Below are 248,649 nucleotides of genomic sequence, written 5' to 3'. Positions count from 1 at the left end.
TTGTCTCCTGAAGGGCCTGCTGCCTCCACCTTTCCTCCAGCAAAAAGCCTTTGAAATGAGCCTCCATCTCAGTCTGACCCTCTTGAGTCCAGAAGTGAAGATCACCACAGTCAACCCTCCACCACCAAGAAAGTTAAAACCTAGGGCAAAATTGAAGTTAAAGAACTTCCAATTTAAATGCTGTCTTCGTAAACAAAATTTTCAAACAAACCACTGAGAGAAAATATTTGCAACCCACATGACAGAAAAAGGGCACACATTCCTAATATACAAAGAATTCCTACAAATTGATAGGAAAAAAGACAACCTAATAGAAAAATGGGCAAAATATATGAATAGATAGTTCACAGAAGAAACAAAAATAGCCAATAAACATTTGAAACAATATGCATCTTCATTATTTATTAGGCAAATGCAAATTAAAACAATAAATTACTGCTTTTTCACGTATCAGATCAGCAAAATTTTTGAGAATTCCAGTGTCAGCATATGGGAGAAAGAACGCTTTCCTGTATTGTTGGTACAACATTTGGGGAGGAGAGTTGGTATATTTTTACATGGATGATTGTAGGTTTCTAATTAGTATTTGTATTCCATTGAATACATTTAAAAGAAAGATGTAATAATTTTATTTTAAAATGTCAATATTTCTAATAAAATTTTATTCTTTGCAACTATTCAAAGTTCTGATGAAACTTTTACATGTCAACTCTAAAATGGAGGTACATGGATTTGGGACATCTTTTTGCAAAAATGTTTGAAGACCACAAGCATTCTCTCTCTCTCCTGGCTTCCAAAATTATCACCCTGTTACTACCAAAATTGACCTCTACCTTTTTAGACCCAAAGGACATTCAGACATCACCTCACTTGATTTCTCTTCAGTGTTTGATACTGTTAATCACGTCCTCCTTTTTGAAACTGGCTTAACTTGACTTTAAACCAACTCTCTTACTCTTTTATTACACTTTTATTTATAGGATGTTTGGTTTTGCTTGGGTGTGTGGAGGGTGGAGACTTCAAAAGGAAACTATTTCTGGAAATTTTATTGGAATTTCTGTTGTGCTTTCTTAAAGTTTTGGCAGGATTTCTCCTAAACTAAGGTAAGGCTGTCTTACCAGTTTGCGGATCTCCTTGATCCCATCTTTTTTTAAAAAAAAAAACTTTTTTAAAAAAAAACTTTTTTAAAAAATTTATTTACTTATTTATTTTTGGCTGCATGGGGTCTTCATTGCTGCACCTGGGCTTTCTCTAGTTGCAGCGAGCAGGGGCTATTCTTTGTTGTGGTGCGCAGGCTTCTCATTGTGGTGTCTTCTTTTGTTGTGGAGCATGGGCTCTAGGCACGCAGGCTTCAGTAGTTGTGGCACTCAGGCCCAGTAGTTGTGGCACACAGGCTTAGTTGCTCCGCAGCATGTGGGATCTTCCTGGACCAGGGGTGGAACCCGTGTCCCCTGCATTGGCAGGCAGATTCTTAACCACTGCGCGACCAGGGAAGTCCCTTGATCCCATCTTTAATCAGCTTGCAGAGGAGAGGAGTTTCTTTATAGGCCCTAGACTGGGGCAAGCTTAGGCCAAGCTATCAACACCCACACCCCTGCTTCCTCACCAAATAGAGTGAAAGCGTCTGAGTCCTCCTGCCTGTATTTCTCAACGATGCTCGGTGTTTAAGGACACATTCATCCTGCCTGGGTCTGGAGCAGCCTCTAGTGCTGTTGCCCATCAGAGGTATTACTGGGAGGCAAGTCTTGTGTTGGTAGCCTGGGAACAGAGGATAAAGTAAATGAGTTCTGCTTCAGCAGAGCACTCCCAGGGAGTGACTGTCACATGACCGATTGGGTTGGTCCATAGGAGAAGCCTGAAGGGTTTGGATAGGTCCTTGTTAGGGGGTCAGAATTGTCAGTCCAGCCTCCAAGATCCTCTCCCAAACACCATATCACATGGAATTATTTAGAATAGGCCCAGCTTCCCAGGTTGGCTCTTGCCATGGAAACTTCGATTATCTGAGAGTGTTTCCCCATGAGGTTTTTCATGTTCTAAGGGGAGTTACTTGCCCTTAGATCTACGACTGGTAGCTGTGATGCTCACCTTTGAGGGCTTTTGAGTGGCCTTACCCCCAAGTTCCTAGGCCCAGCCCAAACACTGTAGGACTCATCAGAACATCAGCTGTCCCTTCCAGTTGTGGGTGGACATAAGATACTCCTTCCCTCGTCAGTGAGACTCAGCGTACAACTGGGGATCAACACCAGGGTGTCGCACGCCTTGCCTCTCACAGTAAGAGCCCAGTTATTCTCCCCAAATAACAAGCCTGCCCTAAAGCAAAGTATCCAACAATTTTAATAAATGGAGTAGCCTAGGTTGGAGGGGATGGGGAGTGCAAACTGTAACAATCCAAAATGAAAGCTGAAAAAAATACGTTTTCTGTCTTTTGCTTTTTTATTTGGTTTATCAGTTTTACCGTACAAGAATTTTAAATTCCATACTTAATTATGTATTTAAATTGCTTATTTATTTAAATTTAATTTGATCATCAAGTATACATATCTTCTCTTTTTTGATTTCTAGGTTTCCTGCCTTGCTTACGAAGCCCTTTTTTACCCTGAAGTTACACAACTATTCTCCTAACTTTTCTTCTAATGCTTTTTTATCACCTTTCTTTAACCTATGGAATTTTTTTTGCATAGTATAATACAGGACCAATTTTATTTCCTTCCAAATGCATAGCCAATAATGCCAGCACTATTTGTTAAATTAACTATACTTTCCACTGAATAGAAAAAAAAGTCAGGTCTATTTCCGAACTATTATGATCCATCCAATCATCTATTTGTCTAGTCCTATACTACAATAATATTGTTTATTTTGAATTTTTTGTTTTGAATATTTTGTTTTTTTAAGTCATATTGTTCTGATTCAGCAGCTTCAAAGTAAGTTAGTATCTGGTAAGGCAAGTTTCACCCTCCCACGTTTCATACACACACATGCACGATTTTGTTTTGTTTTAATTAATTAATTTATTTTTTATTTTTGACTGTATTGGGTCTTCATTGCTGCATGCGGACTTTCTCTAGCTGCAGCAAATGGGGGCTACTCTTCACTGTGGTGCATGTACTTCTCATTGCGGTGGCTTCTCTTGTTGCAGAGCACAGGCTCTAGGCCCACTGGCTTCAGTAGTTGTGGTGCATGGGCTCAGTAGTTGTGGCTCACAGGCTCCAGAGCGCAGGCTCAGTAGTTGTGGTGCATGGGCCTAGTTGTTCTGTGGCATGTGGGATCTTCCTGGACCAGGGCTCAAACCTGTGTCCCCTGCATTGACAGGCAGATTCTTAACCACTGCACCACCAGGGAAGTCCACATGCACAGTTTTAAAAGCTATTCTTGGACACTTGATTTTCCATATAAACTTCTAGATATTTTAACCAGTTTCCCTTAAAAAATAAAATAGGAATTCCACTAAATTTATAGAAATTTTAGTAAGATTGCATTTTAATGAAATTGTCCTAATATCCTGAAATTTATTTGGACCCTGTTCTATAAACATCAGTAAAATCTTTTATGATTCTTGCACTTTCGTTAAATGTATTTTCAAGTATTTTTTATAGTTTTGTCATTAAAGTGGAAATGGGATAGTTTCCATTTCTATTTTTTAAAATTATAGTTGATTTACAAAGTTGTGCCCATTTCCATTTTTAACTAGCTATTGTCAGTGTAGAAAATGCTTTTTATTTTTCTATATATACTTTGTATCCAGCCAGCCTCCCAAATTGTAATATTACAAATTTAAGTATTTCTTTTACTAAACTGAGTTTTCAAAGTGTAAAATTATATAATCCATAAATACAGATATTATTTCTTCTTAAATGTTTATGCCAGCAAGTCATTTGATGAAATCCAATAGCTGTTCTGAATAAAAACTAAGTGAATTAGTGAAATAAGAGAAGGAAATTAAAGATGATAAAGACAGTTTACTAAAATCAACAGCAAATTTCATATTACATGGTGAAATGTGGAAGCATTCAGCATATTAGGAACAAACAAAATACTTTTTATCACCACTATTATTCAGCACTACTTTGGAAGTCTTAGCTAATGCAGTAAGATGAAAAAATGAAATGATGTAAACATTCTCTCCTTTAAACCCTTCATGTAATGAATGACATTGATTTGCTTATGTTGAATTAGCTTTGTAAGGCTGTATCTTCTCTTGATAAACTACAGAACTTGACTTGCTTATATTTAAGACGTATCTATACTCATAAGTGAGATATCTATAGTTTTCTTGTACTATCTTACCAAGTTTTTGCCAAATGGAAAGTGAAATCAAGAGATTTTTTTTGACACATAAAAAGCTCTACATAATTAACGTATACAACTTAATGAATTTGGAGATACGTATACACCTATGAAACCACTAACATAATCTATGCCATAAACTTACCCATCACCTCCAAGTTTCCTCCTGCCTTATTATTTTTTGTCATAAGAACAATTAACATAAAATCTACCCTCTTACCAAATTTTAAAGTATCCAGTACAGCAGTGTTAACTATAGGCACTGTGCTGAACAGTAGATTTCTAAGATATACTCATCTTTTATAGCTGAAAATTTGTTTTTTGTTTTTGTTTTTCGTTTTATTTTAGTTGCGGCACGCGGGATCCTCGTCGCGGTATGCGGGATCTTTTAGCTGCGGCATGCAGGAATCTTTTAGTTTTGGCATGCAGGCTCTTAGTTGCAGCATGCGGGATCCCTGACCAGGGATCGAACCCGGGCCCCCTACATTGGGAACATGGAGTCTTAACCACTGGGCCACCAGGGAAGTCCCGAAAATTTATTTTTTAATGGAGATTTTTTTTTAATGCTTTTTGTTGTTAAGATGGAGAATGGAACATGTTTAAATGCTGATAAAAGGATGCAGTAGAGAAGTTGAAGATAAAGGAGAAAAGGGCTAACTGATGGTGTGACATTTCAGAGGTGAAACGGATCCACAGAATAAGAGGGTTAGAAAAACGACACCTGAATTTTGACCAAATGGAAGGGATTCAGATCACTTAGATTTGGAAGTTTAGTGGCTGGAAGCAAAAGAAGTTCCATCTTATGACTTCTACATTCTCTACTATAACACTACTTATGTTCAAATATATTCTCATTTATTTATTTATGGATTTATACATAGCTATTTCAAAGAGCAAATGTTGCCAGTAATTGAGATATTTCTGCATGTTATACATATATCTATTTTTCACAAAATTCTGTGAGGGCTTGTAAACAAAAATTTCACCTCCCACTACCAGCACTCAATCTCACAAGCAAACAAAATCTATGAAGCCTTAAAACAAAATCAGACACAAAATGTTGCTGTCATTAGCAGAAATTAAGCAGAAATTTTATTTCCAAGCTCTTCAAAGATTATAACAAACGCATATAAAGTATTCTTTTAAGTGTCCCAAATTAAATCAAAGGCACATCATCAAAGTAAAACACTTGTGACATTGAGAATTCATTTAGGTTGTAATATTTTCCCATCACTTTTTTTTAAATCATTTGCAATATTCTGTAGATGACATTTAAACATTGGTTTAAAGACATGAAATAATTTAGTATTTTTTTTAAGTAAAACCACCATTATAAAATAGAGAAACTTAAGAAGACAAAGATCAAATCTGCTTCATATACAGGATGGGACAATCTAATACACAACACAACATTAATCCTATCAAACAAGTTTGCTAAGAAACAGCTCCCATATTTAGTGTTAAAAATAAAACAATCTTCTCATTTAGAAAAATCAAGACATCATTTGATTAATAAAGCCCATTCTTCCCCAATTTTATACTTGCTTGTCTTCATTTAGAAATTATAAATTCATGAGAAAAGAACAAATTTTGTTATGGTATAAAAATCTTGGGAACAACAAATTACAAATATTTAATTTTTTTAACAAACAATACTGTTTTCCTTCCAAAAATGTAAACATCTAGTAAATAAAACATATGTAACATTCCAGGTATAGAAACGTTAGTAATTCACTTAATGAAAGAGGTGTATTTTGGTATATTTGGTGGTAAGGTTTTTGTTTAAGTATAAAGCACTTCAACAAAGAACCAGGCCATTATTTTTTAAAATCTACTCCTTCACCCAGTTTCCTTGAGTAGAAACTCATAAATTTCCATAGAATTTTGGCTAAAGGACCAGGCCACAGGAAAGGTCCTGTGAAATATCTAAAAGTCATTTGGCTGGAGAAGTGCGTTCTTGAGATTTGGAGGCAGTCATTCATCACTTGGTGCTTGAAAGCATTCCTCAGCGGACTTCTTCCCTATTGGAAAGAGAATTTGGTAGGCTTTCACTTAGTAAAAGTTATACATAAAATTAACTAGTCATCGGGCTTCCCTGGTGGCACAGTGGTTGAGAGTCCGCCTGCCGATGCAGGGGACACGGGTTCGTGCCCCGGTCCGGGAAGATCCCACATGCCGCGGAGCGGCTGGGCCCGTGAGCCATGGCCGCTGAGCCTGCGCGCCCGGAGCCTGAGCTCCGCAACGGGAGAGGCCCCAACAGTGAGAGGCCCGCGTACCACAAAAAAAAAAAAAATTAACTAGTCATCATTTCATAGGTCACTTTAGGGTTCTCAAAGAAGAAAGTAACATGTTAATACCAGAAAATCCAAACTACAACCATTGAATAAGTAGGACCCATGAAAGTGCTCTGTAAAAAGAAAAATGCTATGCCAGCAGAAGACTATTATTTTAATACCATAAATATGAACATTTTCCATTAAAAGGTACAATAGTACCTGATAGTATGATTACTTCCTTCTTGTTAATGTGAATAATTTCCTTTTCAAGTATATGAAAAAAGACCTAAGATGATTACTTCCTGTATAAACACCCCTTAGAACATGTAATTTGAAATATATTGGCCCCAAAAGACGCTAATAATTTATGCCCTGCCCTGCTCCCCCGCCTCCAAAAACAACAGTGAAAATGTGAATGAGACCCCATACAACACACTAGAATCCAGGAAATTTATTATAGGCCACCAAAGAGGTGTTTTCATTTCAAGAATAAATTTTTAAGGTTCTTTTAACCCTACTGACACTTTCCCCAGTTACTCCATTTCTTCCTCCATTAAAACACAGAAATACATTCTGAAAGCTTCTAGGAAAGAAATCACAGCTGGTGATGGGACCAAGTCTCCTCTGGAGAGTCCTTAGTCCCAAGAGTAACAAGTCAGTTGATAGCACCAAGCAACAAATCACAACTCCAGGATGGTGTAAGGACAGAGAAGATGGTATTGAGGTCAAGAAATTATTATTGGCCAGCTCAGTTCAAAAGCTCAAGTACACAAGGATATTAGCATCTCATGAGTTAGTGCAAAGAGCACTGAGACTCTTCTAATTAGATATATTCCACAAGCAGCAGATTAGAGTCATCCTTCAGGGAAAGTTGTGCATTTTGCTGGGTTTATTTTAATTCCCCCAAGAACGGTAGATATTTAAAACTCAGTTGCCCAAGTCCTTTGGGAAGCCCCATGATAATGCTATGGCCCCAAGACGGCCTGGTGTATCATTACTCACCAGTCTTCAGAGTAAAGCACAGGATCTGTGCTCCCGAAAGGGGTTGCTTCCGGCTGGAACACCTACCAGCAGGGCGTCCTTACAGGCATTCTGCATGCAGTACTGTTGAAGCTCTGCTGCCGCCTGAGAGACCTGAAACAAAGGGACAAGAGCTTGACACGCTGCTCACAGCCAGATCCATCCAGCAGTCACTTGAGACTCTGAAAAATGATCATACAACCTGACAAAGGTCATACTTTGTGCAACCTCCAAGAGTCTTTTTTGCTGAAAGTTCTAATAATTGAACTCCAAAGAGGAAAGGTTACAATTTCTATAACCTTGATTTAGCGTATTTTTGGTTTAATGGCTTACTCAACAAAGGAAAGATAAAGCCGTATCTTTCATCCATTTAGAATCCTAGTTTTGAGACTGAATTTGAAAGAAATAGCTTATCCTAGTGTGCCCTTTACAAATTTTCACTTATAAAGCATGCATTGATATATCCAGGTCTGCCATGTGAACAGACTATTTTAATGTTTACAAGGCTGGATGGAGCCTTATCTGGTCTGCTCAAAACAAGTGACGAGGTCCCTCCATCATGTTTGTCTTGTTTTGGGGTTTTTTTTTTTTTTTTTTGCGGTACACGGGCCTCTCACTGCTGTGGCCTCTCCCATTGCGGAGCACAGGCTCTGCACGTGCAGGCTCAGCGGCCATGGCTCACGGGCCCAGCCGCTCCGCGGCACGTGGGATCCTCCCGGACCGGGGCACAAACCCGCGTCCCCTGCATCGGCAGGCGGACTCTCAACCACTGCACCACCAAGGAAGCCCTCCATTGTGTTTTTGAAGCAGAACAGCTTATTGGTTAAGAGTGCAGTCTCTGGACAAGTTACTTAACTTCTCAGTACCTGTTTTCTCATCTGTGAAACGTATTTAGTAACAGTGCCTACCTTCCTGAGTTGATGTAATAATTAAATGAGTTAATGCAAGTAAAACACTTAGAATAGTGTTGACACTAGTTAGCAATCATTTGTGGCAGACTGCAGAAACAGTCACAATATTTTGCAGCTCCTACCACCAAGAAGTAAAGTCTTTATCCACCCCTTGAATCTGGGCTGGCCTTGAAACTTACTTTGACCAGGACAATGGCAGAAATAATGGGCAAGTTCCAAGCTTAGGCCTCAAAAGCCTTTGCAGCTACTTCTCTTGCTATGGTTGCAACCGTAAGACCACCATCAAATGAGCCCAAGCTAGCCTACTGGAGGTCTTGTGGAGGAGAACCAGTCAGCCAAACCCCAGCCACCTGCCTACTAACCTCCAGACATATGAGTGAGGCCATCCTAGATCATCCAGCCATCAGCTAACCCTCCATTTGATGGCAGATGCACAGAGAGCCCAGCAAAGACCAACAGAACTATACAGCTGAGCACAGCTTAAACTGTTGATCCAAGAATTGCGAGTTTATAAAGGTGGTTTTAAACCACTAAGTTTTGAAGAATGTATTAGGCAGTATTGACACTATATTATTCTACCTTTCTTCTTAGCGTGCATTTGATGGATATTTGTACTTGGAGGCTTTCCTTGCTTTCCATTTTTCTTGTACTGAAAAAGTGTTTTGTATAAAATCTCACCCATATTGTACAAAAATGTTCCAATTGCTGTTCAAGTATTACTACTAATTTGTGTTAATTTTCCAAGCTTCCAAATAACTGAAAAAATCGATTCCTTAGGTGTCAGTTACTATCTAGTTTCTAGAATACTTTAGGAATTTTAGTTTCATTAATGTAGTAACAGTTTATATCATATAAACATGTAATATAATGTTGCCAAACTAATGTTTAAGCTTGCCTTTCCCTCAACAGAAGTTCTGACATTTTCATGTTAATTATAATTGGAATTACTGATTATATATATATGTTATTAATTCAAAAGAAATTTGGAACCAATTATGCTCATACTTATTATCTCAGCTTCAGAGGGAACAAGTGAACTCCACACATGATGGGTGGAAAGAGACTGTCTCCCAGGACTCCCAGAGAAATGGGACTAACTGCACCCTAGCCTAAAGAACATGTCAAAAAGTTAAGGTGAGGGATATGCAAAGCAAATGAGAGAAGAGTAAAGTGGTCGGCATTTCTCTAGCACTTTGAAGGGAAAAACTCTGGCCTGGGAGAATACAAGCCCAAACCCTTAGAAGTTGTATCTTCCCAATGGAGGTGGGATAATCCCTACCCAAATCATATGACTTTCCTTGGTTTGAGCCCAGGCTGACCCATCAACTTCTGAGAGACTTCTCCAAAGCAAAGAAGGGGTCCTTGGAAGGATACTGAGCACTGAAGCACTGGGAAGGGGTGCCCTCCATCATATGCTAAGAAACTGGTATTCCGGTTTATTTACCAGTTAGCAAGTCTGTGAAAGAGAAGACGTCTCTGGGTGTGCTGAGAACTTCCATCCGTCACTGAGCCCTGATACGAGTCAAACCAGACCCTGGAAGGTTGTGACTCCCTAAGGTGCTGCCTGAGAAAAGCCCTGCCAAGCACCCCAAACCATACTCCCATGAGGACACTCTGCAAATAAGCTTATTATCTGTGTGACTTTGAGCTATTCACTTGACTTCTCTGTGTCTCAGTTTCACCACCTGTAACTACTTTTTAAATGTAGATAAGAATACCTTCCCCAGCTACTGCACAGGGTAGGCAGGCGTCTGGCTCACAGTTTTTCTTTCCACTTCAGGTCCCCACATCATCTTAAACACTTCCAACAACCCTAGTTTCATTTCCCTGAGCTCCTCTCTTCAAATAACCTTCTCCTCAACAGCAGTAGTTACAGCCAATACCTGTAACTGCTCCACATCTGTAATTTCACACTCCAACATCCTGCCTTCCGATCACAATCTCTCCTGCCCATCCAGGGTGCTGCTTCCTTTCTCCTCACTACACCTGCTCTTTGACCTCAGGGGGAACATCTCTTCCTTTTTTGTCTGGCCCATCACAGGGAGGCTGGCTCTGTTCCTTCTCCATTCAGCCTGGGTTCAGCCTCTTTCCGGCCAGACGCTCAAATTCCTTGCTCTCCACTCCCATTTCTATCTTTCTGGCAAAACTCCCCCACTAACCCACTACTTGGATCAACTACCATTCACCTTGGGCACTCAGATTCCTGGGCAGCCAAATACTGCTGGAGACAAAAAAAAAAAAAAAAAAGTAGGACAATCAATCTCACAGTAGCTGGGTCTTCAGAATCACAAAGTGTCTATGATTGTGCCTGCTAGGGGGTCCTCTCCCATTCCCAACAGCACTCTCTCCCTCATCCTCAGCGCTTGTGACACCATAAGTTCCCTTTTTTCTGCCTTAAAAGAAAACTTGGCCTCCTATTTCACAAAGAAAATTGTCATCATACAAGGTATTAAGGCCTTATCTGGAAACATCTATGTTAACACATATCCTTCCTCCTTTCTTCCTGCCTCAGAAGGTGCCCCTCCAACCCCAGACCCCCTTAGACAGACTACCTGTCTCTACCTCCAGTTCTCCTTCTCCATTTGTTTCTCCCCCTCGACCTAAAAATACAGTGTGTTCCTTCCTCTCAACCTCAAAATACAGCTTTTCATTTCCTAAATTAAAAAAAAAAAAAAGGTTTCCTCTTTAAAACCAGATTTTTTTTTTCAAAAAAGTCTTTCTATCCTATTACAAATTAGATTCGGCATCTACTACTACATATGTCACTGAAACCTCTTCTGCATTCCACAGCTCTCTCTCTACCTTGTTTTAGAATCAATTACTCTCTGAAATTATTTTATTTATTGGTTAGTGTGTTTATTGTTTATCTTCCCCACTAGAATGACGTATTCTCAGTACCTAGAATAGGGCCTGGTACAAAGAAAAGGCACTACTGAGGTCCACAGACTATCACAGCAGTGTCCATTCATTCACACACACATTCTACAAATAATGCTATATACTAGTTGGTAAACACAATTACACATCAGATGCTTTTTAATCAACTGACTAAACACTGGACACGTTGACTAAGCCTCAGAATTGTGAAAACCCCTCCTTCCTCGCTTCAGTACCCTTGCTTTCCCTTGCTTCCCTTCTCGCGGGCATCTCTTTCGGCGAGTCCCTGGGTTCCACGCTCTGGTCACTCCCTACAGCTTTCACTCCTATACGTTCTCTCAGCCTCGTTCTCTGAGCTTCGGCCCAGGTAGCCAAACACCTCCCGGGCATCCCCTCAAAGTCCACGTATCCGAAACTTACGCATCATCTCTCCTCCTTACCGTAGCGAATGGCAACGCCATCCATCCTGTCACCAGGCCAGAAACCCAAGCAGCGCCCTCCTCCCCCCTCATCCTATCAACCCATCACCGAGGCCCATCCATTCAGTCTCCTCCGCAGCTCTGGACCCCATCCTCCCGCACCAGCCAAGCCCGGGGGGGCCACCAGCACGTCGCCCGCATTCCTGGTGTCCTCGCGTCCGTCGGGCACCCCGAGTCATTGTCCCCATCACTGAAACGTGACCGCGCCGGGGCTCTCGGTCCCGGACCGCCCTCGCGGGGACAGGTGCGTTTCTCCCGGGCGCCGGGGTCCGGGCCGGGCCCTGCGCAGACTCCCACCGCCCGAGGCCGAGCCGCGAGCCTGGTCGGGCGCCGTCCTCAGGGCCGCCCACCGCGTCCGGCCACCCGGCTCGCGCTCAGGCCGGCCCCGCAGCTGTCCGCCCGGGCGCGGCCTCCTCCTCCCAGGCCCGCGGACGGCCGGGCGGTCTCCGCTCCCCGAGGCCAGACGCCGGCGCGGGCCTCACCTTGATTCTCTCCACGCCGGCCTCCAGCTTGAGCTGCTCCACCAGGCGCTGCAGGGCGCTTACGCTGGCCCCGGAAGACATGGCGGCGGCCTGAGCTCCGAGCGAGTGAGCGAGCCGGTGGGCGGGCGGAGACGCGAGGCCCCGAGGCCCAGCGCCGCCCCGGGGCGGGGAAGCCGCTGCGCCTGCCCCTCCGCCCGCCGACCGCTGCGCCTGCCCCGCCGCCCGCCGACCGCTGCGCCTGCCCCGCCGCCCGCCGGTCGCTCCCGGCCTCGCCCGGCAGCCGCTCTCCTCAGTGGCAGACGCAACAGGTAAGCGAAACCTTGGGGTCTCGAGCTGACGGACACCTAACTCTGCGTTCTAAGCAGGGAGGGCGCCTGCGTCTACCCCTGGCCCCCGAGCCGCGTCGCGGGGCCCACACAGGGCGCCCACCTGCACATCGAAGCTTTTAGGAGGAGCAGGAGTGGGTGTGGGGGATGGAAAAGGAGAAGACGCTCTCTTGGAGACTCGGAACTGTGACTGTGTGTGGATGGAGCAAGGTGTGGAGCGAGTGGCAGAAATAAGGGGCCACGTGTGAAGGCTTCGAAGCCCTGCGAGGGAGTTATCCTCGGGTAGGTGAGGACGGTCAATGGGGTTTCCATGCAACAGAAACAGGTTTCTGCGTTAGCCTGTGACTGTGTGACGGGAATCCTAGCGGTTGACCCGGCAGGGTCAGTAAAGTAAGAAGGGTAAAATCGCAGGCCCTGACATCTTTGCAGAACATACAGAAGAAAATTAAATTCAGCCCCCCTCACTCCCGTCTCGCCGTTCAACTGTAACCATTGTTTCTCTTGTGCTGCATTTTTTTTATAGTGGACATTAGTTTGTTTCACAAAACTGGCATCATTACTATATGTAAAACGTGGTTTTTGTTTTTTTTAATTAATTTATTTTATTTTATTGTTTATTTTTGGCTGCGTTGGGTCTTCGTAGCCGCACGAGGGCTTTCTCTAGTCGCAGAGAGTGAGTGCTACTCTTCATTGCGGTGCGCGGGCTTCTCATTGCTGTGGCTTGCCTTTGTTGCGGAGCACAGGCTCTAGGCGTGTGGGCTTCAGTAGTTGTGGCATGTGGGCTCAGTAGTTGCGGCTCACCGGTTCTAGAGAACAGGCTCAGTAGTTGTGGCACACAGGCTTAGTTGCTCCGCGGCAGGTGGGATCTTCCTGGAGCAAGGCTCGAACCCCTGTAGCCTGCATTGGCAGGCGGATTCTTAACCGCTGAGCCACCAGGGAAGACCCAAACGTGTGGTTTTTGTTGATTTTGTTTTTCACTTAATGTATTATGAATACTTCCTGATTATTCTTGTGCGCCATTGTATTTGTTAGAACCCACTTAAATTGAGTAATGCAAAAAGGTAATACACTGGCTTGTGTAACTGAAAAGCCCAAGGACTTTAAAGTAATGGGTTTAATTGCCCAAATAATAGCTGTAGGGCTCTCATTTCTCCATCTCTTGGCTCTGCTTTTTCTGAGTGTTGGCCTTGTTTTTTTCAATGGTAAATAGACTCCCTCTAGTGCTGCGAAGGAAAGTTTCATGCTTTTATTGCCCCGGCCTAGGAACCCCAGGAGCAGTAGCACCTCTTTTCTGTCTTTCTAATTGCTGCAGCAAAAATCCCCATAATGGACCTCACTGACCTTATTGAGTCATGTGTCCATCCCTGAACCAGTCGATTTGAAGGCAAGGGTTTGTGTGGTGTTGGAATGCCCGGATTAGCTGCCCCTGGCCGAGAGCAGGATGTGGGCTGGGGTCAGCCCCACCTCTAGTGGGCCCTGTGGTGTGCCACCCAACTTCCCATTTAGGACCAAGGCATTCATTGCCCCACCTGCCGGGAGTAGCAGCAGCTGATGCCTCTCAGCTGAGTCCCTCTGGAAACTGCCCTTAGCCCGAGAGCCACCCCTCCCAGGGTCATCTCTCATCCAATGACGGATGTGTGGGATGCATAAGATCTGCACCCCAACCCCCTTGCCTCAAGCTGGCACAACAGTGAAGGATGATGGCAGCTCAGAGCTCCCCCTGGGGTCATCTGAGGCCTTTATGGCAGCTGCCTCACAGTTCGGTGCCTCCCTCTGCCTAATCCCCAGTTCCTGGACTGCCCTACAGGTGTTGATCTTCACACTCCGCAACAGACTTTCTGCATGAAAATCTCCATCTCAGAGTCTGTTTCTCTGGGGAACCCAAACTAAGACACCCACCCAAACCATATGGACTGTAAGGGGAGGATCAGTTCCCTAAAGGAAAACCAGGATGCTGATACTAGAAGGGGGCCAGGGGGAGTCAAAGAAAAGATCTGCTCTTCAGCTATTATTTTTAATGACTGCATGATATTCCATTGTACAACTGGGTCATAATTTATTTACCTATTGCCCTATTAGTTAACACTGTGGTGGCCACCTTAAACATACAGCTTTGTGTATGTTTTTTATTTCCTTATGATGCATTCCTAAAAGTGGAATTGGTGGATCAAAGAATATAAAACAGTTTTTAAAACTTTTCCCTTCTTTATCCTCCAGAAGGTGGTAGCAATTGCTATTTCCACCAGAAGGCTGCCTGTTTCTCTGCACCCTCACAGTTCTGTATTGTGGTTCTTTATCCCAAAAAACCTAATAGATGAAAAATGGTGTCTTAAGTCTTTTAGATGTCTTAACTGTTGAGGCTGCACATTTCTTCTATTCCTTTTGTGAGCTGTGTTCAATCTTTGAGGTGTTAAAGAGTTTTTCTTATCTCGTGACAAGAGCAGATTAGCAAATTTTAAAGCCCTCTCCCGTGGGCTCCCTCACCACAGAGAACGTATATTCTTGTCAAAACATGAAAGTACACGTTAGAAACGTGACTAAATTGGTGACAGAATAGAAAAGTTGTGTGTCAGAAAGATGAGGCAAAGAACTCAGAGCAAAGATATAGACTGGAAGGATCAGGAAAAGCTCATCTTAGATGGTGAGACCTAGACCTTGGAAACATGTGTCCTGCAGATGGCAGAAAGGAAGGGGGAAAGCAGGGAGAACAGGAGGCCATGCACACGTGGAATGAATTCGTTGATGAATAAAAGAAGGCTCTAGTGAGTAACAGAAAAGTCATAGAAAACCTCATAAGAAACAGGAGTTTGCGGCAAACAGCGGGGTAGCCACGTGGTAAGACATTTTAGGAATATTAATCTGGGATGAGGATAGAAAATGAACTGAAGCTGGGGAGACAAGATGACTTCAATAGTAGTTTTGTCTTTTTGGTGGAGTGGCTGGATCGAGGCCCTAGAGAGGACTGTGAAGGTGGGATGGAGAACAAATTCAAGAGACTAAATCAGTAGGACTTCATTGTAGTTACGAAATGCAAAGGAAAGTGGGCAGAGGCTTCTGAAGCAGAGAATAGGTGAGAGCTGATGCCTGTAACAGAAATTAGGAAACAGGACTAGGTTTGAAGGTAGGAGCGAAGAATAAGGATGAGTTTGGCTTAGGAGAAAGTAAGTCTTCAACTGTACTGCTTCGTGCCTCTAGGCTGCTGAAAATGTTTAGTGGCAGATGTTGATGTGGGAGACATCTGCACAACCTAATGGTAGCTGAAGAAATGAAATGATCTCTAGTTAGAAAAGGGGGCTTCGGGGTTGCCCACGGTGAGGAAACACCCAAGGGGATACTTGTGTGTCAGCCATGAGGTAGCAGAAAAGGTCTAGGAGTGTGCCCCATCTCCCTCCTTCGTGCCCGATCACACCCACCACACTGCTTGCTGCTGTATGATTGATGGTGCTTTTCTTGGAGAGAAGTGGTCTGGCTTTGAAAGAAACAGCCAGGTTTTAGCATGCAGCCTCCTGCAGTGATCCATGGACAGGCAGGCTAGGTGCCACTTGTTAACGGAGGGCTGAACATCTGTGCTTTGCTTTATACGTCACCAAAATGTCTTCTCATCCATTATTTTTGCATCGTGGAACTTCAGGGTGGAAAGAGACCTTCAGATAAGGTAGTCCATTCCCAATTTTAGAGACGAGGAAACTAAGGCCCACTAAGAAAAGTGACTTGCGTAGTATCACACAAAGTGGGAGGAAAAGAACTTCCATTTTAGCTTTCAACAGAAGTCACTGCTCACCTGGAGGCCTAGAGTCTGTCCCCACAGATGCAGTTATTTCCAGAGCTCTGAAAGGTGAGGCATGGGGACAGAGTATCCTTTCCTCCTCACCCCAGCTAAAATGCACAGGTCACCAGTATATTATTTTAGAGAATTTGTTACCCATTTATTTCTTGGTTAAGATAAAAACTTATAAATTTCCTCTGTTTCTAAGAGTCTCAGTACTTTTGAGAAATGTCAGTGTCCTTGTAAAGACAAACATTTCATTTGTTTCCCTGTTGTGATCTATAATTCTTCACTCCTGACATGTATTTTGTCACCCTTTTACTAACAGTTGGTTATTTTTCCAGAAAAGCAGCTTTAAATCACTTTCTCCATAAAAATAATGATAAAATGGGAAGGTGTTTCTGCTACCTTCAGTTTTCTAAAAAAGAAACAGGGAAACACATTAACAACTATATTTAATGTGACACAGTATAATGTACCAAAAAAAAATCATTTCACTTCCTTCTACCCATTGCATTTTTTTTAGAACTTACTGACTCAGGAGTGAAAGATTCACCAACAGGTGTGTGGATTCAGCTTCTCTGGAGAGATTTTTACAGGCTGCTTGAGACTTTGAGAGGCAGTGTGACTTAGGGCTACTTGACGTTCTTTTGAGCAGCCATTCCAGGCATGCCTCTGTATCTCACTGGAAGTGTCCCTTCTGTAAACGTAGGCCTTGAACTAGTGAGTAGGAGATTATTCTATTCGCTCTGAAAGTTCTTTCTTTCCTGAGTTGTCATCTCAGCTGCTTCACCTTGTACGCCAGGGTACAACAAGGGGCAGGCGGCTGCTTTTAAGACACACAATTCCAATCCTAAGGAGCATCACTTTTTCACTCTAGCACAGTACTCTGCACAAAGTAAGGGGTTCAAATACCTATTTAAATAATAAAGAAACAACGGGTTTGTAATCATCACTAAACACTCCATTACCATGGATTTTAACAAACGAGACTCTTTCCTATTCCCTCTGAAGCATTAATATATGCTAGCCATTTTACCCCATCTTATTTAATTCTCATGATAATCCTGTGAAGTAGTTAGTATCCCTACTAACTATTAGAGACGAGAAATGAGGTTCAGAGGTTAACCTGCCCAAAGTCAAACTATTCGTTGCAGAGCCAGGAACCAAACTTTGGTCTATCCGGCTGCAAAGCCTGAGCCATTCCCCTGCATCCTGCTCCCTCTTCTTGAGGTTATAAAAGGAGACACTGTCAAATGGGAGGAAGTTTCTTCATCCACTAATGAAACTGGGGAGGAGTCTGTAGGAAATCCCATACGTCACTGCTGTAAGACTATGTGATCCACTCCATACATAATTGTCAAGGATACTCTGAATCCGTTAAGAAACTGATTAAAGTTTATGACAAATCATATAGGCTTTTTACTTAAATACTCATAACATTTCTCAGTTGCAGGCAATCTAATCTCCTTCAGACCCTAAACCTATGTAAATTCACAGGCTTATAGATTTTTAAGTCCTAATTATCTAAAAAGATCCCCTGGGGCTTCCCTGGTGGCACAGTGGTTGAGAGTCCGTCTGCCAATGCAGGGGACACAGGTTCGTGCCCCGGTCCAGGAAGATCCCACATGCCGCAGAGCGGCTGGGCCTGTGAGCCATGGCCGCTGAGCCTGCGCGTCCGGAGCCTGTGCTCCGCAACAGGAGAGGCCACAACAGTGAGAGGCCCGCGTACCACAAAATAAATAAATAAATAAATAAAATAAAAAGATCCCCTCATTTCACAGATGAGGAAACCAGAAAGGTTAAATTTGTTTAGCAAATTTTATTTAGTTATCAGGGGCTAGATTTGGCTTTAGCCCATATTTAAATGTGAAGAGTATCACACTTCTTAAATAAAATTAATTATAACTCGTCCGGGGCCTTCCCTGGTGGTCCAGTGGATAAGACTCCATGCCCCCAATGCAGGGGGTCTGGGTTCGATCCCTGGCTGGGGAACTAGATCCCACATGCATGCTGCAACTAAGAGTTCACATGTCACAACTAAGAAGTCCGCATGCTGCAGCTAAAAAAGAAAAAGAAATTCATCCGTACACAGCTATTTTGTATCAATACCAACATTTATCTGCCTCAATTGCACAATTATAACTCAACAGAGACCATCTCTGATTTAAAGTCTTTAAGTAGCTAGACCTGTTCATACTAATGTCTAATAAAAGCTATTTCTCTTTAATTTCCACAGAACTTGCAGTATGGGGCTGGCACACTGGTCCATAATACTAGCTGCATGTTAACTTAGCAGTTGGCTTCTACTCAAGGAAATATTTCCAATGTGTGGGTGTTAAAAGTTTCCTGCCATTTCAGTCCAAAAAAATCTCAAAGTAAATAAAACTACTGTTTTTCTAAACATAAATTCAGTAGTACTAAAATAGTTAATTCTATAAACTGAATTATTTTTTCATGTAACATTTTAAATTTCTGTATACCACTTGTAGTGTTTAAAATTCTACTCATGGCCCCTACTTGATAGATGTGTTATGAAACTGCAACCCAGGATTTGTAGAACTTGGAGAATTCATAAAGAAATAAGACCAGTGAGGGAAGGGTCAGTTTTAGAAACTGCTGTGAGGATATCTGACATGAATGTAAGTAACCCTAAAGGGTAATTTTAGCACAGACCTCAATTATAGGAGTGATAATAGAAAGCAATAAGCAGCTATGCTCTATAAACCCCTGAATTCCAAGCAAGGAGGAAATGGTGATAGCGCTAAAATGAAGCACAAGAGAAATTTTCTAACTATAGTGGGGTTCTGGGATCCCCTACCCAGGATTCTTCTCCAAGTGTTTCTGAAATGGAGAAGCTTTTGGTTCTCTGGTGGGGGACTGGCAGAGTATGCAGATAGTAAAGATACCCAACATATGTGAACGACACTTGTGACACAACTAATTGCCCTTCCTTTCCTCCAGGATTTTGAAGCATAAAGCCATTTTGTTGAGGGAAGGGGAGAAAAGAATCATAGTCCTTCCGTTAAGGAGAGTCCATGCATCTCACCCATACAGGGACCATGATTCCAAAAGACCAACCAAACTTTTACCAAGTGAGCAGGCTGCCAGGAACAATTCCAGAAATAAGACTTCTATATAAAGACAGAAAGAAATACAGCAATCTAGCATATATGCAAAATAATATCCAAAGATACATAGTTTTTATCAGCCAACCTTTATGAACGCTAACATATTCAGTCCTCCTATTTTTCCTTATCACTAGGTTTTTTTGAAATACAGTTAATCACACATTTATTTGAAATTTTAACAGAAGGGCAAGAGCCTCCATTTCTTTCTGGTCTGCATAACATATGGTACCCACGTCGAATCTTAGGTGATGATGCTGTTGTGTGGCACGGGTGTGGTAACATCTCCACTGGGACAGGGGTTACTGACTGCAACCACAGCACTTTTCAAAGGCATTTACCTATGGTTTAGAGTTGGGCATTTGGGGTTTGAAGCACAGCTTCCTATAATTTAGCACTGTAATTTCTCCACCCTCCCAAAAAATAATGAATGCATAAAACACTTTCATCTGAAGTTTACAAAAATATAAATATTATATAATTTCAGAATTTTAGAGCTGCAAAAGGCCTTAGTGATAATCTGGTCAAACTCCTCCCCTAATTTTCTAATGAGGAATTGAAGCCTTCACTCACAGGCTAAATAACCCACCTCAGGCCTTTTGCTATGTTAGCAAGGATGGAACTCTTCCCTCCTGCATCTCTGTATGTGTCACATATTTGGGCTGAGCTCTTGAAAGGACTAGTTTACTTTGAATAGAAACAGACTCTGCATAGCTACTATGCTACACTTTTATGCTATGTCTTTTACAGTTATATAATGCAAAAGCAATATGTTAATCTTTGACTTAAAATGTCATACCAACAAACTTGTGATATATTGCAACCGTTTTATTAATATGATGGACTGGGTTATGTCTTTTAACAGGAGTATTGATTCACTACCATGAATGTGTTTCGATACTTTGCTGCAGTATCATACTTGATTCAGTCAAATTATGTGTGAATTACTTTCACTTTCACACGTATAAAACATTTACATTTCATTGTTTGATAGAACAGCACACAGCCATGCACCCCTTCTTTCTGGTTTATATGCATGTAAATATGCTCACATAAAATGTATTTTTCACCACTCAAGGACTTCATAATATATGAACTTTTCATGACACTATTTCTGCTCTTTTTTTTTTTAATTGAAGGGGGTAAAACAATACTGTGGTACAAAAGACCTTCTTACAAGGTTCTTTCTGGAGAAGTGTTTGAGAATACAGTTATAGTCCTATAATGACTGTAATCAAGCTCATCCTACAAGGACATGAAGGTAGATTCACTCTCCTGGAGAGTTTCTGATCTTAGTAAGAATATTATGACTGGGGGGAGATATTATAAAGACAGTCCAGCAGAAGACTCTCCTAGAGAGATATTTTGAACATAAATCAAACCTATAATGACTGTCGTAAAGATGACATGATAGTTGAATAGTTTTGCTGAAGAAGTCTGTGTCTAGAAAGACACTCAAAAATGTAATTAAACGCTGTTATAATTTTTATGTTTTGTGAAACTAATAGAGGCCACGAAAGCAGAAAAATGTAGCACTATAACAAAATAAGGAAACACTTTTGAAGAATAAACACTTAACACGTAAAATTTTTAAATGGTATCTAATAAATTTTCATGTCAGATTTTTTAACCAAACATATAAAATTTTTAAATGGCAACTAATAAATCTTCATGTCAAATCTTTTAACAAAATCCACAAATTGATTATAAAAATTGAACAATCATAAATGTCTTATGTATAAAGTTTGAAGGGAAAGTTTAAATTTCTACATTATACTGTTTAATCAAATACTTGAGGAGTTTTAGTTACTGCTGAGGAACAGTCAGTACATTTCTAAAATAATTCAGTTATGAAAATAGTATCACAATTAAGGTTTGGCATAGTAGCATTCCAGCAATCTTCAGTCATCCACAAACATTAACCGTCCAGGCCCTTCATTCTTCATCCACCTCCTATATCTCTTCCATCTAGGATCATTTGCTAATCTTTTCTTTAGTTCCTCTTCTTGTTCCTGTTTGTAGACCTGTAAGTATAAATAACATAAACTAACTTGACAATCCAAAGAGAAACATTTGTCATTAGCTTTATGGCATGTTTATATTTTTCAAATATAACTTTAGGGAAAAGTTTCCAATGAATGTATTGGTTTGTCTTCTGAAGACCATGCACTTAAGATTACTAAGCAATTAAGCACTTTAATGTTCAATGTTAAATAAAAAAGAATAACTTGTGCAAGAACTAGTAATTTTTTTCACTGATTTCTGTAACCTGGAAATACATTCTTTTCCTCCTTGAAATCATATATAAGCTGAGTTTAAAGGGTTTAAACATTTCCTCTCTACGACTAATGTCCAATATTAAAGAGTCAACACTTTATTTTTCTAACATGGTACTCTGTAAATTTAACAGATGACTTTCAGTTTTGTTGATCCTAACCAAGGAACAAAGTGACCTTATAAATACATTTGTCTCCAAATTGAACTTACAACTAATTTTATCTTCAATGATAATTATTGGGTTTTCAAAATATTTTTAAAGTTCCCAAAGAAGGTTAAATAAACCACAGAGGTTAAGAACAAAGAACATCTTTCATTTCTATAACCTTTCATGTATATCAGTTGAAGCTAAATGGACAAGTTTTCATAACCAATTTCACAGCCATATCAAATTTCAGAAAGAAATTATTTTACTTCCAAATTTCAGGAAGTAACAACTAAGATAACCTCATGTAATACCATGATAATTCAGCCCAGGATAGCACTCTATGACAGAGAGTTTACTGTATGGTGGGCAGCTTCAACTACTTAAAAGTGAAAACTTATCAAATAATTTAGGAGCTACCATGTTACCTTCCATTTATATGTTCTTTATAAGTAGGCTGAATATATCTACTTGCCAAATCATTCTGGCAATTCATAGTACAGTTTAACACAACAAATTAGACCATACTTTAAATTTTTAGCATTAGTAAATTAAAGTATTTGAAGTTCATCTTTTTTTTTTTGTGGTACGCGGGCCTCTCACTACCGTGGGCTCTCCCGTTGCGGAGCACAGGCTCCGGACGCGCAGGCCCAGCGGCCATGGCTCACGGGCCCAGCCGCTCCGCGGCATGTGGGATCTTCCAGGACCGGGGCACGAACCCGTGCCCCCTGCATCGGCAGGCAGACTCTCAACCACTGTGCCACCAGGGAAGCCCTGAAGTTCATCTTTTAAAAAGACAAATTATAGGTTAAAAACCCACTGTTCCACTACTAAATATAGTCATACAGTCAACAAAAGTAAGATCTTTCTATATTTAACTCTTCGATTTCAGAAATTTGAGCACACTTCTGTGATCCCTTGTCACATACCTAGTTTTAAGTTGGTAAGGAAAGTTACAGTAATTACCTCATAATTCTCCTTTATCCAAAGCTCCCGTTTAAGAAAAGTTTCTTTCTGATGATCTTCTAGACTATCAAACTGAGACTTTGACATCTTCATAGATTTACGTATGATATATAGTCTTTCTTCTTCCCCATATTCTTTGCCTTTGATGTTAAAATTATAGATCCACCGGCAATACCAGACTATATATGAGCACAGGTGAAAGGGAGCTAAGAGAATTTGAAACAGGAGAAGGTCACGGAACTGGGGTTTCTGATAGCCTCCCTTTATATCTATTTTACTCTTTATAATGTTCTTTATGATGTTCTCCTCCTCGTCGCGAATTTCCTCTTTGGACTTTTTGTTTCTGCCCTTCTCTTTGGCTTTTCTCAGCAATCCCTGCTGCTTGGCAATCTCCATGGCTTGGATACGGTACTTGGGCACCGTGGCCAGGTAGCTGATTGCCTTGTTGTAGCTGTTCCACCAGCTGAAAAACTAGAATATTTAACAAAGAAAACTGGGTCATTTTTATTACAAAATTCACCTTGGTGAACACAACCCCCCCCCCACCAGCCGCCAAAACCTATTCTGATTAAAAACAGGGACCTCAAAAATCTTACTCTGTAAGTTGAAGATACAGTTGAATAATGCCCATGTGGACACGGGATCTCCAGGCCTGATAAGTCAGATAAGCCCTGAGCTGAGCCAAAAAGCCACCGATTCTCTACAGGAGACACCCAGGATCAGAGGATGGATCGTTGGAATCACATCACACCTGTTGATTTCACATCTTTACCATTTGACTCTTCCCTAGATCACAATTAAGAAATCCCTCTTCTTCTATTTTTTTTTAAGATTGCAGTCTACTTACTGGAGGAAGGATCGAATGGTAAAACTAGCTGGTGAGGAGTTTCTTTCAAACAATCCCTGGGTATAGACTCGGGCAACTCTAAACCATCTGCACATACCACAGTAATGCTCGTCACATTCTGAACTGAAAGATTCAAATATGTTTGAACTCTTTACTTATTTGGACAGGAAGACATTAAGTCACCTCATAAATATATTCAACCACAAAGGGTTTTATTATCAGAAAAAGTCCTACTCCTCATATAGTAACTCCACACATTTCAGCTATTTTACTGAATAAATACAGCAGTTGTACCAATAATATCCTGAAATATTATAGTAGCAATCTATTAGGAATAGCAAAAAAAAAAAAGTGATTAGGGTATTACATTATCTAAAACAGAAAAGTAAAGTTGCCCTTCCTCTCCCTGTTGAAAAGGCTACACTACAAAAGCTGATACGTTTAAAATATACAGCTTTAGGGCTTCCCTGGTGGCGCAGTGGTTGAGAGTCCGCTGCCGATGCGGGGAGCACGAGTTCGTGCCCTGGTCCGGGTGGAATCCCACATGCCGCGGAGCGGCTGGGCCCGTGAGCCGTGGCCGCTGAGCCTGCGCGTCCGGAGCCTGTACTCCGCAGCAGAAGAGGCCACAGCGGTGAGAGGCCCGTGTACGGGGAGGAAAAAAAAAAAAAAAAAAAGTATATATATATACAGCTTTAGTTTTCAATAGGAATTCTTTTGTCATATCGATTGAATTTCATTTCTGGGAATTAAACTGGAGAAGTAATTCTGAAACTAGCAAATTGCTTCATTCTAGTCACTTGGCTTTCTTTTTTCTTCTAAAGGAGGATATGATAGGTGTGGTTAGTTGAGGAATAATAGTAGGGAAAACTCATTTCAGGCTAAACTTGTATTTCTGTGATATTTTAAAACAACATAAAAAGTTACTGTAGCACTTTTAGTCTATTTCAGTGGTTCTCATACTGAGCAGGAGTGCCCTTAGCCGTCATGTGGAAATGTGTGAGACATTTTTGTTTGTTACAATGATGGCAAGCTCTACACTCCTGGCATTTGGCGGGTAGGTGCCAGGACTTGTTAGGCCATATTAAGGAGTTTGGAATTTTCCCCAAGTTTAATGGGAAATCATTGTAAAGTCCTATGAAGGTAGTTTGGTCCTCGAACAATGCGGGGGGTGGGGGGCACCACCCCGTGCAGAGTCTGAGTGCAGCATATGGTTGGCCGTCCGTATGCACGGCTCCTCCCTATCCTCCGATTCAGCCAACCTCAGAAGGTGCACTGCTGCGGGTCAGCACTGCAGTTAGTGAAAAGAATCCGTGTGTACGTGGACCACTGCAGTTCCAACCCACGTTGTTCAAGGGTCACCTGTAAATGATATGGTCTAGTTGGCATTCACTCTGGCTGTTATATGGAAAATACTCTAGAGGGGGTAAAAGAGAAAAAGATCTGACTTGTTCGTTTGTTTGGTTTTGACAGTTATATAATGACATTCATGATTTCTTAGACTGCCTGCCAACAAAGATTCCAATGTTATCAATTGGTTAAATAAATATTTTTCTAATATAAAAAATTAATCTCACCTGGAAGTAAAATTCTACAAAAAGGTACTTCTAGTTCAGTTTTAACGACTAGCACTAGCCAATGTGCACTCCTGCACATGCACGTAGATACACACATCCGTCAATACACACCTGAAACACTGAAATAGCACACACACTGACCAAGATCACAACTCTCACATCCACTTTAGGGGCTAAGCGCCTGCTGTAGTAGTGGTAGTAATGGCTGTAGTACTCTTCTGGGTGATCCAGCATGTAATCATAATCTTTTCGAGTTTCTTCATCCTGTAAAATAACAAGATATCCAGTTTCATAGGACAGCTCATAAAATGGTCTTAGTGAATAATCTGTTAAAGTCAAATCTAGAATTTTGTAATTATGTAATCAATCTGAATAAAAGAACAAACTGTTAAAATCAAAAAATTTCCCATAATTCCTCAAAGGGACACACAAATTTGTTTCCAGAACTTTAATACTAGGTATAAAGCATAATAAAAAAATTTCCTCAAATTCTTGAGGAGTATTAGTCCTCCTGGAAAAAATAAAAACACTTCAGTAGCAATGAACCATGCCTTTTTAGCCAGTGCTGTGGTGCTAATAAGGAGGTCGCCGTGTTCTTATAATTTAAGAGCATGTTGACACCTACTCTCAGTAACTGTTGATAGAAAAAAAAGAATGTTTATCTCTGTTGTATATATTCACAATCATTTCCCAACCTTGTATAGAAGGTTTTCTTTTGAAAGCAATGATTAAAACAACAAAAAAGTAGACAAAACCAGTCTATGCCCTCAAAATTGAATTATGCTCATCCCAAGGAAACATTGAGACATCGATTCCGTATAATGATCAAAGTCTAGCTTTGTGATATCAGGCAAAAATTTTAGCCTCTCTGAGCCTCACTCTTCTTCACTTGTAACTTAGAGATATTAATAGCTGCCCTACTAATTTTACAGGGTTATTTTGTATATCAGATGACATACAGTATACAAAAACAGGTTAAAAATATGTAGTATTCACTATTATAACACATTTTCACAGCCCAGTTCATAAATAAGGTAATATATCGCTCTTTTTTAGTCATGCAAACATGTTGAAAAAATTATAGCATTCTGAAATGCTGCTCAAATGGTCACAAATAAAGCATTTCTTAAAACCTTCTCTAATTTTAACCAGTTTCTAAAAGGTATAAACACCAATCTTTTACTGAGCTACATAGGTTGAAAAGTTACCAAACTAGGTTATGATTTGCTTTTTTTTTCTAAGCCCACAGGAAACCTATTTTTCAGCTTGTCTTGTTTCCAAAAAAGTGTTAAAGAATAAAACTACAGCAAATTCTTTACTCTCTATAAGTGAATACAACATAAACCATTATGAAAAAAAATCTTTCTTTAACCTAGATGATTTCTTTCTATGATAAATTAATTATTCAACATACATAAAGTTGCAGATTATTAGCTCAACATTTCAAAATCTGCACTTAGTGCTTTGTCACCACAGAGGCGCTGGGGTCTGTTCAGGGCCTCCTCCCGAGTCCTCCAATATGCTGTTTCTTAGATTTAAAATAAGAAGTTTGCTAATGATAAATCTTTCCTGTACCCATTAATATCATTATATATTTTCTATTAAGAATTCTGAATTTGAATGAGCACATTCTCAGTAACAGTTCTTTTTTTAAAAAAATAAATTTATTTATTTTTAATTTATTTTAATTTTATGTTTGGCTCCGTTGGGTCTTTGTTGCTGCGCGCAGGCTTTCTCTAGTTATGGTGAGCGGGCTTTCTCTAGTTATGGCGAGCGGGGGCTACTCTTCGTTGCAGTGCGCAGGCTTCTCATCGCGGTGGCTTCTCTTGTTGCAGAGCATGGGCTCTCAGTGCGCGGGCTTCAGTAGTTGTGGCATGCGGGCTTCAGTAGTTGTGGCTCACAGGCTCAGTAGTTGTGGCGCACAGGCTTAGTTGCTCCGCGGCATGTGGGATATTCCCGGACCAGGGCTCGAACCCGTGTCCCCTGCATTGGCAGGCGGATTCTTAATCACTGCGCCACCAGGGAAGCCCTCAGTAACAGTTCTTACGCTCATTACATTCAAAATATTTTTTACCTCTGACTAGAATTTGAAGCTAGATGAAGTAGTATCTAGTATAATTAGATGTAAATATATTTAAAGTCTATTCCATGGCACTGTATGGAGGGCCAATATGCGAATCATCTATTATATAAGGAAAGCTGAGCTCAGGCTGATATTATTTTCAAATTCACTCCTTGTATGTTCTCTTCCATTAGAAAAGATTTTCTCGGGAGTTCCCTGGTGGCCTACTGGTTAGGATTCCAGCCTTTCACTGCCGTGGCCTGGGTTCAATTGCTGGTAGGGGAACTGAGATCCCGCAATCTGCGTGCCACACGCCTCAACTGTCAGTCCATTCCTCCTATAAGCCATCATCATATTCTAGAGTTTCTAACCGAAAGAGGGTAAAACATTACAGGTCATACAGATAGCTCTGAACACTAAAGCCTATGTCCCTTGATGTATTTCATTCTGAGTACTTCAAGACATCCTTTGAGAATTTTTCCATTCTCCCTCCATTTTTTTGCCCTTTTGGCTAATTTTATAGATATGCTCTGCTTCTGGCCTGAATTCGCTGCCTTTTATACTCAGCCTCCCAATCTTGGCAGATGCTTTTTGAAATGTATTTCTTCAAACACGATTCTTCTCCTTGCTCCAACTAGATTACAAGTACTTTTGAAACTAACTGCCCCCCGAGATGAGATTCCTACAGTCCTCCAGCATCACTATCTCTGCACAGTCCATTGCCCATTCTGACTGTCTATACTCCTCCTGGTTGAAGCAAGATCTGTGAGTGTCACTGAAATCTGCTCTGTGAACGTCATGCGTCTAGTGGCTGTTCTCTCGTTTGTTCTCTTATCTTAGTGAAGGTCACAGTCCACAGAATGCAGATATCCTTCTTCAAGCTTTTCACCCATATCTTCCCCCAGAGTCACCATCTTCTCACTGGTCCCTAGATTTGTGACAGAGCTTCATTTAACAGGATGGTCAGCTAATGCTCCAGTACCAGCAACTCCAAAATTTATACCTTATGTCTAGCCTCTCTACTGTAACCAGAGCCTGTAGGGTCTATTCAGGGCCCTCTATAATGAGTCCTCAAACTAACTCATCCCTGTAAAAGGTTTCAGAGTCAAGTCTGACTTCTCTTAGAATGGTTTTCTTTTCCTTGGGGCCACCATAATTTCATGGCCCTGTTTTGGTCATGATTAGAGACAAGAAGGTCTGCGATCTCCTTGTTACAGCGTTTATTCAGCCACAGTCTTCTTTCTTTAATGTGTTTAAAGCTTTCTCTCCAGAATGAAGAAAATGGATTTTAGGCTGAGGCATGCATAATACACTTTACAAGGTTGTTCAAGGTTGGCACAAATTGAAGAGTTAGGGATTCTCAACAATCTAAGTCAAAGTCCTACTCTTCAGTAGCCTACTAAGTTTAGAATCAACCTAATATGAACACAGGATACCAGAATATTAGCAAAAAAGAAAAGACAGACTGGGACCCAATTAGAGAGTTTCACGTACATTCTTACGTATTTTTATTTTTAATACCATATATTTTTTTTTTCCTACCCATCTTGGGACTAACGTAGCCTCACAGTTTTTTTGTTTGTTCTGTCCAATGCTTCCCAGTGTCTAATAAGGCAAGTTCAATTTTCCTTGTCATGCAACAAGGCCTCCATAACTGACCCAAACTTACCTACTTAAGAAACATCTTATCACTCTCCCTTCTTTTGCCCATAGCAAACATTCAGATAGCAATTTCTGGAATTTGGTGTGTTCTTCAAGTACAGCATGCTCTTTTATATCTATGACTGAACAGATAATTCACTTTAACTCAAATGCCCGTGCCTTTCTTCCAACCTCATGCACTCCTATTAATCCTTTAGAACATAAACATTAGTAGACAGATTTAGACCACTCTTATTACACTTATTACCTATTTATTATAGCACTTATCACATTGTAATCATCAATTTTTTTCTTTTCCTTGAATGAGAACTTCTAGACGGCAGGTAGGGTGATTCCTTAATCTCTGTATATCCAAGGCCTAGCACAGTGCCTGGCATTCAATAAATATCATTTCAAAACTGAATGAAATTTTGTAAAGGCTCTCCCTTACTCTAGACACCTCTCCAGCCACACAGGTCTCCATCTCACAAGGAAGGCGAGACGGGTGATTAGGCCACAAAAACTTGGGCTTGGCAGAAATGACTGCTTGATTTCATAGCTTATGAAGATACGCTAATGTGGCTAAAATAGCTTAAACCTTAAAACAGTGTAATATCTTACCTTTCAATAAGGTAGTACTTTTTCTTTCAGCAATTTTGTGGATCTTAAGGTCCCAGGGTCAGGAGATTCCAACTTCTTTCCAAAACCAAAACCTTTATACTTGTTTCTTCCTCCTCTCTGTCCTGAGCCTTGACAAGCAGGGCAATAAGCTCCTTGTTTCTAATCTCTACAGGAAAAAATGGTGCTTCTGCTGGTGTCCACTCCACTCCCAATCCTCTTGGGCATATGCAGGAGGACTGGAACATAACCACCAATATCTAGATCAAAAGTGAACAAGAGGAAACCCACAAGCAAAGAAAGCACTGAACCCTTCCTTCTCTTATGAAAATGATCCTTCCCCCCTCCCCAGAGGCAAAAATCTATTATGTTCTTGTCCTTGAAAGAAATAATGAATTGTTTGGTTTCAATAAACATAAATTGCAATAATTAGATATTGCAGCCAGGTTCACATTAAAAATCTTCGATTATACAAATAATAGAAACCATTTAGGATGGCAAAGGCCAAGAATCAATAATATATGAAAATATAGTAATCATTTGTTCATTCTTAAATATATATAGTAATCCTGTTTTTAAGAGAAATACACATACAAATGATCCTTTAAAAAAATAACATCTGTTCCCCTAAATTTTTTTCCAGGCCATTACACCCTACTAAAGAGGAAGAAAGTTAACTGCTCTGAGTTTTCATTTCTCTTCCTGTTCCCTACCCACCAGCCACTCGTGCAACTATCTTCTACGTCTTCTCTTCTCAGTCTACATGTGGTTATAGCAACTTCCATCATTTGCAGTATCACCTATATATCATATACGAGTGACACTCAGATCTGTTTTCCCTGCTCCTACTATTTTCAGATACCTCCTGAACATTTCCTAAATGTAACATAAATATCTCAAATTCAACATGCTCAAAACCCAAATCTGCTCCTGTGTCTCAGTTAACGGTATCGCCATCTACTTGGTTACCTGAGCTTTAAAAAGCCTTAGTTATCTTCAGTTCAGAAAATAGTTATGCAGGGCCTTAAGCCATGTGCTGAGCACAAAGGAGGATAAAAAAACAAATAAATTAAGGACCTGGCCTCAATAACTCTCCCATCTACAAGAAGAATCTAGCAAGCAAGAAGAGCACAATTCAATGTACTAAGGACTAACTGTGCCTGAGACCACTGGTAATGGGATTCACAGAAGACATGAAATGAGTGCTAGATCCTGAAAAGCACGTAAGATGTGGTAAAATTTGTTCCAGGCAAGGGGAACAGCAAGTGTTAAGGTACAGAAGCATCAGTGTAGAGAACAGATTCAGTGAAGCTTAAGCACTGGGGAAGTTTAGGGAAGAAAGGAGTAGTAAATGTGGCCAGGAAGACAGGTTTGGATAAGAACCACAGGGGATCTTATATGCCATGCTAAAGTGTTAGGGTGTTACTGTCTGTGCTATTCAAACATAACATGTTTTCAAGTATGAGAAAAATAAATAGCATTGAGTAGAAGTATATATTTTTGGACGATAACTCTGACAGTATTGTAAAGAAAGGAATGAGGGAGAAACAGATTTTAGAGACCAAGAAGTAGAACAAATAGGACTTAGTGATTAAAGGGGTACAGGAATCAATCATGTTAAGCATGATACTGATGTTTCTAATTATAGTCACTGTGTGAACCATGTTATTCTAAGAATAAAGGAAGAGGACAGCAAGTGTGGAGAAGATGCAGGGGAAAATTGTGGAAGATTTTGAAATGGGGAGGAAAGAAAATTACTGGATAGCTTTTCAGTGTCTGGAGCCTCCAAGGATTATCTTTTCCTGTAGGAGGGGTGTGCCTTTATTTGTCTTTGAAAAGTCTATTTTAACTTTGTAGAGAAAGAAGTAACTTGTGGAAACCTGGAAGTAATGCAAATAATTCTTATTCACAAAAAGACAAATTGTGACCAGTGGAATTAAGGCAACTGATAACTGCCTTGTCATATTGACCAGTATTACAGGCATTTCAGCACTCCTTGTCTTGACTGTAAACTGTGTGGCACTTTTTCTCTTTTGAACCAGTTTTAATATCTTACTGGTTCCCTCATTAATTAATTAGTTAAATAAAATCTTTGACACGTGTTTATTTTGTATTTGTACAAGAGTCAACCTCTTTTAAAATTTATGCTTTAACAAAGAAAACAGGATTAGTTTCATGTGTAATTTTGGGTACCTGTGCTACAAATGAGAGACAATTGAAAAATATGAACCTAGAGAATACACGGATTTCAGGGTTGTCAAGGATGTAGTTGAGTTTCATCAGGACGAGCTTAGAAAATAAAAAGAAGAGTCCCCAAAGGACAGGACTCTAAGGAAATGCAATGTTTACGGTGAAGGCAGAGAAAAAAAAATACAGACTAAAAGAAATGGCTAGAAAGCTTGGAGAAAGGGGAGAGAAACATGAAGGGAGTCAAGGGAGAACAGCTTAAAGAACTACGTGGTCAACATCAAATGCCACAAATAGTTCCAAAAGGAAGAGCAGCCCTCTGATCTGATGCTTAGAGCATCACTATTCATCTTAGGAAGAACAGCTCCAGAACGTGTGCTGATGCACATGTCAGTCTATGACAGTTTAAATGAAAGGGGGACGAGGAAGTAAGGATAGCCAACAATGAGGAAAGAAGAAAAATGTGACCGTAGCTTTAAAAGAAGCAAAATTAAGGAACGAGAAATGAACCAAATAAGAGATTCTTAAGTTACCAAAGAGGAATGATGAGATTCCAGAAGACTAAGACGGAAATAAAATGAGTTCAGCCAAGAATACCTTCCTGCTTTCCCCAACCCATCTTCCATGTTGTTCCCAGAACTTTCTTTCTGAAACAAACATCAGATTGTGTTACTTATGCACTTTAAAACCTCTGGTAACTCTTCAATACATCAGGTTCACATGCCTGAACACAGCTTAAAGGGTCGATCCCAAACTATTTCCAGTCTCCTGAAACATTCTCCCTACCATGCACCTGACAGGCTTCTAACCTAGAAACAGTAGATCCCCTACAGTCTCTAAAAATACAGTAAGGGTCTTTGTGCTGTGACTATCTCAGTATATTCTGTTTACCCATGATAAATTTGCACAAGCAAAATTAAAACATCAAGTGCTTAGTTTCTGGCTAGAATTATATCAACTCAGTAGTTTTTGTGTTACTCAAAAAAGCTCTGATGGGTTGTTGATACCATCATGTGTCAGGTAGTCACAGCACTAGATTTAAACACATCTGGTGTATGATCAACCTTGGCCATAAGTAGGGAAGAACAGGTGAAATTTTAAGGGATGAGTAAAAAATGAAAAACACTTATGGGTTCACAGCAGAAATAGCAAATGTGGCACATAAGGTACCACACCCTTCTTCTGGGCCCATGGGAGGACAGTTTAACATGTCATCTTTTCCACTAAACCCAGACAAGGCCCCCAAATTTACAAGTGTCACATGGAGTCGAGACCAATTACAGTTGGCACGTGAAATGAAAATTATCTGCCATCAAGCTGACTTGACTTGCCTGTGTATCAGCCTCACAACTGTGATAGAAATTTACATCATTTCTATTAGTTTTATGAATACCCAGTTATTATGAAGGACTGACTAAAATCTGGATCGATGCTGGAAAAGAAAAATAGTAATACCGATAAGCGCAGTTAATTTTTTTCCTCCAGAACGAAGAGTCCCTGGGAAAAGCATAATAGAAGTGATCCTACATCTCATTCCTGGAACCAGCCTTGCACACTCATGACTCCACGTTTTCGTGGATCAAGACTTGTCTCTACCAGAAATGTCCCTCCACAGTCAACCTTGGGGACTGTTCTAGATCCAGATCAAAGAGTGCATTCTTCTCCAATCCCCTGAGAAGAAATAATTGTGTTCTCTCAGTGCTGCAATATAAGCTACACGTTTTTATTATATAACTTAGATAAATAATAACCAAACAATAAGTATCTGTATCCTTCTTATATTAAAAGCTTAAAGGCAGGAACTGTGCCTTTTTCATTATTATGGTCTCCTCCCCCAGCATCTATGTCAGTACCAGTGAGAGAAAGGGTTAAGCGAATATACAAAGGGAGAACAATAAACAGTAACCCTAACAGGGCAGGAAGTTCATACTCCCCTTTTTTGTCAAATCATTCTTAAGTGCTAAAGCCCTGCCACATCAACCAGACTGGCAAAAAGAAACTGACGTGTTCCTGTGACTTTCCTGCCAAGACAAGGCTGGAGGAGCACAAGGCTCTCTCTACACATCCCTTCAATTTATCAGATAACCTGCACGCCAGTAATACCTCCAAGACCTTTTCTATGTTCTTCTCTCACGATCTTGCAAAATGCTCTCAAACTCTACCATTTTCTACCAATTGCAGTTTTTCTAAGTGCGTCCTTACCACCTGTTCCCTCATCTGCTGATTTCTATGCCATCCTTCTCATTTTATCTAATTCATCCAGTTTGTATCTATATCAAAAATAATTAATGTTCTCTAAAACCCTGAGAAAATAATTTCTCCTTAAAAACAGAAGTATAATTTTTCTCTCATGCAGGAATTTTTCATTCATACCCATCCAATCTACTTTATCTGTACCACTCTTTAAGACTACAATTAATTTCGGGTAAAATGCCAAAGTAGGCTTCACATAACAATGTCAAAATGCCAGAAATCCACTTTCGATTTCCATCCTATCTGAATCTATCTCCAGATAGGAGTTTTTATTTTACAAGCATTCATTATCTATGTGCCAGACACTGTGCTAGGTGCCATGGATATACATGCAAAAATGAAGTTTAGTGGAGAGGGGAGAAGGGCTACTCAGGATTTACAGTGCAGTGTGATAAGTGCTATATCCACATAAAAAGATCCAATGTTGACACAGCAAGTGAGAGTCTGTTTACTTAACTTCCAAAGTCCATGTGTCCCTGAATCCCCAGTAGTCAAATACACTAAATAGTTATTTCACCGGCTTAACTCATATTATGAAACAAATATAAAGCAGAGTGTGAAATCATAATGGTTTCAAGTCCTGCTGAGATCTAGAGGTTTAAGTTATTTGAGAACATGAACTAAGCATGACTTGGTAAAAGCATCTGACAGGTCCCTTTGCCTTCCATTATTACCCGTCCTTCTTTTTCTGGTTTTTCTCAATCTCTCTATTCACAGGTAGAATCTCTGTTGCTATGAAAACAATGACCAACTGTGATAATATCTGCTTGTCTGACCAACTGCATTTAAATCATGTCAGTATCCTTATTTTTTAACAATTTCCATCTAAAAAAACTCTCTCTCAAAGAGGCATTTATTTAACCAAGACAACTTCAGAGTCATAAATCCACTATATCTTACACAAATATAATTCTCATTTGGGTGATTCAGAGATGCTTGGTTGTTATAAGTTTTGATGGAACACCATTTTAAGATTATAATGAGGATATAATATAGCTTTTTATATTATACATGTTAAAAATGCTAAGAGACTTGAACAGACCAAGAATAAGAAATTAAGAAGGTTATCAAAAAATTATGGGGAGAGAAAAAAGGCTCCTGGCTCCAATGAATTTACAACTAATTTATTTCAGATTTCACAAAAGAAACAATTTCTGTTAGATACACTGTTCCAGAGATGGAATCTACCTGGGCATTCTACAAAGCAAATATAGAATCAACTTTTCCCTTCATATGCCAGCAATAACTGAACATGGCTGTGAAGGAGGACACACAGTCTTCCCAAGGCCCTCCCTCCTTTTCAGCTCTCACAGGGTTTATTGCTATTCTTTATGGAGAAATATATAGTGTATAACAAAAAGAGCAAATAGAAATGAAATGCGGTCCCAGGTCTGCAGTTGCTGCCCCCATGAGATGATATATGGAATTTCAGGTAGGCTTCTGCGGCTCGTCTTCATTCCAGAGCTACTGGAACTTATCAGCTTCTCCCACTATTCTATCTGACCTGCTCGTAGTAAAGGCCAGGTGGACCTCTTATCCCTCACAAGCCCTCTTTCCAGTCTGTGGATATAATCCAAGCAAAACAGTGGTTGCATCCCTGTTGCCTCAAGGGGATGACCCCAGTTTATCATATCTCTGCATTACCCAGAAATGATATCTTCTGGCAACCTTCTCACAATTTTCCATTATGACAGCAATAAAATCAGACCACCCTGTTTGTCTTTAATAACTTCTTCCACACATGGCAAGTCAAAGTCCTCTTCCTTATTCCAGGAGAGAGCATCTTCAATGAAGTTTTTAAAAAAGTTTCTGAAGGTGTTCCACTTGGAAGTGGAACCCCTATCTATCTCTATAAATTTAACATGGGAGTTTTCATAGAGCCCAACTAAGTCTGAGTTCCATGGGTCCAAACTAAGCCCAGACACCCCTTTTCTCTCACAGATAATTTCCGTTCTCCTGCAGTAATAATGAGTGGGGTTGGGGAAGCTATAGAACACTCTCTCCCACCCTCCATCAGTGCAACTACAATTCTAGTTTCCTGTTTGGAGGCATTTGCAGCTACCGCAGACCTGTCCCAATCAAGAGTAAGTGTTACTTTCTCCAGACATACTAGTTTTTAACTGCCTCAAAGTTCCTTGTTCTTGAGTGAACACATTATTTTATTGAGCTTTCTATTAGCTGACAAATCAGTGCTAAACTCGTAGCAGCATTCAGAGGCAACAATTACAGCCAGTTCAGCCTCTGAATTTGTCTCTTCGAGAAAATGGCAAGAATATTTAGAGTCCTGGGATTCCTCCCAGCCAGATTTTCTATAGTCTCTATTTCTTGGCACTTTTTTTTCAAAGTTCTTACTATCATGCTCACCATTTTCATGCCAAATCTCCCCATCTCCAACCCCAGCAGAAGGGAACAGTCGCCACTGTTTCTGCTGCCTCTCTTCTGGAAGTTCTCCACCTGCCCAGTGCTCCCTCTTGTGCCACGAGGGCTTTGGAGGACCAGTGGCAGGCCTTCTGGATGCCCGTCTGGACCACTATCTTTCCTCACGGCAGAAAAGCAGACTGGAGCTTCACATGCTGGGCTGCCTTGAATGAAGTTCTTTCCCATCTTTCTGAAGTCTTTGCTCAAGCACTCTCTATCCCAGATAATAGGCAACCAAGCCCTCTGGCCTCAGCACTTTCCCAAAACCCCCATTCCTCAGTTAACTGCCAATAAAAATTACAATCTCACCAATGCTGGTGAGAATTTAGTGAATTTTATGACTCCATATTATCCAAACTGCTCTGGAAAGTAAGCCATTAACTCCTTGACTCAGTATTTTCAGCTCTGGAAATCTAACCTGGAAAAATAATCCATGGTTAAATTATAGCATACCCACTCAAAGTAGTCACTAAAAGCAGACGATACAGCAACATGGAAAACTCTGCCTCAAAAAGAAAAGAAAAAAAAAGCTAGAAAAAAGTACCCTACAACTGCAACTGCTGTTGCATTAGCACGATGGGGCCCTTGAAGCAGTAACACTTCCACCAAATATGTTTTGTACTTAGTGATTTCTTATGGTTTGCTTTTCCCAGCAGTAAAAGAAAACAGGATCAGGCTAAATCTCCCCATCCCCACAAGACTCAATAAAACCTTTGGCAAATGACTACACATATACTCACAAAATATTTCCTACTAGAAATTCTCAGTCTTGAAACCCAAGTCATTAAGCACCTATTTGCAGGTCCTGTATAGGGGGTTTCTCATTCATCATTTAACCTCATAACAACCCGTGGAGCAGGCATCATGGCCTTAATTGTGCCTATGAAGAAACAGGTACTCTGACCTATTAAGTCACTATCCAAGGTCATACAGGGGTGTTCAGAGCCGGAGTCAAACATCCGGTGTTCTTCTTAGTATTTTTCTACATCCTTAAACCCAAGCTAAATGTCACAATTAATACCATCCCCAGAAACCAAGTTTATGTCGACTCAAATTTGGGCGATCTCACTGTCACTGGAGCCCTTTCCTGTGTTCTATCACAGATCTTGGTAATAATAATCACCCTGCTTTCCGAGAGTGAGCTGCACATTATTAAAACATTTTCACTAAATCGTAAGAAGCCCAAAGCTTTGCATAAAAAAGACTGTAACAGAAAGGAGGGGGCTGGCTGCCCTCCAAGACCGAGGGGTTCCCATCTTTGTCAGTGGGCCGTATGCGCTCTCTCACGTGGGTAAGCGCGAGCATCCTAAGGGTGGTGGCGGTGGTCGCGCCCGGCGCCGGAGTCACAGGGAGGCTCGCTGCACGGGCCAGGGGCCGAAGGGGCCACGCCGCTCGCTTCGCCAGCGGGTCCTCGCAGCCCATCCGCGCCCCCAGGCTTACCTTAAGAGTCTCGTAGGCGGTGGCCACCAGCAGGAAGGCCTCCTCAGCGCTCTGCGGCGTCCGTCCGGGGCCCTCGTCGCCGGGCTCTGGCCGGTAGCGGTCGGGGTGGTAGCGCCGAGCCAGCTGGCGGTAGGCCCGCGCGATCTCCGCCTTGCCCGCCGTGCGGCTCACCCCCAGCACCTCGTAGCAGTCCCGCGTGCCGCAGTACAGCCCTTCCACCAGGGCCGCCGCGGGCCGCGGCAGCAGCACCGCCAGCAGCAGGGGCGGCAGCAGCACCAACCAGCCCCGGCCGGTAGCGCCGGCTCCCCGGCGCGGAGCGATCGGCGTCGCCATGCCGGCTGGGCCACGGCTCCCCTAGCCCAGCCGCACCCCGGCACTCCACCGCGCGCCCGGGTGGGCTGCTGGACCCAGATCCACGTCAGCACGCGGCGCCTCCGCGCAGGCGCACCGGGCGCGGCTGCTTCAGCCACTTCCGTCACGACCGTTGCTAGGGGAGCAGCAGGACGCCTCAGCCGCCCGGCTGCTTCCGCTATGTCTGTGAACGCGCTCCTAGTCCCAGCGGCCAGAGGATTTGTCCTCAGGTGGACGGACCTAAAGGATGTCTCTGTGTCTGAGGTGCACTTAACCAGTGTATGCAGAGTGCTTTACTGTCCACAGTGCCCTTCCCAGGCAGTCTTTTAGGCATCATGACTTCGTTTGTTGCCATTGGTTGGTAGTCTGGCCCTCTTGCCCTCTGGTTATCAGCCTCAAGATGTGTGCCCAGGGTTTTAAAGCTGGGTCTCAGCCCCGACTCCGTCTCACTAACTCCATTCTCCCTTTCCAAAAGGAAGTTTAACTTAGAGATTCTAGGCGCTCTCTGCCTTAAAGTTCATGGCCATCTAGTTCCGGGTTTCTTAGCCTCCGCAGTATCACACTAGATGCCAGTAGTACCACCACCTCAGTCGTGACAATCAAAAATGTATCCACGTATTCTCAAATGTGTTCTGGGGGTACGGCTGCCAGAAAAGATGCAGGTCGCTCAGTTAAATCTGAATTTCAGATCAACATTTTTTTAGTATATTATGTCCAAAATATTGCATGGGACTCTATAGCAACATGAAGAACTTTACCTCAAAAAAAGTTGTTTCTGTCATTCACTCAGTAAATATTTCTTGAGTCTTTACTATGAACTAGACACTGTTGTAGGCTCTGAGGACATAGTGGTGAGCAAGGTAGACAAGGTTCTTAATCTCAAGGAGCATATATTCTGGTGGAGGATGACAGACAATAAACAAGCAAATAAACTTTAAGAAATAATAAATTCTTTTAAGAAAATGGAACAAAATAAAGTTAAAAATATAGTATGGGGCTTCCCTGGTGGCGCAGTGGTTGAGAGTCCACCTGCCGATGCAGGGGACGCGGGTTTGTGCCCCGGTCTGGGAAGATCCCACGTGCCGCTGAGCGGCTGGGCCCATGAGCCATGGCCGCTGGGCCTGCGCGTCCGGAGCCTGTGCTCCGCAACGGGAGAGGCCACAACAGTGAGAGGCCCGCGTACTGCAAAAAAAAAAAAGACAATCCATATGGCTGGGATGGGGGTGGGGCTGGGGGATGAGGAGTGGAGGGGATGAAACTGGAAAAAGCCAGATTATGAGGGGTCATTTTGTTCCATGTTGAAGAAATTGCTATTTATCCTAAGAGCAATGGAGAGCCAGCGTAGAGTTTTTAAGTAATAAAGTGACACCTTAAGATTTGCATTTCAGAACAATTACTCTGCCTGAGAAAACAAGCTGGGAGATATCAGGAAGACCGTTATGAGACAGTCATAAGAGTCCAAGTAAGAGATGCTACAGGCGTGTTTCAAGGTAGTAGCATTGAGAATGGAGAAAAGTTGAGACGCATTTATGAAGCAAAATGGGTAGTATTTAATCATTGGTTGTGGAGGAGTGAAGGAGAGCACTGAGTCCTGATGACGCTAAGGTTTCTAGATTAGGAAATCAGGTGCCATTCCTGAAATAAGGAACACAAACTTACAGTGTAAGATGATGCATTCATTGATACGTGTTGTGTTTTGAGATGCCAGCCATCTCCACATAAGATCATGTTGTTTCCATACTTGAAACATTTGACGATTCTCATTGAACCTTGTCTCCCATGAGGTTCTTCAGCTATGCAGGTTTCCCAGTCCACTTCCTTTGTGCACACTCCTCCTATAGAAGCTCATTGCTGCCTGTTCAGGGCTCTCCTTCCCAAACAGAAGGAGTTCCCATGCTGCCTGGAGATAAAGGAAATTTTCTACATTACAAATTTGGTCATGTTACTCTTACCCAACTTCACCCTCAGATTAGAGTTCAAATACCTTAACGTGGCTTTCAGAATTCCATAACAACCTAGGGTCTCCCATGCTTTGCTTCTGCCCATACTGGTCCCTCTCCCTAAAATATCATCCCTCTTCCACTTCAAGGCCTTCCAGCGTGCTATAACCTACCAGACCTAGCCTAAGCATCTCCTCTCTTTGGACTCTTCCCTTCCCAGGTTTAGTCCCAGAGCCGATTTAGAGCTCCGTAGTCAAGCTAAAACTAACGTAGGGAAGGCTCACTTCAAAGCAGACAGAACTTTAGTCTGTGGCTGTTATGAATTTATTGCCTCTGAGCTGCAAAGCCCATCATCCCTTGCCCCAGGGAACGGCACTCTGCAGACTGCATTTGCCTGTTGCCCGCTGGCTGGATGTTAAACTCTGCCAGTAGAGGGTGCTTGAAGCACACTGCAAGGTTGGAAAAGGAAACGGGGACTTTTTTTTTTTCCTCAAGTAAACAGGTCTATGTGCAGATTTCTCTGTGTGGCATTAGTTTTCTTTGCCACCACATTGATGATGACTCCTGTTGTGGGTCGAATTGTGTCTCCCCAAAAAGATATGTTCAAGTCCTAACCTCTGGTACCAGTGAATATGACTTTATTTGGAAACAGGGTCTTTGCAGATGTAATCAGTTAAAATGAAGTCACTGAATCCAGCGACCTTATAAGAGGAGAAAACAGAGACGTGCACACAGGGAAGACAACCATGTGAAGCCAGAAGAAGAAATTGGAGTTATGCTCCCAAAAGGCAGGGAGCACCGAGGATTGCCAGCAACCACTAAACGCTAGGAGAGAGGCGTGGAAGAGATTCTCCCTCAGAGGTCCCAAGAGGACCCAACCCTGCCAACACCTTGATTTCAAACTTATAATCTCTAGAACTGTGAAACAAAAGTGTGTGTACACTTTAAAATGGCTAAGGTGGTAGATTTTATGTTTACACATAACAGAAAATTTTAAAAATAGTAAATACAAAGGGTAGCCACTACCCCTGTGACTGAGGGAAATGGAAATAAATAAGGAACTAAGAAACGCAGAGGAGGCTCTTGCCCCAAGTCTGAGATTTTTTTTTTTTTATTGTAGAAAAATATACATAACAAAATTTACCATCTGAACCAGTGTATGTATGTATGTATTTATGTTGATGTATAATTGACATGCAGTATTATATTAGTTTCAGGCATACCATTTTAAAGTGAGTGTACAACCCAGTGGCATGAAGTACTTTCACAAAGTTGTGCAACCATCACCACGATCTAGTTTCAGAAACTTTCATCACTCCAGAAGGAAATCCTGTACCTACAAAGCACGCATTTACTACTTCTTTCCTCTATACCCCTTAGAGTTCTCCTTTACCCCTTTTGGTTATTAACCATGACCAGCATCATCAAGGAGGATGCCTAAGCTGGGGTTAGAACTCTGAGAGAAGGTAAGACAAACTAGATGGCAACCAGGGAGGACCACAGAAGGGCCAGGCCAGGTAAGAGTCAGATGATAGACTAGTCATGGGGGTGCTACATCCTGGACAGAATTACCCTACTCAGAGAGGTGGACGATGTGTTTGAAAAGTGCTGACCTGCTCAGGTTTCATTTCATCTCTCTCATTGTAGAAAACTCCATGAAACAGAATCTAGAATAAAATATTAGGAAAACCACCAAATAGATAGTAAGTTGAAAACATGGATGGGATGCAAAAGTTCCTAGAAATATATAAAATGCCAAAAGTGGTGCTTGTATAAACATTAAGGAAAAAGTCATCAGACTGTCATCAGACTGTTGATGACTGAAAAAGTCATCAGACTGTTCTCCTGAAAAGAACAAATTGTTACCAAAAAAATAGACAACTTTCAAAACCTGCCTACTCGTTTTATGAAGTTAGTGTAATATAGATTCCAAAACCAGATAAGGGTAATACAAGAAAATAAAAACAGCTAATTGAATCCAACAGTATTTGTAAAAAGCCCTACATCTTGATCCAATAGGAATGGATGTACTATTAACTGCAGCCACAGGGCTATCCCATTTGTCATGTTTTCCCCACAACCCTTTTTTTTTTAAATTTGGTTGTGCTGGGTCTTAGTTGCGGCAGATGGGCTCCTTCCTTGTGGCTCACGGGCTCCTTAGTTGTGGCTTGCGGCTCCTTAGTTGTGTCTTGAGGGCTCCTTAGTTGTGGCATGCAAACTCTTAGTTGCAGCATGCATGTGGGATCCAGTTCCCTGACCAGGGATAGAACCCAGGCCCCCTGCATTGGGAGCATGGAGTCTTAACCACTGCACCACCAGGGAAGTCCCTTTCCCCACAACCGTTGTCCACAGAGCAGAACTACTTCTTTCCTGACTTTCTTTCCCAAGGCTGTACTAGAAGAAGCAGGGAGGCTTCTCAATCACTGGTTCATTTCATACTAGAACCCGGGGAATGGGGTTTAAGAGCTATTACCTCCTGTGGCTCAACTGCTTAGGTAAAAACACATTCAATAAATCAACAAAACCCTAACACAATTAGGGTTGTATTGACCAATATTAAATTATTTAAGCAATAACATCTGAAACCAAAACATCCTTATTATCTAATCTCTGGCCTTTGGCTCTATTTATTTTAGTCCAAATTTCAAGATTAGATGAGCAAACATGGGATTTTGAGATGTAACCTATACATTCGATTCCTTATTTATCTCTTCCTTGGATTTCTTTATAAAAGGAGAAACGATAGCATAGTAAACAGTGATTTCCTCACAGACAATCTCTAGTCAAATGACCTCAGTGAGTTAGTAGACTTATAGCCTAAAACAGAGTTCATGATTAGCAACTTGATCACAGCTGAATTTTGGATTCTGGTAACTGAGATTGACCTCTACAGCATTTCTGAGTTTTGATAAACAGTATTGGAAAGTCATGTGGAATACAATTAATTTTCTAGTATCACTATGGACTTGAAACTTCCATAAACTTAATTTTATTTCATTTGACGTTAACTTGTCACAGACTAAGCACACATACTTATTCCAAAATAGAAGTCTCTATTAACAGTAACATTTGCAGATTTGCAAGTGCACTCGCAACTAATTCACACACACTGCAGGAAGTCTCAAAATCTTTCTTTTCCAAATGAAGAAAAAAAATGCTCAATGCATACATAATTTAAAAATAAAATCACAGATTCAAAAGCTATCACAACTTGAGTATGTTGGTGACTTTTAACAATACAACACCAAAAGCACAATCCATGAAAGACACGATTGATAAGTTGGACTTCATTAAAATTTAAAAACTTCTGCTTTGTGAAAGACGGTGTTGAGAGAATGAGAAGACAAGCCACAAACTGGGAGAAAATATTTGCAAAAGACGCATCTGATAAAGAACTGTTAGCCAGAATATACAGAGAACTCTTAAAACTCAACAATGAGAAAATGAAAGACCTGATTAAAAGATGGGCCAAAAAGCTTAAGAGACACCTCAACAAGGAAGATATACAGATGGCAAATAAACATATGAAAAGATGTGCCACATCATATGTCATCGGGGAAATGCAAATTGAAACAACGAGATACCACTACACACCTACTAGAATGGCTAAAATCCGGAGCACCGACAACACCAAACGCTGAGGGGGCTGGGCAGCAGTGGGAGCTCTCGCTCACTGCTGGCGGAAGCGCAAAAAGGTGCAGTCACTCCGGAAGGCAGCTTGGCATTTTCTTATGAAACTAAACATACTCTTACCTTACACTCCAGCAATTGCGCTCCCTGGTATTTACCCAGAGGAGTTCAAAATATGTCCACACAAAAACTTGCATGTGGATGCTTGTAGCAGCTTATTCATAACTGCCCAAACTTGGAAGCACTAAGTTTGTCCTTCAGTAAGTGAATGGATAAATGTGGTACATCCAGGCGATGGAATAATATTCAGGGTTAAAAAGAAGTGAGCTATCAAGCCATGAAAAGACATGAAGGAAGCTTAAATGCATATTACTGAGTGAAAGAAACCAATTTGGAAAGGCTGCAGACTGTATGATTCCAACTATATGACATTCTGGAAAAGGCAAAACTATGGAGACAGCAAAAAAAAAAAAATCAGTGGTTGTCAGGGGTTGGGAGAGGGAGGGATGAATAGACAAAGAACAGAGGATTTTTAGGGCAGTGAAAATACTCTGTATGATATTATAATGATGGATGCATGTCATTATACATTTGTCCAAACAAATAGAATGTTATACAGGAATGAATGGATGAGCCCTAGTGTAAACTATGGACTTTGGGTGATTCGGGTTGTGTCACTGTAGATTCATCAGTTGTAACCAATGTCCCACTCTGGTGAGGGGATGTTGATAATGAGGGAGGCTGTGCATGTGGGGGAAAGGGGTGTATGGGAACTCGCTGTACCTTCCCCCCCTCAATTTTGTTGTGAACCTAAAACTGCTCTAAAAAATTGTCTGTAAATAAACACTAAGGCCATAATGCCTTAGCATTCAATAGATACTTTTTTTTTTTTTTTTGCGGTACACGGGCCTCTCACTGCTGTGGCCTCTCCTGTTGAGAAGCGCAGGCTCCAGACGCACAGGCTCAGTGGGCATGGCTTATGGGCCCAGCCGCTCCGCGGCATGTGGGATCTTCCCAGACTGGGACACGAACCCGTGTCCCCTGCATCAGCAGGCAGACTCTCAACCACTGCGCCACCACGGAAGCCCAAGGCTCCAGTACTCTTAACGGTGACCCATTCCCACAACCATTCCTCTGTGTGCTGGGATTTACCATGAGTCCAGCTTCTCTTGAATAACATTCTCTTGTTATCTATTCTGTGCCCTCATTGAATTTGGCGTGCCAAAGAATGGTAAAAGACAGAGTAGATACACTGGGTCCAAAGGGCCTTGGCCTGATGACTTGCATCCTTTGAAAGAACCCAAGTAGCTGTCCTCCAGCTTTAGACTTGGTCATGTGTAAATTGCGGTGGGAGAACCAGGCAGTGTCCACCACTTGGATTTTCTCTCTGGAGCTAGTACCAGTCATCATTTTTCTAATAGTGGTTGCCCCTCCAGAGGGTCTCCCTTCTTGGTGGCCTATATTCTCTTAGGAATGAGTCAGTCATCAAGATGTCAGTGGTGCTGAGTGGGTTGAGGAAGTAACAGGGGCAAAACTATAGTTGCTATGAAATAAGGTGTTCTGGAGGAAGACGCTGGGAATTGTGCATCGTATGCTGGAATGGTGAGGAAGGGGTCAACTGAGATCCTGGGGGAAGTTCAGAAATGCAAATTCTCTTCCAACCTTCTGCAGCTCTACCATTTGGCCACTGATTAGTGGTTTTGAATAATGGCCAGGTGGATTTAGATTCCAAAGGTCATTAATAGTACCCTTCAAACCAGAAGATAAGACGGGGACCATGGTTGCATGTGGGAGCAGCTGGATGGTGCCGAGGTTGTGCAATAAGAAAACTATGAATTGGATCCTTTCAAATATTCATTTAGAGATGGGAGTGAAAAATGAAGTTACTTTTTCTTTTGGCCACGTGGCTCATGGGGTCTTAGTTCCCTGACCAGGGATGGAACCCAGGCCCTTGGCCATGAAAGCACAGAGTCCTAACTACTGGACCACCAGGGAATTCCCTGAAATTACTTTTTAATTAATTTAATTAAATTACTTTTGGTTGACAAATTGCACTTCTTTAAACATGACTGCATGCTTCTGAACCCTGTAATTGTCAAGAACTGTGAAGGGGCTGAGATTTTTTTTTTTTTTTTTTTTTTTTTTTTTGCGGCACGCGGGCCTCTCACTGTTGTGGCCTCTCGCGTTGCGGAGCACAGGCTCCGGACGCGCAGGCTCAGCGGCCATGGCTCACGGGCCCAGCTGCTCCGCGGCATGTGGGATCTTCCCAGACCGGGGCACGAACCCATGTCCCCTGCATCAGCAGGCGGACTCTCAACCACTGCGCCACCAGGGAAGCCCAGGGGGCTGAGATTTTTAACCTTCCTTTTGCCTGCCACACAGATGCTCGTAGAAGACTCAAAACTCCTGGGTCAGAGACAAAGGACTTTATTACTTACGGCACAGCAAGCAGCATGAGGTTCATGTTCATGTTCATGTTGGTTTCCTCTTGCCACCCCCAAGTTCACAGGGGAAAGACAGAGGGGCCCATGTGAATGCCATGCTTGCAGAGGATTTGCATCACAGCTGAGGAGCTCTGAGCTCAGGGAGCCCAAATCTTGATAATAGACATTTCCACCAAAGGGAGATATTATTACACTAGAAAGAAAACAAAAGTGCCCCCTGCTCTGGAGGGAGACCCTGTATCTTCCAAGGCTGTTTGCTATACAAACATCTTGGAGAAAATAGTCCAGAACAAAGGTGGTCAGTGCCTCTGTTCCCAGGACATGCAGAAACATGGAGAATTGTCTCCCAACAAAAATAATAGTAGCTACACTCCTATAGCTTACTGTGCATTAAGAGCAGTTCTAAGTGCTTTGCTGCTTTATATACATTATCTCACTTAATCCTCACAATAACTCTGTGAGGTTATCCTCATTTCACAGATGAGAACATTGAATTTTATAATGATACAGAATGCTAGACAGTCATGGAAAGGGCATGATGTTTATTTTTAACAAGCCCCAAAGATTATTCTGATAGACACCAAACCTTAAGAATCACTAACTTAAAAGATAAGCATCACCTTTTTAATTCCATTCACTATTTAACAAAACTTTTTATTCTTCTCTATATTTATGCTTACCTAATAAAGCCAAGAATTTTATTTCCTTTTATTTAAAACATAGGATTTGGAGTTCTTACTGTGTAAGGAAGACAGAATCAAAAAGGAAAAAAGCATAGATTGTTTGCAATAAAAATGTTTAAAGAAAGTCCAGGCTTTGAAAGGACTGGCTCACTATATTAACAAACACGACATGTATTTAAATGAAAAGAAAATCACAAGATTGCCAACATTCCCAAGTTTACACTCAGTATGTTCCTAGTGGAAAAATATTTTCTCTCACATGATTGTGATAGCCCTGAATGTTGCAAATCTGCAAAAGGTCAGCATTGAAAATGCTACGGATGGATTTATGTCAGGGAGTAAGTATATAGCTTACAGGAAAAATTCAAGGTTCATTTATTTTGGCACTAAAAGTATGCAGGGTGAAAAAGAAGTTTGCAGGGTGATGACTCTGGGTTTTTGTTTGCTTGTTTGTTTACAGTTCAGAGCTTTCTTTACTGGATTGAGAAATGTGGTGTGCGTATTTCCCCACAATGGTGACGTGGCAAGGTGTCATTTGCATCCATATATCTTTGGGAAGGGTTCCTTTTCCCAGTTTCGTTAATTTAAACCATTTGTCTAAACTACCTGTTTTTACTTATTTTTTCTTTCAAAGTCAATGTACTTTCGTATTTTTTACAGTAATTACACAAGTTAATTAGACTGAGCAGCCTCCTCCTAGCAGGAGTCAGATGGCACACCCACCCAAAGGGCAGTGTGCAGGGAAAAAGGAAACCAACAGGGCCTGGGAAGACCCCTTGGGCCCAAAGGTGTCAGGGGAGGGAGGTGTGCCACGGGCTGCCTGAAGGAGCTGTGGCTTTTGTTAGAAGGACACAGCCAGTCCAAAGTAACCTATAGGGAGAATCAACACCAGACCGGCCCAAACCAAGCAGAAGCTTAGGGAAGGGGGCTGGATTTGTGAGAAGCAGGGTGGAGAGTGGATCTGGAGGGCAAATGGAGAAAATCCAAATAGGATCAGCTCCCTGCCTCTCCTTGAAAGTGGGTGTTTTTTGTTGTCTTTTTTTTTTTAATAAATGTATTTTTGGCTGTGTTGGGTCTTCGTTGCTGCACGCGGGCTTTCTCTGGTTGCGGCGAGCGGGGGCTGCTCTTCATTGTGGTGCGCGGGCTTCTCATTGCCGTGGCTTCTCTTGTTGCCATGCGTGGGCTTTCTCTAGTTGCAGTGAGCGGGGACTACTCTTCGTTGTGGTGCGCGGGCTTCTCATTGCCGTGGCTTCTCTTGTTGCGAAGCACAGGCTCTAGGCACACAGGCTTCAGTAGTTGTGGCACGTAGGCTCAGTAGTTGTGGCTCACAGGCTCTAGAGTGCAGGCTCAGTGGTTGTGGCGCACGGACTTAGTTGCTCCACGGCATGTGGGATCTTCCCGGACCAGGGCTCGAACCCATGTCCCCTGCATTGGCAGACAGATTCTTAACCACTGCGCCACCAGGGAAGTCCCAAAAGTGGGTGTTTTTTACTGCTTATTCCTATCACAAAGCACTTTGGTCCCTATATTAATAATTATAAACAATTATTTGTACAGCCCTTTGAAGTTGGAGATTGTTTCCATGTACCTTGTGTCACAACTCTGTCAGGGACATGAATATGTATGTATGATCCTGAGAAGAGATGTGACTTACCCAAAGGTACAAAGCAGGTAAGAGGCCAGGCCAGCCTTCAGATCAGATCTTCTGCTCTTCCCACCCAGAGACAAATACCTGTGGGTCTTTCTGCACAGTCTTCAATAAGAAAAGTAAACATTGTTTTCATATACTCACCACTTAAAATAAGCAAATGAAGAAGACAAGGGTGATTTTTAAAAAAATCTTTAGTTAATATTAACCAAACAATAACGAATGAATTCCTGATTGATTACCTAAATGAATTTCTTTCCTAGAAAATTGCCATGTCAGAGACTGATACAGAGAGTTTCTGCTCGAACTTGACTAGAACTGCATGGAGGCTCCCAATTTAAATTATCTTTCATTCAGAAAATGCACAAAAATACTGCACTGGTTTATGTTATTTTTAATGTTATAATAAGAAAACAAATTGTTACTGTATAATTTATGAGTTCTGTATCATTAGTAACTTCAACCTGAATAACAAGAGCATTCTAAAAATAATTTGCCTTCATCCAAAGTTCTTTTGGTTTAAACAGATTTAAAAAGCTTTGGGACAGATTTTATTCTATGATAATGAGAAGCTAGGGCAGATTTGAAATGTCTCTGAATCCTGCCTCCTTGCCTTCCAAAATTTGGGGGAATTTTTCTTTTTTCCTTCCTCTTTTTGACTCCTTTCTTCCATCCCTCCTTCCTTCCATCCCTCTCTACCTCCCTTCTCCCTTCCTTCCTTCCTTCCTTATATCTACTCTGGGAAATAAGTTTTCCTGTGTTTCAGGTGCATACATCAAAGGGTCCCACTGAAAGGTGATCTGTAGTAATCTATATAATAATAAGTCTATAATCTGTATTTTCTAGTTATTTGAAGGAAAATTTGAAACAGGTTTGCTGTTGTCCTGTTTCTCTCACACTTCCCTCTTGAATCTCTTTATCCATTTGTCTGTGTTTTCTTCTGGGGAGTGTTCTAATCCTTGGCGGTTAAAACTGCCTTAAAGGAACCCTCCTACACTGTTGGTAGGAATGTAAATTGGTGCAGCCACTATGGAGAACAGTATGGAGGTTCCTTAAAAAACTAAAAATAGAGCTACCATATGATCCAGTAGTCCCACTTCTGGGCATATATCCAGAGAACACAATAATTTGAAAAGATTCATGCACCCCAATGTTCATTGCACCACTATTTACAATAGCCAAGACATGGAAGCAACCTAAAGGTCCATTGACAGATGAATGGATAAAGAAGATGTGGTACATATATACAATAGAATGTTACTCAGCCACAAAAAAGAATGAAATAATGCCATTTGCAGCAACATGGATGGACCTAGAGATTATCATACTAAGTGAAGTCAGACAGAGAAAGACAAATATATGATATCACTTACATGTGGAATCTAAAAAAAATGATACAAGTGAACTTATTTACAAAACAGAAACAGACTCACAGAAGACAAACTTATGGTTACCAAAGGGGAATGGTGGGGTGGGAGGAGGGATAAATTAGGAGGTTGGGATTAACATATGCACACTACTATATATAAAATAGATAATCAACAAGGACCTACTATACGGCACAAGGAAATCTACTCAATACTCTGTAATAACCTATATGGGAAAAGAATCTGAAAAAATATATATATATATATATGGATAACTGAATCACTTTCCTGTACACCTGAAACTAACACAACATTGTACATCAACTATACTCCAATATAAAATTTTAAAAAACTAAAAAAAATAGTAATATACAAACTAAAAAAAAAGTGTTAAATACATACAATGAAATATTATTCAACCTTAAAAAAAGAAATCCTGTTACATAATACAACATGGATAAACCTTGAGAACATTACTCTTAAGTGAAGTAAGCTAGTCACAAAAAGACAAACACTGTATGATGTCACTTGTATAAGCCATCTCAAGCAGTCAAACTCATAGAAATAGACAATAGAATTGTGGATGCCAGGGTTTGGGAGTGGGGGAGAGGGGAATGGGGAGTTGTTCAGTGGGTACAGAGTTTCAGTTTTCCAAGATGAAAAAGTCCTAGAGATCTGTTACACAATAATGTGAACTATACACTTAAAAATGGTTAAAATAGTAAATTTTATTACATTTTTCACAGCAAATTTTTAAAATGTAAAAAACATTCTTGGCTTGCAAACCATACAAAAATAGTAGGCTGGGGGACTTCCCTGGTGGTCCAGTTGTTAAGACTCCCCACTTCCACTGCAGGGGGCACGGGTTCAATCCCTGGTCAGGGAACTAAGATCCTGCATGCTTCACAGCGCAGCCAAAAAAGCAAAAACAGTAGGCTGGATTTGACCAGAGGGCCATATGTACTTTGCCAACTCTTGATCTAATCTGTAGGGCATATTCAAATTTCACAGTTGTTTCAATCATGCCCTTTATAGCTATCCTTTTGCCCCCAGCCCAATCCAGTTTCCTGCACTGCATTTAATTGTCATGTCTCTTTAGTCTCCTATAATCTAGAATATCAATTCCTCAGTTTTCCCTTGACTTCAACCTGGACACTTTTGAAGATTACCAGCTAGTTATTTTATAGAAGGTCCTACAATTGGAGTTGGTCTGATATTTCCTCATAATGAAATCCATGTTATGCATTTCTATCAGGATACCACAGAAATGATGTTGTGTGCTCGACACACAACAGAAAGCACAGATAATGTCCGTTTGCCTCAACACTGATGTTGACTTTGAACCGTTATCTGTCCTGTTATTCTACTGTAAAGTGACCTTTTCCCCTTTAATAAATAACTTGTGAAGAGATACTTTTAGACGTATTCTATTCCTCCTCAAACTTTCACCTGCTTATCTAGCTTCCATGATTTTTGCCTGAATCAATTATTAATACAGTGGTTGCAAAATGGTGACATTCTAATTCCATCTTTCCACCCACATTTATTAGTTGGTATTCTATTGTAAGGAAGATCTTTTCCTTATCTCTACATTTATGAACTCATGGTAACTTATTTTATGGGTGATAAAATATGTTAATTACATTAACATGTAATTGTTAATCATATGGGTGCTAATATGTTAATTTTAAATTTGGGGGGGAGGATATACTTTTTTTGCCTATAATAACATCTGTGGGGTTTTTTAATTTTATTTATTTTTTAAGTTAACATATAGTTGATTTACAAAGTTGTGCCAACCTCGGCTGTACAGCAAAGTGACTCAGTTATACACATACATTCTTTATGAATGTTCTTTTCCATTATGGTTTATCACAGGATATTGACTATAGTTCCCTGTGCTATACAGTAGGACCCTGTTGTTTAGCCATTCTTTGAATTTGTTTTGATGTTCAACTTGTCTTAGATTTGGCCTATTGCAGCTCCTTTAAGAGGGTTTCTATGTCCTTTTGACATGACCCCTATCCTTTTGTGTCCCCATCATATTTTACATACTTTCTTACTTGTACAAAATGATGTTTCAGGTTCATCTTCTATTTTCTCTGCCCCAGTCCCAGCACCTGCCATCATGAGGCAGAAAGAAGACTGCCATAGAATTGCATCAGACCTTAGCCAAGTGGATAGGAGGATGGCAGAGGGACTAAGAGGGAAAGCCAGGATGAGAGAGTGACATTCCAAGATGTTCAGTGTCTTTGGAAGCGAGCAGAACCCTGCAGGGACCCTCCCAAGTACAAAGGCCCCTCCATGTCCCCTGCCTCTTGTTTGTAGAAAAGCTGAAATCTACCAGGCCTCCCTGAGTCCTAAATGAGCAGGCTCAACAGTTAATGATGAGGACAATAGAATTACAGAATTCTTCAGTGTCTGATGCACATTCTGGAGTCATTTTACAGATACTATAACTGCCACCAGAGGGGAAAAGCTAACTGCATGATGACCAGACTGCAGCCATGACATACGCTGCTCCATCTTGAGCAGTACTGAATGTATGGCTAGCACAATTCCAAGAACTGGCCTTAAGAGAATGGGATTAACACTACTGCTCATAATAATCTATATCTTTGTGGGCATCAAAGTAATTGTAGCTTGTTCTGCCCATATATGTAAGTGGGCAACTAAAATTTTCAGCAAAGGGATGCTACAGACCCATGTCAACATTTTCCACTCTAAGAATACAGTGCCGTATGTCAGCATGAAGAAGTTACAGAAGACGGACCTTTGCCCATAATCCCGTAGAAATGGAATCATGTTCTGACAAGTGGGGATTTGTAAGCAGCTTTTGGCAGGAAAGAGCTCCCTGCAGGAGGCCCCTTTTGTCTTGTCTCTTTAGCAAAACTATATTGTAGCTAACCTTTAACCAGTCACCCCATGCTCTACTCATCTCCAGCCCAAGCACACCTTTCAAATCTTTTGATCACATTATACCTTGCCTAATTTTAGACCTTTCCATAGTTCTTTCCATAGATCAAAGAAGTAGAAATGAATAATAAGTAATTAACAGATGACCAGCTCTCTTCCGCAGCTTCACTTTCAGTAATCTCACAAACAAACTGTGTGAACAATATAGCATAAAAAGAGAGATCACGAGGAGGCAACAAGCCTGCATGCAGTGGGAGATGGCTATGAGTCTGATCCCCTATCTCAGTGACTGAGATTACTTCCCTTTTTCCCTTTAGACACTTTCATGGCCAAGCAGAGTCTTCAGAGTTGGTTTTGGGACATGAGCCCACCTTCTCCCCAGATTGCCCAGTTTTCTGATTAAAGCAACTTTCCTTTCTACCAACAGTTGCCTCTTGAGTATTGGCTTTTGAGCGGCAAGCAGCCGAACCTGAGTTTGGTAACATATTTGCATGTCTCAAATAACATTATTGGGCTTCCCTGGTGGCGCAGTGGTTGAGAGTCCGCCTGCCGATGCGGGGGACACGGGTTCGTGCCCCGGTCCGGGAAGATCCCACATGCCGCGGGGCAGCTGGACCCGTGAGCCATGGCTGCTGAGCCTGCGCGTCCAGAGCCTGTGCTCTGCAGCGGGAGAGGCCACAGCAGTGAGAGGCCCACGTACCACAAAAAATAAAAAAAATTAAAAAATAAATAAAATAAAATAACATTATTGGGACTTCCCTGGTGGTCCAGTGAGTAAGACTCTGCTCTCCCAATGCAGGGGCCCCAGGTTTAAACCCCGGTCAGGGAACTGATCCCACATGCCTGCCGCAGCTAAGAGTTTGCATGCAGCAACTAAGAAGTCTGCATGCCACTAAGAAGTCTGCAAGAACCGAGAAGTCCACATGCTGCAACTAAAAGATCCCACGTGCTGCAACTAAGAGCTGGCACAGCCGAAATAAATAAATATTTTAAAAAGGAAAAAGAATAAAATAACATTACTAATCATAGTTTACAGATATCCCATAAGTATGACCTTTCCTAAATTTGCTCTTACCTATTAGAGGAATCCGTCTTGCCTGTATTGGAAAGTAAAACAGAACAGTGAAAAGTATGGGGGCTTTGGAGCTTGTTAACTCAGATTCAAATCTCAACCCTGCGACTGACTAGCAATGTGATTGTGTCTAAGTTATTTTACTTCTTAGAACTTGTTTCCTTAGGCTCTGAGGAAGATAATAAGAACAAGTGCTTCCCTGAAGTGTTATAAGGACAAGAAATACTAGGTACCAAGCTCTTCTCTAGGATAAGGCTCACAGTTGGTGCTGCACCAATGTATCTCCTAGTACTGTGGGAAGAGGCATAATCATCCTCTCCTGAAATGCAGTGTCTTCCATGTATTAAGGGGCTCTTTCAATCATGAGAATAATATTACTACCCAGTTTTATAATTATTTCCCAAGCATTATCTTACCAGGCCAATGCAATGGAAGTTGTAGAGAAGGAAGAGGAGATGAGTGTCTATTCTGAAAGTGCGTTGCCATAGAAAAACGTCAGAAGGAATCCTCCCCAAACAGAGAACAAGGACTTTTGCTTCTTACACTGTATGCATCTGTACTGTCTGAATTATTTGACAAGATGCATTCTCTTATTACTTCTGTGATTGTATTTAACAGTGAATTGTTCCCTCAGCTAGCTAGATCAGAGCTCTCTGAACCCTAAGGCTGGAGGACTGAACTGAATTTGGTTTTGTCTCAGAGCAAAGTAAGGGAAAATGCTCTCCCTTGACCTTTTCCCCACATTCTAATTCTGTCTGTGATGACTTAACAACCATGACTTAGCTTAATCACCATGACTTGGCATATTTCAGTGATTAAGCCTGACAGAGTCACAATGACTGGGATCCTGTTTGACCTGGTGTGGCCAAATCTTATCCATACCTTCTATTTGAAATCAAGTGAGTAAATGTTTTTTTTTTAAAAAAAAACAAACAAAAAGTGAGTAAATGTTTGAGGGATACTTTGTTCCAGGCACTTTATTGCTATAATTCTTATTGCTTTCCAAAGACTTTTCACACCAGTGATTTTGTTAACACTTCCAGTGTCCAATAACAAGGAGTGTCTTTCTCATCTCTGATTCTCTGATATACCTGAAACATGCTTTGTTCACAGCTCAGTATTTTTAAATATTTAATTTTTAAAAAGTCATGATAGAGAAGAGAGGAAGGAAGATGTTTAGGGGGCTTGCTACTTGCCAGTTCTTTATGTCCCATGTCACACAGTCTTTACAACAATCCTGTTTAATAGTGTAGTGGACATGACAGATGTTTCCCTAAAATCCACTCCACATATGCCACATACGCCAGGTAAGCTTTGGAAACGCACCTCACAGGCAGAGGGGACTTCCTGACCAATTGCCATTGTATTCCTCTCTTCATCTGGAAGAAGGATGGACTTTCTCAATTCTCACCAGGGAACCAGGGAGGCACAGGCTCACCTGCTCCATTTGCAGGGGGTCAGGGCTGGATTCAGTGGTTCCAGAAACCCAAACTACAGTGGCTTAAAAAGCACTTTGTTTTCATGTAACAAGGAGTCCAAAGAAGGAAGTCCAGGGCTCATGCAACTACTTAGGAAACCAGACATCTTTTCCCTTTCTCTACTGCCACCTGTCGTGAGTGGCTCCATGGTCACAAAATGTTTGTTGCACCACTGGGCAGCATCTCCACATTTCAGGCAGGAAGAAGGGCAAAGGACAAAAAATGCATGTCTATTGAGTTTCTCCCTTTTTATTTTAATTGGGAAACAATAAGTTTCCTAAAAGCCCTACCCATTAGATTTCTGCTTGTCTCATTGACCAGAACTATGTCAAAATCCCAGCTACAAAGGAGCCTGGAAGCAGAGTTCTTTAACTGGGTACACAGCTACCCTAAACAAAATTGGGGTATGTATGTAGGAAGGACAAAGAGGATATTGGATATTGGACAGGCAACCAACATGGTCTGCCACTGGATATACCAGGCGTGAAATCTTTTTCAAAGTCTTTATATCTGGCTCTCTGCCATTAAGTGTACATACTTATTACTTTGGTTACTTTGCAATATTTCTGTTAGAGAATAGAGGAAACCATACATTTTCTGAGCCACAAATGGGAAAGCATATGTTGCAACTGGATGTCACCACTTGGGCCAATGTCTCAGATAAAAAGAGGGAAGCAGGTTGTCTTGTGTCCATGGCACTGGACTGTAGTTTGCTACAGAGGTTTTGACCTCTCTCTACCCTCTGTCTGCTAAGAAGATGGGGGAGGGGTGTCTTGATTTCCTCACTGCGTATTTCATTTTGGACTGAGGGCCAGAGGGTTGAGTTCTTCATACTCATCAGAGTTTACAGTGTATTATCACCACTGGTCTGCCAAATTCTCTCTCTCCCTCTGTCTCTCATTAATTTATGTGCCTTTAAAAAGCAATCCCCATTCCCTACTCTTCTCCTCCTGATACCATAGGCAGCTATTGTGATGTATTTAATATGTAGTTTGTATTTTTTGTAAATGTTCTTGCATAATGTGCACTGAGGGCTCATACTTTTAGTTTATAGAAGTGATACCGGGTCACACACTTCTTTCTGTTCCTCATGCAGCTTTGTGTTTTTAGGATCCATCCAGGTTGCTTTATGTCCATCTAACCCAGTGCTTCTGATAGCTGCATAATACCTCCCAGTGTACATCCACCACACTTTACCCATACGCTCTGTTATGAGCTGAATTATGTTCTCCCAAAATTCATGTGTTGAAACCCCAAACCTAGAACCTCAGAATATCATCATTTTTGGAGATAGGAATTTAATGAGGTAATTAAGTTTAAGCGAGATCATATGAGTGGGCTGTAATCCATGTATCTGGAGACAGGGCTTTTTTTAAAAATTTATTTATTTTTGGCTGCTTTGGGTCTTCATTGCTACAGGAAGGCGAGCGGGGGCTACTCTTCGTTGCGGTGCGTGGGCTTCTTGTTGCGGTGGCTTCTGTTTGTGGCGGAGCACGGGCTCTAGGCACGCGGGCTTCAGTAGTTGTGGCTCGCAGGCCCTAGAGCACACGCTCAGTAGTTGTGGCACACGGGCTTAGTTGCTCTGCAGCATGTGGGATCTTCCTGGACCAGGGCTCGAACCCACGTCCCCTGCATTGGCAGGCGGATTCTTAACCACTGTGCCACCAGGGAAGTCCCAGGAGACAGGGCTTTCAAAGAGCTGATTAAATCCAACTGAGACTGTTAGGTAAGGTTATAATCCAATATGACTGGTGTCCTTAAAGAAGAGAGAGAGACACCTGGGATGTATGTGCACTGAGAAAATGCCATGTGAAGACAGAAAGAAGGCCGCCATCTGCAAGCCAAGGGGCAAGGGTTCAGGAAAAACCAAACCTGCCAACACTTTGATCTTGGACTTCCAGCCTCCATAGCCATGAGGAAATAAACGTCTGTTGTTTAAGCCACCGAGTCTATGGTATTTGTTATGGCAGCCCTAGCAATCCAATATACACTCTTTCAGAGACATCCAGATTTCTTTCAACTCCTTTGTGGGAAGTTTTGAAGCCAGCAAACAATCTTTCCTGCGAATCTGGCAATACTGTATAGCTAACATCTGATATTACTTAACGCTATCCTCTTGGAGTTCTGAATCTTTCACTCAGTGCCTTGTTAAAAAGAATCCTATCCCTGATTTAGATAACCCAGGCCTAAGATTTTCAGTCTGGGAAAATAAAAAAATAAGATGCAGAGTACCAGCTTTAGAATGATCACGTGTTTGTGAAAACGGGGCGGGGGGCGGGGAACCTTCTAAGTGAATATGTCTGAACGACTGTGGAGAAGAGAGGGAAGGGGTCAATACTGGACTGGTAACATCTGTTACCTTTCGGAGAGGGTAATGCAGGAGAAAGGGCAGTGTTCTTTAAACATCTTTGCATTATTTCACTGTTTATATGACCGACCAGGATTGGGCTCGGAGTTGGGGGTATACAATTGAATGACGCAGTGTGGGGTGCCTGGGACTGACTCAGGGCCAGTGGGGAAGTCAAAAGATTGTTACCAGGATCTAGTGTTTATTGAGCTTACCACGCGCCAGTATTAGTCTAAGCACTTGGTGTTAACTCATTTTATTCTTTAAAAAGACTTACTTTTCATAAAGCACTACTCTTATCCCGATCTTGCAGATGGGTCAATTAGGCAGGAAGGGGTTAAGTAGCTCATTCAGAGCTGCACCGTTAGGAAGTGGTGGGCGCAGGCTTGGAACCGAGCCCGGGCACCTTTGCCTTGCGCACACCGCCTCCCTGGATCCACCTTTCCTCCAGGAGTCGGCGGGGAAAGGCCCTACCAAGGGCTGGGTGTTGCAGGGCTGCGGCGGGGTGGGGCGCCCTAGCTGCAGGGGCGCTAACTCCTGCCCGGGAGAGTCTGAGACTCACTGAGTAGGTGAGCCTTGAATTGGCTCTTGCAGGGTAAAGAGGTGTTCATCAGGGAGACTGGGGGCAGGCGGGCACGGGGCCAGCACCCGAGTGCCAGGGTCGGGGCGTGGACGCCGGGCAAGCTGCGGGACTGAGGAGGAGCCCCCCGGCCGCGGCCGCTGGGGGAACCCGCCTTCGTCCCCCTGCTCCCTTTAGGTAATGGAGCCTGCGGACGTTGGTAAGTAAATATCCCCACCCCACAGTTTTAGAATCTAGACTCCCCTGTGGCGGAGCGTTTGCGTGCTGCTCGCCCTCTCCTAGTGCTGAGTAACCTCTGCGTCTTGCCCTCGGAAGAAACTTGGAAGCAGGACGCCCGGGCCGATGCTTCCTGGCCCGTGCAGGTTCTTGGAGAGATCGGAGACGGCTGCCGGAGGGAAGGGCGTGGCCTGGCAGTATTTTGGGTGCCTGGCATAGCTGCCTGCACCTGGGAGGGGGCTGGCGAAGGAACGTGCGGGACTACAAAAGTGGGACAAGTGTGGAAGGAGAAGAAAGGCAGGGGTCGGAATTCATTTAACGGACGGGTATGGGCGCGGCGAGGAGGTGGGATCCGGGGGCGAGTGCGCCTGGGCCGGGCATCCCACCTGGCCCCTTTCCTCTAGCGGGGGGGGCTCGTCCTGATCCTCGCCTGCCTCTGCAGTCGCGCCCTTTCCACGGGTGCTTCTGGACTTATGGCGAGTCCAGAATTCTCAGCGGCTGCCTTTTTTGGGAAAAAAAGACAAGTAGGAACAGGAAGGTTTCGGGTCGAACCACCTCGATCGCTCCAAGCAAAATGCCCTGAGAGCTCAGGGCCGCCTGAATCATCTTCTCTTGGCCTTGTCTGCAGGCAAGTTTAAACCCAAACAGACCCAAATTGATTTCCCCGTTGGTGCCAAAGAAAACTCGCGCCTGAAAATGGGGCTGAGCGCAGCGCCACCCGGCGGCTGTCAGGTGTTCCTGAGACTGCTTGCCTTAGAACGCAGCGCTCTGGCCCTTGGAAAAGATGTGCATGGACGTCGGTTCTTTGTGTTTGATGCTTTTTCTTAGAATTCGCTTCATATGAGGAGAGAAATGGGGTATTTGCACTCCAGGTAGTTGTTCAGTGCCCTAGTGCCCTAGCGAAACCTTAGCAGTGGCTAGGAAGAATTCGTGTGGGTTAACATTGTTCCTTGCCTTGGAGACTTCTAAGGTAGCCTCAGTTTCCTCTTCTGCACAACTGTGCACTGGCAATGATAATACCTATCTTATAGGGAGATTATGAGGGTAAACTGAGATGATAAGTATGACGTGCTTAACACACCAATAGAAACAGTGAATACTACTAAATAAACGTGATTGATGTTAAACGATAATGGTAAAATTGATGACGGGTAGACCCTGCTGTGTGGCCTCAGTGCAACACTTGGGAGCCATAAGAATCCAGTCACTTCATGGCATTGACTACATGTTCACTGTGTTCTAGGAGCTTCAGGATGGTTCATGCTAAGAGCTGGACCCTGAAGAAACACTTCGTAGGCCACCCTACTAATAGTGACTTTGAATTGAAGACAGTCGAACTCCCACCCTTAAAAAATAGAGGTAAGTCATACTCATTACATTTAAGTTGGAAGAGACTATATCAGTTGCCTGTGCTGGGTAACAAACTACCTCCACATTTATTGACTTCAAACAACAATCATTTATTAGTTCACAATTCTGTGGGTTGGCAGTTTGGGCTGGGTTAAGTTGGTGGGCCTTGTGTAGGTCTCATTTGGGCTAAATGGTTAACTTAGGATGGTCATCACTCACATGTCATGTTAGCCGGCTTTCTGCTCAGGTGCACGCCTCACTTCTCCTCTCTGTGGCCTCTCTAGCTGGCTGGTTTGAGCTCTTTGTTTTCACTGTGAGTTCATAAATCTAGAGCAGCAGGAATTGGCAAGATCCAATATGCAAGCACTTTTCAAACCTCTACTTATATCATCTTTGCTAATATGATGTTCATCAAAGCAAGCCCAGATTCAAGGTATGGCAGTAGACTTCTTGATGGGAGGACGGCAAAGAAGCCCACACACAGGGATGGGTAGTATCTGTGGCCCTTTTGCAAACGGCCGCAGAGACCTTTTCAAGGCTGTGTGTGTGAAGCCTCAATGTCTTGTTAGAAGATCCCTCTACTTCCCTTGGTAACTGAAACGCATGCTTGGGTGCATTGTTCTTCCTGACTTTCGCTAGCCCATGAGGAGTATTTCCTCTCTGTCCCAGTGAGCCCCACGATGACAGTAGGGTAAGAACTGCCTAGCAGTAGTGTGAAGACCTCAGACTATCCCTGTGAGCAGACAATATCCCTGCAGAAATTGAAGGGAGAGAAATGGCAACACATCCCATCACATGTTTGGAGATAAGCTTTGCAGAGCACTTGCTAAAGGGTGTCTTTAAGGGCTATTTTCAGGTAGGTAAGCTTTGAGAAAAGGGCATGCAATCAAGTAGCATGGCAAGGTTATCGATCCCATCTAGGTTGGGATAACCTAGAACTCAGAACCAAAATTCCCGAGGATGGGTGCATGAGGGTCACTCCAGCAAAATGCATGTATTTTTTAATACTAACTGAGGCTGGTAATAAAACCCTATGTGAGCCCTGTAACACAGTGGTTACACATGTGGCCCTGGTCAAGATACTTAACCTAAGCTTAAATAAAATGGAAACAATAATTGTTCAGAACATCATATGAAATAATCTATGTAAAGCATGGAGTGAGTGCTGAGTAAATAAACATAATTTTAAATTTTATTTAAAAATTTAAAAAATAATTTTTACTTTTATTAACTGGACTGAGCCCAAGGTGAGAGCTCTTCTTGGCTCTTCAGTAGAAAGCACAGATGAGAGGGCAACCCTGAAGCAGAGAGATTGCCTGTGTTTATATAGAAGGCCAGAGACAAGGCATCAGGCCAGGGTTTCTAATTGCCTGTGGAATGCTTTATTTTGTAGAGGTCCTGCTGGAAGCTTTGTTCTTCACTGTGGATCCTTATATGAGGTATTATTTTCCTCCAGAAAATTCTTATGTTGTGCACTGGACTCTAGTTTGACGTGGTCAATCTTTTAAAATATCCAGCTGATTCAAAACGCTATGGCTTCCCCGTTTCTCCCAGAAGGATGTCAGTGATGGGATTCACGGATGCTCATCTTTTTCAGGCGAAAGTCTGAGCAGAGCAGTGAGGGATTACACTGGCCCCTTTACTTTACAACCATCCCCTATCTTCATGAGCACAATTTACCTCTCATTGGTCACCAGAATTCCTTCCCAAAAACTTAAAAGAAGAAAGAAGCCAAGCTCGAATTTCTCCATTTCACTACTGGCAAATAATTTGGGTAGAGAAAGACGCTAAGACTAAAATTAGGTTTTCTTGCCTTTCCTTTACCTATATTCTTTTAATTTAGGTAATCTGCAGTCGACTCAAACGTGTGTACTCAGTAAACAGTTCAGGGAGAGGAGAGAATACACGCTTTCACTGGCCACTGACTCAGTAACTTTTTGCCTAGGTAAACAATGCAGCCATCATTCTTTTAAATAATTTTTTTCATAGTTGATTGGTAGAAATTAAAATCTAAAGTGAGGGCTTCCCTGGTGGCTCAGTGGTTGAGAGTCCGCCTGCTGAGGCAGGGGACACGGGTTCGTGCCCCGGTCCGGGAAGATCCCACATGCCGCGGAGCGGCTGGGCCCGTGAGCCATGGCCGCTGAGCTTGCGCGTCCGGAGCCTGTGCCCCGCAACAGGAGAGGCCACAACAGTGAGAGGCCCGCGTACCGCAAAAAAAAAAAAAAAAATCTAAAGTGAAAAATATGTTTCCAAATGTTAACTAGCATCCCTTTTTGTGTATCTAGTGTTTTGGGTAACAAGTACCCAGTGGTACCTGGCTTATGTTTTTTTGTTTTGTTTTGTTTTTTTATTAATTTTTATTGGAGTATAGTTGCTTTACAATGTTGTGTTAGCTTCTACTGCACAGCAAAACGAATCAGCCATACATACACATATACCCCCTCCCTTTTGGGTTTCCCTCCCATTTAGGACACCATAGCGCATTAAGTACAGTTCGCTGTGCTATACAGTATGTTCCCATCAGTTGTCTCTTTTATACGTAGTATCAATAGTATGTATGTGTCAATCCCAATATCCTAATTCCTCCCACCCCCCCGCTTTCCCCCTTGGTATCCATACGTTTGTTCTCTACATCTGTGTCTCTATTTCTGCTTTTCAAATAAGGTCATCTATACCATTTTTCTAGATTCCACATATATGCGTTAATATACGATATTTATTTTTCTCTTTCTGACTTACTTCACTCTGTATGACACTCTCTAGGTCCATCCACATCTCTACAAATGACCCAGTTTTGTTCCTTTTTATGGTTGAGCAATATTCCATTGTATATATGTACCACATCTTCTTTATCCATTCCTCTGTTGATAGACATTTAGGTTGCTTCCAACAGTGGGGGTGGAAGGCAGGTTGCATTGGGTTATCAAGTGAATGGGAAGTGAAGAAATTTGGCTGTTAAAAGAAGAGAGAGAGGGGCTTCCCTGGTGGCGCAGTGGTTGAGAGTCCGCCTGCCGATGCAGGGGACACGGGTTCGTGCCCTGGTCCGGGAGGATCCCACATGCCGCGGAGCGGCAGGGCCCGTGAGCCATGGCCGCTGGGCCGGCGCGTCCGGAGCCTGTGCTCCGCAGCGGGAGAGGCCACAGCAGTGAGAGGCCCGTGTAACGCAAAAAAACAAACAAACAAAAAAAAAAAAAAAAAAGGGAGAGAGAGAGACAAGGTAGAGTTACGATGAGATTGTAAGAAAGGGACAGTAAGAGAGGAGAATGTTGAGGATTCAAAAGAGAGGAAGGGCTAAGAAATGGAGGGTAGCCTCTGAAGAAGAGAAGAGGCTGATGTCCAGGTCACCTTGAGCCAGAGGATGAACACCTCTTGCTTAGAGAGAAGAGTGAGTGATGACAGGGACAGATGCTGGACCAGTTGAGAATTCCTCTCTGAGGGCCCATATTTTTCCTTGAGGAGGAGACACCAATGGCTAAGAATTCAGATGGAGAGATGTGGTAGGGTATTAAATCACAGACCATGAAACTCAATACCCCTTTGTGACCACTAACCACGCAGCATCGGACTCACTTGAAAGGAAAGGGGTTTCCCGTGTCTGAATGTGCTGTCTCTTTCAGGGTTGTGGAAAGTAAAAACTCAGCCTTCCCAATAGGAAAAACTGCAGTGGCTCCTTCCGGCCGGACGGCGCACTCCATTTCTGATGGGAAAAACCTGGAAAAGCTGCTTGCAGAGTGGCCGGACACGTTACCACTGTCTTTGGCTCTGGGAATGATTGGCATGCCCAGGTGAGTTTCATGGGTTTATTTCACTCATTTGAATACCTGATATCCTGGTTTTCCAAAATGGTTGGTCCAGAACTTGATCAACGAGAAGAGACTCGAGCCATTCTAGGCTCAGGGGCTGATTAGAAAGGATGATGGGACTAAGAAGGGAAGAAGAGGGGCTAGAGTTAGCCTTGGGACTGAAGGAGAGAGAGGGGAAATCAGGTACAAAGAGAAAGTGCTGGTGAGGGGCAGCATGGGAGGGAGAGGAAGCACAGTCCCTCTCAAGCCTCTGGTAAACGGTGTGACACAAAGAAACCAGCTCCTTCTGTCCCTGGAAAGGTCTTGGCTTCACCCCTCACTCATGTCTGCCTCCGTTTCAGAGTTTAAAAAGGGAAAAGGAGTTCAGTGTACCTTGGCCTTTCTGTACTGTCTCTGATACCTCACCTCCTTTCCACATCTGAGTTTCCAGAGGTGTCAGGGGATCTGAAGTTTAAATAACTGAGATGAATCACAGTATAGTTGTACAGTCAGTGTGGTGCAGATTTAAAACACTCAAGTGTCTCTTGGCCTTATCCCTCAGGAAGACTCCTGGTCAGTTCATCCTGTGTCTGCCCTCCAGGGCCCAGCTGCACTTTGCACGTCAAGTTTTCCTCTCATGTCCTGGAGAAGCAAGGTCACCTGAATTCCCTTTGAAGTCCCCCAAATTTTCCTAGCCTGGAAAGTTTCTCTAAGTAATTTCTCCAGGTTGTGTGATCCTTTTCTTTCTTCATTCCTTCTTCCCACCCTTCCTCCCTCTTTCTTTTCACCCTTTGAAGGACTTCTAAAGAATGAAACGGAAATTTATATATCCCCAAATGATCAGCCTCCAGCAAAACCAGTCCCATACCCCCCAAGTTCATATAACACACAGGATTTGAGCTCCTCAGAATTGCCACAGCCAAGAGACAACATTGTGAAATTAGAGGATGCTTAAGGCAGTAAACAGAATGACAGCCCTTTCCGGTCTGTCCTGCCTGCCTGTACCCTCTACTAGTGAGAGCTCTTCCTCTCCCACCTTGTTATCCCACCCATCCTTCTCTAAATGGTGAGCTGAGGGTAGGAGCACGGGGGTGAAGGCGGACATGAGGAAACCAAGGAGCCAGTTTCCCATGACTTAGCTGGAGAGAAAGTAATTGGTAAAACATTAGGAGATTTGAATTCTAAAAATAGAGGATAATCTATTCATTTGCGGGTATATTTCTCATTCACCCGTTTCAAGCCCCTAAGGAGTATGCTTCTACTCCAGGTAATCAGCTTCATACCAGTGGTTCTCAAAGATTGAGGGGCAGGGGTTACATATGCCATGTTTCTAGCCTCCATGAGCAACACACCACCAATTCTTTGACAATTCCTGCCATTATGTGCCCTTACCAGTGGATGGGTCAACCCTTCCAGAATGCTGGAACTTCTGCTATAAACTATAAAAGAAGTTGAACTTTGAAACCTAGGGTCTTTCAGCTGTCCAGGCTCCAAAGATTTAACATCCTCCCAAAGTATCGCATTATTTCCTTCTATAGGATCTCTGTCTTCTTGTTAAGCTGGAAGAGTTCAAGTGTTTTGCTCTCCAACCTGTTGATTCTATCCAGTCCCCCTTCGTCCAAAGCATACCTTTCATTTTCCCTCTAGGATTTCTTTACTGCTGGCTTCTTCATCCTATCTCCATTTTACTTTTAAAAGGAAGTGATGTTTGGGAAAGACCTTGTACATCTTAGGTCAGTATGTCTAACTGAAAGCTGATTTTGCAAACATCTAGAGGGGAGATTGGGGGAGGGGGTGTACGGGCTGTCATGGGTGGAATGACCCAATCTGAAAATGTACCTTCTGCTTCTCTTTGGGAGTTAGGCTAACTTGCCTAGCATACTCGGATATCAGCATTCATTAAGGCGGTGGTTCTCAGTTGCTTGCATTCATAACAATCACCTAGAGTCCTATTCAAATTCATATATCCACATCCCAGTATTTTTGAATCAGTGGGTTTGAGGCAGGGTCTGGAAATCTAAATTTTTAATAAAGCTCCAGGTGATTCTGAGACAAGTGGTGTTCCATCCATCTTTTGAAAACAGTGGGTTAAGGGAATATTAGATATTTGGATCCTCAGAAGAAGTGCTGTTTGCCTTTCACTGCTTTCCCTTCAATGCCCAACTCTAACGAGCCCTCAAATGTAGTCACGGCTGAATGAGCTTAAGTCACGCCAACGTGTAGTTTGTTTTACACAGAAATGGCTTTATGTGAACTGTCTGAAATTTTTGCCAGTGGCTTAACAATCACCGTAACGGGTATAAATTTCATGGGCTCAGACTCAGGAGTGAAAAAATAGAACTTAAAATTTTTCTACTCCTGTACTTCATTTCTATCTCAAGCTGGTGTAATAAAATAAAACCTCCATTAAGCCAGTGATTTCTCCCATCATTTCAGGTTTAAAACTCATAATTTCCTTTGTCTTCTCCGTAGGGTTGATGCAAAGCTCACAGGGCTAACACAAACCCAGTAGAGGGGGGACAACTTCTTGCTTTTGATCTTAGTTGTGCGTTGGTCCCCCCTCTCAAAGTGTAACTTTTCTCGGGCTTCCCTGGTGGCACAGTGGTTGAGAGTCTGCCTGCCGATGCAGGGGACACGGGTTCGTGCCCCGGTCCGGGAGGATCCCACATGCCGCGGAGAGGCTGGGCCCGTGAGCCACGGCCACTGGGCCTGCGCGTCCGGAGGAGCCTGTGCTCTGCAACGGGAGAGGCCGCGGCAGTGAGAGGCCCGCGTACCGCAAAAAAAAAAAAAAAAAAAAAAGTGTAACTTTTCTCATTGAGTCCGCAGCCACATCCCCTTCCAAGCTGGAAATCCACTGAACTGTGGTGGTTTCTTGACCTAATAATCCCCATTGGTGCTATGTGAGCTGCATCTTTGCAGGCCCACTAGTCGTTTCCCTGCAAGCTAACTTCGGCATCTCACTAGGGATGAGGTGGGGAGATTGCAGATGTTCTTTCATACCACTCTGGAGCCATGGGAAGTTCAAGGTGTTTCTTCCTGACCCTCTCAGGCCTAGACACCATATACCGTTATATCTGTTTATGATGTCATGGAGGCTTTCCCCATGAAGCTCGCCATCTCCCTAGAACTTACATAGGAATGAGGCATAAGCTCTCTGTTCTTGGATCCCTACAGTTTAAGGGGATCTATTTTCTTTCACCCCTGAAACTTGGCCTGGGGGTGGACAGGATGCTTCCCCCCTTCCAGCCACCTCTCTGTTCCCTCCCTAGTTCCCATCATCTTTTTTCCTCTCCTGGAGGTAAAGAAGGAGGAGGTGGACCATTAGTGGCTAGTAATATCCATTTCCTATATTTTCTGTCTTTTACCTGGACCCATGGCACTGAGCTGCTGAGAAGGCCTTCAGGGTATATATAAATGAGATACAGGGGAAAGAAACAAATTTATCCCCATAGCCTTACTTTTCTTCCCTTAGCCTAACAGCCTACTCTGGCCTGCTTGACATCTCTGGTGTGCAGGGTGGAGAAACAGTGCTGGTGAACGTGGCCGCAGGAGCAGTGGGCTCCGTTGTGGGGCAGATCGCTAAGCTCAAGGTAAGTGTCTTCCTCCATAACAAACATTTACTCAGAGCCCACAGCGTGCCCTGGGAATGCAGAGGTGAACACAGCAGACCTTTTGTCGTCTCAGGGAGTTTGGTCTACTAGTTGATTTCGTTGAGAAGCTGGAGATTGGGAATGATTGAGAAACGTGGGGGGAATGGGGAAAATGGCGCAGCAAAGATGACCTGAACATTGTAATTTGATACCACTGCAGGTCTCAAGTCAGGAATGGCCTCTGCTAGAGTAGTGAATTTGTAAGCAGTAACTATTTTCATAGTTTTTACTGAACTTTTCTTGTTACAACTTAATCTCCTTTCTTCATGATTGCCCCCAACAATTAAAAGAGGGACTTGATATCAGCCAACCAAGAGTCATCACCCACACGGCCCCATTGCAAAGGCTACTGCAGTCAGCCCAGAGCGGTGGGGCCTCAGCTTGGGAACTAACTCATGGGAGGCACGCAGGGCATGGAAACATTGCCTCTGATCTGGACAGGTGTCTGTGCTCAAGAGATCTGATTTGATGGTAGGGGAACAAGACATCAGGCAGCTCACACATGGTCAGGATGTATCACATAGTGGAAATGTTCCAAGGTGATCTGGTTTGGCTTATCCTTTGCCAGAGGCTGGATGTTGGATGCAGGATCTAGTTTCTAGGGAAAGAGTTAGGGAGAATACAGATGAGTACAGGACTACAACCAGCAGCCAAGGGTTTGGGCTGGTCTCCAGTGCTAATGGGAGCTTGGAATACAAATAAAGAGCTGAGGCTGTCATACAGGTTGCAAATTTTGCAGTTAAGGAATTACATTAGTTTTCCAATGTTAAACCATAATAGCATTCTGAAATAACCGTTATTTACCAATGGTGTATTATGAATTTATACTTTTGGATTTGATTTAATAACATTTCATATAGAATTTTTGCATCTATATTCATAGGTGAGTTTGGTTTAAAGTTTTTTGTTTGGAACTTATCAGTGTTTAGCTTTGGGTTATGCTAGACTTAACAAAATGAATTAGTAATACTTCCAAAATTCAAATTTTAAATGTTTTATTAAAACTTCAAGGGATTTTTATTTCAAAAATTTGATAGGACATATTTTTTAATTAGGGAAGAGCCGTCTCTCTCCCTTTTCTTATCTTTTTCTTTTTTCTGGCTGTGCCATGCAGCATGTGGGATCTTAGTTCCCCAACCAGGGATCAAACCCATGCCCCCTGCCATGGAAGCGCAGAGTCTTAACCACTGGACCACCAGGGAAGTCCTGATAGGACTCATTCTTAAACCTGTTCTTTTAGAAACTCCATTAGAGACTGCCATGCTAAGAAGTTTGTGCTTAATCCTTGGAGGAATGACATGATTAATTCTGCATTTTAGAGAAATCTTTTTGACTCTGGGAGGTGAATAGTTCATAGGGACACAATACTAGAAACAAGAAGTCAGATTAGGATGCTCTTACAATAATTCAGATGAAAATTATGATACCCTGACAGTGAAGATGGGACGTCAGAGGCAGCTTTTAAGGATATTTGTTGAAAAAGAACAAACACCTGGTGATTGGATGTGGCTAACAAGAGAAAGGAAAGCATCTCCTTTGACCCACATGTTTCAGGTTTGGATAACTGCGTGGTCTCACCCACTACAATAGAGAAGAGAGGAGGAACAACAGGTAAGAAGCAAGGGAAAAAAAAGATTCCATTTTAGACACATTGATTATGAGGCCCCTTAGGCTCTCCAAGTGAAGATTGTTATAGGTCGTTGGAAATACTGATTTGGAACTCAGGAGAGAGGCATGGCTGGAGTTAATAAACAAGGGAATCATCTGCATGAAGGTGGTAGTGAGGTCATAAGAGTAAATGAGATCATCTTATGAGAGTATAAGGTTAGAAGGCAAAAGGACCAAGGATAAGAGATTTTGCAGAATTGTTTTTTCTTGAATCATGAAGGAATGGAAAAAGCATATGGCAGTCGTTTGTACAGACACATGTACGAACCCAAAGGCCTTTCCCCAATTGAGAGTGAACAGAGACTGATATTCTGGTCTTCACGATACATTCAGAATAGAAGAGAGCTTTCTGAAGATCTACTCTCTATGTACCAATATAAGCTCTAGTCTCAACCTGAAAGTGCTTCTCAGGATGCACTCCAGTTCCTCTATGATTAGGCAGCACCTAGTCCAACGCTTTGGGCCAAATTACAGAACACGGGGCAGTTACCAGGAGGGCTGTCTCTGATATGAGAGTCCCAGGGCAGAGCCAACATTATAGTCTAAAGAGTCACTGCACCAAGAGATAGCATGCAAGTCATTGCAAGGGAGAAGAAGTCCCAACATAAAGAAACAGGAGAGTCAAGCCAGCGGGTTGAAATGAGCTGCAAACCACCTAAACATAGGAGGGATCGGTGGGGTGGTCAGAGGCAAGCTGAAGTGATGGTTGGGTTGTATCATAGGCTAGTTTAGGGACGAATTTCGCCTAGGGGGTCTGTTGGCCCATTATATGTGTGGCTCAGCACCTAGGAGGGTGTTCTGGAGGAACCTGGCCATTCTAGACTAGGAGGATAGACTTGGCCCATGCTTGTGGTTTATAAATGGCTTCCATTTTTCTCCCCATTTAGGGCTGCAAAGTTGTTGGAGCAGCAGGGTCTGACAAAAGGGTTGTCTGCCTTGAAAAGTATGGATTTGATGTTGCCTTTAACTACAAAACAGTAAAGTCTTTGGAAGAAACTTTGCAAAAAGCCTCTCCTGAGGGTTATGATTGTGATTTTGATAATGTAAGTACAAATTGGACTTAATATCTGATTTACTAGCAAAGCAACTAAGTACTATATGAGGGAATCTACTTCTAGAGTTTCCATCTAAAAATATATGAGGAAAGCACATATGCCTTTTTTAAAAAACAGCTTTATTGAGATATAATTTACCTGTTTAAAGCATAGAACTCAGTAATTTTTAGTGTATTCACAGAATTGTACAACCCTTGCCACAATTTTAGAACATTTTCATCACCCTGAAAAGAAATGCTTGTGTTCATTAGCAGTCACTCCCCTTTGTCTCCCCAAAAGTGATATTTTGTGACTGGCTTCTTACACTTAGCATGTTTTCAAGGTCCATCCATATTGTAGCATGTATCATTTTTTCATTCCTTTTTTAAAAAATTTTTATTGAAATATAGTTGATTTACAATGTTACTTCGTTTTCTTTTTTTAAAAATAAATTTATTTATTTATTTTGGCTGCATTGGGTCTTTGTTGCTGCGAGCGGGCTTTCTCTAGTTGCGGTGAGCAGGGGCTACTCTTCGTTGTGGTGTGTGGGCTTCTCATTGCGGTGGCACAGGCTCTAGATGCACAGGCTCAGTAGTTGTGGCACGTGGGCTTATTTGCTCCGCGGCATGTGGGATCTTCCCGGACCAGGGATCGAACCCGTGTCCCCTGCATTGGCAGGCAGATTCTGAACCACTGCACCACCAGGGAAGTCCTTCATTTCTTTTTATGGCCAAATAATATTCCATTGTATGGATATATCACATTTTATTCATCCATCCATCGGTTGATGGGCAATTGAGTCATTCACACGTCTCGGCTATTATGTATAATGCTGGCTATGACCATTCATGTACAAGTTTTTGTGTGGATATATGTGTTCATTTCTCTTGACTACAATCAGAATTGTTGGGTCATATGGTAACTCCACGTTTAATATTTTGAGGAACTGCCATACTATTTTGCAAAATGGCTGCACTATTTTACATTGTCACCAGCAATCTGTAAGGGTTCCAATTTCCCCAAATCTTCAGCAGCGTTTATTATCTGTCATTTTGATTGTGGCTATCCTAGTGAGTTTGAAGTGATGTTTTGTTGTGGTTTTGATTTGCATTTCTCCAATGGCTAGTGATGTTGAGCATCTTTTCATGTGCTTATTGGCCATTTGTATGTCTTCTTTGGAGAAATGTTTGCTCAAATCCTTTGACCATTTTCAGTTGGGTTATTTGTTGAGTTGTCAGAGTTCTTTATATATTCTGGACCCAAGTCTCTTATCAGATACAGTCAATTCTCAGTATTCCTGGTCTATAAGTTCCTATAGAACTTTATGTTCTATAAAGTCACCACAAACACTGAACCATTGCTCCTTCTGGAAGTGTGCACACACATGCACATATCTTACATAGATTACAATCTTTAGTCCTTCCTATAACTTCTCTTTTATTTTAAAAGAGAAAATTTTTGTTTAAAAGTGTTAAGTAACTTGTCTGAGGCTGCCCCAGGACTAATCCTCCCACAGTTGGGATTCATACTCCATTCAGCTGGCCCCAGAGCTGGAGCTTCTTGAACCACTCTGCACTGCCCCCTACTGTCTTCATCCTCTGGTAATCTCGGTATGAGAGCTAAAACAAGAAGGCAGACCCTTGGCCTTTTTTGACCTCAGCTGGGAACTTTGTGTCTCTTTTGCCACTAGCCACTCTTTGTATGTCTGCAAATGACCAGGGAAAGCTCTATGAGCTAAATAAATTTTAGCAAGTAGCCCAGTTCTCAATTATGGAATATACTTAAAATGAGGATCATTAGTAATAATATCTCCTGTATAGGGTTTGCAAATATTTTCTCTTATTCTGCGAGTTGCTTTCAGTTTCCTTTTTTTTCTTCCACTTTCTTGATGGTGTCCTTTGAAACACAAAAGTTTTAAATTTTTGATGAAGTCCAATTTATTTTTTCTTTTGTTGCTTAGGCTTTTGGTGTCATGTCTAAGAAGCCTTTGCCTTATCCAAGATCACAAAGGTTTACTCCTATGGTTTTTTCCTAAGAGTTTTATCGTTTTAGCTCTTATATTTAGGTCTATGACACTTTTTTTTTTTTTTTTTTCCGGTACACGGGCCTCTCACTGTTGTGGCCTCTCCCGTTGCGGAGCACAGGCTCCGGATGCGCGGGCTCAGCGGCCATGGCTCACGGGCCCAGCCACTCCGCGGCATGTGGGATCTTCCCGGACCGGGGCACAAACCCGTGTCCCCTGCATTGGCAGGTGGACTCTCAACCACTGCGCCACCAGAGAAGCCCTATGACATGTTTTAAGTTAATTTTTGTGTATCGTGTAAGGGAGGAGTCCTATTTCATTCTTTTCCGTGTGGATGTCAGTTGTTCTGCACCATTTGTTAAAAAGACTGTTTTTTCCCCTGTTGAATTGTTTTGGCACTCTTGTCAAAAATCAATTGACTATAAATGTAAGGGCTTATTCTGGACTCTCAGTTTAGTACTATTGATCTATATTTCCGTTCTCACACTGTCTTGATTGATGTAGCTTCGTAGTAAGTTTTGAGATCGGAAACTGTGAGTCCTCCAACTTTGTTCTTGATATATGGCTTCTGAGTTATTTTTCCATACTTTTAGATAAAGCAATGAGATTACTGAACTGGTCAGAAAACCCCAAATTATAATGAAGTAAAATTTACAAGTTATATAAGGTGTATTTCTACAGTCAAATGAAAATGCCTAGTTTCTAACGTCTCTTTCCAACTGCGATTTTCTGCCCTGCGGTGCTAATTTAATCAGTGTTATTGCTGCTAAAACAAGTATTGTGAAATGATCATTGTGAGTTAATGATTCTCCTGAATCTTCTAGGGTTTAGGTTATTTAAAGGTTTTGGTTTTTTGTTTCCCTGTCTGTTTAGGTAGGTGTAGAGTTTTCCAACGTTGTTATCCCCCAGATTAAGAAATTTGGAAGACTTGCTGTTGCTATACGTGGGCCCATCTCTACATATAACAGAACCAGCCTCCTTCCCCCAGGTAATGAGCTCACGCACATGATCACAGGTGTAGAAAGACGGGACAAGGAGGAGATTCACAGATATGGTGTAGGCCAGTGACTATCAAAGTATTTAACAGATTTCCTAATATTCTTGATGAAATAGTATTTATTAAACTAAAAATATATAATTGTGTATATTTGTGCTAAATCAGCTTATATTGGATTTTGACATAGAGAAATAACAGGCGCTGAAAATATGGAAGAAACAGAGTTATTAAAAGTTTTAGTTTTTTACTTACTGTTTTCTGCAAAGTTGTGAAAAGCCATGATTTGATTTAGAAATAGAACACGTTGTCCTGGCTGGAAAAAATGAGGGTTCTTCAGGATATTCGGGGTGTGCTGGAGGTTTGGGGGTGGGTAGACGGTGGCTTAATGTGGGTGAAGGGAAAACAGGCTGCCATTTCCTTCAGACAGTAGTGGGCAGAGTTTCCTGCAGCAGCACCAAACTGACAATTTCCACTACAAAGGAAAGGGGCATGCGTTTTCTCTCGATCCCTAGAACGTCCTTGTTTTGCTTCTCCTGTGTGCTGCCAGGCCCTCCATCCCTCACTTCTCCACTCTCTTATGCTGAGACCTTCCCCTCCCACCTCCATGCCCAAATAAGTCCAAAAGCAGTATCAACTAGAGAACTATGTTCATTAAATCTCAGTTTTCTAAGAGATGTCCTATAGCCCTCTTATTTTACAGATGGGGAGATGGATGGCCAAAAGGACCAGAGACTCTTTCAATCCTATTAGCGACAGACTCAAAATAAAAGCAGATCTTCTGAACTCCTCATACAGAGTCCCTTCTGCTACAAATGATTCTGTGCTGTTGGTGAGATTACAGATTTACCTGCGGTCTAAAAATTTAAAAAAGGAGAAAGGGCTTCCCTGGTGGTGCAGTGGTTGAGAGTTCGCCTGCCGATGCAGGGGACACGGGTTCGTGACCCGGTCCAGGAAGATCCCACATGCTGCAAAAAAAAAAAAGGAGAAAGAAGAACGAAAAGGAATCTTCCAGATTACCATTAGGATCCAGGCAACCACAAATAAATGGGTCATTTGTTCTATGATGGGCTTCACTCGTGGGAATGAAACCTTATAACCCTGCTAGTTAACAATACCTCGGCTACACTGAGACAGGTGGGTGGGAGTGGAAGAGGCTGAGGAAGGCCCACTTGTAGATTCCCTGTTGGGTTGTGAAAAATCAAAGAGGCTACTTTCTCCAAGAAAGATACTCCAGGTGCACCTGGCAATCTTATTAGGGACTTTTCCCCCCCATATTTTTCTAATTGATGCTAAGCTAGCATCCTGGGAAATCTTCCTGCCAGTTGAGCAGAGGTCCAGGATGCATTTTCCTGACCACAGCCAAATATTTTGGATACAGTAACTTGATCTAGGCTTTTAAGCAATTAGTCTTTGCAAGTTCAGCGGCTCAGGGCTCAGGTTTTTGAGACCTATCTGGCCTTGTGGACAAGCTGGCGTTGTCCATTCCATTTTAATCAAGTGAGATTCTGCTCTGCCTCTGATCTCCAGAAATTCTAACATATTTCACTGTTAGGAGAGCTCGGAGGCAAGTACTTGTTTCCCCCAGCTTTCATGCCACATTTGTTTTCTACTCGCAATAAAGAAACCACATCCCCATCAGTATGCACAATCCCAGAAACAGTATTTCATCCTCTTCCAAGATGAGAAAATGAGGACTCCACTTCTTAACCCAAGAGGAATATGGCTGGGGTGAGTCTTCCGGAGAAGCACTCTTTCTGCAAGACTAATCTAGCATTTGGATGTGAACCTCTCGTGTCTCACTCATCTTGCATCAGTTTCTTTTGCTTCAGGACAAAGCCCTACTTTTCCTTCTTTATCTCTTTTTTTTTTTTTTTTTGGCTGCTTTGGGTCTTCATTGCTGCAGGCGGGCTTTAGTTGTGGTGAGCGGGGGCTACTCTTCTTTGCGGTGCGTGGGCTTCTCATTGCGGTGGATTCTCTTGTTACGGAGCATGGGCTCTAGGCGCGCAGGCTTCAGTAGTTGCAATGTGTGGGCTCAGTAGTTGTGGCTTGCAGGCTCTAGAGTGCAGGCTCAGTAGTTGTGGCGCACAGGCTTAGTTGCTCTGCGGCATGTGGGATCTTCCTGGACCAGGGCTCGAACCCATGTCCCCTGCATTGGCAGGTGGATTCTTAACCCCTGTGCCACCAGGGAAGTCCCAAAGCCCTACTTTTCTGACTGCTGACATTACTTTCTTCAAAGTAGCAAGTGGGAACTTGAGGCCTGAGTAATGCCAGTTATGAAGGAGGCCGAAGCTAGATTCTGCCAGTCATCTGGGCTCTTCCAGCCCTGATGTTCCCTGGGCATTTTCACCTGACTTCCTGGAACTTGTAAGACTATGCTCAGGTGCCATTCCCTCAGTTTCTGGTCACTTAGGATCCTTGGGAAAATAAACCAGGCAACCAATACAACCTTTTCTCTCACGCACAGAAGAGTACTATCTTTTTTACAGGCTGCAGGGTAGCCCTGTGCTTTTTCTACGCTGGTGGTTCTCAAAGTGTGGGCCCAAGACCAACAGCATCACCATCTCCTGGGGACTTGTTAGAAATACAAATCCTCGGGGCCCACTCCATCTCCACAGTCAGAAGCTCGGTGAGGGGCCCAGCAATCGCTTTTCACAAGCTCTCCACGTTATTCTCACACTTAGGAAAGTGTGAGAACCACTGTTTCAGGCTAACTCTTGGTATCTTGAAATGTTGAGGGCAGGGGCAGGTGTGGGATTTGCTGAGCCCCTTGATCTATTCTCTTATTGGCTTGTAGGCCAGGGGAGGACACCAGTTGTTTTGCATCTGCTTTGAGAACAGAACAGAAATTGATAGATTTATGCCATAAAATGACTGTATTGAGCCATAAAGAAGAACACGCTAAGTATTGTGAATATCAGGGTATTCACCCTTTAGCAGCACAGAAACGTTTCACACGTTATCTTCAGGACCTCGTTCTGTTCCCTAGAACTGTTTGGGAAGCTTTTGGTGGACCTTGCTTCTGGCAGGTGACGGATGAACAGTTCCTGGCTGCCCGGCCTGTACAAGGACTCCACGTGTGTGTCGGTTTCCCATGGCTGCTGTAACTATTACCACAGACTCAGTGGCTTAAAACAACACAAATTTATTGTCTTACAGTTCTAGAGGTCAAAAGTCTAAAATGGGTCGGCAGGGCTGCATTCCTTCTGAAGGCTCAACAAGACTTGTTTCCTCGCCTTTTCCAGTTCCAGAGGCCGCCTGCGTGCCTTGGTTCACAGTCCCTTTCTGCATCTTCAAAGCCAGCAGCACTGCATCTCCAAATCTCCCTCTCGCTCTCCCTCTCGCTCTCCCTCGCTCTCTCCCTCCCTCTCTCCCTCCCTCTCTCTCTCTCTCCCTCTCTCTCTCCTCTCTCTCTCTCTCTCTCTCTCTCTCTCTCTCTCTCTCTCTCTCTCGCTCGCTCTCTCTCTCGCTCGCTCGCTCTCTCTCTCGCTCGCTCTCTCTCGCTCTCTCTCTCTCTCTCTCTCTGATCTCTGCTTCCATCATCACATATTTTTTCCCGACTCCAGTTTTTCTGCATCCCTCTTTCCCTTACAAGGGCCCTCGTGTGGGCCTACCTGTGTAATATAGAATAATCTCCCCATCTGAAGGTTCTTAATGTAGTCATATCTGCAAAGCCCCTTTTGCCACGTAAGGTAACATATTCACAGGCTCTGGGAATTAGGATGCGGACGTCTTTGGGGGCCATCATTCTGCCTACCACAGAGTGCATGTTGATTTGTGGGCAGTCCCGTGGGTCAGAAAGGGTGGAGGAAACAGAAGGGAGCGCCCTGGGAGAACTCTGACACGCCTCGTACCACCTGTGTTTTCACCACGGCCACCCGCCTGGACCCTGCTGCCCAAATGTGCCCTCCTGTTCACAGGCCCACCCCGGAGGCCGTCATCTTTAAGGAGCTTCACTTCGAAGGCCTCCCCATCTACTGCTGGCAAGGAGAAGTCCGCCAGAGGCTCTGAAAGGCTTGCTGACAGGGGTGTCAGAGGTGAGAGGCTCCAGGGCCACTCCTCCACCAGATCCCCTTCCCTTTGGATGCTGCTGATTTCATTTCCACTGGGAATATGGGTTCATCTCACTGCTCCCCCTTTTATAACAAAATACCTGGAAGTCTTGTCTGCACTCACTGTCTGCAGCCCCTCTTTCCATTCTTTCTTAAACCTGCCTGTCGGATTTTGCACTGTCGCCATTCCACCAACACAGCTTTTGTCAAGGTCGCCGATGCCCCTCACACTGTGAACTCCAGTCATCGGCTCTTAACGTCATTTGGCTGTGGAGGGTATTTGACAGAGAGCATCGCTCCCTCCTTGCTTCCTTTGGCTTCCCTTAGCTCTTGGTTTTCCTCACTGATTGGTCCTCCTCAGACTCCTCTGCTAGCTTCTTTTCTTCTCTCCAAATTAATAACAGTGTCCCAATGCATGGTCCCTGGGCCTCTTCTCTCCTCTGTCCACACTCTCTCAGCCCTTTGTTATCTCATCCATGCTCTTGCTTTTATTTTCATTTTTTGCGGCACGCGGGGCTCTCACTGCTGTGGCCTCTCCCGTTGCGGAGCACAGGCTCCGGACGCGCAGGCTCAGCGGCCATGGCTGACGGGCCCAGCCGCTCCGCGGCATGTGGGATCCTCCCGGACCGGGGTGCGAACCCATGTCCCCTGCATCGGCAGGCGGACTCTCAACTACTGTGCCACCAGGGAAGCCCCACGCTCTTGCTTTTAAATATCAGTATGCTGACAGCTCCCAACTGTCTGTCTCCAGCCTAGATCTCTCCCCTGAGCTCTAGACTGTTCAGCAGCTGTGCTTGGATGTGCGATACGCTTCTCCATCTCTGTCTTAAAGTGTTAAAAACCGAAAACGTCTTGATCTTTCCTGCCAAACTTGCTCTATATATAGACCGCACCGTCTCAGTTATGACAACCTTTTTAGTTGCTCAATTCAAAAACGTTGAAATTATCTTTGATTCCTTTCGTTCTCTCATATCCATGTCTAATCTGTCGGCAAATTCTGGTGGCCCAACCTCGGAGATACATTCAGAATCTGCCCTGTTTCCCCTCCTCCACTGCCACCATCCTGGTCTAGGCCACCATCTTGTCTGGCCTGGATGTTGTGGTGGCCTCTAAGCTGCTCTCCCACTTTTTCACCCCTACAGACAATTCCCAACACAGCAGCCAGAGTGATCTTTTAAAGCATAAATCACACCAAGTCATCTTACGCTCAAAACCCTGCAAAGCTCCCCATTTCACTTAGAATAAACCCTGCGAGGCTGGACACTATCTGGCCTCCGTTACCTCTCTAGTTTCATTGCTTACTGTCTCTCCCCACACCCCTCCACTTCTCCGTAACTGCTTACTTAATTCTCACCCCCTCCTTCAAGTTTTTGCTGAAAACTGCCTTCTGAATGAGGAAGCTTTGAACATGACCCTATTTTATATTGCAATCCCCCTTCACTGGTTGAGCCTCCTTATCTTACTTTGATCCATAGCAATTATCATCTTTTAACATAATATACACTATAATTCACTTAATTGTCTGTCTCCCTCCCATGAGAATGTAACCTCCCCGAGGGCAGCAGTATTCACGCGTTTTGTTTGCTGATGTATTCACACCACCCAGGATAGTCTGAATAGGCACTAGATGAACATTGTCGAAGACGAAGGAGTGTTAGAGGGGCGTATATTTTGCCATGGCTCTTCCAGGTCCTAGAGTGGAGTTGTCTTATAGCCATGCCTTATAGATCCAGAGGAAGAATCCAATCGCTTTGTCCTGAGCTGTGATCATTTTCCCACCTTACGCCATGTGGAGTTTTAGTCAACAGAAATCTGAATAACCGAGGTGGCATTATTTTCGTTTCCCAGGAGAAAAGTGGTACCATACTTCCTAACCCCTGGCTTCCTGATCATTTCCAAATTCAAAGACATAGATGGCTCCCCTGGCATCCCCTGGAGCTTGGCGTTTTTCCCAGTCTAACACTCTCCGAGTGCTGGGCTGGGCTCTTTCCAGGGAGCTGGGAAGAGTGGGATGCGTTTAGAGTTCCCAGTGTGTAGCCTCTTTGTCCCTGTTGGTGAAATCAAACATGATCACAGCTGACAGCAGACACCACTGTGCTGGTGTCCCAAATGCTTTCTTCCTACAAAGTGAACCTAATTATAATTTTGTTCTAAGTAACTAGTGAATTGGTTTAATTTCTCTCTCATCTACTTATTTCTTTCTCATCCCTCCCCCTTTCTTTTTTTTTTTTTCCTTTGTGATACACGGGCCTCTCACTGTTGTGGCCTCTCCCGTTGCGGAGCACAGGCTCCAGACGCGCAGGCTCAGCGGCCATGGCTCACGGGCCCAGCCGCTCCGCGGCATGTGGGATCTTCCCGGACCGGGGCACGAACCCGTGTCCCCTGCATCAGCAGCGGACTCTCAACCACTGCGCCACCAGGGAAGCCCCCTCCCCACTTTTTAAATACACTTTTTATTTTAGAATAGTTTTAGAGTTACAGAAAAATTCCTGAGAGTAGAGAGTTCCCATATACCCTGTATTCTATTATATCCTAATTTCCCATATTATTAACATTTTATATTAGTATTCACCCTCTACTTTTAACCTCTAAACTTTTGATTATAGCTTTTGACCCTTTCCAGGTTCTTGGCCTCTTCAAGCACAGGAATGAGCTGGGGCTTTCTATTGATAGTTAAGTGTTCAAATCCCAGCTTCCCTACATGCTAGTTGAGTGACCTCAAGCAAATAAATAGTCCCTCCATAAATCCATAAAGGATGCTAAACCATCACTGGATACATTAGGGAAAAATAGTATAAGGTGACTTAGGTCTCCACATAAGACCTCATTAAAATAATGTGAGAATGTGAATTAGTTCTATTTAGTAGACTGTGCCTTGTAGAAAAAAGAGAAATGAAAATCCTTCTTCACTAAATGAACTCTTCCCTCCCACACTCCTAAATGAATGTTAAACACTTACTGAACAAATCTTGGCTTGAAGGGAAGACATATTTTTAGACTGCCATCGTATTTACATTTCCTGAACAGGTTCTGCCTCTTCAGGGGTCAAATAGAGGTAATGATGCTACAGCATTGGGCTACTGGAAAGATGAACACAGATGATACCCTGCAAGGATGTCCCCTGCTCCATATGCTTCCGCCTCTTCTGAGATCATTACATTATTAAATTTTTTGTTCAATTTACTTAGAAATTAGTTAATTGCTTCCTTGTGACATTTCTCGTATTGTTATGCTGTGATCTGACGCCTATTATTAAACTCTTATGTGTGCTGTAATCTGTTACATACACTGTGTATGTGGGTCATGCCCCCCAAATGACTATAAGTTCAAAGAGGACAGGGTCTCCACTTCCTAGTTCCAAGTTTCCCATGATTTACTGATAAATTTGTTGGTACAGTGAGAAGAGTATATAATTTAGAATATGAAATTAATCTGTTATGTTTGTTGTTGTTTTGATACAGGGTAAAATCCAGTACCATGAACACATCACTGAAGGATTTGAAAGCATGCCAGCTGCATTTATGGGAATGCTGAGAGAATTGGGGGAAGCAATAGTGAAAGCATGAACAAAAATGACACATGGAATCTAGAAATCATCTGGATGATTACTTAGTTTCTTTATAATCATTTAGTAAAAGGTATGCTGTCTTCATGATCTAAAAAACATTCATTGTAATGCATCTGATCTACCTAATAAAATACATTTAAGTGGAATATAATTAGCAAGAGAGAGGGAAAATTTCATATTGAACAATGGCCAAGTGAACTTACTGCCTGCTATAGTTCCCTCAGGGTTATGGTAGAAACTAATGGCTCTCGAGTCCAAAAGTTTACTGCTTCTGTGACCTTGAACTTCTGATTTTTCATCTGTAAAGTGAGGACAGTAACATCTGCTTCACATACATATTATACATTTATTTAAAACACCAGCATAACACGTGGCATATATTAGGTACTCAGTAAGTGTTAGCTACCTCGCTGCAGAAATCAGTGAATTTGAAGTCAAGATCACCACCCCTAGGGCTTATGGTTACACAAGGAGAAATAACCATTGCTGATGTACCCGGACTCAGGGGAGCCCCCATTGGTCCTCTGCGGGCAGGTCTAACGTGGCAGACCAAGGAAGGAATCTATCGCTCACAACAGCTACAAAAAAAGATAACATATGGGAATCTTTATAAGCCAACAAAAATGTGAGAGATTATTATGAAGAAAGCTTTGAAACATGACTAAGAAACACAAAAGAAGACTGAACATATGGAAGTTACCATGCTCTTGGACTGGGAGATTCAGTATCATGAAAATGTCAGTTCTGTTGATCAGTTCTGCTACCAAATAGAGGAGGGATCAAATTGGAGTACAAGGAAAAAATAAGAGAAAAAAGTGCGATTGTGTGTGTGTGTATAAAACCTCTGGAAAGATGTAATAACAAGAACTGAGGTGTGCCTGAAAGATGGGGGATAAGAGAAAAACTACACTTTTGTGCTTTTTGAATTCTGAATCTAATGAACAAATTTATTCACTATTACAAATTCAATTAAAAAAATTAAAGTCCCTGTGCTTCTGTGTCCCCTTCCCATGTGGGGGAAATAACATATGCATGAGAAAAAACTCAGGAAAAGGTGGGGTCACCCCTAAGCCTGGGCACCCCCTGCTGTTTTTACCTCTCGAACTTGTCCACAAGTTTGAGCCTCCAGCAGCGTGTCAGCTCCAGGTGAAGGGTTCCTGCCCTGGCACTGGGTCCCGTGATGGGTTCTGTTCTAAGGCTTCTACCCCAGTAGCTTGTGACTCTCGGTATCTGTCTGACTCTCCCACTCTGGGGGCAGTGGTTTACCCCGTGACCTAAGGTCTCTGCTGGATCTCAAAAGAGTTGTTGATTTTTTTATGCTCAATGTTTTTCTTGTTGTTAGGACAGACTGATGACACCCAAGCGCAATACATGCTGGACCAGAAACCAGAAGTCAAGAGCACGTACGTATCTATATACATATATACACATATATATATTATAAATATATACATATTAGTTTTTTTTTTTTTTTTTGGCCTCCCTGTGTGGCTCGCTGGATCTTAGTTCCTCGACCAGGGATTGAACCCATGCCCTGGCAGTGAAAGTGCAGAGTCCTAACTACTGGACTGCCAGTGAATTCCCAAGAGGATATATTTTAAATTTTGATAATACTTACCATTTTTTCTTTTATGGTTAAGTGCTTTTAGTCTTTCACCTAAGAAATCTTTACCTATCTGTAGGTCATGAAATTTTTCTCCCATATTTTTATTCTGTAAGTTTTACCCTTTTAGCTTTTATGTTAGATCTGTGATGGAGCAGGGAATAGGGGATTGGGATTGACTGCAAAGGGGCAAAAGAGAATTTTCTGGGGTGATTTCAATGTTCTGTTTGGATGGGGATGACATAAGGGTGGACATGTGTCAAAACTCATTAAACAGTACATTTAAATGCATGCATCTTATTGTATATAAATTATACATCAATAAAGTTAACTTTTAAAAAGAAGAAAAATAGGTCCAGTACAAAATTTAGGCCACAAGACAGGAGCTTCCTTGCTACCAAAGTGCTGTGGACTCCTGGCTTACTTGTAGGGAGAAAGAAGTACAATAAACAGCCAAAGAAAGGCCAACATCTGTAAGATCCACAATCACACATTACATTCTTTGTAGGGAAGCCTCCCAAGTGGGCACTGACATATTTCACCTTAAGAGGAGACAGGAAGAACAAAGATCTTCATGTTTCCCCCGTGCCCATCTAAATCTCTTTTCAGAATTTATTTTGGGCCCAACAGTAAGATAGGTAATTTTTTCCAAGAGACAAGCTAGTTTTTCATACACCACTTATGGAATATTCCATCTTTCCTTTACAATCTATTAATAACATGGTTCCACATCTAGACTCATCTGTTCGTTTTTTCCGTTACATTTTTAATTAATTAATTTATTTATTTATTTATGACTGTGTTGGGTCTTTTTTGCTGCGTGCGGGCATTCTCTAGTTGCAGCGAGGGGGGGCTACCCTTCGTTGCAGTATATGGGCCCTAGAGCGCGTGGGCTTCAGTAGTTGTGGCACACGGGCTTTGTTGCTCCGCAGCATGTGGGATCTTCCCAGACCAGGGCTCGAACCCATGTCCCCTCCATTGACAGGCAGATTCTTAACCACTGCACCACCAGGGAAGTCCCTCCATTACATTTTTGATTGGTTGTTGCTGGAGTTCTGGACAGTTTTTAACTACACCTATCAATCTATGCACAATTTGTGCATTTCTGAAATAAAGTATTAAAGAAAACAGTGCTCTTTTGAATACAGTATTTCAGATTAATGCATTTAGAACTTTGCCACAATATTTTAGCCTGATGCTTATGGCAAATCCATAACTGCTGCCAGGTAGCTAACTGGACTTGATATAACTCAACTGCATCAAGAAAATATGATTTTTGCCAGCATGTGCTATTATTCTACAACTCAGACATTTAGTTTATGTTCTGTGAACTGGTGTATGTCCCAGGTGTACAAATCTTTTTCAGTGAAATCTTGATAGCAAAGTGGTGGTCAACATTCCATAGACATTCCCTGGTAAGAACCAGGCAGGATATCACCAATGACAGATTTTATCAGCCCCACTGAAAAGGTTAAGCAAGATCTACAGGGATTCCAATTTTAAGGTAGTAAAGAATTCTGCCTTCTCCTTTGGAAAATCCAAAACAATATAGATGATAAGAAACAAAAATTGGGGGGAATTCCCTGGCAGTCCAGTGGTTAAGACGTGGGCTTTCACTGCTGTGGACCTGGGTTCGATCCCTGGTCGGGGTAATAAGATCCCACAAACCACGCGTTGCAGCTCCCCCAAAAAAATTTTTAAGAAAAATTTAGGGGAAGCTGTAGAATGTTGTAATAAAAAAGACAGAAAATAACAGGTGATGGTGAAAAGATGAAACAATGATTTTACCAATTTACTTATACACTCCTGGTGGAATGTAAAATGGTGAAATTTAAAGAGGTGGTTTTTTGCAGCATTATTCGCAATAGCCAAGGTATCAAAACTACCTCAGTGTCCATCAACAGATGGATTGGTAAAGAAAATGTGGTGTGTGTGTGTGTGTGTGTGTATATATATATATATATATACACACACACACATACACATACACAAATAGAATATTATTCAGACTTAAAAAAAGGAACTTCTGTCATTTGCAGCAACATGGATGAACCTGGAGAACATTATGCTAAGTGAAATAAATCAGAGAAAAACACTGTATAGTACCACTTACATGTGGACTCAAAAAAAAAAAAACGAATGCATAGAGTAGAAAGTAGAAAAGTGGTTGCCAGGGTTGGGTAAAATAGGGAGTGGTTAATCAAAAGGTGTAACTGAGTTATAAGATGAATAAGGTCAGAGGATCTAGTGGATAACATGGTGACTACAGTTTTTAACACTATATTGTATAGCTGGAATTTGCTAAGAGAGTAGAATTTACATGTTCTTGCCAAAAAAAAAAAAATGTAAATATGTGAGGTGATGGATGTGTGGACTCATTTCACAATGTATATCAAATCATCATGTTATATACTTTACTTACATTTTTGTCAATTGTACTAGATTGACAAAATCTGAAAAGTGAATTTTATGTAAATTCCATCTCAATAAACCTGATATAAAAATTAAGAGACATATGTAAGCCCAAACAATAATATTTGAAGACATATACCATTTGGAAGAATTTTACTGACCAGGAGAAAAAGCCACGACTGCCTTCCGAAAAGGTACTGATGAGATCCAGACGATTCACAAGGTGGAGGAAATCAGGGACTCAAAGGAGAGAAAGTGCTTGAAAACACGCATAAGAGCGGTTCAAGCCCCAGATGCCACTCCCACCCTTCACGGTCAGGGACTGTCCATCACCCTACGAAAATTTCACCCCCATAGAAATCTGAGGTATCATCTTTCACCAAAGAGAACTTGAGAGGCTTTTAACTTGGGGACCCTGGCCCTGGAGGACATAAGGCTGAATACAGATTAAGTGGAATTCTGTATACGGGTGAACTCCAACCCCATACTACCATGCAGCTTTCTTCCACCTGTTCCAGAAAAATAGCCAGGCTTATGGCGCCTGGCAGCTTAAGTCCTTCCCTAGAAAAACTGTAGACCCTTCTGAAGAAATAACACTGCTCCAAGGACTGAGAGACACTGACATTTGGGGTCCCAAAGGCAAAATCTAAGTGAACACCCCCATCACCCTTCTGTGAAGCCCACAAATTGACCTAAGTCCATGCTCCCGTGGACTCAAACTTCCAACCCAGAGACCCTGGACTTTGAGCTGGGAACATGGATCGAATCAGGCTTCGGACTGTCTCTCTTGGGGAAAGTATGTACAACATGTGGTGTGGGAAGAAGGAAAGGGTGTGGTTATCAGGACAGACTGGGGCAGAAGCAGTGGACGTGCTCACAAGGGGAAAACTGTATTTCTCAGCCTCCCTTGCAGTTAGCTGAGGCTCATATGACCGATGTCTGGCCAAATGAAGAGTAGAAGTGATTTCTAAGCCAGAGGTTCCCAAACTTTCTTGGTTACAGCAACCTTAGTAGCACAATCCTTTTCTCACAGTGTCCCTGGGCTAAAAGAAATACCTGACAGTTCCATTTGCTAAATAGTTAGGTCCAAGCAACATAATAGTATTAGTTGGTGCCATGTCCAGTAATTAGAGCTGTTTCCCTAAAACTTAAAATATCCTAGGAAGCCCCTGTGAATTCTCTACAGTGCCCTGGGACATCTTTGCACCAAAATGGGACCCAAGGTTCTAAGCTTTTCCAGGCCAGTGCTTAGAAGCATTGTATAATGTTCCAGGTCTTGCTTTCCTTGCCTCTGGGACCTTGGAGGCCATATGTTCCAGATGACATGACTACAAAATGTTGGAAAGAAAAAGGTGGAAGTCTGACTGGGAAATAAACTTTTCCTGAGTTAACGTCACTCTGATTTGTTGGGTTCTCTGTGGCTCACTTCGTACTCCAACTCTGTACTGTTCAATATGGTAGCCATTTAAGGCGACTAAGAACTGGAAATACAGATAGAGTGCCACATTTCAAGGTTTAAAAAACTGAGGCAGAGTAAATATTTTTCCATTAAACACAACTTTATTGTTTTGGTAGAACTACAATTCACTTTAACTGTTGCACGGCACAGGACGTTGCTGTTGTATTGTAATGCTTGTACAGGAACGTGCATGACTTCTAGTATTACAGATAAACACTTCACCAATCTAGTCAGTATCAACAGACTGATTCAGTTCAGATGATTTTTTTCTATGCACTGAAGTAACATCACAATGTGTCTACTTGGATATTTTATGTAGATAGTACAAGTTAAAGAACACCTATGCAGACAGCACAAATTACAGTGACACCTATATGTAAACCATAATCATAATTTGAGATACTTATTATTTTAACTGTAATATAATAAAATTATCTAGATTAAAAATATGGAAAAATATTTAGATTTTTAATGAAGGCATATTAATGAGGCAGAATTCAGTGCAATACAGAAGCTAGTACCACAACGAGTACAGCAAAGAAAAAGAGTGCAAGAGGGTACAGTGCACATTCGATGATGAGTAGCAAATGCAACTCACTGCAGGCACAGGAAAATGAGAAGGCTGTTTGTTGTACACAAGTGTTCAATACAGTAGACAATATTTAAGACAGCAGCTAATAGTTATTTCATTTTTTCAGCAACAGTTTAGTGATAAGTATTCTCCCAATAGTCAAAAAAGAATCCACGAAATAAGTCCTATGAAATGAGAATTACATTTCCAACAAAAAATTTAAACAATTTTTTAAATAATTTTTAGCAGGATTTCAAGCTTATACTTGGCCAGCTATAAAATGGTTTGAATTCTTGCATGTGTGCACACACGCACACACACATACACACACACACACACACACACACACACAAGAATCTTCGATGGAGAGATGATAAAAGAAATGACCATTTTAATTATGATAATCTAGTTAGAAAATTATGAGGAAGACTTTAAAAGACACATAAAAATTGAAAATTTTAATTAACCTTCTAATTTTGCTCACAGAAGACAAGAAATTTCTTGTAATATCAAAGATCAATTGGTTCAAAATTAGAAAAATTTCAAGTACTTAGCTTTAGGTGTGTAATATAAGACACTGCCAACTGAAAACTTTGAGTACATTCTGTCTCAAAGAACATCAAAATTTATAAAGAAATGTCAATTCATTGTCTAAAAACTCAAACTCATGACAGATATTTTTGACAATTTTCCACCTGATAAAGAAGAAATTTCAGCTAGAGAAAAAAATTCGTTTCTATCACAAAGATAAGACTGAAGCTGTGTTAGGTCCAAAGACAAATATACTGGAATTTTAAAGCAAGAGAATGGTATTTCCCTCATTGCTTTGTTCCACTATATGGTAACTATTGAAAATATCTGTTCAATTTTCTGAAGCAGACTCCAAGAAGACAGACATGAATACAGATGTTAAAATTCTTCCGTACATGTGTGCAAATGATATAATCACTGCTAGTTTATGAAACTGTTGAAAATAACGTTTTTAATGATCTTGTGTTCTTTACTGATACTCCTTGGTTGAATCATAAAAGAATTTTACAAAGATTTCCTGTACTGGGAATTCCAATTCAAGATTTTCTTGAAATGAAGGAATGACTGCTAAGTATTCGAAAATCAAAGACAAAAAGTGGCAGTATCACACTGAATATGAGTGAGCTACATTTGAAGCTTCTTAGAGTGGGAAAAACTTGTGACCTACTCAGGTGAGAAAAATTAGTTAAAATTGAAACATTTCATAATATAAACAAAAAATAATGACTTTACACATTTTTCTAACATGAGTCAACATGCAAATTGTCAATGTAATCAATAGCATTGTATAAATTGGCTGCAAAATACAAGAAAAATGTGAAGAATGGTTGATACTGATAAATTTAGTTTTGTTTCCATTTATGCAATACATCATTGAATTTAATGGTAGTAACAGAGTTGACAGAAGAGTTGAATTTATTTAAACAGATATTGCTTTGAAACTATATGCTTTTGTTTCAAAATCAAATCAATTCTTCCGATAAAAAGATGAACAACTTTGTAAATGTGGATGCAAATATCGAAGGAAAATAATTTTCTGATACTTGAAAAATTTAGGTATATGTAGACTAACAACAAAGTGCATTTGGAAGAACTATGTAAATCTACTTTTCAACTAAGTTTTATTAATCTCAATATGGCTCAAGTATTTCAAATAAAAATTTAGTGTATGAACTAAGATGTGCTGCAACTGTAAAATACACATGGGTTTTGGAGACAGTGCAAAAAAATAATATAAAATACCTCACCAATAATTTTTTATACTGATTATATGTTGATATAATATTATGGATATACTGGGTAAAACAAATTATATTATTCACCTGTCTCCTCTTACCTTTTTAGAGTGGCTACTAGAAAATCTGAAATTATTATGTGGCTCACATTCTATTCCTAATGGACAGTGCCACAGTAACTGAAACACCTTCCAAGTGGTGTTTTAGAGCCCTCTTCTTAAATGTGAGTAGTCAAAGATCACCAGAAGTTTGAGGAAAGCCTCCAAGGAGAAAGAGAGAAAACAAGTAAAAACAACTCAGAGGAAAGATAATGAAGGGAGCGGTAACACTAAAGGATACCATATTAGCATCCTCAGAGAAATGAGTATTTCACCCATGACACAAACAGAATATGATTTTTTTAAAAAAGGAGTAAGCAGAGAATCAGAAAATGCACTTGGAAGTATAAATATGACAACAAAAATAAAACATTTAGTAGCAGAGCTGGAAGATAAAAGTTGACAACAGCTTCCAAAAAGAAGGATAAAAATCAAAGACATGGAAGGACTGATGTCAGGGAAGATGGAGCAGTAGGAGGCGCCAGGAAGCCATCTCTCCACCTAGACAACAACTGTACTGGCAGAAAGTACCTAAAGTGATTATTTGGAACACAGGAGTCTATTTTAAGGCTTGTAGTGTCCAGGGGAAATCTTAAGTGGTAAACTGCAGCGAACAGTGGTGGATTTTAGCCTTTAGCAGAGTAGCAGCTACCCATTCCCCATCAGCCAGCCCAAACATTTCTAGTTTGACTTGCTGGAGCCAAGGTGGGCAATAAAGACCTTTTCCTCCAAATACCAGGGTCCCAGGTCCTGACTGTGGATGGTTGCTTCTGATCAAGAAGGAAGAGCAGACACAGAGGTGAATGACCATTCTTCCAACTACCCCCACTGGCTAAAGTGGCTCCCAGGGGATTTAAAGCAGGGGTCCCCAACCCCTGGGCCACACACCGGTACCGGTCCACGGCCTTTTAGGAACCGGGCCGCACAGCAGGAGGTGAGCGGCGAGTGAGCAGTGAAGCTTCATCTATCGTTCCCCATCGCTCCCCATTGCTCGCACCTGAACCATCCCCACATGTGTGGGAGAATTTAGAAAGCCTCTGCCTCTGCCCAGGGAAAGACAGGCTCAGAAAGGACCTGAGAAAAGTCTAAGCATTCACCACAGACTGATCACTGGCAGAGAGACGACAACAAACAATAAAAAAAAAATCTGAGGAGAATCTGATTTCCAGAGCTACCACACTACAGTAGTCCCCTGCCTTATCCATGGTCTGGCTCTGCACAGTTTGTTAACAGCTGTCAACTGCAGCCCGAAAACATTAAATGGAAAATCCCAGAAATAAGCAATTCATAACTTTTAAATTGCACACCATTCTGAATAGTGTGATAAACTCTGACACCATCCCGCTCCAACCTGCCCGGTATTCCCAACCAAAAACATCTTCTGCTCTCAACATCTATCCATCAACATCATGTTCAGTGATCCAGGATCACCCAAAGCAGATGATCCTTCTTCTGACACAGTGTCAGAAGGTCAATAGTAGCCTAATGCTATGTCATATGCTAGGTGAATGCCTGTCATTCACCTCATTTCATTTCATTACATAGGCATTTTATCATCTCACATCATCATCATAAGAATGGGCACAGTAGAATAAGATATTTTGTGAGAGAAACCACATTCACATGTTTATTACACAATATTATTATAATTCCACTTTATTATTATTATTATTATTTTGCAGTACGCGGGCCTCTCACTGTTGTGGCCTCTCCCGTTGCGGAGCACAGGTTCTGGACGCGCAGGCTCAGCGGCCATGGCTCACGGGCCCAGCCGCTCTGCGGCATGTGGGATCTTCCTGGACCAGGGCACAAACCCGTGTCCCCTGCATCGGCAGGCGGACTCTCAACCACTGCGCCACCAGGGAAGCCCTCCACTTTATTATTACTGTTAATATTTTATTGGGACTAATTTATAAATTAAACTTTATCACAGGTGTGTATGTAAAGGAAAAAACATAGTATATATAAGAGTTCAGTACTATCTGCAGGTTCAGTCATCCACTGGGGGTCTTGGAACGTATCCCCTGCACATAAGGGGGGATGACTATATAAGATTCACATGTCCAGTTTTCAACAAAAAAATATCACAAGGCGTACAGAGAAACAGGAGATATACCTGAGGAACTCAGACCTACTAGACAAAGACTTTAAAATAACTGTCAAATATGCTCAAAGAGCTAAAGGAAGGTTCTGAACATGTTGGCAGATCAAGAGAGAAAATGAAGAAGATTCTTCAAAGCAGAAAAAAACTGGGGAGTATGTATCCATTAATGATTAATTTAAAAAGGAATGCTCTCCTTGGTCGCACTTTACAAAAAAACAAACCCATAAACATCTTGAATATCAATGGGGAAAAGCCCCAGAAGAGCTACAGGTAGATTTAGCAAAGCTGTAAGTTATCAGAACCACTCTATAGGGAGAGACACCTAAGGACTCCAGCCTGAAATAATCTTAGAACTTGTGAAAACAAATAAAAGAAAAACCTCATGCAAAATGAAGACTGGAAGCCCTGAAGGGAGAGCTCTCAAGCACATACCAGCTTACTCTACATTCCTCAGCAGGAAGAAAGACTTCTTCCTCGCCAACAACAGCCCAGCCAATGAGAAACCACTGCAACTCAGCCAATGAGAAGCCACCACAACCCTGAATTCTCATTCTCCTCCAATGAACTTTCATTCAAAACAGCCCCTCCCAACTTCCTCCATTCCGCTGTAAAAAGAACACTCCTGACCTTCCTTCTCCAGACATGTCTGTAAGTTTACCATAGTTTGCATGTCCCAAATTGTAATTTCTCTGTTATTCCCAAACAAACTCAATTTTGCTGGCCCCTGGGGTAGCCTTTAACTCTATGTTCATTAATGGGTTGAATAGGGATCTTTCTCTTCTAGTTAAAAGGACCAGGATGGAATGGGAAATTATTTCCACCCCAGATTTATTTAATTCAGCAAATCAGCTCACCGGCACCACAGATGATTCAACTAAAAGACCGACCACTAAAATCCTCAATTTTCAACTCCACCAAGTAGAGACCCCTAAATGAAACACAAACCCTCCTGGTCTTTGCCATTAATGCAAAAAGCCAGGACATTGAAGGAAAGACTGTCACAAGCTTAAGTGCACCAGGCACCCTCAATCCTCTCACCAGCTTCCCCAATTCCCAGGGAATTACAGGGTTTTCCCCCAATCCCTCCCCTCAATCAACTTAGAGAAACCACTCTCCAGCTTGGGAATGAGTCCCTCCATCCTCACTGACACCAGAGCTACAGTCTTGGGGCTCAACCTGTTACTCAAGAGCCCCTGACTCAGAAGATTAAAATGGTTCAGTGGGGGGGGGGGGGTGTCTCAAAATAAACCTCCCCAGGTTTCTGTCTGTTAACCTATCTCCTTTGGTTTAGGCTAAGAGATAGCTACGCTTTTCTCTTTAGTTCCTCTATCCCTGTTCATTTATTGGGCCAAGATTCCTTAGAAAAAATGTCATGCTGGCATTTCTGCCAAAAGGAGACAATAAATCTAGAACTTGATAGCAGCAACCAAAACAGCCAACTGGACGAATCAAATGATCTAGCTTTTAATACATTACAGGAAAGCTTGATAAATCTCCCTACTGCTGATCAACCTCCCTTTTTCCTCTTCATACAAGAGAAGGAGAGTAGCACTTACTTACCCAAAAGCATGGGGATCACCATCACCCCATAGGGTACTAGAGTTGGCAGCTAGACCCTGGGCACGAGGATACCCCTTTTGCCTTAGAGTCATTCCTGCTACTGTCCTTTTAGTTAAGGCCACCAAAAAAATAATCATGGGATCCCCTCTAATTATCTCTGTACCCCCTACAGAAGCCCCACCTGTTCAACATATAATCCGGGGAAACCTGTCCGCACTGCCCCCAAACACTTTAAATTGCCATTAGAGTGGGAAAATGGACTTTATGCAGCTATCCTCACCCCATGGATACAAATATGTCTTGGTAATGATTTGTATGCTTTCCCACTGGACTGAAGCTTTCCCATGTAGACAAACTATTGCCTCTTCAGTAGCTAAAACTTACTGGGAAAAAATATCCCTACCTGATGAACCCCTCTTGAGCTCCACAGCAACCAAGGGACCTGTTTTACTGGTCAAATATTACAGCAAGTATGTGTTGTTTGGCCAAATCTTCAGTACTTTCACTGTACACATCATCACCAGGCTTCAGGACTAATCAAATGAACTAAGTGTCATCAAAACTCAGTGGGGGGGACTTCCCAGGTGGTGCAGTGGTTAAGAATACGACTGCCAGGGCTTCCCTGGTGGTGCAGTGGTTGAGAATCTGCCTGCCAATGCAGGCGATACGGGTTCGAGCCCTGGTCTGGGAAGATCCCACATGCCGCGGAGCAACTGGGCCCGTGAGCCACAACTACTGAGCCTGTGCGTCCGGAGCCTGTGCTCCACAACAAGAGGCCACGACAGTGAGAGGCCTGCGCACCGTGATGAAGAGTGGCCCCTGCTTGCCACAACTAGAGAAAGCCCTCGCACAGAAACGAAGACCCAACACAGCCATAAATAAATAAATAAATAAATAAATAAATTCATAGTGGCCGCACCAATTTACATTCCCAACAACAGTGTCAGAGGGTTCCCTTTAAAAAAAAAAAAAAAAAAGAATACGCCTGCCAATGCAGGGGACATGGGTTTGTCCAGTGATTAAGAATATGCCTGCTAATGCAGGGGAAACGGGTTTGCTCCTCCATGCTGAGGAGCAACTGAGCCCACGTGTCACAACTACTGAGCCTGCGCTCTAGAGCCCGTGAGCAACAACTACTGAGCCCACATGCCACAACTACTGAAGTCAGCATGCCTAGAGCCTGTGCTTCTCAACAAGAGAAGCCACTGCGATGAGAAGCCCGTGCATGGCAACAAAGAGTAGCCCCCGCTCACCGCAACTACAGATGGCCCATCTGCAGCAATGAAGATCCAACACAGCCAAAAATAAATAAGTAAATTAATTTTTTAAAAAAAAACACAAAAACTAGAGTTAAAAAAAAAAACTTAATGGGGGGGGCGGCAGAGTCAAGATGGCAGAGTAGGAGGACATGGAGTTCGTATCTCCTCACTAGTACAAGAATGCATCGAGGGGCTTCCCTGGTGGCAGGGTGGTTAAGAATCCTCCTGCCAATGCAGGGGACATGGGTTTGAGCCCTGATCTGGGAAGATCCCACATGCCGCAGAGCAACTAAGCCCATGCGCCACAACTACTGAGCCTGGGCTCTAGAGCCCATGAGCCACAACTACTGAAGCCCGTGCGCCTAGAGCCCGTGCTGTGCAACAGGAGAAACCACTGCAATAAGAAGCCTATGCACCGCAACTAAGAGTAGCTCCCGCTCGCAGCAACTAAAACAAAGCCTGTGTGCAGCAATGAGGACCCAATGCAGCCATAAATAAATTAAATAAATAATTAATTTTAAAAAAGAATGCACTGCAGTAATCCTTACAGAGCACCTACTGGGTGCTAGTGGGGGACCCTGGACACCTAAGGGGATGGGAGGAATCACTGCACAACCAGACTGGGGGTCGGGCCTGAGTCCCTGTGGTGGGAGCACTGAGTCCAAGACACTAGACTAACAGAGAACCTTAGGCCCCAGAGACTATTAATCAGTGTGAGCTCTCCTGGAGGTCATCATCTCAGCACCAAGACCCGGCTCCACCAAACTGCATGCAAACTCCAGTGCTGGACACCTCAGGCCAAACAACCAGCAAGACAAGAACACAGCCCCACCCATCAAAAAAAATGAGATGACAAAAAAATATGTTACAGATGAAGAAGCAAGGTAAAAACCTACAAAACAAAAAAAATGAAGAGGAAATAGGCAATCTACCTCAGAATTCAGAGAAATGATAGTAAATATGATCCAAAATCTCAGAAGTAGAATGGAGGTATGGATCAGGAAAATACAAGAAATGTTTAACACAGACCTACAAGAACTAAAGAACAAACAGTGATGAACAACAAATAACTGAAATGAAAAATACACTAGAAGGAATCAATAGTAGAATAACTGAGACAGAAGAACGAATAAGTGAGCTGGAAAATAGAATGCTGGAAATAACTGCCAAGGAGCGGAATAAAAAAAAAAGAATGGGGCTTCCCTGGTGGCGCAGTGGTTGAGAATCTGCCTGCTAACGCAGGGGACGTGGGTTCGAGCCCTGGTCTGGGAGGATCCCACATGCCGCGGAGCAACTAGGCCCGTGAGCCACAACTACTGAGCCTGCACGTCTGGAGCCTGTGCTCTGCAACAAGAGAGGCCACGATAGTGAGAGGCCCGCACACCGCGATGAAGAGTGGCCCCCGCTTGCCACAACTAGAGAAAGCCCTCGCACAGAAACGAAGACTCAACACAGCAAAAATAAATTAATTAATTAATAAACTCCTATGCCCAACATCTTAAAAAAAAAAAGAAGAGAAAAAAGAATGAAAAGAATCAAGGACAGTCTCAGAGACCTTTGGGACAATATTAAAGCACCAACATTCAAATTATAGGGGTCCCAGAAGAAGAGAAAGAGAAAGGGTCTGAAAAAATATTTGAAGAGATCAGAGTCGAAAACTTCCCTAACATGGGAAAGGAAATAGCCACCCAAGTTCAGGAAGCACAGAGAGTCCCATACAGGATAAACCCAAGGAGAAACATGCCAAGACACATATTAATCAAAATAACAAAAGTTAAATTCAAAGAAAAAATATTAAAAGCAGCAAGGGAAAAGCAAAAAACAACATATGAGGGAAACCCCATAAGGTTATCAGCTGATTTTTCAGCAGAAGCTCTTCAGGCCAGAAGGGAGTGGCAGGATACATTTAAAATGATGACAGGGAAAAACCTATAACCAAGATTACTCTATGCAGCAAGAATCTCATTCAGATTTGACAGGGAAATCAAAAGCTTTACAGACAAGCAAAAGCTAAGAGAATTCAGCACGACCAAAGAGCATTACAAAAAATGCTGAAGGAACTTCTCTAAGCGGGAAACAAGAGAAGAAAAAACCCACAAAAACAAACCCAAATCAATTAAGAAAATGGTAACAGGAACATACATATCGAAAATCACCTTGAATGTAAATGGATTAAATGCTCCAACCAAAAGACACAGACTGGCTGAATGGATACAAAAACAAGACCCGTATATATGCTGTCTACAAGAGGCCCACTTGAGACCTAGGGACACATACAGACTGAAAATGAGGGGATGAAAAAAGACATTCCATGTAAATGGAAATCAGAAGAAAGCTGGAGTAGCAATACTCATATCAGACAAAATAGACTTTAAAATAAAGACTGTTACAGGAGAAAAGAAAGGACACTACATAATGATCAAGGGATCAATCCAAGAAGGAAACATAACAATTATAAATATTTATGCACCCAACATAGGAGCACCTCAATACATAAGACAAATGCTAACAGCCATAAAAGGGGAAATCAACAGTAACACAATAATAGTGGGAGACTTTAACAGCCCACTTACACCAATAGACAGATCATGCAGACAGAAAATAAATAAGGAAACACAAGCTTTAAATGACACAATAGACCAGACACACTTAATTGATATTTACAGGACATTCCACCTCAAAGCAGAAGAATACACATTCTTCTCAAGTGCACATGGAATGCTCTCTAGAATAGCTCACATCTTGGGTCACAAATCAAGCCTTGGAAAATTTTAGAAAATTGAGATTGTATCAAGCCGCCTTTCTGACCACAATGCTACGAGATTAGAAACCAATTACAGAAAAAAAACTGTAAAAAACAGAAACACATGGAGGCTAAACAGTACATTGCTGAATAACCAAGAGATCACTGAAAAAAAATCAAAGAAAAAATTTTAAAATACCTACAAACAAATGACAATGAAAACATGACAATCCAAAACCTATGGGACGCATGGGCTTCCCTGGTGGCGCAGTGATTAAGAAACCGCCTGCCAATTCAGGGGACATGAGTTCGAGCCCTGGCCCAGGAAGATCCCACATGCTTCGGAGCAAAAGCCTGTGCACCACAGCTACTGAGCCTGCACTCTAGAACTTGCGTGCCACAACTAAGCTCACGTGCCTCAACTACTGAGCCCGCGTGCCACAACTACTGAGCCCGTGTGCCAAAACTACTGAAGCCCGTGCACCTGGAGCCCGTGCCCCGCACCAGAGAGGCCACTGCAATGAGAAGCCCGCACGCCACATCCAGAGAAAGCCCACACACAGCAACAAAGACCCAATGCAGCAAAAAAAAAACAAACCTATGGGACATAGCAAAAGCGGTTCTAAGAGAGAGTTTTACAGGAATACAATCCTACCTCGAAACAAGAAAAATCTCAAATAAACAATCTAACCTTACAACTAAAGCTACTAGAAAAAGAACAAAGAAAACCTGAAGTTAGTAGAAGGAAAGAAATCATAAAGATCAGAACAGAAATAAATAAAATAGAAATGAAGAAAACAATAGCAAAGATCAATAAAACTAAAAGTTGGTTCTTTGAGAAGATAAACAAAAGTGATAAACCTTTAGCCAGACTCATCAAGAAAAAAAGGTAGAGGATTCAAATCAATAAAATTAGAAATGAAAAAGAAATTACAAGTGACACTGCAGAAATACAAAGGGTCATGAGAGACTACCACAAGCAACTACATGCCAATAAAATGGACAAGCCAGAAGAAATGGACAAATTCTTTGAAAGGTACAACTTTCCAAGACTGAACCAGGAAGAATTCGAAAATATAAACAAACCAATCACAAGTAATGAAATTCAAACTGTGATAAAAAAAATTTTTCAACAAACAAAACTCCAGGACCAGATGGTTTCACAGGCGAATTCTATCAAACATTTAGAGAAGAGTTAACATCTATCCTTCTCAATCTCCTCCAAAAAATTGCAGAGGGAGGAACACTCCTAAACACGTTCTACAAGGCCACCATCACCCTGATACCAAAACCAGACAGAGATATCACAAAAAAAGAAAATTACAGACCAATATCACTGATGAACATAGACACAAAAATCCTTAACAAAGTACTAGCATACAGAATCCAACAACACATTAGAAAGATCAAACACCATAATCAAGTGGGATTTATCCCAGGGTTGCAAGGATTCTTCAGTATACACAACACAATCCATGTGATACACCATATTAAATTAAAGGATAAAAACCATATGATCATCTCAATAGATGCAGAAAAAGCTTTTGACAAAATCCAACACTGATTTATGATAAAAACTCTCCAGAAAGTGGGCACAGAGGGAACCTACCTCAACATAATAAAGGCCATATGTGACAAACCCATAGCAAACATCATTCTCAATGGTGAAAAACTGAAAGCATTTCCTCTAAGATCAGGAACAAGACAAGGGTGTCCACTCTTGCCACTATTATTCAACATAGTATTGGAAATCCTAGCCACGGCAATCAGAGAAGAAAGAGAAATAAAAGGAACACAAATTGGAAAAGAAGTAAAACTGTCAGTGTTTGCAGATGACATAATACTATACACAGAAAATCCTAAGATGCCACCAGAAAACTACTACAGCTAATCAGTGAATCTGGTGAAGTTGCTGGATACAAAGTTAATGCACAGAAATCTCTTGCATTCCTATACCCTAATAACGAAAGATCAGAAAGAGAAATTAAGGAAACAATCCTATTTTCCATTGCAACAAAAAGAATAAAATACCTAGGAATAAACCTACCTAAGGAGGCAAAAGACCTGTATGCAGAAAACTTTAAGATATTGATGAAAGAAATAAAAGACGACACAAACAGATGGAGAGATATACCATGTTCTTAGATTGGAAAAATCAATATTATGAAAATGACTATACTACCAAAGCAATCTACAGACTCAACATAATCCCTATCAAATTACCAATGGCATTTTTCACAGAATTAGAACAAAAGATTTTACAATTTGTATTGAAGCACAAAAAACCCCAAATAGCCAAAGCAATCTTAAGAAAAATAGAGCTGGAAGAATGGAGGAAATCAGGCTCCCTGACTTCAGACTATACTACAAAGCTACAGTAATGAACACAATATGGTACTGGCACAAAAACAGAAATATAGATCAATGGAACAGGATGGAAAGCCCAGAGATAAACCCATGCACCTAGGGTCACCTAATCTATGACAGAGCAGGCAAGAATATACAATGGAGAAAAGACAGTCTCTTCAGTTAGTGGTGCTGGGAAAACTGGACAGCTACATGTAAAAGAATGAAATTAGAACACTCCCTAACACCATACACAAACATAAACTCAAAATGCATTAAAGATCTAAATGTAAGACCAGACACTACAAAACTCTTAGAGGAAAACATAGGAAAAACACTCTGACATAACTCTTAGAGGAAAACATAAGAAAAACACTCTTTGACATAAATTACAGCAAGATCTTTTTTGACCTACCTCCTAAAGTAATGAAAATAAAATCAAAAATAAATAAATAGAACCTAATTAAACTTAAAAGCTTTTGCACAGCAAAGCAAACCATAAACAAGACGAAAACACAACCCCCAGAATGCGAGAAAATATTTGCAAATGAAGCAACTGACAAGGGATTCATCTCCACAATATACAAACAGGTCATGCACCTCAATAACAAAAAAGAAAATCCAATCAAAAACATGGGCAGAAGACCTAAATAGCCTTTCAGCAAAGAAGACATACAGATGGCCAAGAGGTACATGAAAAGATGTTCAACCTAATTATTGGAGAAATGCAAATTAAAACTACAATGATGGGGCTTCCCTGGTGGCGCAGTGGTTGAGAGTCCACCTGCCAATGCAGGGGGCACGGGTTCGTGCTCCAGTCCAGGAAGATCCCACATGCTGCGCAGCAGCTAGGCCCATGAGCCACAGCTGCTGAGCCTGCGCGTCCGGAGCCTGTGCTCCGCAACGGGAGAGGCCACAACAGTGAGAGGCCCGCATACCGCAAAAAATAAAAAAACTACAATGAGGTATCACCTCATAGCAGTCAGAATGGCCATCATTAAAAACTCTACAAACAATAAATGCTAAACAGGGTGCAGAAAAAAGGGAACTCTCTTGAACTGTTGGTGGGAATGTAAATTGATAAAGCCACTGTGGAGAACAGTATGGAGGTTCCTTAAAAATATAAAAATAAAACTACCATATGACCCAGCAATTCCACTACAGGACATATACCCTGAGAAAACCATAATTCAAAATGACACATGCACCCCAATGTTCAGTGCAGCACTATTTACAATAGCCAGGTCATGGAAGAAACCTAAATGCCCATCTACAGACGAATGGATAAAGATGTGGTACGTACATACAATGGAATATTACTCGGCCATGAAAAGGAATGAAATTGGGTCATCTGTAGAGATGTGGATGGACCTAGAGACTGTCATACAGAGTGAAGTAAGCCAGAAGAAGAAAAACAAGTATCGTGTATTAACGCATGTATGTGGAATCTAGAAAAATTGTGCAGATGAACCTATTTGCAAAGCAGAAAGAGACACAGAAAACAAACGTATGGACACCAAGGGGGAAAGGGGTGTGGGATGAATTGCGAGATTGGGATTGACATATACACACCATTATGTGTAAAAGAGACAACTAATGAGAACCTGCCGTATAGCACAGCTAACTCTACTCAATGCTCTGTGGCGAACTAAACGGGAAGAAAATCCAAAAAAGACGGGATATATGGATACATATAGCTGATTCACTTCAATTTACAGCAGAAACACAACACTGTAAAGCAACTATACCCAATTTAAAAAAAAAAAAACAACTCAATAGTCAAAATTTGTGGAAATCCTCCAAAGACTTTGGCCAAAAGCACTGCCTCTGGTCCTTCTCAATCTCAAGTCCACTCATTTTGGAACTCATAAACTCTCACCCTTTGAGCTAACTGCTGAGCACCCCATGCATCTAGCTCCTGCCTCTTTCATCTACAACTAATGAAATGAGATATACTGCAATGTTGCATAGGTCTAATTACATCTACTAAAAATAACCATGCTTTAATAGAGCAATTCTTTTAAAGATGAAGACGTCAAACGCCACACTTCGCAGCCTGGAGATTTCTTTATTGGAAAAGACATCTCCACAAAACACTTTATTCAACCATGCTAGAAAGGCCTTTATCAAGCGTAACTGACCAATCCTTGCGCCACCAAACTCCAAGGAGTTGACTCCTGGACCCACGTGTCTCATCTAAAGGAAGCCTCAAACCCTTATGGGACCTGCACACCAACTGGTGACCTCACCCTGAAGATTTCCAAGAACTGAAGCAGACGACAGCCAAAGGAGACAGCTTTCCCAAAATGATGAGACCAGGCCTGTATACCCTTTTCTTGCTCTTGTTTCTTACCTTATTTTCCCCCTTTCTTGGAAAGGCAATGCTCTGGCCCACATCTCCCAATCCATTGCAAAAGGGGAAAACCTTTCTGTTGGATCTGTCACCAGAAACTCCAGTCTGTTCACGATGGCTGAGACCCCTTGGTCTTATCTGTAACCAGTTTCTCTTTAATCCCATGTCACTGCCAATCATATCTACAAGCCTATGGATGTTACCTACTGGGTTAGGCTATAACAACTAGATGTTCCCATACCTGTTTCAATCTTTCTCAAGCCATAACCATATTAGCTCAACCTTGCTCTTTTTACAAAATACATACCTTTTAATCCCTTTTAAAAATTTTATTTTGGCTGCGCTGGGTCTTTCTTGCGGCACATGGGCTCTTCGTTGCGGAGCACGGGCTCTTCGTTGCGGTGCACGGGCTTAGTTGCAGTATGTGGGACCAGGGATCGAACCCGGGCCCCCCCACATTGGGAGCACGGAGTCTTAACCACTGGATCACCAGGGAAGTCCCCCTTTTTAGCCTTTAAATGCAGCTTTTATGTGGATGCAAGGTTGCTCTAAGGCAGGCGTATCTATAGACTTCAATGATTCAAGAAAAAGCAAAGTCATTAGGTGACAACTTAAAGTTGAAAGATGGAAAGATGGAGAGTTTAATACCTGCAAAGGATGGTTTGATAATTTTAGAAAGAGGTTTGACCTAAAAAAATGTCAAGATAACAGCAGAAATAGCTTCTTCCGACCAAGAGGCAGCAGACTTCCCCAGATGCCACTAAGAAAATTGTTGAGAAAGAATATCTGCCTAAACAGGTTTTTAATGCAGATGTTTAAGTGCCGTATTATGGGGAAAAATGCCACAAAGGACATTTATTAGTAACAACAAGAAGCAAGCACCAGGATTTAAGGCAGGAAGGGACGGGATGACTCTGTTTTGTGCAAATGCAGTGGAGTTTATGATCAGGGCTGCCCTCAACTATGAAGCTGCTGACACGGAACCTTGAAGGGAAAAGAGAAACACCAGCCGGGAAAGAACACTTTCTGCACTGGTTCCATCAGTGCTTTGTCCCTGAAGTCAGAAGTAACCTGCCAACAAGGGGCCGCCTTTTAAAGTCCTTTTGATATTGGACAATGCCCCTGGACACCCAGAACCCCATGAGTTCAACAATTAAGGAGTCAAAGTGATCTACTTGTCCCCAACATAACATCTCTAATTCAGCCCCTGCAGCAGGGGGTCATAGGACCTTTAAGGCTCATTCCACATGGTACTCTACGGAAAGGACTGTCAGTGCTATGGAAGAGAACTTAGAGAGGACATCATTACAGTCTGAAAGGATTACATCATTAAAGACACCATCGTTGTTAAAAGAAAAAGCCAAGAAAGCCATCAAGCCTGAAACAATAAATTCCTGCCGGAGAAAACTGTGTCCAGATGTGCATGACTCCATGGAACTTACAACAGAGCCAACCAAGGAAATGATTAAAGAGATTGTGGATATGGCAAAAAAGTGGGGGGGTGAAGGGTTTCAAAACAGGATCCTGGAGAAACTTAAGAGCTAACAGAAAGAAAAGATGACTTGATGGAGATGGGTGCTTCTGATGGATCCGGGTACAGTGAATTGAAACCTTCTGGAAAGGATTCACCATTCTAGACGCCACTAAGAACATTCGTGATTCATGGGACAAGGTCAAAATACCAACATGAACAAGAGTTTGGAAGAAGTTGATTTCAACCCTCATGGGTGACTTTGAGGGGTTTGAGACTTGAGTGGAGGAAGTAACTGCAGGTGTGGTGGAAATAGCAAGAGAACTAGAATTACAAGTGGAGCTTAAAGATATGACTCAATTGCTGCAATTTCATAATAAAATTTTTAAGGAATGAGGAATGCTTCTTATGGATGAGCAAAAAAAGTGGTTTCTTGAGATGGAATCTATTCCTGGTGAAGAACGCTGAAATGACAACAAAGGATTTAGAATATTACATACATAAACTTACTTGGCTAAAGCAGCAGCAGGGTTTGAAAGAACTGATTCCAAATTTTTTTATTATTTATTTATTTATTATGGGCTGTGTTGAGTCTTTGTTGCTGTGCACGGGCTTTCTCTAGTTGCGGCAAGCGGGGGCTACTCTTCGTTGTGGTGTGCAGGCTTCTCATTGCAGTGGCTTCCCTTGTTGTGGAGCACGGACTCTAGGCGAGCGGGCTCAGTAGTTGTGGCACACGGGCTTAGTTGCTCCGTGGCATGTGGGATCCTCCCGGACCAGGGCTCGAACCCGCATCCCCTGCCTTGGCAGGCCGATTCTTAACCTCTGCGCCAACAGGGAAGTCCCTCCAATTTTGAAAGAAGTTCTGGTGTGAGTAAAATGTTATCAAACAGCACTGAGAGCTACTGAGAAATTGTTCATGAAAAGAAGAGTCAACCAATACAGCAAACTTCAATGTTGTCTCATTTTAAGAAATTGCCCCAGCCACCCCAACTCAGCAACCACCACCCTGATCAGTCAGCAGCCATCAATGAGGCAAGACCCTCCACCAGCAAAAGGACTGTGACTTGCTAAAGGCTCAGATGCATTTTTTCTAGCAATAAACTATTTTTTAATTAAGGTATGCATATCGGTTTTTTAGACATAATGGTATTGCACAATTAACAGATTACAGTAGAGTGTGAACATAACTTTTCTTTTTTTGTGGTACGCGGGCCTCTCACTGTTGTGGCCTCTCCCATTGTGGAGCAACAGGCTCCGGATGCGCAGGCTCAGTGGCCATGGCTCACGGGCGCAGCCGCTCCGCGGCATGTGGGATCTTCCCGGACTGGGGCACGAACCCATGTCCCCTGCATCGGAAGGCGGACTCTCAACCACTGTGCCACCAGGGAAGCCCTGAACATAACTTTTATATGCACTGGGAAACCAAAAAATTTGTGCGACCCAATTTAGGCAACATTTGTTTTACTGCAGCGGTCTGGAAGTAAACCCACAATATATCCAAGGTATGCCTGTAAACACAAAGATACACAAATCTAGACAAACTATAATCAAATTGTCAAAATCCAAAGACAAAGAACCTTGAAAGCAACAAGAGGAAGTAACTCATCATATAGAAGGGATTCTCAATGAAACTATCTTATTTCTTCTCAGAGACCTTGGAGACCAGAAGTCTGTGGGTTGATTTATTCAAAGTGCATAAAGAAAAAAAACTGTTGGCTGAGGATTCTATATCTAGCAAATCTGTTTATCATAATAAAGTTCATTAATGAAAAGATCACAGCTAACATCATACTCAACAGTGAAAAACTGAAACCTTTTCCTCCAATATCAAGAATAAGACAAGGATACCCACTTTAGTCACTTCTATTCAACACAGTACTTGGGTCCTAGCCAGAGCAATCACACAAGATAATGAATTAAAAGCCATCCAACTTAGGAAGAAAGAAGTAATATTATCTCTTTTCACAGATGACATGATCTTATGTGTTGAAAACCCTAAACATTACACACACACATACACACACACAAAAAAAACTGTTGAACTAATAAGCAAATACAGCAAAGTTACACAATATAAAATCAAAATTCAAAAATCAGTTGCATTTCTAAACCCTAACAGTGAATGATCCAGAAAGGAAATTAAGAAAACAATTGTATTTACACTATCATCAAAAAGAATAAATTACTTAGGAATAAACTTAACCAAAGAAATAAAAAACTTGTACACTGGAAACTACAAAACACTGCTGAAAGAAAAGTTGACACAAATGAATGGAAAGACATCCCATGTTTACGGACTTGAAAACTTAATATTGTTAAAATATTTATACTACCCCAAGTGGTCTTTCGCAGAAACACAATCAACCATCCCCAAACTCATATGGAATCTTAAAGGACCCCAAATAGCCAAAACAATCTCAAGAAAGAAGAAAAACGCTGGAGGCCTCACATGTCCTGATTTCAAAACATACTACAAAGCTACAGTAATTAAAACAGCATGGTACTGGCATAAAGACATACAGACCAATGGAACAGAGAACCCAGAAACACACCAGTGCATATGGCCAAATGATTTTCAACAAGGGTACAAAGACTACACAATGTGGAAAGGATAATCTCCTCAACAAACGGTACGTGGAAAACTTGACGCCCACAGACAAAAGAATGAAGATGGACCCTTATACCACACACAACAATTAACTCAAAATGGATTAAAGACCTAAATATTAAGACCTGAAGCGATAAAACTCCTGAAAAAAAATATAGGAGGAAAACTTCATGACATAGGATCTGGCAATGATTTCTTGTCTGACACCAAAAACACAAGCAAAACAAAGCAAAAAAAGGCAAATAGGACTACATCAAACACAAAAACTTCTACATAGCAAAGAAAATCAAAGCAGTGAAAAGGAATGGAATAAGAAATGTAATTTTTCATTAAAAGAAGAGACAAAAGACTTGAACAGACATGTCTCTAGAGAAGGCATAGAAATGTCTAATGAGTATATGAAAAAATGTTCAACATCACTAATCATCAGGGGAATGCAAAGCAAAACCACAAGATATTATTTCATACCCGTTAGGATGGCCACTATCAAAACACAGAAAATAGTTAAGAGTTGCAAGGATGTGGAGAAACCGGAACCCTTTGAGCACTGCTGGTAGGAATGTGAAATGGGTGCAGCTGCAGTAGAAAATAGCATGGAAGTTCCTTACAAAATTAAAAATAGAATTATCATGATTCAGCAATCTCGCTTCTGAGTATATACACAGAAGACTGAAAATAGATCTCGAAGATATATTTGCAAACCCATGTTCACTGCAGCATTTTTCACAATAGCCAAGATAGAAGCAACCTAAATGTGTATTGATGGATGAATGGATAAAGAAAATGTGGTATCTACATACAACAGAATATTATTCATCCTTTAAAAAGAAGGAAATCCTGTTGTACGCCATGACATGGATGAACCTTGAGGGCATCCAGCAATTCCACTTCTAGGTATGTATCTCAAAGAACTGAACACAGGGACTCAAACAGTATTTGCACACCACTGTTCATAGCAGTGTTATTAACAAGAGCCAAAATGATGGCAATAACCTAAACGCCCATTGAAAAATGAATGCACAAATCATGTGATATATACTTACAACAAAATATTACTCAGCGTTAAAATAATGAAAAAAAATGAAATTCTGACACGATACAACATGAACCTTAAAAACACCATGCTAAGTCAAACAAGCCAGACACAAAAGGACAAGTACTGAATGATTCCATTTATACGAAGTGCCTAAAATAGTCAAAGTCATAGACAAATGAAAAAAAAGTTAAACAGTGGTTACCAGGGGCTTGGGGGAGGAGAGAATGGGGAGTTAATGGTTAACGACTAAGTTTCAATTAGGGATGATGGAAAAGTTCTGGAGGGACTTCCCTGGCGGTCCAGTGGTTAAGACTCCATTCTTCCACTGCAGGGGCCATGGGTTCGATCCCTGGTCAGGGAACTAAGATCCCGCATGCCACGTGGTGTGGCCAAAAAAAAAAGTTCTGGAGATGAATAGTGGGAATGATTGCACAACGTGAATGTACTTAATGCTACTGAAGTGTACACCCAAAAAGAATTAAAATGGTCAATTTTATGTTATGTATATTCTACCACATTAAAAAAGAACTCTAGGGACTTCCCTGGTGGCAGAGTGGTTAAGAATCCACCCGTCAACACAGGGGACACAGGTTCGAGCCCTGGTCCGGGAAGATCCCACATGCTGCAGAGCAACTAAGCCCGTGCGATACAACTACTGAGCCTGTGCTCTAGAGCCTGCAAGCCACAACTACTGAAGCCCGTGTGCCTAGAGCCCGTGCTCTGCAGCAAGAGAAGCCACCACAATGAGAAGCCCGTGCACTACAAAGAAGAGTAGCCCCTGCTCGCCACAACTAGAGAAAGCCCACACGCAGCAACAAAGACCCAATGCAGCCAAAAATAAATAAAAAATAAATTTTAAAATGAACTCTAAAATAAGTAAATAAAAGTGAATTAACTCACAGGAGAAGCCTTGTCTTGTCCTGAGACCGAAAAGAAATTTCTTCAATAGAAACTCATTAAGTGGAAACATTTTTAAATGCAAGTTCTTCATTTTCAAGTAAAATGTGTCATAGATAAAGAGCTTAAAGTAAAACAGCTTAATAAAAGCAATTTTATAAGGAATCCAAAGAAGTATAAAACCTTTTGATGGTCTGATATAACCCCAAAAATGAATTTAAATATTTAGATAATAGGCCAGGCTAAATATCCTTTAGGCAATTTTATGTAAGCAGTTACTGAAACCAAACTTTTGATGAATATTGTACAGCAGGATTTGAGGTTGTCTTCTGTGGCTAGTACATGGTATTTAGAAAGTTCATACTGGATAAAGGACTTATAGGTAGAATAAAAAGAACTGCAAGTTAATAATAAAAATAACGTGTGGACAACACATTTCACCAAAGGAGGTACATCAATAGCTAAAGAACACATGAAAAGATTCTCAATATCATTAACCACAAAGAGATACCACTTCAATCACTAGGTTAGCTATAATAAAAAATACAAACAATAACGAGGGTTGGTGAGGATGTAATTTCATCAGGAACCCTCAAACACTCAAGTTCAGAATGTAAAATGACATAGTCACTTTGGAAAACAACTTGGCAACGTCTTAAAAAGTTGAACTAAAATTCACCATATAACCCAGCAACTCCACTCAGGCATCTAAGAAAAATGAAAACATTATGTCCACACAAAGACTTGCACGCTAATGTTCAAAGCAGCATTATTTTTCACAGCCAGAAAATGGAAACAACCCAAATGTCCTTCAACTGGTGAATGGACAAAATATGGCACATCCATACAATCAGATAATATTTGACAATAAAAAGGATTAAAGTACCAATATGCTACCTCACAGATGAATTCAGAAAACCACATGGATGAACTCAGAAACAAGTTAATGAAAAACTGAAGACAACCACATATGTTTACATTTAAATAAAATGTCCAGAAATAGCAACCGTAAGGAGACAGAGTAGACTGATTAATGGTTGCCTAGGATCAGGGCGGGGATGGGATTACTCTAAATGGGTGTGAGGGATCTTATCAAGATGATAAAATATTCTAAAATCAGATTGTGGCGCCAACTGTACAATTCAGTGAGTTGGCTAAAACTCACTGAATTATACATTTTAATGACTTTTACAATGTATAATTTATACCTCAATAACACAGTAAAGAAAAAGGGGGGGGGGTTATGTTCCAGATTCCCAACTGGTATTTATATAAAACTTCCTCTTGTGAATGCTGGAGTATGTAACAAGTAAACATCCTGGAACAAGCCTCTTCTCAAGATTTTTACGTATTTAATTCTCTCTATAGATTATATCTTTCCAGAAAAAATACCAAGGTTTCTATCCTTTCAGGAAAAAACCTAAGCCAGGGTGAATAATTCTGATAAGGCATATTCCTTTCATGACTAGAATGTCTCCGGCTGGTCCACTTAGCAATAACTAGACTAATTTATCCCACAGCAACACCTGAACTACTGTGGGGTGGTGCACAAGGAAGAAGCCAAAAACATCATCCAGAAGTAGCATTGCGAACTAAACCCATTAAATCACAGCAAATATTGCTGAATCTCAGATGAGCATTAAGCATCTCTTCACTTCCAGAAGCCGAAAGTTTACCCGTTTCGTTCTCTTTCTATAAGAGCTGCCTCAAATTTCAACTTTAGGAACTTTGCACCACTGCTGAGTCAGTGGGGCTCCTCTAGAACCCTATGACCTGAGACCCAAACCTAACTGACCCAGGGTTTTCAGTTCCTTTCTCACAGTTAGAAATTATTATTCAGACTCCACCGACATTCATAAGACACAACCCACTAACATCTGTATAGTCTATTCCTGTGAGGTCTAATTTCATAACAGAAAACTTAACTGAAAATTTATTCTGTATCATTTCTACATTATTTTCTTGAATTTTATTATCAGTGGAGTCCCTTTAGATTTTAGGATATGTATTCTCCAGATGGTAGGGGATCATAATGTCAGTTTCCTATGGTGGGCAAGTCAAGCTACATAAATGAGATAACTTTGCAAGTACGAGAATAGATTCCCCATCTAATGGTAGCAGCTGCTACCTGAAAAAAGCTGACACCCGAAACCAGCTGACTGCCCCCACTGAAATATGGGCCCAGTACTGTCAGCCCTTATAATTTTTCAAAACAAGACTCTTTTTGGGTGGGTATGAAATTTCCTAATTTTTAAATGATGACAACTAATTACACACATACACACACACACACAACCACCTTACCATACAAGCCAACTAAAACACGTAAAAGGGCCCAATCTTAGCTTGTGACCTTTGCCATACAGAATGTTTGCACTTAGATTACAAGAAGCTGTACTTAGTATAGGCAAACTTTTTAAAAAATAGAATTCTATTTTGCAAAAGACAATTCATCCAAAATAGCTGTTTTCAGTACCCGTTTACCCCCCCCAACCCCTCACCTATTTTCTAGGACTGTTACTCTCATGGCTGAGACAGCCCAGGAGCATGCCACAGAGATTCCCAATTCCCACGGCCAAAGTCTAGAGGAAAAACAGGTTGGGGTGCTTTGTCCAATCAAAACATTCCCTGAAGGCAAACTTGTTTGAGCTCTATTGACTTGTTTCTGTGCACAGCATTTAAGCAATTCTGGCATCAAGTATTCAAAAAGCATACTGTGTTGTCACTAAGCCAGAAGTTCAGTAGCTTAAATGAGTTATTTTCTACTAGGGAAACTTGAAAATGCCAAAGAATCAAAAATGTTTAACTTATTCCCACAGCTTCAGAAGGTACAAGAAGTACCAAAGAAAGAAACCTCAGAAATCATTAGTCCCACCCCTTCACTTTACCAGTAAAGAAACTAAAATTCAGAAAGGTCAAATGATTTCTCCAAGGTTATACAGGAAGTCGGTCAGCAAACTGGGACAGAACCCAGATTACCTGACTACAGTCAGGTCCTCTTTCTATAAAACTACATGGTAGTGAAATTGGAAGCTAGGAGAGAAGCAAATCTGAGGAGGTTAGTAAGATGGGCCCTGTGCACCCCTCTCCTGCTTTTTAAATTCACATTTGGCTTTTCAGAATTTCCCATCTCATACTACTTTCTTCTCTTTTCATGTGACTTAACCAACCTGAATCACTATCTACTGAAAGGTGACATCCTTGCAAAGAGGGGTGAATTACAAAAAGTATCTTTTTCCTAGCTGCCAACCCATCAAAGTTGCAGCTACTAATCAATGCTGCACCAGTTTACACCCCAGGTTTTTAATGAGGGACTAATGTGACTAAATTTCCTACTAACCAATGCTGTGGTAGTTTACACCCCCGGTTTTTAATAAGGGACAATTGTGACTAAATTTCCTAGTAATCAATGTTGTGGTAGTTTACACCCCAGATTTTTGATAAGGGACAACTGTGACTAAATCCCACCCCCCACCTTACTATATTTCCAAGAATTACTCTGCAGAATGAAATCCCCGATGCCTGATGAGGCCAGAATTACTTTTGAATGTCTTCTCGCATTCGTTGCATTCGTATTCTCTCCTTCCGGTATGAATTTTCAGGTGTTCTACAAGGATTGAGCTTCGACTAAAGGTTGCTCCACAGTAGTTACATTCATAGGGTTTCTCTCCAGTATGAATTCGATGATGTTCGTTAAGAGATGAACTCTGACTGAAGGATTTCCCACAGTCCTTACATTTATAAGGCTTTACGCCCGTATGAATTCTCTGATGACGGCTAAGGAGCGAATGGGTAGGGAAGGCTTTCTCACACTGGGTACACTTGTAAGGTTTTTCTCCTGAATGAAGTCTCTGATGATAAATCACAGACGTAAAATGGCTAAAAGTCATCCCGCAATCATTACACAAATACGGCTTTTCTCCAGTATGAATCCTCTGATGTCGGGTAAGGCAAGAATTCTGTCTGAAGGCTTTCCCGCACTCACCACACTTATAGGGTTTCTCTCCGGTATGAATTCTCTGATGTTTGGAAAGGGATGAGCTATGACTGAAGGATTTTCCACAGTTGTTACACGTGTAGGGTTTTTCTCCAGTATGAATTCGCTGATGCTGAATAAGAGATGAACTGTCACTGAAGGGCCTCCCACATTCTTTACATTTATAGGGTTTCTCTCCAGTGTGAACTCTCTGATGTTTAATGAGGTGGGCACTCAGGGTGAAAGATTTTCCACAATCATCACACTTAAAGGGCTTTTCTCCACTGTGGGTTCGGTGGTGTGGTGTGAGTGATGAGCTGTCACTGAAGGCTTTTCCACACTCATTGCACATATAGGGTTTCTCCCCAGTGTGAATTCTCCTATGTTTGGTCAGTGAGGCGCTATAGCCAAAGGCTTTTCCACATTTGCTGCATTTATGGGTTTTTTCTCCAGTCTCAGTTCCCTCGTCTTTATCTACAGCTGCATCTTGACCTAAATCTTTCCAACATTTTTCGCATGCAGAGGAGTTTTTTCTCTTACTAAGGGATGAGTTTTGAGTAAAGGCTACCCCACAGTTACTGCACTTCTGGGACTTTTCCCCCAAATGGATTTTCTGATGTTTCTGATGTTCAGTCAGAGATGAAGAGTGACTTAAGGCTTTCCTGCCTTCATTACATTTTCGTGGTTTTTCTCCACTGTGTTCCTTGCGGTTTGGGACAAGGTCTGAATGAAAACTGAAGGGTTTCTTGCCTTCGTTATACCTCCGAGATTTCTTCCTTAAGTAGACTCTGAGATGTTTAATTAGGTCTGAAGGTGGTTTGAAGTTATTTCCAAAAGGGCTCTTTTCTGAGTCAAATTCCTCACCCTTATTGCCTCTCCCATGAGTTTTCTTTTGTGTGATTGCTACTTGTGAATGTTCCCTATCACTACGACACTCCTCTAGTCTGCCATAATGTTTCCAGGATTCTCCTGTCAAGTCACAATCACCACTCATTAGATACCTTTCTATTATTTTATCTAAAGTCGATTCTTCCATAAGAACATCTTGATTTCCGCCAGATTCCTTCAATTCACCGCTAAGTTCACACTCTAAAAGAAATAACAAATAGAATATTCCTGTTTGCAATAAAGGAAGCTGCTGCATTTGGGACTAAAATAGGAATAGAGACAGTAGAGACTGTAAGGAACAGGGCGTGGATAATTCTCAGAGTCTCATAAAACAGGGAAGGGAAAAGTGACATGAGGGAACTGGGGAAACTTAGAGCTTAGGAAAAATACTGAGGAAGATGAAAGGTTTGTGCTTTATAGTTAGAGATGCAAGTTCTCACCCTCATTTCAAATTTCTATAATAGGTTCAAACTTATTCCTCTTACCATCCAATCTATTCTCCTTCCAAATAATAATGATAGTGCAATCATTTATTGAATAATTACCAAATGCCAGGTCCCATACCAAACACTTTACTTGTATTTCACTTAATTTTCACAATAACTCTATGAAGTAGGTCCTATTATTATCCCTGTTTTATGGATGTGACAACTAGGCAGAAAGAGTGTAAGCAGCTTTCCCAAGGTCACATGTACTATAAGTGGTAGAGCCAGATTTTTAACCCAGTCTGACACCAAAGCCCACACTTTTGACCCTTATACCATACTGCCTCTCCTCAAAGCAGCCAAATAGCACTAAGTTTATAGACAATGTTAATCACATCACAGATATTCAACAACACCTATGCTAGACTTTCAAAGGTTACAACAATCTGGCCCTACCAACTTTATGAATACTCTAACCAGGCATCCATTTAGTGTCCCTACTACACGACTGCATCTTAATACTTCATACTGCCTAGAATTCAATCCCTGTGCACCTTCACTATCACAAACACAGAAATCTGATAGGGCCTAGGGTATGAGTCCCACAATCTCCAACACCACCCTCTTGAGATCTGTGCTCCTCTCAGAACCCTGAATTCCTTTATTAACCACATCATTCATCCTGGCTCTTAGTTATGAGATTCTAGTGTCACTTTCATAAGACCGTTTTTTTAACCAGATAACTATAAAATACGAAACCCTGGATGGCTCTCAAGACTTGACAGTCACCAACATTCCATCCAGACTAAGAAAGACCTGGAAGCTTAGGGGGCCACATGAGCCACAGTCATGACCGCATCAGCAAACACCAGAAGCATCTGGGAGTCCAGGGTAATGCTGGTGACACATGTCACCACAGGGTCAATTTCAACAAATATCACCCAGGGTTACTCTGGGAAAGTTGGTACGAGGCATTACCACTTAGCAAGGAACTAGAGCTTCTGTCCCAATGTCAACTTGGATAAACTGTGGACCTTGGTCAGTGAGCAGATATGCTAAATGCTGCCAAAAACAAGACTGGAGCTGCTCCTATCACTAATGTGGAGCAATCGGGCTACTACAAAGTTCTGGGGAAGAGAGAGCTCCTAAAGCAGCCTGTCATTCTGAAGGCCAAATTCTTCAGCAGAAGAGCTGAGAAGATTGGCAGGGAGCTGGGGGGGCACTGTCCTGGCAGCCTGAAGCTACATGGAGGGAGGTTCATTAAATGCTAATGAGTGCTTTTCAAAAAATAAAGAAATAAAATAAGACATGAAATCCTATTACCCAGAAGTTAACCATTATTAAAAATTCTGTGTTTTTTCTTCTGGAAATTTTTCTGTACATTGTAGAATAGAATATCTATGTATAATATGTAGGGTTACTTTTTTTTTATTCATAATCCGTTCCCATCTCATTGGTTGATTCTTCACGATTTTAATCACATAATAATCCCTCATATCAATATATTACTATTTAGTTATTTCCTTATGGCATGTTTATCAAATGATTAATATTTCCTCAGAACTGAGTCATAAAAGTGGAATCACTGAACCAAAGGGTAGAAAAATTCTATCACCACATAATACATGATGATAAGTACCTGACTACTCATCTATGGTTAAATGCTTTTTCTCTAAACCTTTGCAAATTTGATTCATAATAAATAGTACTGTTCCTTAAATGTAAATTACATTGTTGACCAGTGATTTGGAACACTTTTTTCATGTTAACAGCTATTTAAATTTTATTTTTGTCAGTTATTTTGGTTTGCTATCTGCTGAAGTTCTTTTGATCATTTTTCTAACATACTCAGTGTTCATTACTGATTTGCACGAGCTTTTTATAAATCATAGCCCTTGATTCTGGCTTTGTCAAAACCTTTTTCTCCATTCCGTTGTAAATGACTTTTTAAATAAGTTGTACATCTAAATGATGCTTCTTTTACATAAGCATCTTGCGGGGAGAGGCAGTATTTATACCAATGCTGCTAGATTTTACTCAAAACATTTTTAGAATCCATTTTCAAAATAACTCTCCCCAATGTACTTAAACATAAAAAGACAACTGCCGTCCTTTATTTGTGTAACTATGCTGGAAACAGCCAATAGGTTGACTAAAATAAACGGTTAATAAGATGGAATAGAGCAAAGTAAATTATTGGTTTTTTCCTTAAACCAAGATATTGATATATAAGTAATCGTTTATTTTAATTTTTAAAAATACAAACTTAATATGTTTATTATTAAAGTGTAAGGAAGAGAAGAATAAAGAAAAAATGTAATCCCTCAATGATAACCAGGGTTAACATGAATGTTCTCCAGACAGTAAATCCCATATGTATCTATACATTTAAACATATACATGTATGTGTACATTTTTTCCTTTTAACAAATTGATTATACTATACATGCTGTCCATTGAACGAACTATTTCTTCTCCAAGACTCAATTCAATTGTTAATTAAGCCCTTGCTCCTGTATCTTCCCACCGCCCCTTACACATGCCATCGTTATGACATACATCCCATTACCAACACGTTTAGTTCTGATGTCTGCATCTATGGCATCCATGGGAACGTGCCTCTCAAGAACTCCTCCTCTGGGGTGCTTACCCAACAGCCCCCCACTGCTGCTCAATGACCACCACAGCATCACACCAAGGCCACTTTCCCATGGGTGCTCCCAGTCAATGACAAGTATGGCAGGGATACTAGGCCCATTTCCGTGAGGCATACGACTGTGATAGGTAACTCTTGGCGGGAAGACTCTTTTTTAGCTTTGCCAAGACTTCCTCAACCTGCACTTCATTCTAAGACTCGTCCTACCCAGCCTTCCCTCCTTCCCTCTCTCGTCACAGGTATCAGACCTGCATCATGCTCTGAACAGCAATCCCAGCCTCTTCCAGTCCCCTCCCTGCTTTCCTTCCCTGGAATTCTCCCCAGTAAGTCTCTGACCTGGCTAATTGTATCTGGGCACCTGCTTCTCGAGGACCCAAACTAACAGTCTCCCCTGTTAAAATGAACATTCCAGGAAGGCAAGGTGGATATTCTAATCATCTATGTTAGCACCTAGCCCACCCAACATTTCCAAAATTCCTCCAAATGGTTTGGTAAAGCAACTACTTCAATTTCCTCCTCCACTTTTCACCAACTCACCTGGTCTGGAGCCTCTTGAGGCTTGTTTTTGCAGCAGCCGTGGTAGTCCAGCCCACTTTAGCTGGGAAACCAAATCTAACTTGGAAACTGGAAAGCCTGCTCATAGAGAAAAGAATAGAAAATGGCTGTTTTTGCCTAGAACAAAGACATTCCAACATTCACAGCTTCTGGTTCTCCAGGAAAGAAAAGATGCTGCCAAAGAGACTTCAATACTGGCATTTGAGGAGAACATCGGGGAAGGTATGGCCTTGGCAACAGCAAAATGATGCTCAACATTTTCAGCTCAATGAAGCAAAGACTCTTTCTTGGAGAAAACATTGTAGAAAAGTACATTTTTAGGACCCATTTTTAGGATTAGTCACATCACCCCTGTAAGCCCAGCCAAAACAGTTAATAGCACTTATCTTTCAATAAGAATGGACAAAAAGATACCCAGCTTAGATGCTAGATTATGAGAAGATGTCTTTACCCAGAAATTCTAGGTTCCTATAGTTCTCCAGCAGCACTTCCTTATATATCTCCTTCTGAGAAGGCTCCAGTGCCCTCCACTCTCCTCTGGAAAAGGTCACAGCTACATCCTTGAGTGTCATGGATTCCTAGAACACCAAAGACAGCCTTTTTGCATTGGGTTATTCCCAAACAGATCCTAAGAATTCAGAGAAGTAGTTAGGATATAAAGTACTAGTTTTGATGGTATTCAAGTTTTTGAGAATTCCAAAGCAAACTTCAAGGTGGCTGTTATACATCTATTACAAGTGACACAAAACAAGATTATGAAACAATCCCTGCCTTTGCCATTTAGTTCCTGGTGTGAAATGCTGTACAAGGATTCTCTGGAATGTCTAACACTGATCAAATTCACCCTAACACACTGATTTCTAGGATTAACAGAAAATATTAAATGAACGATACAAATTACATTCCCAAACCCAGAATCTGCAGAATTAATGTAAGCTCTACAAGCAATAATTAAACATGTAAGAGTAACATCAGTGACTATATTCTAAACTGTAATTTCTAGCTGGCTCTAAATAGCAATTATTTTCTATCACAATCAAACAAGGATCTGTGTTCAATGACAAACTCACACTTACAATTACTCCAAATTACAAATGAGCACAATTAATCATTAAAACACACTTTCTATAGCATCCTCTACAGCATGACATTTTGAGAGGCAGTACAGCAGAGTGACTATTACCACTTGGAGAAGCTTCCTGTGGTTCCTATAACAAATTACCACAACTCTGGTGGCTTAAGACAACAGAAATTTATCCTCCCAAATTCTGGAGGCCAGAAGTCTGAAATCCAGGTGTTGCGGGAACTGCACGCCCTTCAGAGGCTCTGAGGGAGAATCCATTCCTTGCCTCTTCCAGCTTCCTTGGCTGTCAGCATTCCGTGGTGTTCCTTGGTTTGCGGCCTTATCACTCCAATCGCCATGTCCCTTTCTCCTGTTCCTGTGTTCAAGCTCTCTCTAAGTACACTTGTGATGGCATTTAGGGCCCACCCATATAATCCAGAGTTATTTCCTCATTTCAAATCCCTATTTTATCACATCTGCAAAGACCTTTCTTCCAAATAAAGTAACATTCTCAGGTTCCAGGGATTAGGAAGTGGACATATTTCAGGGGGCCATTATCAGCCTACCAGAGCACTATTATTTACCATTGTGAATAAGAATTTTTTTCCTGACTGATAATTATTGGTATACAGGAAACTTACTGATTTGTAACCAGCTACTTTTCTCAGCTATTGTATGAGTTTCAGTACATGTTCAGTTGATTCTCTGAGGTTTTCCAAAAAGAATACATTATCTGTAAGTAATACACACTTGCTTCTTTCATATCTCTACTTACCTCATTTCCTTCTTCTAGCACTGTATTGGCTAGAATACTCAGAAAATACTCATTAATAGCAGTAAGGTAAGACATCCTTATCTTCTTACTTTTTATTGTGAGGACTGCTTTTAATTTTCCAACATTATCCACGTGGAGAATTTTCTTATCGTGTTCAGGAAGTATAATTCTATTTCCACCTGACCAATTTTATCAGGAATAACTGTTGAATTTTAATAAATATTTTTGTTTTTATTAGAGTCAGACATGATCAATTCCGGTAACTGAAGTAAAATAGCATATGAAGAATGAGCTCTAAGAACGTGAAGACTGTGAGGAAAAGGAGACTGTCTTAATTATTCTAGCATCTTTATACCAGCCAGGAGGAACTCAGTGAGTATCTACTTAAGAATGAAAACCTGTAACCATATATGGTGATGTATGTTAACTAGACTTACTGTGGTGGTTATTTCACGATATATACAAATATCGAATCATTACATCGTACACCTGAAACTAATACAATGTTATAAGTCAATCAGACCTCAATTAACAAATTAACTTAAAAAGAATGAAACTTTCCAGTTAAAAAAAAATGAATGAATGAAAACCAGTGAAAGGAAGCTTACCTGGGACTCAGTATTTGGAGGAACAGAAACTGTTTTATCTTCTTCAGGGTTCTCCTCTTGGGAAATAACAGAATCTTGAGAGATCATATCTAGGAAGGGGGGGAAAAAACAGTCCAACCTTTTAAATGAGCTCCTCAGACTAGAAATTATTATATATGTTACTCTGGAGGAAAAGGTCAGAAAAAACAGAAAAGAAGTTTTCCCTACGCTTTGAAGACACAGAGGACAGCCAAAGATACAGTTTCCTATTAAAATCCAAGCTTCCCCCCCACCTCATAAAATATCCTTTCAATTTATAAGCTCACAAAATCTGATTTCATTCATTCCATATACCCACTGTTTTAATGTATTTAGTTTTCATAATAATCTTTGAAATATTTATAAGGTATATAAAGATGAAATAACACATCTGTTTTATGTAGTAATGTGTTTTCTTCATAGTCCTTGCACAGTGGCTTGAGCAAGAATCACTTATTAAATGAAAGTGCTCTTTTAGGGAGTTTAGTTTCATATCTTGAGGAGATCTCTCCCACTTCCTCCCTCCATCTATTAATCTCACCTTCCTTTTCTTCAAGCACTTGGGTCAACTCCTCCACTAGGGTCACCACTTCCTCGCTACTCTCAGGATGTTGTGACCTGACCCAAATCTTAATCTCCCCTGGCAAAACGGTCAGGAATTGCTCAAACACCAAAAGCTCGAGAATCTGTTGTTTCGTGTGGATGTCTGGTCTCAGCCACTGAATGCAGAGCTCCCACAGTTGATTCAGGGCTTTTCTGGGTCCAGCCTCTTCGGAGTAACAAAACCACCTGAACCTCTGTCTGAAAAACTCTGGGTCAGCAGTGTCTCCTCTTAGGAGAGCTTCTTGATCCCCAGGGGTCTCCATTCTTAGCACCTTGTTCTGTTCACTTGAGACCAAAGTGTCAGGATCTGGGGAGATGGCTGTCATCTCGTTCAGGCTACTCCGGCTTGCAATGTGTATCACCAGGAGGAATTCAGTCCCCTTTAGACTTTGAGTGTCAACACAGGCCACCAAAAGGCACTCTCCAGCAAAATATCAAGTGTTCCAAGGATCCACGTTATGGTCTTGCAGAAACTGTCAAGAAATATAAGTTATGAAATAAATGAAACAAATTGTGACTCCTAAAAAACACTGTTCTTAGTTTGGTTCTGATACACACACACAAACACATTCTCAGAGGCCTAGAACTGCCCTACTGTATTAAAAGAATAATTTTCTCTGTAGGTGAAAAGCTGAGAAGTTACTTGAGGGTAATTAAAGGTACCCTCCAAGAAAACAGTTTCTTCAGACTAAATATTCCTCATCAGCAAAACATATCAGAAAAGGCTCACTGCTACAAGAGGATCCAAACCTATTCCACTCCTGCCCTCTCTCAATGAATGGCCACACAATTTCCCACCAGCTGCTCAACTGAGAAACCTGACTTCATATTTGACTCTCAAAGTTCTCAAAAAATCAATAACCAAGTTCTGGTGGCTTTATTTCATAAGAATCTCTCCTACTGAAACTACCTAAGTACAGCCTTCTTCAATTCAGTCTCACCCCAAAGCCTAAGGATTCCTTCTAATATGCAAGATATGGTCCTATCACTCCCCAACTGCCTCAAGATAAAATTCAAACACTGAAGCTACAAGTGGTGGTCTAGAAACCCTGCCCTGATGACCTCACCTCCAGCTCTAGCTGCCCCTGATGGACACTGCAGCCGTAAGAAGGTATCTCTCCATTTCCAGAAACTCTAACTCCTTCCGCCTTTGCACTACAGCCATTCCCTCTACTTGGAATGCTGCCTTCTTTTCCTCTCCTACCAAGCTTACTCATTAAAACTTGACTCCTTTCCACTGTCACCTCTTGTATGAGGCTTTCTCTGATCCCCAAGTACTCTTCTACACAGAGCCTGTGTTGCACGCATTTTCTCATTCCACAAATAACTGACCATATACAATGACCTGAGAGCTGGACACAAAGGAGACAGGCATGGACGGCCAGACAGGGCCCCCACCCTCACAGAGCACCCAAGAAATAACAATACAGTCTGAGATGTGCTTCACTCCAGCAAGTGAGGACACTGTCCTCCAACTGCAACTATCATACCAATAATTACCCACCTCCGAGCACAAAGGCCGCCACACAGTATGCATGACGTCATTTATTCCTCCGCCAAATATTAGGCGCCCACCACGTACCTGGCACCGCGCTGGACACCTGAGACTCTGCAGTGGCTAAGAAAGGCACCTGTCACGATCTCCAGGGAGCTTACAATAAAGGCTCTGCGAAAATGTGACGCAGGCAGAAAGAAGTTCTCAAACGACGGGGGTGCGGGGGGGAATTTGCCCCGCAGGGGACGTTTGGCAATGTCTGAAGACATTTTGGCTCTCACGACTAAGGAGGAGGGATGCTACGGGTACCTAATGAGAGGAGCCAGAAAGGCTGCTTAAACAACCCGTAATACACGGGACAGTCCCCTACCCCCATGCTCACATAATGAATTTTCCCGCCCAAAATACCAAAGTAGCGAAGTTGCAAGACCATGGGCGCAGGGAAGCGATGGAAGAACGCTCCATCCAGGAGCGCGCCCACCTCCCGCAGAAGCTGCGCCGCTGGGTGTCCACAGCGAGACTGCCCTCGGCCCCCACCCTGCCCAAGGTGCGCCCTCGGAGCCGGCGACCTGGCCGCAGCCCCCAAACTAAGGGCCCGGGGCTACCACTACCTGCGTCAGGACCCGCAGCCATGACCCACGCCACTGCAACAAGCTTCTAGAAACTGGTCCTGCAGGAGCTGCGCGCGCAAGCCCCACCGGCGGGGGGCTCACTGCGCCTGCGCAGGGGCGCAGAACTACGATTCCCGGGATGCGCCTGTCCCGCTTTGCGAAAGTCCCGTGCTTTCCATAGGCTCCCAGCCCGGCCTGTTGCGCATGGTCTTTGGGAAGCGCTGGTGGTCTCAGCTGCGGAATTATTGCTGCGCCAGAGGCCTAATGGCCTAGAGCCGTCTCAGGTTTTCAGATCTATGATGTTCTGTTACCTTGGTAACCTCAAACCGTTCCTCCCCTCTTCCTTACCCTTCTCCGAAATCCAGGCTGCAAAAACCCACCGCAGAAGCATATTAGTGATGCATTCACTGCAAGCCATAATTAATGCCGCAACTTGAATTAAACAAATATTAATTTTATGGCTTACACACCTGCCACCACAATGGTTCAAACCACCATCGTGTCTCGCCTGGATTATTGCAATAGCTTCTTGATTTCACTTTTCTTCTCTTGTCTCTTCACGTTGCAGCCAGAGAGATGATTAAAAAACGAAAAACACATTATGGACTTCCTCTACTGAAAACCCGCTAAAGCCTTCCCATTTCACTGAAGGTAGAAATTCTAACTTTTACAGTGGGCCACAAGGCCGATGGAATCTGGCCACTCATAACCTTCCTGACCTCTACCCCCATTTCCCTGCTCTAGTCACAATGGCCTCCTCGCTCTCCCTCTCCCTCCAACCTGCCTGGCACGTATGGCTGACTTGCTGCCTGCCTAGGTATCCTGTATGGCTCACGTTCCCATCCTTTCATATCTTCTCAGTGAAGCTCTGTCACTTCTCTGCTTAAAGTGGAATCCCATCGCCACTCCTATTTCCCCTTTCAACATATCATATCATTTTCTTACTTGATTACTGCTTATTGTCTGTTTTTTTCACTAGACTATCAATTCCACAAGGATAAGGATTTTTATCTGGTTTGTTCCATGGAAATACACTCTCCAGGCCCTAGAATACACTCTCCAGGCCCTGGCATGTAGTAGGTGCTCAACAGATATTTGTTGAATATGTGAATGGTACTTGCAGGGATTACTGGGGGAATAGCAAAAAGGGCTGACGAACTCCAGAAGGATTGTCGGGGAGTGTCCTATAATAAGTGACTTTTGGAGCGGAGCCCTTGGGAGAGAAAAGCATTCTAGACTGAAGGAGCAGGGTGAGTCAAGGCTCTGAGACATTAAAGGAACAGAACAAGCTCAACTAAGTGAACCCCTGCACTCATCTCACAGACAGCAAGGCAAGCCGAGGAAACGGGGCTGCCCGAAGTCAAGAAGTTGTCCAGTCCCAGTTCTGAATGCGTATTCTTCTCCTCTACCACCTCCCCTTGACTGGCTGAAAATGGAGAGGACATCACGGAGAAGCTGGAGGGGGCTTCCCTGGTGGCACTGTGGTTAAGAATCTGCCTGCCAATGCAGGTGACACGCGGTTCGAACCCTGGTCCAGGAAGGTCCCAAATGCCGCGCGTGGAGCAACGAAGCCCGTGCACCACAACTACTGAGCCAGCACACTAGAGCCCGCGAGCCACGACTAAGCCCGTATGCCACAACTACTGAAGCCTGCGCGCCTAGAGACCGCGCACCGCAACGAAGAGTAGCCCCTGCTCGCCACAACTAGAGAAAGCCCACGCAGAGCAATGAAGACCTGATACAGCCAAAAAAAGAAAAAGAAAATTCAATTGCTTAAGACAGGAACCTCTTATTAAAGAACTATATCATAATAAAAAGAAATAGAGAATGTGTAGGTTGGAAATTTAAACATGACCTTTACCCCTTTAAGAGTTAATCTCTTATTCTTTGTGCTCCTCTAGTCATCAGAATGCAAATTTTTCTAATTATCTCTTCTATTGTTGAGATGCTAGACCAACAGAGTACTTTGGATTCCCAGAGAATTTATGTCAACAAGGTCATTTACCTCTTATCTATTATCATTTCAACCTAAGGTTTTTGTTTTTTTTTTTGCGGTACGCGGGCCTCTCACCGCTGTGGCCCCTCCCGCTGCGGAGCGCAGGCTCCGGACGCTCAGCCGCTCCGCGGCATGTGGGATCTTCCCGGACCGGGGCACGAGCCCGTGTCCCCTGCATCGGCAGGCGGACTCTCAACCACTGCGCCACCAGGGAAGCCCCCTAAGGTTTGTTTTAATTCCAACCAAGCTTGAATCAAAGTTTGGGACTTCGGATTCTCATTCTGCAACATCCAGAAATGAAAGGCTATGCTGTTGCTGGATTGTTGCTGGATCATTTGGTTGCAGTTCCTTGGGGGATGATCTTCAATTACTGTTGCAGAGATCCTGGGAGCTGCCCAGTTCCTATCCTTCAGGATGTTTAGTTTTTCTTTGTTTCTGTGAACTACTCCAGTACTCTTCTTCAAATATTTTTGTACAAACGTGAGATTTTTCTGTGCCAGGAACCAGAGAAACCCCAACCGACAGTACTCAGTGACAATATGTAGATAGTGAATAAAAGTGAGGGAGAAGAAAGGATTATAGGCTACTCCAGGGTCTCTGGTTTGATCAACTGGATGCTGGTTCCACATATACTAAGGGACACAGGAAGAAGGTTTGAGAAAGAAGATTAAAATTCAGTTGGGGATACATTGAGTTTGAAGCACATGTGGGACATCTAGGTAGAGATGACTTAACTGGAGAAAGAAATTAAAGAGTCATTTAGTAATTGAAGATGAGGGAATGAGGATTGCAATGAAGAACAAGTGGAATGAGAAGCGGTCTGTGGTTAAAACCCAAGGAAATGCTGACTTTGAGGGGGTGGCAGAGAGAGAAGGCAGTGAAGTTAACTGGTAAGTAGAAAAGAATCAGGAGAAACTGGTAAAGGAAAACCAACAGAGGAGAATTTTGAAAGGGACGATGGAGTCAATAGTTCTAATGAGATTGGAATGAAAAAGTGACCACGGGAGTTTGCAGTTGGTTGATCCTCAGGCAATTAATTTCAGGGAAGTCCAGGGGGTTGAGGAAAGAATAAAGGTGCAGCCTGAATATGAGAATGGAAAGAGAAGGTATTGGGTAGGTTATTTTTTCAAAGAGAGACTAGGGACAGAATAGGATAAGAAGGAAGAACACTGAAGATGCATTGTTCTGGAACAAGGGTCCTCAGGAGTACATGAAGATTTTCTTAGGATATAGGGGCATGGATAGTACTAAGAAAATCAATCTCTAGATCATATATAGTGTTTCTTCAAATTGCTTTGCCTAAGAATGCCTTTAAAAATCAGCATGTCCTATTTCACAGTGGCCCTTCTCTCACTTTACAAAAGCAAGCCATGCCTCTCAGTCATCTCCCGACTAAGAGGGTTGATTGTCTTCAGAGGAAGAACTTGACGACATCAAAGGGACAATTTGATATATTAAATTAGGTAATGAGGAAGTGAATAACAGCAACTGGGTATCTTTCTTTTTTTAAAAAAACAGCCCCTGTCCTTTTCATTGAGATACATTTCCAATAAAATTTTACTTTTCATGTTTAATAACTCTCAAAAGCTGTAACATAAAAATATGCTAATCACTAATAGTTAAAACCTTAAAAAATGTTGTAATGTATTTATGTTGTTTTTGATAAGTTGTGCACTATTAATTATGATTATTCAGTCATAGTAATTTTTTAAATAACCATAGAAAATTTTTCAAATATTTAAATTTATATACATATTTTTGTTGAAGAAAAGGATGATAAAGTAAACAGTAAGACTTTCAAGGTTAAAACTATATTGCCTGGGCTTCCCTGGTGGTGCAGTGGTTGAGAGTCTGCCTGCCCGATGCAGGGGACATAGGTTCGGCCCCGGTCCGGGAAGATCCCACATGCCGCGGAGCGGCTAGGCCCGTGAACCATGGCTGCTGAGCCTGCGCGTCCGGAGCCTGTGCTCCGCAACGGGAGAGGCCACGACAGTGAGAGGCCCGCGTACCTCAAAACAAAAACAAAAACAACTGTATTTCCTTAGTGTAAATTGTTGTGCACTACTCTTTGTTGCAGTGTGCAGGCTTCTCATTGCGGTGGCTTCTCTTGCTGCGGAGCATGGGCTCTAGAGCACAGGCTCAGTAGTTGTGGCACACGGACTTAGCTGCTCCGTGGCATGTGGGATCTTCCCGAACCAGGGATCGAACTTGTGTCCCCTGCATTGGCAGGTGGATTCTTAACCACTGAGCCATCAGGGAAGTCCCAGGCCTTTATTTTATTTTATTTTTAAAAAAATATTTATTTATTTATTTGGTTGTGTGGAATCTTAGTTGCGGCACGTGGGCTATTCAGCTGCGGCATGCATGTGGGATCTAGTTCCCTGACCAGGGATGGAACACAGGCCCCCTGCATTGGGACTGTGGAGTTTATCCACTGTGCCACCAGGGAAGTCCCTGGGCCTTTATTTAAAATGCTACTATTTACAATAGAATTCATTGTCAAAATTTCTTCTTTTCAATTATTTAAGTAATAAGGGGAAATTTTAGATGCCACCCTAAAATTGTGCAAATGAGTTACATTGTTTTTCAAAAAAAATTTTTTGGGGGGAGACCTGAACAAAAACCTGTGAAGTCACTGTCCTAAGGAAATCAGAGGAGGTAGAATCTTTTGGTATAGGGATAAATCCTATCTCTAGAAGATAGGGGACAGGTTGCCTCATTCTCCAAAATGCAAGGTGTAGTATTATACTGGACCAGATCAGCTTTTTGCCTTTCTCCAGTGATATTTGGGAGGGGAAAAATAAAATGAATGATGGGGTTTGCCCAAGGTTGGGAATTGATTGGTACTGTATGTAAGAGAGAAATCAAGGAAAGAAAAACTTGAAGGTGCTAATAAGGATTCATTGCCATGAACATAAAGTGGTCAAAAACTTCGAGGTGATGATGAGGATCTAAAGTGTATTCTATGTTCCTAAAAATAAAGGCTTAAGCTAATCAGGATTTCGTTTTTCTCATTCAGTAATAAAATCGGAATCAGGCTGACCATAGCTTGTATGGCAGCTCTCACAATACATTCAGAGACCTGGCCTTGTGCTATGTTTCTGCTTAAATGGCCTGTAGGTATGTCATATTCACAACATGGTCACTGGAGCTCCAGCCTTGTCTAAATTCCAGGCAGAATTAACAGAAAAGGCAGGAAGCAAAAATGACATATCTGTTGACTCAGACCTTTCTAAACAAATTACAGCTATTGCGTTAGTTTCTAGATGCAGTCAGCCATTCCGCAATTGGAATTGCTTCAAAAATTGCTTTTCCACAATTTTCTCTGTTCTTTCCACCCAGTCTTCTAATAGAGAAGTTCGAAGCTTCTATGTTTTCAAACTTATTTTTTGTATTTTCTCTCTCTTAATTCTTCTGAAAGACATACTTTTAGCATTCCTCTATCTCCCAATTTGCTAATTCTCTAGTTTGCTATGACAAGCCTACTGTTTTACTTGGTTATTAAAATTAAAAATAAAATGTTCAATGATTAAAAAAATGTACTCCAATCTACAGGAATTAGGAAAAGAGAGGAAAGATTCTATATGGTGGTTAGAGAATGATGTTTCTGAGTTCAAGTTTTAGAAAGTGGAATGTTTTGAGTCATGACATGGTTTTATGTGCCATGAAATATGTCTTCAGTCAATAACTGACTGAAAAGAGCAGAGAAGATCATTAGGGTTGTGCCTCTGTTGGCAGATTGGATCCAGTCCCTAACTTTTTCAGCAACCAAAACAATTAGACTTACTTATATAAAGTCTTATTATTATTAGACTTATTTATATAGAATTTTGGCTTGTCTGGGGCTCTTTGGGAATGGATAATTGAATCTTTTAGGATAGCTGGATTTTCTAGATAGCTTAGAATTAAACCTTTAAGCACCAGAAGTTGCTTACTTATTATAATCATTTTAGATGAAAAGCTTTGTAAAATATACTTCATACTTCCTTGATTTTTGTTGCTTGAAATTAGACATAATTTCACCATTTCTTTTTTTTTTTTTTGGCCATGCCACGCAGTTTGTGGGATCTTAGTTCCCCAACCAGGGGATTGACCCCAGGCCCTTGGCAGTGAAAGAACGGAGTCCTAACCACTGGACCACCAGGGAAGTTCCTATTTCACCATTTCTTGATGTCAGGATTAGCACCATAAACATCACTTATTCAAGTGAAATGATTTCAGGGCCTATGTGGTGGGTAGTGCTTTCAGTACTTTATAAAATAACCCCAGCATGCTTTGCTTTTTGAGTTCTTATAGCTTCTTTTCATAGTTTTCCTACTTCTTCCCTTGTTTTCAGTGTGTCCGTTAGTACTTTTGTCATCCATGTACCTGCCCAGAAGAGTGCCCTCTAATATTCTGCTTCTACTCTGCTTTGACTGACTATGGAAGCAAGATTGTTCACCTTATCAGAATCATGCAGGTATTTACTGTGAGTAGGACCTACAAGAGGGAGAGGGGACTTCTAAGGAGTAAAATACAAATTTTTAGTTCTTGGATTTTGTGATATATTATTTTGGTTTCTCATTGGCCTTTCTTGGCCCCCTCTTACCCTCCCCCAATTACTTCTTGTCTGTTTTTTGAAACTGAAAATTAGTTGATGTACAATATTACGTTAGTTTCAGGTGTACTACATAGTGATTTGACATTTGCGTACATTACGAAATAAATGATCACCAAAATAGGTCTAGTAACCATCTGTCCCCATACAAAGTTATGATATTATTGACCATATTTCTTATGCTGTATATTTACATCCCTGTACTTATTTATTTTATAACGAGCTTTGTACTCCTTAATCCCCTTCAGCCATTTTACCGTCCAGTCTCCTCCCCTCTGGCATCACCTGTTTGTACTCTGTATCTATGAGTCTGTTTTCTTTTTTTAAAATTAATTAATTAATTATTTATTTATCTTTGGCTGGGTTGGGTCTTCGTTGCTGTGCACGGGCTTTCTCTAGTTGTGGCCAGCAGGGGCTACTCTTTGTTGTGGTACGTGGGCTTCTCATTGAGGTGGCTTTTCTTGCTGCAGAGCATGGGCTCTAGGCGCATGGGCTTCAGTAGTTGTGGCTCACAAGCTGTAGAGCGCAGGCTCAGTAGTTGTGGCACACGGGATTAGTTGCTCCGCAACATGTGAGATCTTCCCAGACCAGGGATCGAACCCATGTCCCCTGCACTGGCAGGCGGATTCCTAACCACTGCGCCACCAGGGAAATCCTTTTTGTTCTCTTTGTTTTGCCTTTTAGATTCCACATATAAGTGAGATCATATGGTATGTCTTTCTATGTCTGACTTATTTCACTTAGCATAATGTCCTCTAGATCCATCCATGTTGTCCCAAATGGCAAGATTTCTTTCTTTTAATGGCTGAATAATATTCTGTATACATGTATCCATTTCTTCTTTACCCATTCATCTACTGATGGACACTTAGGTTGCTTCCATATCTTGGCTATTGTAAATAATGCTGCTATGAACATTGGGGTGCATGTATCTTTTTGAATTAGTGTTGTTTTCTTCAGGTAAATACCCAGGAGTGAAGTTGCTGCATCATATGGTAGTCCTATTTTCAATTTTTTTTTCAAATTTTTCTTTTGGCCGCACTGCACAGCTTGTGAGATTTTAGTTCCCCGACGAGGGATTGAACCCAGGCCCTCGTCTGTGAGAGCACGGAGTCCTAACCACTGGACCGCCAGGGAATTCCCCTATTTTCAATTTTTTGAGGAACCTCCATACTATTTTCCATAGTGTCTGCACCAATTACCATTCCTACCAATGGTTCATGAGGGACTTTCTTGTGGATTTTTCTTTTTCTTTTTTTTTTGGTTGCTTTGGGTCTTTGTTGCAGTGCACAGATTTCTCATTGTGGTGGCTTTTCTTGTTGGGGAGCATGGACTCTAAGCACACAGGCTTCAGTAGTTGCGGCACATGGGCTTAGCAGTTGTGGCTCGCAGGCTCTAGAGTGCAGGCTCAGTAGTTGTGGCACATGGGCTTAGTTGCTCTGCAGCATGTGGGACCTTCCTGCACTAGGGCTTGAACCCATGTCCCCTGCATTGGCAGGCGGATTCTTAACCACCGTGCCACCAGGGAAGTGTCCTGTCTGTTTTTTAAAGTTGAAATAAATTCTAGATAGGAAGTATCTCAAGGCTACTATTTAAAACCATAGTGCCTAGTAAGATGATGACGTTATTTAGTGGGAAAAATAAACTATAAGTAGTTTGAAGGAAGAAGCAACTATAAAAAAGCTTGAAGAGTAGTGATTAGAAGCAGCATTGTAAGCTGCTATAAACTACTGTATATAATGAGATGTTAAAGCCATCTCTTTTTTTGCCTAACAATTCCATGTCTACATATAGAAATATGTAACTTCATAAAGATATAAGAATGTTTTACAGTAGCATTGTTTGCAGTAGTAAAAAATTGTAAAAACTTAAATGCTCATCAATAGGAGAATGATTAAATTTTGTCATGTACTTATCATGAAAGTTTTTTTTTTTTTTTTTGCAAGTCTTTGGAAAAGACTATCATGCAGTCATTTAAAAGAATGAGGTAATTCTGCACATACAGATCAGAATGGTTAAGAATGTAGACTCTGGGGACTTCCCTGTGGCGCAGTGGTTAAGAATCCACCTGCCAATGCAGGGGACACGGTTTCGAGCCCTGGTCCGCAAAGATCCCACATGCCACGGAGTCACTAAGGCAGTGCGCCACAACTACTGAGCCTGCACTCTAGAGACCACAAGCCACGACTACTGAAGCCCGCGCGCCTAGAGCCCATGCTCCACAACAAGAGAAGCCGCTGCAATCAGAAGCCCATGCACCGCAACGAAAAGTAGCCCCTGCTCGCCGCAAGTAGAGAAAGACCCCGCGCAGCAACGAAGATGCAACACAGCCAAAAATAAATAAATAAATAAATAAAATTCATTTAAAAAAAAAAAAAGAATGTAGACTCTGGATCCACACTGTCTGGGTTCAAATTCCTGCTTCAGCACTTACTAGTTTGTGGCACTTTAGTTTTGTTCCTCAATCATTCTGTATCATAAAAATCCCTACTTCGTAAGATTGTTGTAAGGATTAAATGAATTCATCCAAGTAAAATACTTTAAATAGTGCCTGGCACAATTAGTGTTAGCTATTATTACTGATATAGAAGGATACTTGTGATATATAGTTTGGTGAAAAGGTAAAGTTACACAGTAATATGTATAGTAGGATTCCTTTTTTGTCAAACAAAATCTGCGTGTAAATACCTATATGTGATTTGCACACATGTGGGATTCTGGAATGTCTATATAGGAGGAATTTATGAGTTGCTAACTGGCCTTGTCTGGAAGTTAAAATTTCAAACGAACTTTTTTTTTTTTCACTTAGATTCTATACTTTTGGCAGGGGTTGGGGGGTGGGTGGTGGTGGTGGCTTGGCTTTAGAAGGATCTGTTGGAAATTACGGAAAGTCAGTTTCCCCATACTAGTCCTTGGTACAGTCACTCTATACATTCATAGAAATGGTCAGGAGAGGTTGTATGCACCAAACTGTTAACAAGGATTATTTCTAGGGAGTACGATGAGGGGATGGTGAGCAGGAAGGTGGCGGACAACCTTTACTTTATACACTTCAGTATTGTTTGCGGATACTTCATTGTGCATCGATTTTGTGTCACCATCAAACAAAAAGAGCCAAAATGTGCTCACAAGAAGGGACTGGTTAACGTAATACTATGAAGTCATTAATAAAAAGAGTGGTGGTGGTGTAGAGCTTTTTGAGTTAACGTGGAAGAATGTCTATGGAGGAAAAACACTGATACAGAACTTTATCATGAGTCTGAACCCCCTCCCCACTTCGTTATTTTGGGGGCCATATACACATGTGCACAGAAACAAGACCTTGGAGGGTGCATGCTCAACTGTACCTGTTAACCATAGTTTTCTTAGGGGAGTGGGATGCTGGGAGGGGAAGCAAGGCCTTTCACTTTCATTTTTAAATTCTGAACCATTTGCAATTTTTACAAAGATCATGTATAATCTCTATAATAAAAGCAATAAAGGACATAAATGTCTTTAATGTTGTGTTAAGTACCTTGTACTTGCCCAAGTTACATCTGGAATGACATATATTCATTTTGCAAGACATTAACTAGGGCTTTACAGATTTCTTTTAGGGATAAAGGCAATTTCAATTCAGTTAGGATCTTGATTTCTTCCTCTTATACCAAAAAAAAAAAGTGTATCTGACCTTGTACCTAATTTATGACAGTACTGTCACTTAAAGTACAGCAATTATGCAACCCCTTAATTTGAATTCCAGATTGCAAGTGTTTTTCACTAAGTGAACTCACGGACAAACTGAAGGCATAAAGTTAAAATCGCTATATTCAAAATAAATCACTCGGGTTACCGAAAAGAACGTAGGGATTAGAACTAAAATCTAAGAAAACAACCCCTATAAGCATATATACTTGAAATTCAACTTTAAAAATCTTGGCTTATTGAACTTTAGTGCGGCTTAGTGATCTTCCCTCACTCGGTAGTCCTAGTTCTAGTTTCGAAGAGCATCAGAAACCTACACTTTATCACCATCTTTAAGTAAAAAAAGGCGCCCTGGGCACCCGGGCTCGCCCGGGACTGAGTCAGCGGCGGGGCCGAGAAGTTCAGCGGGAGGCGCAGGGCGGGGCTTCCTCCCGCCGACTCCGAACCCGGCTCAACTTTTCCGAGTCCACGTCTCTTCCTTCGGACAGGCGTGTTTCTCCAGGTCGGGACCAGCCAACGTGACAACCACAGACCTTTACAGAAAGAGCTCCCGTCCCGCCTCGAGGACCTCCCCCGGCCGGGGCAGCCCGGGCCAGCTCGACCAAGCCCCTCACGGACTGCGGCGCGCGGCTCCCCGAGGCCGAGCCCGCCTCTCGCCTCGCTTCTGGGCGCCCGCGTCGCGGCGCTGAGCGCAGCATCCCCGGCATGGAGACCGGCTCGGACTCAGGTCAGAGGCCTGCGCGTCCGTTCTGCGCCGGGGCCGCCGGAGGCTGCGCGGGCAAGGAGGGGCGGCGAGGAGCGGCTAGGCCGGGCCGCCGGTGAAGGCCGCCGCGTGCCGGGTCCGCGCAGGGAGCGCTCGCGGGCCGGCTCCCGCGCGCGGGGCGGGCGGCGGCAGGTGGGCAGGACGAGCCGCGAGCGAGCGAGCGAGGGCGGGCGGGCGCGCGAGGGGCCCGGCGGGGGGGCCGCTGGGAGGATGGCTCAGCTCTTTCTAAATATAAAACCGGCGTGAGTTGGGCGAGCGCGGCGCTGAGCCGCAGAGCCGCCGCGCGGGCCGGGCGTACCGGGCCTCGGCCGACGGACAGCGGCCGCTCCGCAGAGGCGCCGGACTGCGGGAGCGCCCGAGTCGCGAGCTCGCGGGGGACGGCGAGAACTACGCGTGCAGCGAGGAGGACGCAGGCGGCGACGGCGGGCGGGCCTCGTGGGCGCAGCTCAGCCCGCGCCGAACTACCAAAGGCGGCTGCCGGCCTCTGCTGCACCGAGAGCGGCGAGCCCCCAGTGCCGCCCGTCCGTGCCCTCCCCCTCCGGCCCCTCCCTCCCTCCCCGGCGCAACATGGCTGCGGCCGCCGCCTCCGCCTCCCAGGACGAGCTGAGTAAGTGCCACGGCGAGCCTGCGGCAGCGAGCCGGAGCCGGCGCAGCGCCGGGCCGGGGGCGGCGGCCGGGGCCGGGCGGGAGGGCCGGGGAGCAGGGCCTGGCTGGCGGGCGGGCGGCGGCCGCGGCGTGCGGGGGTCTAGGGCGCTCGGGCCTGGCGGGCGGGCGGGGCGCCGGCCGCCGCCGGCATTTGTAGGCCTCAGGTTTGCACCGTCACGTTGCGAAATTGAAACCGGAGCCCCGGGCGGAGCCACCTCTGTGTGCGATCCGCCTCGGCCCGGGGGTGGGGGGAGCCTAGCCCCCTGCCCGTAGGGGCTGGGCTGGCTGGGCGGCCGGAGCCCCATGGGGGCGGGCTGTGTCTGCCGTCCCGTCAGACCCCTCCGTGGACCCCGGGCCCAACTGTTGGGCGAGTTCTAGAAGTGGAGCTTTCGGGGAGGAGGAGAAGGTGCCGTGTTGTGACACCAGAAATCAGCGGAAAGGTCAGGAACAGGCGGTGACCCTCAGGTGGAGCAGGAAGGACGGGCGGGCAGGGAGCGTCGCGGCGCTAGCCGCAGGGGAAACCTCGGGGTGACGGCGCTTTCAGAAAGGAGAGCCAGTGCACACTTGACCTTAAACGTTGCAGTTTTCCGGGGGACGGCGACCCACGCTCGGGGAGAGCGTTGGTCACCCTGAATCGCAGGCCACCTCGCCCGCCGCCCGGGTTCGCCTCGGTGCTTTGTGGGAAGTGTAGTCCCCGGGCGCCGCAGGCCCACGCTGGGGTCATAAAAATTGAATTTTCCTAAGACATGCAAGACAATTTCTGATTGCCTTTGGGGTGGTTAGGTGAAAAGCTTTAGGCTGAGGTGTTTCCTCAACGCTGCCCTTCAGTTTATGAAGAACAAGAAAGGTGTTATTTAGGGGTGAGGTGGGTTTTAAATGGAATGAAGCCTGGGTGAGGTGTCTCAAGCCTTGTGAAGTTTCTGTTCTTACAGCCCCCTCTGAATTTTCATATGGAAGTAGCTATACGCACAATAATTTCTGTTTCTTTGGTGCTGGCAGTTTAAAGATACTTTTATATACATGATCTCACTTTTGTCCTCCTAACAGCCTAGTAATGCAGGTAGGTAGTAATTATCCGTGTTTTAAAGAGGAGGCAGGCTTAGAGAGATAAGTTCCTTGCTGCTTTGACACAAAACTGGTGTAGCAGCAGTGGTGTTTGCTCATTTTGAGGCTGAAATAAAGAATTGGTGTCACCCTGGGCAGGATGGAGAGTCTTGAGTAGACAAGGTCTCATGCGGTGGTTAGAGATAGACAGGGCCTGATAGCCACAGAGTTGATTGCTTGTGTGTCAGTTCCAAGCTGGAGCACCACCAGGCCTTTTGGGGAGATCAGCTCCCTGATCTTTTTTCTTCCATTTTTTGTTATGTGGTAAAATACACATAACATAAAATTTACCATCATAACCATTTCTAACTGTACAGGCCAGTGGTCTTAAGGACATTCATATTGTTGTGCAACCATCACCACCGTTTATCTTCAGAACTCTTTTCATTTTGCAAAACAGAAACTCTATGCCCACTAAACCCTTCCTTTCCCCCCTCCTCCCAGCCCCTGGCAGCTACTGTTCTACTTTCTGTCTCTATGATTTTTTTAAAAAATAAATTTATTTATTAATTTTTGGCTGCGTTGGGTCTTTGTTGCTGTGCGTGGGCTTTCTCTAGTTGCGGCGAGCGGGGCTACTGTTTGTTGCAGTGTGCGGGCTTCTCATTGCGGTGGCTTCTATTGTAGTGGAGCACTGGCTCTAGACGCACGGGCTTCAGTAGTTGTGGCACACGGGCTCTACAGTGCAGGCTCAGTGGTTGTGGCACACGGGCTCAGTAGTTGTGGCACATAGGCTCAGTAGCTCCACAGCATGTGGGATTTTCCTGGACAGGGATCAAACCCATGTCCCCTGCATTGGCAGGCGGATTCTTAACCACTGTGCCACCAGGGAACTCTCTGTCTCTATGATTTTGATATCTCTAGGTATCTCATGTAAGTGGACTCATACAGGATTTGTCTTTTTGTGGCTGGCTTATTTCACTTGGCATAATGTCCTCAGGGTTCATCGGTGTTGTACCATGTGACAGGATTTTCTTTTTTAAGGCTGAGTAGTATTCTGTTGTATGCATATGTCATATTTTCTCATCCATCTGTCGAGGGACACTTGGGTTGCTTGTATGTTTTTAGCTATTGTGAATAATGCTGCTATGAATATGGATGTACACGTCTCTCTTTGAGACTGTGCTTCCAGTTCTTTTGGATATATACCCAGAAGTGGGATTGTTGGATTATATGGTAATTCTATTTTTAATTTTTTGAGGAACTGCCATACTGTTTTCCACCGTGACTATACCATTTTATGTTCCCACCAGTGGTAAACAAGGGCTCCAGTTTTTCTAGGACCTCGCCAACACTTGTTATTTTCTATTTTTTTTTTTTGCGGTACGTGGCCCTCTCACTGTTGTGGCCCCTCCTGTTGCGGAGCGCAGGCTCAGCGGCCATGGCTCACGGGACCAGCTGCTCCGCGGCATGTGGGATATTCCCGGACCGGGGCGCGAACCCGTGTCCCCTGCATCCACAGGCGGACTCTCAACCACTGCGCCACCAGGGAAGCCCTATTTTCTATATTTTTGATAGTAGCTATCCCAGTGGGTGTGAGGTGGTCTGACGTTTTAAGTTGTTCCACAGCAAGATATCTGAGTTCATGTTGTAGCCCTAAACACATTAAAATATAAATTACTAGTTGGAATGGGGAACAAAACTAGAGGAAGAATTGGATATCATTCTTAAGTGGCTGATGTATTTGTATATATGCATTGTGCTCCTGTACATCAGGTACCTGTTAAAACGTTTTTAGTTCTTCTGGTTGAGGAATTTACTGGCTTTAGCAGCTACTGGAAAAGTTAGGAAGAAATAATTCCAGTGCTTGCTTTTTCATTGTTTTGTTTGGTCAAGTCACCAGTCTTTGGCCACAGATGTCTGTTAACTTGGTTTCTGCATTTCTTCAGGGGAGATTAAATACTTGGCAGTTGGTACCTTGGAATAATTTAACTTGAAATCACACTCATATATACCGAACATGTATATAAGGAACTTCAAATAAGCCATTTTCAGTTTCAGAAAGGTTATAGTAAGAGGAGAGATGGCTGGTAACAAGGTGCTTTTTAGAATTCTGCTATAAGAGAAAGGAGCTAAGTATCTGAATATTAGCTGGCTATTATTTGTGACTAATAGATGATAAAAAAGCAAACTACTAGATGCCAGCATTGTTTCTCCCCCTAATATTTTATCATAAAACTCTTCAAAAATACGGAAAAATTGAAAGTGAGCATTCATATACCCACTGCCTAGATTCTACATGTGATATTTTACTACTAGCTTTATCACATATGTGTCCATTTTCAAGCCACATTTAAAAATGTTATTTTATTTTAGTTATTATTTAAAAACGATTGTGGTAAGATACACATATATAACATAAAATTTATCATTGTAACCATTTTTAAGTGTACAGTTCAGTGGCATTAAGTACTCAATCCATCTTATTTTGATGCATTTCAGAGTGAATTGGAGACATCAGTACCCTTCCCCCTAAATATTTCAGCACTAGCATTTTTTTTAGCACTAGCATTGTTTTAAATGCTTTGTATATATTCTTTTATTTAAAGATTTTTTAATATTTATTTTATTATTTAGTTTTGGCTGTGTTGGGTCTTCGTTGCTGCATGCGGGCTTTCTGTAGTTGTGGTGAGCAGGGGCTACTCTTTGTTGCGGTACGTGGGCTTCTGACTGTGGTGGCTTCTCTTGTTGCAGAGCACGGGCTCTAGGTGTGTGGGCTTCAGTAGTTGTGGCACGCAGGCTCAGTAGTTGTGGCTCGCAGGCTCAGTAGTTGTGGCTTGCAGGCTGTAGAGTGCAGGCTCAGTAGTGTGGTGCACGGGCTTAGTTGCTCCGCGGCTTGTGGGATCTTCCCGGACCAGGGCTCGAACCCGTGTCCCCTGCATTGGCAGGCGGATTCTTAACCACTGCGCCACCAGGGAAGCCCCTGTATTCTTTTATTCATTAAAATAATCCTAAGAGGTAGGTAAAGTTCTTATTGCTGTTTTATGGAGTGGAAAACAGACATTTTAGGTTCCCAAGATCCCTCAGCTAGTAAGTGGTGGAGTTGGAACTGGATTCCAGGTGGCTCACAGGCACTCATGACCAGTCTTTAGGCTGGGTTACCTCCATGTACCATAGAGTGTTCATGCTGATGAAGAGATCAAATCAGATGCATTGCTAAATTCTCAGCTACTTGTTACTTTAATCCAATTATTTGACTGCTGTTTAACACTGCTGTGGTGTACAAAAGAAGCATGAAAACTCTACTGATGGAATTATAATACTACTGAGAAGAAAGAGGAAGAATACTGGTAAACAGATATGTAAGGACCAAAGTGTATGATTTGTTATAGTTAGTAATGCTAGAGTAATATTATCATTTCTGGTTCCCAGGTCTGTTATTTTGAGATGTATAACTCATAACACTGCCTTTCTCTAGATTTTAAATCAATGCATTTTACCTTTGCATTTGAAGTCATATACATGTCATAAATTTAAATGAAATCTGTAGCTGCTTTCAGTTGTATCTGATACTACACTCTGTAGGAGCTCCTGAGAAGCAGAATTGACGGGTTTGTCTTTTACTTATCTCTTTTCTTTCTTTTTCTTCTTCTCTTTTTTTGTTTTCGAGTAGTATCATGGAGTAGTATCATGTATGAAAGTTGTCAAAAGGTAAGCAGGATAATCTTGGGTTGGGGTTTGTTATCCTTTCAAAGATATCCTGTAATTGTCACTTTGAGTCAGGTGATTGTAATAGAATAATGGTAAAGCTAATGTTTTTGAGAGCTTACCATTGTGTTCTACACTTTGTACGAATTAATTGATTGAATCCTTACAACAACCCTGTGACTTTGGTACTATTGTTGTCTGGTGTTGCTTCCCTCATGTTACAGAGTTAGGGCTTGAACTCAGATTTTTTGATTCCAAAGTTTATGTTAATTCTGTGCTGCTACTGTACTAGTGTCTCTGAAAGGGAAAATATAGTTTATAAGAAGATCAACATGGCTTTTTTCCCCATGTCTTGCTAGCCTGCAGAAGAAACGTGCTATAGTGTATAAAATGTGGCAATATTCTGGTTCATCCAATAGGACATATTAGATTTGGGGGTAAGATGCCAAAATAGAGAACAATTAGTTCTGACTGTTAAAGGCAGTTCTGAAATCTAGTTTGTAAATTACTTAAGGTCATAGTCTGTAGTTTTCTTTCTTTATATTTAGGGTAATATAACTGTTTGGAATGGAATGAAATTCAATGCAAGGCATGTGGGCTAGTTTTTCTTCTAATATTATCCTCTGCCAGTTCATGGAAAAGTTGACATTGTAGTTATATTTCAGCAATGGGTAGGGAGATTTCTGACAGAGGGAAGGAAGCATTTGAGACTTTTCACCTGGTCAGCTGTTCATTGGTTTCATGTTCTGGGCTTTATAATTCTAAGGCATCCTTAGAATCTGATCTTCATTGGGATAAAGACAGCTCATGAAGGAGCGACAGCCTATAATCTTAAAGCACATTGATGCTATTCAACTTGACCATTCAACATAGCCACTTCAGTTGCAAAGTTGGCCAGGTAATCAAAATGTCAGGTGTCTTCTGAGAGAGTCTCTGCCGGTGACAGGCATCCTAGTGGCTCTTTTAGAGATGAGATGGGGAAGCTGTGTGTGTAGCTGTGTAGGTGAACGTGATTCTGTGAGCATACTGAAACAGCCCCAGAGAGATGGCTGCTTTAGTGACAGCCAAATATGCAGCTGAGCTGAGCTATGTAGAAAGGCAACCTCAAGGCTGTATTATTTTAATTTTGGGTACTTAGCCAGATCGGAAGGTTAAAATGGAAAATAGTGATGATATTTCTGTTTTTTTATAATTTCTAGTTTTCCACTTCTACCCCATCTTGTTTTGAATTATGCCTTCAGTAAATTGTAATATTTAATAAAGGCCAGTGTTGGTGAGAATAGTTGGCACTGGGACGTTCGACCTTGTTCAGAAGATAGATGTTAAAATTGTAGGCACTGCCAGTGTGCTCAAAGGGTCTGATCTAAGTTGTTGGTCTCTGTTTTCAAGCCTGGCCGGTCTCTGCCTTGGGCTTGCCATCTTATATGACTTGTTTTCCCCACACATTTTCCAATTCAATAAGCAGTCTTTAAAAATGGAGTTACTGGGCTTCCCTGGTGGCGCAGTGGTTGAGAGTCCGCCTGCCGATGCAGGGGACGTGGGTTCGTGCCCCGGTCTGGGAAGATCCCACATGCCGCGGAGTGGCTAGGCCCGTGAGCCATGGCCGCTGAGCCTGCGCGTCCGGAGCCTGTACTCCGCAACGGGAGAGGCCACAACAGTGAGAGGCCCGCGTGCCGCAGAGAAAGGAAAAAAAAAAAAAAAATGGAGTTACTGACTTATGGTCCTGGCCTCACAGGGCTTATAATTCAGTATAGAGGCAGATTTATATATAAATATAAATAGCTAATAGGAAGTATGATATGAAAAATGCCTAACAGTTCTTTAGAAATGTCAAGGAGTGAGGATAGTATTCCAGGCTAAGGGAACAATAGCTTGAGCTCTGTCATAGAGTTTGAAAACTATTGTGCATTTTCAGGGAAGGTTGGAATGAGTCTGATATGCTAGAATGGGGGTACTATGGCTGCATGAAGTACTAGGAAAGGAGTTAAAATTTGGAGTCTGAGACTTGGCCTTTTCTGCCTTTTACAATTTGGGATCTTGAGCAGATTATTTTACCTCACTAAGTTTAAGTTTCTCATAAAATTGGGATAATTAGAAATACTCATAGTGTTGTTAGGCTTAATGTACATGTTAATGCACTGTGTAAACAATTAAATTCTGTATAGATTATTATTTTTAGTGGAGGGGGTGGTAGGAGAGAAAGCTAAGGATAAGGTTGGGATCAGCTTGTCTAGGAATGCCAACACAACTGTTTTTATTTATTTTTTTGGCTGCGTTGGGTCTTTGTTGCTGTGCGCAAGCTTTCTCTAGTTGTGGCAAGCGGGGGTTACTCTTCGTTGCAGTGCGTGGGCTTCTCATTGTGGTGGCTTCTCTTGTTGCAGAGAATGGGCTCTAGGCATGTGGGCTTCAGTAGTTGTGGCACGCGGGCTTAGTAGTTGTGGCTCGTGGGCTCTAGAGTGCAGGCTCAGTAGTTGTGGTGCATCAGCTTAGTTGTTCCGCAGCATGTGGAATCTTCCTGGGCCAGGGCTCAAACTCGTGTCCCCTGCATTGGCAGGTGGATTCTTAACCACTGTGCCACCAGGGAAGCCCAACACAACTAGTTTGAACTTTGTTCTGTAGACAGTAGAGGACCGTCAAAGGCTTTCAAGCGGGGGAGTAACCTGAGTAGACCCTTTTTATAAGGATAACAGGTGGCAGTGATATAACATTGATTGCAGGGGTCCAGAGACCAAGAGCAGCAAGACTAAAAGGAAGATGTTACAGTAGCCAAGTTAGAAGAAACCTAGGGTCTGAACTGGGATAGTGGAAGTGGATTTGACAGGTAATATAATCTAGAATCCCTAAAATATGCAGAAACTATTGGCTGAGTAGTGGAGAGTTATTCAACAGAAGGAGGAGTTAGAGAGGATTCCCAGAATCTACCTAGAGATTAAGGGGGTCGAGAGTACAGCCTCTAGACAGATTTGGGGAGGTAAGAGTAGAGAGAAGAGAAAGCAGGTTTTGTTCAAGAAATAAATCATTTGTTGAATGAATGGGTTGAATTATTGAGGCATCCATGTTGAGTTGTTTAGGGAAACAGTTTTGAATAGTGACTAAAACCTCTGGTGTTGAAGTCAGAACTGATTTTGAATCTTGACTCTGCCACCTTTTAGTTTTAATGTTAAGGGATCTAACTTTTAAGCCTTGGATTTCTCATCTGTAAAATGGGATAACAAAACTATTTTACGGGGTTGCTATAAGAATAGGAAGAGATAATGCATGTTAAGAACTTGGTATAGTGTTGGGCACATGGATTACAGGTGTGTGGGAGCTTTGGTTCTGAAACTTGGGCGAGTGTGGGGTGATGTGGACAGATTGTCCAGAGGACAGCTGTCTGGGGGCTATGAATGTATAGGGATGAGAAGAAGACAGAAAAGAACCAGGGAAGGGGATCAGAAGTGCCTAGAGAGGGCAAAGGTTTCCCAGGGTTATGACTATCAAATGTTTGCATTCTCAGTTGTTATAATGTGTTAATCAAGTGTGCCCATCCACTAATACTCTTCTTATAAAATTATTATGTAAATCAGACACTTTGTTCTAATTTTAATGTAAGGTTTTGTATGTTTATGATATATATGTACACACACACAATGTATGTTGTATTGGAGTTTTTTAGCCTTCAGTGAATAACTATTAGTATATATGTATTTTAAGTATTAACATATTTGTTCTACACACTCAATTTCTTTAAATTGAGTATTGTTAATTTACAATGTTGCATTAGTTTCTGGTGTACATCAAAGTGATTCAATTATACACACACACACACACACACATATATTCTTTTTCATATTATTTTCCATTATGGTTTATTATAGGATACTGAGTATAGTCCCTGTGCTGTACAGTAGGACCTTGTTTCTACACACCAGATTTTATTTATGGACATATTCCTTACTATTTCTCCAATTTGGTAATCACTATGATTTGCCCCCCTCATTCTGAATTTGCAAAACAGGGCATCAAATTAGGAGCTCTTAGCATGGAAATGAAAAGTGTTTATTTTGTTTTTTTAAATGGTAGCTATGAGTATAAATCTTTTAATTGTTTTTCTTTCCCCTGGTGTTCCAAATAATAGATTCTTTATACAATTGCATATGTACGAGTGGATGAACACACCATTGGTGATCCAGAGGATTTTTGTCAAGACTGGATAAACCATGTATCACATTGATTGTAGAGGTTAGTAGATTTAGTTCCTTAGGATGTGTGCATTTTTTGTAGTAACATTTAAAAATGCATAGGTTATCAAGTAGCAATTTCCCCCCAAGATCTTCATGGGTTTTTCTCCTTTTTTAGCTATCCTCAGAGAATCAGTGAAGTTCATTTTAGTTTATATATGCTTGAAGCTTCTATTCTCTGTCATCACATAAACATTAATTAAAAAAATTAGCAAGCAAAAGATAAAACTTGAAGATGTTCTTTAGCAGTGTGTGCAAGGAAAAGGCTGTGGGTGTTAGTTTACAAGTAGTATTGTCTGCCATGACCATGAAGTATGATGTTATGTGCTCCAGGAATGTCATCATGATTTAATTGTTTTATTTGTGAAAAGAGGTAAGGAGAAAGGCAGCATCATGGTATTTGGATATTCCTGATTCTGCCATTTTGACATGCGCTGTGATGGAAAAGCCACTTAATTCTACTTTGTTCTGAGGCTGAACAAGAATATGGTGTCAGGGGCTTCCCTGGTGGCGCAGTGGTTGAGAGTCCGCCTGCCGATGCAGGGGACACGGGTTCGTGCCCCGGTCCGGGAAGATCCCACATGCCGCGGATCGGCTGGGCCCGTGAGCCATGGCCGCTGAGCCTGCGCGTCCGGAGCCTGTGCTCCGCAACGGGAGAGGCCACAACAGTGAGAGGCCCGCGTACTGCAAAAAAAAAAAAAAAAAAAAAAGAATATGGTGTCAGTTTCACTCTTGGATGATATTGGATGGTCCTTTGGTTGAAATTCTGTAAATTCAGATTGTAATTCTCTGATATCATGAGCTCAATATCCAGGGAGTACCTGGGATTTTGTAGCTTCAATCCAAAGGTGCATTTTGTTGCCGTCTTTCAGTTTAACTACTGGATTCCCCTTCTCCCAGTGCATTCTATTGTTTTTTGGTGTGTATGTTGCTGCCAATAGTGTATGATGCCTTAATTCATTAGGTGGAATTTTGAGTGATGGAATGAATGGAATATTTTATAAACCAAAGTTCAACTTTAGAATAAACTTTGGCTAAGTTTTACTATTTCACATATCTTCATTCCATTATAGAGAAATGGAAAATTGGAAGGTTGGAGAAAGTGTTTAGAAGAGAAGTGACATTATTTACACCTAGATTCTTTTTTAGAGCTTTTGGACCTGTATAGATGTGTTAATTGCGATATACTGAAGGCAAGCAGGTCAAACCACAAATGCTGGGATTTAAATAGTGACTTAAATAAAAAGCATTCTAGAGTTTACACATCCAGATAAGCATTGTTCTAGGTAATTAGCCGCTTTGGGTGGATCTTAGCTGTCATACATTTGACTTGTATGCAGTCTGAACCCTTGCATAGAATGTATCATCTCCTTTAAGCTGACTTTCATAAGCTGAACTAATCTTTCTTCTCATCAGTTTACTAACACTGATTTCTAATTGGGCTTCTGCCAGCTGTTGTATCTGGGGGAAAGGGCCTCCTTGGGAGTTGGAAGTGTTTGTGGACCTCAGTGCATCTGGAGTCTGGCACTTGTTCATTAAATCTAGGGTACAGATGAGCGCTGCTGTTTCCTCACTTGACCCAGCCCTGCCAGGCTAACGCTGTGATGTCTTCCGTCCCTCCCCCTTTGTGTGTGGTGTTGTGGGGGGTTGAGGAGTGATGGGCAGGGGCTGTGTGTGAACAGGGAGGCATCGCCTTACTTTGGGCTATACTGGGTTGGTAGGGGGCTTAAAGTAGCCTGACATCATATGCAAATGGCTAGGACTTCTGAAGTGGCAGAAGAACGGCTTCTTTCCCCTTCCCTGGAAACAGTCTAGTCACTAGTGCATCCTGATGCAGGGGTTTCCACATTGGGGTATCTGCTTGGGCCCTGGGGTTTAAGACTGGTGGGCTAGGGAACAGGAAGATGGCTTGTCGGATTGCCTTAGTTCTGGGGGAAAGGAGTATCAGCAGGGACTTTGTCAGCAGGAACCTCCTGCTCAGGACCTCATTGCCTGCAGAGGTTCTTATCTACTGACGCCTTGGTTCTTGGACTGCCCTGGGTGGAGGGAGGCAACTCCCGCAGGAACCATGATGGATTATCTCTTTCTGGGAATGAATCCTCCCCCAACCCCTGACTTAACTATATTTGTGTTTACTGCTGGACTTTTCAACATTTTCCTTTTAATACATTGGTGTTTAATGAGTTCTTTTTAAAAAAAGTGGGGAATGGGGGCAAGCCTGTATTTAAAAACACAGAAGTAGACATCACAGTTCTAAGTATTAATTCCTAAAGAAGTATCCTACTGGCCTCATTTAGTATTAGAGTGGCATTTAGTGAATTGAAATGGTATATAGGAACCAATAGATGATGTGGACTTTAACTACCAGTTAGTATTTGGTTAGATTTTTAAAAAATTAATCAATTTACTTTTGGCTGCGTTGGGTCTTTGTTGCTGCACGCGAGCTTTCTCTAGTTGGGGCGAGCGGGGGCTACTCTTCATTGCGGTACGTGGGCTTCTCATTGTGGTGGCTTCTCTTGTTGCGGACCACGGGCTCTAGGCGCGCCTGCTTCAGTAGTTGTGGTGTGCGGGCTCAGTGGTTGTGGCTCGTGGGCCCTAGAGCGCAGGCTCAGTAGTTGTGGCGCAAGGGCTTAGTTGCTCCGTGGCATGTGGGATCTTCCTAGACCAGGGAGTGAATGCATGTCCCCTGCATTGGCAGGCGGATTCTTAACCACTGCGCCAGCAGGGAAGTCCTAGATTTTTAATTCTGGTAGATTGATCTACCAGAAGAGATTGAGTATTACATGGAAAATCTAGATGCCAGCTAGGGCTTCCCTATTCATAGTTTTAGCCTCAGACTCCTAATTGAAGATTGTCAAAGTCCAGAGGTACTCACCCACCTACCCCTGCAATCTATCACATCCAATTTTTGTGAATTTCCTAGTTTAGTTTAACTTACGCTTTTCTTAGCTTCTGGGCTCCCATTTCTGAAAATGGTGTTGTGGTTCCACCCATGTCAGTTTGGATATGAAACCCGCTTGTTTCACTGGCACGCGCGCGCGCGCACACACACACACACACACACACACACAGACACACACACACACACACACACACACACACACACACACACACCTCTTTTCCCAAGCATTTCAAGAATTCACTTAGCTCTTCAAGAGCTCTTAGCTCTTAGATGTGGTGAGTCATGGGGAAAGGGCTTGACTTTCTGCCCTTTCCTGGTCTGTCTTCCCCTTCCATCTTTTTTTTCCTCCTATCCTTCTCTTTGCAGTAACTACTGCACCCTTCCTGATTTGGAGCAGAATAGTTCTGTCACACAGTCAGACCTTCCAGAATTTATCTCCTCCTCTTCTTTTTTTTTTTTTTAAAAAAACCTTAAGCACTTATCATGATTTTAAAAACATAGGGCTTCCCTGGTGGTGCAGTGGTTAAGAATCTGCCTGCCAATGCAGGGGACACAGGTTTGAGCCCTGGTCCGGGAAGATCCCACATGCTGCGGAGCAACTAAGCCCCTGTGCCACAGCTACTGAGCCTGCGCTCTAGAGCCCGCGAGCCACAACTACGGAAGCCCGCGTGCCTAGAGCCCGTGCTCTGCAACAAGAGAAGCCACCGCAACGAGAAGCCCGTGCACCACAACGAAGAGTAGCCCCCGCTCACCGCAACTAGAGAAAGCCCACGCGCAGCAACGAAGACCCAATGCAGCCAAAAATAAAAATAAATTGAAAAATAAAAAATAACATGTAGTCCAAGAGATTCTGATGTCAGGTGTTATGAATTGCAACTAATCCCCTCATTTCCTTTGCCACAGATGTTAGATGTATAAACTTCTAAATGGCTTTTCCAAATATGAGGAATTAACATTTCATACACTCAACAGAGATTTGAGCAACTTCTTTCTGTAAGGCACTGAATTAAATGCTGGGATACCAAGAGACTACGTCAGTTTCTCAACCTGAGGAGCTCTGGAGATGGATGGAGCAAATGAGTAGGCACTCAGGTGGAGTCACACCTCAAAGAGCTGTTACGGTCTAGGGAAGGGATAATCGGGCTGTTAAATAATGTACAGCAAAAGATAACAAGTGCCAGGAGAGATGTAGAAAAGGTCTGTGGGAGTTTGTAGGGCCAGGATGGGATGTGTAAGTGTGGAGCATGTAGTATTTGAGCTGGGTCGTGAATGGAGAGGATCTGCATATGTGGAGATGGAGAAATGGTCAGGAGAGGTTGGTAGAGTATTCCTGGATGAGGGACTTGGTTGATCAAAAGAATTGTGCAAGAAGAACATATGGTGCACTTAAGAAGCTCTTGCAGTTTGGACACCTGTTGGGGAGCGGTGTGATGCATGGTCAAGAAGGTGCTTTGTGGCTAGATTGGTCTCCTCTTAGGAAGGACTTCCTCTCTCATCTGATACTCACCTCCGGCATATGCTACATGTACCAGCTGCTTATTTTTAATGTACTTTTATGGAAGTAGATTTTTTTTCCCCCTTGGCAAAAACCTTCCATTTGCATTTGGACACAGTGCTAAGGTGGCATAAGCAAAAATGGGGCACTTACTGTAAGGAATCATGGAGTCTTATGGAAATAAGAGGGACCCTCAGGAGGGGTTTGGAACTAAGGACTAGATGTCCTCCAGTTCTTCACCTTCTCTCTGCACCCCCTGCCATTCTTTCTTCAGACCAGCTTCTTGTGATTTTGTGCTCCATGGCGTAGGCTGAAGATGCCCATGTCATATCTCCTGGCTTACTCTTAGAGGTCCAGGCACTCAAGGGAGGCTTGACTCTTTGGTCCCAATTCTGAGTTCCTGAGGAAAGGGACCATTCCTGTCACATTGGCTGTGGTCAGGGTACAAAGTCATGTTGTGCATAGTTATCTAGTAAGGCTTAGTGTCATCCCCGCCTACTTTCTCTGCCTCAGCTGTGCTGTAATTCAGCATACTAGAAGGAGCATTGGGTTTGCAGTTGACCGCCTGGAGTTTGAATCCTAGCCCTGCCACTTACTTACTACCTTTGTAATCTTCGTCAACATTCTCATTGAATTCTAGGCTCTGTTTCCTCATCTGTAAGTTGAAGCTAATATTACCTACTTCAGTAAATAGTACTTTAGAGGGAGGTACTGTGTTCTGTTGTGCACTTGGAGGATAAAGACCTCTCTAGGTTCAACTTGTGATTCTTTGTGTCATTAGCTTGGTGACCTTTGGCAAGTCAGTCAGATCCTGAGCCCCAGTTTTTCATCTTCAAATGCAGATAATCCCTGCCCACCTCACAGTGTTTTTCTGAGGCTCAGAAGGCCATGTGAAACTGCTTTGTGACTATAATGTATTTACATATGTGTGAAGCAGAAGAAGTTAAATACTATTAGGGAGACTGTTTTCCTTGTGAAATTATTCTGTTATAGTCGAATGTATTTTGGTAGTAACTTGACAGATCTTTCTCAAAATACCCTGTAACGGTAGATTATTAATTGATTTATGATGCAATGGGCAGTGGTCCAAGTATTTTCAGCTTTCCCTTTCAATCTCAGCTTCCACTTAAGGCTTCTAACCTGATTTATAATTTAAAATTTACTTTCACATTCAGAAAAAAAATGATGTTCTTTGTAGAAAATTTAAACAAATGTAAAGAAATCTTAAACCTGTCACACTGAAATAACCATTTTCTCTTTTTAATTCACGCTCATGAAATAAGTTAGTAATGACATAGAATTAAACCAGTAAGCCAAAAAAGAATCCTCTGAAATTCCACCACATAAGGATAACCACTACCTTAAATATAGCCCTTTCCCTAGTCTTTTTGACAGTAATGTTTTTCTTGCACTTTCTAAGGAACGTTTTGATGTTCAAGTTGTCATGAAGAGGTGATTCATCTGAGGAAAGTGATTTATTTTTCTTTCCTTCTTTTTTTTTTTTTTTTTTGCGGTATGTGGGCCTCTCACTGCTGTGGCCTCTCCCGCTGCGGAGCACAGGCTCTGGACGCGCAGGCTCAGCGGCCATGGCTCACGGGCCCAGCCGCTCCGCGGCATGTGGGATCTTCCTGGACCGGGGCTCGAACCCACGTCCCCTGCATCGGCAGGCGGACTCTCAACCACTTGCGCCACCAGGGAAGCCCCTCTTTCCTTCTTTCTTTTTTATTTTTTAAAATATTTTTTCCGTAAGTGATGATATGAGTGAAAAGCCAGTATTTGCCTTTTATAATCCTGTGAAAAAATAGCCTTTCTTCCTTGACTCAGAAGCCAATGTTGTATTTTTTTGGAGAGATATGAAGAATGAGTGATTTACGTGGACAGTTTTATTTCTCAGGAATAATTATATGTTTTCAGAATTATCAGTGGCCAATGGTAGATAACACTGAAGTGAAGTCCTTAAACCTTTACTGGTTATTTCTTCCTTGTGGGGTAGAAGGAAGGAAGGTCCCATCTTTCCCTTTAGATAGAGAAATTAAAGACAGGCAAATAATATGAATTAGAGAATTATTTAATGGAAAGTAAATGAATATATTTATTCTTTTTTTAAAATCTTTTTTTCTTTCTTTTAATATTTATTTACTTATTTATTTTTGGCTGCATTGGGTCTTCGTTGCTGCGCATGGGCTTTCTCTAGTTGCAGCGAGCGAGGGCTACTCTTGGTTGGGGGGCGTGGGCTTCTCATTGAGTTGGCTTCACTTGTTGCAGAGCACGGGCCCTAAGCACACAAGCTTCAGTAGTTGTGGCATGCAGGCTCAGTAGTTGTGCCTTGTGGCTCTAGAGTGCAGGCTCAGTAGTTGTGGCGCACGGGCTTCGTTGCTCCGCGGCATGTGGGATGCTCCCGGACCGGGGCACGAACCCGCATCCCCCGCATCGGCAGGCGGACTCCCAACCACCGCGCCACCAGGGAAGCCCTAAAGACTATTTTTTAAGAGCAGTTTTAGGTTTACAACAAAATTGACAGGAAGGTACAGAGATTTCCCATACAACCCCTGCCCCCATATTTGTATAGCCACCCTCATTAGCCACATCACTCACCAGAATGGTACATATTTTACGAAGGATGAACCTACACTGACATATCATAATTACTGCACATCCATAGTTTACATTATGGTTCACTCTTGGTGTTGTATATTCTGTGGGTTTGGACAGATGTATGATGATATATATCCACCATTGTAATATCACAGAGAGTATTTTCACTGCCCTACAAATCCTCTATGCTCTTCATATTCATCCTTCCTTTCATCTTCCTCCCTGGCAACTACTGATCTTTTTACTGTCTCCATAGTTAACGCCTTTTCCAGAATGTCATATAGTTAGAATCATACAGCATGTAGCCTTTTCAGATTGGCTTCTTTAACTTAGTAATATGACTTTAAGGTTCCTCCATGTCTTTTCATGGTTTGACACCTCATTTCTTTTTAGTGCTGAGTAATAGTCCGTTGTCTATATGTACCAGTTTATTTATCCATTCACCCACTGAAGGACGTCTTGGTTACTTCCAAGTGTTGGCAATTATGAATAAAGCTGCTGTAAACATCCATGTGCAGGTCTTTGTGTGGACATAAGTTTTCAACTCCTTGGGTAAATATCAAGGAGTATGATTGCTGGATTGTATGGTAGGAGTATGTTTAGTTTTCCTAAGTTGTTGTCTTCCAAAATGGCTATACCGTTTTGCATTTCTACCAGTAAACTTTCTTATTTTTGTTCTACCATATTCTTTTTTTTAAAATTTATTTATATATTTATTTTATTTATTTGGCTGCATTGGGTCTTCATTGCTGCACGTGGGCTTTCTCTAGTTGCGGGGAGCAGGGACTACTCTTTGTTGTGGTGCATGGGCTTCTCATTGTGGTGGCTTCTTTTGTTGCGGAACATGGGCTCTAGGTGCACGGGCTTCTCATTGTGGTGGCTTCTCTTGTTGCGGAACATGGGCTCTAGGTGCACGGGCTTTGGTAGTTGTGGCTCGTGGGCTCTAGAGCGCAGGCTCAGTAGTTGTGACGCACGGGCTTAGTTGCCACGCGGTATGTGGGATCTTCCCAGACCAGGGCTCGAACCCCAGTCCCCTGCGTTGATGGGCGGATTCTTAACCCCTGCGCCACCAGGGAAGTCCACTTCCATGTTCTTTAAGGTTCCTTTCAAGTTGTAAAATTCTGTGATTTAAATTTCTTTATCCTTGAAACATGGATTCATTTAAAAAATTTGTTATTTCTTCAAAAAAGAAATGTATTTTTACTGGAGTATTTGAAAAGTACATGAAAATATAAAGAAGAAAAATTACTGATGTATTTTCTTGTTTTTATATAGTATCATAAAACAATTATTATGGTGTATATATTCTTTTTAACTAATGAAATACTTCAAGTATGAAGAAAAGTATAGAGAATTATCTTAGGAACACTTAGGTATGTCCCACTCATATTTGTCAAATCTGTACATTTTTTGCTATTAGCTTCAGGTCTTTATTTAGCTATAATTATTATTTTTTAACTTAAAAAATTTTATTTTAATTATTTATTTTTTGGCTGCGTTGGGTCTTCAGTGCTGCATGCAGGCTTTCTCTAGTTACAGCGAGCAGGGACTACTCTTCGTTGCGGTGCCCGGGCTTCTCACTGCAGTGGCTTCTTTTGGTGTGGAACATGGGCTCTAGGTGCATGGGCTTCAGAAATTGTGGCATGTGGGATCAGTAGTGGTGGCTCGTGGGCTCTAGAGCACGGGCTCAGTAGTTGTGGCGCATGGGCTTTGTTGCTCTGCAGCATGTGGGATCTTCCCGGACCAGGGATCGAACCCGTGTCCCCTGCATTGGCAGGCGGATTCTTAACCACTGCGCCACCAGGGAAGCTCCAGGTCTTTTATTTTTTAAAGACATAAACATTACTGATACAATTCAAACCCCCTGTGCTACCCCTTACAAATTTTCCTTTTCTTTCTTTTTTTTTCTCTCCTCTCCCCTTCATTTTTTCTTCTCTTTTATCTCCTTGACCAAGGGTTGTCATTCCTGTGCTGTACATATCATAAGCAATGCATGTATTGCATTTAAAACCTTGACATAAGTGGAACCATAATGTACATATCCTGCAACTTGCTTTCTCTGTTTGATCTTAGTTTTTAAGATATTGTCATGTTGGTCCATGTGACATGTGACTCTTGCTTATTTTCATTGTTGTATGACCCTGCCACATTTTCTTTATCCATTTTCCTGTTGACTGACATTTAGATTGTTCCCTTTTTTTTTTTTTTTTTTTTTGCATTTACTGACCCCGTGGCTATGAACAGTTTCTTACAGTGTCCTTGTGCTTGTCTTTCCCTGGGAGTTTTTCTCCAGGACAGTGATACACAAAGAAGTGTGGTCTGAGGACTGGGGAATTATGTCTTGCAAATAGGGAACTTGTGGCAGAATGTAAATCAACTCTCACTGTTAATTTATTTAATGTTTCTTATCCTGGTAAGACTTTCTCAGTGAAGCAAGAAGTGTTCTTTTCTCTTAGAGGGCTGGTGACAAACAGTTTGCAGCTGCGCTACTTTGCAGCTGGGCACTGCTGTAGAGTATGTTCCCCTGGAGCAGGAGTGCTGGGTTGAAGGGGATGTGCCTCTTGAACCTCACTGGAGGCTACTGAACTAGAGCTTTGTTCCTCAGAGATTGTATCAGTGTACACCCCATCAGTGGTGAGCCTGAGTTCCTCTTGGTTGGTTTCCAGTCTTTGCCAACATTTGAAGAGTTTTTCTAATGTGTAGGCTGCAAAATTGTATCTCATTATTGTGTTAATTTTATGTGTTCCTGATCAGTGTGATTATCATTTTATGTGTTATTAAATATATGACTCTCATCTCTGAATTGCCTGCTTATATTCTTTGTCCATTTAAAATCTTTGGATTAATTTGCTTTTTCTTGATTTGTAGGAATTTTAAAAGTATATTCTGTACTCAATTTCTTTTCATTTAAAAACATTGTAGCTATTTATAGCTTATTCTTTTACTTTATAGTGTGTTTTATGATATTTTAAAATCTTAACCTGTTAGTCTGTAATGCCTTGTGCTTGAGTTTTAATTTTCCCTTCTCATTTTTCTTTTAAAAGCTTTAAAATCTTGCTTCTTACACTTGTGTCATTAATTTACCTGCAAGGATTTTTTTAGATTTTTTTTTTTTTAAAAGGGCAAACGAACTTTTTCCAGTTCTTCCTGACTAGTTCCATTTTTTTCTTTCCTGAGTTGTTATGACCCCATACTCAGTTTTCTTCCTATTTTTGTGTGTTGCCTATCCTTCCCTTTTTCAGACTCTCCTTCCTCCATCCTTAAATGCTCTTGTCTTGAGCAGTCTATCTCAGGCCTTCTGTTGTTTTCTTTCTACTGCAGTTACCATACACGTGTGCTAAACCTGGACACCAGCCTTGCCTCTTCCTTCTCTACTCTATACCCCTGACCACCAAGCTCTGGCACACAGTAGGGCTTCAGTACACACTTGAATGAGTGTGTGAGTGAATGTGTGATCTAGATAGGGGAATTAGTGCTTCACAGGGTGAAGATAGCAGGGTGCTGGGCCTTTATGGAGGAGAGAATTTGGCAGAGCAGGGAGAAGGAGGAAGGGTAAATTTAGTTTGACATGTTTGGTCTTAGCTTCTTATTCATAGTAGTGAGCTTTCTCTGGTATTGTTTTCTGACCTTTGAATTTGTACATTTTCCCGTTGTCATAAATACCACTTGAATGAGGCAAATTCTTATGACCTTTTGGTGATTCTCTCAAACAGGGCTCCCTGTAGAAGGTGCAGTATACAGGGATAGTATCATATAAAATACAGGGTCAACGTTGTAGACAGTTGCATGGGTAGGTAAGGGTTTTCAGACTGAAGATCAGAAGACCCTATTCTAGTTCTTGCTTGGCTGTAATTACCTCCGTGACCTTAAAACTCACTGTGCTTTTTTATATTCAACAGTCTTTCAGTCCTCTCCAACTCCAAGTGGAGTAGAAACCTTTCTTTGTACAAGTTTCATAATAAATTTTTTTTTCTTGACTTGGGCAATAGTTACATAGGTGTTTATAATAACTCATTAAGCTACACTTACGTTTTGTACGCATTTTTCTAAATGTTTTATTTCACAATGAAAAAGATTTAAAAAACCCACAAAAGACTAGGTTTCTTACATCCCTCATGTGCCAAAAAAACTCCAGTGGGATTAAAGACTTGGATACAGAAAGGAAAATCATAAGAGCTAGAAGAAAACATAGATAAATATGTGTGTCAGGGTTTCCAGAACCACCCCCAGGTTCCATGACTTGCTAGGAGGATTCACAGGACTCTGCAGATATTTGTACTCATGGCTAACATTTATTACCGTAAAAGGATAAAAAACAAAATGAGCAAAGGGAAAAGGCACATGTGGTGGAGTCTGGAGGAAACCAGGTGCAAGCTGCCGAGAGTCCTCTCCCAGTTGAGGCACACGGGACATGCGTAATTCCTTCAGCAATGCGTTTTGACAACACATGTGAAATGTTGTCTACCGGGGATATTCTTTAGAGACTCATTACCAAGGGTTTTTATTTGGTGCTGTTCACGTTGGCACCTTCTGCCTAACACGTACTAGAATTCTTGATTCTCAGGAGGAAAGCACGGTTGAGCATAAAGCATATTGTTTGCACAAACAGTTCAGGCACAGCGAGTAACTCTCATCAGTTCTGGGAACTGTGGGAACCCTCCTGAAATCCAAGTCTCCAGATGGCAGACAAGGACCAGCCTTGGCAAACAAAGCCTTGTAAGGATAGCAGTCTCAGGCCCGCTGTGTTAACTCTTCTCTGCAGAATATAATATTTTTTATAATCTTAGAGTTAAAAAGGCATTTCTAAGCATGACTAGAAACTCAGAAACCATAAAACAAAGGAATGGTAAATTTATGTTTAAAAAACTTAGATATGAAAAGAAAGAATGTGCTATAGAGTCACAAGGCATACTAGGAAAAAGTATTTTAATGTATGAAAGAACGGGGGTAGTTTTTTCAATATTGTATAAAAGCTTTTAGAAGTCAGCAACTCAAAAGAATAAAGTAATTTGCTGAAGAATATATTTCAAATGATCAATAAGGGACTTTCCTGGTGGTGCAGTGGTTAAGAATCCACCTGCTAGTGCAGGTGACACGAGTTCAAGCCCTGGTCCGGGAAGATCCCACATGCCACGGAGTAGCTAAGCCCATGCACTACAACTACTGAGCGTGCGCTCTAGAGCCCGCGAGCTACAACTGCTGAGCCCAAGTGCCACAACTACTGAAGCCCACGTGCCCTAGAGCCTGTGCTCTGCAACAAGAGAAGCCACTGCAGTGAGAAGCCCGTGCACTGCAACGAAGAGTAGCCCTCGCTTGCTGCAACTAGAGAAAGCCTGCGCACAGCAACGAAGACCCAACACAGCCATAAATAAATAAATAAATAAACAAACTTTGCCATAGTAATAAAAGATATAAAAGAACAGTGAGATTTTTTAAAATTTATCATAGTCAGCTACGGTTGATTACTTACAATCTTTGTAAGATTGATTACTCATTGTAGGAGTGAGTATAGGGAAATTGGTACTTACATATACTGCTGGTGGTATAAATGAGCACAGCCTTTTTGAACGACATTTTTCCAAAATCTCTTAAACTTGACACTCGTACCCTTTGACTCAGCAGTTTCATTTCTAGGGTTTTAGCTTACAGAAACGCATACAAGTGCACAGATACACATGGATAAGGATGTTCTTTGTTTTTTATTTTATTTTTTTAACATCTTTTCTTTTTAACATCTTTACTGGAGTATAGTTGTTTTACAGTGGTGTGTTAATTTCTGCTGTATAATAAAGTGAATCAGCTGTACATATACATATATCCCCATATCTAAGGATGTTCTTTGGAGCATCGTTTATGGTACTGTAAATCTGGTAGTAGCACAAATAGTTAAATAAATCATACTACTTCTGTAGGCATAGTTTTATCAATTCGATCTTTATTTAGTGCTATGCAAAGATATTTATGATTTTATACATATCCACACTTTTTTTTTTTAGTGTAATTCTTTGGGTATTAAAACCTGACCTGAATGGATATGAGGTTCTTTAAAATCTTTGACTATCCCACTTAGTGTGAGCATCCATATGTCTTATTGCAGTAATCTGAATGTATTTAATTATAGGAACTGCCCTAGAACACACAGGGTGGATGGGGTTATTTGAAATACACAGCATATACACTTTATTTTAATTCAAAAATCTGAAAAGTCCTGAGACATCTATTGCTCCAAGGGTTTTAGATAATATGTTTGTGTTAACTAAAAGGAAAAAAAAGGCAAATTGTAAAATAGTATGTGTCATATTCCAGTTTTTAGGTTAAAATAATGTTAGTGTATGAATAGGAAAAAATAGTTCAGAATATATTCCCCACATTTAACAGTGACTGTCTGAGGTTATAGTGATGTCTTTAATTTTCTTGTAAGTGAAATTAACTCAATATGAGTTTGAATAAGAGGAATAATATCAAAATTGTGGAGAGGGTAGAACTTGCCCCTGACTCTAAAGTAATGTTTGTCATACCTCAGATACTTTGGTGATGACCTGGAGGATCTCAGTTCCTACAACTGAACACTGAGTCCTTGTGAAAGGTGAACTTGAGTTTTAGATTCCTTTTGAATTTTCAGAACTTTTGGTTACATCCCTTCTTGTTTCTGAATAGACACGTTTGGGGGCAAAGGCCTAATTTGGATTGTCACTTTCACGGGGCTCAGTTTCCAGGGTTGAGGGTAGAGGCACAGGGTTCACCCTTCAGTGCCGTTAACAGCAGGATTCAGGCACCACACTGTTGCTGAATCTTTGCCCATATTTTGCTAACTTTGGTAGGCTGAAAAAGTTAGTGGTTGATTATATCTGCACTTGTATTTACATTTCTTTTCATAAAGTTTGAACATGTTTGATGATCATTTATTTAAAGTATAGATGTTTGTCAGGATGACGCAGCAGTGTTACATCGATCCTCTTCCTTTGCCTCTTCCTTGGGTATGCTTGACCTCTTTGACAAGGACCCCCGTGTGATGTTTGGTGCCCTTTCTTTCCATTCCCACATTCCCATCATAAACAGTGTTACCGCGTTGAGGATGTTATCTTTTCCTTTCTAGTGAGGGAGAGTAGAAAGTGTTAGGTGCTATGCTGGGGATACATAGGAAGCACCCAAATGGTTGTATGAAAAATGAAAGAACCAGATATCACTTGGTTTTTTTTTTTTAAGCCTTGGGCACAGATTTTGCAGGTCAGTTTGTTATGAAGAATTTAATTTTCGGCCTTCTTCTGCAGGACGGTTCTTCTAAGTTTCTGTAGCTAAAATCTGTAGGCAGTTTCCACTGCCTAAGATCTATAAGGCGCTTACTCCTTACCTGTAACTTCCATGGATGTTGTGGATTGAATCCACTGTTCCTAGGAGCTCCTTTTATAGTAGCATTCAACTATTAGCAAATAGAAGCATTTGGTCTGATAATCTCAGAGTCAGCCTGCCTGCCTTTCCTCCCTTCCTTCCCTTAGTATTAATTTTAAAAGCTAAACTCAAGACTTTATTTGGATTTCATCAGTTTTTCCGTTAATGTCCTCTTTCTGTTCTGGGATCCAGTCCAGGGCACCACACTGCATTTAGATGTCCTGTCTCCCCGGACTCCTCTAGTCTGTGACAATTTCTTAGTCTGTCTTTTTTTTTTTTTTCTTTTTCTTCACAGTCTTGAAAGTCTTGAGCAATACTGGCCAGGTAGCCTGTAGAATGTATTTTAACTTGGTGTTTCTGTTGGTTTTTTGTTTTACTCATGAGTAGATGAGGGTTATGAGTTTTTGGAAGGAATACCACAGAGTTGAAATGCCTTTCTTGTCATGTTAGTGATCCTGATACCACATGGCATCGCTTGGTTAAAACAGTATTTATCAGGTTTCACCACTGTAAAGTTAACATTTTCCTCTTTCCCTCTTCTGTTCTTTGGAAGCAAGTCACTACATCTAGTCTACCCTCAAGGGGTGGGTAGAGGCACGAATTAAGCCCTACCTCCTGTAGGGGGAGGCATCTACATAATTATTTGGAATTCTGTAAGAAAGACTTGTCTAGACCCCAGTGCATTTAATCATTCAGTCATTATTTATATCACGGAGTCATGTAAATTTATTTTATACTTTGGGTTAGAATCCAGTACTATGTTATTTATTTGGTTTCTCAAATTTATTCCAGCCTTGGCCATAATGGAGCTCTTTCAGGGTGGTTCCTGCATCCCTTTGACTTATCAGGCCCTGTTTCCCTTCTGGCCCTACAGGATGCTTCAGGTTCATCTTGTTTTTTCCCTGCCCCAGCCCTAGAATCAGCCATTTCTCCAAGAGTCTGGCTCCTTTTACTGGAGAAGGGTGTTTAAAAACCCAAGGTCCGGGTGCTGGGTGTGCTTGTTGCTACTAGGTTGTGCCAGGTTGTGACTGCTTCTAGGCTCCCTCTGGAGATACATATCTATATCTGTGTATCTATATCTATATGTGTATATATATCTCTTCCTGTAAAAAATTATTATGGAAATTTCCAGCATATACAGAAGTACAAATTCTAAGTATCTATCACATAGCTCTAACAGTTATCAACTAGTGATCAATCTTGGTTTCACTTATATGACCCCTCCCCATTTCTCACCCCAGCACCCCCAATTATTTATTTATTTAAAAATGAGGACCTGAATGAGGCCATGACTTTATTTTTAGTTTCTGAAATAATTATATATATTTAAGGTGTACAGTGTGATAATTTGATACACATATACATAATGAAATGATTACTTCAGTCAAGCTGATTAAGATGTCTTTTTCTCACAGTTGCCTTTTTTGTGTGTGTGTGAGAACGTCTGAACTTTACTCTTAGCAGATTTCCAGTACACCCCTGATGATTTGATGTAAATCTAAGTAACTGTTATTTCACCTGTAGATATTTTAGTCTTTATCTCTGAAAAACAGGACTCCTTTAAATAAATTTTTTTGTTTTTTATTTTTAAATTTTAAAATTAAGGTATAATAGATACAGTAGAAAGTATGAAAGGATAGAGCTTGTGAATTTTTATAAATGTATATAGCTGTGTAATCATCATGCAGATTGAGATGTAGGACATTTCCAGTGCCTTAGAATGCTCCCTAATCACTTACGGATAATTTTTGTAAGAACCTCTAAAAAACAAACATAACCACAATACCATTGTAACACCTAAAAAATTAACGATAATTTAAAAAAATCAAGTATCCAGTCATTTGCCCTTGGTAGGTTCCCCTTTCACCTCAGCACTCTCCCCTCCCCTGCAATGTATTGATTGAAGAGACAGAAGCTCTGAGTGTGTTAGTTGCTTGTTCTGTAGTTGCCTGGGTTTTGCTGAGAGCATCCCTTTGGTGTTAATATGTTTCTCAGTGGCTTTCTTCGTGGAAATTTGTCTCTCACATTCTGGTTGGCTAATTCCAGCAGTAATGGGCAGTGATTCTGTCTTTGAAGAAATTTCATCAGTAAGATGGTTTCACCAAAGATATAATATTATCCCTGGTATCTGATTAAAGTTCTCCTGCATGGCTCTGCTAGCTAGGTCTAGACGACTTCTTCAAAACTTTTGTATTTTTTCTGGTATCCACATCCTTTAGAAAAACAGAATAACCTTGTAAATAGGAGAGAAATTTGTTGTTCTTGTCTTTGTTTTCCTCTCTTCTAGAGGTTAAATGACCAGGACAGTTGTAAGACAGTATAATTAGCTAGTAAACCTTTTTAGTGTTGTTTCATTGCTGTGTCAAAATCATCTGCATACAGGGCTAGCTATGGTTAAAGTTCTGGCTGAAGGATCTGCAGTATAGAAAAAAGGATTAAGCTATAAAAGTGATTAGTCTTAGTTCTGTTTGATGTGCTAAGTTATCCTTTTCTCTTTTTATATTGTAGATCAGCTTGAACGAGTCTTTTTACGACTTGGCCATGCTGAAACAGATGAACAATTACAGAATATTATATCTAAATTCCTTCCTCCTGTTTTGCTCAAGCTGTCCAGCACCCAAGAAGGAGTACGTAAAAAGGTAAGCATGCTGGGACAGTTGGGGGAATTATATAGTGAATAAATGGATGTATTTTATGAAGTGAGTTTTCTGTTCCCATTATTGAAATCTAGCTTCATGATCCCAATTAGGCTTTTCAAAATGGACAGTAAGTCTAGGACCAGCTTCCACGATTTAAAAGTACCTTTTGTATGCTTAGCACAGCTGCATTTAGCTCCAGCTGTACACTTGGCATCAGTACTGGATGACATAATTGAGATATTTATTCTGGAATGTATGGAGGTATGATTTAAAATCTATGCCCTTGAGTCCAATATGAAAGTCAGGTGGTAATGGGTCAAAAATATTCTTTAATCATTGGCTGACGGTGAATATGGCCTTAATTAAAAGTAAGCAAAAGAAATGTTTTTAAAAGCAAGATACTGTTGTACAGCTCCTGTTTTAGAATTTTTTGAAGAACTGTTAGTAAAAGCTGGGTAACTGTCACATCAAGAGTTTCTTTTTTACCCTAATGTTCTACATGGAACATTTGGATGCTTCACCTTTAAAATAATTCATTTGTCTTCTCGTGTATTTATACTAGACCTTTGGGTTTTTGAGCTATCATCAGGTTTCAATCCTTGAGCCACTGTAATTGGTTGGCAGTGACCTTCCCGGACCTTCTGCCCTGAGAGGGATTCTGAGGCCTGATTTGAGTTCAGTGGAGAAAGAGTATCTTTAAGAATGTCTGTTATATTTACAGGAAGGAATAGGGCATTCTTGTCACGTTTTTGACATGCCTGTTGTTAATACTGCTTTGCTAAGATAGATAACGTGTTTGATCACGTCATTCTCCTATTTAAAACTCTTCTATGGCCTTTTCTTACCCTAAGAATAACTAGGTATAAAAGGCCTTCATGTGTTGGTTTCTGTTTCCTTATTTAGCTTCATCAGTCTCATCATTTATTTGGCAAATATTTACTGGGTACCTTCTATATGCCAGGTGTTAGGAATACGTTGGTGAAGGAAAGAGACGTCTACTTGGGGAGATGAGTATTAAACAATAAGGCAAAGAGTATAGAGTTAAAATGGCAATAAATGCTAAGATGGCAAAGGATTGTATGAAAGAATATATTTGGGGACTTGATTTAAATTAAGTATAGGGTGTAAGGGAGGTGTGTAGGAAGTAGCCAGGCATAGAGATGGGGAGACCACTAAAGGCAGAGAAGGCCCTGTGTAGAGATTCTGAGCCCGAACTGAGTATAAAACCTTCAGGGAGCTGAACAAGGCCACAGAGATGCACCCTGTGCACCAGAGGAAGAGTGATAGGAGTTCAGGCATGGGGATTCCAGCGGCAGCCATTTGAAAGGGTATTGGTGGCAGTGACATAATCATTCTGGCTGTGGGGTGGAGAAAGACTTGCAGTGGCGAAAAGGAGAGTAAACAGAAGGAAGTTTTTGCATTAATCCAGGCCTCTCGGCTGAGTATTTTCAGTAGGGTTTTTTTTTTTTTTAAACTTATTTACTTAGGAGTTTTATGTTTCCTTGTATTTTACCTTCTGTAGAAAATCATTCATCTCTAACCATCTACTTTATATGTTCAGTTGTATATTATTCACGTCTATCATACATTTATTCTTAATATTCTGTTACCATTCAAGTGGAGAAATTCCATTCTTGTTTCTAATTTTTTTGTTACTACCAAAGGTTTGCTTTTTTTAATGGGCCAATTTAAAAGGAAAAAGAGCTTTTATATTAATCTTTTCAAGTGTATTTTTCTTCTATTTTTATTCAAATTACTCCTTTTTTTGTTTTCCTTTGATATGTTTTTCTCACATAAGATTTCAGTTTGTAAAGTACGTAATGGTAAAGGTCATTATGTGCCAGGAAAAATGCTAATCACTTAAATACTCACAAGATTATGTGAGGTGTAGGTGTTATTTCCATTTTATAGATGGAGCTGAGGCTTGGAATGATTAAGTGACTTCATTAAGGTCAGATAACAGAAAAACAGAACTGAAAATGACCTCAGTTTCCGGATTTCTCTTTGATTACTATTTTGGTTATACCCCATAGTTACACTGGTGAGCTGTTTTAGGTTATTTTATTTTTGACCTAATAATTAGTTTATAAGAACATTGTTTTTGGTTTTAAAATAGTGTAAAATTTGTCTGGTTTTACTGCATTCTGATTTGAAACCACAGGGAGCAAATGTTCTAGTCTTTTAAAGCATATTATTTCTGATGTTCATAAAAACTATTCATAAGGTTAAAAAAATATTTCCTATTGGTGGAATATGGAGCTCAGTGTGTAGATAGGCCACTCAACACTGCTCTCATTTCTCAAGAAACCTATCTTCCAGTCCTGTTGTAAATTAATAGTGAATTACAATCTCCTGCTGCTGCTGTAGTTTTTCTGATTTTCCTTTTAGTTTTAATAGTTTCACCTTGATGCGTCTTTTTTTTTTAAGTGTCCTTATTTATTTATTTTTAACATCTTTCTTGGAGTATAATTGCTTTACAATGGTGTGTTAGTTGCTGCTGTATAACAAAGTGAATCAGCTATATGCATACATATATCTGCATATCCCCTCCCTCTTGCGCCTCCTTGATGTGTTTTGATGCACAAGTTTAAGATCTTGTGTTTCTTAGTAATTTGTATTATATTACTTTTCTTATCTTTCAAATCTCATTTAAGATTTCTTTCCCCAATACCTCTATCATTTAAGAATACTATTGTAGCCAGTGTTTTCCTTTGGTGTAAGTTAGATTGAGGAATCTTTGCCCCAGCCAGCAATCTTAACCTTATTTACTTTAGCTGCATATCTTCATCAATGTAATTGAGATGTCACATTTTTTTTGAGGTTTGGATTGAGGGCGTGTACATCAGTTCCAGTTATTAACCCTTCTCATCACTTGATCTGTTCTCATTCTTTCCATCTCTCCCTCTTCTCCCTTCTCTCCTCTTCCTTCCACACATTTTCTGTTTAAGAGTTTGATAACCTATATTCTGTTTTAATATAATGATTAATCAAGCAATTCTATCCATATTCTTAACATTTCAGTCATTAATTTGTATCTAAGTAAACAAGATGTTTTACTCAGTTAACATCAAGTAAATTATTTTATCATGTTCAGATTTCTTCCTTCTCCCCCTTCCCTTATATTTCTTACTAGAAATAGTAATTACCTTCTTATTTCTTCGTTTTTTCATTTATATTTACTTTTATTTTTCATGTTGTCCTTTATTTTTTAAACATCTTTATTGTAGTATAATTGCTTTACAATGGTGTGTTAGTTTCTGCTTTATAACAAAGTGAATCAGCTCTACATTTACATATATCCCCATATTTCTTATTATTTCTTACTAGGTTTTTCCCTAGAAATTTTCCTTTGATTTTCTTCTCATATTCCAAATAATGCTGACTTTGATCTATTGGTGAATTTTTCTAAACTTTTTACAAAAAGCTTGAAGGAAATATACGAAAATGTGTTTACTGTGATGAGTTGTACGGATGATTTTTTAAAAACAACTTTGAATCCCATGGAATATTATGCAACTACTACAAAGAATGAGTTAGGTCTAAATTAAGAAGCTTATATATTTTTAACTGGAAACAAAGCGGACTCTGTGCTAACGTGAATGACATATAGCTCATTTTTGTAAAAAGTAAACAAGTAAAATCTAAAGATATAGCTAGTGGGAATCAGCAGCATAGCACAGAGAGATCAGCTTGTGGTTTGCGATGACCTAGAGGGGTGGGATAGGGAGGATGGGAGGGAGGCTTAAGATGGAGGGGATATGGGGACATGTGTATGCATGTGGCTGATTCACTTTGTTGTACAGCAGAAACTAACACAGTATTGTGAAGCAATTATACTCCAATAAAGATCTATTTAAAAAAAAAAGATGTAAATATGTTTGTAGAAATTTTTGTGGATACAGAGAAAGATGTGAAGATGAGCACCAAAGTATTAATACTGGTGCCTTCGAGTGGCTATGAATGGACTAGGGAAAAGGGATAATTATGATTTTTCACTTAATTTATTGTAATAAATGTGTTTTTCTATTATAATTTGAAAAAGCAAGAAAATAGAATAGAGATATAATCATTGTGAACTTGTATATTTAATTTATATCGTAAAATACTAATTTTGTTTGCTTTTTTTACATATCAGATTTCTCTTGGTAAAGGGGTTTTGTTGTTAAGTAAGTTTGAAAACTTCTGGAATAAGGGAAAAGAGATCTAACAGCTGAGACACCTGTTTACATTCTAAGCAGTATGCTAGACTCTGACATATCCTTCCATTTAATCCTCATAATAGCCTGTGAAATGTTATCATTTGATTTCTGCAAATGGGGGAAAGTGATTCAGAAAATGATAATAGTGCAAAGCATTAAATGCCTATGTGGACATTGTCTCAGTTCATTGTAACTCATCTAACAGCTCTGTGGGGTATAGGTGCTCATGTTATTCCCATCTTATCTAGGAAGAAACTGAGGCTCAGAGAAGTTAAATAACTTGCTTTGTGTCACATGACTAACAAGCGACTTTACACATGAGAGATAATTCCAAGACTAAATGATTTCTGCCAGGCTTTGCCTTCACATGATGGCAAACACGTTCATTCTTTAGCTTATGTGTGAAAGTGAATTCAGTACATGAGGGGTCAGTGAATGAAAGTTGAGGATAAAAGAATGTCTGAAAGCAACAACATAATTTTGCCTGCCTGTTATTTTGACTCCTGGTAGTAGAGGCTCGATGTGTGTTTCCCTTTTATTTGTTTTGAAGTATAGATACTCGGTCAGACTTTTTATTTACTTTGAAATATAGCTGCCTGGTCAGACTTTCATGATTAGTACAGTCCTGTACTCATACTAATACCTCTTGCAAATAGAACCAATATGATAATTGGGAGTTTTGGTTATTATATAATTGTTAATAAAACAAAGGATGTAGATATTGATCACAAATCTAGAATGCAGTTACAATTATGAGACCTTTTTTTACCATATAAAATAAGACTGTCATGTGAAAGCAGAGTATTTTTTAATAAAAGCTTACATATAAATAATTTCAGTATGTAAAATTTTGTAGTCAGTGACACTAGGGATTAATCTAGTATTGACTTTCAGTTCTGTAATTTTAGGGCTCCTGACTGTCAGTTTCATAATGTTTGTTAGGCTTAAGCAGGATACCTGTAGAGTAGCAGCTGATAATTTGTGGATAAATTGGGTGAAAGAGAAATGTTTTATTTTTGATTTCTTTATTTTTTGGCTGCCCCGCGTGGCTTGTGGGATCTTAATTCTCTGACCAGGGATCGGCCACTGGCCCATGACAGTGAAAGCGCCGAGTCTTAACCACTGGACTGCCAGGGAATTCCCAAGAGAAATAAGTTTTAGACGTCTACTGACATATCACTATTTTAAGGAAAATGAGATATGTTATGTAGAATTCTCTTTTACAGCGAACCTTGTATATTCGGACTTCTTAGAATAGGTAAAAATTAAAAACTGACCACTGCTGGTGGGAGTGTAAATTAGTATAACCACTTTGGAAAACTGTTTGGAAATATTCTAAGGCTTATCATATGTATACTTCATGACCAGGCATTTCCAGTCCTGGGTTTGTATACAACAGAAGTGTGTATATCTGTGCACCAGAAGACATAGCTAAGAATGTTCATAGCATTATTCATAATGGTCTAAACTGGAAATAATCTTATATCTATCATGATATAGGAGAATGGATAAATTCTGTTTTTTTCCTACTAGAGCAGTGAAAGTGAACGACAGCATGGATGAATCTCAGATATAATATAGAATGAAAAACACATGAGTTCATCCTATTTGTTCCATTTATATAAATTTAAATATGGTGTTAGAAGTCAGGAAGAGGGGTTAGTCAGTGGGGTGCAGGGCCTTTGTACTTCTGGTGGTTACAAAGGTGTGTTTACTTTGTGAAAATTTATTAAGCCATACATCTCAATTTTGCACTTCAGCTATATGTTATACTTCAATTAAAAAGTTTACTAATGAGTAAATGATTATAAATGAATGAGTAATAAGGGGAACTGATAGGGACAAAATACTATATGCCCGAGGCTGGTAATTCTGTAGGCTTACTGACAGAGGTTAACTGTTGTCAGTTTAGCTGGGGGCGGGACTGGTTCAGTGGATTTCTTAATTTTTATGGGTTTATAGAGGATTGCAGGCAGTGGATAACCAAATATAGGAAATGAGTCAATATTTAAGGTGATAATATTGCTAGAAGAAAATTAAGTAGTTAATCTACTTAAAATTTCAAAAATTGTCATAAAAAAGTATGTAATTGTGGGCATGATTGTCTGCCACCATCAATAATGATTTTCCATAGGATCCTTCTAGGAAGCAGCCTAGCTTAGATCATCAGAAGAGGGCTGTTTCCTTTAGCCTGGCTCCTCCTGATTTTTTCCCCTGTCATCCAGCTGAATCACAGGTCTGGACAGGCAGGAGGTTGGGTGAGGTATGTGTGGTCATGCAAGTTTCTAGGTCTTTGTAATGTTTGAGGGCTCCCGAGGGTGTCTCACAGTGACAGACACTTCAGCTGAATTAAGCTCAACTGTCAGTGTCTGATAAGGTTAAAAATATGGATTCTGGAGTCAGATCTTGACTGTGCCACTTGCTGGCTCAGTAACTTGCTGGGCAAGTTAACTTCACTTCCTGACCCTCTGCTTCCTCACAGGGTAAAATGGGAATGACAATAGCACCTCTCCAGTTGTTGTGAGAATCAGATGAGATAAGGAATGCAAAGGGCTGTTCTGCGTGGAAACTGCTCAATAAATGTCAGCTATTTTACGAGTATTCTTATCACTCATTTAACAAACATTGATTTTTAGATTTGTTGTTATTTTAAAAATTCACTTATTTCATGATTGCTGTAGATAACTTTGAACTTTTGCTGTTGCTGTGAACATCCCTACAGCTCTCCTTAATACTTGCTTTGAAGCTAGATCTCAAATTTCAGAAGTGATGGAGAATAGTGTAAGCCTGGCCCTCTGGAATAGTCACTTTAAATTCTTGAGTCTTTAGGTGAGGCTTTCTAAAAATCCTATATCTCAGTGCTCCTTTCTTAGCAAGATAATCCCACTTTCATTGTAAGCTTGGGGTCATTTGATGTAAACCTCCGTAGCTTCCTTTCCACCCATGACTTATTCACCTCTATTTCTGTCTTTTCCCACTTAAAGGAGAGGAAGTTTGGTATTACTTACTTAAAACTTTTTAGTAGAACCAGATGATCTTCAAAATAAAGTAAAAATTTCTCAGCATTTTACCCAAATCCTTCTGTAATCTAGGTCCTGCTTTTATCTCTTACCACTCTGTGTTTCAGTCAGATGCAGCGCACCATGTTCTTTTAGACCTCTTATACCTTCTTATAACTGATCTTCTGCTTGGAATTTCATCTGCTCTTTGGGACTTAGTTTCCTGTCAGTTCCTCCCGGAAGTCCTTCTTGATCTTAGTAGATAACTTTTTCTTCCCGAAACTCTCAGTACCTTGTATATTTCTCTTGCTGTAATGTTCACGTTGTATTTTAGTTAGTTTGGGCTGCTATAACAGTATACCACAGACTGGATGACATAAACAGCATTTGTTTCTCACAGTGTTGGAGGCTGGAAGTCCGAGATCAGAGTGCCAGCATGGTCAGGCTTTTCGTCGGGAACTTTTCATGGTGTATGGAGGGCTGTCTTCTTGCTTTATCCTCAGACGACAGAGAGAGGAAGAACTCTGATACCTTCATCCCCTTAGAAGGGCACCCATCCCATCGTGGGCCCCCCACCCCCCGCAATCTCCTCCAAACCTGTTTACCTCCCAAAGCCGTCACAGTGGGGTTTAGGGCTTTAAAGCGTGAATTTTGGGAGACACAGACATTCAGTCTGTAGCATAGTGTGTTGCTATCATTTGTTCACAGGTCTTCTGGGAGACTGTGCCTCAGTGTAGGCCCATCTGGAATCTCAAGTTTAATTAACTAAAGGACATTGTAAAAATAAATTCACTACTAAAAATCTGGTGCATGGATTCTTGGGGATAACATTTTGGAACAAGATTTTAATATTGTATACTCCCTTTCTGGGATGTCAAATTTACCTCCTTTAAGAGAACAAAGTGGCTACTATTCATTAAAATAAGTAATATCTGAGAAATGAATTCGTTTTTAAGATATGATCAATAATTTCAGTTTATATCTTCCTGTATTTTAGGTAATGGAACTGTTGGTCCATCTGAATAAGCGTATAAAAAGCCGCCCCAAGATACAGCTCCCAGTAGAGACACTCTTGGTTCAGTACCAGGACCCTGCTGCAGTTTCCTTTGTCACAGTGAGTGTTATCTTGGAATATTTTCTGACTTACAGTAAGTTTTCTTTCATAACATTTATTAGATGTCATCAGTATATTGGCGAGCCTAGAATTTCACCTTAGACTAAATGAAACGTGAGGTGTTTTTCTTCAAAAGGACACACTGTTTTTCCACTGAGTATTGATCTGGAGGAAATGGTAGGAACAGGATAATGTATGGCCGTTTACACAGGGCAAAGGAATGTTGGTGTAATGACTTGTCAGGTATGTTGATTTACAAAAAGAATGATTGATTCTTAGTAAAAGATTATGAGAGGTCAGTCTGAATTAGAAAGAGAAGGTTATTTTAGTAATTGACCAGTTGGGAAATGGCAGCGTAGGATTTAACATGGGGTCTCCACTTTGCTTGAAAGGATTAATGTAACAAACTGGGAGAGCTGATACTGATGTGTAGTATGTAGGTTTAGGTAGGTCAAATGATTACTTTTTTCTTTTCAGTGAAAAGTAATTGCACATATGAGTACTTTATTTTCTCCCCAGCTTTATTGAGGCATAACTGACAAATAGAATTGTCTATATTTAAAGTGTACAATGTGATGATTTGATATACGTATAAGTGCTTTAGACTAGATCATGCTCTCTCATATGAAGCCCATCTTAAAAGTAAGCATTTTGAGTAATTGGGGCTGGAGTTCTTCCTGAGATATACTAGTTGGTCAAGCTGTAACAAACAGGTGATAAACATGAGGAAGGAGGATTCAATTTCTTTGTTATAACAAAGCTGCCTAGGTTATTAGTCATGTGTTTTTGTTGAAATCCTAGAGTATTTCTTTCATACTTACTTGACTTTCTCTTGTTGCATTAGAATTTTACTATAATTTATGTTAAGATGGGCTATCCTCGCCTACCAGTGGAAAAACAATGTGAGCTGGCTCCTACACTTCTTACTGCCATGGAAGGGAAGCCTCAGCCCCAGCAGGACAGGTATGCTTTCCTCAGTTACCTTATTGCCCACCTGTGAGAGTCAACAGCTGCCATTCAAAAATAGATCCACACATTTGGTTTCACTTGGGCAAATACAAAGGCTTGAGTTGAGCTCTTTGAGTTGACGGTTCTGTGTTACCTCAACATTACTCTTTTGTTAATTTTATAAATTATAAAATTTCTTGTGAGCATATCAAAAAATGTGTAGAACTAACATTTTTCTCAATCTAAATGCATTTTTATTTCGGTTAGTTATTTTGAAGCAACTGATTTTCTGTGATTGCAAAAATTTGAGATCTAATATGCTTTTCATCAGACATTTCTTTCTTGGAGGATATAAAGTTTCAGAGCAGTTTTCTTAAGGAACTAATTACTCGTTTGTATTAATATGGGAATTGGAGAGGTGAAAAGGAATATCATCCTTAGTTTCTAGGCTTAGCTCAAAACTTCTGTATCCTAAGCCCTGTTGTGGTGACAACCATGAAAAGAAGTTGTGGAGGAAAGATGGATTTAAATCATGTTTTCACTTCACTTTTTAGAGCATAAACATTTTTAAAAGATTGTAATACAGATATTTACAAGTAAAATTAATAGACATTGTAAACACTTTGAAATTTTCATGTTTTAATAGCAACAGGTTTAGTGAAAGAAGAAAAGAATCTGTTACTTAAATTCACACAGTGGAAATTTAATATTGTATTCCAAATATTGACATGATTGATGTTTAATTTCTTTAGATTTAGAATGACTTTATTTTTAATTAAATGTGGAAAGGAAAAAAATGATTGACAGGACATGTTATAAGTTGAACTTTACCTAAGGTTTAATATTAAATCTCTTGTGGTAATAGATATTAACACTGAGCCCATATTATGTACATTTTTCTCAGGTGTTTTTGGTGATGAGCCAGATTGGCTAAATGTCACTTATTACTCAATATCCTGAGCTTTTAATAAGAAAGAAATAAGAATGAAGTCTAGGCCACTCCCTAGATTAGGACTTTGTAAATTAGTGGTATTGAAAATGAATGGCCCTTGCTACGATTGCTACTTTTTGTTATGTGATTTTATTTTTTTTTGGTTTTGTCTGTTATTTGCATGTATAAAAAAACCTTATTTTTTAAATAGTTGCAATAAATGTAATTGTTTTTTCAGCTTAATGCATCTTTTAATACCAACCCTTTTTCACATGAAATACCCTGTTGAATCATCAAAATCAGCTTCTCCGTTTAACCTTGCTGAGAAACCAAAGACTGTGCAGCTGCTTTTGGACTTCATGCTAGATGTCCTTTTGATGCCTTATGGGTAAGTAAAAAAAAAATAAAAACAAAACAAAGCAACCTTGTTCTTGATTGCTTTTACTGTGTGCAGTCAAGTACTCTTTTCAGTGATTCAACTTTCACTTGAAAATGAATGTCTCAGATTTGTTTTGCTGTAGCCCTGACCTCTTCTAAACTGCAGCGCCGCTGCTTACTGACCTTATGGGTGTGGAGCTGCTGCTGTGCTTTCAGACTTGCCCCGTCCAAGCTGAAATCAGTCTTCCCAGTAAACATAGTTTCTCTTCTTTAACTACCATCAGTGCTGTGATGATTCTCTTAGCCTTGTAGGCGCTCAGTTATAAATTGCCTCTAGCTTTCTCTTCCTCGTTGCTGCAGTATCAGTTCCGTAAGACCTCCTTCCTCCTCCTCCATGTGTCCTGGAACCATTCCCACTGCTGCCATTCTAGTTTCGGCTCTTTTCAACTCTTTTCATCTCTTTTCATGACTTTCTCACCAGCTGCTCTTCTTCAAAACTTTCCACACTGCCACAGAGTTTCCTGATTTTTAAAACACAGATTTTATCAGTGACCCCTTAAAATCCCTGGGCTGTTATTTTCCAGTCATTACATGCACTCATGCATTTCATGTACTCTATATCTCCTTGCCTGTCTACATTTTAAGAGAAGACAGTTTTCTCTGCTTAGAATGCTTCCCCATCAAGAAAGAAAGAAGGAAAGAAAGAAAACAACAGAAAACGACAGCCAGGAAAACCACTTTGAAAAAGCCTCACAAACTAGCTTAGAGGCCAGTTCTGTTGTCTCTGACTAAATCCCTGCCCTACGCACAGGACTCTTCCTTGTCCTCAAAAGGCTAAGCACCCATCTGAAGTGCCACTTTGTGCTTTTATTGCATTGTTGGCTTATCCCATCCTAATAGATTGGGAGCTCTTTGAAGTCAAGAGCTGTTTACTCTAGTTCTGGTTCCTGGCGTAGCGCCCACGTTGTCATCTGCTTCCAGCCTGCTCCTTTTCTAGGTTGTCCTGCTGCCAGAGAGATTCTTCTAACGTATTGCTTTCATTACATTTCTTCCCTGACCAAAAATGCAGTATACACTATGAGCGTGGCATGGGGGGCTCCACATCACCTGTCCCTCCATCCAGCCACGAGAGTTCACACTGTACGATTTCTTTCCTCTCCTTTTTGCTCTCCTCCCACTCCTCTAATTTGGCGGCTTTATTTTCTGGACCTTCCACTACCTCTGTCATATCATTTCTTACTTCCCTGCAGTTTCTTTGTCATCTGATAACATATCATATGCTGTTGCACTTGTTGTGTTGTTATTGTCTCAACTTGCTCCAGATGGCAGACACTCAGTCTTACACCTCCTGCTGTTCCTCTGTCTTGTGCTTAGGATGGTGTTTTGCACGATGTTAGCTGTTCAGTAGTTATTAATTGATTTACTTACTGCTGCCAGTCTTGCTATAACTGAGAAATAAATGAAAACCTCCTTTTATAGTTGTTGAATCAGGAGGCAGCCAGAACTGGCAGGTGATGATGGCTTTGGTAATTTAACTTTGAAATCCAAATTTAACTTAGGCACACAATGTACCCAAGCCAGTAGTTCCTCACATTTTTCTTACCAGTGAGAATTTGCCATGTTTATATAAAAGTATTAAAACGATTCTTTAACAGGTTTTTAAAAAAAAATTAGATGAATTTAGGAATGGAACAAATATGGTATATAGTAATGTGGAATAATTTACTGTGCCATTAGGCTTCAGGTGTTTTCTTTAATTTTTATTATAACAGGTATTTTATTTTAATATCCAGTCTGGTAATTTGTCAGCATAGAATTTTAGAGTTCAGAAGGACTTGAATTAATATTCATATCAAAATTTTCATTTTGTAGATGAGGAATGCTAGTTTAATGGTTCAAAATGAATTTATCAGAAATCTCATTTTTAATCTATAGAAGCTAAAAAAGAAATGGGATGATAAATTAATAACTAGCTGCAAAGCTGTATGCTTTGAACATATAATGGAAAAAGCTGGTCCTTATTATGATTTTTTTCCTCTTTGGATCCTTTTGAATTTTTTCATTTTTGGGGTGTATGTGCTTGTATGGTAAGTGGTTTGGAGGTTTCAGTGAGTTTTTCTATTTTTTAAAAATAAATTAATTTTATTTATTTTTGGCTGCGTTGGGTCTTCGTTGCTGCGTACGGGCTTTCTCTAGTTGCAGTGAGCGGGGATTACTCTTTGTTGCAGTGTGCGGGCTTCTCATTGCTGTGGCTTCTCTTGTTGTGAAGAACAGGCTCTAGGTGTGTGGACTTCAGTAGTTGTGGCACGCGGGGTCAGTAGTTGTGGCTCGTGGGCTCTAGAGCGCAGGCTCAGTAGTTGTGATGCATGGGCTTAGTTGCTCCGTGGCATGTGGGATCCTCCTGGACCAGAGCTCGGACCCGTGTCCCCTGCATTGGCAGGTGTGTTCTTAACTACTGCGCCACCGGGGAAGCTAATGCAGAAATATAAGGAGTTCAAGGAGAATTGAACAGAAATGGGAATGACTATATTCTCTGCTTTGGGTATAAAACAGTAGTTCCCCTTCCACCCCATTACAGTCAGTAAACCTTTGTATTTGTCAACTAAAAACTTAAAATGTAGTGGGTCCATAGTGGCTTTTAGAACAATTACTTATAGATTGAGAGTGAACAGAATGTTTATATTCATTGTTGGTAACTGTTACAGTTCATTTGTAACCAGGTTGAGCAGATGTACTCTAATGGTTAATTTGCTGAAGATGTAGATACCTTTTTTAGATAGTTCTAAAATTTTTCTTTATGATAAAATTTTAATTTCAAGTGTTTATTCTTCTAACAGCATTCTGTGGGAGGAAAGTATATAACTGAATGTGCTATATATATGCATGTGTTTGTATGTGTTTATAGAGAGGTTAAATTCCTATTTCCTTTCCAGATACGTGTTAAATGAATCCCAGAGTCGCCAAAATTCATCTTCAGCACAGGGTTCTTCTTCAAATAGTGGGGGAGGTTCTGGAATACCACAGCCTCCCCCAGGAATGAGCTTTTATGCAGCTAAACGAGTTATTGGAGATAACCCATGGACACCTGAACAATTGGAACAGGTATCACACACTGCTTGTTCATACGGAGCTTAACCCTGCACACTTGCCCCTTTGAAGTCCGTGGAAGTATGTGTTACATAATTCCAGCGTATTCAGGCTCTGTAATGAGATACGATTGATGTAATGTGTTCTGGTCATCATGTCATTTATTGGTTAAAGCCCCAGGGAAAGGGAGGAGTGGGAAATGCTGTTTAGTTTTTCTAATACTGCTTACATATTTCAAGTATAAAATACAGCCCATTTATAAATTGAGTAACTTTCATTTTAGTTTTTAATTACAGGTTTAATAATTATCTAGCTGCTTTGGTGCAGTTGAAATACAATTTATCTTATATTCAGCTTTTTAGGGCTGTACATTTTGTGTAAAGTGAGGAACAAGTGACCATATGGGGGAAAAGCATGACCCCCTTTTATATTTCTTCCTGGGAATTGAAAAATTGGCATTAAGAATTTTATTCTGGATTTAAACAGGACACAGATGTTCTCTGAGCAGCTTTTAAAAAAGACTGGTGCTCTACAGAGAAGGTGCCTCACTGTGTCTGTGTCATCAGGCACCTCAGGGAAGAACAGATGAGATCAGTATGTAATTATTTTGGAATTCAAGCAACATGGGTTAGTCTTCCAATCCTTCCTTTATCTCTCCATGGCAGTCTAAATGATTTGATCCTTTTCTTTTTGGCAGTGTAAGTGATCACTGATCAAAACAGTGTTCCCAGGAAAGGGAAAAAGGCAAGTGGGCATTCTTGCCACTCAACAAATTTATAGAATGATTTGTTCAGCAAGGGCTCTATTTGATTAGATTAACATCTTTGTGTTTTATAGATCTTTTTTCTTCTTAAACCATGATGTAAGTAAGAAAGAAGGGTAAATAGTAACAGAAGCTACTCTTTACTGAGTGTGATCTATGTGACAGACTGAGTACTGAGTACTTTGAATACATTATCTCATTTAATCCTCACAGCAGCCTGAGAAGGTATAGAAATTTAGTTCCATTTTGTAAAAGGAATTGAGGTTTTGAGATTCACCACAGTCTGACTCCTAGTAGTAGGCTTATGAATCTAGGTCTGTCTGAGGGCTAAAGCTATAAGTGCTGGAGAATCATTGTTAACATTATAAATTGTAATCTTACGTTGGTCGTTATTTGCTGATTCCTAAGGGCTTCTGTATGCCTTTTGTCAATTTCATGATCTAGTGTTCAACAGTTTAGTTTCAAGGATGACAGCTGTTTTCCTCTAATTTTTAAATATCTCTTTTGTTTTTTACATTTTTTTCTTTCAGATAAGACAGCTTTTATTTTTTTCAAATTATAAAGTTAGTGATAATGTAAATGTTCAAGTAATATAGAACATTATAACGAGAAATTAAAAATTACCTGGAATCCTGCCACCCTAGTTTGTCATTCACCTACAGCCTGCTCTGTGTACATGTGTGTGTACACAAATATAATTTTACACAATACATTTTTACGTATCACATAACACATTATTTGAACTTCATTTTTTTCATTTAATAGTATATCAGGTTTTTAAATAATGTCCTTTTTAATGTCTGTATTAAATGTAATTATGTGTAAACCACATATTTTTTAAACTAGTCTCCTATTGCTGGACATGAGTATTGTTCTCAGTTTCCTTTGCACAATTTTTTTTTTTTTTTTTTTTTTTGGTGGTACGCGGGCCTCTCACTGTTGTGACCTCTCCCGCTGCGGAGCGCAGGCTCAGTGGCCATGGCTCACGGGCCCAGCCGCTCCGCGGCATGTGGGATCTTCCCAGACCGGGGCACGAACCCGTGTCCCCTGCATCGGCAGGCGGACTCTCAACCACTGCGCCACCAGGGAAGCCCCTCCTTTGCACACTTTTTTGTGTATATCTTTGTGTAGTTGACTTCCATAACTGTGGGTGCAGTAAATGCTTGCATCTTCTCTGTTGTAACTCTTGTTGCAGGTCAGTTGTGTTGAACATGGGGAGGGAAGGCAGGCATTTTTATGATCCTTTTTAATTGCATCCTTTGTCATTTAGTTATTGTAAACTTTATCAGTCCTAATTCATATACATGAGAACTATCATGTAACTGATTCTTAAAGGTAAAGTTTCATTTTTCAGGTATATTTATCCTAAATAGTTATTTGTATTGAAATTCATAGCTCCTTCACATTGCATGAAGTTCTAAGCAGAATCTCTCTTCAGTCTGTGTTTCATTTTAGCCAGTTAGATTGAATACTGTTTGATCAGAATTTCACTTGCATTTGCAATTCTTGCATATGTTTGAAATCATGTTTTTTTCAGTATGTAAGAATATTGAGGGCAGAGTTAGTATGTTAACAATAGATTAGAACTTCATGGAGTGTGAGTTTAGTTCTTTTTGAACTGTCAGAAGAATCCATGGAGTACTTCTGATGTACCCCCACTTCTACCTGGAGGCTCCAGATTTGGACTTCAGTTCAAGGCTTCATCATTTTAGAGAGGCTGTTAACCTAAGTAGGAAGGCTTCGTATCATAATGGCCTTGGAGTCCAAGACTTGGGTTTGGATTGGGCCTTCATCGTTTACTAACGGTGTCTTAATCTCTTCAGCCTTGCCTCAGTTTTCCTTATCAGAAAAATAGGTATAATGGTACTCATCTCACAGATTGTGAGGGTTCAATGAAATCATGAATATATATGGTTTAGTATAGCCCCAGGCACATTTAAGCCTAAACAGGAGTGGCTGCTATTGTTTTATTAATCTTTGCTTTAGGAGCATACTGATACGTGAAACAGATGTTATAGGTTGGTGGTCTTTGTTTCTCTGATAAGTGGTTTTCCTTCCCTTCATTTATCTACAGTGCAAATTGGGTATAGTGAAATTCATAGAAGCTGAGCAGGTGCCTGAGCTCGAAGCTGTTCTCCACCTGGTGATTGCTTCTAGTGACACACGCCACAGTGTAGCCACAGCGGCGGACCTGGAGTTGAAAAGCAAGCAAAGGTAAACTGCTTCCCTTTTAAACTTTCGAAATTAAAAAGAGGCCAGATTTCTAAAAGCTTGCCTAGCACATATTGGTTCATGTTGGGTTTTGTGTAGTGAGACATTCAGTTGATGAGATTGTAAAATATACCTAATTTGTATGAAAGACAGTTTGCTAAAGAGCAGAATTCTGTATAAGACAAAGAAGAAAAGCTGTTTGGAGAAGTAGTTTAAAATTGGAATGGGTCAGGATTATAACCGTAAGAATTGAAACCTTTGTCTAGGTAAGTGAACTTAAAGAACTGATGTTAAGAAAATGTCAAAACCCGGAAGTTATTCATTTTTGATTCTTCCTCTATCTCAAATTATTTGAGATGGCTTTTAATAAAGGATATGTAGGTATTATGGTTAATACTGATGAAAATCAGGTCCCGTGAAAAGAGGTGTTGAATAGATCTTAATTTACACAGGAGGAAATACATATAGTAAACAGGCTCATAGAAAATATTGTGTTTACGAAATCAAATCATGCACAAAAAGGCAGTGGTATGCCAGTTTGTACCCATTGGTAAATAAAATTGTGCAACATTTGATTACTCCATTTAAGTTTCTGTTCAAACTGCTATTCTTATACCCTGTTGATTGACACTATAAGTTGAAATAATTTTCGGAAAGCAGTTTGTAGTAGGTAATGAATCATAAAAATATTTACAATCTTTTATCTGAATCTTCTGGGAAGTTATCCTAAGAGAATCATTCAAAGAAGAAAAATATTTAGAAAAATGTTACAGGTTCATTCATTATACCATTTCCTGTAGTTGTTCAAAAGAAAGGAAACAAATTCAGATTTCCACAATAGGTAAATAAATAAATTATGTGACCTCTATGGAATATTATATATCTGCCCAAATAATTATAAAAATAATAAAGCAACATGTAAATTGCCTCCAAGTAATGGCAAATGAATAAAGCATAATGCAAAATGATATACGTACTGATTTTAATAAATGACATGTGCAAAGACTGGAGAATACATGAAAAATTGAACATACTTCGTTAAAAAAATCAGATTATGGAATAGTTCTTTTTTGAATTTAATGCTAAATGTAGTTAACAAAATGGGATATCTCTAGGTCCATCCATGTTGTTGCAAATGGCATTATTTCATTCTTTTTTTATGGCTGAGTAATATTCCATTGTATATATGTACCACATCTTCTTTATCCATTCATCTGTTGATGGACATTTATTTAGGTTGTTTCCATATCTTGGCTATTGTGAATAGTGCTGTTGTGAACATAGGGGTGCATATATCTTTTTGTATTATTGTTTTGTTGGGATATATGCCCAGCAGTGGGATTGCTGGATCTCACTGGCAACTCTCTTTTTATTTTTTTGAGGAACCTCCATTCTGTTTTCCAAAAAATCTTCCTTTAAAACTTCTCATTGTGTTTGAACTGACTCCATTCTTTACACCATACAGTAGATTGGATTGTTGGAACTATAAATGTGGTACTGAAGTATTCTAATAAGTTTTGGTTTTGTTTATTAAAACAATTGTATTTTCCCCAAAATAGCATAACATTGTTAAGAGGTAAAAAGTGAGTTGAGAACAATATGTAGATATCCCATTTTGTTAAATAAAAGTATCTCTTCAAGTGATACGTCTGTTTCTTTATCTACGTGCCATGCCCATCCAACTATTTTACATGCATAGGAAAGAAGTGTAGAAAAATATACACCAAAGTTAGTTGTTACTGAAAAGGAATAGAGAGGGTTATGGTGCAGATTATAAGGAATTTTATTTTCTGTGTTATTCATTTCTGAATTTTCACAAGCATGTAATCAGGAAACTAAAACTAGAAAGGTAGCAAGAGGAAAAGTAGAAGAAACAGTGAAAACTATCCTTATTAGTTAATCACTATTAAGTTTTTAGTTTGTTTTACTAAAGTGTGTGTGTGTTTTGTCAAAAATCTCTAAACCTGAAGTATTTATAGGAAGGAAACAAAGATGGAGCTTGAGGATTAGTTAGTAGCAATCAGCTGAGGAAAGATATAGGTAAATAATAAGTAGAATTGTAGAATGTCTTTGAGGCTAGTGGAATTGTGGATATCCAGACAAGAGGTGGATTGATAAGCTATGAAAGAAGAGATGGATTAGAAAAACAGTCAAAGCAGCATGATAAATTATGTTTGCACAAATATAACATAGTTTGAAAGCAGAATCAATGTCAAAAGAGAATAGAGCATGGTTAAATCTCACTAATCAAGTGAAATGCAGGATTGCATTATTGCTGGGTTTATAAGATGACTGGCAGGGGCTGCTGCAGAGGGTGGGTGCCCATCAATAGTAAGTCACCTTATTGTGGTCCCCAATTAGGAATAAGTCTTAGTGACTAATGGCAGCAGGACTGCTCTGTAGAATTAGGTGCTAAAATTGCAAGTGGGTGCTGGGAGATAAGAGGGGGGATACTGGGGATCACAGTGACATGGTATTTAAGAAATGCCATGGGTTGAAAGCTTCCTAGGGTTGTGGCTTTAATGGGTAAAATGTTTTTTGTCACTTTCTGTATCACTTTTGAATTTCCAAGTGGCTGAACAGAAGAATCATGCCTCAGGGCTCTTGGAACAAGTGTAGTATGGCTCTGCTGTGTTGTAACTGCTCTGTGGCATTGGTCCTGAGAGTGGAAGACAGTCCAGATTTCTTGAGTAGTACCAAATTGGGCCACTGGATACACTGATCTATCTTACGTTGAATCATGGTGGGATAAGTGACTTTTTTTTCTGTTTGAAAACTAACTTTGATAGAAGTTAATCCCTTTCCTTCTCTTCTTTGATGGGCAGTGTCAATTGCCCATTTCATTTGTGATTTATAATATTTTTCTTTGGTAACACATATTGAGGCTATGATTTTTTGAAATTATTGGAGTGGGAGAAAAAAATAATAATTTTAACAAGCTTTGTTGCAACCTTCTGTAGCTTGATAGACTGGAATAATCCTGCCATCATTAATAAGATGTACAAGGTATACCTTGGAGATATACCACTGAAGACAAAAGAGGTAGGTTTTTTTTGTTTACTCTCACATCATCATAAAAAGCATTTTATTGACATGGCTCTATGTATTTGAACATTTTCTACAGGTTATTTTGATTTAAGCTGAACCTATGCTGTGGGAAATATTGATACTAGTTTTAAGACGTACTAGTCTAGGTGGATTAAAATCTCCTGGTACCTTTGTTTGCCTGATCTGGTGTTTTCAATTCAGGTGCTTAAATAACGATTGTCCAGATTATGCCTCGATGAACGTTTTCTGTAAATATTTTAGGCTTTATTGGATATATCGTTCTGAGGCTGCAGCTGCTCAACTCTGCTGTAGCATGAAAGCAGCCATAGGCAGAACAGAACTGAATGAGCATGGCCGTGTGCCAGTCAGGCTTTATCATTACAGAAATTTGAATTTAATATTATTTTCATGAAATACACTTTTATAAAATATTGTTTTTATTTATTATTATTTTTATTGTTTTGATTTTTAAAAAATCATTTGAAAATGTAAAAACTACTCTTAACTCACAGACCTTACTAAGATAGATGGTAGGCCAGATTTGGCCCATAGGCTGTAGTTTGTTGACCCGTGGTCTAGAATCTAGAACAATAGGTGGGTTCTTCTGAATTCTGGAAATAAGATGTTTGCTTAATAACATAGGTTCTGTTTAGTTAACTTGTTTAAAAGTGTTCCAAGTAGAAACCTAGACTCTAATACAAGATTATTTGTTTGCTTTCTAAACCATTAATAGTTGTTTAAAAAACCATATTAGCTCCAGGGAAAACTGGACAGCTACACGTAAAAGAATGAAATTAGAACACTTCCTGACACCATACACAAAAATGAACCCAAAATGGATCAAAGACCTAAATGTAAGGCAAGGCACTATAAAGCTCTCAGAGGAAAACATAGTCAGAACACTCTATGACATAAATCACAGCAAGATCCTTTCTGACCCACCTCCTAGAGAAATGGAAATAAAATAAAAAATAAACGAATAGGACCTAATGAAACTTAAAAGCTTTTGCACAGCAAAGGAAACCATAAACAAGACAAAAAGACAACCCTCAGAATGAGAGAAAAAATTTGCAAATGAAGCAACTGACAAAGGATTAATCTCCAAAATATACAAGCAGCTCATGCAGCTCAATATCAAAGAAACAAACAACCCAATCCACAAATGGGCGGAAGACCTAAATAGACATTTCTCCAAAGTAGACATACAGATTGCCAACAAACACATGAAAGGATGCTCAACATCACTAATCATTAGACAAATTCACATCAAAACCACAATGAGGTATCACCTCACACCGGTCAGAATGGCCATCATCAAAAAATCTACAAACAGTAAATGCTGGAGAGGGTGTGGAGAAAAGGGAACCCTCCTGCACTGTTGGTGGGAATGTAAACTGATACAGCCACTATGGAAAACAATATGGAGGTTCCTTAGAAAACTAAGAACTGGGCTTCCCTGGTGGCGCAGGGGTTAAGAATCCGCCTGCCAATGCAGGGGACACGGGTTCGAGCCCTGGTCCAGGAAGATCCTACATGCTGCGGAGCAGCTAAGCCTGTGCGCCACAACTACTGAGCCTGTGCTCTAGAGCCCGTGAGCCATAACTGCTGAAGCCTGCATGCCTAGAGCCCATGCTCCACAACAAGAGAAGCCAGCACAATGAGAAGCCCTCGCACCGCAACGAAGAGTAGCCCCCGCTCGCCGCAACTAGAGAAAGCCCACGCTCAGCACCGAAGACCCAACACAGCCAAAAATAAATGAATAAAAATAAATAAATTTATTTAAAAAAAGGAGTAGAGAGGCAAACTCTAGTTATTGAGATGGGTATTTGGCATGTATTTTCTCTTTTAAAATGAAAAAATGAGGCTTCAAGAAAGCAGTTAACATGCTTTATTGGCAAAGATGAAAGTTGAACTTTTAAGCAAAAGCTAGAATTTTGGGAAATTTGTATTCATCACGATGAGCTTGACAGCTTGTCAGTGCTTACAGACTTTTCTGATGAGATTGGTTATGATATTAATGTGATTTTTTTGTGTACGCGTTTATGTTTTGTAATGAAATATTTGCTTAACTCGGTGAGCCAGTATTTTCCAAATGACCAGTGATGGTACAGAAGCATACAGGGTAAGGGAGCCATTCAGTATGCAGATAGACTGGTGGAATTTAGTAGAACAGTATGCAGATGTTCCATTGATACGGTTTCAAATCCACATGGCAGTTAACCTTTAAGAACCTATTGCATATCAAGTTTGGGGGTAGCATCAAGTATCTGAAATTACCTGAAAAGGCTGAAACCATCCCCACTTTTCCGGTCACATATCTTTGTGAAGCTGTTTTTTTTAACATACTTAAAACAACATATTACAACAAATTAATTGCTGACAAAGATATAAGAATCCAGCTTTCTTTTATTAAAGTGGACAGTGAAGAGATTTACAGAAAATATAAAACAATGCCACTGTCTCAGTGCAGTTTTTTGTTTTGGAAAATATAGTTTTTTATTTTTCTTAAAAATATTATTTATGAAAGTATATAATGGGTTTAATATTATTATTATTATTTTTTTTTGCGGTACACGGGCCTCTCACTGTTGTGGCCTCTCCTGTTGCGGAGCACAGGCTCTGGACGCGCAGGCTCAGCGGCCATGGCTCACAGGCCCAACCGCTCCGCGGCATCTTCCCGGACCAGGACACGAACCCTTGTCCCCTGCATTGGCAGGCGGACTCTCAACCGCTGCGCCACCAGGGAAGCCCAATTTTTAAATGAATAAGTACTTAAAATATTTTCAGTTTTAATTTCTAGTATATTAAATATTGATAGGTATTCAGTATAAACAAAAGCTCTTTGGAAGTTTCAGTAATTTTTAAGAGTATAAAGGGATCCTGAAACAAAAGTTTGAGCGACCATTGATTTAGATGATCTTTCATGATTTTTTTTTCAATTCACAGTAATTTTGAAGTGCTGAGCTATAATCACACATATTTTCAACAGGGAGCAGTTCTGAAGCCAGAGCTGAAAAGGGACCCAGTCAGTACAAGGGTTAAGTTAAAGATTGTCCCCCACCTCCTTCGTTCTAGACAAGCTGCTGAAACGTTCCCGGCTAACATTCAGGTAACTCATTCTTTCCAGAGAAAAATGGCCTGTTTACAACTTTCATGTTTGTTTAACTAGACAAAGAACTGCGTTAATGGATATTCAGGAGGTAGGTTGATACGTATAACAAGATTAATGAGATTCTTTCTCAAGTTGAGCTGCAGAAAATACTTTTTAATTATAGCTGTAATAAAATATATATTTTATCAATATATTAATATATATTATATATAATATAGATTATAAATTTTTATTATAGAATATATGCTGTATATGGTTACCATTCTCCCTAAATGTATGGTGATAATTCCTTTCAAACTAGTGCTTTTCTGAGTGGCTTTTTTCCAAAAATGGTAGCACCAGAAACTTGGTCACTTAGGTGGAAAAATGAGTCATCCTTGACTGGAATCCCTTGTGAAGGCAGCGGCCACAGCCTCTGGATGCTGCTGCCTCAGTGTCTTCACCCTCGTCTGCCGAATGCTGATGTTAATGGAGATTGTCACTTCTTGTTCTGCTTGCCACAGTCGTCTTCCTTGTTGCCCTGCCTCTAGTCTTCCCCACAGCCAGTCTGTTTTCTGTGTTGCCACCAGAGTTATTTTTGCAGTTGGAAATCCTTGTACTTTGTTGGTGTGGGATATGAGCCCCTCCAGAAAAGCTCTTGCCTTTTGGTCCAAGTGATGAAATGACCAGCTCAGTTCTGGAGACAGATTCATTTGAGCATAATTTTGTCATTAGTTACTTACTTTTGATCTTAAATAAGCCTCAGCGTTTTTCTTGTTTTTCTTTAAACATAAAAAAAGTCTGTAAAATGGATGTAGTGATAGCAGCTACCTCATAGCAATGTTGTAAAGACTGAGTGGGTTAGCAGGTAGAAGCTTTAGAGCAGGGTGGCTAGTACTCATTCAGTTAGCAAGTTCTCAGTAAATTGTGGAAAGGCAGCAGTTATGTCCCTTCTGGTCTCGTATCTCACCATACCCTTGCCCTGTACCTTATGCTCCAACAGAGATTGTTGCTGTTTAAGTATGCTGTTTTCATGGCTCTGTGTCTCCACTCCTGGCATAGTGGCCCTCCCCCCTGTAGCCCGGTAAACATCTACTCCAGTTTCAGGATTTGCTCCGGTGTGCCCCTTACTATCTGAAATGTTCCCATTTCCTGCCTCTCATCTCTTTCAGTCCCAAAGTAAGAACACTGTCCTCTTGCTCCCTGTATGTGTGTGGTGGACATTGGCTTCTGCCTTCGCATCTCTCCCTCTTAAGGCTTATTTGTTTAAGTGGCTGTTTCCTCCTTTTAGATGATACAACTTTTATTCCCAGTATCTGGCTCTCTAATATTTGACTGATTTCAAGTACTCTGTTCTGTGTTTCCATAAACATAAAATAATCACAGAGCTTCTTCTATTTCACTTTCCAAGCACTGTTTCCCTGACAGTGTTTTGATAATTTTGGTTCAGAAAATTTGGTTGTAGTAACACTACATTATATAATAAGCAGCTAGAAGTTTGTGGCAGAATATTCATAGACATCCTGTAGGTGTACACTTTATTTATAGTTATTTATGTTTTCAAAATGAGTCCACATGTAATTAAGAAACCTAATACCCCCAAAATAATCTTCTCTGCTCACGTCCCCTGCATGAGAGTGGCAGCCCACTGCAGCGTGAACTCTGTGTTGCTTCCTAGTGGTAGCCCCACGAATTTTGCAGACTTGTAACATCTACCATTGTGTTTGTTGTTACTCCACAGACTGTTAATTGAAGCTACTGATTGGCTTCCTAAGGCCGTCAGCTAAAATATTTGTATGAAAGAGAACTGCATTAATTTCGAAGAACAAGGCGTAGTGCAAAAGACCTACTGTTGAATACTTAATAATATTTGAAGATAGTAAATTGCTATTCTTGTTAATTGGTATTCTTGACGTTTGTTCCTTTTTCATAGGTGGTGTATGATGGGCTCTTTGGTACAAATACAAATTCAAAATTAAGAACATTATCCCTGCAATTTGTGCATCACATTTGTGTAACGTAAGTTTTTTGAACTATTTATAAAGTCTTCAAGCTGTTGGAGTGATGAAGTGATGCAAGTATATCTTACCTAGAAAGAAATCGTGTTTGTTTATCTTAAAATATTTCATATTTTAATAGATTATTTAAATTTACTTCAGTTATGTCTCTATTTTAAGTAATAATCTGAAAAGATATGTAATTATGAGATTCTTATATCTTGCTTTGTATGTGTTATTTTTTCAAAAAGCTGTCCAGAAATCAAGATTAAGCCATTAGGTCCAATGCTTTTGAATGGCCTCACCAAGCTAATCAATGAATATAAAGAAGTAAGTGACTTGTTTTTTTAAATTTTTGTTAACATTTTAAAGTATTTTCTGTTATAAACTTTGCTGGTCTATATGTTGATGTAGTTAAAGTTTGCTGTTGCTCCATCATTTCTTAACATTTTTAATTGAAGTGGCGCAAATTTCAGAAATTACCACCATCTTTTGCCCTGTTTTTTTTGAAATAAGTATTAAAGACTGATACGGATCTTGAGGTTGTCTTATCATTTCTTTAAATAACATTTTAAAAAGCTAGTACATTTTATTTTACTTTTAGGCACTGTGCAAAAATGGAATGAAAAGAATTAAATTTTACTTTATGATTTATTTCCATATAGGTCTATTTGGATTTGCTTGTTTTGAGAAACAGTGTTAATTCTTAGGGACTGAGATTTTATTGATTCAAAACTCTGTCAGACTACCAAATACACTACCAAATGTAAAATAGATAGCTAGTGGGAAGCAGCCACATAGCACAAGGAGATGAGCTCGGTGCTTTTTATCCCCTAGAGGCGTGGGAAATGGAGGGTGGGAGGGAGACGCAAGAGGGAGGAGATATGGGGTTATATGTAGACATATAGCTGATTCACTTTGTTATACAGTAGAAACTAACACACCATTGTAAAGCAATTATACTCCAATAAAGATGATAAAACAAACAAACAAACTCTGTCAGAACATGCATTCAGTAAATTTTTGATTCCTTAAGCTAAGTGGAATGAGGATTCCTTGAATTGTAGATTTTCAAATCCTGATTTTCCTTGCTGTATTACTCGTACCATTTCTAGTATTTCAGGGGAATTTGCTAAAAAAGGTAAGGTTTCAGGAACTCTAGTTAGTATTTCTTCCTAAGTCGTAGCTAAACATGAATGCATGTTTGCAGTAGTATGGTGACCAGTATTTTGCCATTTGGATTTAGAATTGAGTTTGAATTCTAGTTTTGTTCCTTGGTGAGTTACTTAAATTCTTTGGACCTCTGTTCTTTATCAGAAAAATGAGGATAATAGTATCACTTCGTTGGATTATTGTGAAGATTAAATGAGATAATTCATGTAAATTATTCAGCACAGTAAAGGCATATTAGTAGATATTATTAATGAAAAGCTATTCATTTGTTGTGCAGCTGTGCTTTGGGGCAGTGTTAGGCCTGACTCTCCTGTCTTCTGTTGATTGAATAGAGCTTGCATGGTTCATAAGGCCTTGGGAAACTTTCAGATTATTTTTATGGCGTAGTCAGATTCTTTGGATGGTTGGTAGAAATAAAAATGCTTTGGGGCTTCTAGGGGAGGAACTGTATATTTGAAGATAGGTTAGAGAGGCCAGATAAACTACAGGGCTGTAATCCTTTTACCTCCAGATGACACTGCATGTCTTCCCAACAGATGAGTCTGTAAGAGTGGCCATGTAGGTGTGTGAATCCTATGTTAAATGTATAAACTTCGGCTCATAGAAGTGTTACTATGTTCTAAGTAATGTCAGGCTATTGGTTTTCATAAAACCACGTAAAATTCTATCTGTATCTTGAGTGGGAACCTCATTAACTCACCCGAATACTATGATCCCTTTAATTTTTTATGGTGGAAGATATGAGAAGAAGCTGTTTCTAATGGTGCAGATTTTTAGACAGTTGCTCCCCAGCTTACTACAATTTTGGGTGAGAGAGAGTGGATCCTAGCCTGTTGGGCAGGTGAATTTTCTAATTAGTTAAGCTGTTTTCCTAGTACGTTGGTGGTGAATTTTGGTCTTTGCGGGTTATATAGTATTGAAACTATCCTGAACTTAGCACCAGCTAAGAGAATCTTTTCATATATGACCACTGCATTTTCCTTTTGGAGTAAGTTGGGGAGGTAAAGTTTTGTTTTGTTTTTCCTTTTAGTAGTGTGATGCATTCTGGGTTTGGACATTTTTGTTTTGTTCAGATGCTGATATCATATAGTTAGGCAGGGTGAGACCTAGGTTTAACAAGGAGTAAAATAATGCATTTAATTGCAGCAAAAAGGTTTTGCTGTTTACTGTTTTTTGTTCTGTCTGCTTTTTGTTCTTTTTTTTTTTTTCCCCTTAATTTCAAGGACCCTAAGCTACTGTCAATGGCATATTCAGCTGTTGGAAAACTCTCCAGGTGAGTAAACTCTTTTTCAGTGAGAGATATCCTGTTGGTAAACTAAGAAAAACTGTGGCATTTAATAATGGATGGAGAATAAACTTATTATGATTCTGAAAGGGTCATAGGTTGTTTAGCAATGTCTTCCTTGTAGAAGGATAATGAATGTGAGACATTTTAACTTACATCTGAAGATGTGTTACCATATTAAATGGCAGTCTTGAAATGAGATTTTGAACTGGATTGTGTCATAATGTATTACAGTTTTCTTGTACCCTAGAGACATTTGATTGACCTTAAGTGTTCTTGTTGCTACTTACTACCAGTGTTTATAATCTCTATAATCAAGAGTTTTTCTAGCGATTGTCTTTTCTGATAGCATTATATTATGATTCTGAGCGGCCCTGTTTCCAAAGTTGGATTTTTTTCTTCTGCTTAGTATGGTTTCCTGTACCCAGTTCCTCCTGGTTTCCTCTTCCTTCACTGTATTTCAGAGCAGGGAGATAGAGGAGCAGCATCCTCAGTGGTACTAGGTGCTGCTTACACCCTGGTACACACAGGCTCTGTGTTGGCCTGTGTAGACTAGGTCTTGCTCTTCTGCACTGTGTAGGGAAGGAGTTTGGGGGCTCAGAAGACAGCCACTTCAGATCAGCGGATACAGCATAGGGTTGTCAACAAACCTTGTCCCTTGTGTGTTGGCATGAAGTGACAAAGCTCCTTGTCACCAGAGTCATTAGTTTAAATAGCATTTAGCCTCGTCTGTTTTCTTTATTTTAAAATCAGAAATGTTAACTGAATGCATGGAATATTCTAGTGAGAATATCTGGATAATAGGTATATTAATCTAGAATTACATTATTAGACAGTTGAAGAATTAAATATTTACTTTAAAAAGTGTTTGGTTCTTTGGGGGAGGTAATCCAGTGAAGCTCACGTGGTTCAGAAGTGAAACTGCAAGTTTAGGAAAGCTTGTGTTTAGTTTCTTTTTTTTTTTCCATCTTATGGAAATTTTTGATAGTAATGATGACCTCATATTCTCTTACAGTCGAATGCCCCATTTATTTACTAAGGATATAGCTCTTGTGCAGCAGCTCTTTGAAGCCCTATGTAAGGTAGGGAAACACCTGGCAAGTGTATGCTTTCTGTTTGGATGCTCACTTGGAAACCCATCAGGGAGGGAAACACTGTTTTTATCATCTTCATAGGAAGAGCCCGAGACGCGACTCGCTATTCAAGAAGCACTATCCATGATGGTTGGAGCTTATAGTACTTTGGAAGGAGCACAGCGGACTCTCATGGAGGCACTTGTGGCTTCGTACTTAATAAAGGTAGGTCCAACTATGGGAACTACAATGGCTGGTGGTGTATGCATTTTACATTTTCTTTTTAAACATATTTTTTAAGCTCTCAGTTTTTCTTTTTTTAATTTATTTATTCATGGCTGCGTTGGGTTTTCGTTGCTGCGCGCGAGCTTTCTCTAGGTATAGCGAGTGGGGGCTACTCTTCATTGTGGTGTGTGGGCTTCTCATTGCGGTGACTACTCGTTCCGGAGCACGGGCTCTAGGTGCATGGGCTTCAGTTGTTGTGGCTCATGGGCTCAGTAGTTGTGGCTCACGGGCTCTAAAGTGCAGGCTCAGTAGTTGTGGCACGCGGGCTTAGTTGCTCCGTGGCATGTGGGATCTTCCCCGACCAGGGCTCGAACCCGTGTCCCCTGCGTTGGCAGGCGGATTCTTAACCACTGCACCATCAGGGAAGTCCTACATTTTTTTTTTTTTTTTTTTTGCGGTACACGGGCCTCTCACTGTTGTGGCCTTTCCCGTTGTGGAGCACAGGCTCTGGACGCGCAGGCTCAGTGGCCATGGCTCATGGGCCCAGCCGATCCGCGGCATGTGGGATCTTCCCGAACCGGGGCACGAACCCGTGTCCCCTGCATCGACAGGCGGACTCTCAACCACTGCGCCACCAGGGAAGCCTGCCCCCTACATTTTTTTTTTTTTTTCGCCCCCTACATTTTTAAGATCAAAATTTGAATTGCTTTTTGCCTTAGCTCTCTATAATGAAGAGGAATATTTGCTTTCACTTGGACTGATTTATGATCTGTTTTTAATTCTTCGTTATTGGAATCTGATTTTAGGGAAGAAAGAGTAGTGATATTCACAGAGGCCTTATGGTTAAAGCCTTCCTTGTTGGAAAACTGTTTTTAATGTTATGCTCTCCCAGTTGCAAGTGTTTTGTTTTAAGTGGTAGCTGAGCACTACAGTCCACTGAGGTGGAGTTCTGTAGGTAACATTGGGGGAGAAAAGCAGAAGGAAAGAAAGACACAATTTATGGATCAAAATGAGTCTGTAGGAAGTAAGCCAGTACCATCAAACATACTCTTCTTCCTTCTAGTCCTCTTCATTTGCCTGCCATGGGAGTTTGCAGGAGAATTTTTAATATCTGTGGTTATATACACATATGTATACATGATATATAATATGCAATATAAAATAATACATTATGTATTTGCTTTAGTCAGTTCTTTGTCCTCCATTTCTAGGAGTAGAGAGGGAGATTAAAGAGGGAATGATGTCAAATATTGGTGAGATTAATATGAATTGCATCTTAACTGAAATTTGGCTGCATTGGGTCTTCGTTAGGTCTTCAGCCATGTTTATTAACACATTTATATCGAGGAATTATTAAAGGTTCAGAAAGGTATCTGGTTTCTGTTGAAATATGACAGGATAATTATGTACACTCAGAAGGCTTATTATATATAGTGTCCCACTGTCAAATGCTCTTGGTGTCCAGTGTACCTGGTTCATGATCATAGAACATGGACAAAGAAGTATAGGCTTATTTGGAAGCTCATTAGAGTCAGATACTTAAAACTTTTTGTAGGTAACCTTACAAGGAAATGGAATGCTTGTATAATGCACATGGGTGCTGGTTATACTTATGCAGAGCAAATCATGTAACAGTATTACGAAGCCAAAGGTAATTTATTTTCTTTTCTCAGACTACATGTAAGGCAGCCAGACCCTGGGCTAAATCATATAGACTGGTCCTTAATATCATTGCCCTTTACAGTAGCTCCAAAAATGCTAAAGAGCAAGAACACCTGAATAAACGAGGTAGTACATGTTTCTAAGCATCTCTCATCTCACTTATGTTGTGACTGGAGGAATGACCCAGGGGGAAGATACATGAGAATAAAGCTTAAGCATCAGTAGACTCTACAACTGCTTTTCTGGTTGAACTTCCTATTCATAGATTACAGTCTTAATCTATTTAAGTTAATTGGATATATTTATGTAGTTGAAGCTTTGCTTTGGAGTCAGTTTTAATTTAAGAGCTAATCTGAAAGCGTTGGCGGTATTTTGCTTTAAATTTGTAGGGATTCCAAGTAAGCTCTGTTTGTGTTCCCTGCAGAATATCTGAATTTCACTCATGTGACTGAGAGTTTAAGAGTTGGAGAAGCAGAGGTGGTGGCTAGAAACTGCCACAGTGACCTTGGTCTGATGGTTGGGCTGAGGATGTACATCTACAGAGAGATTCTCTGGTTATGGTCTTGGTGGGGTTTCCTGCTCTACTTGGAGTGTCCTCTTAGATCATAATAGTATTCTTTAAATAATGTCATCGTCCAGAGACTTTTAAAACAACATGATTAAAGATCTTGACTAAATGATGTTTTATTTATTTAGATATATTTATTGAAATAGCAACTTAAATTTTGATTGTTTACAATTAAAATGACTCGACTGGAATGAGTTGTTGGTAATTGAACTCTTTTTTTTTTAATCTCTGTGTGTGTGTGTGTGTGTGTGTGTGTGTGTTCGTGCGTTTATGTGTCAAATAGCCTGAAGTTCAAGTTCGACAAGTGGCTGTGAAATTTGCCAGCACCGTGTTTCCCTCAGACCATATACCATCCAGATATTTGCTCTTATTAGCTGCAGGAGATCCGTAAGTTTCAAAGGTGTTAATTTGAATTTGGGTTCATTTAAAATTTAGTTGAAAATTGAATAAAATTTGTGTTGTTTGCAGTGTTCGTCTGTGGAACTTAGGAGCAATTTGTTAGAGTTAAAAATATGGCTCCCTTGATACAATATATAGACCTGTAGTCATATCCTGTCTTGTTTTTTCCTGTGGGTAAAATTCAAAGATGAAAGCCACATGACTCTCCACATCTAATGAAATTTCCAAAAAGAAGCGATTGCTTATCATGTATTTTATGCCTCTTTGCATAGATAGCCAAAAATATATTTAAGACAGATGACAAATAAAATTGCTGTTCTTAGTCTTCATATGATCATTCTCCAGTTGGTGAAATTTATTTATGTTTCTTATTTATCTTTCTGAAAGACGGGAGGAAGTTCATGGAGAGGCACAACGAGTTTTAAGGTGTCTTCCTGGTAGAAACAGAAAAGAAAGTGCTTCTAAGCAGATGCCATCTTTCCCAGAAATGGTGTATTATATCCAGGAAAAGGTATGGTATTTAACTTCAGATAATAGTTTAAGTCATATAATGAATGATGAAAATAAACTTACATTTTTTTAGGTGACACATTTAAAAATGCTAATCACTAAATGTTGAATGGTTAGTAAAGTTTCTAACAATGTTAATACAATAAGAGGAAGGTACGAAGTGAGGAGAAAAATATAAATCTCAAATGTAATTAATCTGTTTTGCCCAAATCTAAATTACTTACAATTCCTTTTATGTTTTTCAACATTTTGGCTGTGTTTATTTTATTTTTTATTATTTAAACAATTTTTATTGGAGTATAGTTGATTTACACTGTTGTGTTAGTTTCTGCTGTACAGCAGAGTGAATCAGTTATACATAAACATACATCCACTCTTTTTTAGATTTTTTTCCCATATAGATCATTACAGAGTATTGAGTAGAGTTTCCTGTGCTATACAGTAGGTCCTTATTATTTATCTATATTATACATAGTAGTGTGTATATGTCAATCCCAATCTCCCAGTTTATCCCTTCCCCCCTTTTCCCTCCTGGTAACCATAAGTTTGATTTTTACAACTGTGACTCTATTTCTGTTTTGTAAATAAGTTCATTTGTACCATTATTTTTATTGGCTGTGTTTAAAATTTTTCCCCTTGGCATGACATGCTTAAAATATACCTTTTTAATTTTTAAGGGCGTTATTTAGGGCAGCCTAAGTTTAAGAATGCTTCAGGGAGCAGTTCAGACTTTTTCCACCATGATCATAAGAGAGCATTGCATCTGCTTTTGCAAGTCTCCTGTTTTTGCTGGTAGATCAGAGTATTGACAGTCATGACCCCCCACCCTGACACTATCCTACTTTTTACATTGATGTTTCTCTTAGTGTGCTGGGGGGATACCTTACAGCCTTTCACTTCTACTGGTGGTCTTAGCTTTTGGCTTAGATAGACATCTTAAGGGTGCTGGAGGTCAGTATGTAGCAGCCATGATTCTCTTCTCCATAACACTGTCATATTTGTGGGCAGAAGATGCTTTTGTGCTAATATTTTCCTTCTACCTCTATTATTAATGAAAATAACTGGAATGCAGTGCCCTGGGGTGACTGTCAGTAGATGCCTGGAGTAGGTTTATTCTTTTTATTTTATTTTTTTTACTTGCTACTGTGTCATCTTTGCAGCTTTTCTCTTTCTTCCTTTCTTTTTAAAGTATAGTTGATTTATAGGTTTATTCTTTTTTTTTTGCGGTACACGGGCCTCTCACTATTGTGTCCTCTCCCGTTGCGGAGCACAGGCTCCGGACGTGCAGGCTCAGCGGCCATGGCTCACGGGCCCAGCCGCTCCACGGCATGTGGGATCTTCCCGGACCGGGGCATGAACCCATGTCCCCTGAATCGGCAGGCGGACTCTCAACCACTGCGCCACCAGGGAAGCCCAGGTTTATTCTTTTTAAACAAGCCAGTCAAAAGGCAACACATCTGTAACTTCGGGTTTGAGGTCCATGCACAATCAAGCATGATTAATGGAAAAATGTTTTGACTAGAAAAAAAACAGTAACAGACAATAATGTAGCTAGAAATACAGTTATTTTTGAGTTGAGAAAGGGTACACGTGCTTTGTTTTCCAGTAATTGATTTTTGGGGTTTATTTTTATTAGGCTTCCCATCGAATGAAAACGCCAGCCAAGTACATGACTGGGACCACTGTCCTTCCATTTAACCCAGCAGCCTTTGGAGAGGTAGGACTGACATATATTTCTATTTTGCTTTCGCTAAAGGTTCTTAACGATAATGTCACAGTCAAAGAGATGACCGTGAATTTTTTGTGTTCTAGGTAAACCCATATAGTGACGTCATTGTTTTATACCAGGTTGTTTATTAGGAAAACAGTACTTAGTAATTGGTATTATTTTAAATCATAGTGGAGTCTAGAAATACATTTGTCTCAGTGAGATTCTCTTCGCGAAAGAAGTAGATGCTCTGCCTTGATTGCTATTGGGAATTTACAGCAAATTAGGTTTCAATTTTAAAGCCAACAATATATTGAGGTTATTTGGATTATCCAGTTTTGAAGGTTGGAGAATTAGATTAATTTATTTCATTTGCTAAGGGAAATTCTATTGTTTTAGTCACTGATTTGCACTAATTAAATGGCAAGAGATAATCTTGTTCAGAGTAAGAAGACTCACGATGAAATTACTGCCTGTCCTGTTCTAGCTGCCAAGGAAAGAGCTTCCAGAGGACTCCTTAGTAGCTAATTTATGTCAGAGGTTTTTAATGACGTTGTAGCTACTCTTCTGTAGATGATTTGAACCCATTTTTTCAAATTCTCTTGTCAGTGGAGATTAAATGCAGCTCAAGTTCCACAGGAACAGATCATTGGTCCCGGGTTTCTGCCCAGTGTCTGTCTGTCTGTCTGTCTGTCTCTCTCACATACATACACACACATCTTTAAAAAAAAATAATGATTTTCCTTGTTATATTTTAGACTTTAAAAGTGGAGTTTGTGTTTTAACTCCATTAAACTCTGTTAAAAAGCACTCTTTGGATTATAAAACTGGTTATATAAATTCTGCTCCCTTGTGATAATTTCAGTTCACACGTTGAGTCATGTTTTCCATCTTCTGTGAGGGTTGTTGAATAGCTTTTGAAGGAAGGTGGAGAATCAAAGCTGGGAACTGTCACTTTGAAGAACATCTCCTGCCTTGATTTTTTGAGACGCTTATCTGGTGTCCTTCTTCCTTCTGTCTGTAGATAGTCCTGTACTTGCGCATGTGCCTGGCTCACAGTGCGGGAGTGGTGCCCACCTCTCAGAGTTTGGCTGATATGCAAGATCACGCCCCAGCCATTGGACGCTATATACGGACTTTAATGTCGGGCAGCCAGGCGACACCCTCCTCGTCTTCTTCCAAGAGTGGGGAAACCAACCCTGTTCAGATCTACATCGGCCTGCTTCAGCAGCTGTTAGCAGGTGTTGGAGGTAGGAGGTCATGCCGCTGAGGATTATACTAAAGCACTTAAGCAAAAATCTAATTTTAAACTCAGCTGAGAATTTATAGCAAAATGATTTTCTGTCTTCTCTCCTGCAACTGAACATGAATCTCTGTTTCTTTTCTAAACTTGCCTGAGTTCATCTTTGATACACTATTTCTTTTTTCAGAAAGAAATGCTTAACAATAGGTAATATATTTTTACTTTGGAAGTGGGTGTGAAGAACAGGGCATCTTTTTATAGACAATAAGTCTGTAAATTTGTGTATTGAATCACATACTGTATTTAGGTTAACTTTTGTTTTGTAGAACTGGGGAATGCCTCCTAAAGCTGTAGCCTTATGCTTTAAAGGAAGTTAGTGATCCCTGTACGTTTATTGCTTTTCTTGAAATCAGAATGGTTCTGAATTCCTTCTTATTTAGGTTTGCCAGTCATGTACTGTCTATTGGAAGCTGTCTCAGTGTATCCGGAAAAGCTGGCTACCAAATTTGTAGACAAAACCGAATGGATAAAGGTATATCCTGTGCATGTGTATTTCTTTTTGATTCTGTATATTTTAAACTTCGGTCTCATGATGTCGCCTTCCTACCAGTGTTTCTGTGGCCTTTTCTGCCTTTAGGTCATTTTGAAACTCTCATCATTAAACACTTACTGGGCAGCGAGTAGGTCCATGTATTGCAGTGATCCATTTAGGTGAGAGGGGGAGATGAATTGGGAGTCTTATAAGTAAGAAAGAATTATTTTTCAGTTTTAAAAGTTTAAAAAAGTAATAAATATATATAACTTAAGTAAACAATTATGTAAGACGTCTCCTTTGCATAGTCTCTCAGCTACCCAGATCCCTTCACCTTCCTGCCTCTTCCTCTCTCACCTGACAGACATGCATAGGTTATCACTTATTTGTATATGGTGTCCCTTCTAGAGTTTACTTATGCATATACACACAAGTGAAATTAGCATTTTTGAGTTTTCTTCCTTTTTTCACACAAAAGGGTATTATACTTCTCACACTGTTCTGTACCTTCTTTCGCTTAGCGTTAGAACAAGGAATTATTCCTATATAACTACAGAGAGAACATCCTCTTTGTTTTAACAACTTCATTGTTTCCCACTGCATGAATGTGCCATAATTTATTGTAGGTCCTTATTGATGGTCATTTAGGGTACTTCCAGCCTGCTGCCATGAACAGTACATCATTTTGAATATGAGTGGGTATATTTTTAGGTAGATTCCCCAGAAGTGGAATTGAGGACACATGGATGCAATTTTAATAGATAATGCACATCCTCCATATGAGTAGTTCCAATTCACACTCCCACCGGCCATGTTGGAGAGTATTTTTGTCCTGTGGTCACACCAAAAGGGTTACCAGGTTTAGCAAATAAAAATGCAAGATACTCAGTTAAACTTGAATTTCAGATAAACAGTGAATAATCTTTTTTATTACAGGTCTGGCTCATATAGTTTTGTATACCTTTTGTGCTACATAATGTAGTTCTTTTTGGAAAATGCAGTTTGAATTATGGTAAAATGTACCAATTATTTAAGTGTGAAAGCATGAAGGTAATTTACCAAGAGGAGTGAGTTTTGTACTTTTCTGGAAAATCTAGTCTCAGGAAATTGCTTCTGGTTTAAAAAGGTTTTTTAATTCTTTGTGAATATTTGCTGATTTTAAAATGATCTTAGAGTTTTTGACCTTTGATCTTGTAGATCAGGAGTCATTAACTTGTGGCCCATGTACCAAATCTGGCCCGCCTCCTGTTTGTATGGGCTGCAAGCCAAGAATACTGTTTACATTTTTAAAGGGTTGGAAAAAAAATTAAAAGATGAATAAAATTTCCTGACATGTGAAAATTAGAGTGTCTGTGAAATTGTACTGGAATCCAGCCACACCCATTTGTTGTCTATGACTGCTTTTGCACTACAATAGCAGAGTGGAATTGTTGCGATAGATTTGGCTCTTTACAGAAAACGCATGCTGACCTCTGTTTCAGATCAGCTGTGTATTAATTCCACCTGTTTTATACTTTGTATCTTTGATGAAAATGCACGTAAGATTTTGGTCTATACCTCCGCTTTTATTTCGTTTTGAAATAATAGCTTGTTGCGTTCTTTTCTCATAGTTACCAGTAGATTGAACATTATAACGTTTTAAATGTTAGACGTTGTCAGCAGGGAGATGATCATATATTATGTGTGTATTTCTTTTTCTACACCGCTCAGAGTCTGATGAATAGCAGTAAAGAAGAGATGCGTGAACTGGCAGCATTGTTTTATTCTGTGGTGGTATCTACAGTGTCAGGAAACGAGTTGAAGTCAATGATAGAACAGCTTGTAAAGACTACAAAAGACAATCATGTATGTTATCAGTTTTGTCTCTGTCCTTTTTTGTGGGAAATAGTTTTACAAAAGCATCTAATATATTTTTAGTTTTTGTGTTCTCACTTGTAAAACGAACTCATAAATTTCTTGCCTTTATGATTGTAAAGATTAAATGAGATAGATAATACATGGATTCAGTCAGTTCAGTCAACAAATTTGAGTGCCTTGTGTCTCATAGGCATTGTTTTAAGCTCTACGAATACGGCGGGGAGTGGATACATGAGAAGCTCTAGTAGTGCTTGGTGCTCAGAAATGTTAGTTCCTTTTTTCCTCCCCATCTACTGCCACCTCTCATTGTACCTGTCCCGTTAGGAAACACTGTTGAAACCATGTGCTTTCAAATATTTTATTTGCATTTGGAGGTTTTAGCAATTAGAAATAGGATCCGTTCATTGTATTTTGTTGGCAGTAGAGGAAAATTATGCTTGAAAGTTATGACGGTGTATTTACCTAAGTGTTATTTATAAGCTAGAAGAAAGTGTGGGTGCTTATAAGAGCATGCAATGGAGTCACCTCACCCATAGTTGGAGTTGGGTATGGGATTAAGGAATCTAAATCCAAGTGAGTCAGGACTCAGCTTAACTTCTCAGAACTCTGTGTTTGAAACTCAAGTTTTCTCTTGTTCCCTAACCTATTTATTAACATCCAGTGGAACCTCACATGATCACTTTATTCTTTGGCCTTATATTTTATTGGGGAGATGACTGTAGTAAACACACAGTTGTTTCAATGCATTCATGCACGTGTGAGAGAGACAGACATACGGTATTGTGTTGTTAAATCCAGAGCCCGGAGATACAGCACGGATCCTTGCTTGCATTGGGATTCACAGTAGGAAGATATTTGGCTAAGAAGAAAATGAAAATGGCAGAGCAGCAAGACGTGGAGACAAATGCTGATTTTCTGCCCGAACAAGAGGAACTCATTCAGAGTGCCACAGAAACTATCGGTAATTAATGTGTTTATGCTGATTTGGATGTCAGCATAAGTAGGTTACAGTTTTTTTGAATTAGGTTAAAATTTATTGTAACATTTTAATTTCTTTTTATAGCATTGCACTCTAAATACACGAGGTTTTTCCACAAAATCTTGATGCTGAATAAATTCTTTGTTTTTAATAACAATGCAAGTACTCTAGTTTTTGTATATACATATTTTTTTATATGTTTCTATTTAACAGAGATGATTCCATTATGGGAAAAATTGTAAACATTAAGAAAAGACATGACTCTGGTGTTTTATTACTAAAGAAATGCTAACAAATTATCAACTGGAAAATATGTTGTAGACTTTGATTTTGGTTTGCTGTCTTTAAAAAAATCTTGAGTACATTGCTGGTTGCTTTGGATTCCAGGGGTAATGATATAAAATTCTTTTGTGTCTAAATGTGTTTACAGGCTCCTTTTTGGACAGTACATCACCCCTCCTGGCAATTGCTGCCTGTACAGCCCTGGGTGAAATTGGCAGAAATGGTCCACTCCCAATCCCCAGTGAGGGATCTGGCTTTACTAAGTTGCATCTTGTGGAAAGCCTGCTAAATAGAATACCCTCCAGTAAAGAAACAAATAAGGCAAGTCTCGTCCTTTTATCCTTCTTCTCTGAAATTCTTTCTGTTCATAGATAAATAAATGAATAAAAACAGAATCATAGTCAGGATAGATGGCATTACAGCTGGAGGAAGGACTGAATGTGGAAAAGAGTGGTAAAGAAGAAAGTCTAGGTGACTGTTTAATTTTGAGTTGGGGATGATTTGTGCACTGCTTTCGTGTGTGTACTGTTTGACCCAGTTACTCCAGTTTAGGCCCAGAACTGTTAAGATTTGGGTAAATATTAAATGCATCAGGTAATTCTTTTGTCATGCAAAAGGGGGGTAATAAAGTGTTAAATAGTTGAACGATTTTTGTAATTTCAGACCAAATCTAAATCTTAACTTCCTATACTTAGTTTGGTTTTAAGAAATCTGGGCATTCGTAAGCAGTGTGAGTAATCTCTGAGGAAAAGGACACTTATGTTTTTTTTAGTTTCAGATAAAAACTTTCATAGACTTTAAAAATTTTCTTTGGGATAAGAACACCTCAGTGTTGAAGTGTAAGATGATTTAATGAACAGAAAAAATCGGTTTACTACAAGTTTAATAAATATGTAATTTTATTCTTGATCTAGGGACTATTTAAAACTTTCTGAGATCACAGTAGTTTTTATTAGATGTTAGCAACTACTCATTACCATCCATTGTTGAGCACTTGCAATCTGCCAAGCATATGCTGAGTGCTTCACATGCATTAATTAATTGAATCCCCAAAAGATCTAGTGAAGTAGGTACAGTTGTCATGTCTATTTTCAGAGATGAGGAAATAGCGTCACAGAGAGGCTAAGTAACTTGCCTGAGGTCACACAGTTGTAAAGGCTATTAAAATGGTCGAGCTGTGACTTAATCTTAGGTCCTCTGGGCCCAGAATTTACATTTATAACTGTTATAGCTTGTAGGATAATGAACTAGTTAAAGACTTTGTTCTTCCTTCTTTTGCAGCTGTGGACCCTTAATTAACTCAGTTTTATGTCTTTCTACCTCCAATGTCTTATAGACATAATTCTGTAAAATTGGATACTTAAAAAAAAAAAAATTGTGCTGATGCATTAGTTAGACAGACTCCCCCTCCCTGCTTTCTCATTTTGGAAACATTTTTTCTGGGACCAAGCTGTTATATACTTCATTTAAAAAAAAAAAAATTCTGTGTTCTTCCAGATGAAAGAAAGAGCTATCCAAACACTGGGGTATTTTCCAGTTGGGGATGGAGATTTTCCTCACCAGAAACTCCTCTTGCAAGGTCTGATGGATTCTGTGGAGGTATTTATATTGCTATCTGGTTGTTAGTCATTCAAACAAAAGGCATTTTTCTTAACTTGGAATTTTGCGTGCTGTGAGGTTTTAAATTAAAACTTTATTCATTTATTCACCAAGTACTTACTGAGTACCATCTGTGGGTCCATCACTGGTAATCGTAGCATTGACTAAATCACCTCTGTGGGGAAGTCCTTTTCTCATGATTTTTAAAAATAAATTTATTTATTTTTATTTATTATTTTCGGCTGTGTTGGGCCATTGTTGCTGTGCACGGGCTTTCTCTAGTTGCGGCGAGCGGGAGCTACTCTTCGTTGCGGTGCGCGGGCTTCTCATTGCGGTGGCTTCTCTTGTGGAGCACGAGCTCTAGAGTGCAGGCTCAGTAGTTGTGGCATGTGGGCTCAGTAGTTGTGGGTCATGGGCTCTAGAGCACAGGGTCAGTAGTTGTGGTGCATGGGCTTAGTTGCTCCGCGGCACGTGGGATCTTCCCGTACCAGGGCTTGAACCCGTGTCCCCTGCATTGGCAGGCGGATTCTTAACCACTGTGCCACCAGGGAAGCCCTTCTCATCATTTTTGAGTAAAGCGTGGTGCAGTGTAGGTAGGAGGGGAAACGTACCTATTCAGCTAGATGTGGGGAGTGGGTGCCAGTGTTCTGGTTGCCCTTGTTGTCTGATGACTTTGCTTCTGTCTTCTAGATAAATGTCCAGTGTGGTGGACAACTGCTAGCCAATATGATGAGTGACCTAACACAGTCTGATGTGGCCCCTGATTGGGCCTTGGTTCTTGTCACTTACTCACCAGCCGCTGTTGTTCACCAGCCTCTTAGTCCTTCTTTGCTCTGAGCTTTTGACAGACCCATGCTTCCTTCTTTCTCAGGTTGTTGCTATAGGTCTTTGAAAAGTTTCCTGACCCTTCAGACTAGAGTAGATTTCTTATTTATTTGTGCTTTCATGCTGCTCCGTACTTTGCTTCACAACATTCATCACAGTTGCTAATTGCCCACTAGGCTGAAGGCAAAGGCTGTTTTGCACCCCCATCCTCACCCCCTTATAAAACAGGGGCCTGGCAGCGTAACTGGTAGTTGCAGGACCTCAAACATTTTTGGAAGCGTAACTGAATGAAGTGATGTTTGCGTGTAAGGCAGTGGACTCACGAAGGCGGGCGTGAGCACTTCTGTCTGGGGGAGCTGGTGCACGTGTTTTGGTGGCAAAGTCGCTGCTGGGCCCTGAAGGAAGAAAGGGAGGAGAGAGGAGAGCTGTGGTTGAGGAATAAGGCAGCTGAGTGATGGAGCCGACATTAGGATGCAGGTCTCTGGATTCTTGATGGAGTATTTTTAAGGTGACATTTTTTGACAAGAAATTATAACCATATCTCATTCTCCCTGGATGTCACTGACATTGTAACGTCTTGGGGAAAAGCTTGTGTTGTCTCCTTTCTCATCTTTTTTCTTTTTATATATCTATGATAGAGATGGGTTTCTTCCAGTTTTGTTTAAATGAATGAAGGTTTGTCTCGGTTCTCAACTTGCTACTGAAGACATTATTTTAAGAGTTTAGGAGTACAGAACTATATGAAAAGCTTGAAACATGCTAGAGAGACTGAAGGAGGAGAATTTTAAAAAAGCAGGAATCAAGAGAAGCAAAAGATCTTCACAGTCATCTAGGACAAAGTCCTAAAGGGTTTTTTTGTTGTTGTTTCTTTTAACTTTTTATTATGGAAAATTTCAGACATGCACAGAAGTAGAGAGAATAATAATATAATGATCCCTATTTATCCACTCTTTATTTCTAGAATATTTAAAGCAAAATCTGGATATTGTCTTCACAAATAGAGTTAGGGAGTTTTGTTTTTGTTTGTAATGCCAACTCTGTTGTTATTAACATGTAAACAGGTAAAAACAGGCACATAAAATGACTCCCTAATACGGGATCCTCTGTGTTGAGATAACCTTTTCTCAGCTTAGAGTTGCCAAGAGAAACTTTGACCAGGAAAGCTGTAGGACTGAAGCCTTCAAATACTTTTTCTCAGAGTAGGAAGTGTGTGGTATCAGCACTTAACACCTCAGCAAGCCTAGAGCATTTAGTTGATTAAGCTTGGAAATGGCTAGACTGTTGTCTGTATGCTTTACAGTGTTCTCCCAAAAGTCCCATATTCCCATACCCCTCATATTCTCTGTTCTTCATTCTCTTCTTACTCTCCTATTCTTAGGTCTTTTCTGATTCCCAGCAAACATTAGAGAAAAATGCCAAAGGGAGCTGAGGCTGGTCCAATTCCATATTAGTCAGTGGTTCATAATTGTGAGATGTGTCAATTTCTAAATCTGATTTTTAGAATTTGAGTATGTAGGGCTTCCCTGGTGGCGCAGTGGTTGAGAGTCCGCCTGCCGATGCAGGGGACACAAGTTTGTGCTCCGGTCCGGAAAGATCCCACATGCCGCGGAGCGGCTGGGCCCGTGAGCCATGGCCGCTGGGCCTGTGCGTCCGGAGCCTGTGCTCTGCAATGGGAGAGGCCACAAGAGTGAGAGACCTTGCGTACCGCCAAAAAAAAAAAAATTGAGTATAGTTTAGAATTTTTTAAACTTTTGATTTTTGAAACAATTCCAAATTTACAGTGTGGTTGTCAGAATAGTGTAAAGAACTCCTTTATACCCTTTATCCAGATTTAACCAGATTATAGTATTTTACCACGTTTGCTTTGTCATTCTCTGGTTTTTTTTCTGAACCATTTGAGAGGAACTTGCAGATATCATGTAATTTAAGCCGTGCAGAGAGGAGGAGGTGTTAGTAGATGATAAAGGCCGCTGTTAAGGGTGCAGTTACTACCAGTCAGATGTCTACTAGGTGCTTTATGTACGTTAACCTCGTTCAGTCCCTACGGCCTGACGAGGTGGATGATGGTATTATTTATGCTCATGTTACAAATGACAAAGTTGAGTCTCAGAGTTTAAATAAGTGTATGTAGCTGGTGAGAAACAGAATTTCTACCAAGATCCATATGGCTTCACAGTCCATGCCCTTCTCCCCCAAGTAAATGGTTCCATTCTTCCAAAGATTAAAAATCCCTGCTTAGTGGTTCTCTGCTGAGGGTGAAGAGTGCAACACAGACTTGGGAAAAGATCCTCAAGTCATTCTTGGGTTCTCTGTTCCCTCACCCTGCCTCACTTTCCAACCATCCTGTTAGCTGAGAGCATTGCAGGCAAAAGAGTGAAAACAAAGCATGCCGAGAAACAGGACAGTAAGCAGGCTTTTTGTGGAAACGGATGTTTTGGGGCAATGTTCTCTCTGACTCCTCACTTTTGTCCCCTTCATTGCAGGCCAAGCAGATAGAGCTTCAGTTCACTATCGGCGAAGCCATCACCAGCGCTGCGATAGGAACTAGTTCTGTGGCCGCCCGGGATGCCTGGCTGGTGGCTGAAGAAGAATATACGCCCCCTGCCGGTACCATATAGTCAGCTAATCAGTTTATTACCACCAAGTAACCCTCTTCTGTTCTTGTTATCACCTTTGAGCAAAAGAAAAAAATGTATACATTCCATTTTAACTCTCTTTCCAATATTTATATATGTATTTATCAGTTTGGCTCAGTCGAGAAAGATAGTTGGTTAAAGGAGACTGAGCACAAAATGAATGAGAACTGTTTCTTTAGTCCTTTGGCAAAGCAGGCAGGGGAGTTAGCTATCGATTACCTTCAGACTTGTGCTCTATTCGTGAGGACTGGTGTGGTTAGCCAGTGTTAGAGGTTGAGGCCTAGCAGTTTCCAAGTTTTGTGTCCCCTAATCCTTTATCACACAGTGCAGGTTGTGCAGCAGGTGCCTCTTCACCAAGTCCCTCTGGCTTTTAGTGACCACATAGGTGAAGGGGCATGCGTTTTCTGATGACATGTTACAGGTACTGTGATTTCACATGTCTCATATGCTGTGAACATCCTACAGGGCACAGGATGGCTCTCCACAGCAGAGTGTCCTGCCAACCTCAGTAATGCCAAGGTTGAGGAACTCTGAAGTGACAAAGGAAAGGAGAACAATGGCGTAGTAGCTGGAGGAGGAAAGTGAGGTTAATAGAGGTTGGTTTGCCTGTTAGTTTTTAGATGGAGATGGGAAAGATACGGTAGAGAAAGAAAAATTGCTGACACTAGAAAGAATGGGGATAATTTTTAAAAATTAAGACAAAACTAATACAACATTGTAAATTAACTATGCTCCAATAAAAATTTTAAAATTTAAAAACAAACAAATAAAAGAAAAAATATTTATTTTAAAAACTCCATGTGCAATTAAGATCTAAAAGGAAATATAAAGGAAGAGAAATACTTTTTTTTCCTGCTGTCACTGTTTAAATGAGTAAAATTACATTAATCATATGAGTATTAAAAAAACTTAAGACAGATTTTTAAAAAGAGAAGTTTTAGGTTCAGAGCAACATTAAGAGGAAGGTGCAGAGGTTTCCCACACCCTCTACCCCTACACATGTCTAGCCTCCCCCATGAGAGTGATAATTTTTCATTCTAGGGAACTAAAGTTATCTGAGTACCTTTGAAAGGTTATTTAGTTTATGCTAGGTTCTGAAATGAATGATTCTCAGTTCCTTCAGCAATTTATTTAAACACCTTAGTCATTTAGATCTTAATATGTTGTAGGATTGTTGTATTGAGTAAATGTTGATTAAAATTTTATCTTTTTCAGGGAGCTCTATTCAGTTATGTTAATTGCTTCTTATCATTCTTTCCCTTTCCCTAGGAGCTAAAGTTAATGATGTGGTCCCCTGGGTGCTGGATGTGATTTTAAATAAACATATCATCAGCTCCAACCCACATGTGAGGCAAGCAGCCTGCATCTGGCTCCTTTCCCTTGTGAGGAAGCTAAGTACCCATCAAGAAGTGAAGGTAAGCCATTCTGTAAATGTGGTCCAGCTCTGTTGGAAACTGTTTATGAAGTATTTATAATAGAAAGGTGGTAGGAGGGGAAGTGTATGAGGGTGAGGGCCACTAACCAGTAACACATATTTTGAAATAAGCTATACATGAAGGAATGAAGGATGGTACCTGATATATATGGGCTGGAAGATGATTCTTAAGTTGAAGGTACAATGTCAGAGGAAGTGGTGAGGATGGGGGAGGCTCAGACTGTGTGCGTTAGACCACCTGTAAGTGCCACAACCTTCAGGTAATTTGGCCACCTTCCAAGATGAGAGCACAGCAGGGTTTGTGACTGCCTCTGGTCGTGAGACTTCACAGGGGTTGTGTACCCTGAGAGCAAGATTTTTATTCTCCCAAGGAGGTAGAGTTTCAGTGTTCTGAATGCCTTTTTTCTTCTTTCAGTCTCATCTTAAAGAAATTCAGAGTGCATTTGTTTCTGTTTTGTCAGAAAATGATGGTAAGTAATTGGTAAATATTTGATTTCCAGACTTCTTTAAACTTGTATTTTTTGTTTGTTTGTTTTTGCGGTACGCGGGCCTCTCACTGTTGTGGCCTCTCCCGTTGCGGAGCACAGGGTCCAGACGCGCAGGCTCAGCGGCCATGGCTCACTGGCCCAGCCGCTCCGCGGCATGTGGGATCTTCCCGGACCGGGGCACGAACCCGTGTCCCCTGCATCGGCAGGCGGACTCTCAACCACTGCGCCACCAGGGAAGCCCTAAACTTGTATTTTAAATTTTGAAAAACCTGGATTAATGAACGTAAAAGAAGGCTACAGGAAACTTGATTCTTAATGTATTTATTTATTCATTAGATCATTTATTCATTAGATCAGTTTTGCATTTAAAAGTGGAGCCGAGGCCTTCTTTAACTCATACTGGTACCAAATGATAGCTTTCTTCTCCTAATACTTAGAATTCCTTTTCTCTCTGTGATTTAAGCCAGGAGAGAGTGCAAATATTTGTGTTAGACATTTAAATAGTAGCTTTGTTTTATTAATTGTTTTAAACATGTGGTCTAATGTTGACTTTTCATTTAAAAAATTGCACGTGGGCGTCCTTAAATCCTGTGATTACCTCTCATGTGTGCGACGTGCCTCCACTGACCCTTTGTCACCATGCACTACACACTAAGGCCCAGCAGGGTTGACTTGGCCTGTGAGTTGGATGTTCTGTGAATGTAGTTCTCATTTACAGAGACTTGCTGGTGTCATGTCCACTCAGATGATTTAGTATGTTTTTAACAAAATAGGCAGGTTGATTATGTTTTCATATCTTTACTTTGATATCATTTTGGGTTAATGTTACAAGTTTAACTTTTTTTTAACTTGATGCCCAGAGGACAAATTTTTCTTAAAACAATATTGTTTTGTCTGACTTCTGTGTAGAACTTAGCCAAGATGTTGCCTCAAAAGGCCTTGGGTTGGTGTATGAACTGGGCAATGAACAAGATCAACAGGAGTTGGTTTCTACTCTTGTAGAAACACTGATGACTGGCAAAAGGTACAGTGAACTTGAAAATTTCAGATTTGAACACGCAGGGCAAGTTTTGCACATACTGAGAATATGAAGTGGAGGAAGGAAAGTTCAGCTTGTGATTTTTCCTGTTTATTAAGCCTTTTCTAAATTGCAAATCATCGATTGTTATGCTGTGGATAGCAGTTTAATTATCCAGTGTATACTGTTTAGAAACAGGCCAGTAATTCAGGCTTCGAAAATTGAATGATCTTGGGACAGGTAAAGCATTTGATTACAGAAGTACCGTAATTACCGTTGGCTAAATGGAATGAAGATGTGGAGAGGAAGTGTGTCACGCAGATCCAATCTGTGAAGAGGAAGAGGCGGGCAGTCATTCTCGTAATTGGTTTCTGCTTTATGTTACTTTCCTTGTAGGAAGAATAGTTCTCAATGTGTGACCACATTTAACTCAGTGTAACTTTATGTGGGATGTCTTTTATATCTATTTGTTCTTCCTAGACTTCATTTTACAAAATTCTCTGGCTGATGGGAAGGGTTAGTTGACTTTTACATCTTGCACACTGTAGATACTTGATAGGGAATTTGATTTTATCAGTTTACAGATGAAATGTATGCATTAGTTGAATGGTGGTATGAAAAATTCGAGGCTAATTTAAATTCTTGGTGTTGTTTTCGTTTAGAGCTAAGCATGAAGTTTCTGGAGAGACAGTGGTGTTTCAAGGAGGAGGCCTTGGCAAAACCCCTGATGGGTAAGTGTGCCGGATCCATTGATCAGTCATCAATGAAGATGTAGACATCTTCTCTCCGTTGGGAAGGGTGCTCACCAGGTTGATTTCCACCCTCGTGGGAGGTGTTGTGTGTTAGTGGAAGAAGAAAATGTCAGTGAAAAAGCCTAGTGTTTTAGATTGGGTTTCCTGGGGGAGCAGACTGAGATGGAGGTGTGTGTGCTGGAAGTTCATTGAAGGGTGCCTGGAGTCGTCACCCTGGGGGACTGAGGAGGCAGGACAGGTCCAGTGGCCGAGGAGGAGGTGACCTGCTGCCCCCGCTTACGAGACCGTGACCCATCACGGAGCTCTGGGACTGGGCTGGGAGGGCCTGCAGGGAGGTCCTGCTCTGTGTCCCCTCCTCAGGTCTTTTCACCCCCTCAGTGACTAGCCGTTGGTGGTGGGCTGCTCTCGGGGAGGACCTGACCTTGGACTGAGGGCAGTTCTGTCAGCTCCCAGCCAGCGGGTCCTCAGGGAGGAATCAGCACGCACTGCACCTAGTGTTTTGGAGGGGCATCTCTACTTGGTGCTGTGGAGTCCACCAGCTGGGCATTTCAAATTAATTCGTAGAGCCTTACCTCTTTTGTCTTATCACTATTCCATCATGGTTGTACTGTTGCTTCTCCTCTGAAAACCCTCAGGTCCAGCTGCAGCTTGCTGGGCCTCGCTGGGGAGTCCCCAGAGCCCTGCCTCAGGCTGTCTTTCCCGTAGCTCCATGTTTTCACACTGAAGTTGTTTCATTCCACTTACCCTCCCTCTAGACTCCCTCTGAGTTTTAAAAGAAGTGCTCACTTTTCACAAAATAATGAAAAAGATCAGGTAGTTGAGCAAATACAGAGGGAAGTTAACAGGACTTGAAGAAGTTGTTATCAGGATAGGGACGCTGTAGCTTAGAAAAGGTGTAGGGAAGACGGAAGCTGTCTTCAGACGGCTCTCGGGATCCTGAGAGAGGCTGGTGCACAGTGCACCGAAGAATTATTGCTGTCTCCTGAGGTGATGAGGGCTCCACCGTCATGGGCATCACAGGTGCCTTAGGTCATTTACCAGCCATTGCTGAGAACTGAAGTAGGCGACTTTTTATATTCTCGTCACCCTGGTTCTCTGCCTCTGTGGTAATGAGATAACGCAATATTGGAAATTTAGCGCAAACATAATTTTAAAATGCCCTAGTAATACTGGTAATGTAATTTTTAATAGTCTGGAGGTGGAGAGATACATTACAGCATACTTCTCATCTTTGTTTTCAAGCCAGGGCCTCTCTACTTACAAGGAGCTTTGTTCTCTGGCAAGTGATCTTAGTCAGCCCGACCTGGTGTATAAATTTATGAATCTAGCCAACCATCACGCAATGTGGAACTCTAGGAAGGTAAGTGGCTATTGCTGGACATTTTATTTTTTTCTTCCCTCCAAATCAAACCTCCTGCATTGGCAGACGGGGACAACTGTTATGCAGTATGTTTTGTAAAAGTGTGTGATTAGAGAGATCTAGATCACCACATAGCTGCTATTACTGATGGGTAAAGCCGGACACCCAGTAAATCAGGCTCTATTCAGGGACAAGAATTTTGTGATTTTTCATATGTGGATATTATATCTGAGCCACTTTGTTATTATTTTTTTAGGGTGCTGCTTTTGGTTTTAATGTAATTGCTACCAGAGCTGGAGAGCAGCTAGCTCCTTTCCTGCCTCAACTAGTTCCTCGTCTTTATCGTTACCAGTTTGATCCCAACCTTGGCATTCGACAGGCCATGACAAGTATTTGGAATGCGCTGGTCACTGACAAGTCAATGGCAAGTATCTGTGAACCCTTGTCCCGGGCTACACATGGCATGTAAACTCATGCTCATCTTCCTTTCTACTTTGTGTACTTTTTTGTTTAAACAAACAGACTTTCTTTCATCCCTTGCTTTCTTCCTTCTTTCAAGGTATCAGAGATGCTCATGGCAACATTTATTGAAATCTCAAAAATGGAAACAATCTAAATGTCCATTGGGTGGATGGTTAAGGAAGTGGCAGTGTATCCACACAAATGGAAAACTGTATGTCGATAGTTAACCACTGATGTAGTGGAGAACAGGTCGTGGTTCTTGCCTTCAAGGAGTTCACGTAGTTGGGGAGGTAGATAAGGAATCAGGCAATTACCGTATTTGGTTTTTTCTCATCTGGCTGCTTCTCATATTCTCCTTCACTGTTAGATACTAGGATTTCTCAGGGCTTGCCTCTGAGTACCGTTGACTCTCTCCACTTTCTCTTTTTAGAGCAGCTCCTCAGTTCCAGGGCTTATGTGTCATCTTGATTGTGATGGTTCCCAGTCTTTACTTATGGCCCAGGCACGACTTGTGCTCCTGACTTGTCTATCTCACTGCCTGCTTGACATTATCACTTGGATGTTGTTTCAAGATACCTTAGACTTAATATGTCTAGAATGGGACTTAAAAAAACAAACTTCCCCCTCTCTTCTCCTCAGCGTTCATTCATTTACCCCAGCTGGGAAACTGGGCATCATCCTTGATTATTGTCTGTCTCACCCTCACCCTCAATTGAATCCAGTAGCAAATTCTGTTGATTCTGCTTCCAAAGTATTTCTCCCTCCCTCCTTTCCCTTCTTCCCTTCTTTCTCTTTCTTTTTCTCTGTTTCTCTCTTTCTTTCTCTCTCTCTCTTTCTCTCTTTTTCTCTTTCTTTCTTTCTTCCTCCCTTCTTCCCTTCCTTCCACTGTGTGGCTTGCGGGATCTCAGTTCCCTGACCAGGGATCAAACCCGGGCCCACAGCAGTGAAAGCGCTGCATCTTAACCACTGGATCTCCAGGGAATTCCCTCCAAAGTATTTCTTGAATCTATTCTCTTTTTTCCTTATATCCTCCCTGATGAACAGGTTGTCACCTTTCTCTTCTCTTTGCCTTCTTTCATTTAATTACCAATAGTAAAAGTGATTTTTAAAAATGCAAATTGGATTGCATTTTGGGTTAAAATCCTTTGTTGGCTTCCTAGTTCACTTTAAATAAACCCCATGACCCTTACCCTGTCTTTCCATGCCTGAGCATGATGCAGCCCTTTCCTGTCTCCAGTCTGATGCTGGTGGGCACTGGAGGGTTCCACCTTGAGGGTTCTGTGAGTTCTGTTTGCTCTAGGAGAGTACTTGGTACCACTGGGTCAACTTGAGATCTAATAGGTCGAGTTCAGGGCCCAGGCTTAGGCTCGCAGGATGTGAGTGTCACCTCTGTGTGAGTGGAAGGTGAAGCCACAGATGTGGATGAGATCACTGTGGAGACTGTCTAGAGACATGGACATAGAAAGACATCAGTTTCTTAAATCTTAGGTGAGTTATTTCCTCCCTGTCTTGGTTTTCTTAAATGTAAGTGAGGATAACAAAACCTCTCCTACCTACAAGAGTAATAGTGGAAAAGCCATAAGTTTTGAAGTTCTTTGGATTAGCATAAAAAGTGAATCTACTATCGGTGTGTGTAGTTATTACCAAATGGATAAGTGTATATCAAAACTAAAGAGGCTTAAAAGATTAAATTCGTCTTCATTCTGAACAATCAAGTGCTTCTTTATGTGCCAGACGTGGTGCAGGCTACCAGGGAGGGAAGGACAAGTGAGACACTGTCCCTGCCCTCGAGGTCTCAGTGTGAAGGGGCAGAACAGTTACTGTGCTGTCTGATACAGTGTGCGTAAGAAGGTGCCGTGGGAACATAGGGCAGAGTAGGCCAGTCCTGTCTGCGAAGGTGATGCCTGATTTGAATCTTGAACAAGTAGGAGCTGGAAGAGGTAGAGGTGGTGTGTGCTAGGGAGTGGAGGTGAGGCAGGACATACAAGAACTTGGGAGCTAGATGGTCCCAGGAGGGCTTCGTACCCACGCCTGGGTGATTGGACTTTATTCTCATGCACTGAGGAAAATAAGAGGATCATGTTTGCATTTCAGGATGATCAGCGGGGCAGCTTCCAGCAACTAAAGTGGGGAGAGAGTTGTGGACAGAGAGGCCTAGGGAGACACTTAGGCTGTTACGTACAGAAACACAGTGTGGTAGAGATGAATCATTTGATTATTGATGGATTTTGCGTTCTCAGTTTTATCCTTTTGTTTTCATTAGGTGGATAAGTATTTGAAGGAAATTCTTCAAGATTTGGTTAAGAATCTAACCAGCAATATGTGGCGAGTTCGAGAATCCAGGTACCATTTTTGGAAATATAAGACTAGTCAAATAAAATTGAATTTTTTTTCCCTTCAAATTTCCAAGTTTTATACTTTGTGCAAAAGGAATAAGTTAAAACCACTAAAAAGCATATTTCTGGTTGGGTTAGACAGTTAATGATATTTAAGCTCTAGTCAGTGGTTTTCCTAAGTTGTCTTAGTTTTTGTAAGTATGAAATAACAGAAGTAGATCACTTGTTAAATTAGACATCAAGATACATTTATATACTCTCATGACTTTGTAGGGTAGCATTTATTTATACATATATAATTTATGTTTATTCAGTGCCTGCTATATGCTTGGCAGTGTGCTAGGCCCTGGAGGTATATTGGTAAGTAAAAAATGATGTATCATCTTGAAGAGATTATATTAGAGTTGTGGGAAATAGACATTTGATGAGTGTACATGCCATATGCCTGTGGTATATTTGAGGCACCAAGAAGAGAGTAGTCATTGCCGTTTTGGGGTGAGGGGGTTAAGACTAGAAATATAGGCAGAATCCATATTCTTGTTTGATATGACTGTTTCATAGTAAAATATTGAGCTTTCTTGATCATATATTTGAAACCAAATTGTTTATTTTCAGCTGTTTAGCTCTGAACGATTTATTGAGAGGAAGACCCCTAGATGACATCATTGATAAACTTCCAGAAATTTGGGAAACTCTCTTTAGAGTACAAGATGATATAAAGGTACTATATACATAAATCTGCATTTATTTATAGAATAGCATAAATTGGAATTGTTAAAATATGTATGGTACATATTTCAAAATTCAATATCCAGACAATTTTTTTTAAAAGACCAGAATTTTCCTCCAAAGTTTCAGTTTTGTTTTTTTGGGGTTTTTTTGCGGTACGCGGGCCTCTCACTGCTGTGGCCTCTTCCGTTGCGGAGCACAGGCTCCGGACGCGCAGGCTCAGCAGCCATGGCTCACGGGCCCAGCCGCTCTGCGGCATGTGGGATCTTCCCAGACCGGGGCACGAACTCGCGTCCCCTGCATCGGCAGGTGGACTCTCAACCACTGCGCCACCAGGGAAGCCCCAAAGTTTCAGTTTTGATGTGTGTGTGAAGTGGCAAGTTTAGGTATCTTTAGATCTAAATTTAATTAAAGTTAAAAAAAAAAAAAAAGAAAAAAGGGTAACTACTGCCTGATTTTCTTTTAGTAGAGATCTTGTGATGCTGTTGTGAGGAACAAATAACAGTTTAGAAATAATCCAAAATAACTCTACTTAGATCAGCTTCGTAAGTTGGATCAGTCATTCCCAAATAACGTGACCAGTTTCTCTTTTGCCTCGGCAGTCTAAATTTAAAATTTTTCCATCTTACCGTTAAAATTAGGCACTTCAGTTTTTTGCTTTATTCGTCAGAGTTTTTTTAAGTCTTTCAGAATCTTCACATAGATCTCTATATATTTGCTTTTATAATATATTTAGTTTCTAAACTGTTATACTTAATATCCGTATTTTTGTAAGGTCAAAACAGGTTGTATCTAATTTAAAAAACAGTAGTATGGAATGGTAATATGTTCCTTGATGGGCAAAGAGCCTAGTGAAACACCATTTTTTACCTAGTAATGAAAGTAGGATTTTTCACCAATTTGTGTAGATTTGGAGGCAGTTTAAATACACATTTTGGGGTAGATGAGAGGGAAACTCTGACGTTGTATAATGTCATATTCTTCTCATTTTTAGGAATCTGTACGAAAAGCAGCAGAACTAGCTCTGAAAACGCTGAGCAAGGTGAAAACTCTAGTCTTATACTGGGGGGTGAAGTGGGTCAGGATTCTATGTGACAGTGAAAATTATGACTTATTTTTTTGTCATATAAAGTGACATTTAGTTGCAGTGTAACTGGCTTCATGTTACAGCCCACTTCTTAACAATGAATGGGAAACTGGTTGCTATTATGTTAGAATGCTAGTATTTTTAACAAAGTGTGTCTCTGGGCTCTTTAAATGGAGAGCTTTCCTAGGCCTTTATATAAGATAGGACTTTCTCTTGACCCTGAAGTACACATTACATTTAGATCAAGCAACATCTATTCTCTTTATTATTGCTATGTTTATATGTTAATCTGCCTTTCATACTTCTGAGGTTGGCAACCTTTTTTTTTCTTTTGCGGTACGCGGGCCTCTCACTGCTGTGGCCTCTCCCATTGTGGAGCACAGGCTCCGGACGTGCAGGCTCAGCGGCCATGGCTCACGGGCCTAGCCGCTCCGCGGCATGTGGGATCTTCCCGGACTGGGGCACGAACCCGTGTCCCCTGCATCGGCAGGCGGACTCTCAACCACTGCGCCACCAGGGAAGCCCTGGCAGCCTTTTTGAAACTGGTTCCCCGCTTGAACTTGATTTCGTGGTATATCAGGGCCTTCTAATGTGTTAGAAGGTTTTAAATCCAAGTGTTTCTTATTCCACATTTGTGTTCTTGACCTCTGTGTTATGCTGCCACCCAAAGTTATTGATAATAATACCTTAAGCCTTCTTCAGTGCTTTCTAAACATATTCTCGTTTCATCTTCAACTGTTTCCTGTTTCGCAAATTAGAAGACCAAAGCTTAGAAAGTAAAATGCATTACCAAATTTTCTGTATAGTTATTGGCAGACATAGGACTCAATCCCAGATCATGAGATCTTCTTTTTCTTCCTGTGATATTGTAGAAAGTAGAGTCACTTACCCTTTTCTATGGATATAGGAAGTAGGAAGTATTTTGTCAGATGAACGCGTTATTGGGTGAGAGGTCAGTTTCACTAATTTCCATGCTCTTTGTATGTGAGGTTTGTGTGAAAATGTGTGACCCTGCCAAAGGAGCCGCTGGCCAGAGAACCATTGCTGTCCTCCTGCCCTGCCTTCTGGACAAAGGAGTGATGAGTCCTGTGACAGAAGTTCGAGCCCTCAGGTTTGAATCAGCTGATGAAATTGAATGCATTGGATTTACTTAGTTCTTAGCCACCCAGTAGAAATTGGGTTTCTTTGAATGTTAGATTCTTGAAAGAGTGGAGAAATGAGTTGAGAATCCAGTGGGGTGACCCAATAGCAAATGCGAGAAGTGGTGAGTCAGAACATTTTTGCAGAGACATTCTCATGGGAGCCTTGCTTTTGTCCAGCCTTCTGCCACTCTGCCTCAACCTTGAGTAAAGTGTGTTTGTTATTTTCTTGTCATTGGCCTCTGCCCCCAGCAGGCACATCGTCCTATTCTGCTACGCCTCAGGTCCTTGAGAGCTTGCTTGTTGGTTATACCACTTAGTAATGTTTCACAGATTGTTATGTTTAAAATAAACTGTTTGCCGCCTGTGAAATATTCAAGTAGTACACATTTAGATATATATGGCTCTTTTAAGTTAAAATCGGCAGTGAAGGATTCTTTTTTTTTTTTTTTTTTTTTTTTTAAACCAGAGTGCTATCTGGGAACTTCATCTGTTCCATTTTTTATTTCCCTCTTGAAATGAGCTCAAATTAACAGTACCAACACTATTTCATGGTAACCAAATAGTTGCTATGGGAAAGCTCTTCTCAGAAGGATTCACCTAACAAATGCAAAGGAATGATAAAATTAGGGTATCACCATTTTGCTCTCCTCACTAGGATACTCCAGGTAGTGATCATAAGTGGCTCCTGAGTCCACTGGTAAAGGCTGACGGGAGGAGCATTATAATGGATGGTTGGTTCGTGCTGACCAAACTTGAACCTGCTGTTCATTCAACAGCACAAAAAAACATAAGCATCTTGATGTGATGAGGCAGGACATGCGAAGACCACCCGTGAAAGATTCTTGTTTTAAAAAAAATTGAACTGAACTTGATTTTAGCCTGCAGATCTGTATAAGCTACAGAGGAACCTCTTAAGTGACACCATCAGAATACAAATCAATAGCTTAAAAAAAAGAGGACGGAGAGAGCACTGTTGAAAAAGATTCAAGAAATGCAGTAAATTGCAATGTGTAGATGGACTCTGGATTTGATTTCAGCAAACCAACTCTTACGGACACTTGTGAAGCAGTCAGGAAATTTGGATATTAGATGATATGAAAGAAATTCTTAATATTTTTTAGGTGTGAAATGGTATTTTGATTATGATAAAAAATCTGGGTCTCTTCATGATACATGTAGAAGTTAGGGAATATGCTTCAAAATACTACAGTGGCAGGGGGAAAAGTATATGAATGGTCTGTATGTATGGTGGATGCCTAAGTGAGACAAAATTGGCCAAAGGTTGCTGCTTGTTGAACTGGGTGGAGAGCATACGGAATTGCATTTATGATTCTCTTTACTTTCATATATGTATGAACATTTCTGTAATAAAAAGTAAAAACAAAAACCAAAAAAAAAACCAACACAGAGCTAAGACCAGGCTCTGTACCCAAGGGAGTATGTTCCTTAATGCAATAAAGTGCAGAAACTCCTCATGATTAGACCTGTAGGGCTTCTTGCTTTGTTAAAAGGACTCAGGAGTTGTGTTTTGTGTGTCTGTAGCATTAACACCCTCGTGAAGATCAGCAAAAGTGCAGGAGCCATGTTGAAACCGCATGCACCAAAACTCATCCCAGCTCTGCTAGAATCCTTAAGTGTCTTGGAGCCTCAAGTTCTCAATTATTTGAGTCTCCGGGCTACAGACCAAGAAAAGGTGAGTTGACAACACAGCCATATTGGTAATTATCATGAAGGGAGAATCCTGTTAAGATACTCAACAGGCCTTCCAGGGTCCTTAGACAAACTCCATGACTCAGATGATACTTTCACCACTCTTGAAACAGCTCAACTTCTATAACCACATGCAGTGTTTCTTTAGCGGGGCCGGAGAGGGCTCATACACTGTTATGTGAAGTGAATGAAAAATGACACTTCCGTCCAAAAAAATACATCAATACATTTATTTAACACGGTTTTTTGTACATGTTCGTTTATTTTCTAGGGGTTGGGTCTACACCCTCAGAGTCCTCCTATGGACCATTCCTGCTTTGCAAATCAAGAGGATTTGTAGGTAGACTTCTGCATAGTCCAAAATTATTCTGCTTTTTAGGTATACTCCAGTTCCCTAGTCTCTGATTAGAGTTTTGTTTTGTTCTGTTTTTTTAATTACAGATGAAACATTTATTGTGAAAAGTTAAAACAACACAGAAGAGTAGAAAGTAATCCCCTAGGAGTCCCCTCTGCTGTGGCAGCACAGTATCATTTCCTGAGGAGTACTCACTCTCAGCAGTTCCTGGGTCTTTTTTCAAATTCTTTTGTAGTCATAGGCTTCAAAATCAAACAAACATACTAATTTTAAAATAGAATCAGACTGCGAATATTGTTCTGCAACTTGATTTTTGTTTTTAACAAAATACCATGTGTATATATGGATCTATTTCATTCTTTTTAGTGCATGCAGAGTATTCCACAGTGAGATTATTTTGAACTTTCGTGTGAGAGATTTTGTGGCATCAAAAGTTATGAATGCTCTGTTTTCTCCACATCTTTGCCAACATTGAATAATACCAGTCTGATAAGCAAGAATCTCATTATTCTAATTTAGTTTCCTATTATTAGTGTTGTCCATTGTCTTTTCGTATTATGTTATCCATTTATAAATATTTCTTCTGTGAGTTGTATGTTTCTACTCTATGTCTGTTTTTCACTTATGTTTTTACATTTGTCTTTATTAGAACTGTCAAACTCCTGTTATATGATTGTAAAAGTTTTCTCTCAGTTCACTATTTGGTTTTTAACTTACCTAAGCTATTATATTCTAATCACTTACTCTGTTTTCCCTTTGCCTCTGATATTGCTGTTTCTTATCCAGTCATCATTCTTTCCTCTTTCAGCAGTAATCTTGCCTTTCCTAGGTTCTCACCTACTAGGTGTTGAGAATTAGGAAACATAAATTCTAGTCCAAACTTTGCAGCCCTAGGCAAGGCACTTCTGTATGCCTAATTTTTCTCACTTACTATGTCTGGATAGTGTCAACCTCTCCTGTACCATAGTTATTTGATTAAAATGCTATTGTATCAATAGATAGGAGGGTCCTTTATAAAGTTAAAACAATACATGTATAAAATTAAAAATCGTGTATTAGATAGAAAATTATTTAGTCTGTTTCTTTATTTAATGGAGGGAGAACCTGAGGCTCAAGAAGGCTGGATAACTTGCTCAGAGCCATACTATGTTATTTTCTAACTGCAGTTAATTTCTAACTGTTGTCTGCATTTCTCACTTACAGTGAGATGCTGCCTCTACGTGTATATGGTTGAGCGTAGAACAAAAGAAATTATTTAGACTTGTGTTTGAATTTGTTGTATCTATATATTATTTTTTAAAATATTCCTTAATTTGTCAGTAAAGCCCAATTTGAGTGTGTGGAGGTTCTTCTTTTATTTTGGCTGTGCCGTGTGCAGCTTGTGGGATCCTAGTTCCCTGACCAGGGATCAAACCCATGCCCTCAGCAGTGAAAGTCGCAGAGTCCTAACCACTGGGATGCCAGGGAAGTCCCTGGAGGTTCTTCTTAATTGATTGAATGTGCTTGCATTTGTGTTCTCAGGCTGCGATGGATAGTGCCCGACTCAGTGCTGCCAAATCCTCTCCCATGATGGAAACAATCAACATGGTAAGTGCCTCACGTAATGAGAACATTTACCTTTGCTTACCTTAGAGTGTAATTGTTCAAAGTCTTCAGGTTACATTAAATGAAGTAGAGGTTTAAGGGATGAGTCAAGGCAGCTGTTGTGACTCTAGTTTTTTCTTACTATAGTTCTTTTTTCTTTTCCTGTATTACTAAATGGAATACTTTCCCCAATACTAGATTGCATCAGTCCAGATTTGTGTTACACAGGAGAACAATATATTGAAAGGTCTGCCTATAAATCTATATCTGTATCTCTTTTGGCCTGCCTATTTAGAAAGTTCGGATACTTGTGTCTGCCTGAGCATTGTTTCTGGGAGGACCTAGGAAGGTGTAAGCTGGAGCTGTTAGTGAAGTAGGAAGCATAAAAGGTAGGGAGAGAGAACTGAGCAATGTTGGTAGGTTGTTCAGTTAAAGGAAGGGGATTTGCAGAAAAGAGCGCTTGGCACCAAGTTTCGAAATTCCAATGTTTCTGGAATCATGGGTTAAAGAGTCTCTAAGGTCACAAAAGCTGACTCTGCTGTGCATGCCCTGGAGTGGTTAAATGAGAGCTTGTGAGCTACTGGAAATTGTTTTGATGGGCAGATCACAGGTCTAGACAAGAGAAGAAGGAATTTTTTTAGTGCTTACTGGGGAACTATTACCAAAATTTGGTCTAAGGATGTCTTCGTTGGATTATGAGGGCAAAAGAAAGCTTAAAGAAATAGGAATAGTTAGCAAGCACCTTATAGATAGGCTCATCAGTAATAGAATATATGTCATTATATTTTCAAAAATATATAGTATAGCAAATTCAGCTAAGAAGTCAACTTTAATAAGGTGGCTTGATAGGGCAGGACCACGGAAGAAGGTCAGTTTTAATCTAGGTCTTTTACACTAAACATGGATTGTTAAAGAAGAAGTAGGCCCAGAGAGATCCTCTCTTCTTGGGTACTCATTATTTATTTTCTCCTTTATAAATCAATGTTTTTTATTATTTTTGTTTTGTTTTTAATGTTGATCCACTGATGAATGGTTTTCTTGTTTGTAGTATGATTTTAACATTGAAATTGGAGCAAAATCAAACCAGTGGTTTTTGCACTTCATGTCAAAACCAGTTGGGTACATAGTTGACGTGGGCAGTTATTAATTGAAGATGTGGTACTGACTTAATTATTTGCTAAGGTTAACTTTTTATATTTATTCTCTTCCAAAAGTGCCTGCAGTATCTTGATGTGTCGGTGCTGGGTGAGCTAGTTCCTAGGTTATGTGAACTGATCAGAAGTGGTGTAGGTCTTGGAACTAAGGTAAGCAAGTGTATTTTTCATAAGAGGAATTTGCATCTTCATTCGTTTGGGCCACAAAAATAGAACAGCCGTCATGTGTGAAATTCATTTTTTTCTTAAAACCTGACTTTATTTTATGTTAACTATTTTGTTTCTATGACTGCACTAATAACTTAAAACATGTAATTCATTCAGAATATAAAACATGTGACTTATATTCAGTAAACATTGTCTTACTTTTTTAGTGGAATCATTTCTGTCCCCTGGTTGCCAGGTACATGCCCTCTGGGTCCTCGTTCATAATCAGTTATTAGTGGAAATGCTCATCCAGTTACCAAGTCATGGTTGCTTAAGGTGGTGATTAGTATTTTTCACAGAGGAATCAGTAGGTATTTAGATGGAAAAATGTCTTCCTTTCCAAGATTTTTCAAGGATCAGATCCCACACCCTACACTTTGAAAACAAACAACTCAACGTTTATTTCTCCTGACAAAATTAACATTTACTTGTATTTTAAAATTTTAGCATTTATAGATCAGGAGAAAGTTAGAAGTTGTCTGTTAGTTTACCACCCATGGGTTAATTGCTGTTGATATTTCAAAATGTTTCCTTCTGGTCTCTTTCTGTGCATGTGTCTTCTACGATGTCCTCTCTAATGGCCATATACTCTCTCATGTGGCTGAAACATCATTTATTTTAACCCATCAAGGAATACCTGATTTGTTTTCAGCTTTTTTGATACTAAACAAAGCGCTGTGATGAATGGTTTTGGACACATCTGAAGCTGCTTCCTTTGGTTAAATTCCTAGAACGGGAAATGTTAGAACAAGGATGGACAGGATGACATGTTGCCCTCCCAAAAGATTGTACGAGTCTCCTTCTCACTTGCAATGTATGAGAGCAGTGTATACTTGCAGCAAGACCTCTGCAGGAAGTCTTGAAGGAAATCTTTGTGTTAATAATTTAAAATAAGAGTTTTACTCTTTCTAGATAGAATCTTGGAGGGGCTGTAAGGCTTTGTGTATTTCTTTAAATCTTTGACTCCTAAAACCAAGGGTTTGGTAGAACATTGTGACCATCAAATTTAGACCTTTGCCTTTGTAACCCTGTAGGGAGGCTGTGCCAGTGTCATTGTGTCATTAACCACTCAGTGTCCCCAGGACCTAACACCTTACTCAGGTGAGTTTGTCAAAACCACTGGGGTGATGTTTTTGTATGGCCATGTCTTGTGTGACAAGGTTTTAAAAGGAAAAACAGTGATCATTCAGACATGCTTGTGATATCGTGTGCTTTTTCTTCCCTCAAACTCTCCCACTTCTACCTTTATCTCTGTTTGCAAGAGGTACAGGATGATCAAGCTTAGCAAGTTTTTACTGTTTTATAAGTGTTTATTTCTTGGTGGTATAAGGAGGTGAGAGTATCTGCTATTCTGTACTGTATAAATGGTTTATTACCATTTATATTTAATTTTACATCAGCATTTTTCTTTGCTTGAATTGGCTTCGAGATGGGGCTGATGAACTTTATGTACCTAACTCTTGTTTTTGCAACTGTCCCCATAATAGTCTAGATTAATTAATTAATAACAGGTTAATTTTTAATTTTATACCAGGCAAAGAGAAGCAAATGGATATACAAATGTAACATGCAAGGGTTCTAGACTACTATGGAATAAATCAGATACTAATTATAGGGTTAAGTTTGTTTTGGTCCTACGAACAGAGCAGAGCATTTGGTCAGCCAAGTATCAGATTTTTCTTCTTTGTTTCCACTAGGTAAACTCATGAGTGCTTTGCTTAGTGGCCTGACAGATCGGAACGGTGTAATTCAGAAATCCTGTGCATTTGCCATGGGCCATTTAGTTCGGGTGAGTTGAATTTCTTACTTAGTTAAGTAAGTATACTTTGATAATTATGAAGAACTGACCAGGATTGTTTCTCTTCCAGACGTCACGGGATAGCAGCACAGAGAAACTCCTGCAGAAACTCAATGGCTGGTATATGGAGAAAGAAGGTACCTTTTTTCTTCCTGCTTAAATTATTGTTAAGTTAGATGTAAACAACCTAATGAAACAATACAAATCAGGTCTTACCCTTTCTGATTTTATGTGGTTTGCTAGGAACATTTCTGATTGATTTTACTGGTTTGTTTTGCTGTAGTACAAGTCAAGCAGTGGTCTGTTTTTTGTTTTTTTGCGGTACACGGGCCTCTCCCTTTGCGGAGCACAGGCTCTGGACGCGCAGGCTCAGCAGCCATGGCTCACGGGACCAGCCGCTCCGCGGCACGTGGGATCTTCCCGGACCGGGGCACGAACCCGTGTCCCCTGCATCGGCAGGCAGACTCTCAACCACTGCGCCACCAGGGAAGCCCAGAGCAGTGGTCTGTTTTGATCAGTTACCCTAAACACAGTAAGTGTCATAAAGATTGTTTTTTTCTGCTTCTCTTTAGAACCCATCTACAAGACCTCTTGTGCTCTGACTGTTCATGCTATTGGACGGTACAGCCCTGATGTACTGAAGAACCATGCCAAAGAAGTTCTGCCTTTGGCATTCCTAGGCATGCATGAAATTGCTGATGAGGAGAAAGCAGAAAAAGAAGAATGTAATTTATGGACTGAAGTATGGCAGGAAAATGTACCTGGTTAGTAAACAGTGCCTGTGAATTAAACCTGTTTCTTAAGAACCACAGTTGAAAATTTTAACTCATGTTTTTTTATTCATAAACTTCTGTAGTTACTTTCCCGGGACCTTAACAATGTGTGTCCCATTGGGTTCTCAGCCCATCCACATTTCCAAGTTCTCAGGTTGGCGCTCAGATCTCTTTTCTTTCCTCCCTCATTGCTGCCCATGTGAGAGAATAGAAAATGCCCAAGCGACGCAGAGCTTTGCTTATTTCAGTTGAGAATGAACAGTGATTTTCGTGTTGCCTTGAGTATTATTTTAGAGTAGTGCTTCTCCACTCTGCTCTTCATCTTGACACACGTTAATGGACGAGAGCCCTCCCGTGGACATATCCAAGTTCATAACGTCCTGCTGTTGTCAAGATTGCTCTCCCTTTCAGAGAGTGATGTGATGTAACCATTGAGAATCACTGCTTTAGATTGATGGTCACTGACTTTTATTCCAGACTTAGAAAAGAAAAATCAGTTAGTTTACATATATATATATACACATATACACACATATATATATACACAGACACACACACACACACACGCACATATATATATATATATATATATATATATTTTTTTTTTGGTCACTTAAGAGTTGCTTTTAATTTTGCTTTAGGTTCCTTTGGTGGCATTCGGTTATACCTGCAGGAGTTGATTACTATCACCCAGAAGGCTTTACAGTCTCAGTCCTGGAAAATGAAAGCCCAGGGTGCAATTGCCATGGCATCAATTGCAAAACAAACCAGCTCCCTGGTACCTCCGTATCTGGGAATGATACTGACCGCATTACTGCAAGGCCTAGCTGGACGAACATGGGCAGGAAAGGTAAAGGAACCATTCATGCCCAGTTAAATTTAAGGTATCCTTAAAGGATTATGACTTCATCTTTCATTTTCTATAAAAATTAGAATGTTGTTTTGTGGGACATCAGATGGGTTGTTGTTGTAAACCAGATTTCCTAGGCAGTTGGGAAGCTTTGGGTAAACTTTGCCTGATTAAATGTGATATTTCATCAAAGTATAACCCACGTGTCCTTGAATACTGCACAGTAATGCTGGAGGTTGGTTTTTATTTATCATGTTCAGCTTTCCAAGAGAAGTCTTAAGCCAAGTGGTCACCCTTTTGTCCCTGTTGACCTCATGAACAGATCAGAATTTGGGCATATGTGAAATTGAGTAGCAAGGCAAGCTGTATCTAAACCCCGGGCTGAGGATGCCCATCTCTGGGGTCTCTGAATTAGTAAAAGTCATTTTATACACAAGGGTGATGGTAGGTTATACACAGTGACTACTCAGTGGGGAGCGCGAGACTGTGGCATCATACACAGTCTGGTTGACGTGGTAGAAGCCAGTAGCGGCCAGTACAGAGCTGTAGATGAAGTACGGGTCTAGGAGTCGACACAGTTCTGATTCCATTGTTGATGCTTCTGCCTCTGTGACCTTGGACAAGTTGGTTCTCTAGGCTTTATGAAATGGTGAGGAAGACAGTTATCCTGCTTCCGTGGTTTGGAGTAAAACTCTGTGGATGTGCTTGTTAAACAGTTAAGTGTGTCAAAGATATGGTGACTCTGGTTAATTTTTGTTGTCATAATTTTTAAAAATTTATGAGGTAATTATAGTCATGTACAGCGTATGTAAATGACACGTTTGCTTAATAGTATTTCCTCATCTTTCAACCCTTTAGGAAGAACTGTTGAAAGCCATTGCCTGCGTGGTGACAGCTTGCAGGTAAATGTTCCTTCAGTGAAGATGCCATTTCTTACACTGCACCTGAAAGCTGCAGCCTTTATTAACTGTTGTGATGCTTTTGTATGGATCCTGCAGTGCAGAGCTGGAGAAGCCTGTGCCCAGTCAGCCTGGCACCAGTGAAATCCTCCAGGCTGTTCTGAAGGAGTGTTGCAAAGAGAATCCCAAATACAAGATTGCAGCAATCAGCTGTGCAGGGGATGTCTTAAAGGCCACCAAAGAAGACAGATTCCAGGAGTTTGCTGACATTGTCATACCTCTCATCAAGAAGGTAATGATCGCCATATCCTTTCAGGTCTGCTTTATACTTTAAAAAAATAAAAAAATTTAAAAAAAGGAAAGAAGGAAGAGATTTTCCTGTGTCCTGTTTGCATATTTTAGGAGGATTCATGTAGCTGCAAATAGCAGAAAAATCCCCAAATACCATGGCTTCACACAAGGTAGACATTAGTCTCTCACAGGAGAGTTTAGGGAGTCTGGCTCTTTGCAGCTCCCGGCTCTGCCTTCCCTGGGGTGTGGCCATTGTCTTCACGGTCCACCGTGTATCTGCATTCCAGGTGGGTGATGGCAGAGGAGATGAAGAAAGGATGAAGGATCAAAGTAGGTATGTCAGTTCTCTCTTAAGGAGAGTTCCTAGAAGCTGCTACAGGGCCCTTTCACTTCTATCCCACTGGCCAGTGCTTAGCCGGGTGGCCACACCTGGCTGCAGGTGAGGCTGGGAATAGTAGTCTTCATTCTAGGTATCCTTTTCCCCTCCATGGGAGAAGGGTGGCTGTTTTTTATTTTTTTTAAAAAAACAAAGCAGAATGATGAGTTTATTGCAAGGGTTTCATCCAGCGAGCCGGGAACCTCAAGGCCGTGGGAGCGGTGAGTTCCCGAGAGTGGTGTTGGAGTGGGCGAACAGTCCCTGTCTTGCTGCTGATACGCTCTGCCTTGAAAGCGTGTGCTGCAGCCACCCCGGGCACCCCAGAGTGAAGATAGACTCTGCCACATGCTGGGGGACTTTGATCAAAAGCAGACTTTGGTTTCATTTGGAAAATGAAGTGCTCGTTTTTAAAGGTTGGGCACTGGTTCAAAGAAAGAAGAGTATGGTTTACCTACTTACTTTTTTGTGAAACATGAAAATTTTTAAATAGCATTTTCATTCTGTTTCTTGTGTTGCTGCTAATTTGCTGTTGTAAAAAAGCTGTTTAAATAATTTCTGTTAAGAGGGAGGGGATCTGGGGATATGTGTATTCATATGGCTGATTCACTTTGTTGTACAACAGAAACTAACACAGTACTGTGAAGCAATTATACTCCAATAAAGATTTGTGAGAAAAATAAATTCAAAGTAAAATAATTAACTATCAAAAAAAAATTTCTGTTACATACATAATGATAGTGTATGACTTTGGCAGTCTGTATCATCAGCTTGCTGGACAAGTCACTTCTCTGCCTGTTTCCATATCTTATTAAGAAGGAATTTCGATTTAGATTATTACCGGGTTCTTCCTCCTTTAATTCTGTGATTCTAATGCAAGTCTTTTTTATGTTGTGCTCAAAATACTACATATATGGTATTTTTTTTTCCACCTTTGCTTACAGATTCCTTTAGAGGATTTCCGAAATTTATTGGAGAGGTGTAGTACTCCTGTTACAAAATCTTTTTACAAATAGGAAAACTCATGGTAGAGACTGTAGCATTTAATTCTTGGTTAACATCTCCTACTCTGGTACCCTGATTGTTTTAATAGTATGCCTGTAACTTTGAAGGAAAAAAAATTAAAATTTGCTTTCCTTTTTTTTGACATGTCCTAGAACTCACCTGAATGCATTGGAGTCCAGACAACCAAAAATGAAGATGAGAATGAGAAGGAAAAGGAGCTCCAGCTGGAATCTCTGCTGGGAGCCTTTGAGGGCCTGGGCAAAGCCTGGCCCCGAAATGTGGAGACCCAACGTAAGCAGCAGAACCTGCCTTTGAAGAAGTGCTGTGGCCAGGGGTTACTTCATGACAGCGAAGGAGTTCCGTGTGACGAGTTATAGCTGCCGTTTCTTGTAGAGCCAGACTGATTAACGGCAAGAATCATCCAGTATAAATTTTACTCCTACGTTGGCAGATAATCTCATTGACTGTTTGTTTGCTAGGGCTGCTGTAACATATAGTACAACAGACTGGGTGACTTCAACCAGGGAACTGTATTTTCTCACAATTCTGGAGACTAGAAGTCTGAGATCAAGGTGTCAACAGTGTTGGTTTCTTTTGAGCCCTGTCTCCTTGGCTTGTAAATGGCCGTCCGTGTCTCTGTGTCCAGTACGTTCTTATAAGGACACCTGTCGTCTTGGGTTAGGGCCCACCCTAATGGTCTCTTTAAAACCCTGTCTCCCAACTCAGTCACGTTCTGAGGTACTTGGGGGTTAGGATGTCAACATGTGAGTCTGTGGGACACAGCTCAGCCCATAACAACCATGATACATTTTATGTAGATAGTTTGACTACAAAAAGAATTCTTTCACTCTTCTTTATGGTGCTGTATTCAGAGGAATCCACAGAACTTATTAGTGGGGTCTCTTCATCTCAGAATTAATGGCCTTGTTGCCAAACCTTCAATAAGCAAATGAAATCTGTATTTCCCTGAGAAACTTGAAACTTTCTGAGAGTTTTTCAGAATTGAACATATCTTTCCGAAGGATTAAGTAAATAAACAGTAAGCCTTTACTGTTGGATTGGGTTGTAGTTAGTAGGAGTTTGCCTTGTGTTGGTTCCTGCAGGGCATCCTACATCTTAATATTCATGAATGTTATGAAAAGTATTGTTGGCTGTGATTGGAGGTTTCTAAAATCAGACTTAAAGGTTGTCTCTGAGCCTTGCCATCCTTTGTGTGAACTTCAGAAAGTATATTTGCTACGTATAGAGAGGGTTTTCCAAAAGATACAGATTTGTAAGAGGCCTTATTTCTTGGTATTATGTTATGGACTGCAGTGGAAGTCCACTTATTTGACATCATTAGGACTACTAACTTTTGCTTGATAGGTGGAAGAAGTTAAAGTAGGGAATTATATAAAAAGATGATACATACACAAAGCAGTTTTAGTATAAGGAGCAGAAATGTACCTTTGCTGGATTGGTTGTCATCTGGGGGAATGGCCAGGGCCTTTGAGGATTTGTTCCACACTGGCTTCTCGTATACATCTTACTCATAATGTATCAGTTTCTCGTTTTGTATCTTTATAGTGGAGAAAGAAATTACAGTCTCTTAGGAAGCAATTCAAGTGCAGAGTTCTAGATTTTTTTACCCTCATCCATCTTTACATTTGTGAACCGTACTAAATTCCGCAGCATTTAAAAAATAACTACTTTGTTGAGTTTTATACTCCTGTTTCATCACTTAGCATAATATTAATTATATAATTCTAATAACAAGTGCAGTTGGCATAACAGGTTTGGATAAAGCACCGTTGACTCTTGCTAAGCCTACAGCATGCAGAAGCTTGTGAGCCTCCAGAGTTCTGCTCTCTTTGGCTGTCATTCAGGGTGTTTTATGGGGAAAAGGCAGTGTGGTTTAGACTCTGTGTCAGTTCCTTAGAAAAGGCTGTTGCCTTGACAAAGAACACTTATGAACAGATATATAGGATTTTGGGGGGGGGTGTTTCTGATCAGGGAAGTTTGTGGGAATTGGGCATAAAGTCATGCTGAAGTGTTTCCGAAATGTCATGGCTTTAATTAAAGGCATTTGTTGTTTTAATTTTTCCTCTCCCCTTCCCTCTCTCTCTCCGTCTATCCCTCTCTGTCCCTGTGTCTCTCTGTCTTCCCCTCACTTGCTCTGTCTCTTGCTTCTTCACATGCTCTGACCTGCTCTGCCCCATTCCTTTTTTCCAGGTTGTTATCGTCAAGAGCTTTGCAAACTGATGTGTGACCAGCTAAAACTCAGCACATGGAAAGTGCAGCTGGGAGTCCTACAGTCAATGAATGCCTTTTTTCAGGGGTAATTTGCTTCATAGTTCAGTCATTTATTTAACCTTCCCCTACCCCTTAGCATTTTATGTATAATCAGTGGAATTTTTCTCTTTTTTTTTAACATCTTTATTGGAGTATAATTGCTTTACAATGCTGTGTTAGTTTCTGCTGCAGTGGAATTCTTTTAAATTTTAAAACTAAAAGCTAAAGTGACATCACAAAGCAATATATACAGATAGAAATTGTTTGTGCCAGAAAGGTTTTGGAATGTTTCTTAATAACTAGTATTTGTATCTTGCTTTCTGATTTGTACAGATTAATGCTTTTAGAAGAAGAACATGCAGATCCTGAGGCTCTGGCTGAAATTCTCCTTGAAACTTGTAAATCAATCACCTATTCTTTAGGTGAGTGGTAAATTGACATAGATAAGGAGTGTTCGTTCTAAAGCTCAAGGAGTTAAGCTTCAAACATTCCCTGCCTTGTGCTAGGAACTAAATTTATGGAACAACTACTGAACTCTCCTATTTAATATACTCAATATGTGCCCCCAAACTGGAATGTATTAATCTGGAACTGTAATTTAGGATTTCAACACCTAGATTAGAAAAACCTTTGTGACCAGTATTTTTTAAAAACCTGTACTTGGAAATAATTTCAAACTTACAGAAAAGTTACAATAATAATGCATGTAATACTTGTATGTCCTTTAGCCAAAGTCACCTGTTAACATTTTGCACCACTTACTTTATTACTTGCACTTCTGTATACGTACTTTTTCCTCAACCGTTTGAAAGTATATTGCTTACATCTTGCCCCTTTCCTCCTAAATTCTTCAGTGTGCCTTCTTTTACATACCAACTTTAGATAGTATAACATTGATGCAATATTTTTTAACCATTCATATTCTAGGTTTTCAGTTGACTCAGTAATATTCTTTTTTTTTTTTTTTTTCGCGGTACGCGGGCCTCTCACTATTGTGGCCTCTCCCGTTGCGGAGCACAGGCTCCGGACGCGCAGGCTCAGCGGCCATGGCTCACGGGCCCAGCCGCTCTGCGGCATGTGGGATCTTCCCGGACCGGGGCACGAACCCGTGTCCCCTCCATCGGCAGGTGGACTCTCAACCACTGTGCCACCAGGGAAGCCCCAGTAATACTCTTTATATAATTTTTTCCTCTCCTCCATTAAGGAATCCAGTCCGGAATCATTTAGTGAATTTAGTTGTCGTATCGTTGTAGTCTCCTTTAATCTGGAACACTTCCTCAGCCTTTCTTTGTCTTATGTGACATTGACAATTTTGAAGAAAAGCCTCCCCCTCCCCACATTTAAAACTAGAATGTTTCTCATTTGGTGTTTGTCTGATGTTTCCTTGTGATGAGATCCAGGTTATGAATTCCCAGTAGGGCTGCTCTATAAGTGATGTTATGTCCTGTCACATCAAGAGGCACACAGTGTCCACCTGCCCTCGTTGGCAGTGTTAATTTTGATTACCTGGTCAAGGTACTACTCAATTTCCTCTGCTGTATGGTTACTATTTTTCCCCCTTCTGTCTGTTAAGCAGCCTGTGGAAACACACTTTAAGACCATTCAGATAACCTGCTCCTCATCAGAACTGGGTCTACTAAGCAGTCTGGGAGAAGACACTTTAAGCCCATGCACATATACGGCTCCTCTTCAAAGTGTCTCTTCTAGACTTAGCATGCATTGATGGGTTTTTCCTGAACCAGCTTTTACTAAGATGATTGTCCAACTCTAGCACTTCTTCCACATTTACCATTTGTGACAGTTGGCATCCTCTCATAAGCAAGGTCCCTCCCTCTCTTGAACTCTTTATTTATCTATTATCCATATTGATTCATGGATTCCTTTATTTTCCCCTTTGTTTATAATTATTTTCCTTAATTAATTTGTTGCTCAAATTATCCCAGATTTGGCCAGTGGAAGCCTCTTCGAGCTGTCTCCTGTGTCCTGTTGCTGTCTCGCCACCATTCTTTCAAGCATTTGCGTACTTCGTAGCATGACAGCCTGTTATAAGCTCATCTTTTGCTTCCTTTGTCTTGGGTCTGGTTGAGTGTTAGTTTTTTCAGTAAACAGTTTCACTGTGAACAAGATGCAGTGTCTAGAGTAGACACCAAGGAAGCGTATTTCAGTTGTGATTCTTGGAGGTAGCCACATGCCTTTGGATAAATAACTGGCAGCTGAGAAACTAGTCTTTACGGGGTCGGGTCGCAGCCGGGTGTCCTGAGTTGGCCTTACCCCTGGGTGATGTAATGTTCTTGGGTAAAATGAAGAGGTCTTGCAAACCTAAAGACCTTTCTTAGGCAACTTCTAAAATGGGTCCTTTAAATATTGCCATTTGTTACGGAGATTGGTATATTTGGCTGACAGCTTTTTTTTTTTTAAAGTAAGGAATGTGGACATATAGCACATTTCAAGTATTTGATGATAAATTGGCTAAGGGAAGCTTACTTAGGAGCACATGTATCTTTCCCTGAATTTATAATTTCCGAACATCTTTCTTTCGGTAACACTAACTTAATCTTAGATGTTCTGTTTGTAAGGCATATAAAACAAATAATGTGAACTATATGATTTTCTTCCTAGAAAATAAGACCTACTCATCTGTGAGAACAGAAGCTTTATCTGTGATAGAATTGCTGCTTAAAAAACTTGAAGGTGAGTTCTTGATACTTCTCACTGGAGGACAGGAAAGCCAGGAGACTTTATGGCATAGGTTTTAGCATATACTCCAAAATGTAAATTAATATATTTGTACATGGAAGTGGAATATACATAGCTAAAACCTTCCAATTTTATGAAGTGTTAAATTTGGTACTCTTTTATTTTATATACTTTTAATGCATTATGAAGCTGTGGTTATCTCAATGAAGTTTTGGTTTCCATCGTGAATCTTGAGTTAATCTTGGTTAATTACAGCAAGAGGCTGACAGTGGCAGAACAGAGCTCACTATACACGTGTAAATAAACAGAATGACACACTGAAGAGTGGAGTTAGGAGAACATTTAACAGTTATCTACCTGAGTTATCAAATTTGATAGCAGTTTTCGTAATCCTGTTTTTTTTTTTCTGTTTTCCTTTTTCTAAACCATCTTACAAAGAAGCAGATTTCGTCTAATGGTCTGTTCTATCACTGGTAAAAGAAGACTGTTAGCATTTTCTCCAGTGGTGTATCTGTTACTGATTTCAAAAGGAGGCCTCTTTTCTTTTTTCATTTCCCTCTTTTTATTATTTTAACCACGTGGATGAAGAATGGGGAATGTGGAACACTTTTCTCTAGAGCATTGTGTATCTGCTGTTTCTCCTTCTGTCTCTATCTTTGCTTAGCAATTAAAGCACCTCTCAGGGCTCCATAAAACAGGCCGTTTAGACTCAGCGACACTACATGTGTCATAATCCCTTTTTTCCTTGTTGAAGTAGAAGGGCTAGACACTTAGATATATCTCTGAATTCTCACAGTTTGCCAAATATGTATGAATATATTCTAGATGAGGAAAATGAAGCTAAACAGTGAGATGACTTGCGTGAAACCACATCACCAGGAAGTATCAGAACCTCATAAACAAGGTTTAGGATCTGATGTACTTTATGAATTTCTAATATTTTGAGTATGCCTGTAGTTCTCTGATGCTTTTCTTAAAGGAGTAATAAAGTGTCATCTGTTCAAACTGGCTTTGCAATTATGAAATTTATTGAGGACTTTTTTTTACTGAGCATATCTTACAAAGATATAGTTAGCTCAATTGCTGAAGTAGCTTTTTTGTTACTGTGTGCCCTGCCTCGATACTTCCTGCTTCCCAGCTGGCTTCAGGCTCCCTTCATTCTCTTTGTCCCACCAGCTCTGGGGACAGAGGATGAAACTCCCTGATTGGCCCTCAGGTTATTGTCAATAATTAGGCTTGGAGACAACTCTTAAACCTGTGATCATTATATACAGAACTGTTACCACGGGGTTGCTTTGCATTTATTTTGGGGATAGGATGTGTGGAAGAAAAGCAGAAAGAATAGTTTTGGATTCTCTGCTTGCTTCTTCTGTAAGGATTCTTTTGTTGCTCTTTCTCTTTCCATTCAGAATCTAAACAGTGGGAAAGTTTGACATCTGAATGCAGAGTGCTCCTGATTGAGTCTTTAGCAACTATGGAGACAGACAGCAGACCTGAGCTGCAGGAGAAAGCATCGTTACTGAAGAAAACACTTGAAAATCTGGAATAAATTAGAAGGGGAAGAAACAAACAAGTGCCATGTTCATTGGGGGTTGAAATGGTGGTATTCTCTGTGGGGGAAAGTAAAGATTAATCTGTAGCATGCATCATTCCTTGGCTGAAATAAAAAAAAAAATGCCTTAAATTTTGTTCCTTATTAGCTTTATTTTACTTGATGTTTTAAAAGTATCTGGGCTGAATAAACTAAATGGAACCTTGGATATTTGAGAGGTGGTTGTAGGTGAAACTGACAGAAATAGCTGTTGAAAGAGCTAAAGGTGTTAATAAAGGAAGAGACAAAGTTGCAGAGGAAGCTGCATAAAAATCTTAGAACTGCATCCAAATTTTAAAAAGTTATTTCAGGAAGGGGCTGTATCGACTACTTAGTTTAACCCCCTTCTTTACATCTGAAGAAACAGGTTATGAGATGACGTAGCTTCCTTGCGGAGGCCTGCGCCGAGGCTGGAACCTGTGTGATGGATGACCTGCCCAGGACACTTTCTTTTACAACCTGCTGCTAATCAGTGCTAACCCTGGCCTACCTGAGAAACTCCCAAGATGAGATGGTACAGCAGTCCTGGCACCAGAACTGAACTGACCCATTATGTAAGCACCACTGGATTCTTGAAATTCAGAAGTTGAACATTGTCTTGTCATTTGTTTAGATGATTGGTTTTTAGAAAATGATTATCTACCAACCTTACAGGTTGAGAGGGAGGGAAAATTTGGTCTCCATGTAATCGTCCTCCTTTTATAAGCAGATGAAGGTAGATTAGGACAAGATTGTTCATTTTGTCTCTTACGTATTTTGCAAAACACAAACCAACAACGAAATCGTGACTGCTTGGTTTAGACCATTTATAATCTCAAAACTGTAAAGACAAATTAAAATTTTCTACCCACTTTTATGCTTGCAGTCACGACTATGGGATAGAAAGGAAAGCATTTTAATTAGCCGTCTGGGAATAACCTGATACCATTCAAAGTAAATAACTGCAGCTGTAGGGTTTCTTCCTTTCCTTATGCTGCTCAGGCCCCTGCCTGAGGATGTGGGGTAAGGGGAAAAAACAAATTTAACACAAGTGTTTATTCAAGTAAAAGGAGAACTCTCTAGCTCACCTTGGATTACAAGCACAAAATTGGCGTACACTCAATACTGACCCCTTACTGACATTAACACCAGGGTGGAAACTCCGTGTTATTATTTTTTGTGGTCTCTATTAACCAAAGTATTTAAAATTTTCTTGACTGTGACCCATAGTAAAACTAACTTTTTTTCATCATGACCCAGAGCAATGTGTGTGGGGTGGAGGGGAGGGAGGGAGGGAGAGAGAAACAAAGAATGAATATAAAATCTTTAACTGAAATAAAATGTTTTGTGAAATGGTACATACTATGTGTGACCTGCTTTGATCCCTCCCCGCCAACTCCCACCACCGTTTTGAATGCTCTTTCAGACCCACTAAATTCATTTCCTGACTCATAAATGGGTTGTTATTCAGTTTGAAAAACACTGCCATAGATAGTACCTAAACCTAGCTGCATATGCTATGTTCTGGGGTTGCTTCTGTTTGGAAGAGGGGTTTACAAATGAAAATTTAAGTGTTTATTACCAAAACATCCTCTTAGCTGGTACTAAATATAATTGTGAGTTTTAGTAGCATCATGAATTTTAAGTAAACTATCGTGGACTTCCACTTGAGAGTGGTGTTTGCTTGGGGAAAAAAAATCAACTCTGGGTGTTTTTCAGAAAGCTTACGTCCTCATAGGACTTGGTGTTTTCCAGATCAGTATTTCCCCATCCATGAAGTGGTCTCTGACTTTCATTTACAGTACCTGGGATATTCTTCCTAGGCAAGAGTGCCATGTAGGTCAGGTATTGTTGGAAGGTAAAAGTGTAAGGGCAAGAATTGTGCTCTTGGCCTGTATCAAGTTTAAAACCTCATCAGATTTTATGCTTTTTAAACTTTTTGTTATTCAATATTGGGAATTTCCCATGGTGCTGAGAGAGGTGCTAAGATACTTGAACCTTAGTGCTTAGTGCTGTTGAATTTATTTGTTTTAGTTTTCTAAGCACATTTCTAAGTTTTACACTTAACTGCCTTCATCTTGACCAGCCAAGTCATTTGCACAACTAGTAACGTTAACTATGGTCTCCCAATGCAGCTTGTGTTGGTGTGCATGGGCACACGTATTTATTTAAAAGAGTTAATAACTGAGAGTTTGTCATTGTGGAATGTTGATATTAGTGAACAGATGGCAAAAGGACCCGTGAACATTTATGTCTTTGGCCTTCATTTTCCAAAGCTATGTGGAACAGATTTTTATTATTTTTTTCCCTAGGAATATTCAGTGCTACTTGTCATATAGGCAACTGATTTAGAGAGTCTACTGAATTCCTTATTCCTGGAATATATATCGTCACAAATTTATTGATATGTGAAAAGGAGGTACCTGAAATTTGGCAATTGGAAATCAAAACAAAGTATCAAATTGTCTTTTTGGTGATAAAGAGCAGCCATTTCTTTAATTAATGTTTGTGTCTAATTTACAATTGCCGGTGTGTCTGCCTGTAATACAGTGTACCTGCGCAATAAAACTGATTGCCACCAAATCCCCACTGCTTTACCCTTCCATCTTTTACTTGTGTATTCACTAATGAGAAGAGAAAAGAAAAAAAGATGTGACCTTGTTGGTCTGTGCTCTAGTAGCATTTGCACTGTATGAACACTGTCTGCCCGTTGGGGGAAGTTTCTATCTGCTGCTGCCACAATATATTCATGCTGCTTGTGAAGTACAGGGAGTTATTTTGACATTGGCACTCATTGTAATGTACAAACTGTTGTTAAATGGATGTATATGTAACAGATTTTTGTATTTTATATGCAAAGTCTTCATAGAATCCTCTGCAATATGTACTAAGCTAGCTAAGCATGTGGTAGTCTTGAAAGGAAAACTCCTTCCCATGCCCAAGAAGATATTAAGTGGTAAATAAAAGCTGCATGATCAGTTCTTTGAAGTGGTGCATTAATTTTTACTGGTTCTCTGGGAAAATAGTTAACTTCCAAGGCATTGCCTGCTTATACTTTAAAGACCAAAAAAAGCCCTACTGCGTGCAGTATTCTGAGCTACTTCTACCAAACAGAAATTGTTGGCTTAAGTGTCTGGGAGTTCCAAGGCAAAACACAAACAGAGGCAAGGCACCTGAATAATTACTGTTAAATGCTCAGAGAGAAGCAATCATTGAAAGATTGGATTTTTTGATATAGGTAATCCCTGATGAACACATAGAAACAACAAGCAGTTCTGCTTTTGGTTAAGATTAACATACATGGCTATGCACATAAAACATCAGAGCTCTAGGTACATCCTATGTCGTAAATAGCCAAACAGATTTTAGGCTGTGGCTTTTTGTCCGACATCTCAGCGAGGCGCAGTGGTAGCAGCTGCTCTCCCGGCTTCGCTGTGTCGCCCAAGGACGACAAGAAGAAGAAGGATGCCGGAAAGTCAGCCAAGAAAGACAAAGACCCAGTGAACAAATCTGGGGGCAAGGCCAAAAAGAAGTGGTCCAAAGGCAAAGTTCGGGACAAGCTCAATAACCTAGTCTTGTTTGACAAAGCAACATAAGACAAACTCTAAAGAAGTACCCAACTATAAGGTTCTAACTCCAGCTGTTGTCCCTGAGATACTGAAGATGTGTGGTTCCCTGGCTAGGGCAGCCCTTCAGGAGCTCCTTAGTAAAGGACTTACTAAACTGGTTTCAAAGCACAGAGCTCAAGTAATTTACACCAGAAATACCAAGGGTGGAGATGCTCCAGCAGCTGATGAAGACGCGTGAACAGGTCCCACCAACTGTATATTTTGAAAAATAAGACTTCATTAAATCAAAAAAAAATTATTTTTAGTCTGTGGAAGATATGCTTGAAGGTGAGAGATACCTTGCTTTTTCTCTCATAGCAGCTAAAAAGCCTAAGCTGCTCCCTTCTATGCTTTTCCTCCTTTTTCCCTTCAAGCTAGTACTAGATTATTTGATTAGAATAACAATTGGTTTTTAAAAAGTGGAAAACCCACAACTAGAAATATGAAAATCACTAAAGGAAAAATCTTATTGGTAAAGGCAAATATACAGTGAAGATAGTAAATCAACCACATATAAAGCTAGTATGAGCATTAAAAGATAAAAGTCGTAAAATCATCTATATCCACAATAAGTTGAGGGATACACAAAACTGTAAAATATGTCAAAAATAGTAAACGTGATTAGCTCTAATAGTTTTCTCATAGCATCTTTATTATAAAGCAGAATCTAACACACCATTGTAAAGCAATTATACTCCAATAAAGATGTTAAAAAAATGTAAACGTGGAGGCGGGTAAAAATGCAAGGATGTTAAAATGCATTCAAACTTAAGGGACCTGCAACTTAATCACACACACATATATATATATATATATATATATATATATATATATATATACACACACACACACACACAGATTGCTATATATAAACCTCATAATAACCACAAACCAAAAATCTGTAATAGATACACAGAAAAGAGAAAGAAATCCAGGCATAATATTAAAGATAGTCATCAAATCACAAGGGAAGAGAGCAAAAGAAAAAGAAAGGAACAAGAAAGCTACAAAGACAACCCCCAAACAAAATGTCAAAAGTACATACCCATCAATAATTACTTTAAATGGACTAAATGCTCCAATTGGAAGACACAGAGTGGCTGAATGGATACAAAAACGAGACCTATATATATGTTGCCTACAAGAGACGCCAGATCTAAAGATGCACACAGATTGAAAATGAGGGAATGGAATGAGGTATTCCATGCATGTGGAAACGAAAAGAAAACTGGAGTAGCAATAGTTACATCAGAAAAATTGACTTTAAAACAAAGACTGTGACAAGAAACAAAGAAGGACATTACATAAGGATCAAGGGATCAATCCAAGAGGAGATATAACAATTGTAAACATATATGCACCCAACATAGGAGCACCTCAATACATAAAGGAACACCTAATACATAACACACCTAAAACACCTAACATAGGAACACCTAAATACATAAAGTAAATCTTAATAGATATAAAGGGAGAAATCAAGAGTAACACAATAATAGCAGGGGATTTTAACACCCTGCTTAATAATTTTCATATATAACGTACAGCAGTGTTAATTATATTTATATGTTGTATTTTATATTCCCAGTACTTATTTAACTCATAACTGTCAGTTTGTACCTTCATTCAATTTTCCTACCTCCCAGCCCCCACCTCTGGTAACTACATATCTAATCTCTTTTTCTGTGAGTTTGTTTGTCTTTGAAGTAAAATTGACCTACAACACTATGTTAGTTCCTGGTGCACGGCATAATGATTTGGTATTTCTGTACATTACAAAATGATCACCAGGATAAGTCTAGTTACTATCTGTCACTGTACAAAGATGTTATATTGTTATTGACTATTCCCCACACTGTACATTTTATCCCCATGACTCATTTATTTTGTAGCTGGAAGTCTGTACCTCTTAATCTCCCTTACCTGTTTCTCTCATGCATCCAACTCCCGTCCCCTCTGGTAACCACCTCTTTGTTCTCTATATCTGTGACTCTGTTTTTGCTCTGTTTGTTCAGTTGCTTTGTTTTTTAAATTCCACATGTAAGTGAAATCATACAGTGTTTGTCTTGTTCTGTCTGAATTATTTCACTTAGCATCATGCCCTCAAGGTCCATCCATGGTGTTGCAGATGGCAAGATTTCATTATTTCTTAAGACTGAGTAATATTCCATTGTATTTATATGTATATATGTGTGTATATATATGTATATATATACATATACACACATATACGTATATATACATATCACAACTTCTTTATCCATCTGTTGATGGGGACTTAGGTTGCTTCCATATCTTGGCTCTTGTAAATAATGTTGCAATGAACATGGAAGTGCATATATCTCTTTGAGATAGTCATTTAGTTTTCTTTGGATATGTTCCCAGGAGAGGGATTGCTGGATCATATGGTAGTTCTATTTTTAATTTCTTGAGGAAACTTCATACTGTTTTCCATAGTGACTGTACCAGTTTATATTCCCACCAACAGTGCACAGGGTTCTCCTTTCTCAGTATTGATTTTTTTTTAATAGATGGTGAAATGTTCTAGGATTGATTGTGCTGATATTTGCATGACTCTGTGAATACACTAAAAAAAAATCACTGAATTGTACAATTTAAATGGGGGCAATTGTATGGTATATGAATTATATCTTAGTAAAGTTGTTTTTAAAAAAAGACAATCCATTGTAACTGGGTCATTTTAGAGTATTTGTAAGTTATAGATAACGAAACATGTACTGATTATTTTTCCATACACACTATTTGTTAAAATATGTTAATAAATTGTGTTCCCTAACAAAATGAAGCACAAGATACCTCTAGATACCCATTGAAATGGCTAAAATCAAAAAGAGCTACAATACCAAGCATTGGCACAGATGTAGAGTAACAGAATTGTCATATATTACTAATGCAGTTTCAAAATGGTACAGCATCTTTTTAAAAAAATAAATTTATTTATTTTTGGCTGCAGTGGGTCCTCGTTGCTGCGTGTGAGCTTTCTCTAGTTGAGGCGAGCGGGGGCTACTCTTCATTGCAGTGTACGGGTTTCTCACTGCAGTGGCCTCCCCTGTTGTGGAGCACGGGCTCTAGGTGTGTGGGCTTCAGTGGTTGTGGCATGTGGGCTCAGGAGTTGTGGCTCACAGGCTCTGGAGCGCAGGCTCAGTAGTTGTGGCTCACGGGCTCAGTTACTCCGTGGCATGTGGGATCTTCCTGGACCAGGGCTCGAACCCGTGTCCCCTGCATTGACAGGCGGATTCTTAACCACTGTGCCACCAGGGAAGCCCCCTCGTACAGCATCTTTAAGAAACAGTTTGGTATATCATATGAAGTTAAGCATATACTTGCATTATGACCCAGAAATTTTACTCAAGAGTATTTACCCAGGAGTAATAAAATAAAAACCTATGTTTGCACAAAAACTTGTAAGTGAAGAGCAGAATTATTCATAATAGCTCAGAATTGAAAACAATTCAAATGTCTATCAACTAGTGAATAAACAATTGTGACAGATTTATACAGTGGAATACTACTCAGTAATGAAAAGAAATGACAAATACAAATATAAAACATTTTGCTAAGTGACAAGGCTGCATATTATATAATTGTATTTATAGGAAATTCTAGAAAAGGAAAACTATAGTGACAGAAATCAGATCAGTAGTTTCAGGCATGAGCTCAGGGGAGACTGACTGCAAATGGGCACAAGAGAACTTCTTAGTTGTTGGTAATATTCTATACCTTGATTATGGCCATAAAACAAATTATGGCTCTCACTTATTTAAAACAGCTCCCCATTGTCCACAAAATTAAATTTAACCTACTTAATCTGGCATAAAAACCATTTATGGGGCTTCCCTGGTGGCGCAGTGGTTGAGAGTCCACCTGCCGATGCAGGGGACACAGGTTCGTGCCCTGGTCCGGGAAGATCCCACATGCCGCGGAGCGGCTGGGCCCGTGAGCCATGGCCGCTGAGCCTGCACGTCTGGAGCCTGTGCTCTGCAACGGGAGAGGCCACAACAGTGAGAGGCCCGCGTAACGCAAAAAAAAAAAAACAAAAAAAACAAAAAAACCATTTATGATGTTATTACTGCCTAGTCTTAACAACTTGTAAGTTTATGCTTCTGCCTGACTTTTGTCAATCAAAACAACTTTCAGATGCAAGAGTGTGCTAATCTAGAAGTTCTGTGTTTAGAAAATAAGGCTTCTTGAGACCTCCTTGTTCACCAACAATTCCAGTGTGTGCTTGGAATCTTTTTTGAGTCATCTGGGGAGAAGCCTCCATGGGCCCTCTACATTTCTGCTCACATAATTCCGTCATGAAATGTATACAATCTGAGTGCTTTTAGGTGTTCTTTTTTATATGTAGCTCCCAATATTACACTTTAAATTTCTTGACAAAATAACTTTCTCTTTGAATCCCTAAAGAATATTTACTCACAGAATGTATCCTATCTTTTAATTGATTTTACCGAGGCTTTTTAGTCTGAGATCAGCTCACCAGTTCTGACCGCAGCTTGAATAAACTCCTGCCTAAAGGAAAAAAAGTCTCAAAATCCAAAATCCTTACCAAGTTCACACTACACAGTCTCTCACAAATATTACCCTTAAATAGTCTGAATTCCTGACCCAGACTCCGTGGGATATGAGAAAATGGCTATTGTTTTACGGCAATAAGTTTTGGTTACTTTGTTATGTAGCGACAGGGAACTGATGATACTTCTGATAGTAAATTTTCATACCATGTTGGGAAATCACTTAAAATCTACTAAAGGTAGGCTTCCCTGGTGGTGCAGTGGTTAAGAATCCGCCTGCCAATGCAGGGGACATGGGTTTGAGCCCTGGTGCAGGAAGATCCCACATGCTGCGGAGCAACTAAGCCCGTGCGCCACAACTACTGAGCCTGTGCTCTAGAGCCCGTGAGCCACATCTACTGAGCCTGCGTGCCACAACTACTGAAGCCCGTGCACCTAGAGCCTGTGCTCTGCAACAAGAGAAGCCACCTTAATGAGAGGCCTGCGCACTGCAACGAAGAGTAGCCCCTACTCGCTGCAATTAAAGCCCGTGCACAGCAACGAAGACCCAATGCAGCCATAAATAAATAAATAAATAAATAAATAAATATATAAAAGCTAGAGTAAATATTAAAAAAAAATCTACTAAAGGTGACTTAAGCGTGTTCTATCACTTATTGCTTTCACTCCTAAGTATAAACTCATGCACAGACATGAACCAAAAGGTACACGTGCAGGTTTGTAACAACATTAGTTGAAGTAGCCAAAAGGTGGAGCGAGCCAATTAAAATGTCTAACAACAGAACAGTGGATAAAGTATGTTATGATCATAAAATGGACTATCATATAGTAATAAAAACTGGACAAACTGCAGCCACGTCAACGTGGATCTTGCAAGCATACTGTGGAGGGAAGGAAGCCAAACATACCACAATGCATAATCTGATGGCATAAAATCAGCAGGTAATGTTCTGTGTGTCCTCGAGAAAAATGTGTATGTGTATTTGTATATTTTGTTGGGTGGGTGTTCTATAGATCGTGTGAAATCTGGTTGGTTTATAGTGTTGTGCCAGCCTCCTATATCCTTGTTGGTATGCTATTTAGTTTTTTTTTTTTAACCAATTATTGAGAGTTCAGTATTAAAGTCTTCAACTATTACTGTTGAATTGTCTAGTTCTCCCTCTTATTCTGTCAGTTTCTGTTTTGAGTGTTTTGGGGCTCTTCTTTTCAGGTGCATATATATATTTATTTTATTTAGGCTTTAAAAAAATTTATTTTATTTATTTTATTATTTTTTAAAATTTATTTACTTATTTGTTTTTGGCTGCATTGGGTCTTCGTTGCTGTGTGCAGGCTTTCTCTACTTGCGGCCAGCGGGGGCTACTCTTCGTTGCGGTGCATGGGCTTCTCATTGCCGTGGCTTCTCTTGTGGCTCGTGGGCTCTAGAGCGCAGGCTCAGTACTTGTGGTGCACGGGCTTAGTTGCTCCGCGGCAAGTGGGATCTTCCTGGACCAGGGCTCGAACCCGTGTCCCCTGCATTGGCAGGTGGATTCTTAACCACTGCCACCAGGGAAGTCCCCATATATATATTTATAATTGTGTGTCTTCTTGATGGGTTGCCCTTTCTATCATTACTAAATATGGGCCATATTTTCCTGTTTCTTTGCATTCATCATATTTTGTTGTTGAAAACTGGACATTAAAAATAATATTTGTGGCAAATCTGGAAATCAGATTCCCTTCCCATTCCAGAACTTGTTGCTGTTGGTGTGTTCTATTTTAGTGATTTCCTGAACTAATTCTGTAAAGTCTCAATTCTTTTTTTTTTTTTTTTTTTTTGCGGTACGCAGGCCTCTCATTGTTGTGGCCTCTCCTGTTACGGAGCACAGGCTCCAGACGTGCAGGCTCAGCGGCCGTGGCTCACGGGCGCAGCCGCTCCGCGGCATGTGGGATCTTCCCGGACCGGGGCATGAACCCGTGTCCCCTGCATCGGCAGGCGGACTCTCAACCACTGCGCCACCAGGGAAGCCCCAAGTCTCAATTCTTTATTGGACCTGACCAATGAAGTCTCTACTCAGTTAGCTGAATGGTCAGCTAATGACTGGACAGAGATTTCCTTGAATACACTGCACCAAGAAGCTCCCCATTCTGGCAGCTACTCCTGTTCCCCCATTAGCCAAAGCTCAATTATCCAAGAATAATAATAGAGAATAGCTAAGACCAGCCAACACCCTATAATTCAATTTGAGCTATCACTTTTTTTTTTTTTTTTTTTTTTTGCGGTACGCGGGCCTCTCACTGTTGTGACCTCTCCCGCTGCGGAGCACAGGCTCCGGACGCACAGGCTCAGCGGCCATGGCTCACGGGCCTAGCCGCTCCGCGGCATGTGGGATCTTCCCAGACTGGGGCAGGAACCCGTGTCCCCTGCATCGGCAGGTGGACTCTCAACCACTGCGCCACCAGGGAAGTCCCTATCACTATTTTTATATAGATCCTTAGTCTTCCCACCCAGACCCTCAGGGCTCAGTCCGTCTTCCACCCTTTGTTGAGCAGCTTCACTACCTCATCGTAGATGATGAACACGAGGGCCACGTCCAGGCAGGTTCGGCCCTGTAGGGGGACGATGCCACTGTAGAACGCTTTGAGCTCCTCATACCTCAGGACCTGCGAGCAGCCGTCCGTGTTCGGTGTTGCTCCGCCTCCCGGCCCTGCATCCGCTCTTGACCTAGTCCAGAGGCGTGTTCCCAAAGACGCTGGCTGCGCTCGCGATAGCTTGAAAACCCCGTGATCAGCAGTTTCCCGGGCTCGCCAGAGTTGGGCCCTGGGTAGCAGTTGTGCAGGGAGCTTCTGACGAAGAAGCGGACGGCCCGCTGGGATCTGCCGGCTGGCGGCCCTGGTAAGTCCTCTTCAGCCCTTGTTCCCGAACAATCTCCCTGACCCCGTGGAGGAATCCTCTGTACTGTGGGTTTAGGGGAGATCTGGTCGTGTATGAACTTCACCTGGATGGTCTCCCTGGGCGCACAACCACCACGGCCTCGGCCTTGCGGGCACCCAGGCCACACAGCAGCACACGTGCTGTCCAGCGGCCCCTGGGCATCCTGCGCGTGGGTGCTGAGGGATGCGACCATCTGGACGTGATGGCTGCTTTGGGGCTGGAGCCGTAGAGTGGGGAGGAGGCCTCGGTGCAGCCCGGTGCACCAGGACGGCCGACCTGCCATACTCAGTCCCAGTGCCCAGGGACCCGGCTGTGCGAACGCGCGTAGGGCTGCACCTGTATCATCATGTACCCGGTGGGGAAGGTGATGCAAACTGCGATCCGGCCGCTAGGGAGCCTGTGGGGACCAGGAACCCGCTCCTGAGAACCCCGCCGCCCCGCCTCTGCGGACTTTGCTAAGTCTGAGCCGCTGGGAGGCCTAGCCGGTCCCCACGCTCCACCTCCGTTTTCCTGGCGAGGCACGGCGGGGTGACACACAGGTCAAGGCCCTCCGGAGTGAACTTGTAAAAACATTTATGATTAGGCATTTAGGTGCCCCAAATATAGAAATATTGTGGAGATTCTTGCAGCCATTGATAATTCAGTGACTAAAAAAGTTTAATATTTCTGTAAGAAAAATACGTTAGTAAAAAAAATATTAAAAATTTTTTTATTTTATTGAAGTATAGTTGACTTACAATGTTGTGTTAATTTCTGCTGTACAGGAAAGTGATTCAGATATATATATATATATATATATATATTCTTTTTCGTATTTATTTCCATTTTGGTTTATTGCAGGATATTGAATATAGTTCCCTGTGCTCTACAGTAGGACCTTGTTGTTTATCCAGTTTATATAATAATAGTTTGCATCTGCTGATCTGAAACTCCCAATCCATCCCTCCCCCACCCTCCTTCCCCTTGGCAACCACAAGTTCGTTCTCTATGTCTGTGAGTGTGTTTCTGTTTCATAGATAAGTTCATTTGTGTCATATTTTAGATTCCACATGTAAGTGATATATGGTATTTGTCTTTCTCTTTGTGACTTACTTCACTTAGTATGATAATTTCTAGGCCCATCCATGTTGCTGAAAATGGTATTATTTCCTTCTTTTTTATGGCTGAGTAGTATTGCATGGTATATATGTACCACATCTTCTTTATCCATTCATCTGTCAGTGGACATTTAGGTTGTTTACATGAATTGGCTATTGTGAATTGCGCTGCTATGAATATAGGGGTACATGTATCTTTCTGAATTACAGTTTTGTTGGGCTATATGCCCAGGAATGGGATTGCTGAATCATATGGCAACTCTATTTTTAGTTAGAAAACATATTTTTTAATGAACTATTTAAGGATTAGTTGGAGGATAAGTCGCCCCTTTAATAACAAATACTTCAGTATTTAACAACAAGAACATTCTCTTACATAACCACAGTGCAGTTATGAAGATCAAGAAATTTAACTTAGGGACTTCCCTGGTGGTCCAGTGGTAAACAATCCGCCTTACAATGCAGAGGATGCGGGTTCAATCCCTGGTCAGGGAACTAAGATCGCACATGCCGCGGGGCAGCTAAGCACACGTGCCACAACTACTGAGCTCGTGTGCCTCAAGGAGAGAGCCCACGTTCCACAAACTACAGAGCCCATACGCTCTGGAGCCCACACGCCACAGCTGGAGAGAGAAAACCCGCATGCCACAACTAGAGAGAAGGCCGCACGCCACAACAAAAGATCCTGCATGCCTCAGTGAAGATCCTGCATGCCACAACTAAGACCCAACATAGCCAAAAATAAATTAAATAAATAAATAAATCTTAAAAAAAATTTTAACTCAAAAAAAATAAAAAGAAAAAAGAAATTTAACTCTGATACCATACTGTTATCTAATTTACAGCCCATATACCAATTTTGTCCATTGTCCTAATAACGTCCTTTAGAGCTGAGTTTTTCCTGTTCTAATATTCAATGCTGGGTCATGCGTTGCCTTTAGCTGTCATGTCTCTTCAGTCTCCTGGAATATTTCCTTAGCCCTTTTGTTTTTCTGTTTCTCGACCTTGACATTTTTGAAAAGTATAGGCTGGTTATTTTGCAGAGTATCCCTCAATTTAATTTTGTCTGGTTTTCCCTCATGATTAGGTTCAGGTTATGTGTTTTTGAGAGGAATCCCACAGAAGTGATACTGTGTCCTCAGTGGAGGCATGTGGAGTCAGTATGTCCCATTATTGGTGATGTTAAGGTGGCTCTCTGCTGTAAAGATATTATCATCTTGTTTTTGAAATTAATAAGTAGTTTGTGGTGAGATACTTTGACATTATGTAAATATCCTGTCTCATCCAGCTTTTACCTATGCAACTATGATATTTACATCTACCTACTGTAATATTTTACCTATGATAATCTATTACTATAACAACTTGAACCTTGATTGATGATTTTCTGACTATATCATTCTTCTATGTTTATATTTTGGCATCCTACTGTAAGGCAGACCCCTCCTTTCCCCTCCCCTCCCCTCCCTCTCTTCCTCCCTCCCTTCCTTCCTTCTAAAAGAATTCATGCATTCTTATTTCAGTCTATGGACTATAATCCATTTTTACCATTAATTATTTTGATGCTCGAAATTATCTGTCCCAGACCTGACCAATGGGAGCTTCATCAAGTGGGCTCCTATCGCCTTTTGAAATATCCCAGTTGTTCTTTGCATACTTCCTTATTTTCTAGTGCAATAAGGTACTCCCAGCTAATCTTGTCCTGTTCCTGCTCTAGCCTTGGCATCAGCCATTTCTCTAAGGAGCTACGATATGTTTCCTATTAGTTGAGAATTGCATTCATTTAGAAACCAAGGTGTGGGTGGAGGTGTTCCGTTGCTTAAACGCCCTCTCAATATGTGTAATTGAATAAAAGTTCTGATCACTTGTTGGGACAAGTGACTTAACGAGTAAACTTTCTTCCTTTAATCTCTGAAAACTAGAGAGCGGTTTCACAAATGAAAAAAATACATGTCTTAGAATTCTAAGGATACCTTTTCTCTATATACTGTTAAGTATTCTACACTGTAATCTTTCAAGAAAAAATCTTGATATAGCTAGCTTGGACAGGGAGGAGTAGAAGACTCTGTTTTTATGAGTTCTTTGAAATTATTTTGGGGGAACTGTGGTTCACTCTGTCTCAATTTTTAAAAGTTTGATATAATTGGATCTTTGGGACATTATCCCTGAAGGAGCTGAAGTTTCAAACCTGTGCGTATTATAGCTGCTGAACTATTAATTGTTCAGGGAGAACAGGTGTTTCCCCCAAACAACAGATGATTTAAATTTACATAGTATTTCAGTTGTTATACTTTGGTATTTTTAGTTACTGAGATAACAGTCAATACTTTTTTTTTTTTTTTTTTGCGGTACGCAGGCCTCTCACTGCTGTGGCCTCTCCCGTTGCGGAGCACAGGCTCCAGACGCGCAGGCTCAGCGGCCATGGCTCACGGGCCCAGCCGCTCCGCGGTATGTGGGATCCTCCCGGACCGGGGCACAAACCCGTGTACCCTGCATCGGCAGGCGGACTCCCAACCACTGCGCCACCAGGGAAGCCCAACAGTCAATATTTTTGAAAAAAATGAATTGCATTGTTGACTTTCACGTAATATGTTTAACATTTTTAACATGGATGCATTCATTCTTTCTTGCACATAGCTAACTTTATGAAATATATCATAAACAATATTTTAATTGGAATTTGTGACAGGGAATTGAATTTTTCTTGGCTACTATTTCTAAACAGTGGAAAATATCAAGGTGCAGGCAACGGGGCTGATTTTTCATTCTAAAAAAATTGTGGGAGTGTCCTGTGAAGAGCTTCAGCGCACGTCCCAAGCTAAGGTGTCGGCTCAGCCGTTTCACGAGGAACTCTGGTCTGAAGGGCAGGGGGCAAGGCTTCTGCACGGGGCCCGCTATGAGCAAGTGAAACAGACTAAGCACAAAGGGAAAAAAGGTGATGGGCTAGGCTTGAAGTCAGACTGCCAGATTTATGTCCTTTCCAGAAGAAGTGTGGATCCTCTAGCAACAAGAGGTGTGAAGAGAGAGGACCTTCAGGATGGCGGAGGAGTGAGACGTGGAGATCACCTTCCTCCCCACAAATATATCAAAAATGCATTTACATGTAGAACAACTCCTACAGAGCACCTAGTGAACACTGTCAGAAGACCTCAGACTTCCCAAAAGCTGTGTGGCTGACAGGATCTTGGTGCTCCGGCTGGCTGTCAGGCTTGAGCCTCTGAGGTGGGAGAGCTGAGTTCAGGACATTGGACCACCAGAGACCTCCCGGCCCCACGTAATACCAATCAGTGAGAGCTCTCCCAGATATCTCCATCTCATCGCTAAGACCCAGCTCCACTCAATGACCAGCAAGCTCCAGTGCTGGACACCCTATGCCAAACAACTAGCAAGACAGTAACACAATAATAGTAGGTGACTTTTTTTTTTTTTTTTTGCGGTACGCGGGCCTCTCACTGCTGTGGCCTCTCCCGTTGCGGAGCACAGGCTCCAGACGCGCAGGCTCAGCAGCCATGGCTCACGGGCCCAGCCGCTCCGCGGCATGTGGGATCTTCCCGGACCGGGGCACGAACCCGTGTCCCCTACATCGGCAGGCGGACTCTCAACCACTGCACCACCAGGGAAGCCCTAAGATAATTTTTAAAGGGAGTTTAATTTCTGCGTTTTCTGGATCTTCATGAGTTTTAATGTATAATAAGAGTATTGCCTGGGTATAATTTTTAGAACTATTTACATACTCACAAAGGTATGGGTCCCAATAATGAATGAAACTGTACAGGGGATGTAATAGTGTTTAAATGAGGTGGGTTATTTGACATGACTTGTAAACTGGCTCTTACATAGAATCAGAATGGGTATCTACAATGCTTCAAACAATGTCATCATTTTTGAAACAAGTGTGTGGACCTCTAAGCTGTTAGCTGGAAAGGACAGAGTTCATTTAGACTCAGAACTTCATAGGTGTTAGTATAAAACTCATTTATTTCTTCCTTTCAACATTCCTCCTCTTCTTCCACTGAAGATCATTACTGGTTTTTATTTTTACGAATGTGCTTTCTTTTCCTCATTTATTTGACTTTTTCTAATTAGTGCTCAATAGCTTATTCAATGTTATTTCATATTTTTCATTACTTAGTACTTTCAGATCTTTACTGAAAACCTGCTGTGTGCCAAGCAAAGGATTACGAGCTGAGATTCAAATATTAAATTTGTTTATTCTTGTTTTCAAATTCACTCTTTTCTAAATTTTGTTTTGAAAGAAGGGCAAAGAAAACTGAAGAGACTTCTAATCTAGTGATTCTGCTTTTCAGACCCAACACCAAACTGGCTGAGCTCTAGTTGGTTTGTCTGTAAGTCGCTGACCCACCGCTGAGGGACACAGGCCAAACCTGTTTCCCCTCCTCTTAGATTGATAGATACATTGTCCTGTGATTTCTTATGGTAAAATTGTGCTTATAATAGCGAAAATAAGTTCGAAAGTGTTTTCTTAACTCAGTGAACATTATACTTTATCCCTCTCTTTGTGTCCTCAGATGAAATGAATAGAATAATATTAGAATAACTACAGGTAAAAGGAAGCAAATGCAAGGCGAAAATCTCACCAGTTGGAGTTTTTTTTTCCTGGAAGGTTTTTCTAGATACCCAAAGTTAGAGATTGTTCTCTTCGTCTTCAGCCTTGTAATGTGTCTGATAACCCTCTTGGGCAACAGCACTCTTATTTTAATCACTGTCCTAGATTCATGCCTTCAAACTCCCATGTACTTGTTCCTTGGAAATCTCTCTTTCATGGATATTTGTTACACATCTGCTTCTGCTCCCACTTTGCTGGTGAACTTGCTGTCATCCCAGAAAACCATCATCTTTTCTGGGTGTGCTGTACAGATGTATCTGTCCCTTGCTCTGGGCTCCAGGAGCAATGCCTGTTCCTGGCTGTGATGGCGTATGACCATTACGTGGCCATTTGCAAGCCGCTGAGATACCCCATCATCATGAACAGGCAGGTCTGTGTGCAGATGGCCACTGTCTCCTGGGTGATGGGCTCTCTGATAGCCCTGCTGGAAACCAGCTTCGCCCTGCAGATACCCCTCTGGGAATTTCATCCATCACTTCAAGTGTGAAATTCTGGCAGTGCTGAAGCTAGCTTGCACAAGGTCATTGGTCATGGACACGATCATGCTGGTGGTCAGCGTGCTCCTTCTGCCCGTTCCAATGCTCTTAATTTGCATCTCTTATGTCGTCATCCTTTCCACTATTCTGAGAATCAGCTCAGCAGAGGGAAGAAACAAAGCTCTTTCTACCTGGGGTGCTCACTCAACTGTGGTGTTCTTGTATTATGGGGCTTCACTCTCCATGTACCTAAAGCCTTCTTCGTCAGGCTCACAAGAAATAGATAAAATCATCTCGTTGCTTTATGGAGTTCTTACCCCTACGCTGAACCCCATAACTTACAGTTTATATGCTGTGAAAAAGTGCTGGGCCAAATATACTTGCAGCAAATACAGGAAAATCTCTGACTGGGGGCCTGCGGTTTCACCAGGGGTATGCTCCTGGCAGAACTCACCAGAGAGATTCAAGACAATACACTCACCCTTAGAACACTGACTTGAACTTGAGTTCTTTCATCTTACAGCTGTGAGATAGGTGTATACAGAGTGATTGTGTGGGCGATAATAGGCTCCAATTTGCATTTAGTAGTAATTTCTGTCTTTTCCGTCTTATGCTTGTGAGAAGTTTGGGGCTATAGGGTCATCACACATTTGCTCCAGAAGGAAACTTGTATGAATTTAGAGTCAGTGAATGTTGGTGCAGAAGAAACTTGTCTATCATTTCTGCCTTAAATCCTTTCCAGAATGAGGTGAGAGCATAAAGAAACAAAGAAACAATAGACATTGGCCTTGGTTACTTAAGCGAGAAAACAGAATCAGTGAAACAGAATCAATGAAAAATTAAAAGACTTGCTCAACATCACAGCTGTAGGACCAGAACTGCAACCCTTATCCTTTGGACTTCTTTGCCAGAGCTTGTTCTACACACTGAGTGGCTCCCTAATTACCCTTCCTCATTCAAAACTCCTCATTAAAACTCTTGACTCCCTGAATAAGGCAGCAATGCCTACTTGATTTGCTCAGCTGTCAACCTTGCTTTTCTAAGCACCTAGATACTTGCACAAATTGTATGCATTTCTATGCCAGTATACCACCCATACACTAATTAGGTCTTTTTTTAATGTGTGTTTGTCTTTTTTTCTTCATTGGATGATTGACTTCACAAAGTCATGGGTTCCTGTTATTTTGTACCTTTTGTTTACCGCAGTCATCCGGTAAACTAATAAATTTATAGCTTTCAACCAATTTCTTTATTTGAAAAGTAAGTACCATTTGTGAAAATTATGAAGAAGAAACAGCGTGGGCAAGGAGGTCTATTG

At 40.9% G+C, this 248,649-nt stretch overlaps 6 protein-coding genes, 1 long non-coding RNA gene and 1 pseudogene across 16 annotated transcripts; 4 read left to right on the top strand and 4 right to left on the bottom strand.

The window, feature by feature from the left end:
- Positions 1-5,351: 5,351 nt before the first annotated feature.
- Positions 5,352-12,487, bottom strand: GNG10 (G protein subunit gamma 10). The gene is made up of 3 exons (XM_012532825.3): positions 12,333-12,487; positions 7,566-7,697; positions 5,352-6,308 (listed from the first exon to the last, which is right to left on the bottom strand). The coding sequence occupies exons 1-2, from the start codon at positions 12,411-12,413 to the stop codon at positions 7,572-7,574; spliced, it is 207 nt and encodes a 68-aa protein (XP_012388279.1). The 5' UTR covers positions 12,414-12,487; the 3' UTR covers positions 5,352-6,308; positions 7,566-7,571.
- A 7,054-nt stretch (positions 12,488-19,541) lies between these two features.
- On the bottom strand, positions 19,542-38,434 carry DNAJC25 (DnaJ heat shock protein family (Hsp40) member C25). Of its 2 annotated transcripts, none has more exons than XM_004269338.4 (4): positions 37,981-38,426; positions 25,473-25,625; positions 22,941-23,411; positions 19,542-21,576 (listed from the first exon to the last, which is right to left on the bottom strand). In XM_004269338.4, exons 1-4 carry the CDS (start codon positions 38,311-38,313, stop codon positions 21,454-21,456), a joined length of 1,080 nt encoding a protein of 359 aa, XP_004269386.1. In that variant the 5' UTR covers positions 38,314-38,426; the 3' UTR covers positions 19,542-21,453. The 2 variants fall into 2 exon arrangements, with proteins under 2 accessions (XP_004269386.1, XP_049566941.1); XM_049710984.1 differs by lacking the exon at positions 19,542-21,576 and adding an exon at positions 21,583-22,759 and having other exon boundaries at positions 37,981-38,434.
- A 3,218-nt stretch (positions 38,435-41,652) lies between these two features.
- LOC125964664 (uncharacterized) lies at positions 41,653-44,778 on the top strand. The gene is made up of 2 exons (XR_007477900.1): positions 41,653-41,737; positions 43,593-44,778. It is a non-coding gene; the product is annotated as an uncharacterized LOC125964664 (long non-coding RNA).
- Positions 44,779-58,304: 13,526 nt separating this feature from the next.
- PTGR1 (prostaglandin reductase 1) lies at positions 58,305-86,184 on the top strand. Its single transcript, XM_049711011.1, is given in 13 exon segments — positions 58,305-58,635; positions 59,896-60,011; positions 61,396-61,441; positions 62,947-62,994; positions 63,620-63,787; positions 67,257-67,374; positions 69,990-70,145; positions 73,033-73,154; positions 77,074-77,153; positions 77,156-77,190; positions 80,667-80,843; positions 82,116-82,176; positions 86,062-86,184. Coding segments are annotated over 10 exon segments (984 nt in total). The 5' UTR covers positions 58,305-58,635; positions 59,896-59,905; the 3' UTR covers positions 80,772-80,843; positions 82,116-82,176; positions 86,062-86,184.
- A 144-nt stretch (positions 86,185-86,328) lies between these two features.
- Positions 86,329-120,819, bottom strand: ZNF483 (zinc finger protein 483). The gene is made up of 6 exons (XM_033427458.2): positions 120,733-120,819; positions 118,565-119,099; positions 118,006-118,094; positions 116,011-116,137; positions 115,542-115,637; positions 86,329-112,124 (listed from the first exon to the last, which is right to left on the bottom strand). The coding sequence occupies exons 2-6, from the start codon at positions 118,950-118,952 to the stop codon at positions 110,554-110,556; spliced, it is 2,271 nt and encodes a 756-aa protein (XP_033283349.1). The 5' UTR covers positions 118,953-119,099; positions 120,733-120,819; the 3' UTR covers positions 86,329-110,553.
- A 10,642-nt stretch (positions 120,820-131,461) lies between these two features.
- On the top strand, positions 131,462-233,055 carry ECPAS (Ecm29 proteasome adaptor and scaffold). Of its 9 annotated transcripts, none has more exons than XM_033427460.2 (50): positions 131,462-131,736; positions 141,284-141,387; positions 158,276-158,406; positions 166,602-166,718; positions 167,563-167,681; positions 168,836-168,985; positions 171,909-172,077; positions 174,900-175,039; positions 177,997-178,078; positions 181,074-181,193; positions 183,109-183,194; positions 183,424-183,502; positions 185,569-185,618; positions 186,646-186,712; positions 186,806-186,928; positions 189,442-189,545; positions 189,945-190,068; positions 191,704-191,784; positions 192,800-193,025; positions 193,459-193,550; positions 195,261-195,395; positions 196,206-196,368; positions 196,817-196,989; positions 198,166-198,267; positions 201,576-201,699; positions 202,998-203,143; positions 203,579-203,633; positions 204,561-204,675; positions 205,332-205,400; positions 206,664-206,781; positions 207,038-207,205; positions 209,507-209,586; positions 210,195-210,300; positions 211,303-211,350; positions 212,385-212,506; positions 214,080-214,230; positions 216,124-216,189; positions 217,401-217,490; positions 218,582-218,648; positions 219,245-219,336; positions 219,416-219,482; positions 219,918-220,109; positions 220,760-220,968; positions 221,827-221,870; positions 221,967-222,159; positions 223,689-223,827; positions 225,748-225,853; positions 226,141-226,229; positions 228,427-228,498; positions 229,914-233,055. In XM_033427460.2, the coding sequence occupies exons 2-50, from the start codon at positions 141,366-141,368 to the stop codon at positions 230,051-230,053; spliced, it is 5,523 nt and encodes a 1,840-aa protein (XP_033283351.1). In that variant the 5' UTR covers positions 131,462-131,736; positions 141,284-141,365; the 3' UTR covers positions 230,054-233,055. The 9 variants fall into 9 exon arrangements, 8 of the variants coding, with proteins under 8 accessions (XP_033283351.1, XP_033283354.1, XP_033283352.1 ...); XM_033427461.2 differs by lacking the exon at positions 131,462-131,736 and adding an exon at positions 132,039-132,379; XM_033427462.2 differs by lacking the exon at positions 131,462-131,736 and adding an exon at positions 132,660-132,857.
- A 7,179-nt stretch (positions 233,056-240,234) lies between these two features.
- LOC101270524 (tricarboxylate transport protein, mitochondrial-like) lies at positions 240,235-241,636 on the bottom strand (annotated as a pseudogene).
- A 5,164-nt stretch (positions 241,637-246,800) lies between these two features.
- Positions 246,801-247,826, top strand: LOC101270780 (olfactory receptor 2K2). The gene is given in 3 exon segments (XM_012532781.1): positions 246,801-247,133; positions 247,136-247,311; positions 247,313-247,826. Coding segments are annotated over 3 exon segments (1,017 nt in total). The 5' UTR covers positions 246,801-246,806.
- Positions 247,827-248,649: the final 823 nt, after the last annotated feature.

Source organism: Orcinus orca, chromosome 6 (assembly GCF_937001465.1).
Source record: "Orcinus orca chromosome 6, mOrcOrc1.1, whole genome shotgun sequence".
NCBI classification, from domain to species: Eukaryota; Metazoa; Chordata; class Mammalia; order Artiodactyla; family Delphinidae; genus Orcinus; species Orcinus orca.
Note: the sequence above shows the minus strand (reverse complement) of the source record. Positions and strands in the feature narration are given on the sequence as shown.

Bases quoted from the DNA above. Each gene is read 5' to 3' on its own strand.
- GNG10 (XM_012532825.3), bottom strand. From the start codon at position 12,413: ATGTCTTCCGGGGCCAGCGTAAGCGCCCTGCAGCGCCTGGTGGAGCAG. The intron at 7,698-12,332 runs GTGAGGCCCGCG...CCTTTGTTTCAG, and splicing joins CCGGCGTGGAGAGAATCAAG to GTCTCTCAGGCGGCAGCAGA.
- DNAJC25 (XM_049710984.1), bottom strand. From the start codon at position 38,313: ATGGCGACGCCGATCGCTCCGCGCCGGGGAGCCGGCGCTACCGGCCGG. The intron at 25,626-37,980 runs GTAAGCCTGGGG...GTTATTTTACAG, and splicing joins CCGCCTACGAGACTCTTAAG to GATGAAGAAACTCGAAAAGA. The intron at 23,412-25,472 runs GTGTGTATTGAC...TAAATATTCTAG, and splicing joins GTGCTATTTCAGTGTTTCAG to TTTTTCAGCTGGTGGAACAG.
- ZNF483 (XM_033427458.2), bottom strand. From the start codon at position 118,952: ATGACAGCCATCTCCCCAGATCCTGACACTTTGGTCTCAAGTGAACAG. The intron at 115,638-116,010 runs GTAAAGACATCT...CTCTATGAGCAG, and splicing joins TAGGAACCTAGAATTTCTGG to GCTTTCCAGTTTCCAAGTTA. The intron at 112,125-115,541 runs GTGAGTTGGTGA...TATTTCTTTTAG, and splicing joins CTCAAGAGGCTCCAGACCAG to AGTGTGAACTTAGCGGTGAA.
- ECPAS (XM_033427459.2), top strand. From the start codon at position 132,340: ATGGCTGCGGCCGCCGCCTCCGCCTCCCAGGACGAGCTGA. The intron at 172,078-174,899 runs GTATCACACACT...ATTTATCTACAG, and splicing joins CACCTGAACAATTGGAACAG to TGCAAATTGGGTATAGTGAA. The intron at 178,079-181,073 runs GTAGGTTTTTTT...TATTTTCAACAG, and splicing joins TACCACTGAAGACAAAAGAG to GGAGCAGTTCTGAAGCCAGA.